The sequence below is a fragment of the Anolis carolinensis genome, chromosome 3 (genome assembly GCF_035594765.1).
Source record: "Anolis carolinensis isolate JA03-04 chromosome 3, rAnoCar3.1.pri, whole genome shotgun sequence".
NCBI lineage: Eukaryota > Metazoa > Chordata > Lepidosauria > Squamata > Dactyloidae > Anolis > Anolis carolinensis.
In genome coordinates, this window is record NC_085843.1 from 259,665,585 (window position 1) to 259,953,942 (window position 288,358).

General features: G+C 40.0%; 3 protein-coding genes and 2 long non-coding RNA genes across 9 annotated transcripts; 1 reads left to right on the top strand and 4 right to left on the bottom strand.

The window, feature by feature from the left end:
- The first annotated feature begins 9,057 nt into the window (after positions 1-9,057).
- On the top strand, positions 9,058-107,049 carry arhgef26 (Rho guanine nucleotide exchange factor 26). 4 transcript variants are annotated; one of them, XM_008106139.3, is made up of 15 exons: positions 9,058-9,417; positions 19,887-20,982; positions 24,720-24,759; positions 27,860-28,005; positions 36,485-36,541; positions 41,550-41,710; positions 61,773-61,925; positions 62,461-62,590; positions 66,296-66,370; positions 68,866-68,955; positions 70,696-70,850; positions 85,953-86,162; positions 98,527-98,594; positions 99,299-99,403; positions 100,376-107,049. In XM_008106139.3, exons 1-15 carry the CDS (start codon positions 9,404-9,406, stop codon positions 100,516-100,518), a joined length of 2,643 nt encoding a protein of 880 aa, XP_008104346.1. In that variant the 5' UTR covers positions 9,058-9,403; the 3' UTR covers positions 100,519-107,049. The 4 variants fall into 4 exon arrangements, with proteins under 4 accessions (XP_008104346.1, XP_008104347.1, XP_016847531.1 ...); XM_008106140.3 differs by lacking the exon at positions 9,058-9,417 and adding an exon at positions 15,503-15,743; XM_003218230.4 differs by lacking the exon at positions 9,058-9,417 and adding an exon at positions 15,772-15,936.
- Positions 103,159-145,394, bottom strand: dhx36 (DEAH-box helicase 36). 2 transcript variants are annotated; one of them, XM_062976683.1, is made up of 25 exons: positions 145,125-145,394; positions 136,047-136,165; positions 134,440-134,659; positions 133,976-134,014; positions 133,255-133,425; positions 133,076-133,155; positions 129,436-129,510; positions 129,092-129,258; positions 127,525-127,606; positions 127,231-127,371; positions 126,325-126,427; positions 125,121-125,208; positions 124,180-124,235; positions 124,028-124,092; positions 122,406-122,549; positions 119,834-119,951; positions 117,128-117,226; positions 115,006-115,179; positions 114,736-114,822; positions 113,654-113,737; positions 113,461-113,560; positions 113,280-113,370; positions 110,492-110,612; positions 109,246-109,398; positions 103,159-107,574 (listed from the first exon to the last, which is right to left on the bottom strand). In XM_062976683.1, exons 1-25 carry the CDS (start codon positions 145,314-145,316, stop codon positions 107,389-107,391), a joined length of 2,955 nt encoding a protein of 984 aa, XP_062832753.1. In that variant the 5' UTR covers positions 145,317-145,394; the 3' UTR covers positions 103,159-107,388. The 2 variants fall into 2 exon arrangements, with proteins under 2 accessions (XP_062832753.1, XP_062832754.1); XM_062976684.1 differs by lacking the exon at positions 145,125-145,394 and adding an exon at positions 136,314-136,471.
- An 11,528-nt stretch (positions 145,395-156,922) lies between these two features.
- Positions 156,923-159,784, bottom strand: LOC134297872 (uncharacterized). The gene is made up of 2 exons (XR_010004772.1): positions 159,076-159,784; positions 156,923-157,440 (listed from the first exon to the last, which is right to left on the bottom strand). It is a non-coding gene; the product is annotated as an uncharacterized LOC134297872 (long non-coding RNA).
- Positions 159,785-174,338: 14,554 nt separating this feature from the next.
- On the bottom strand, positions 174,339-216,955 carry gpr149 (G protein-coupled receptor 149). The gene is made up of 4 exons (XM_003218228.4): positions 215,366-216,955; positions 211,267-211,459; positions 203,848-204,305; positions 174,339-178,066 (listed from the first exon to the last, which is right to left on the bottom strand). Exons 1-4 carry the CDS (start codon positions 216,314-216,316, stop codon positions 177,494-177,496), a joined length of 2,175 nt encoding a protein of 724 aa, XP_003218276.2. The 5' UTR covers positions 216,317-216,955; the 3' UTR covers positions 174,339-177,493.
- A 12,903-nt stretch (positions 216,956-229,858) lies between these two features.
- On the bottom strand, positions 229,859-258,638 carry LOC134297873 (uncharacterized). The gene is made up of 4 exons (XR_010004773.1): positions 257,788-258,638; positions 257,074-257,667; positions 255,816-255,901; positions 229,859-230,046 (listed from the first exon to the last, which is right to left on the bottom strand). It is a non-coding gene; the product is annotated as an uncharacterized LOC134297873 (long non-coding RNA).
- Positions 258,639-288,358: the final 29,720 nt, after the last annotated feature.

Below are 288,358 nucleotides of genomic sequence, written 5' to 3' on the forward strand. Positions count from 1 at the left end.
CCCTGTGAGGGCGCAAGGAGGAAGAGGGAGAGGCACAGAAAGTAAGAAAGAGAGGGCAGGCAGGCCAGCTGAGCTGCTGTGGGAGGAATGGGGCGGGGCAGCCCAGAGGAGGAGGAGGAGGAGGAGGAGGGTGAGGAGGGTGAGGAGGGTGAGGGTGGAGGTAGTGCTGTACATTTGTGCAGGTGCTCCCTTTGGCACGAGCACACCCTCTGAGTTGCTTGTACATTAAAATGGTACTCAGAAGTTAAAATGAAACTCGGGCTCATAAGTCAAAAAGTACCTATGTTGAGAAGCTCATAAGTTGAGATTCCACTATTTGAATCCAAGCCATATAAAACTTTATCAATGGCAACTGGCATTTTAAATTTTGTCCAAAGTGGGACCAGTAGCTAGAGGAGCTGTTTTAGCAAGGAAGTTATATGTTACCTATAACTGGCCCCAGTTAACAGTTGGGTTGCAACATTTTGAGAGCACTGAAGGTTTCAAATAATTTTAAAAGGGAGTTCCAAGGATATTAAACTAATGGTATATGCTGTCAGTCTGACTATGCATTTTACTATGCAAACACAGAGAACATGCTGTGAAATGCAAAGAAAAACAATGTTTTCTAGACCTGCTGTCATTAGGAATATGCTTCCTCATTTCTTCCCACCACCTTTTCTCCTTTGCACAGGAACTTTGTGTGCTCTCTGCATACAAAGAGAGACGGCGGCAGTAGGGGTGGGGAGACCAAGCCCAGAAAATGACATCCCTCAATGGCAAGAGAACCCTCCAGTTCACTCATTGTGTTGCCCTTTCCAAGCTTTCTTCAGTTTCCAATGACAACCACAAACACTCTCAGGCTATGATGCTGTGTTTCACAATAACCTTTTGACTTTGTTGTTTGTTTTGTGAACTTAGCAGCAAATTATATTAAACAGGAAAATTAGCAGTAGCCTGTAACAAATGAAAACATGTGCTGTTAATTTCTAAATATTCTCCAATCAGACACCGCTCTCAAATTACTCAATAACTTTGTGAGGATGGAAAATAGGGAGACATTTGTGCATGGGGATGCTATGCATATTTACTCAACAGCAATACCCTAGCAACATTTCCCTAGGCTCCTTTCTCCTAAATCCCATGAAAGACCATGTCTGCTTGAAAAAAGCAGATTGATTACCATCCTTTACATTTTTTGGTCTCTTTGTTTGAGCCTGTTACATTTCTGCTTGCATAATTTGCCAGACATGGCAACAATATCCATCCGTCTGTCTTCACACACACGTGCACGTATATATGGGGCACATGGTTTGTGGATGTTTCTGCTGTTCCCTAATTTTGTTGTGTTTTGCTCTTTAATCTTATAGACACTGTCTGATTTGCACAACTTTTAAAAGCTTTTTCAGTGCCTTTTTACAGTATGAAATACACTCTAGCTTAGCACTCCGGTGGTATTAAGTTGGATTTTGATCTCAAGGTTTTGTAAAACTAGAGGCAGATGGAAACATATTCCATAGTGTATTATACTCTGGAAAATACCAGTAAAAATTCTAACAAGCAATAATTAAATTTGTAAAACATGATGGATGGCTGAAGGATTCTGTTAGAAATTAAAAGGAGTCATGCAAAGCAAAACTGATACAAAACAGACTTGAGATTGGAATGTTTAAGATTTAGAATAATTTGGCCTATATTTTCTGCAATAAGAATGCATTCTTATTGGGATAATGTGATGAGCTACACAAGGATGGCACAGATTAAAACAAGAGGTAATGCAAGCCAATTTAGAACATGTGTGTTATACTTTTTGATAGAAATAGTCATATCTTAGGGTACAAAAGGAGATCAGAACTGAATGCTAAAGTGGGTTCCAAATAGGGAGATGCATAGTTAAATAAAGGTGCTGTAAAGTTGTGTTGTTGTTTTGTTAAAATACGAGGGAGACAAGACAAGAAATCACACAGCACCCTCGATTTGAATTCAGGTTTTATCAGTTACAGATTTTATTTGAGACATGAGTCAGGCAAGATGCCCTGACATAGTCATTACTGCTACTGCCCATCTATAAAATTGTGTAGAGGAAGAATGCAAAGTATGTGATAGATGCCACATCATATCTTTATCCTTGTCATTCCTTGCACATTTTGATAAGGAATATAGAGAATTCAGGCAGGAAAGGCACAGGATCAAAAACTCCAAGGCCTTAGCAGGTACCTCCTGAAGCCAAACCTTATAACTGACCCTGCTGCTAGACCAAGCTAGGTGCACTTAGGTATCTATGAGATGAATGAGATTAATTGTGGTTCCACATGCAATAATCAAGGCTGACTTGATCTGGATCCAGCTGTTTATTTCTAAAATTTATAGTGTTGGATTTTGAATATGTTTTACCATTGAAAAATCAATGAGTCCCCTTCGGGGTGAGAAGGGCGGAATATAAATACTGTAAATAAATAAATAAATAAATTAGGTGACCCTGAGGAAGTCACATTTTCCTCCTCAGAGGTTTTTTAAACAGAGGCTGGATGCCCATCTGTCAGGAGTGCTTTGGTCCTGCATTGCAGAAGGGTGTTGAACAGCATGGCCCTTGTGTTCTCTTCCAACTCCATAATTTCTATGAAGAAATCTTGTCTAGAAAAACCTATAACAGCATCACCACAATTTGGAGTCAGTTTGGAGGCACATAACAGCAACCACACCAATTACAAAGTATTGATTGAATTTTCAGATGTTACTATTGTTAGGTAAATTGGCTTCACAATTACTATAACAGAAATAACAAACCATAAACTCTGGAATCTAGAGAAGAACAGGGAATAAATTGAAAGCAGGACAAAAATGCAAGTAGATATTAACACAGAGAGAAACACACACAAAAACCCTGCTCTTAATGGTTAGGTAAAAAAAAGTGGTGCACTCTGAACATATTCAGTTACTTCCTATCCTTCTTTCCCTGAAAAGAAGTATGCTGCTGAAATAAATGTCAAAATAAAGTCTGATCCATATTTGCCTTTTTGCCCATAGTAGGTTTGTGTCCAATCAGCCTGGTAACTTGCTAGACTCTGGTTGTTGATTTCAGTGGAGAATGGAGAAAGTAAATAAAGTGATATAGTTCCAAGGATGAAAACCAGCATTTACGAATATAAATGCAGACCTAACTGCCTCCGGTGGTGCAGTGTGTTAAAGTGCTGTATTGCTGAACCTGCAGACCGAAAGGTCCCAGGTTCAAATCTGTGCAGCGGAGTGAGCGCCCACTGTTAGCTCCAGCTTCTGCCAACCTAGCAGTTTGAAAACATGCAAATGTGAGTAAATCAATAGGTATCGCTCCAGCTGGAAGGTAACGGCGCTCCATGCAGTCATGCTGGCCACATGACCTGGAGGTGTCTTAGAATTGGGCTTAGAATTGGAGAGGAGCACCCCAGAGTCGGACACGACTAGACTTAACGTCAGGGGAAACCTTTACCTTTACCTAACTGCCTCTTTTGTTTCCAAGTTTTTTTTATGGTAAAATAGCAATATATGTAAGTACTTTTTAAAAATAAAAATAAAAGTATATTATTCAAAAACTAAGATGACAAAAAACACAATAACAGCAAACAAAAAATCTCTCAGTTGCAAGAACTTTAAAAAAAAAAACCTTGGATTAACTCCAGGGACATAGCCAAGCATTTCTTTTATAAGAGTATTCTAAACACAGCACTTGTGTTCATTAGTTTTTGAATTGGATTCAAGGCAACTATTTATTCCATTTACTGTATTCAACATGGTACAAAGGTACTAGCTGAGTTATCAACAATTTTCAACTCCTAATTGTGGGTATAGCATACTTGAAATGACTCTGTGAATAACTCAGATGTGTTCATAAATTCCTAGAAAAGGTTTGTGAAGGTCAGAACAGTAGAGTGCATGAGTAAGAGACAAACTGGCAAGTGTGAGGGAAATAAAATTGTCAGTGATGAGCAGCCAACAATAAATCACAACAAGCAAGGGAAAACCAGTCTTAACTGTGAGTGAATCAGGAAGGCATGTTTGTGACCTGCTGAGAAACTGAGGATTCTGAGCAGGTGTATTTCATAAGGTGTATTTTAGAAGGAGGAAAAGCTGAAGGTGATGGTGGTAGACATGGAGGAGGAGTTTTTGGTATGTTGAAGTCTATTTATTGTACTAGAGAAGTGGTTTATGACTGTGTGTTTGCCTAGAGCAGGGGTTCTCAAACTGTGCTCCAAGGAGCCTTTGAGGCTCTGCGAGTGATAGTGAAGGACTTCACAGTACCATGCTGCTTCCTTCCTCCTCCTCCTCCTCTTGAGTAATGCAAGGAAATAAAGTTTGGAGCTGCACAGACCACCCCCTCCCTGGCTCCCTTGGTGGCCAGACTCTTTTTCTCACCTCTCAGATCCTTCCCACCCCGCCACCGCCTTAAAGATCATGTTCCTGTTTTAAGCCTTAAATCTAAGGATTTATCTACTGTTTTCTGGGACTTTGGATTCTATTTTGATTATTGCATTTTCTTATTGCATTTTTACCTTACCTTTTGCTACCTTTTATCAATAAACTGTTTATGTTTATACAAAGTCTGTCTCAGGGGTGTGTGTTGTGAGCAAGGTGGACCTTTGCTGGGGTACAACAAAATGTGTATTTCATATACATCCAAAAATATTGTGTATTTATATGCAAATACAGGTATTCCAAAATCAGGGGGGGGGGGGGAATCTGACATTTGAAACATTTCTGGTCCCATTTTGGATAAACTATACGCAATCCGTATAATTAATCATTTACTAACTGAAATATGGGGAACCACAGTGGTATATTATCTTTTGGGTGTTGACAGAAATATGAAATGAACATTACAGATAAGCTTGACAGAATATCTATAAGAAACATTACAACTTTGTAGACTGAAAGTGAATAGCTGAAGTCACTCCAAGTTGTATCTTCTGTCAGGTTCTTTTAGGGTGAAATGACCTAGAGCCAGAATTACCTGAACAGCCAGTTTGCAGGGCTGCAGGACAGGGGCAGTGCAGCTGGTAACCAGGACCGGCCCCACCATGGAGGCCACGTGAGGTGGCCACCTCGGGCGCAGGTCCCCGGGGGGCGCCGTCAGGCTTCCTCCGCCCCAGCGGGGACCATGGGCTCGCTCATGGAAGGCCTGTTCGGCGATGAGCGAGCTCCACATGGCCGCTGCCAGGTGGGCAAGGCCAGCCAGGCCCGGGCACACTGGGCGGGAGGCGGGGCACCATCAGGGCGGTGCCCCACCTCCCACCCAGCTTGCCCTGGCCCCGCCTCTCACGCAGCATGGGAGGCGGGGTCAGGGCGAGCAGCGCGGGAGGCGGGGCCAGGGCGAGGGAGGTGGGGCCCGCCGGTGCCACGGGAGGCGTGGCCATGTGCCTCCCGCAGCACATGGCCACGCCTCCCGCAGTGCCGGCGGGGGGGGGGGGCGCTTTTCCCCACCCCCGCTTAATATTTAAAATTATCTCCGGCTGGCCCTGCTGGTAACTACCATCTTCTTGCTCTGGGATCCAGACTGCCACTCACATGATTTCATGCTTTTAATGGGCTTCGTCAAAGTTAGCCAACTAACCAGGCTGGTGAGTGAAGTGAGGTGTGAAGAGAATTTTCTTCCAGGAAGAAATGAAATTGTAGTTCTACCTTGAGACACCATCCTGACATTCACTTTCTTGTGGCAAGCTGATACCAACCCATCTATATTCTATCGGTATATATGGTCTTCCTCCAGTTGCAAACTTGGAAGTCCCTGAACAGACTCAGAAGCGGAGTGGGCAGATCAAAAGACAACTTGGCAAGGTGGCACTACCTGGAGGAATCCTCCACCTTGTGTGACTGTGGAGCTGAACAAACAACTCAGCATATGTATGCTTGCCCACAATGTCCTGCCTCATGTACGGTGGAGGAGTTGTTTAAAGCTACAGACAATGCGGTTGCTGTTGCCCGCTTTTGGTCCAAAACTATTTAGTTACTTGTGATTTCTTTTTCTTTTTTTCTTAATTTTATTTTGATTTTCATTACTTTGAAATGTACAATGCTTTTGACACGAAATAAAATAAAGGTGTATATGGATAAAAGTGGGAGGGATACCACACATGTTGCTGATTTAAAACACTGCAACAAAACAATTTATTGTATGCAGAAAGTCTGGCATTTTTATTTAGCAGTTCCAGCTGTCTCTAATTCACATATTTGTCATTCTGGTAGAAAATGAATGGAGTTTTACAGTTTTTGGAAATGTGAAAAGACTTTCAAAATTTAACCATGCACTGATTGGAAGATTCAAGAATGGAAATGGGGATTCTCATAAACTGAAAGGTGAAAGGACTAGGTTCCAGTTCAAGTTTCCAGTAATTCCCATCTTAAAACAATGTTTGACTTTGGTCAAACATGCATAAGATTCGGCAGCATATCTTTTATCCAAATGTGAATTTGGTAAATTCTCATTCTGATAATCTTTCAATGCTACTTTTAAATATTTCATTGTGACACTAGTACCAGACAAGACATTTCTGAGAAAAAACCACTCAGATGTGTACTTTTATGACCACAGATCATGTCCTGATAGTTCTTCATAGATCACTTCCCCAACATGGTACTTTCTAGATATGCTGAACAAAAACTATTGTTCTCAACCATTATGTTGATTGGGGATGATGGGAACTGTGGCTAAATACATTGGGAGGATAGTATTCTATGTCTCTGTGTGGACTAAATTCAAAATTAAAGAAAGGTTACCTCTTCACCCAGTTACTTGAAAGCAAAGTGACCTTTCCTAGATAATAGGAAATTGGCAGTAAGGATTGGATAGCTTGTACTCTTTAGGCATTTCCTTTTAAGTTCAGCTTAAGAAACAATGACCTAAATGTTTTAAGAATGAATTTAGGTGTCAGAAAAGTTGAAGTGGAAAGCCAGGATTAACAGCAATATACAGAAGGCATGTACTACACACTTCGAAGGAATCTTCCTTGCCTGAAAGGTAAAAACGTGAATAAAAATCAAAGGCAAAGAAGATCTAGTCTAACATAATATAAACTGAGCACTTTTGGAGTTTAATAAAGGATCTGATAACAATTCTAACTTAATGGCTTCTGGATTTATTTTTTGTTTCCATTACAGTGGAGCTTGACACATTACATTTTTGAATAAGCTTAATGTAATATATTCATGTTACATAAACACGTTTGCAAGATATATATGATCTGCTAAAAAAAACCTGCTAGACGTGCCAAGTGTTCTTTTAGTCAAATGTTCACTCAGTGGCAAAACCACATTTGTTATTTTGTAATGGTACCTATTCAAGTCCAAAGACTGGTAGCTATAGGTGGCAAGAAGTCGCACACTTATTTGAATAGCTATTGGAGGATGGAGCTTTTCCCCCCTCATATTTCTATAATAAGCAGACTGTAGCAAGAGAAAAGAAATGTAGAAGAGCACCATGATGAGCGTCAAAGGTTGTCTGTTGTTCTGACAGTTTACAGCCAGCTAGTAACTTTTATGTCTTATTTACAAGGATTGAATACTGTCAATCACCAGTTGGCCGTTTGGGAAACTAGTGCTTCTATCAGAAGTTACTATAGAATCAGCATAGAGGACTAAGGAAATTTCTAGACAAGGTATTCATTTTTTAGTTTCTCCAGGGCAACTCTATGGTAATCTCCAGCAAAAGTCATTCATGTCAACAGGGTTTGATATTATCCAGTTTCCATGGTTCAAGAACATACCTCCAAAAGATATGGAGGTCGTAATGAATACATGGCTAATTGTGAGGTAAACTTGTCTACTGCCTTAAATTTTTATATGTTTACAGTAAAAGTTCAGGAATTAATAATTATCATAAAGAACTTTAAAAATATGATTCCATTGAAGTGCTGAAATTTTTTATCTTCCAAACTCATACTTCATACAGTCATGAATGATTTATATTCTTGAGAATCAGCATGATATAGTGGTTTGAGTGCTGGACTAGGACTTCAGAGACCTAGATTCAAATCTCCAATTAGCCACACAAATCCAATTCCTGTCCTTCGACAAAGCATGCCCTTTCAGCCTCAGAGGGAGGCAATGCAACTCCCTTTTGAACAAATCCTCCCAAGAAAAACATGTGATAGGTTAATTTTAGGGTCAACATCAGAAATGAGTTGAAGACACAAAATATGCGAGTACCATCATCCAGAAGAGGGCATGTAGTTTTCAGAAGTTGTAAGGGTTTGATTTCTGCTAGCTTCACTTATAATTATGAGAGATGGTGGAAATGGTAATCCAATTAGATGTGAACATCTACAAATATGTACATTATTCAACAGGAAGCATGTTAGCTGATGTTTTACATCAAGGAGTCCTTTCAGTTACTAAAATGGGCAATCAAGTCCTTAGGACTGGCAGCTGACCAGACTTGGCTTCATCTTGCCCTTTTAATGAAACCTTGATTTGTAGAAAGCATAAATACTACCATCTGATAATGTCTGAATTTGAAATTGCTAGAAGCATAGGATCTAGTAAAATAAATAGCAATCCTAGTTTGGAGTTGCCAAATTTGGTAGTATTTTAGTAACTTTAACATAGGGGTTACATGCAGATATGCTACACATATTCCTTTTTTCAGCACAGAAATGCCCTTATGAGAGAAACAATAATCCCAATGGATTGTGGCATGCAAAGAAGGTACAAAAAAAGGAGCTGGCAAATGTTATGCATGTGTTATTGACTGCAATTGGCAAGTGAAAGGCTTTTGGAGAACATGTGTGGAACAGAAGGCTTGATTGTTGTGTTTGTTACCTAGAATATGTTTTTCTTTTCATTGAAGTTACATTATGTCCCAAAGATTATTAAAAGTTGCGACATTCTTAAAGCTGCAGTCTTATGTGCTTATATAATGTATAAACTATTGCCAGTATTTTTTTTTTGTTTATATCCTTTGGACTCGTGGTTTAAGGCACATTCCTTGTTCAGCATGTGCCTTAAAGTTAATTTGGAATGCAGAGAAGACAGCAGCAGCCAGACACGGAATAAGAGTGAAGACAACGGATTAAAATTATCACCGCATGCAGAAATATTATGGAAAGGTGAACAAATTCTTATTTACCAGTTTCCCTGATGAACTCTTAGAGGAAAGGTGTATGTGAGAATAATTATATATGACCCCTTCCACACCTGAAAGTGGTTTCTTGCTTATCTTCTCAGGTGCTGTTATTTCAATCACGCAGACTGCACCCAATTTAAATTGCTACAGATAATATTGGATATGCATAAGTATAAGTTGACCTCATGTACAAATTGAGGACAAAATTATGAAGTTTTGAATAAGCTGAGGATGTAAAGAATGAAGTAAAGGAAAACAATGCCAAAGATCTTACAAAATTCTAGAAAATTAGTTGGATGAGGAGGGAACCAAGGCAAATTGTGGCTTTGATATATGGAGGAGGTAAGGTAAGTAGTCACTATTAGTCTACAAAAATATGGATCCATTCCATTGAGAAGAAAAAGAACCAACACTCACCCAGGGTACCAGACTCAACGACTGCTGATACCATTTTCCCACCCAAGAATTCAAAAAGGATAGAGACCCAATCAGAAATATTCTTAATGTAATTCTTAAATATTAGACTTATACATTATATACAGTAGCTATCACCATACCTCTTGTATGAAAATTATTTGCTTTATTGTAAGAAGCAACCAGTGCCAGTTTTAGCTGTAATTGCACTGGCAGTAACAATGGCTTCAATAACACCAGTGTCCTCTTGTATGTTAGACATCTAAAGACCTTACCAAAAAAAAGCTAGATAAATGAATACTAGCTTGGCATTCATTCATTATTTTTTGAAGACAGTGCTCTTCTGTCAGTCTGTTTTGTTGATTTTTGCTCACAATCAGTACCAATTCAAATGTAAGAATCCCTTATAGCATCTGCCAAAAAGTACATATTTCATATCTTGAAAAGGTCATTTTTGAACTGCAGCTCCAAAAATCATGGCTAGGGGGATTACTTTACAGGGGATGGAGATGGAAGTGTTTTTTTGTTTTTTTTTGGTGGGGATGACTAAACCGGCATTTAGCTTTGGAGGAAATGTTTGCTGCTGTTTGAATTTCACTTTCACAAAATTAAAATGTATGAATTTTTGGTGGATTTTTTAAAAGGTAGTGCAGGTTTTCAGCATTGAAAGCTTAAGCCTATTGCATTATTTAAATCTTCAGTAGTTGTTTTTGTTGCATTATTTGGAAATGCCATTTCTCTTTATTCAGTACCAATATCTGATCTGTAAAGCTATTCTGAACATGGCTTACCATAGAAAAGCAGCAGACAAATAAACATGATGTAAAAATGATGGCCAACTGCACTGTTAGCTAATTTTAGATGTGACAAAAATTACAAATATTGTAGATATTTATTTACTTGCTTTATTTTTATCTCACCTTTCTTCTACTACAGGGACACAAGGTGGCTAACAGCAACATGGCACAATATAAATTAAAATAGGTCAAATGCATAAAAGCAAACATTAAAACCAATCCAAGCACAAAAATACAATTGAAATACAACAAAAATACAATTTTGAATAGCTAAATCTCTTCCAGCTTTTGAAGGCACAAGATTTATGTGAAAAGCTAAAAAAGGTGATGGCTGAGGAATTTCACAAAACAAGGGTATACATCTATCTATAATAAAAGTTAAAATATATTTGTAAGTTTTTCTCTATTTTTAATGTATGCATCTATTTATATTTGTATGTATTTTCCATGATGGCTCCCACATACAGAGAATCCTGTGCTGACAATAGATATTGACCAAACTTGGCACACAATAGATAGGGACCAAACTTGACACACATACCCATCATGGCCTACTGGTGCAGTTTGGAGAAATGACAGATGAGGATGCGAGTTATATACTTTACTCAAATCCTTATGCATTCCCTATTGTGACCATTCATAAAATCCAAAACCAAACAATTACTAATTCTAACATTTATCATTACAAAAGACCTAACCTAGGCATTGGCGGGTGCCTAAGCATGTCGCCTATTGAAAATCTGAAAACATGAAATCTTTTATCTATAATGCAAATTAGAAAAAACTGCTTCCGAGTAGGAGAGTGGCAGAATGTATATGTGCTGGTCAGTTTGTTCATGACCTAAATATTTGTATAATGAGCAAATAATTTGCATACTATGCACATCCAGCTGCCTGGATGTAGATAGCTAGCCAGCCTATGAGAACCCCTGAGAGACACAAAAACTAGCATGGAAGGAAATACTGAATGAACACCTAGTGGAGACACTCAAAACTTGTGGCTAAAAGGAATAGCAATTAGACAGTTGGTAACATGAGCACCTGGCTGGGGGAGACAACAGCTTGGGGGGAAAAGCTGTGATGTAAGAAAAAAGATTGGCCTATTGGACTAAAAGTAGATAACGTTGCCTGTACCAAATTAAAGGCAAATCAACTCATTGAGAATTCTTGATCAGAAGGGAGAATGTTGGCAGATTGTTGAGATTAGGCTTTATAGTTATAAACCTATCATGGATGTTTATGCAGTAGTTAAATCATACTGAGTCAATTAGAATGTACAAGATGGAAGTTATTTATTACATTTAAATGAGGATACCTCTTTAATCTTTGTGATTGATTTGAATTGTATGTTCTTGTTTTATGTTAATTATTTTTTTTACTATGTTTAAATTGTTGTACGGTTTCTATTCAGCAATGGAATGTTTTGCTATGTTGGAAACTGCCCTGAGTCCTCTTGAGGAGATAGGGAGGTATATAAATTATTATTATTATTATTATTATTATTATTATTATTATTATTATTATTATTATTATTATTATTTTCCAGTAAGCTCAAGTTAATGCATGACTCTATTCTCATGCTCCCATTTTATCCTCTTAACAACCAGTCTGCAAAATATGAGGCTGAAAGGCCATCCAAAGGTTACTCAGTGAGTTTTATGACTGAGTGAGAACTTGAACCTAGATCTGCAAAGTCCCACTCCAGATATGTGTGAGATGCATATCTTGAGGCCCAAGCCTCAAGTGCTATTCATCTAGTTTTTAGGGACTTTTTAGTTCAAGGACTCCTGATGCTTCAGAATGCATTGTTAAGTCTTAAGGCCTGTGAAAGAAGGAAGAGCAAGATCAACAATTAGTCCTGGCCATCACAAAGTAAAGACCCCCTTCTTGAGTTTCCTATGGCTGTTGGAACTCCTTCATATTTTATTCCCTTTACAGAGCCTTAGTTCTAGGTATGAGGCAGCGGCAGGTCCCTTCCCGGCTAAATTACATCTGGCAAAAACCCAGATTAGATGTGTAGGGTTCGAACTTCACTGTGCGATGCCATGGGAGTGACACCAAAATGACTTATAACATTTGTGTGTGGTATTTCAGTAGAAATTTACTTGTTTATGTAAGAAATATGCTTGTAGTTTCATAAGTCCACCTTACCTGTACTGCATACCTTATAGGTATATGTGAAGACTGTGTACTAATTAACCCTTTGAACTCTCTAATGGGCACATGCTCCAGTCAGGCCTGTTATTATCACCCAGTGACAACAAAACTTCAAATTATGTGGTTTCATCTGGGAGCACCACAGGCATATTGTTGTTTTGTTGCTGCTATTTATTTTTTACAGTCACTGATTTTCCTGAATGTCCTGATATCTTAGCTACAATATTCTGGTTTGGTACAGTACTCTAAAGGCACAGGATCCCATCCAAACTTGGAAGCTAAGTAGGGCCAGCCTGGTTAGTACTTGAATGGGAGACACCCAATGAAGACCAGCTGCTGTATTTTAGACCACCTCTGAGTATCTGTGATATGAAATTCATGTGATCACCAAAACTCAACAGGTGGCTTGAAGGTACACACAAAAAGGTTCAGGAGGAGGTCCATTTATTTATTTATTTACAGTATTTATATTCCGCCCTTCTCACCCCGAAGGGGACTCAGGGCGGATCTCATTACATACAGGGCAAACATTCAATGACCATAAACATATCGGACAGAGACAGAGACAGACAGACAGAAGCAGAGGCAATTTAACTTTCTCCTGAGGGGATGTTCGATTCTGGCCACAGGGGGGAGCAGCTGCTTCATCATCCACTCTGATGGCACTTCCTCATTCCAACGTTGTAAATTAGTTAAAGTTGCCTCCCCACTTTTATAAGTGGTACCTTATTTTCTACTTGATAGATGCAACTATCTTTCGGGTTGCTAGGTTAGCAACGAGCAGGGGCTATATTTTATTTTTAATTGACGGGTGCACACCCCGCCGTCTAGGAGGGTGACACCTTGCATTAATGCACTGTGTAGCACCAATCTTGGTGGCGTTACAGTTGAGAATCATAAAACTGGGGGGGGGGGGGTCAATGTCTTTCTCAATATTCGTGGTATTTGAGCTTCAAAACTAAGTTAATACTTGGATGGGAGACCCCCAATGAATACCAGGTGCAGTGGGTGTATTTCAGAGGAAAATATATCCCTTGTCCTCAGAGGTTGTTAGGTCGGTTGCAAACTAGGCAAGTGGGGTTTATATATCTGTGGAAGGTCCAGGGTGGGAGAAAGAATTCTTGTCTGTTGGAGGCAAGTGTGACTGTTGCAATTAATCACCTTGATTAGCATTGAAAATCCTTGCAGCTTCAAGGTCTGGCTGATTCTTACTTGGGGAATCCTTTGTTGGGAGGTGTTAGCTGGCCCTGTCTGGAATTTGTTTTCTGAGTATTTTTTATTTACTTATTTTATAATTTTTAAATAGTGTTTCCTCGCTACTTTGCGGTTCACTTTTCATGGATTTGCTGTTCACATTTTTTAATAAACACTAAAATATAATATAAATCATAAAATAATATTATAAATCCCTCTTTCTACTTCCTTCCTAAGGAGAAGCCTAAGGAAGGAAGGAGAAGCCGAAGGGAGAGAAAAGGAGGCTGAAGCAGCTTTGTTTTTGCCTCACAAGGCATGCGAGTGCTTGAGAGGCGAGGAGGGGACAGAGATGCTACATGCAAGTGAGATTGTAAACAACACAAACATAGTGTCCCTACTTTGTGGATTTTCACTTATTGCGGGTGGTTCTGGAACGTAACCCCTGCGATAAGTGAGGGAACTGTACTGGTTGCCAGATTTTGTTCATTTTCATGGTTTCCTCCTTTCTGTTGAAATTGTCCACAAAATTTCATTGGCTTCTCTGTGTAGCCCGACAGGGTGGTTGTTATTAGGTTCCTTTCATCGGGTTATTTTAATCTAATGATTTTATCTTATATTGCAGCTATAGACCCCCCCAGCTTTGAAGTTGCCTGAATTGCATTGGTGGTTGTTTGATATCATTACTGTTGTATAAACCTTTGTTTTAATTTCTGTTTTATTATCTTCTTGTGTTTTAAACTGTGTATATTGTTAATGTATTTGTGCTGTTACTTTTGTAACATTGTGAGCCGCCCCGAGTCCCCATGGGGAGATGGTGGCGGGGTATAAATAAAGTTTTATTATTTTATTAGGACACAGCAAACAAGATAGATAAGCTGGATTTCATATCACAAAATCACAAGTTGAACACTTCCCAAGTGTCTAGGACTGTGTGATGTATTTTCGGATGATGTGTGCAGATCCCAGTAGGGTGGCCTTTTGCAGTTGGCAGATTGTAATTTTGTCAATGTCTATTGTTTCCAAATGCCGGCCGAGATCTTTTGGCACAGCACCCAGTGTGCCCATCACCACCGGGACCAACTGCACTGGTTTCTGCCAGAGTCTTCGAAGTTCAATCTTGAGGTCCTGATAGCAGCTGAGTTTTTCCTGTTGTTTTTCGTCAATGCGACTGTCACCTGGGATGGCAACATCAATGATCCAAACTTTTTTCCTTTCCACAACTGTGATGTCTGGTGTGTTGTGTTCCAGAACTTTGTCAGTCTGGATTCGGAAGTCCCACAGTATTTTTGCGCGCTCATTTTCCAATACTTTTGCAGGTTTGTGATCCCACCAGTTCTTTGCTGCAGGGAGGTGGTAGTTTTATTATTATTATTATTATTATTATTATTAGTTTTATTATTATTATTTTGAGAGTGGTCCAGCATTTCTGTGTCCTCAAATAATATGCTGTGTCCAGTTGGTTCATGAAGTGTTCTGCTATGGCTGCTTGTTGTCTCACAAGGTCTGCAGCAGGCATGGGCCAACTTCGTCCCTCCCTCCAGGTGTTTTGGACTTCAACTCCCACCATTCCTAACACCCTACCGGCTGTTAGGAATGGTGGGAGTTGAAGTCCAAAACACCTGGAGGGAGGGACGAAGCTGGCCCATGCCTGGTCTGCTAAAGCGTGCTGTTGCCTCACCAAAGTCCGACTCCGGAGAAGGCAGCCATGGAAGTTAAAGTGGTGTCAAGCTGTATTACTTCCATAGCGAAGTCCTGGGAATTCCTCGTCCCCCGCCGCGGAGTCGAGGGGTCCAGGCCTCGCCCCTTCTCCCCGGGCCCGCTGGGCAGGACTCCGGGGCGGGGCTTGGCCTGCCGGGCTGGGAAGGCGGGGTTTGGGGACCGGGAGGGAGGGAGGCAGGCCGGCCCCAGACGGAGAGGGAGCGGAGCGGCCGGCCGGCGCGTCCCGAGCAAAAGGCGCCTCGGGGAGGACGGGAGGCCACTGCGACGCCCTCCTCCCCGAAGACCAAGGCTTGGCGAGGAGGGAGAGCGGGAGCTTTGGGCAACATTGGGGGGAGGTTCCCCACTCCTCCTGACTCCTCCCGGAGTGGAGCGAGCGTGCAGCTTGAAATGAGGTGAGTTCGGGCGTGTTTCGGAAGGAGGTCTGGTCTCCCCAAGTTGGATGTGCCCGCCTTGCCCTCTCTTCCCCCTTCTCTGTTGGAAAGTTTTCTTCCAGCTCATCAGAGCCAGCGCCGAAGGGGGAAAGAATTGCCGCGAAAGTCCTTTCTCTCCCCTCCAAACACTTTCTCCGCCGGAGGAAAACTCAAGGTCTGAGGAGGGAGGCACAGGGAAAACTTGGGATGCGGTTGGGAAACAGCGTGGGAATTGTGGGATTATTGTATGTTTTCCGGGCTGTATGGCCATGTTCCAGAAGTATTCTCTCCTGACGTTTCGCCCGCATCTATGGCAGGCATCCTCAGAGGTTGTGAGGTATGGAGAAACTAAACAAGGAAGGTATATATATATATATATATATATATATATGTGTGTGTGTGTGTGTGTGTGTGTGTGTGTGTGTGTGTCTGTGGAAAGTCCAGGGTGAGAGAAGAACTCTTTGTCAGTTGAAGGCCAGTGTGAATGTTGTAGTTAATCACCTTAATTAGCATTGAAAAGCTTCATCTCAAGGCTTTTCCTGCCTGGGGGCATCCTTTGTTCAGAGTCATTAGCTGCCCCTGGAACTCAACAGAAAGGAGGAAACCATGAAAATGAACAAAATCTGGCTACCAGTATTAAAAAAAACTCAAAAATCAGAACAGTAAATAAGAAGCAGCACTATGAAAACAGAGGAGTTCCAGAGGCAGCTAGTGACTCTGAACAGAGGATGCCCCCAGGCAGGAAAAGCCTTGAGATGAAGCTTTTCAATGCTAATTAAGGTGATTAACTACAACATTCACACTGGCCTTCAACTGACCTACTGACAGACCCCACCTGGACATGGAAGGCGCCTTAAATGTATATTTAAATGTATAATTATGTATATTTTAATGTATATTCTTAATTTTATTGTAATTTTTAATCTTGATGGATTTATATATATATATATATATATATATATATATATGCTTATATTGTAAGCCGCCCTGAGTCCCCTGATGGGTGAAAAGGGCGGGGTAGAAGTGATGTAATAAATAAATTAAATAAACTGACAAAGAGTTCTTCTCTCACCCTGGACTTTCCACAGGTATATATATAAACCTTCCTTGCTTAGTTTCTCCACACCTCACAACCTCTGAGGATGCCTGCCATAGATGGGGTCAAAATGTCAGGAGAGAATACTTCTAGAACATGGCCATACACCCTGGAAAACATACAACAATCCTGTGATCCTGGCCATGAAAGCCTTCAACAACAGCATGGGAATTGCTATGCGGCCAAGAGGAGGACTCGAGATGAAAGGGGCATTTCCCCCTTTCAGAAAAGTATGGGGTGACCTATTTCATCTCCAAGGCTTCAGCTCATAACCCCACAATGACCCTGGAAGGGGGGACAACGCGGAAAAGGACTCTGGTGTAAAAGAAGCAGTCACAATCCGGTTAAAGGACTTAAAATGTGACAAGGGACTAAAACATACTCTTCCTTGAAGAGGCTGCTGTAAGGTCTTACTCAGGATAGCTTAGTAACCAGCCGGTAGGCTGTTAGGAATTGTGGGAGTTGAAGTCCAAAACACCTGGAGGGAGGGACGAAGTTTGCCCATGCCTGCTCGTAACACTGAGATTGTGCGCATGCTTCTCACATTAAAGAGAGCTTATTCTTGGACATACCCCCCCCCCAGTAGGACAGAAAGTAATCCAAAATGCTGGCTGTTGTGGTCATATCATTTGAAGGGATTATGCTTAAGGAAACTTTGGTCAAAGTGTGAAGGTGTCATTTAATGAAATGGGATATAACTCACTTTATTGCAGTGCATGACCAGATGCTGTAATAAATCTCGTAGTCCTTTACGTAATGCAAAACTTTGCTGTATAGACTTTGTACCATAAAGTATGCTGGATGACCTTGCACAGGATCCAGTGAGCAGTTCTCTACACCAGTGGTTCTCAACCTGTAGGTCCCCAGGTGTTTTGGCCTACAGGTCCCTGAAATCCCAGCCAGGCCACCAACAGGTTGAGAACCACTGATCTTCAACTTACAGCAACCCGATGCATTTCGTGGGGTTTTCTTAGGCAAACAATATTCAAGAGAGGATTGGGGCAGTTCTTTCCTCTGGGATATAGCCCATAGTATTCATTGGTGGTCTTTCATTGGTGATTTCATAGAATCATAGAGTTGGAAGAGACCTCATGGACCATCCAGTCCAACCCTCTACCAAGAAGCAGGAAATCACATTCAAAGCACTCCTGGCAGATGGCCATCCAGCCTCTGCTTAAAAGCCTCCAAAGGAGGAGTCTCTACCACACTCGGGCAGAGAGTTCCACTGCCAAACAGCTCTCACAGTTAGGAAGTTCTTCCTAATTTTCAGGTGAAATCTACTTTCCTGTATTTTAAAACCATTGTTCCGCATCCTAGACTTGCTCAGAGGTTGATATCCTTGAACTCTGGTGCTTTGACTTCTGGTTTGTTAGTGTTTCCTCATAGGTAAGTTGATAGAAAATGGTTGAAGCTCCTTTTCTGCTCAAAATTGAAGATACTGATGTTGTGCTCTTTTAACACTGTTCTTGTAGCATGTGGACATCTTTGTTTTGAAATGGAGAGGAGTTTGGAAAAGAATTATATGTGATAAGGAACAGTGTTCAGTTTTTTAAAAAGTTGCATTGGCTACAAGCTTCGCCTGAGAGTGTGTTTCTAGACAACAATCCAATTTTCTAATGTTATGTCCACATTTGTGTTCCCAGTATCATCACACTGCATCATACTGGATTCACCATGAGGAAAGTTTAATTTTAAAATGCTGGAAGTGTGGTTGGTGGCAGAGATACTGAATGCTGGAACCACTTTGGTTTCTTTTCCCCCCCACCATGGGCCCAAGTTCAATTTTTTAAATTAGGTGGACCCCTTTCCAATGATGCATTAAAGAGGAAAGGGGTTATAGTAAGTTGTATCGTTAGTATAATTTCACTCTGGTTTCTAGAATTCATAAAATATATATTTCTGGTGAATTCATTGCTGTAGGAAAGCTAAAGGAATCTTTCTATGCCAATTAAAGCAACATTGTGCATTCTATGCTTTTTCACAAATAGAACTTGAGCCAATAAAAATTACTGCTTCACCTGCTTTATTTCTTTACTGAAAACCCACTGTGCCAACAACCATTTATGCACAATTATTTTTGGCAAACATTCTTGCTCTGTTAGTAGCCCATTTTTAAAAACAATTCCCTTTCCCCTGCTTTGTTGTTCAACAGTTAATGTGGGGGGGGGGGGGGGATAACAAAAATCCACATTCTTCCAAATAAAACATGCTAGTTTTACATTGCCTTTCTATGGATACTGTAATGTAGCAGCCATCGCCAGATCTGCTGACTATACGGAATTAGAATATGATAGAAGAGAGACAGGAGCTCTTCTGATGAAACACACATGTCTGCTCTAAAGGTCTTGATTAGTTTAATAAATTAATAGTTTAATAAATTTACTATCAGCAGTGTTCCTGCCAGTGATAGGCTCCAAATGAATGCATTCTGAAGGCGCTTTGGAGTCAGATCTTTGGACCCCTCAGAGTTTTTTTGTGTCAGGAGCAACTTGAGAAACCGCAAGTCATTTCTGGTGTGAGAGAATTGGCCATCTGCAAGGACATTGCCCAGGGACCGCCTGGATGTTTTACCATCCTGTGGGAGGCTTTTCTCATGTCCCTGCATGGGGAACTGGAGCTGACAGAGGGACTCACCCGCTCTCCCCAGATTCTAACCACCAACCTTTTGGTCAACAGTCCTGCTGGCACAATAATTTAATCCGTTGCACCACCGGGGGCTCCGACCCCTCAGATGATGATGATGATGATGATTTTATTTGCCTCTCCACAAGGCTCAAGGGATGCCACAGAACAATTAAAATACATAAACATTGTAAAAATACTACAAATACACACATTAAAATGTATTTCTATAAAAGCTACACATTAAAATGTATTTCTGTAAAATACATGTTAAAAGTATTTTAACATGTATGGTCCAGGATTAAGCCTTCCCCTACTTAATCCCTTGATTTTAGTGCAGGGCAGGACATTTTGAATATAAAGGATCTCTTGGTTTGTGTCTCACTTGTTCTTTTCTTGTTTAAAAGGACTGATTACACTCCTGATGTCCAGTTGACTTTACCTATTGGAATGGATGGACAAAATGAAGTGGATTTTTCCAATAATAACATTGCACCATTGTGGAGGAGAAGATCTGCTCACCAACTCCATTTGCATGCAAAGAACAAGCCTAGGCCCCAATCCTACCAGAGTTCCACCGGGGTCCTCTTCACTGATTTTCCTGTAGAAGACAGAGACACATTTACTTTAACTCAGCGTGCAGAAACAATTACTTCTCCAGACATCAAATCCATTCAAAGAAATCCTCTACGCTTTGGCTGCAGTTTTGACTCTGTGCCAAATGGCAAGGTTCAATTTTCAGAGTGTAAAGCTGTCTCCCCAAGGCTTTCTGAACAGTCTCCTCAAACCTTGAAAATGGTTCCAAACAAGTCTATAAATTTTACAGCCAATGGTTCAGTAGGCAGTAAGCTGGTTAACCGAGGAAGAGTTTCCAATCAGACTGGACAGATTCCTGAGCAGGATCAAACTGCTTGCATATCAGGTCTTGGATCATCACTTACAGAAGTCATGCATTCACCAAATAACAACACAACTGCTGCGTTTGTGTTACAACCCAGCCAACTTTCTAAAAACTCAGAGCAGACATCTGCCAGCCTATCTGCTTCTTTGGAGCAACAGCATCTGCCTCTCCAAAGACTACCATCAAATCAGAATGAGATTACAGAAACACCACCTGTGGTGCTGAGCACAAATAGTCCTGTTGCCTTAAAAGTGGGAAAGCAGCAGATCATCCCTAAGAGTTTAGCTTCTGAAATAAAAATAACCAACAAAGCCAACAGTCAAAATGTAGAACCAAACAGAAGAGTTCTGAAGGTTCGTAGCATGGTAGAGACTCATGGCATGCCTTTGGTAGGTGGTGGAGACGAAGCAACAGATGGTGACAGGGAAAGCCCAGGAATACTAAGACGAAGTTTGCGGTCCACTTCATATCGCCGTGCTGTTGTGAGTGGTGTTGATTTTGACAGCACTGCCAATGTTAAGATTAAAAACAGGATGTCTCAACCAGCACTGAAGGCAGTCCTGGAGGACAAGGAGAGATTCTCCAGTTTAGGAAGAATAAAGGTATGTACATTCATTCAATTTATTTTATTAATGATTTGCAATTGGGCTTTTTATTTAAAAAACATGATTTTTATGGTGTATTTGTAATCCATTCACCTTACAAGAGATTCAGAGTAGTTTCAGAACATCCCTCTTAAACAGTTACAGATAGTACTTTGCCATAAACCACCTACTGAGCTCGTTCACACTGTAATCTGTATTATTCCTGCTGTACTAAATGCTTTCTGGAATAATGAAAAGATGTATTGAGACAGAGTAGCTGACAAGATTCATCTTTCTGATTTGTCAGCATTGTAATTCAGCTAATGATAGGGCAGTGATGGTTGGAACAAGTGTAGGGGGAAGCCTCTTCCTGAATTACACTAGCTCATGGGTGCAGTGGAAGAAATCCAGTACAGTTAACATCAGAGAAGCGAAAAAGGGAGAAGCCAAGTGCCACTCTGGATGAAAAAATCATTCTCTCCACACATTGATAATGAATGGCTTAGATCTATGTTGCAGTGGGAAATGCACATTTCATAGGTGGGATTATGGCACATAGAAAAGATGTCAGCCACAGATGCAGGCGAAATGTAAGGAGAAAATGCTGCAGGAACATGGCTATACAGCCTGGAAGCCACACAACACTCCAGTATAAAAGAAAATTGGTAGTTTGTGGGGCTGAAGGAGAGAGAAATATGTTCTCCACAAAGAGGACTCTGTTTGGTTGTGTGCCCATTTTCAAAAACTTGCTGGTTTGATACCAATAGAAAATAAAAGAGTGCTCCTTTTCCCCTCTACAATATACTTTCCTATCCAACATATACATAATGTGCTAAAGGTTGACTAAATGATCTCCTGAGATGTTGGATTACAACGTCTGTTTTAATATGCTGGGCAGGGATAATACCAATTGTAGTCCAACCAGTCATGCATATCTTTCCCAAGCTGAGAAAAGTTTATCTAAGTACAGGTTGCTTAAAGGTGAAATATCCTCATTATTATTAACTGTTGACCCAAGGAGCTTGTACTGAAAATATCTCCAAAAAGGAATCTTTGCTGCCATGTGACAAAAGTCTATTTGAAAGCTTTATTAAAGAGCAATATGTTATACTTTTCATTTCATATAGACATCTCCCATTCAAATTAAGAAGCAATGCAGGCAGTTGTTGAACACACACAGTCACATTTTTAGCTGATTTCAGTGACCAACTTCTTTTTCCTAAGATTTTCTTCCGAAAATCTGTCTTTGAAACTCATAAGGCCAAGAAAAATTAGTAGAGTTCTTTCCATCTCTGTGCTCAAAGCTGAGGAGGGAAAGGGAAGTTCTGCTCAGTAGAAAACTGGGGATGGGGGAGGAACAGAAGCTTGTTTTGATTTTTTGTTTGTAGGTGTTCAAAACTCCTGTTGGGTGCAAAGGCAAGCCGTGCATCTTCTCTTGTCTCTACCTTGGATCTGGAAAGGAAATACAGTATGTGTTGGCTTGCTCTGTCTCTTGTATCTGTGGGAGAGCAGAATCAAGGCAAATTCCAAGCATACTTGATTCTGCTCAATATTGAGGCTGAAGAGGATATGGGGTCTTTTTTCTTCTTTTCTGCTCCTGGGTCTTGTGTGCTGAGATTTGTCAGGTGTCTTGTCATGGTGAATGAGTCAATAAAACCTTTAATTCTATAGCATATTTGTCTTCATTTATACTGAAAACAGTTCCCTGCGAACACTCAGGAACTTGAAATGCACATCTCCTCTTTGCACATTATATGTTCTATGATGAACAGTACTTTACATGGAACATATGACTACTGCATAAAGTGTGAATATGTCCTGGCATGAAGACAAGAACCTGGCTTTCTTGTGTCTTTGATCAAGTTCTTTAGACATTGGAATACAATGTCTAAAGAAGCTCTTTCTAGACCTTTGTGAAAGTATTATCATTATAACATTGGTTGAGTTATTGCTCACTGTGAACTATCAGCTTTGAGCCAGGTCTATAAATCCATGGGCATATAGTGCATCTCTAGACCCAAGGGACTGTGGCTTCATTTATCCATGGACTGAGGTTTCATGGGAGTTATACTGAACTCTGGAGGATCTTTCTAGAATCAACACAATACCAGTGGGCTGTGTGTTCTGTACTGCAAACATGAGAAGTGGGATGAGGTACCGTCTGTTCTTGTATAGTAATTAGAAAGATTCACGTTGCATGAACCTTTTGTTAATAATATATATCAATTGCTGTACTGTGTTCTGATAAGGATATTTGGAATTCCTAATTTCGGAGTATAGATATGCACAGATAAACTTCCTTGGCCTTTCAGTTGCGTATAGACATGTTCAAATGTGGCACAGAAGAATTTGCTTCTAGTTTCTTATATGTTCCTTAACACCATTGCATTTACATAATTATTAGTATAGTCCTATTTATATTATCTCTTATTGCATGTGGTTGTTTCCAAAGACATTTCAAACCCACAAACTAAGCTGTTTGTTGTGAAGAAAACATCTCTACCAAACCTAAACGTTCCTTTTGCATCTAACTGCATTCTCAATAAACTTAGTAAGGAAAGTCCAAGTAAACATATTTGTATAGTTGAGATACAGAAACATGATTTTTTTTGGTGTTGTCTGCTAAAAGTAGGTTTTTTATATTAATGTCCAATTTAATTTTAGAGTGATTGGGCCCACACTAATTGTCAATGTAGAAGGACACTGAAAGATTCTGACTTCCCAAAGTCACCTAGTGGGTTTCCATGGCTGATTGGGAATTTGAACCTGGTCTTCAGAGTCATTTTGCTGTAGTGGTTTGAGTGTTGGGTTACAACTTTGGAGACCAATGTCTGAATGCCCAAACAGCCATGAAAATCCACTGGGTGACCTACACTCTCTTAGCCTCTGAGGGAAGAATGGCAAACTCAGTCTGAAAAAACTTACCAAGAAAACACTGTGATAGGGTCACTACATTGTTGTAAATGCCCTGAGGTCATACAGCAATTTCAGAGTTCTAGTCCAGTGCTCAAACCGCTGCACAACAGTAGATCTCACTCTCAAAGCTAGGTATACTTTTAATAACATATTTAGGTAAAAAATCTACAGGATGTCTTAAAATTGTATAGTGAAGCACTCCAGAACTCACCAGGACTAACCATAATTATTGTTGCTGTACTCAAACACATGTCGATGTAGTTAAGTTAGTTCTTGTGTGGTTTTTCATGGCTTGTTTGTTATGCTACTGTACATCCATTTAAATAAAATTTCCTTTGTGAAGGAGTTCTCAGTACACAGTTTTAAAACAAATGGTATTTTATGGAATGGAAAACCAAAGCATGTCTGTTTTATACAAAAGCTATGGACTTTTAGAAATAATTATGAATTAATGAAATCACTTGCATATTTATTAAACTCTACAAAAATGAACCACTTGTCTGCTTCCTTTAAAAGAATTTGTTCTATTCAGAAGTAAAAATTATTCACAACCCAAATGTACCATGTGATGCAACCTGATATGCATGTGGAACTCCTCTGTTTGCTGGTTTCTAGTCCAGTTATTTTGATGGAGGCAGCAAGTCCATGTGTGTATCTTTTTGTGGTGGTTTTGGTGGGCTCTGAAGTGCTTTCAACTTTTCCAGAGTTATAAATACTTTGTGGCAGAGGTTGCAAGTATGTCTTGCTAATGACAAAATATTTATTCACATTTGTTTGTAGCATTTCTTTTGCTTATGCTACTTGCTACATATATTCACCATCCTTTCTCTTCATCTTAGAAGAAAATGCTGAAAGGACAAGGGACCTTTGATGGAGAAGGTAAGAATGTTGTTTGTTTAGGGCTTTTGGATAATTTGATGCAGAATGCACAGAAGGAAACAAATAAGGTGTATTTTGCAAACAAAGTTTTGTACTAAGGCGTAACTAAACAGATTTCTTTGTGTGTATTTACTGAGGTGCAAACAGTCTTCTATTCTGTTAGGGTTGGAGATGGCTGAACTTCTAAAAATTATAAAATATATGGGATTTTATAAAATGAAAATTTCAGGGTTTTTTTTACATTTAGGCAGAGGTTAGGGAACCAATTTGGGAGAACTATAGTTTCCAGAATTTATCGACTGACCAGTTGTAATTATCATAGCCAGTGGTGAAGCATACTGAGTTTAGTCTAGCAGCAATTGAAGGATTACAGGTTCCCTGTGCCTTTGTTTAAGAAGACTATGACTTTAAAAACACTGTTTTCAAAATACAGTAAATGATTTCACCAATATAGAGTGAGTTGGTGTTTCTTTGTTTCTTGCTACCATTTCTCTTGACAAGTAGTGTAGCTATTTGGTTCTCTCATGTCTGTTGGAGTTATCAGTCTTGTCTATAGTGGGTTATCTCTCCATTCACTCCTCTTACCCTTCCCCAATTTGCATCTGCTTTGTTTTGGATCAGCTCTCAAGTCCATCAAAAAGGCATGTTTGTCATCACAATATTTCAAGCTTTTCCATACTCCTTTGATGATAAATTTTCCAAGCAATAGTTTATTTATTATTTACTAACTAGATTGCCCCACCCAAACATTTTATGAGGCCTTTTGTTTCTTTTTCAACAGCATTAAAAAAAAACTTCCTTGGACTTTGCTGCATTTGCTTCACTACACTTATAAATTTATCAAGATTTTATCCTCTTTGGTTCTTAATGTCAGTGTTGATCTAGTTTTTTTCTTAAAAGCTTCATTTCTTTACCTCTGAAACTACATCATATTCTTGTAGCTATGATGTACATACTGACCTGGCATAGTGTGTATACTTGTTAGCTTCTTATTGGTTTCCCAGAAAGGTGGTTGTTTGGCAGAGTCGTCCTACCACGTGCTGTTATAGCATTACATATTTACATATGACACATATTTTCCTACAGTTTATAGACTCTTTCAATTCAGGCTGTAAAGGGCTGAGCTCTGACATAAGAATCTTAAGAGGAATGACTGAGTGCCTAGTGAGCAGATAGTGTTCAGATTTTGTTCCCAATTGGCAAAGAAAATCAATAAAGCAGAAGCATAATGATCCAATGCAAATACCTTGGAATAAGTTCCTGCAAAACTTGTTAGATCTTTCTTATAACTAAATGCATGCAGGATTGCAAAATGGAAAACACAGTTCAATCTTACTAGTCGAGGTTTTATTTTAACATTTTATGGCTGATTTGTGTTCATGCTGAAGTAAAGAGCAGCCCCCTTTTTATTTTATTTTAACATTTTAGCTTTTATGTCATATACCAACGTTCTCTCTGTGGTATCTTCTGAACTCCTCTCTGTTGTAGGTATGTATTAGCAGGGTTACACAACATGACAAGCCATGTAAAACCTGGCTTGTCAATTATGAGCAGCATACTAGTGTTTGCAGAAGAAGAAACTAATGAAACCACAAAGATTTGCTCCATTGTTTTGGGATTCTCCCCTCTTCCCCAAACACAAATACAGCTGCTGGTGTTTCCCTTGCAACAAACCAAAGAAACCTGAAATTCTGAATTCTTTGTCTGAATTGTTGCAGGGAAAAGTCAGAGCACTGCTTGTATTCTGGTGACACAGTAAACAGGTTGAAGCTGAAGTGACAAGCAGCAAAAATGTATTTGCTCCTTGTATGTGATAAGTGAGTGATGGCAACATGAAGCATGCTGGGAAGACATTTTCCATATTGAGTCATTTTGCAGGCAGAATCTGGAATCAAAACATAGTCTTGGTTAATTTTCTTAATGCTTGTTTTGCCATGACCATTACAAAGGTTTATTTCCATGAGAGGAACAGTATATTCATGGTCAGGATCTAAAACCACAACAGGCATTTGCCATAAGAGTTCCTTGTAAGCAGAGCTGACTTTTGTAATATAAGAAGCTATCATTACATTCTTGATTTGGGGAAGTATATATAAAATTAACACATAATTGTTATTTAATGAAATCTTAATTTTCCAACAGATCAGTGAGCTTTTGGCTATGATATTTTTTAAGTTTGTTTCAGTGTTTCAAAGTATCATTTTCTTGACTATTTCTTATGTGTTATAAATTACCTTGCACACAATCTTATGGAAAGGCAGAATAAGACATGTTGAGGATTCAATCCAAATTTTGCTGAATACTTTATTCCAGTGCCAGAACAAGGAGTTCTATGGCTGCTGAAGTTGGGGTATATGTCTTCTGAAGTTGGATTTTCTGGTGGAAATTTTAGATGTTTGGAGCTTAAACCTGCAGTAGCTTGCCTTTGCAGCAATTTTAATCTATAGCACTGTTGTGGCTTTGCAGCTTGTCACTAAGAGATTATCTAGTTTCTGGATCACCTTTTTAAAAGTAAGACTGTTTGTACTCACTATATTTAAAAAGGCAAGGAAAGCTGAATATAGTAGTGCAAATTATGCAACTCAGGGAAATAAAATGTATTCCCTTGTGTAATATAACATGTGTCATGTATCCATTGGGGAAGAAGAGAGATTTACCAGGCACTGCCCACAGATATGCAACCCTAATTTTGCAAGCATACGGTTTAGAAACTTGTCATGGTCAAAATGAAAACTGAACATCTGAAGAAGTTTAATTCACTGCTTGCTGGGACACCACATAAGCTTTCATACTAACTAGTTAAATTGAATGTTCACCCAAATACTCTGCATTCATTCAAGCAGAAGCTGAGAGAGAATAAAACTAATTTTGATTCTCTCTTAACAAAGAACACTAGCTATTATTGAATTCAGATGGAAGGCATCTCTCTCTTTTTTTTGGTGGTGGTACAGTGATCTATTGTTGCTGTAATGTGTAGTATGCTAGCCCATTGTCTGTCTTGAACAAAACTCTGTCTTTGTCTTCAGAGTTTGAGATGCATAATTATGTTATTTAGAAACTCTTTTCAAACCAATTTTCTTTTGTGTTTTTTTCTCTCCAGAAAATGCTGTGTTATATCAGAACTACAAAGAAAAAGCTCTTGATATAGATTCTGATGAAGAGTTGGAATCAAAAGAACACAAGTCAAATGAAAAAATAGTTATTCAATATAAACCTTTGAGATCAACATGGAGTCAGTTGTCTGCGGTAAGTGTCATGGCGTTACAAAGCCCATATCTAATTTGGAATGCAGCCTTGCCTGTAAGCAAGCCTCTTTATCTGTCAGTGTCCTTTTCAACTTGAGGTTTTACAGCCAACCCATTGCCCTCAAACTACCTCTCAAAGTGAGGTGTTAGGTACATGTGGTTAATACTCAGTAGTTGTAATTGACAAAGGTACAGCTCCGGATCTGCATTCCTAACTTTGTTTTGAGTCATAGTTTCTAGGCAAACAATTAATACAAGTTAACTGTGCTAGGAGTTATAAAACCATTTGCCTTCAGGGTTTTATTGGAGTGAAGGGGAGACCTTGAAGCATTTTAAATAGAATAGCCATATGGAGAGAGTTAATGAAAATATGCACCATGAAAATGAGGAGGATAAGCAAAGCGTCTATTTTTATTAACACTATGCTGCTTCATGTTGTCTTAGCCTGCATTAATGGAAGTGTAGTTTCCAAGTCAAGGAAAGTAATAGTCCCACTATATTCTGTACTTGTATCAGTCAGGCCCAATCTAGAGTACTGTGTTCAGTTGTGGGTGTCTTATTTTAAACAGATAATTGACAAGTTGGAGCAAGTTCAGGGGATGATAAGAGGTATAGAAAACTAAATATATGAGAAGAGATTGAAGGAACTGGACATTTTGAGCTTGTTGAGAAGATTGAGGGGTGCATGATCATAGTCTTTAAATACCTCATGGGCTGCCACAAAGAGGAGACAGACCTATTCTCTGCTGTCCTAGAAGGTAAAACTAGGTCTTGTGGTTTGCAGTAACAGGAGGCTAGATTTTAATTGAACATTAGAAGGAAGTTGTTGACAGTGAGAGCATTTCAGCAATGAAATCAAGTGCTTAGAGAGGTGGTGAGGTCCCCGTGTGTGTGAGAGAAAGAGAGAGAGAGAGAGAAACATACACATGTATTTAGTTTTGTTTATTACCTTTAAAGGCTTATTTTGTTTAGGACTAAGGTACCTGAATGGAGCCCCTGGTGGCACAGCGGGTTAAACTGCTGAGCTGCTGAACTTGCTGACTGAAAGGTTGGTTTGAATCTGGGGAGCGGGGCGAGCTCCCGTTGTTAGCCCCAGCTTCTGCCAACCTAGCAGTGGGAAGGTAATCACACTCCATGCAGTCATGCCGGCCACATGACCTTGTAGGTGTCTATGGACAACACTGGCTCTTTGGCTTAGAAATGGAGATGAGTACCACCTCCGAGAGTTGGACTTTAAGGTACCTGATGGAATACCTTCTCCCACATCCATATGCTGGCTAAGATCTTATTCAAAGGCCCATCTCTATGTGCCTTCATTATCTGAACCGAGACTAGTGGCAGCTTTGAAGAGGACCTTGATTACCTGAGTACTTCAAATCTATTTAAACAAAAAAATCAAGTCTTTTTAATATTTCCTGATGGTTTTCAGAGTGCTTCTGTTTAATGGTTTGGTTTTTGTATTTTTTAAAGTGGAAACATGTCAAAATTTTACATATCCTTCTTTTATATACATAAGAATTTTTGTTGTTTTCATATTTAGTTCATTGTGTAAAATATAATGTGATAGATTAGCATTTAAGCATGAAATCCCTATGTTAGAATTTTCTTTTCTTCCAGTCTTTCTTGAATATTGAAGGGTTTTTTATCTGAAGATATTTTGTCATATCTTTATATTGTAAATCAATATAAAATTCAATTGGAAGTTGTTCTATATTTTTTCAATAAATAACTAAAATTGTAATTTGAGTTTTGGCTACACCAAACTTCTTTTTTTGCTTCATTTTAACAGATGTTCCTATTAATTTCACAGTAAGATTTTTTTCTAAAGCAGCATTTCTCAACCTGGGGGTTGGGACCCCTGGGGGAGTTACAAGGGAATATCAGGAGGGTTGCCAAAGATCATCAGAAAACACATATTTCTCATGGTTTTAGGAACCCCTTTGGCAGAGAAGGCTGAAAATCTGTCCTCTTCCTTTTTGGAAACAGACAGTAAATCCTGTCAATGTGGGTGAACTATAACTCCCAACCTCTGAGGTCAGTCCCCTTGAAACCCCACCAGTATTCAGAGTTTGGCATGTTGGGTATGTGCGGCAAGTTTATTAGTTCCATCACCAGTTTGGTACAAAGTTATCTCTGAGTGTTGGTGAACTCCAACTCCAAGAATTCAAAAACAGCCCCCCTCCCCTAATCCTACCAGTATTCAATGTTGGCCATGTAGGTATCAGTGCCAAGTTTGGTGCAGATCCATTATGGGCTGAGTTCAGGGTGCTCTTTGATTGTAGGTTAGCTATAAATCTCAGCAACGACAACTCCCAAATGACAAAATCAGTCCCCCCCTCCCAACACCACCAATATTCAAATTTGGATGTATCGGGTATTTGTGCCAAGTTAGGTCCAGTGATTGAAAATACATCCTGCATATTGGATATTTACATTATGATTCGTAACAGTAGCAAAATTACAGCTATGAAGTAGCAACAAAAATAATGTTATGGTTGGGGTGGGGGGGGGGGGGGACACCACAACATGAAGAACTGTATTAAGGGGTTGTGGCATTCGTTGTTGTGCCCACTGTTCTAAAGCCTTCTTTGGACACTGTTCTAACTTGAATTTAATGCTAATTTATGTTTAAATCCAGTATGAAAGAACTTGTTTGAACCTCATTTTGTCTATTCTCTATTCCTCCTTGCCCTCCAATCTAAGCTACAAAAGGGAGCTGGGAGACCCAACTTGAGCTCCCAGTCCCATCTGAGAAACTGCTTAATTTTAACTGTGACTTAATGGAATGAAACAGAATAAGAAACCAAAGGTTGGGAAAGAGGTTGTTGCTGCTGTTGTTGATGCTGTTGCTCGGTGTTGGTGTCTACCTCCCAGAAAGACTAGTCCTGGTAGTGAAGATGACTAGGGGATTCTGATAGTTGTGGTCTAAAAAAGAACCTTTTCCAAGGTCTATCTGAAACTATGATTTGATCTATGGTTGTTTCAGTAAAAAAAAGTTACCCACATTTTGTTTAGCTCAGAACTTTGGTTCTGAGCCATGGTCATTGTTATCTCCTCCAGAGCTGTGTGTTGGAGTGGGAGAGGGCTGGGCAGCATTGTTCAAGCTCAAAGAGGGTGATAATCATGGTGTTAGAAATCATGTGCATGGCTTTGAAGCACTAACATTTAATCTGATTTGCAATCTTAGCATTATCAATGCCAGTTTCATGTAGATGGTTCCCACACTGTTACATAGGGTAGAATTGTCAGAGAAATCTATATATTAGCCACTTCCCATATAACCAGAAGTTTCAGGATTGCTAGAGCTGTGGTTGAATCAAATACACACATGTGGGTCTAACATTTGATACAGGTATGAGTTTCCATGTAGTTTCACAGATTCAGAAATAGTTGAGCAAATACCCTAAGCTCCAAGGGGTCAAAGTCCTCTTTCTTATTTGTGTATTGTAGTCAGCTGTGGTTACAAGTGTAATTTAATTAAGCACTTCCGAGTTTTGTGGCCTGGTGCTTATGTATGATTTAAACTCTTGGCTGTAATTCTGTATTATCCTTTAAAAATAGATTCTTCCATTCTTGCAGGTGAAAGAACATTTTAAAATTATAATATATGACTAGATTGTAGTGTGCCGTATTTGAATGTGTGGATCTAACAGTGTCTGGAAAAACTGGACATGAAAGATGTGCTTCTTTGAATATAGTTTTGTGAATCATTATGAACTTACTCAGTGGAAAATATATTACATCATATCATTGGAGCTGGGTATGCAGTTGTGACCTACAAAGCCATGTAATTTGCTCAGTTAAAAGGCAATTATGCATTGCAAGGCAAATATCAAAGCCAGGAGATTTGCTGAACACCATATATGGCTTGTGGATTGAATTTTGCTTGCTAAGTAAAGTAGTTTAGTAATAGCATTTCAATTGCCACTAGAATCTGACGTATTCCTGAAGTCTGGAAGAATGGTGTGCACACAGGCAATGTTTGGAGTGGTAATTGTGACCTATAAACACTTTCAAATTGAATTAAATTGCTTGAAGGATTGGATTCTACCATGTCAGACCTTTCCAAGACCTTATCCTTATCTGTACAATATTTTAGATACGTCTTCTATAGCGCATATGGACAAGCTTTTTGCCTTGGGACTGCATTGTGGGCCTGACTGAGATGGCCAGGCCAGGAGAGAGAGGGCCTGTGAGAGGGCAGGGCTGGAAAGAGGTGCAGTAGGGCTCAAGTCATCCTCAGGTTGTCCTCTGGCATAAGGATGGGGCTGCTTCCTTATGCCGGGAGGAAAATGAGACATGCGGCAATTGCCCCGATCCTCCTTCCCAGTCCGCCCCTCATCTTTGGGCTGTCTTCTTGACATTATGCCAGGAGGAGGACGAGATAGATGACAGCCAAGAGCACTCTGGAAAACTCTTAGCCATTGCGTGCCTTCCTCAGGCTGTCCTCTCGGCATAAGGATGGGGCCACTCACACTGTCCTTATGCTGGGAGGAGGGTGAGACATGCTGTGGCTTGAGAGCACTCAGAGCTCTCAGCTTCTGCATGGCTTCCTCCCCTGTCCTTTCTGCATAAGGACATGGCGGGCCACCATGTCCCTATTCTGAAAGGACAGGGAAAATGTGGAGGGCCTGAGGTAAACACCCATGGGGACATATCTGTTCCCTGGGCCTTAGTTTGCCCATGCCTGTTCTATAGGGTGTCATATAGGTTCTACTTATTGGTTGCTTCCAGATTCTGACTCTCTCTGGCAAACAAAACTTAATTCAGTCCATTACTGTGGTCCTTGGAAACCAGGATGCAGATTATATATTTTTGAGGCAAGGTTGGTCTGCTGTTGAATGATGTCTGGCTGCTGATGTTGTCTTTTATTGCTGTGTATTTAGTTGTATATTTTTGTGTTAATGTTTTAAATTATATTCTATATAATTGTATATTTAAAGTATATTGAGGATATATACAGCCTTGATACAATGTGTGTGAGGTAGTTATGTTCCTTGTAATACAATTTTATGTTTTTCTACATTGCTGCTGCTTTTATGTGAGATTTTTTATCTTGCTGTTTGCTTATCCCTACTTAATTGACTCCATAAAAAAGAACCAGAAAGTTGTTTGATAACAATTCCAAGCCCCTCTGAGATGTGATACAATTAAGAACTCATTGTTTACAGTTCTGGGGCTTTTATTGGAGACCTAAGTGCTGTGCTTTCCCCATTCAGTATGCAGGAATGGGAGGATAATATGCAAGTGACAGATTACTTGAGCTATAAGCACACAAGGAAATGAAGGGGAAATAATGATGAGACAAACCTAGATTGAGTATGAAGGCCCTCATTAGACCAGCTGGGCTAGTGAAAACTGTGTATGAAATTGAAATTAGTGTGAGAATAGACAGAATTCAAATTCACATGTTTATGATTTAAGCTGCAATCCTGTTCTCATATATTATAACGCTAACTCAGTTTAAATGCTGTGTAAATTTTTGTGTATACTCATGTATACGTCTAGAACATTTAGTCAAAAATTGGCCCACTAAAAACTGGATTGACTTATTCATGGGTTAATATAAATAGTGTTCTTTAACTTTTATTTTTAAAATGAACTATCCTCTTCTCTCTGATCAGAGTGGGGTTTTTTTTTGGTGTGTGTGTCAGGAGCAACTTGAGAAACCACAAGTCGCCTCTGGTGTGAGAGAATTGGTCGTCTGCAAGGACGTTGCCCAGGGGACGCCAGGATGTTTTAGCATCCTGTGGGGGGCTTCTCTCATGTCCCCGCATGGGAAGCTGGAGCTGACGAATGGGAGCTCATCCCTCTCCCCAGATTCGAACTGCTGACGTAAGATACTCAGGCTATGGAAACATGAGAACTTGTGTCCTAACTTGGCTGCTCTTAGATAGTTACTTTGGTCCAGTTTAGCTAGCAAAAGAATAGGAGGTCACTTTCTTCCTGTCTGGTGTGTGTAGTAATAAGGTAGAGGGATACAAAGAGAGTTTGTTTTATTCCGAAACTCTGTTAGTATCCTTTGTAGGCCTAATTATACAGTACATTTTGAAATCAGTATTTCTCAGGTTAACTGAGAGCAAATTTCTGGAAATGAACTTGGAAGCTTAGCTCCTCCCAGTTTGGCTTTTTGTGGTCTTTTAGCCAGGATAAGATGTCAGATTAAAGTGTGTGTGTGTGTGTGTGTGTGTGTGTGTGTGTTTAAGGCAATATCAAATCTGAGAACAGCATTATTGGGAGGACAGTCCAAACACATTTCAAGAAAAGGTATTGTTCTTTTCTGTAGTAATACTTCATTCTAATAATATAGCATTTTCCTTTAAAGGTTATAAAATGGTGACGACATGTGTGTGCTAATATTCTGAAACTGGCTAACAAGGCAGTATTGCTCCAATGAAGGAGAAGTGTAGATCTCAACAAATTAGTGTCTTTTGACTGCATAACAAAAAAGGGTAAACGCAAGCGTTTGTAAGTTTTTCTTATCTTTGATCTTGCATTAATTATCTCTCAATTTAAGCACATGCTGGCTTATGCATTGGACTGAACTTTGATTTTGGGATTGTTTTTGCACAGACAGGTAGTAATTTTGTTTTTGAGCCTAGATAGAAAAGGGGAATCTGCTGACTGAATGCTCCGCTTGGCACAGAGTCAAGAACATTTTGGCATTTGCTTACCAGCCCTAAGTAAATATTTTATCTCAGGATATAATAGGAAAATGGAGGATACTCTAGTCTAGAACATGTAGTCTAGTAGGGAAACACTCAGAGTGCATAATTCTTTTTTAAATTATAGAAATGATGAAGATAGACAGGTCAAGGGTAGAAAAATGGAAAGCAGACATACAGAATTGAGTGTCTTAGATGTGCAGCTTTTGTTTAAAGTGAACAATCTTCAGCAGTGAAATACAGTCTATGCAAATTTAGGCCTAAATCCAATTGGAAATACCAACTTGTGATAGCCCATTGAATCAGCTGGATGTCGTCAGAAGTGGCAAGTACAATACCTTTAGTAGATCATCTATTACTTGGAAATAGCAAATATATTTAGAGCACTCTCACAGCTATCCACCCTTTTCCAAGGATTGTAATGGAACTGATAGATGACATGTGTCACGAATAAGCAGGTAACTTTGTAAATCTATTTGTCTTCTTCTAAACTATGATGAATCTGTGAATATCTGGAATAGTTGCTTGGAGTTTGAAGTAGCCAATAATATGAGAATATTGTGGAGCATGTTTACATATTGTAAATTACATATTCTAGACAAAGTAGAGGCAGTGTTGGTAGGAGTTGTATTGGACCAAAAAGTTAGAATTTGACTTATGTTGAGGGAATTGTATTCTTCACTCTGCCCCATATTTTTAAGCAATACTTCTTTAGTAAACTTTTGTAATGTATAAAAGTGGGGCAGTTTTTAACAACTTTGGTTGTACTTCTGGGGAAAAGATCATGGCACTCTTATTCACTGTATGAATCAGGCTTGGCTATATCAGACCACCATTGAAACTTGGCAAAGAGTTGTAACAGTAAAAACGCTCCTCTAGTAGGCCTAGGACAGTGATTCTGCCAGGGTTTCAAGATCTTCTGGGGAGACCTGTATTTTGGTTCAGCCACTGTCTTGGGCACATTTGGAGTGAACAAGGTGGTTATTTCCAGATTGTGGAACTTCCTTTCAAAGGAACAAAGCTGGCCTGTTTGCTACTATTCTTTTTCTGACAGAAACCTTTTTATATATACAGGCAGTCTTTCGGCATTTGCAGTAGGGGAATTTCAATGGGACGGGAACTATCTTTCCCACCTCCTGCATCTGTTATTTCAGTTATCTACATATTCTCTTTTAAATTATTTTTAGTTGTATCTGGTTTATAATGAGATATTGTGAGTTGATATGAGTCCAAATAATAGGAGAATTGAAGGATCCAAAACAAGTATGTACATTTTAATGACACATTAAATAACACATCATTATTTGTACCTGTCAGGACAGCCAGTGTGCTGTAATTGCTGGAGTGGGCCAAGATTTTGGACCAAGACAGTGGGCCAAGATTTTGCATCATGGGCTGCACAACAATCCATTTTGCATAGTGTCCTGTCACGTGGCAGAACCCCCATTGCACAATGGGACATCTTGAATGGGGCCCTATTGTGCATCAATGCAGTTCTCAGTGCTGTAGCTCCATCATCATAACATTATATATTGAAGCTCATGATGCAGAATCTTGGCCATGGGTTTTAAGATAATGTACATACATTAATATATTGAAGATACACGCACACATTGTAGATTGATATGTTTGAACTTACTATGGGATGTTGTTGCATTTTGTTGTATTGTAATATTTTTGTTGTTTACCATGGGTCTGTGAAAAAATTGCTGTCACTGATTTCAACCAGGTCAGTGAAAATCTTAATGAATTACAGATTACAAAAAAGAGAACAGAAATAACAGAAATAGACTGATCGTTCACAATTTGTTTCAGGTGAAGAGAAATGGCTTATCCCAGACAATCAGCCAAGAAGAAAGAAAAAGACAAGAGGTAAGCAAATCTATTCCTAGCTCATTTATTAGAATAAGCTTTCTATACACTTGCTTTCAGGGATGCCAGGCTCAATAATCCTGGTTTTCCTCTTTTATCTTTAATATCTCTGAACCAAATTATAATAGAGTTCTGTCTTTTTATTCAGATTTCCTGGGGTTATGAGGCTTGTTTAGATGAAAGGTTGATTATTCACAGAGAGGAAGTATATGAAGACACATATACAGCATGCTTGGTAGATAGAAAAATGCCTAATGAGAGGGCCAGATAAAAAGGATCTGCTGACTCCTTTGAGGCTTTTCCCTAGCTCATATAAATGCATGAAATGCCTGGTATCAGAAATAACAGGTTATGCCCCACAATTTCTGCAATTTCCAGTTTTCCTTTGGAGCCAGTTGCATTTATGTTACATGTGTTGAGTTATGGAACTGACTGTAAGACAGCAACAGTAGGCTGGATCCACAGTGACTCCTCTATGAAAGGAAAAGAGTTGCAAATTTATTGACTACCCAGTGGAGAGCAGCTGTTCATAACAGTGATAAGGAAGGTAATTTTTTTTCCTGATTTTCCCTCTAGCTTCTTCCCATGTTATTCTAGAAGATCCTTTGATAATTCAGAGCAAACATTTCATGCACAGTATTAATGTGAGTGTCTGTATGGAGTAGGGGGAATGGGGAAAATCACCTCTTTGTTGAACAAGATCAAAGTTCTACTTATAGGAACTCTGGATACAACTTTATATTTTTATTAGCTGTGCCCGGCCACGCGTTGCTGTGGCGTTGTCTGGTGATGTCGGTGAGAAATTGTTGAGGTAGTGGTGGTATTGAATGTCTGTTGTATGGTTGTCTTTATGTTTAGTATGCATTTGGTTGTTTGTGTACTGTGAAAGTGGTGAGGATAGAGGACACTGTTTATGTTGGATTAGTGAGACTCTACTGTATATTTGTAATCTTATATTATCTGCCTAGAACTACCCCTTCTACACAGCTGTATAAAATGCACACTGAAGTGAATTATCTGGCAGTGTGGACTCAAGATAATCCAGTTCAAAGCAGATAATATAAGATTCTAAATGGGTTATATAGCTGTGTGGAAGGGCCTTGAGTCTACACTGCCATATAATCCAGTTAAAATCAGATAATCTGTTTCTTATAGGCAGTGTGGAAGAGGCCTGAGGCCTAACTCTGCCTGTCCCCTGGACTGAGTAGGTTGCTAGGAGACCAAGTGGGTGGAGCTTAGCCCTCTAACTGGCAGCAATTGGATAACAACAATTATTCCTTTCCCTCTAATTAGGACTTTATTTTTCTTTTCTTTTTGTTGTATCAACCTAGAGCTGTGGATGATGGGTTGTGTTGTCAAATTTCAAGGTTGGGGGGCCTGTAGTTTTGTTGTTTTGTCCGCTGCCCTGATGCCATCACTCTTTTATATATATAGATAACATGAGGAGTGACCCTAAAAGTCTCCTCCTCAGTCCTCTAGAGCAGTGGTTCTCAACCTGAGGTCCCCAAATGTTCTTGGCCTTCAACTCCCAGAAATCCTGTCAGCTGATAAACTGGCTGGGATTTCTGGGAGTTGTAGGCCAAAAACATCCGGGGACCCCAGATTGAGAACCACTGCTCTAGAGGCTTCTGCTGTACTCTTGATGAATGTGGATAATCTCCTCCAACTCATTTGGGTTTGAACAGCTCGTCCTCAGATCAGTCTTTCCCATTCAGTGAAAGACCACAAAGAAGGATCAAGAGAGGCTTCTGAGTGTAAGTCAAGTCAGATTTTTAAGCTGAATAGTCAGTGTAGGAAATTTCATAAGGAAAATTCACATTACAAAACATGCTTAGGAAAGACCCATCGACTATAGAAGCCAGTGTTTATGGTTGCACTTTAGTAATCTTTGTAGCTGTCAAGGGAAGAGCTGGAGGTTGTGTAAGACAAAGTAGCATGAGGTCATATAAAGCTGGACTCCAGTTTAAGTGGGAAGGAATGTTGAATGGAGGAGATGCAAGATTTTCAAAATGTGTCCTGGGATAAATAATGGGCAAGGAAACTCTCTTGAAAAGTGTTTGGATGAGTAATGATGGGAACAATTTGGCATTTGAAAGAAACCGAGGAAAGACTGGGGTGTGAGATATTGTTTGCCAGCAGTACAAGAAGTTTTTAGTGGATGAATACTATAAAACTGGTTTCTCCTAAAGATAGAACACATTCCAGTGAGAAGTTGAGGCACTCTCACGCTAAACCTGAAAAATCCCTTTAATGTTCAGTTCTCCAAAGAATGAAAAGAAGACATGGCTAGCAGTTTACTGAGTGGTTTGTTTAAACAACAGAAACCACCTTAAATTTGTTTTAAAAACAGGCAGATTTCAATTTCTGTCATTTCTAATACATGAAATTGGGAGGAAAAGACATAATGGCCCACCTCTGGCAATATCCGTTATTGCACAATTTATTAATTTCATGCACTAAATAAGATATTGCTCAAGAAAAAAATAAACTACCTAGTGTAAACATTTTTAATAGGTTTTTAATTATCTTCTTAAAATTAGCTTTTTAAACCATTATCAAATTCTGTTTTTAATGTGCCTGCTTTTCCCAGGGCCACACGCAAATCTTCAGTAACATTACATCTCTTAAAGAGTTTCACCAAGTATTCTTAAGCTATCTAGCTTCAGACATCTGTTTGCATTTATGCCATGCAAATGAACTGCATTTCACACTGTCACTCATGGGGCTATCGCTTGTCTTGAGTGAGAAAAAGTAATTGACAAATATGTTACCATTCTTCATCTCCAGTTAGTATCATTGGATTATATATGAGCTCAAATATCCCTTGTTTTGTTGTTGGGAATTAAACATTTTAAATCCCTCTGAAAACCAGTTTCCATTTTATGTTGATCTCCTTGCAGATTTATGCAACTAATCTGCATTACATTTTCACTTTTAGAATGTGTTTGCCTGCCTTGGACTTTCTTAGTTTGGAAGGAATCAATGAGCACTATCATAAAAACTGGGAACAAAGAATCCTTAAATAGTATTGAAGACCAGGGCTCCAGTGTCCTTTAGCTGAACAAAAATGCAGAGATCAGGACAAACAAGTCAGAGAACACTGCTCTTCTCTTTACTCAAATCATTTTCTCATGCAGCGACTAGGACAAAAAAAGAAAAAGAAAATGCACTGTCTTCAGAAATTTGGGGACAAGAAAAATGAATTAATAGGATTTTTCCTGACCCCTCCAGTCATTTCGTGCAAAACATGTATCATTGTATGTATCTCCTCGTGGCTTGAGGACATCGTAAGCAAACAAACCAAACTGTTTATCCAGTTCAGCATTACAGTGTAACATGCTGCAAACTCCTGGCTTACACAGTTTGAAAGAAAGTGACAATAAAACAGATAACAGGATCCTAACTGGTATGTCAAAACATCCCTCCATTTCAATGACAATAAACACAGTGCATGCATAAGAATTAGATACATTTTAACATTAATATTATGGTGCTACTTAATAAGCCTGTAACCAAATAGAAGTTCATGCAACTGAAGATTTATCTGCATTGCAGAAGTAATGCAGTTTGACATAACTTTAACTGTCATAGCTCAATGCTATGGATTCGTAGGAGTTATAGTTTGGATAGTCATTAGAGAAAGATAAAGTAGAACTCAAGTACAGTGATTCTATAGCACTGAACTATGACTGATAGTGTTGTCAAACTGCACTCGTTCTAGAGTGTAGATGCACCTTGAGACAGTCACACATTCTCCTACTCTAAGGGCCCTTCCTGACAGGCCCTATATCCCAGGATCTGATCCCAGGTATTCTGTTTATGTCAGATTATCTGACAGTGCAGACTCATATAATCCAGTTTAAAGCAGAAAACCTCTACTTTAGTTATTAAACAAGCAGACAAAAGAAGGGACTCATAGGACAGGGACTGATAGTTGGAAAGGATTTGCTAGAATCAAAAATATGAAATAGGTTGGATTGGAAGGCAAGTGTGGGAGGCTGTATGTACATTCTAGAAAGCTATCCTTTTCCTTTTCAGCCAGCTGACCTTTTGTAAAAGCATCTGGCACAACTGCCTCTCAGTTTCCACTGCTTTAAAAAAAAAGTACCTAGAATCATTCATTCCCTGAAAGACCTTTCTTTGGGACATTGGAGAGATAATTGGGATTGGGTTTATGACTTATGGGGTTATTAAATCACAGCTTGCTGTTACATTGCAACCAAGGAAACTTGGTTTTGGCACAGCTTGCACACTGGATTTGAAACCAGGATTTAGTCATACAAGTACAGTCCTCAAACTGAGACCCATAAACCCGTACTCCTCAAGCTATCTGATGTGGCAGAATAGTCATTTTCCCAATGTGCCAAAAATTGGCTGACATGACTCATTGACTGGCACTTACTCAGCGACTACCACTTTGAGTAGCAATACTGTAAACCATTGTTTATTCAAGAAATAAGTGTAAACTGGGCCTTAATGCCCTACCCATTACTATCTGGTGACCTTTTGAGATGTGTAAGGCTTTGAAACTCATATTTTGCATCATGATCTGCCCTTTCTACTGGAATGGTGAAGAACTGTATCCCATTTACAAATTTAATGTGCCTAAGTTGTAAACCTTTGAAAGGGCAGAACAAAAGCATGGATGTATTTCATTTCATTTCATGCACCTGCATGATCAATGCATATTTGTTGATCTTGACTCAACACCATATTATTTTAAAATATGCGTGTGTTGATTATTAGATTTGACTGAGGTACCTGCTAATTTTGAAATATATGAAATGGTCCTCAAATGTGCATTTTATGCATCCATAGAATATGTTTTGAGAACATTAAACCTGAAGCTTTGTATTATCATTTATTGAAAAATGCCCAAACATGTCTTTTAAGGCTGTGATATTTGTGTAGGTTCAAAATGTCCACTGTGAAGAGATGCTGCTATGTAATATCTTGTCATCTAAAGCCAAAATAATTTTGTGCCTTCTTCTCCACTTTCCACATGCAGGCTATATTTGAAGTAATATCTTCAGAACATTCATACTTACTTAGCCTGGAGATTTTGATTCGGATGTTTAAAAACTCTAAAGAACTAGCTGCTACAATGACAAAGACAGAAAGCCATCACCTCTTTTCCAATATTGCTGATGTGTGTGAAGCAAGTAAGAAGTAAGTTTTAAAGAGAGATCTATTCCAACTTTTTTGTTAGTTTCACAAAACTTTTATATGGTTTAATGCTTGAGTCATTGGTGAATCATCATTGCTACACTTCCTTAGGCGACATGTGTCATTAGGTCCAAGTTAATGAAATTAGAATATACAAATGTACTGTAAAACCAAGTAATCCATGCATGACAAAGTTTACTGTTTTGTGTTTTCCTTATGAAAGAACATGACCCCATAGGAATTTTGCACTTTTTTACAGTTTAAAGTTTTGCACTTATGTTTATTCTAAAGAGACACTGTTTTGTGGCCCTAACTAGATAAATAAAATATATTTCATGTGGCTATGGACTGAACAAATGCTGTATTTAGGTGAAAAGTCATAGATCTGAGCTACCTTTTGCGGGGTAGGATTGTAACTAAAATTTCTTGATTTATACATAAACAGGCAATCCCCAAGTTATGGACAAGATTTGTTCTTAAGTTGAATTTATTTGTAAGTTGGAACAGGTACATTTTTAAGTAACTCCTGCTATATATATACACACACACACACGCATGCATGCATGCTTTGGATAGCATAGGGAAGGGTTAACACCCATGTGGTGTTTGTTTTGCTCTCTGCCCCTGTTCAAAAGATGTTACCTCACTTTCTGTGCCTGTAATAATTGGATTTTGAAAAATTTGGCTTGCTGTGGAAACAAGGATTGGCGATAAAACTTCTGTGGAGGTACCTTTCCTGCATGATAACTCTCTCAAGAGTGAATTTCCCTTCTGAGGGGTAGATCTCTCTCACTTTCTGTTGTTTCACCCCCATTCTTAACTATGAGCCATTCATAATTATAGAATCATAGAATAGTAGAGTTGGAAGAGACCTCATGGGCCATCCAGTCCAACCCCCTGCCAAGAAGCAGGAAATCGCATTCAAAGCACCCCCAACAGATGGCCATCCAGCCTCTGTTTAAAAGCTTCCAAAGAAGGAGCCTCCACCACAGTCCGGGGGAGAGAGTTCCACTGCCGAACAGCTCTCACAGTGAGGAAGTTCTTCCTGATGTTCAGGTGGAATCTCCTTTTCTGTAGTTTGAAGCCATTGTTCTGCGTCCTAGTCTCCAGGGCAGCAGAAAACAAGCTTGCTCCCTCCTCCCTATGACTTCCGCTCACATATTTATACATGGCTATCATGTCTCCTCTCAGCCTTCTCTTCTGAAGGATAAACATGTCCAGCTCTTTAAGCTCCTCATAGAGCTTGTTCTCCAGACCTTTGATCATTTTAGTAGCCCTCCTCTGGACGCTTTCCAGCTTGTCATCATCTACCTTCAATTGCGGTGCCCAGAATTGGACACAGTATTCCAGGTGTGGTCTGACCAAGGCAGAATAGAGGGGGAGCATGACTTCCCTGGATCTAGATGCTATACCCCTATTTATGCAGGCCAGAATCCCGTTGGCTTTTTTTAGCAGCTGCATCACATTGTTGGCTCATGTTTAACTTGTTGCCCACAAGGACTCCAAGATCTTTTTCACACGTACTGCTGTCGAGCCAGACATCCCCCATTCTGTATCTTTGCATTCCATTTTTTCTGCCAAAGTGGAGTATCTTGCATTTGTCCCTGTTAAACTTAATTTTGTTAGTTTCGGCCCATCTCTCTAATCTGTCAAGATCGTTTTGAATTCTGCTCCTGTCTTATATATAAGTCGGATGTTTGCAATTCTGGGACTACCTATACAACAGTGGTTCTCAACCTGTGTGTCCCCAGATGTTTTGGCTTTCAGCTCCCAGAAATCCTAACAGCTGGTAAACTGGCTGGGATTTCTGGGAGTTGTAGTCCAAAACGCCTGGGGACCAATAGGTTGAGAACCACTACTATACAATATAGCCTGTCTTTCTCTTAAAGAGAAATCTGAGGTGTTTTGAAATGTAACTTTTCTCTACTGCAGTGAAAGGAAAGGGCAGGACTGCAGATGAATCTGGTTTTGTGTTGTATGCACATACTGTGTTTCTGGGATGACAGCCTTTAATAACTAATGCCTGCTATTAAATCTCTTTTCAGTTTTATTGATTTCAACAAGACATATATGATTGGCTGCAAGATTGCTGTATAAAGCTGTTTTTTTAAAAAAAAATGTTTTCTTTTCTTAAGTGGTTATTCCTTGAACTCATATTGTGATTGATATCTTTGCCCCAAGAGATACTTTAAGGGATTGCTTTCACAGGAAACATTGTTTATTTGTGACACAGGTCAATTAATAATGGATTTACTGATGCAGAGTTTTAAGTGTTGACAGATAAGTGTTGGCAGACAGTGTACAGTAAAATATGAACAGTATTACAGGGTTTGACAGATTTCTTTAATTAAGGCATTTCTGCTTTGGAATCTGCATTTCTCCTTTGGTTTCCAACCAAGGAAATAGCTTTTTCCAAAATTAGAGATGTGTGGGAACAAGACGCATCCAAGTTGAATGTGTGACATTCAGTGATTTAGATGTTCCTCACAGCTTAACTGGTGGTTGTGAAATTTTCATATTTGTGGATACTTTTCTTTCAACATAAGTCTGGAGGATAATCTGTAATTCCTTAGATTATGAGCTGAAGTGTGTCTGTGTTAGTCCCATGAACTTCTGATCTTCCTTGGTCCTCTCTTTCAAAAGCAAAAATATACTGGTGAATAATCTTATTAGGCTTCACTCACTCTTTATTTATTTATTTATTTATTTATTTTCTTCATTTCTATCCCACTCACCCCGCAGGGGACTCAGAGCGGCGTACAACATACATTCAGGCAAAAATTCAATGCCACATTATACAAAGCAAATAAAACATAACATAAAATCAATAGAAACAATCAACATATAAATACAATTTAAAACCATTAACATTAAGATATTAAAACATAAAAACAGCATCTAGATAACACCCCCCCCCCCCCCCCAATGATCTCAAGGTCTTCTTTGGCTCTCTTGTTTCTAATTCTAATTGTTACTAATTCCACTTCCGCTTCTTTGCCAGTCCCCATCAATTCTGCCGGACATGTGTCTTAGCTGCGCTTATGTACATAGCTGTAAATAACTCCAATAAAGCTCTGAATCGCCAGGATCGGAGGACAGCTATGTGTGGATGTTTGTTCGTTCGTGTGTCTAAGCAGATGCTGGCTTGGTCTCAGCCGCCTCCACCTGAGACTGGGCTGCATCCTGCAGAGCTTCAGTCTCTTCTGGCCAAGCGGGCTGGGGAGCAGCAGTCTCATTGCTGAGCCCATCCCTAGGATCTGGTACGTCCTCCTCCTCCTCCTCTGGTACTGATCACCTCCTCACTGATCACCTCCAAGTATCCCAGGCTGGCCCGTTGTTTTGGTTCCCATTCATCTTCTTTGAGCTTCTTTTTCTGGCGGATTGAAGCCCGGATAATATCCGCACCGAAGAATTTGTGATGGTGCCACTTGGTGCGGACATCGCAGAACCAGTCCCCGAATAAGATCTTCAGCCAGTTGAGATCTGAGACAGACTCACGCAGTTTGCTGATCCATCCTTCCTCCAACATGCGCAGCTGCGAGTCCCTCCTCAGAACCTCTGCAATGGCATTCTGCTCCTCCTTGGTCAGGAAGGTGAGGTCCAGCAAGGCATCGCTGCTGACGTCTTGATCCATGGCACGTGGTTTGCCAGGAGTCAGTATTATCTCTGTCCTCCAAAGACTTCTCGGGTGTGGCGTGTTAGCACATGGTCCCTCTATGCTGAATGGCACGGTCCAGCCAACAGAAAAGGATCATTGCCCCCTTTGTTGCCATGGGTAAGAGAGGGAAGGATTCAAAGTCGAGGTGCTGCTCCACGGACAATTATTCCCCACTCACTTCGGTTTTTGAGAAGCGAGGAAGCAACATACTGTGCGTCCAGGTGAGTCTCCCATTGCTCAGAGGAAAGGCATCGCAGGTCCGGAGCGGCAGGAACTCTGAGGCTCTTGGACTCTCTCTCTATTTGGAGGAAGAGAACCTCTCTCTTCCCCCTCCTCCTCTTCTTACAATGCGCCCCAGGCAACTTGGGCAGGAGACCTAAGGCTGAGCCAAGGAGGAGGAGGAGGAGATGCCTCCCAAATGCAGAGAGTGAGTAGCAAAGTCGGGACTGGAGCAAAGGAAAGTGTAGGGAGAAAGTTCTACTGATATCAGTGTGGTTTACATTGAAGTAAACTTGCATAGGATTGATTTGTTCGTGTATTTGAATTATATTTCTTACATCTAGGAATCATGTTTCCAGCATTTTACTTTAACATCAGAAGGTCTGCACAATCCCTACACTATATTGGAGTACGATATTGTCAGCTCTGGTATCTGAAATGTTTAAATCTCATCAATACATTATAGATGTTTGCCCTTAACTGTGCACAATCTTAACTGTAACAAAATGCCATAAAAATAAAGGCAGTTAATTTTTTTTCTAACATTAGCAGTCTCAGTGCTTGAAATACCAGCAGAGAAACTGGGAGGATGTTTTGCTTTGGTCTTCAAATATTCTTTTAAATTACTCTCCCCTATCCCTGTTCTCAGTTCAGATGAAAACATTGAGAGAGAAAAAGAGAAGAGAGCAAACAAGAAAGCAAAGCAAAGAAAGCAAAGACAAAGACTGTTAAATTGTTTCTTTTGGAGTAATTTTATAGAGTTAAATGGTATAAATGAAGTCCAGACAATTCCTCCTACAATTGCATACCTAGTTCTATCTGCCCATTTTGTAATAGCCCCATTCTCGAGGTGTTGCCAATGTTATATTGCACTTTTGTCCATTTCAACTGTGAAATTACCTTCCACATTTCGGCACATTTCGGCACATTCTGCACTTTGCCTGGGTTCTATGTATTAGTCTCCTGTGTTAATATTGTATGTTTTATGTCGATTTTAACTATTGTTTTTACTGTAATTGATGTTTTTATTGGATAATTGTTTTGTTGCTGTGTTTTGATATTTGATTGTTTTATCGGGCAAGGCCTCATGTAAGCCGTCCCGAGTCCCTTCGGGGAGATGGGGCGGGGTATAAAAATAAAGTTATTATTATTATTATTATTATTATTATTATTGCGGTTCAGAAAAAAATATTTTTAAACTTCCCTTTAAAAGTTTAGCTGTATAATTTAAAGTCTCATTTAAATGTATACAGCTTGAATATCCAGAAATGCTTGCAACCAGCAGTGTTTTGAATTTGGGAGAGGGTGTTGAAATACTACTATTTAATACTCTTGTGCCAGAACAAGGTTTATGTATATATATAACCACCCGAGGTGGCACTATCTTTGCTATCCATGTGGATAATTTTCAATTTTGGAATATTTCAGAATTCTGCACAACCTGTACTCTGTTTCCCTGAAAGTAAGACCTTCCCTGAAAATAAGACCTAGTAGAGGTTTTGCTGAATTGCTAAATAGGCCTCCCCCGAAAGTAAGACCTAGAAAAGTTTTTGTTTGGAAGCATGCCCACTGAACAGAACAGCAGAGCATGCAGAATCGTGAAATGTATGTACCATAGATTGTTTTACATCTACAAGAAATTCTTGATAGGATTCACAGTTTGTCTGGTCATGCTGGTTTGTGTTGAGAACTGTTGAACAGTATATAATAAATGTTCTCTTTTTTTGGTTCAACGATAAATGTGAATTCTTCTTCATGGAAAAATAAGACATCCCCTGAAAATAAGACCTAGCTCATCTTTGGGAGCAAAAATTAATATAAGACACTGTCTTAATTTTGGGGAAAAACAGTAGTAGTATAATTTAGCACAGTAATCTGTCCAATGTGCTTGGCATGCTTTTTGCTCTCACAGCACATTTAACTTCCCATTCCTCTCCTCTTCCAGACCAGCTCTTGATATTGGATATTATCCTCTACAGAGTTTTGAGTAGACATTGAGTAGATTCTTGCCTTCTCTGGAATTTCTGAAGTGGTAACCAAAGGTTATTTTATTAAAACACTAGAAAAAGAACTACTGTTTTGTATATACAGTAGAGTCTCACTTATCCAACACTCGCTTATCCAACATTCTGGATTATCCAAAGCATTTTTGTAGTCAATGTTTTCAATACATCATGATATTTTCGATTGTTTTACCGATATTGTTGATTTATTGTTGTAAATTTGTGTTTTTGTTTTGATTTTATATTGTGATGTTGGACAAGGCCCCATGTGAGCCGCCCCGAGTCCCTTCGGGGAGATGGGGCGGGGTACAAGAATAAATTATTATTATAATTATATTATTATTTTGGTGCTAAATTCGTAAATACAGTAATTACTACATAGCATTACTGTGTATTGAACTACTTTTTCTGTCAAATTTGTTGTATAACATGATGTTTTGGTGCTTAATTTTTAAAATCATAACCTAATTTGATGTTTAATAGGCTTTTCCTTAATCCCTCCTTATTATCCAAAATATTCGCTTATCCAACATTCTGCTGGCCCATTTATGTTGGATAAGTGGGACTCTATTGTATTTCAAATGTTCAATGAGCCCAAGAAAGCAAGTTCATGAGTTGTCACTCCACTAATGATGTTTGGAAGAAGTTCCTGAATCATTTGGTGTAAATCTGGTCCTCAGAAGCCTTCTGTGCAAACTCTTACAGAGTTCAGGACAACCACTGAGCACAGGTTCATAAGAGAGGCTTTCAGGGTAAAGGGAAATTTGACAAAAAGCAGTCTTGCAAACAGAGGATTTCACACATGGTAACTAGGATGCAGATCCTGTTATTGTTTTTGTTGGTGTGTGCTTTGAAGTAATTTCTAACTAATGGCACCCCTAAGGCCAACTGATTATTCAGATTTCTTGGCAAGATTTCCTCTGAGGGGGTTTGCCATTGTCTTCCTCTTATATCAAGAGTGTGTGACTTGTCCAATGTCACCCAGTGGATTTACAACTATTTGAAGGGTGGTCTCCTGGAGGCCTAGTCTGGGACTCAAAAAATGGCCTCATTCTGTGACCAATTTTTGTATTACAAATTGCATGTGTTTCTGATTTTTCCCTTTTTGACGTACCAATCTCTCTGTCTCTGTCTCTGTCTCTCAGCTCCATCCCCATGGATCTGAGATGATTTATCTGCAAAAACCTCCCCCCCCCCCAATGCCTCCTACTGCTCTGCCCATTTTGGTTCTTGCCCCATCTGCTCCCTCCCCCCAAGGAATCTGAATTACTTGTCTGCAGATGGCTTTCCTGCTTTCCATGACTCCATTAGTTTTGCTGTCCACCTTCTATTTTTCCATTCTCTCTGCTGTACAAGCATGAAACGTGATGGAGGGCTGTATGTAATTAGTCTAAGATCATGTGGTACATGGCTTGTGGTATTCTACTTGTGCAGCTGGAAAAATCTATTGGAATTCTGCCAATATACCCGTTTCCTTCATGTAGTGCTATATTCAACTCAAACTATTGCTTTCCCCCACCCCAAAGCCTTTGACAGAGTTAGACTTTGCCACCCACTTTCTCTAATGGTGCAGCATCCTTTGTGAAATGGTTTGTAGTGATATCAACAGGAAAGGTATAATATATATTGTAGCAGTATAAAATTTAAGATTCCAGGTTTTCTGATAATTATATGCTTATAAGGAACTTAAAAGGACTCCTATAAGGCATGCTTAGAAAGATCTTGTGTTTTACCTCCATAATGAATGTTATGAGGAAGTTCACTAGAGTCACTAATTCACGACTAATCATGGTCTTGAATCCAGGTCTTTTTACCCATCAGAATACAGTGGTCCCTTGTACATAATATAAAATCATACGTGATATGTATGAAATCATATATGATTTGAAGACACAATGGCCTTCATATCGTGTATTATTTTATGAATTCATTCATGTTATGAAGAGCTGATACTTCCCCTTTATTGTACATATGGATTGACTGGTTAAAGAGTTCCACAAATAGGTTATTGATTGTATGTAATATTTACGCCATAAGAGATTAGGTTTTTTTTATTTTCAGAAAAAAATAAAAATATTCATGATACACATATTATGCACAGAATTAGAGACATATTTTACTTTTTCAGAATACAGGACTTCATTATCATCCAATAAAAGATTTTTTATACTTTAAGCCAAATAAAGTAATACAGTAGAGTCTCACTTATCCACCACTCGCTTATCCAACATTCTGGATTATCCAACGCATTTTTGTAGTCAATGTTTTCAATACATCGTGATATTTTGGTGCTAAATTCGTAAATACAGTAATTACTACATAGCATTACTGTGTATTGAACTACTTTTTCTGTCAAATTTGTTGTATAACATGATGTTTTGGTGCTTCATTTGTAAAATCATAATGTAATTTTACATTTAATAGGCTTTTCCTTAATGCCTCCTTATTATCCAACATATTCTCTTATCCAACATTCTGCTGGCCCGTTTATGTTGGATAAGTGAGACTCTACTGTACTTGCTTTTTGTTTGTTATATTCTAAAGAAACAAAAAGGGGATACTGTGTGTGTTTTGCTTAGAGCATACATAGATTTTCACAGAGTATGAAAGATGCCACATGGTATACAAATACTGGTTGAAAAATAAAGGAATATTTTCCTATAATTATCCATTACTAATAAACTACTTCTACTACTTGCTGCATGCCTTCAAGTTGGCAATCCTAGGCAAACTTATCCCAGTTTTTTTTTGTAAGAGTAGTTCAAGTAGGATTTGCTTTTGCCTTTGCCTGAGGCTGAGAGAATGTGCCTTGGCCGAGGCCACTCAATAGGTTTCCATGGCCAACTGGAGATTCAAGCACTGTTCTCAAGAATCATAGTCCAGCGCTTAAGTCAGTGCACAATTAAATATCTCAGTGTTCCTTAATATGAAAGACAGGAAATTGCTTCACATAAATAAATTATCCTGTCATAAATTAGTTTCTAGCCTCACCTTTCATGTGACCCGTAGTGTGCATACATTTGTCATGTTTCAACAATAGTATATAATATTTTCCCTTGAGTGTGGAATTCTTAAAGCAGTTAAGTTACTATTTACATTAGAGGAAACTTGTATAGGTTTGCATTTCATTCAATATCTTGGGTAAAGTAAAACACTTTATTGTACTGCCATCTCTATATTGCCCAAACCCTTAACTACAGAAAGGAGTTACTGATTCTTTGTAAGAACAGGTATTTGTTAAAGTATCTAAGAATAGTTGACCCTTTCATACATAGCTAATCAGTTGTTAACAAACAAATGCGGTTGTTGGGGCAAGTAAATCTAACACTGTATGGGCTTTTACAAGTTTTGCTTTATTTCTTTGTGTATCTAATCATTTTCCCTATTTTCAAAAAAGGTATGTTACATATGGATGCTCCAGAGATGAGGCTGAAGGGTATTCACTTAGAATCAGAAGATGCTTTTATTGCCTTGTACTCCAAGAGTTTTGTCAGTTCAGAAACATCAAAGCTAACGTAGCCCTAAGGGGTCCATCTTCTAGATAATTTTTCAATAATTTCATCCATTGTTGAATTTCTATAATAATAATTTCTATAATAAAATTGCCATTGGTGTTTAATTGCCATTGGCAATTTGGAAAATTAGATCTCGTTTTGTCATTTGGGATGTGGAGAATAATACTTCAGATATCAGAATAGGTTTCTCAATAACTCAGGGGAATTCTTGAGGTGCGTGTGTGTGTGTGTGTTTCAGTGACTATTTGCATACTCATACTATGCAGTATCTGTTTACTTCCTTGATGCTGTTTTGTAATATTGGCAATAGAAAGTAATGTAAATCTTGGCAATATAAAGTAGTGTAACTCTTCAACTATTAGAGTTGGATAATAAATTGAAGGAAAGCAAATGGCCTGCTGTTTGCTTTGATTTAGCCTAAGATTGAAGGGCAGGATTGGGTTGGATTAGACATAAGCTTAGCAGTACATGCTGTGAACCTTATTTCTTTTTTCCCTCTGGATCTTTCAGTTAGGAGACAAAATGCCCTGCTCAGTTGAAGGAGGGGTAGGTAATTTCTGGAGGCTATGACAAGAGGAGGGAGTCATATTAGCCCTTACCACAAAAAAATCCCCCACAAATTCCCTTTCAAATGCCTCTAGAGTCTGAGATGGAGAGGCTTTTTGTCCTGTTTTAGGCTTTCCCGGGCCATTTTAGGTAGAGGAGCAGCTTTCCCCTAACAGAATGTTACTGAAAGTTACTTCTGCTTTACTTCCCGTTATTATAAAATTATTTCCTGGGCCTAAAATATCCCAAGGAGGCCTATAAACCTGGCCAAAAATTTGGGCATTTGAGGGTTTCTGCTATTCTGGTTTGATAGTTCAGAATTAAAACTCAAAATTTCAGCAACTGTACAATGGATTAGACATCTCATAACAATAAATAAACATTAAGCAGTGCCTTAATAAGGCCATATGGGAAAATGGAAAGAAAGGAGAAAATTCTATGCAAAACATTTTATCTGGAAGAAAGCTAAGTTGGGGGAAGTGCTTTGTACATCTGAAAGCACTATTAAAATAGTATTGTGATTACTCTAAATCAGGCACGGGCAAACGTTTTTGCCCTGGGGCTACATGTGGGCCTGGCTAGGAGGGCTTGGGGGCAGGGTGGGGCAGGGTGGGGTCGGCCCGTAAGGAGGCGGGGTTGGGTATGGCGAGCCCCGGAGGGGGTTGGGCAAGGGGAGGTGAGGTGGGGGCAGGTGAGGTGGGACCAGATCACCCTCTGGCTTTCCTCCCAGTTTAAGGATGGAGCTGCTCGCCCCATCCTTATGCTGGGAGGAGGCTGAGGCTTTGGAGCTCCCTCAGCTTCTGTCTGCCTCTCCCTTCTGCCAGCATCAGAACAGGGCCTCACCTTGTTCTAATGCTTGGAGAAGGGAGAGGCAGGCAGCAGGTGAGGGGGCTTTTGAGCTCCCTCGGTCCCTGTCTGCCTCCTTCCCGTGACCAGGCTTCTCCTGGCATCAGGACGGGGACATGCCTCTCCTGACGCTGGGAAAAGGGAGAGGCAAGTGGTGGACGAGGGAGCTTTTGAGCTCCCTTGGCCTCTGCCCACTCCTTCCCCTGACCAGGCTTCTCCCGGCATCAGGACAGGGCCGCTCGCCCCATCCTAATCCTGGGAAACGGGCCTGAGAAAGGCACACAGTGGTCTGAGAGCACTCCAGAGGGCTCCAAGCTACTCCATGCCTTCCTCTCTCATTCTTTTGGCATAAGGACAGTGTGAGCTGCTGCATCCTTATACCCAGAATATGGGGAAAATTTGGAGGGTTGGGAATAAGTGCCCAGGGGGTGGTATCCTGCCTGCGGGCTTTAGTTTGTTCATGCCTGCTCTAAATAATACTATATAATAATAGCAAGGAGATATCTGCAATTAAACAGAGCTTCTTTTATAAAGAAACTAACTTTTGATTTCAACTAGTTTGCTGTTATCTATGCGTATGTGTACCTTGGTCATACAGGTCAGTGTTCAATATTATCTCTCCTTCAAAGTAAGAACCATTTAACTCAATTATTATTGCTTCTGGATGAATGGATGTGGGAAAAAGAGAATCTTAGTTGTTGCCTTTCACACCAGGAGGACCCTAGGGTCGGGAAAAAACCCCAGTCTAAATAAGGGAATTCTACATACCTGACCTGGGAACATTTCATTGTCCAATTTCACATTGACATCATGACACTGACACCCCTTATATACTTTCATATAATCCAATTCAAAGCAGATAATCTGGATTTTTATATGATAGTCTAGAAGGGATGTTAGTTGTTGGGGTTTTAAAAATAAAAATTGTGATGACTATTTTATGCATTTTGAAATAACAGATTTTTCTGCCATATGAAACCAATAGCGGGTTTTTCTTCAAATGTTGCATTAAAACAATACACTGTATTGAGTTTCTGTATATTTCAGGCCAGAATGCATTAGGGCCCATGGAAAATCTGTATATAGACTAGGATTGCCAATTGATCCTTTTATAAGGAATACCTTTTATTAGAGGGCCAGGATACTTACCCCTTATATGATTGGGAGAGGTCAATTTTCCTAAAGGATCTCCCTTATTTGGGGGCTGGAAAGATTTTCCTTTTATATAGACTGAAAGAGACACAAAACAACCCCATATTTGTGGATGTAGCAGTTTATGAATGATGTTAATTGGAGAGAAATACAATTCTTGGTTCATTAATTGTTAACCTGCATCTGACAAAATATTTTCTTCTAGGGATTTTCTCCAGGTGATTCTACTTTCACTTGGTATTTAAGTAGAATACAGACTTGTTAACGGCTACTTCCTGATCGTCAACCCTGCCTGTCATTCATTTCAACTCTCCTTTATTATTGTTTTGAAAACCTGGCAACACGGATACAAAATCACATAGTAGAGGCGGTTTTAAAACTGTCAGCTTCTTGGACCCAGTTCAGATTTTTTATCTGTTTTTGCCTGTTTCCTAGGAAAGCATCTATTTCAGTGAGAACTAATAAGTTACTTATTCTTGGTAAGTATTAGCTGACATTAGAATGAACAGACATTAGAATGCACATATTTTAATATAAAATTTAGGAAATGAAGGTAGAGAAGCAACATGTGTGTATGTGTTTGTTTGCATATGATTTACAGCATAGAAAATAAAGTTTTCAGCTGCTTTAGGAAAAAGTTTGGAAAAAGCAAGACACTGTTATGTCTGTTGTTTCTTCCTTTTTCTAAACTTGTTAATTTGAAGCTTCCCCCCCGCCCCCAAATGTGTTGAGTGTGTAGTTGTATGGAGGTGGGGAAAGGTCATTCTGTCTTATCAAGGTGTTTTCAGTGAGAAAAAGACTTCAAATATGAACACAAGACAAGAAATTAAAGCTTTTATCACATGGAAGTGGAAAGGTTGTTATGGAAACCAGCTCCACCTCCAGTGCTTGGCTATTGGGAACAAAGTGCAGAAAACCTCTTACTGGTTTACTGTGTAAAATATGTAGAGAAAAGTGAAGGAAATCTCAAGCCCTATGTGTTCATGCAACAGATATTAATGTCATTTTGGAAGAGAGCATTTCAGTGTAGGGACATAAAACATGTGGTGTCCCAGTTGGTGTTGAATTGTAGCAATTGCTGAAGGCTTTTTATTGTTTTTGGAAATAAATGTCTGTCTGGGCACTCAAACCTGCCACTCTGAATCAGGTGTTAGTTGGGGAAAAAATCTACCCCAACATATTACATTGCCTGGTAATTGGCTGTAAGCTGGTAATGTTAATCATATTGGAAAATGTGCAACCCATTATGGAATTTTGCCAGAGTGGTTTGGATTGATTTTTTTTTTTTTGCTGCATAAAAAGTTTGCAGATTTCTTATTGGATGTGATTTAATAGAATTCAATATTTTTTGAAAGCCACACATTCTTCTTGATCCAGTTTCCATGTGTGCAGATTGCCCCAGTCTATGGATTGAGGTCCTTGATTTGCATTTGTAAATGGGAAACAACTTGCAGTTGTTCAATTTTAATTGTCATTGTTTCATGGGGAAGTGTTATTGGGGAGGGGGGTGATCGGAGTGTTTCAATAACCACAAAATCATTCTGAAAGTGAGAAGGAGAGAGAACTTTAAAGGGGAATGTCATTTTGTCAAAGGTCTTGGAAGTTAGTTTCATGATTTAATCAGTTAATCCAATATATGGAGTTATAAAGCGTATGCAGTTACAAAGAATGTGAAACCATTTTAAATCCTTCTGTACCAAAAAAAAAAAAAAATCCTTAAAATAGTGAGCACTTCAAACTTTCTTTCTTGTTACTTAATGTATACTGCCTCATTTTGTCAAACATTTATCCCTAAGAGATGCAGGCAATTTTCTCATTTGGGAAGAAATACAGAATTTCATTAAGTAAAAGCTTCTGGGCATTTTCATGAGTTGACTGTTCGTTCTCCTGTGAACCATAAAAGAACATTTCCCGCATGTAAGAAATAAAGAATGAAATACGTGATAAAATTCAACTTGATCTTGAGTCCAGAAACATAGTTGTAAAACAGCCCACTGTTGTGACTGCGCCTTCGGGGATTATGGTTGATGGGGATGGAATTCGAAGAGGAAGAAAAAACCCTCGTGATGAGGGTTCACTGGAGGAGTTGCGCAGGAAGCGACTTAGAGAGCTATATGGGGGATCTTCTGAGGAAGATTCAGATGGGGAGATGGATGCTGAGGAACAGGTGGTGGCTGGGGAAGCGGGCACTGAATGGGCACAGCCACCGGAGATGTCTGGGGATTTGGGGTCTATGGATACTTCTGAACCTGGGGTTTCTGCAGGAGCTGATCCCAATTGGGATGCTTGGAGAAGGGAGGATGGTTCTTTAAGTGTTCATGGGGCTAAGTGTGGGCAGGATGATTGGGACTCCGACGAATTGCTAGGTACTCCAGATCCACGAGCTCTAGCTGTGTGGAGTTCAGACTCTGAGTAGATTTGGGACACCTGGTGTTTGGGTGTGTTTGGTCACCCAGGAGGAAGGGGAATAAAATGGGAATGTTTGGCCACTGCACTTTGCGTGTGGCAAGGTGTTGCTGAGGCGCCATTGGGATCTCTGTGTTTCCATGAAGACTGGACTTGGACTATGATTTGAATCTGCTGTTATCACCTAGCTTGGCTCTCGCTGTGTCTTATCGTGGACCTGTTTTGGATGACTGCACCCTCTTCAGACCTTGGATCGGAATTTGACCTTGCTACTGCCTTCGCCCTGTGATTGATGACTACTATCGGCTTTTGACTCCTGGCTTGCTCTTTGGACACCGCTGTTATCTCCTGACCTGACCTTGGAATCCCGGACGACGTCTTTTCATCATCCTTTTGGAGCCTTTGGCTTTATCCACATTGTGGAAGCAGTCTACTGCATTCTTAGTTTGTTTGTTTGTTTCCTGACCAATTTGGTGTTTTCTTTTGGGAACTGTTCCTTTGAAAACTACGGAGCCGGCTGGCAGGGCTTGGACTCAGAAAGTGCAGTTTGCACTAAGTTTGTTTAGCTTTGTTTTTACCTGCTTGTGTTGCTGAATTATATTTTTGTTTGAACTGCTCTTGAAGCACTGATAGTGAAGTGTTTCAAGGTTTTTTATGTGTTATCATTACTTTTTGGCTTATCTGCTGAATAAACTCTATTTTTGTTCGCTAATTGGCATCTGATTCTTGACACCCACAGAGGCACAAGTCTTTTTGCAACCATCTTCTCCTGGTCATCTAAGTTGCTAGACACACTTTCCTTCCTCTTATTTCTTCATGTCTAGCAGAGAAGTCAGAATTCCTGGGAGTTCCATGTTCTTTGGCAAGGATGGAACCATCTCTCATCTCACAGTGAATTGGAGAATCTCAGAAATAAGAATGTGAAGAAATCTCACTAACATCTTGATGATCATGTTGAGAGCTCACCAGCATTGATGGCATTTTCCATCTCCATTCTTAGACTGATGTAGAAAATACCTTTTAAAGTGGTATTTCCACTTTTTGTGCAAAATAAGTCAACAATGAACTAGTGTCTTTTTCCTAAACCCTGGAGCCAGCAGACATTTCAGATCATTATGGGCAAAGATGTTGACAGCAGATCGTCTTCTCTTCAATTGATCCTTTTGATCTGAAATATCTTGTTGGATATTTCACAGCCCACTAGTAAACTAATCAGAAAGTCAAGGGTGCTCCCCTTGGTACAAAAAAAAAAAGAGGATGTAATGGCATCTCCTCCTCCCCTTCCTTTTTCTTACGCAAGAAAATTCCAATAGGAAGGGGAGAAGGCATGCTTTATTTGATGTGGATTGTGAGTGTCTCCTGTGCGGTTCAAATTCCTGGCAGCTGATATCTGCTTCTCTTTTCTGGCACCTCAGTGAGGATGAGAGGATCAGACCATGTGGTGTGTGTGTGTCCTTTCCTGAACTCCTATACCTTTACACAATCATGTTGTGAATGACATTTCAATTATCTAGACAACAAGATATGGATAATCTCAATCTGCAGTTTTGTTCTTTTGGGGCTGACGTCTTTGCTTTTGCAAACACCATAAGAACTGCAAATCTCTAATTCAGGCAGTCTTTGTGATATCTGAACAAATTTTCATGAAAACAGCTTGAAAGCCTATGTAAAATCTATTATATTATATTTATTATATATTTATATATCCATAATAAAAGTGAAAACCCGTATGTGTGTATGTGGCACAGGTGTCTGCTTACACAGCCTCCGGCCTCCACAAACAGGCTATAGTTCCCAGTGCTGAGGAGCCACCAAGTCACTCCCTTCCATTGCGGTTACAGCGAGCGCCATGAACATGTAGCCCCAACCCCTGCCAATGTCCTCCCCAACACTACGGCCTACTACACAAAGAATACTTTCATTTGGGGACCATTTTATCCTAGATTTTGCATTGTCCACCACCACAGGCAGGCATCCCAGGGTTCTCCATTGGTGTGAAATTTGCATGATCCCGCCTTCTGCCCTTCCCTTTCAAATCTGTCTGCATAACAAACAGCAGAACTGGAGGAGTTTGGGGGATTGACTCCACATGGTGGAAGTTGTAGTTCACCCTGCATCAAGTCAGCACTGTAACTCCTACTGGGGAATTTAGAGGAATTGTAGTTCACCTATACCCAGAATGCTATGAACCCAAACAATGATGGGTCTAGACCAAACTTCCATGCATACCTGATATGCCCAGATTTGAATACTGGTGGGTTTGGAGGGGAATTAGCCTGGACATTTGGGAGTAGTAGGTTCTGGGATTTATAGTTCACCTGCAATCAGACCCCACTGATGATGGACCAGGACCACACTTGACACACAGAGCCCCCATAACCAATAGAACATATTGGACTACTTTGGGGAAAAGGGAGTTATAGTTCACCTGCATCCAGAAAAACAGTGACCCCCCACCAACAATGGACTGGGACCAAAGTTCGCACAGAGAAGCCTCAAAACCAACTGAACATACTGCAGGGGTTTGTGGGAAAGGGCCTTGATTTTGGGAGTTGTAGTTCACCTGTATCCAAAGACCACTGAACCCAGCCAACGATGGATCTGGACCAAAGTTGCCACACAGACTCAACATAGCCTACTGTGTATACTGACAGATGTTTCGGGACAATTGCCCCGGGAATCTGGGAGTTGTAGTAGTTCACCCCCATCCAGAGAGCACTGCATCCAGGCGATGACCAGCCATCGACAGATCTGGACCACACTTGGTACGCAGACCCAAAATGGCCAACTTTGAATACTGGCAGGGTTTGGGGAGGATTGACCCATGATTCTGGAAATTGTAGTTCACCCACTCCAAACTGAGAATACATAACATTCAAAGACATATAATGTCTTTCTCAAATGACCCCAGCACCTCCAGGTCCCCAAGCTAGTATATATATAAATTTGGGATGCGGGAAAACAAGAAGTTATAAATCTTGATGTGCAATGAGACAGTGTGAAGGGAGTATTTATTATAATTTGTCCTACCTTCTAAGAAACTCATAGAACCTTCATGAAAACTCTGAGTTAAATTAGGCTTTAGAGCAGTGGTTCTCAACCTGTGGGTCCCCAGGTGTTTTGGACTACAACTCCCAGAAATCCCAGTCAGCTGCTAGGATTCCTGGGAGTTGAAGACCAATGCATCTAAGGATCCACAGGTTGAGAACCACTGCTCTAGAGACTATTCTGAATTTACCAGCAAACTTTATAACTTATAATTTTCTTGGTATGAACTAAATTCTATTTACTACTCCACATTGTTTTTAAAATGAATAGCATTTTGTACTCTGTTGTAAAAAAGACACCAAATACAGGCTTGGAATAAAGTAAAATTAATATGTGTGCATTGGGGAAGTGTTGGAGGAATCTTGCAATGTTGCAAATGAAAAGGAGACTAGATTAGCATTTTCATTTGGTCATCTGAAGGAATGATGAATACAGAATCCCTAACTGATTTGCTGGTACAGCTGTCTTTAACACCAGTACAGGAAAAGACAACTACCTGAGTTTTGACTAACCTACCAGCCCATATGACATACTACTATGAACTGTTGAAGGCATTAATTGTGACTAAGTGCCACAACTGCTGACCAGGAACCATGAGCTTCTGATTAGACAGTGGCAAGAAAGCTCCACTTTTTAGTATTGTAGCAAATAGTTTGTGGCTGTGACAACATCTTATACCCATCCATACTTTACTTACCAAAGCAATTGGTAATGTGCTTAAATTACTGTTAGATTTTTCCATTAAATTCTGCTGGAGTCAATGAGACAGGAGTACCCTTGCTTCACTCTTAATTGTAAAGTATTTGCAGACCAGCATATTGATTGTGGAAAGGCCCTTCACCAAGAGAAACTAAATTAAATAAGAGAACATTTTCAAAGAGGCTTCATTTTGTCAATGGGTAAAAGGGATTAAGAGTTGGCTATTTTCTCTAAATAGCTGGAGTGAAGGCAATATGAGTACATTTTAGATAGTTTAATGGAGCCTCTTGGGAATGAGCAGAATGAGATAGGTTTGATTATTACAGTTCAGATATATATTTTAACAAGGAGATAGAGGAAAATAAACTCCCAAGAAATCTAAGTTATACTGAAATTTGACATAAAGCATTATCTCATAACCTCTCTAGTGAAGCACATTTAAAGGGACTATTTTTCTATCATAACAAAACTTGAGACTAAATTTAACAACCAGTATCCTGTAGTATACAATATATGGGGCCCCTGGTGGCACAGTGTGTTAAAGCGCTGAGCTGCTGAACTTGCAGACCAAAAGGTCCCAGGTTCAAATCCCGGGAGTGGAATGAGTGCCCGCTGTTAGCCCCAGCTCCTGCCAACCTAGCAGTTCGAAAACATGCCAATGTGAGTAGATCAATAGGTACCGCTAAGGCAGGAAGGTAACAGCGCTCCATGCATTCATGCCAGCCACATGACCTTGGAGGTGTCTACGGACAACGCCGGCTCTTCGGCTTAGAAATGGAGATGAGCACCAACCCCCAGAGTCGGTCACGACTGGACTTAACGTCAGGGGAAAACCTTTACCTAAACCTATCCTGTAGTATATTTTACAGTACAGTTAGCTCCCTGCCTGAACGTGTGGGAAAAGCACATTCAATGGAAGTGAGGACAAGGTTCCCCAAAGGGCTTCTAAGGCACTTCTTGGATGTGGAGAAAGCATAAAAAGTGGTGTCAGAGTCTGAAATTCCTTCTGAAGCCACTGCATGTGCATTCACATAGCCCCATACTCTAGCAGGAGGGAATTGGATAATCACTGTGGGAATCAACTAACTTCCAAAGCCTACGGCCACTGGGTACAGCAAACCTGTACTTCAGTAGCCGCGGAGGTGTGATTACTGTGACCATCAAACAACTCTTGAACTTAGGGGCTGCAGTGTGAATGTGCAAGGAACAACCCCATGCTTCAGCAGAAGTGATTGGATGAGCAATCACTGCGTCCATTAACAATTCCTGAAGCCTGGATATGAACTGCCTCTCCTTGATGAAGAGTGACTACCTATAACAATTAAAAAGTCATTTTGTCTTGGAATTCTGTGCCTGACACTCCATCTAGAATGGTATGATTCCGTGTCAGTAAAAGCATGCACATTTTGTGTTTAAATGTATGGTTTCAAAGAAAAGCAAACCAAAAAGTAAGAGAAGGAAAAGAAAGGAGGGAAACTGCGTAAGGTATGAATATGAGCTGGCAGCAAAGTAGTATAAGCTGACCATATTCCCAGTTGGCTTCTATAAAATACATGTTCAGGGATAGTTAAAGCAGTAAGATTTTCTGGCCATTGAACAATGAATAGTGAAAGTTTATTTTTCCAACCTTGAACTTCAAGTCTTTTTTGCAATACTAAAGGCATATAGGATCCAACGACATTGACTTTCCATTAGATCCCATATTGCAGAGATATAGTTTTTAAAGGTATGTATATCTTAAAATACCAACAATTTTTCTAGTAAAAATCAATTTGTTGTACTATATTCAATCATTTTTGGAATAAAAGCATATGTACAAACCTCTGACAAAGAGACAAGCTGAAACTGTTTTCCGATATGACACTTCCAAGTTACCTCTACATATTTGTATGGTTATACAGCCAGTTAAGATCCATAGGCCTTTCACATACAAGACCACAATGAAATATGACCTCTAATTTGTTATCTTCTAGGTTCTTTAGGGAGCTTGAAGCAAGACATCAGAACAATATAGTCATAGATGACATAAGTGATATTGTAGAAAAACATACTACCTCAACTTTTGATCCTTATGTGAAATATTGCACAAATGAAGTCTACCAGCAGAGAACGCTCCAGAAATTACTGTAAGTGATGGAAGCTACCATTTTTTTTTTAAAACAGCAGTTTTAATACTATATGGAATTTTTTTACAGCAAATTAATTGAGTTCTGTTTTTGCATATGTATTGTATTCGTGTTTATTGATATCATCCTGAATTCAAAGTAACCAAAACATTTTGGCTACACTAACATCAGATTGTTTCTGCCTGAATTAAGCCCTAAGTGCTTTATATATATATGTGTGTGTGTGTGTGTGTATAGTTTGCTGTTCTATCTCAATTGGGGAAAATGTGGATTAGGCTTCCTTATTGAGGTTTCCTACTTTGTTTGATTTAAGTGACTGTGCTTGTGAGCCAAATACTTATATTTTAGCTTATTGTGCTGAGATGTGGTTGTTCATATTTGCCCTTTTTGGTTTTGCAAACATAAAAATATAGACATTGTTTGTAGGAAAGTACCAGTTTATATGAAAATATTAGCTGTTTCAGATAAACATGTTATTAAATTCACATTTAAGACTGTCTTTAACAGTTATTACTGTTATTACTATTTTGTACAGAGCAACTAATCCAACCTTCAAGGAAGTGCTGTCACGGATTGAGTCCCAAGAAGAATGTAGGAATCTACCTATGATTTCTTTCCTTATTCTCCCAATGCAGAGGGTCACGCGGCTTCCACTGCTGATGGATGTAAGTACTTGTAGCTCTCTGTTAGCTGTAATTGTCCTTATGTATACAACTGGTTTTAGCAACCAACCTTTACTTCCACTCCATTACTACTTCAGCTCTGTCCAGTTCAGGTGAATGACTTTATTAAGAAAAAATGCTTACATTTTCTACGACAGTGTTAAGGCATTTTGGCACCAGTTTAAATTACATTCTACACATTGTCTTGGAAAGGCTGAAACTGATGTAGTCCATGCCTGTTCCGTTCTGGAGGAAGTTATTGCTGGAGGGAGACAGACTTGCAGATAAGCAAGTTAGTTACTACTGAGGACAAGATTGCAGCCATTTTTTCCCTTAGACTTTGTCTTTATGTCTGTTCCTATATCTTGTGCTGCTTTCCTGTTCTGAATTTTTGTAAGATTATTACATTTGGCCAAAAAACACTCTTATAATAGTTGGCATTCAGAATGTGACATATGGAAGGAGAAGTCATATCAGTTTTCTAGTAAGCTGCTGAAAATAGGAGAAACACTAGTTTATCTTTATGAAGATGTCAGTTTGAAAAGTTTAATTATAACATCTCCTTCTCCCTAGTTATCCAAGATCAGGTTAAGTTCTTCCATCTTAAAAACATTTCTTGAGAGTTGCTCTTTAAGAGAAATTTTCAGCATGACATTTTAAACTCCAGATTATAGTAGAGTTCCAGTTATCCGATTTCCGCTTATCCAATACACTATATTATCCAACGCGCCGCTGGGGGCTTGGCAAGGAGGGAAGGGACTTTTGCACACCATGCATGGAGGAGCCCCTCCAGGGAGTGCAGAGGAGGAGGCCAAACTCGAGAGGCACCTTGGAGCAACTTTTGAAACTGAAGCCACAGGAAGGTGCCTCAAGGGAGGCAGGCTCCGAAGGAAGTTTTAAGTTTGAGGAGCCTCCAAGCTCCTCAAAGGTGAGCAAGCAAGGTGCGGGGAGAATAAAACTTCCATTAAAACTTCCTTCAGAGCCTGCCTCCCTCGAGGCACCTTCCCACGGCCTCAGTTTCAAAAGTTGCTCAAAGGCATCTCTCGAGTTTGGCTTCCTCCTCTGCACCCGCTGGAGGGGCTCCTCCATGCTCCTCCATGCATGGTGTGCAAAAATCCCTTCCTTCCTTGCCAACCCCCCGGCTTGGAGCCTTAGGACCTCCTTATTATCTAACAGTTTCGGTAATCCAACATTGGGCCCGCCCTTTATGTCGGATAACCGGAACTCTACTCTACATTCAAAATGATGACATTGAAGAAGCAGAAAAAAGCTGAAAAATAAAGAGTATGCTCCAGCTGATAATAAGCATAGTAAAATCCTTCTAGTTACAGAAATTATTAGTTTTAGCTGTTTATGCCAAATATCTTGCACTTAGGTTCAACCATGTTATGGAACAGTAAGATATGTTCACTTATGGTAGTAGGGAAGGAGTGGGAGTTTTGTGAGCCTCCAAATGTTGCACGGCAGCTTCAGCATCCCCTAACAGTTTCTATGCTGACTAAGGCTGCTTAGAACTTCAATCCAACAACATCTGGAGGGCTGAACAATTCCCACACTCCAACATAATATGTGGGTGATGAATCAGAGCCGCTCCCTATCAAGAAGGCCTCTGATGCTATAAACAGAAGGAGACCTGCTTACTCTTTTCCAGCTGCTGGAAGACAGCAGAGTCGTCCTTTTAGAATGTGGCATTGACTTGCTCTGGAGAGAGGTGCCAGATGTTCTTCTGCTCTGATGGTTCTGCAGCAGAGAAATGGAAAGTATGTGGCTTTTCAGAGCATGCCAAGCTCCAAATGCCTTACTTCAGAGGTTCTCCATAATATAGCATTGTGTGCAGAATGAGAGTAGAAACTGCCTGTATTCTAATAGCACACAGCCAATCTTCCTAACCATTAAATGGTTCACACTGGAAATATTTGGGAGGAGAGAAGTAGTTGAGGGAAGAAGCTGAGGGAACGTGGGCAGAGACTGATGCACATTTTCCTTGCATCACACCTTTTAATCAGAGAAAGATTCTAATGTCATGATTGTATTGCTATTTATACAATCAGTCCTCCACAATTCCTGAAGTTAGGGATGCATGGAAATGGAAATACTGTGGATAAAAACACAGATTTTATTTAACCTAAGAAAACAGCACACTAGGGATTTTTAGGCTCTGGTTGAGCAAAGAGTTTCATTGAAGAACCTGGAGATTCCTAGAGTACCGCATTAATGAAATCTGCAAATAATCAAATTTGAAAAAGGTAACATGCAAATACAGAGAGCTGACTGTAATTATTTACTTATATTGGGGAAAGACAAGGAAAAAGAGAGCCAGAACAGGAAAAGCGATGGTAGAAGATAAAGGAAGAAAAGGAGGGAGGTGTCAGAAAGAGGGAAAGAGGAGGTGTCAGAAAAATGTTAAAAAGTGGGGTGAAGGGAGACACCCACTTCCATTCAATGCTAGCATGTATCCCTGACAGACTACCAACAGAATAATTTATTGAGAGGTGGTTTGTTGCTGTGAAGAGTAACAAAGTGCTCTATCAAACTATCAATTCGCAGTATTTGATTTGATTTTTCTTCTTTGTCTCAATATTTTTTATTATTATTTGCAACAGGGTATGCTAATAACAACACCTAGTTAAACCCTAGTTCTGGTAGATTATTATTAGTGTTTCTGTTTAATATTTAATAGGTAATGAAAACTTAATAAATCAATGCAGTAAGAAACATGGCAGGATCTAAAATGAAATACTCTGGGTTGCTTGGGGACCACCCAGTGAGTTTCTTTCAAGATGTGCTTGGATCTTCTGCCTCTTAACTACCCTAGCTCTGTTATTCATTAAATAAAATTTTATTGTAATTAATTTTGATCATGATTTCTTGCCAACAATTCGGGAATAATTATTCTCTCTATTACATTCAGACTGCAAAAACAACATATTACCAGAGAACAATTTTATGGTGTTTTGGCTTCTTTCACAAAAAAAGCATGATATATCGCCCTTGTCATTAGAAACCTATCAGTGCAGGATGTTTGCTTTGGTACTACTTTGTTTTCATAGTTTCCTTATGAAAGCAAGTCTAGAAAATGTTGATTTAATAATCAGACTCCTTTTACTTTTATGGGGTTTCTCTAAAACTTTGAATTTCATCTTCTGTTTGATCTAAATAGCTTTAGAAGTCCTCAGAATAGTTTACTAACTAAAATCATGAAGGACAGTTTTCCTTTATTAAAAAGAAGAGAGGGAAGGAGTATTTCCACCTGGAATTAGAAAAGAGTGAAAGGAAATGCCAAAGTGTAGCTGACAGTGGATTTAAAGGATGCCTCTATAGAGGTGGTACATCAAATGTCAATTGTTCCTCCTTTCCATTTGGAACAGTGCTTTCAGTGTCAGATCCTCCAGATGTTTTGAACTTCAACTTCCAGAAGCCTCAACCATCATAGTTTTTGGTAAGAGATTCTGTGACTGAAGTCCAAAAGAGCTGGGTGGTAAAAAATGTGAACCATTGATTTAGATCTTCAATGTATCATTCAGCTTGTTGCTGTTCCTGGAGAAAATCACTATTTACACTTTAGAGGAAACAAAATATACTGCCTTCCTAGAGCACAAATGTAGAAATTTAAAGACATGTGATACATTTTAATTCTGTCATAGAAGGTTTTCAATGGTTTATTTAAAGTTTCTGCTTAATTCTAAATCTTTTTACTCTTTGTTTCAGACTATTTGCCAGAAAACACCTAAAGACTCACAAAAATACGAAGTTTGCAAACGAGCTTTAAAAGAAGTTAGCAAGGTATGTTTAGCAAAGGATTCTTGCTGCTAGGGTTGTGTCTGGATCTACATTAAGAAACGGTATTCACTATATTCGGCTTATTTGGGCAACTGTAACAGCAAGGGCTCTGCAGCCATGGTTTTGTTTTGTTTTTTTCTGTTTATTTTTGGCTACAAATGGAGTGCAGGCAGGGAAAAAAGGTTTTTCCCTGCCTGCCCCTCCACAAAGGACACTGACTTTTTGAACATGCTCAAGAAATTGTTGAAATGTCACCAGATACATAATCTCTGTACAAACTGGGTGTTCATAATGCCAGTTCTGAACACTAACCTCATGTAGTCTGGATGTAATTTACTACATGGGACAAACTTGCAGTGTACTTTATTCAAATCCGCCTTATTTTGTTGATTTGACTCGTGAGGCCTGTGAAATATATGTTGATATTAGCTTCTCTCTCTTGTATATGATTAGTTGATAACTGTTCTCTCCCCAGTAGGGAGAATGTATGTAGATGTAAAATCTGCAATCACTTCTATCCTAATTCTTGTTGTAAAATGATTCTTTATTCTTGTAAATAATTATAATTGAGTTAATTATTGATTATCAAAATCAGTACCTTGATAATAGATTAATAATAAAACATATTGATTTGATCCTTTGAACAATTATCCTTTTAGACATGAACAGTTATCCTTTTAGAAGTGGTCATCTCATTTTAAGGAACACTTGCTTTCTGATGACCTAAGTTACTGATATGTGCATCACACCTTGTTTTTTGCTCAAAAACATCTGAGTATAAGAGGATGTAAAGGAAAATGGATTAATTCAAGGCACTGGCTTTGTTTGCTAATATTGCAATGTTAAATTATTCAGTCAATATTGTTAGTAGTTCCTCTGGGAATGGTAGAGTAATGCACATAGTGTTCAGACAGTAGAAGGAAGAAGAAATGCAGTTTTCCTGATTTGTAGAGTTTTGCCTTGTGTGGGTGCCGCTAAATTATCAGTGATAAGTATGACTTTTATCTTTAGCTTATAATAGTTTCCAGGCAAAAGATACCCCTTGGGCCTTTTTAAAAAGCCTTTATCTTCATCTTCTCCAGATTACTCATTACTTGCACTGAATTCATTGCTACTGAAGGGAGAAAATAGCTTAATATGCCTCCTACACACAACATCACTAGAAATATAAATTACTCGTATATAAGTATTTTCTCTCTCAGTAACTCCAGGTAATTTCCCCCCTACAGAATTGATAGGGAAGTTGAGCAGGGTTGTGTTTTACTGTGCCTTCTTTTTACCTCCATACAAGGCTTAGATGGGACATGTCTAGAAAATATTTGTTATCTGTCTCTATTTTTGCAGCCATTAACAAAGGCGTTCCCATTGACATCTTTGATATGTTTTTCATTTGAACTATTTTGCCACATGATATGGTTGGGAAATAGATGGAATCAATAGAATGTGCTATTAAGGTTCTTGTATATTGATCTTTGCTGCAGGGAAAGGACATTTGTATTCCTTTTGGTGAAAATGGAAATAGCAACTCTTAATATGTTAATTTTTCACAGGATTATTAGGGGTCTTTTTTGCATTGCATTATAATTATTTGCATACAGAAATATTTTTGTCTTATGGATTTTAAAATACAAACACAAAGATTATGCATAAATTGCATTGAAGTTCAGAAAACAACCATTCAGTTAGTGCTCTCTTAACTTTTAGTCATAAAGAATGGCCACTTTCATGGGGCTGCTTTCTGTATTTTATTTATAAGATACCAGTGCACTGCAGAAACATTGTATATTAAAATGCATGAAAAGAAAATGTCAATCAAATTACGTTGAAACCATATTAGAATAATAGCATAATAATTCTGAAACTTTGTGAAAATCTACTATGTCAAACTTTATATTTAAAATCATATATACTCATATCATATCAAGGTATCTAATTTGATTGATCAGTGTCTCAAACAGAGCTATAAGGAAAGGCAATTATGCAAGAAGTTTTCAGACAAGCAATACACTTTTTGGGAGATAAAATCTTAAAGTAATTTTAACAAAGCTAAGCCTGTTAAGATGCCACAAAGTAAGGGAACAGAGGGCAGTAAATGGGAGGAAAATCGAATTGGTATCCTGAAAGATAGCGTGAGCTGACTAGCTAGAACACTGAATAAATGTTCTCAAGTGCACATTGGTTTGTGGCATTTTCTTCTTGCTGAGGTATGTCTTAAACTTTGAAAATTGTATATTTATTACTTGAAAAACAAAGGTGACTCTCAGCCCAGAAAACTCTGGTGTTTTTTTTAAAAAACAAACAAAAAAACAATGTGACTAGAATTTTTGAACAATATTATAGGAAAAAGCTGGTTCATGATAAGTTACTTGTAAAATTAAAATCTCTTTGACCCCCTTCCTCTTTATTATTAATTCCTGAAAAATATCACCTTGTAAAGAGAGTAGTGAGAATGCTTTCAATACTGAATACATCATAATGATTTTTTTCTTCTTTCCCAGTTGGTTCGCCTCTGCAATGAAGGTGCTCGAAAAATGGAAAGGACAGAAATGATGTATACGATCAACTCCCAGCTGGAATTCAAAATCAAGGTTTAATATTTTCCATCATACTTTTATTGTGCAAACTTTAACTTTTGCTTAGTTTAAATAATGTGTTGTCATAGCTAGAGTAAATATAGTTATTTGGGAAATAAAGAGTTATTAGGCTGATGTTCTAGGAGAAGGCAAACAAGTTCATATCTTGAAAACAGCTGTGATGCTTAACGCATACTCCATTGACATAATATTACTCTAGTCCTTAAATCCAAGCAGAAAAAATACATTGTGGGTGTGTGTTTTTCTAAAAAATACTGACATTCAGTTGACATACATTACCTAGACATATACTCCGGATAATGATAGCATACTTCCTCTGCAGTGTGTTTCTACATGCAAAGTTAAAAAAAATAATTCAGTGTTGTCTCACTGTGTTTATCTCTCTTGACTTCTCACATTTTCAATGTTTGTCACGTAATCTTCTTTCTCTCTCTCAATTTGAAAGGTGGGGTTGTTTTTCCCTCTTGCACATACTTCAAATACCAGCTGAATTTACTGTTCCAAACAAGTAGATTTTGGATTACATTCTGCTACATATACTCAATTTCTTAGGCCATTTAAGTTCCAGTCCTAGTTTTCCTTAACAATATAGAAATAGAGGAGACAAAGCTAAGTTTGTTGTGTCTTCTGAGTTTTAATGCTATCATTCCTTAAGCTTTACTTGTTTTAGCTTATGATATTAAAATACAGTGGAATTAGAAATTCTATTTGGTAAGAAAAGAATCCATATTGCCCAGAAAAGAATCAACAAGCTAGAAGAGAAGCACCAAGAAGCAAACTTTTCACTGAATGATCACTTACTGAGTCCTAACCTCCTTGGTGCTCTATCTGAGAGGTTAGGATACAGTATTTAGTCCCTTCCATTTTTGGAGAGGAATCCTTCCACCTAAAGTGATGGCCCCATGTTGGCCCCAATTAAGCAGTTAACACTCACGAAACCCTCCATTGGTATAAAGCAATGATTCCCAATCTTTGGGCCTCCAGATGTTTTGGACTTCAACTCCCAGAAACCCCAGCCAGCTTACCAGCTGTTAGGAACTGTGGGAGCTGAAGTCCAAAACACCTGGAGGCTCAAAGGTTGGGGACCACTGATATAAAGCTACCCCTGGCACTTAGCCCTGAAATGTTACAATGTCTCCTTTTATTGTATTATAAGAAACAGGTTTTCTGCTCCTAACTTAATTGTACCCATGGGACAAATATTTTCAAATGGGTTGGAAAGATTAAAAACATTCTTAGCTCAGTTTTCAAATCAGTTCATTAAAGGGGAATTTGAAAGTTATGGGGGAATTATTGAAAATTGTGGCAGGCATTTTAAATCCAAATAAAATCTAAAAATATATATTTTGGAATGTAAGCAGTTATGTGCTTTTGTTTTCAAAATACAATGATTTTATTTCATATGGAAGGTGTGCTTGCCTATTATAGGCAAAGGCAAAAAATAGGTTTTAAAGATGTTTGCATATTGTTAATTTTTTTTACAATAGTAAAAACTCCACAAGACCCTCAGGGCTGCTTGGCATTATGTTATTGTCTTTTATTTTCAAAGTGAACCAGATTGTTTATGGATTAGAAGAAAACTACTACAAGAATATTAGCATTTTTTCTCCTTTGTTATTTAGATTGTAAGCTTTGAAAGAACCCATAGTTTAATTGCTTGCATGCCTGTGTTTCTCTGGAGAAATCCTACAAATTTTTTTGTAAGAGTTAAATATCAGTATTCTTTCTTTGTAGCCATTTCCACTGGTTTCCTCTTCCCGGTGGCTAGTGAAACGGGGTGAATTAATGGCCTTTGTGGAAGACATGGGACTTTTCTCTAAAAGAACTTCTAAGCAACAAGTTTACTTCTTCCTCTTTAACGATGTCCTCATCATCACAAAAAAGAAAAGGTAAGAGCTGGAGTGAGTGACACTATTTTGTGCCAGAGAATTACAGTAACAAAATAGCTGCCTTACCTCCCTCTTTGAATATTGATTTAGCACAAAATTTTGCAGCGCATTTGTGGCTACATATGCAAATTCTGGAATACCTGAGGCAACTCATGCAAGTCCCCAGACAGATCATTTAAAGAAAAGAATAGTACGCAGACAAGAATAATAATAAATACTGGGTTCCTCCAAACTACTGAATAATTCAAAGATATCTCAGGGTATTCTGTTATGGGATTTTATGACTTTTAATGGTTGCATCGTGCTCCCACTATATTTTGAACTTGGTTTGTTCCTGGTTGCAGCCAGATTTGTCACTGGAGCAGCGTACAGGGAACATACAACTCCCCTCTTACGCCAGCTCCACTGGCTGTCAGTCTGCTACAAAGCACAATTCAAAGTGCTGGTTTTATCGTATAAAGCCTAAATGGTTCTGGCCCAGCTTACCTGTCTGAATGTATCTCCCTCTATGAACCACCTCGGAGGTTAAGATCGTCTGGGAAGGCCCTGCTCTCGGTCTCGTCTCATTCGTAGGTGCGGTTGGTGGGGACGAGAGACAGGACCTTCTCAGGGGTGGCCCCTCGGCTGTGGAATTCCCTCCCTAGTGAAATGAGGTCTGCTCCCTCCCTCTTGACCTTTAGGAAAAAATTAAAAACATGTGTCAAGGACAGAACGCCACAAGATAAGATATAACAAAGTTTATTGGAGTTACAAGGTCCAAGCTAGGTCCAAGCTATTAAGATTAAGCACAGGTTGCACAACAAAAGCCCACACAGTTCCTCCCGCCGTCTATGCCCAGTGTCCTTGATAACTTACGTAGTCAGCAAACGAATCACACCCGTCTTCAGGAATTTCCCACACAGAGCCCAAGCGTTCGTCCAGATTACCTTGCCCAACGCAATTAGCCATTGCTTCCAAACCCCATTTTATGCCAGTTTACAGCTCCTCATCACTATCAGCTGTTACCCTAATTCCAGGCGTTTCCTCATCACTTTCCTCATCAGAACTGAAACACCTTTGACTACGCCCCACAGCATCCCCAGCTGTGGATCCCGTCCCATCCCTCCAGCTTGTCCACGGGTCTAATCCTGAAGGTCCCCAATCGCCTTCCATACTATCATTGCCAGTGGCACCCAAATCCTCCCTCACACGAGTCCATTCCATGTCATCCTCCTCTGAGCTAACCATCTCTTCCTCCATTCTCTCAGTAAAACCCTCAAAGGAATCCTCGTCAGATGGTTCTGCAAATAAGTCCCGCAGCCGCTTCCTTTCTCGCTCCTCGAGAGTATCTGACTCCCGAGGAGTCTTACGACCACGTCTCCCAGTATCGGAGCCATAAGGCTCAACCATAACACTATCCCCTCTCACAAAGGCCTCCTCCTCCAAAGGCGGAGAGACGGCAGTGATGTCTTCAGCTACAGCACCACGACGTCCAGAGGTATCTAATTTTAACAAAGAACGGTGAAAAACAGGATGGATCTTAAAAGTAGAGGGCAAACGCAAACGAAATGCTACCGAATAAATCTTTTTAACAATAGGAAAAGGTCCCAAATACCGTGGCGCAAACTTTCCCCCAGCCTGTTTAATGTACTTAGAGGACAACCATACCAAATCCCCCTCTTCCAACTCTTCCCCTGCTTGTCTATGACAGTCGGCTTGAGTCTTTTGCGCTGCCTTAGCTTCTAATAGTAAACGACGAGCAACATCATGCAAAGCAGCCATTTCAGAAGAACGGTACACCGGGTCAGAGGAAACCACATTGGTTGACGGTGCCACACCTCCCCGTGGATGGAAACCATAAGTCAGCTCAAATGGGGTATGCTGACTAGACGTATGCACCGCGTTGTTATAGGCAAACTCAGCCACCGATAGCCATTTTACCCAAGCAGTTGGTTGGTCTAAACAGAAACAACGTAAATATTGCTCCAACAACCCATTAACTCTTTCAGATTGACCATCCGTCTGCGGATGAAAAGCTGAGGAGACATTCAATTTAGTTCCTAAACACTCATGGAAGTGTCTCCAAAAACGCGACACAAATTGTGGAGCTCTGTCTGAAATAATCACCTCAGGAGCGCCATGTAAACGGTAAATGTGCTTGGTAAACAATAACGCCAATGTAGGAGCCGCTGGGATTGTCGAACATGGTGTAAAATGAGCCATTTTAGAAAATAAATCCACCACCACCCAAATACATGTATAACCCCCAGACTTAGGCAAATCAGAAATGAAATCCATGGAAATAATTTGCCATGGTCTCTCAGGGACAGGCAAGGAAGATAGTAAATCTCTAGGGCGCCCAACAGGCGTCTTACTCTGCTGGCAAACAGCGCAGCTATCACAGAAGCGAAGAATGTCTTGTCGCATCTTTGGCCACCAGTAGTTTCTGGTAATGAGCTGTACGGTCTTAAATCTGCCAAAATGCCCAGCCATGGGTTCGTCATGATGTGCTCTAATGACCTCCAACCTGAGTGCCCCCACTGGTACATAAACCTGTCCATTGCGTACCAGTACGCCATCCTGATCTTGTAAATGAGGCAACATTGTACGATTCCCTACTGACAATAGCATGAGTTGCTCTTGAGTCCAGTTATCTTCCTTCTGAGCCTCTAGGATTTGAGCATGTAATCCCATCTCATTTTCCACTACACATAAAGAGGCAGTAGGCAAAATTGTCTGGCACACTACCTGCTCACTGGTCTTAAACTCGGGTTTGCGAGACAATGCATCTGCCCGCAAATTTGCCTTCCCTTCCACAAACTGAACTTTAAAATTAAACCTAGAGAAAAATAAAGCCCATCGAATCTGGCGTTGATTTAATTTCTTGGCTGTTTGCAAATGTTCCAAATTCTTGTGGTCAGATTTGACCACAATTTGATGCCGTGCGCCCTCTAACCAGTGCCGCCACACCTCAAACGCCACCTTGATAGCCAGTAATTCCTTCTCCCATATGGTATAATTTTGTTCAAACGGTGTTAGTTGCCGAGAGTAAAATCCACAGGGACGCAAAGTCCCTGATGAATCCCTTTGAGATAATACAGCCCCCAAAGCATAGCTAGAAGCGTCTGCTTCTACTATGAACGGCTTGTCCACATGTATTAGTATATTGTCTGCCTGGAAGCTAGACTTTAACTGTAAGAACGCATCGTGAGCCTCCCGTCCCCACACAAACGGTTGTTTCTTACGCAAGAGTTGCGTTAAAGGTACCGTGAGTTTGGCAAAGTTTGGGATAAACTCCCGGTAGTAGTTAGTGAAGCCTAAGAACCGCTGCATATCTTTCTTAGTCTTAAGTTCTTGCCATGAGTTGACTGCGTCAACTTTATGCGGATCCATTTTGAGTTCCTTTCCGGAAACTACATGTCCCAGGAACTCAACTTCAGGTACATGAAAAACACATTTAGAAGCCTTAGCGAAAAGCCCATTAGCCCGTAGGCGGTGTAGTACCTGCTTAACATGCTGTCAGTGTTCTTTTTCATCCTTAGAGAAAATTAATATATCGTCCAAATAAACCACCACAAATTGATCAATTAAGTCTCTAAATACATCGTTTATGAACCTTTGGAAGACCGCAGGCGCATTGCAAAGTCCGAAAGGCATTACACGGAACTCATGGCATCCGAAACACGTGTTAAATGCCGTCTTCCATTCATCACCTTTCCGTATTCTAATCAAGTTATACGCCCCCCGCAGGTCAAGCTTGGTAAAGATCTTAGCCCCTTGCACCCTCGATAGTAATTCCGAAATCAGAGGTAGCGGGTACCTATCTCTAATGGTGTGCTTGTTAAGAACCCGGTAATCACAAACCAACCTGAGTTCTCCTGTCTTTTTAGCTACAAAGAACACAGGTGCAGCAGTTGGAGAGCTAGATGGGCGAATAAACCCCTTAGCTAGGTTTTCGTCAAGGAATTCTCTCAAGGCTTGCCTTTCTGGTACTGTTAAGGCGTACAACCTTCCTGCTGGCAATTTTGCACCGTCCACTAGTCTAATGGCACAATCGTATGGTCTATGAGGCGGCAACTTATCTGCTTCTTTCTTACAAAATACGTCTTGAAATTCCCCATATTCACCAGGCACTCCCTCCATATCAACCTGAGAAGGGTTTAGAGCAAAACATTCCTGCCTCTTAAAAGCTATAGTACGCGTTACCCAGTCCACTTGAGGATTTACTAAGGTTAACCAATCCATTCCCAGGATCACGTCATACCTTGGTAATCGTGTAATATCCCAAACAAACTTTCCCGTTACTCCTTGTACCTCTTACGTTAACTCTGAGGTCTCATGATTAACCACCCCAGTCTCCAATAATCTCCCATCCGCCCCTTCCACCCATACATCGCATGCTTTATGCACTACAGGAAGTCCATGCTTCCTTGCAAACCCAACATCCACATATGAGCCCGTAGCCCCTGAGTCCAGCAGTGCCAAAGTAGAAGCAAGTTCTTTTCCCCCAACAGATAAACAAATGGGTACAAAGACATGTTTCTTCCCCTCAGTTGACTGCTTTAAAAGCCCTAATGCGTTGGACTCACGTCGCACTAGGGCTGGCCTTTTCCCGAAAGCTGGGAAGGTTTTACATTACAAGTTCTGGCAAAATGCCCAGCATTCCCACAATACAAACACAACCCCAGTTGTCTCCTACGGTTTTTTTCTGCTATAGATAGTTTTTTAAACACCCCGAGTTCCATAGGTTCGTCCCCCTTTGTCACAAGTGCCTTAGGCTCAAACAGAGGTGGCGCAGACATAGCTCTAGACTGTTTATGGGATTCGTACCGGGCGTCCAAACGCAACACTTTAGCTATTAAGGCATCCCAACTTTCTGCCGGCTCTAAACGTGCCAATTCATCCTGGAGGTAGTCATTTAAACCCGCAATAAACAAAAGCATAAATGCATTCTCCCCCCAGTCTAATTGATGTCGATACGAGTTAAACTTATTTAAATAATCCAAAACAGTCCCCTTTCCCTGTTTCAACCGATAAAGAGCCCAGCTAGCATTCTCCGTATGGAGGGGATCCCCAAAAGTGTCAGTTAATAATTTTTTGAAATCACTTAAATTGTCCTTGACTGGGTCATTTCCCAAAATCAAATTAGTGGCCCATTGTCCTGCGGGACCAGTCAATAAACTCAAAATAAATGCCACCTTGCTAGTGTCCGTAGGAAAAGCTTGTACACTAATCTGGGAAAAATAGAGTTCAATTTGTGCCAAAAAGGTAGGCAGTTTGTTCCGAGACCCGTCGAAACGTTCGGGAGTCATAACATGTACTTTGGCTGGCTGTGCTGCTTGTGCAGCGTAAAAAGCAGCCTGCAACTGATCAAAGCGAGCTTTGAGCTCCTCCATCGTCTTCTTGACGCAATTAACTACTAAGAAAAAACTTTTTTATGGGCGTTGGGCAATCTGTCAAGGACAGAACGCCACAAGATAAGATATAACAAAGTTTATTGGAGTTACAGAACCAAAAATGCCCGTAAAAGACAAGGGCTAGGCAAACATTGGCCTTAAAAGTAAAAAGACACAAGGAAAACGTTCAAAAGATAAACCGGATTAAACCGGAGTTTAATCCGGGTTAAACCAAAAAAGCTTACTTCAGCCTGGGACTAAAACAAACAAAAGCTGGTGAACAAAAAGTTCAAAGGAATACAAACAACTGGCAGCAGATGCTTCTCTGCTGCCAAAAGCTATGTTTGAGTAACTAAGAGGTTACTCCTCCACACAGCAAGCAATTTCCAGATACAAACGCAGCATTCAAGGGCAGAAGCGGTCAGCGAAGTTCCAATCCGGTCCGAAGGTCGTAAGGCAGGTACAGACGTTTGTAGTTCACCAGGTCCAACGATAATCACAGGAAGGAGAGTCCGAGGCCGTAGTCAGTCAGTCAGTCAGTCAGTCAGTCCAGAATAAACAGATGGCGTCCGTCAAGAAGACGACGGAGGTCCAAGCTATTAAGATTAAGCACAGGTTGCACAACAAAAGCCCACACAGTTCCTCCCGCCGTCTATGCCCAGTGTCCTTGGTAACTTATGTAGTCAGCAAACGAATCACACCCGTCTTCAGGAATTTCCCACACAGAGCCCAAGCGTTCGTCCAGATTACCTTGCCCAACGCAATTAGCCATTGCTTCCAAACCCCATTTTATGCCAGTTTACAGCTCCTCATCACTATCAGCTGTTACCCTAATTCCAGGCGTTTCCTCATCACTTTCCTCATCAGAACTGAAACACCTTTGACTACGCCCCACAGCATCCCCAGCTGTGGATCCCGTCCCATCCCTCCAGCTTGTCCACGGGTCTAATCCTGAAGGTCCCCAATCGCCTTCCATACTATCATTGCCAGTGGCACCCAAATCCTCCCTCACACGAGTCCATTCCATGTCATCCTCCTCTGAGCTAACCATCTCTTCCTCCATTCTCTCAGTAAAACCCTCAAAGGAATCCTCGTCAGATGGTTCTGCAAATAAGTCCCGCAGCCGCTTCCTTTCTCGCTCCTCGAGAGTATCTGACTCCCGAGGAGTCTTACGACCACGTCTCCCAGTATCGGAGCCATAAGGCTCAACCATAACAACATGGCTGTGGAACCAAGCCTTTGACAGTGCAATAAGTGAAGTTGGAATATGTGCAATAATGACTGAAATGGCTTTTGGATCATGATTTCAGATTGTGGTTTTTTAATCATTGTTTTTAGTATTTATGTGTTTAATTTAATGTTTTAGTGCATATGTCTATTTTATTATATGTTCATTTTATGTGGCATTGAATTATTGCCTATTGTATAGCCGCTCTGAATCCCCTTTGGGGTGAGAAGGCCGGGGTATAAATACCATAAATACATAATAAAATAAATAAATACAGATGCACTTTTCAAATGATGATATCTCTCCTCTGAAGAAAGCTAGGTGACTAATGACTGAATATGGCTTTGATTTGAACACTTCTACAAAACAGCTCTCTCCAATTTATACATATTTCAGAGCTTAACTGCTCTCTTCTAAAATACTGTATCTGCTTAATTAGAACAAGCATTTATCTGAACTTACTGATGTACATTTGCACAGTGATTAAATTTAAAAGTAACAAAATCAAAGAGTTCTAGTACAGGCCAGATTTGTCTTAGGAACAACTTATGCATTGGTTTAACATTGCATGTGCATTTTAAAGAAAGCTTTTGGAAATACTTTACATACCAGAGGTATCATTAAAAGAATTACATATGACTTGTATATTGTGCAAGAAAGCTTAAAGGCATCTGAGCAATGAGACAAAACTTAGGTATAGTTAAAGTAGTAAGAAGATAAAAGGGCAACCAGTCTGTGGAATTCGTAATCCATCTTTAAGATCTTTGTATATACATACATACATACAAAGAGAGAGAGAGAGAGGAGGAGGAGGAGGAGAAGGGGTAATTTGAGGAACTAATCAGGGGTTTCATATTGGATTCTATATATGCAAAATAAAATAGTTTGAATATGATTGCTCTGTAGAAGTAATTAAAGAAGTTTGAGTTAATACATATAAAAAACATGACTCTTAAGTCACTGGTGGGCCTCCTGTAGTCAGTTGTAGATTAATTACCCCATCCCACCCTGTAAAGTGTCTGGCACATATGGTAACTAGAGTCCAGTATCAAGGCCACAGGCTGATTACTCCTGGCTGAAATGTTACTTCCACTCCCTCATCTATATTATGGTTATATGCCCCTAGTCATATTATACTAGTCAGCTATACTATGACATTAGGAAAGTAAGGCTAAGTTCCGAAGTTTAGGAAAGTTCTCCCATTTGATTTAACTACGGAGTGTCTCAGTTTGAGATCTCAATTGGATACAGAGGCCAAGGCGAATGTATGTTCCTGTATACTAGTCACCCCTGTTCTCTCCCTAGGGGTAATCTGAATGATGAAAGTGACACTCTCAGTTAACTTTAAAGGAAAGGGGGGTTTTAAAACTCATAGCAACTCCTTAGAACACAGGCTGTTAAGATGACCATAGATTGTCATTTAATCTAGTGCCCTGATATTCTCCTGAGTTATTTCATTGGTTTGTACCCTCAAGATTTCTGGCATACGGTACCCTTAAGTTAAAATATCACAAAGGTTTCTTGGCAATATTTGTTTAAAGGGTTTGTCATTGCCTTCCTCAGGCTAAGAGAGTAACTTGCCAATATTATCAAGTAGATTTCCATGGCTGCGCAGGGTTTCTGACCCTGGTCTCCTGGAGTCCTAGCACAATACATTGGTTCACATCTGCTTTGTATTACCAATTATTAAATCACAATATTTGTTTTTGAGCTTGGTACAGGACCAAATCTGAAAGTGCTTCCCTTTGCGCAGGGCAGATTTGCCAAGGGTTTTTTTTCTTCTGATTTTCCCATTCCCCTGTAATGTCCATTATTCATCCCAAATTGTTCTAGGGGGTCCCTTGAGTATTATGGCAATAGGAAAAGAAGAGGAAAGGGATAAAAGTCCTATTGCCAAGGGGAAATCAGCTCACTCACTTCTGGTCCAAATCATACAGTGATTTCATATTTTTGGAGAGCTGTAGCCATTATGTGCAATTAGGTACTTGCCTGGAGTTAGTAGCAATTAGTCATGTCATACAAGTGAGCACTAACATTTCTCAGCCATCACATCAATCTTACAAGAGCAGTGTATCATTGTATGTTTTGGCTCTGGCACTGAAGTACAGATTTCCAACTGGAATAATTTCCAGGACTTTATTGTGCTAGCCTTACATTGCCTTCAGAACAGGAGAAGCAACAGAAATGATGGAGACTTCTCTTCTTGGCCCAGAGAAAAGAAGCTGTGAAGCTCTCAAAGCAAACTTTCTCATCATAGAAAGGCATAGAAAAAGCATTTACTGCTTCTCATTTACTCTTTCCAGGGATATGGGCACTGAAGATAAATTGGTGGTAGTGGAATAGTCCATATAAAATGCACTTGGTTGAGGCACTCCAAAGTTCAGTTTTGGATAGAAATAATGGCACATTTCCCTTATTCGCTTTGTTTTTCTTACTTTTCTTAGTATGTTTTCCAAAAATCCCTAGCATTCAAGAGAAATATCCTTCAAAAGATTCTAAAAATGTTAAAACCTTTCTTATGAAAGGGAAAACATAGCTCACTTGGGAAGCTTTCTTGGATGAAGAACTATGCACATGTGTAGTGATTTCCCTCAGAGATACAGAAGAATGAGTGAAATTTCATCCTGAAAATTCAACATATTTACTTTGGCCTGGTCTCCCATGTGTACATTAATTACATTATTACCACTATTTTTATGTCATAGTGCTCTGAACACTCATTAACAGAAATACAGATACCTGTCAAAGAGGGTTGCACACGTTTCAAGGAATTCTATATTTTTTTGACACTTGGGTTATTAAATATTTTTACTTCATGATCTACAATCCCCTCAGGATATCACTAAAATTCTCTCGTTCTCTTCCCCTCTTTTTCTCTCTCATGGCTTGTCAGCTCCTGAGATAATCCCTGGCTGTGGAATGCAGCTGGACTTCTTAAATATGAAGCCAGCCAAAGGTCAAGTCATACTTTGGAATGCTACCTGTCCACAGCTGCTGGCTAAAACATGGCTGGTGCTACATTCACCAGGAAGAAATGTCAAAATAATTTTTAAAGCCCTTTCTCAATTAAACCAATAATAAAATTGTTTAATTGATCTATAAGGCTTACAGAGCTCCAATACAGAGAGTTAAAACAAGGAAAAACTGTAAGCCAAAACGTACTGCAGCCTTTTCTGATCTGTGCCTTTTAATATAAGAACTTCTCAGTTCACAAGAAAAGAAAAATAAGAGGGGAGGTGTACATGAGAAGAAACTGTGCTTGTGTTCTTTGGCATCAAATTTGGAATATAGGGAGTACATGAAAAAGAGGCCTCTGCTTATGGTCAGATGGGGCATTATTCTTCACCAGTGCAATCTGATTATGTTTGGTTTTTGATACAGAATCTGCTAGCCATGTTCTCCAGAGGGATACCAATTTTGTTTATTAATTTAAGGTATTTCTGGACTTCCAGAAAGGGCTGCCGAGACAGTGAAAAAACAAAAACTAAAAGCATTTAAGAACACATTAAAATTGGTTTTAAAAATATTGTCTTCAATGAATTTTAAAATAAAGCTTAAAACAACAGTTTCAAGCATTTAAAGCCATGTTTTGGCTCCCTGCTGACAACTGAAAACAAATGGAATGGTTCTTCTGATGGTAGATGGAGAAGAGCCACCATGGTATAGTGGGTTAATCACGAGACTACATAATAGAGTTCAAATCCCCACTCAGCTATGAAAATCCACTGAGTAATGGTGAGGAAGTCATACACGCTCAGCCTCAAGCAAAGGCCACATCCCCTATGAAAAAATGTTACCAAGAGAAACCCACAATAGGTTTGTCTTGGGTTCACCATAAGTTGGAAACTACTTGAAGGCATACAACAAAAACAAAAGGATGAGAACTTGGAATTAATTATATAAATCGTGTGTACATTGTAAACAAGGATTTTTCTGTACATATACTGACTAAAGTTAAACTTACTTGCAAAATCCAGGAAACTGATAATTTATGCATATTTTTCCTGTTTCATTTTTTTTGGAATAAATATTCTACAAAGCCTCGTAGATTGTACTGGAACTGGTGGAGTGTGATTTTTAATCATTTGTGGTGGAGGTTGTGGTTTGCAATTCATTCTGTGAATGTTCTGTGCTCTCTAATAGCCCAGAAACGGCTGAACTGAAGGGGTTTGAATGACTTACAAGATGGAGGGGCATTAAGAGATGTAACTGTGACAACACAGCAGTATGAAACACATACATGTCCTAATGCATGAGATGTGTATATATACACACTCACACCCCACACACACATACCCTTATCTGATCTGTGTATATCTGTATGCATACTCATATGTGTGTGTGTCTTCTGTAATTATTTTTAATGATTGATTTAAAGTGATTATTATGTGACAACAGATAACTAACCTGACTGATGGGACAATAGGATTGGAAATGGTAACCTGCTGACAGAAACAGTAGTTTCCATTGTTCAGCTGGGTTTTACTTTCCTAGCTGTATGTTGTATGGAAGTACAGTAGAGTCTCACTTATCCAAGCTAAACGGGCCGGCAGAAGCTTGGATAAGCGAATATCTTGGATAATAAGGAGAGATTAAGGGAAAGCCTATTAAACATCAAATTAGGTTATGATTTTACAAATTAAGCACCAAAACATCATGTTATACAACAAATTTGACAGAAAAAGTAGTTCAATACACAGTAATGTTATGTTGTAATTACTGTATTTACGAATTTAGCACCAAAATATCATGATATATTGAAAATATTGACTACAAAAATGGCTTGGATTATCCAGAGGCTTGGATAAGCGAGGCTTGGATTAGTGAGACTCTACTGTATATGCCATGCTAAAGTTATATAACAGATTTATCTTTGCCATTGCTTTGTTCAGTAATCATTCTCCCTGCCTAGAAAACATGTCTTCTGCTTTAGAAAGTATGTGCTTTAGGACAAGAATAGGTAACATGCTGCTCATGGCAATATATGACCCATGGCCAGTACAACGTTTGTTTTAAAATCAGGCACTGCATATGGATAAAGATGTTGAGTTCCTTTTCATGCTGGCAGTCCTGAAATTTTAGGTGGTTGCATTCTTCATCCAGTAAACAATTTATTCTGTTCAGTTACTTAACAGTTCAACTCTTTGACCTGCTTTTCTAGCAGGAAACAATGAAAGCAGGAGTGGTAGAGAAAAGGCTGTCACTACCCTGGCAGCACATTGTCAAAATGTGATATGACTCATGCTGTGGACTGACCACGGAATGTGGTTTAACCCAGTGCCCTGATTTTCCCCTTAGTCCTTTCATTGGTGTGTGTCTTCAAGTCATTTGTGATGTGTGGTGTCCTTAAGGCAAACTGTCAGACTTTTGCTGGCAAGATTTGTTTAGAGGGATCTGCCTTTGCCTTTCTCTGAGACTGGAAGTCACCCAGTGGATTTCCACAACCAAGCAGGGATTTGATTTCCAGAGCCCTAGTCTACAAATGAATCACTTTATACCACACTAGATCTTTCAGAGTTCAGCGATTTTACCTAAATATTCTGTGACTTTCCTAAATGAAGAATTAAAGCTATTTTAATAGTCTCACAAACATCTGTAGATAGATATATGCACTTGATTTATAGTAGCAGTATTATATACTGTAAATGCTTTACAATAGAAAACTTCCTGTTCAGACAGATTATTTCCATCAAGTTCATATAAGTCCTCACTTTGTCTTCAGACTTTTCTATATGTTCAATATGTTTCCAATTGCTGTTAAAGTATTCCTCAATATTAGACTGATAGTGTTGGTATTTAGCTCTGTAAGTGATTTTTAACAGAGGTTATTTCTTTTGTCTGAGATTTTAAGGATAGCTTGGTTGTTGATTTGGTTCATTGCTTTTATTTTAATATTTGTTTGCTTATTTGTTAAAATCTTTGGGGTGCCTTGTGTGGGCCATGTGAATATAAATACTTTTATGATTGATAAATATAAAAAATTCTAGTTTTCGTGTTTGAATTTGAATCTCCAGCTTATTATGAAAAGACATATAGTCAGATAATATATATGTGTCTCTGTGTGTGTGTGTTCTGAAGTAAATAGTATACAACTAAGCTTCCAAGTAAAAGGTATCCAAGTATCATAGCATTATGGCAATGGATATTTAAGTGCCAGTTCCCCAAAGCTTAAAAAATTATGATACAAGTGACAGACCATGTGAATGGCTGAGATAATTGTGTGTGGGTATTATCAGTCAATGTCTGTAATGAAGCCAGAGCTATTGACATTCTGTATATGAACTTGGCAAGACTCGTGCACCCTTTAATCCAATAAAAACTTCATTCTTTTGACATCTTCTCACAGTGTTCCAGCAATTTTGCTTCGCCTTTTTCATCCATCAGTTTCTTCTTCTAAATAAGGATGCTACTGTTGGTCACTGCAAGCAGCAAGTCTGGCATTTTTGCATAAAAGAACAGATTAAGACAAACTTCTTGTCTGTACTCTTCAAAAAAGAAGCATCCTCACAGATAATTTCTTTCACTGCTTGAAGTGGAACTTCATAACATTACACAGTCTGCTGTAAATGTGTGAGTTTGTTGGTTTGGAAATGAACAGCCTTTTCTCCAGTGTAGTCTGTGAACCTTTGCCAGTGACTTCCAGGTTCCTTCAAGTGGAGAAATTAAAAACAAAATGCCACAGTTTTAAGAGTTCTTAAAACTCTTAAAACCTCCTTAGTTTATGGACCACCAGGTATGGAGGCCCAGAGGAGCTGAATAGGCACATTTCCATTGAGAGTTTGTCTCCCTTGGAATATGAGGAAGATTTATAGCAGCTGAGTCTTCAAAAGACAAAGAAGGCTTATAACAGCGAAGTCCTCATCCACCTTCAGAAGAAGAAGAGTTATGGTAGTCAGATCCTCCTCTAGCAGTTGTGCCTTATGAACAGCTGAGTCCTCCAGTTTAGCAAGAAGGAGGTTGGTGGAGAAAACTCCAATCCCTTGTGAAAGACTTTGATATGTGACACAGACCCTCCAATACAGGAAAGGACTACCTGCCCACGACTGTGAGATATGTTCCTTAAATACCATCAGGCACCTGGGCATGGACATAGAGCCTTTCATGACATTGTGAAGAGTCTGTGACATACAGCAAAACCATCGTCTCTCCCGAGGGGTTAGAAGAAGATTCAGCTGACTTCCAAGCTAAAATGCTGGAGAAGGACTCAGCTGCTAAAAGCCTTCATCTTCTGAGAATAATGAAATGTGTGTGCTTATGTATAACAGACAAAATAAACTGTCTTCAGAATCACTTCTGAAAATGTGCTTTACCATCTATTTTGATATTTTGGGGAAAAAAGCATAGATATATAGTTTAATAGAACACAACGCCCCTATTAAAGCAGCTCCACTGGCTGCCGATAAATTTCCAGTCCCAATTCAAGATTCAGGTTATGACCTACAAAGCCCTAAACAGTTCAGGTCCCACCTATCTTCGTGATGGCATCTTCCTCCATGAAGTGGCGTGTGCTCTAAGATCTGTCGGTGGGGGACTTCTTTCGCTTCCATTTTGGTCACAAGCACGGTTTATGGGGATAAGAGAGAGGGTCTCCTTAGTGGTGGCTCCCCAACTTTGGAACATCCTCCCCAGGGAGATTAGACAAGCCACCGCTGCTATCGCTTATAATATTTCAGCTGTGAGAGCTAGCGATTGCACCTTTTCCTAATAAAAACGGTTTTTTAAGAATTCAATACAGATGTGTCAGATACTTTGTAGATGTATGCATATGTGTCTTCACATTACCTGTTGACTTATGAATGCCATGAATTCCACAGGGCTTTCTTAGGCAAGGAATCATCAGGTGGTTTGCCCAGTTCTTTCTTCTGAAATATAGTCCACAGCAGCAAAATGCAAAAACGAGAAGGTAAAAGTAGTAGATAAGGTCTTAAGAAATTCAAGAAATTCCTTAGTCAATCAAAATTAACCAACATGTCAGTAAATTAAAAAGGGTTTTGCATGCATGGCTCTTAAACGATAGCATTGTTGGAATCAATTGATATCATTAGGTGAGTCATTCCATAACTGATGCCCCCCCCCCCCAAAAAAAACCCATTATGTTCCTTTTTGGTGAACATCTTGGCTTGAGGTGTTAGGAGTTAGTTCAACAAGAAGCACTGGAGGAGCCCGCGGCCTAGTTTTATTGCCTCATATAAATGAAACAAAGTAAAAAAAAAATAGATCTCTAAAGGAACATTTAAGACATGCAAACTTTATCACTGAACAGAATTCCTTGGGGCTCAAAGATTAACTTCATTTGTCTCCTTGACAAGCAGTTGATTTGTAAATATCCTATTTTTTCCCTCTCATTTGCTGAAAGGCTAAAATGTCCAAATAATTATGTGCAATGGGCTGTTCTCAAAAAACTGGCTGTACTGTTAAACGTGACTCCTGATGCATTTAGTAATGATTTGACTCTAAGCAATTGTCTCTCTCCTCTCTGTCTGGCTTTTGTGTTTGCAGTGAAGAGAGCTACAATGTCACAGACTATTCCTTAAGGGATCAGCTGTTAGTTGAACAGTGTGACAGTGAAGAGCTGCATTCCTCTCCTGTAAAAAACAGCACACCTATTCTTTACTCTCGGCAGAGTTCTCCAAATCACCTCTTCAGATTAAATGTCCTAAGTAACCACGCAGGAGAGAAGATTGAACTGCTGCTGGGAACTGAAACTCAGTAAGTAAATAACACATTTTTCTCAATTTGCCTGTTGCATTCAAGCTTCTGAAGCTCTATTCATCTTTTCATCTATTCATTGGGCTGGACTAAACTGCATACTTTCCAGAATCTGCTGGTCTTTTTCCAGCTAATGTAAAACAATGAAAGGAGCCTGACTATTCAGTGACCCAAGTAACAAATATCATAGCAACAAACAAACTCTTTCTTTCACATAAGGCACCCAAATGTTGTGAGACAGTTTTCTTCCGGGAACAACATATAAAAATATGGCAGAGGCTCTACATCAAGCAGACAAGTGTGTTCCTCTATCCAGTCCGTCATCTCTTAAGCCTCCCAAGGGCCCATCACTGCTGCTGCTTGTTGGTGGGGAGGACAAAGAGTAGGAAGACTATTCAGAAGATGAAGAAACAGCTGGTCTTGGCTCAGAAGAGGGAAGAAATTGGATTGCAGTGCATTCTCCTTTTTTCTTCCCGTCAGAGCCCAGACTACTTGGATCTACACCTGAATTGTTTTCCCTTTCCCTCCCGTTCCAAGGGATAGAGCTTTCATGCATTTATAAAGGATTCCTACTATGATCTTGGTATAGATTAAAGTTTCATTCAAAAGGCAGGTGCATATCTCATAATGAATTGATTAATGAACTGAGATATAATTGGCTAAACTTCTCTGTGTTGAGTTCTTAAAAAAAAACTCAAGTATTGTCATTAATAGCATTTTGGTGACAAGTTCTGCCCCCAAAGCCATGATTAGCCGTCATCTCCAGTTTCAGGCTGTTTCTGTCTGCAGTTTTAATAGAAGGATTCCATTTATTAACTCTAGTGACCATTTCTGAATAAAGATACTATATATGCATGCATACATATTCTTTCAAGTCTCCTGTTGACTTTTGATAACTCTATAGGGAAGTAATACCCAGAGGTAGTTTGCCGTTGTCTTTTTTGTACTTGGTGAATCTCTGACCAAGTGCTGACAGGCCTGTGAAAGAAAGACAAAATCAGGATAAAGTAGCTAATTGCTCTTCACAGAGGGTAGGTGGCATAGCTAACCACTTTGAAGTGAAATATTTTGTTGGTGAAATTTGTGGGTTCAAGCTCAGGAGCATCATTGAAAAGCGTTGCCCTTCAGGGGTATATTGTCTCCAACCTCCTAATGGTTGTTCACTTCTAATTGTAGCATATGACAATAACATGCCACAATAAACGTCCTACTCACACTGAAATGGCAAAACAGAAATTAATGTGATTGAAATATATTCATAGACAAATGCCACTAACCTAGTTTTGATTGAGAAGTCTAATTTTTGAAATGGTCACAGAACATTAAAATTTTATTTTTGAAATGCATTTTGGAATGTGTTTCTCTGCATTACTGCAGTTCTGAAATAGCAGCTGTCCACTGATTGTCTATTTTATCCATGAAAAAACATTGAAGTTGGTTAGCTTGAGAGACAGTGTTCTGGCCATCCAGTAACCATTGTATCTGAATAGTGATTTAACTATAGATCTTTCCAGTCCAAGTTCAAGCAACATTTGGCCACTGCACCTCGTTGACATTTGCTGCATTGTGAAATCACAGAAGTAATCACGTGATTGCAGAAGAACTCTTTTCCATTGGAATTCTGTGTAGAAATTCCACTTTAGCACCATCCTTCCACATTCAGAAAAGTTGCTTGAATCAGGCATTGCACAGCATAAAAAAAGCTTATGTTGAATCTCTTGCGTCTGCTGCAGCAAAATTGGAGGGAATTCCAAATTGCTTGCAACTATGTTTTAAACTTTTATTTTCATATCAAGTCAAACTATTCAGTGGTTAGTGAGACCAATTATTATTTTTTAACATCTATTTTTACTCACTTAGGGTTGCATTTTGGGGCCAGACAAAAGGAAACATCTGGAATCCATGTTATAGAACTGCTTACATAGACTAGAGAACTGAACTATCAGGGAGGCCAAGAAATGGAATGCAAACAGTTGGGATTTGTTTTGCTTTTGCTTTGTGGTCTTATTCCACATCCTCTCTATATGTGAGGTTTGTGCATGGTTTATAGCAGTATCAAAATGGGTAGCAGAAGAGAGGAATCTACCATTAGATTATATTTATTGTAAATGTTAATAAATCCAAGACTTCTAAAAAAATTCTAGACTTTTAACACTTTATATACTAGCTAGTTAAATGTAGATTAAGCTTATAAAATAGTCATAGAAAATGTAAGACAGATTATTGCAGTGGGTCATATTCACATTAAACAACTGGGATTTAGAGTGGTCGTGCCTTATGTATTGAGCTTGATTTTAATATGTTTACTCTAATTGTGAGTAATTTAATGTCCATTAGAAATTCCATTATAGTACAGTAGAGCTCCGGTTAACCGAGCTCCGGTTAACTGAGTGTCCGTATTATCCAAGGTGCCGCTGAGGGCGCCTCTCCCTCTCCCTCTCCCTCTTCTCTCAAGTTCAAGAGAAGGAGAGGGAGGAGGAAGCACCCCACGATTGCAACTATACTTTCATAAAAATTAGGAAAAAAGCATTCTGAGATAAGCTTTCATGGACTCTAGTCCACTTCATCAGATGCATCAGTGAACTGGAATCTATAAACGTTTATGCTATAAATGTCTTTTTCTCAGTCTTGAAGGTTCTGCAGAATTCCTTTATGTCTTTCGTACACTGAAGTGAATTAACGCATCTATGTCTTGTCATATGTTGAAGTTAATATTGTGGCTTGAAGCTATGCAGCAGTAGAGTTCTAAGATTTGTATGGTGAATCTAATGTGTAGACCATGGATACATTGTAATCTCTGAAGCTGCTGTACCTGGGAGAAAATAGCTCTGTTATATCATGAACACATTTTTTTTTAAAAAAAACATGTATTAGCCATGCATATAAATAAGGGCTTTGCATATGTAATGTCAAAGCCCTTATGGTTAAACCGCTGAGCTATTGAACTTGCTGACCAAAAGGTTGGCAGTTCAGATTTGGGGAGCAGAATGACCGCCCGTTATTAGCCTTAGCTTCTGCCAACCTAGCAGTTTGAAAACATGCAAATGTGAGTAGATCAATAGGTACCACTCTGGTGGGAAGTTAACAGGCACACCATGCTATTTATTTATTTATTTATTTATTTATTTCCATCATTTCTATGCCATGTGACCTTGGAGGTGTCTACGGTCAACAGTGGCTCTTCGCCTTAGAAATGGAGATGAGCAACAACCCTCAGAGTCAGACACGACTGAACTTAATGTCAGGGGAAAACCTTTACCTTTACTTTAACCTTATATGCAATGGCTATCTATCAAAAGGAATGTGTGTACCTGCTGTTCAAGAATAGTGCTCCCTTCCCTCGGCTCCACAACTGAAAGAGGATAAAAGTGGAGAAGCAAGGTGGTGGTGATCAGAGATTATAAAAATGTAACTCATGGAAGAGAAACCATCTTTCTTGGCTACTTTATGGATGACTGGGGGGAAAGCCTGGTTTCTTTTTTGTTACATTGGAATTTACTAGGACTTGGTAGCTTCAGTAAATTGCTGTCAGGAAAACCACTGCAATTCTCTTCCATTGAAAACCTGAGAGGAATGAGGAGATTTTCTTAAACTTGGCATTTACAAAAGGCACCAGCTGCAATATGTTAGTGACATTTGCTGCAAAATCCTAAAGCAAAAGCAAATGCCCACCTTTTCTTTAGTTATCTCAACATGTCACAGATCCTATGGGAAGGGAAGACTTAATAGTGCCCTTGACTGACTGGTTGATTGATTATATGGCCCACTTTTCTCCCAGCAGTGTGTTTAATCATTCAGAGCAAAATGTGTCCCCTCCAGTTTCGTTACTTTATAGATTGGTACCTGTAAAATATCTCTGTTAGAAAAGGATAGAAAGGAAATGTTTGCTAATCAGATCACTTCAAAGTGGTAGGTGGTTTCATAATAAGTAAGGAAAAATATTAGCTTCTAACTAGGACTGGGACATCAGTAGAAAAGGCTATGTGTTATTAACCATCAGTAAGGTCAAAATCTAAGCTATTATATTAACACTGAAAAGGAAGGGAGAATGAGTTGTTCTGTCAATGTGTAACCTTAGATACTATACATTTGTCAGAGGGAAAATTTGGGAAAATACCTTGTTTGACAGTATAGCTCACATATGGATTTTGTTGTTGGCTACTTTGAAAGTGTTTTTGGTGACTTCAAGATCTCATAATCCAGTTTAGGTAGAAATAGTAGGGTTTTGGTTAAACACCTCTGAAAACTGTCAGATTGAGCATGGTATCAAACAACTTGCATAGTTATGTTTTGGCACAAATCTGCTGAATCTTTTTCTTTCACACCTCCCCCCCAATGGCAACATATATGCTGTTATCTCATTTTTTTTAAAAAAACATGGTCTGTTTCAAAAAGAATAGCATAAAACATAAATGTGTTAAGATGTTATAGAAGCAATTAGATTATGTCAGTTATGCAAGAACAAATAATATCACTTCCACTGTTTATATTACGTTTCAAATGTAACTAAAGTTCTCACTATAAACAAAATTATTTTGGGTAATAATTGTGCATTCATAACATTGAAAAAGAATATTGTAGTGTGGTGCTTAGCAGATGGATACATCGGGGATGTTCTGTGGGAATGTAGATTCTGAATGCTCTGAAATTGACAAGGACTGGATGCTGTTCAATATGAAGCATAAAAACACTAATTCAGGAGATGGAAAATAGTCTGAGAAGTTGTAAATGAGTATTTTCCAAGGATACAGGGAGGAGATATTGAGAGCTGTGAAAATGATACAGCTTGAGCATACGAAAACTGTTTCTGTGTCAAATAAGGGTTGTGCCATCTAACTCCTCAAAAGTTATATACATCAACTTGTCCCACCCTTACTAAAGATATTTCTGCTGTGTCCATGAATTATTCCTTCAGACAGTGGTTCTCAACCTGTGGGTCCCCAGGTCTTTTGGCTTACAACTCCCAGAAATCCCAGCCAGTTTACCAGCTGTTAAGATTTCTGGGAGTTGAAGACCAAAACATCTGGGGACCCACAGATTGAGGACTATGGCCTTAAGAGACAGCACAGGAAAGTGCTGATGGCTTCCATGTCAGTAGGGTAGTGAATCTTCTGCAGGTTCAGTTCCCTGGGTGGCTCTTCCAAAGTTTGGACATCAAAGCAATCTTCTAGAAACCATGGAACATTTGGGTTTGAGTAGTAGGCATTTTTCATATATGAACACTGCCATATGATCTACAGAGAGCGGCATTGATTGTATCTTGTTTCTTTTTTTTACTTGCATGCATTACCTGTTTAGTGAATCCAAGCTTTAAAAAATTGGAATGAATCCAAGAATATATTCAGTGGCTCGGTGACATAGAAGCATCACCTGTTACTGGAAAATATCATACCCTTTGTATGAAAACATCAGAATCGTAAGACATACAGGTCATTGCTATAGGAAATATAGAAATGAAAGCATAATAAAATAGTAACACAAAAATAAATAAAATTTATAAAACAGTAAAATGAAGGAAATGTGGCTATCAGGAAAGAAATGACAAATTGAACCCACCAAAAAAACACCCTCCATCAGTATGCCAACAGTAATTTGTTATATTTTTGCTATGTTTTAGAATGAATGCTGATTGTGTGGCCCTCTAGGTGCTGCAATCCTTGACCTTCATTTCACTTGCCTATGTTGACAAGGATTGCTGGGAGTTATAGTACCATAATAACTCGACTTGCTACTTCTGCATTGCATATTAAGTTGCATTATTCCTAGTTGGTTTTAATTAATGAACATTTTGCAAATTCTGAAAGCTTTAATATTTCTACCTCTACATCAAACACCATGCACAATTAACCAGGACATTTTTGGGTGTCCCTGGGTGTTCCGCTTTTTTGTTCAAAAAATCCTGTGCCCCCCAGTGCCAGAATTTGTCAGAATTTTCTTCTTAAACATCCCTGCTGTTTGTCTAAATAAATACAGCTGCTCTGACTCAGTTATTGAATGGTAAATCAGCAGTTACATATATTCACTTATTCAGTGCAACTGCTGTATTTGATTAAATATTTGTATCCTTCCTTCTATCTAAAGATATCAAGATAGTGTACAATAAAATTACCTTAATCAATTTAAACAACGTAAATTAGTTTAAAAGTCCCATTAGTTAGATCTTGTAAATAGATAATTGGCCCATGTTTTAGTCCTCCTCCCCCCCCCCCCCCCCCCCCACACACACACAGCCTGTCTATATTTGACAGCCTATTGGTAGATTATAGGGCTGGAAGATTATCCATAGACCATCCATAATCATCCACTCTTGGTTTACTGTAGTTTCTTCGTTGTTTGTTTGATGGAAAATTGCTATATGATGCCTTGTGGTGGCAAATTAAATAACCCCTTGTAGATATTTTCCATGATTCTCAACACAGACTCATTTTAAGCAAGAATATCCACTACTTCCATGAGAAAATTGCGAATATATATAAGATTTGGCTGCCTCTGTTCTGGAGCTCTCTAGTGTACAAGACATTTACTACCAAGCAATTTACTTATACAGTTCTGGATTCAATGAAGCTCTAGGAAACTTTGATGTAGGGCAAGGGACTGTGAAGTTCTGAGTAGGTAGGATCAGCTTTCTTATGCTGGACCAGTGTCAAGGAGTGTTTCAAGAACAAGCATTTTATTATCACTGGTGCAAATTCCAATGAGAGAAAAGGGGATGCCTTTAGCATGCAAGTAGTTATAAACCTCAAAAGATTGTGTTTCCATGGAAATGGAGGGCTAAATGGTACTATCTCTAGCTCATACTTAACTATCACCCCCATACACATCCTTTCCAGAATTAAAACAAATCCTGAAATGCCATATTGTGTTATTTTTAAAAAGCATTTCCCTCTGAACAGAATATATTACTATACAACATAATGACTACAAATGATATTTAATTAATACCTCTGAATGATGTAGTCAGTTCCCAAATGTATGAATAATAATTGAAGTAGATCTCTCCATATAGCTGCCTACCTCATTAGCTCCTTTTCAGCAGAACCTCAGTGGATGAAGGAAAAATATTTTCAAGGCTGGCCCTTCCATTAGGTAGAGTGAGATTGTTTTAGGCAGTAGATACTTGAATGTTACAGCGAAGCATTGGAAGAAAGACTTATGAGCCCTTTCATACTACATAATTATAGCAGTATGATTCCTCTTCAGTTGCCGACATCCAATGGATAACATCCTGTACAATCATGAGATTTGTAGTTTGGTGTGGCACTAGAGCTTTCTGGCTGTGAATTCTAAGTTGTGAGTGCATTTCTTCAAATTGCTTGTCAGCTTAAGACAACCTTAAATTTCATAGGGTTTTTTTACACAAGGAATACACAGAGGTGGTTTTGTCAGTTCCTTCCCATGAAATAGCCATATGCACCTGGTATACATTGGTAGTTTCCCATCCAGATGCTAACCAGGGCTGACCCTGCTTAGCTTCCAAGATCAGACAGGAGCTAATGCCTTTACAGTATTTAGGACTGAATTCTGTCCCTCCCTAAAGCCCCAAACTGAAATGACTTGGAACCATAGGAATTAAAGTCGAATCATTTTACTATAACTATGTGATATGTGGCTCCTGGTGTCATGTCTTTCTCTAAATCAGCTGTCTCCTTGAGTGGCAGAATTCAAAGACATAGTCATTTAAATCTGGATTAGTATTCAAAAGGATATTATAGCACCTTTGAGACTGAGAGAAAGATGTTTGTGCCATAAGCTTTCAAATACTGCACCCAATGAAGTAGATTCAGTCTACAAAAGCTTATATTGCAAACCTCTTTCAGTGTCAGAAGTGCTACATTGCTGTAGCATGAACTGGTATCCATGCTGGTGGACAGTGTTCTTCTATTGTTGAAACTGAAGAAAAGCTGAACTGTCACTATAATTTGCTTTTTGCACATGTAATAACAGGAGTACTGTCTTATTCTTCCCTCCAGGCAGAATAGCTTTGGTTGGCACACTTATCTCTGAGAATCTTGCTTCCGTTTCTTAACTTGGTACCAAACTGTCTTGATTTGTTTAGTGCTGCTCAGAGTTATCAAGCCAGACGTGTGTGTGGAAGCTTTGAGAAAAGTGTCCATTGACTATTACAATACCTTGGTATCTTTCTCAAAATCTGATGGGCCAAAATTCCAGAATTTTTCAAATGAATCAATTACAGCTAAAGCAGAGCCCCCTGCAATAATTGGTCATAGATTATATTTTTAAAATTAAAAAATGTGTACATGGCCCATTCTTAAAAGTACTGTATAAAAACTCCAAATGTCTCAACACCCACAGGACAACATAAAGCACATGAGCCAGGACTTCAGCTGTGTCATATTCCTCCTCCCTGTGATACTAAAAAGACAAAAAATAAGTTCCAGCTGTAATAATAACATCAGTTATTCTTTTGTTATATTATTTGGTGAAAATTATTATTATTAAGCATCAGTAGCAAGCAACTAGTCATTTTAAGCTAGTTATCACTAAGCAGTGCATTTGTGAAGATTTTCATGGTACAGTAGAGTCTCACTTATCCAACATAAATGGGCTGGCAGAATGTTGGATAAGTGAATATGTTGGATAATAAAGAGAGATTAAGAAAAAGCCTTATAAACATCAAAATAGGTTATGATTTTACAAATTAAGCACCAAAACATCATTATATACAACAAATTTGACAGAAAGGGTAGTTCATTACACATTAATGCTATGTAGTAATTACTGTATTTACGAATTTAGCACCAAAATATCACAATGCATTGAAAACATTGACTACAAAAATGCATTGGATAATCCAGAACGTTGGATAAGTGAGACTCTACTGTAGTTGTTTCAGGCTACACTAACTCAGTTTCTTTTTTATCAGTGGGTTTTTCATTATATATGGAAACTTTGTAACACATGACATGTTTTAAACTTAGCTTCATGCATACTGTATTCTTTGTGATGTGGGAAATAAACTCCCAACTGTCTGAAAAATGTAATAAATCACATTTGATATACAGTGATACCTCGACTCATGAGTGATCCAACATACACATTTTTCAACATACAAGCCGTCTCTTGGCCCATTTCTTGCTTTGAGATGCAAGCAGCAATCTGAGTTGTGAACCCTGTGGCGCCTGGTGGAGGAGGCCTCACGGGGTTTAGGGCAGCTCTTCTCCCTCTACCAAAGGCTGCAAGAAGGCCCTGCGCTGGGCCTGGTGGATGAAGAAGATCTGCCCCAAGCCCCATGAGGCTTCCTCCTCCAGGTGTTGCACAGAGACCTCTGACGAAGCCTCCAAGAGGTAGTGTTGCCAGTGAGGCCTCCGACAGGGAGGGAGTAGGGGGAGACTAATAGTTAATTATACTGTCATTTGTTCTGTGACCGAGTTCTTAAAAGGGAAAATTGTGTTGGTTTGGGATGGAATGGATTATTTGAATTCTGATGCATTTCAATGGAGAAATTTGCTTTGACATACAAGCAAATTGAGTTATGCGCTTGATCATGGAACGAATTAAACTCGTATGTCAAGGTATCATTGTATTTGGGGTTTTAAAAGCAAGTACAGTAGAGTCTCACTTATCCAAGCTAAACGGGTCGGCAGAAGCTTGGATAAGCGAATATCTTGGATAATAAGAAGGGATTAAGGAAAAGCCTATTAAACATCAAATTAGGTTATGATTTTACAAATTAAGCACCAAAACATTTATTGTCCATTCAACTGTGAAATTTCCTTTTCCCATTTCGTAACACACTGCACTTCGCCTGGGATCTACGAATTAGTCTCCTGTTTTTAACACTGTATCCTGCTTGTTGATTTTAATGATTGTTTTTATTGATGTTGATGTTTTTTACTGGGATAATTGTTTTATTGCTTTGTTACTGTTATTTGTTTGTTTTATCGGGCCAGGCCCCATGTAAGCCGCCCCGAGTCCCTTCGGGGAGATGGGGCGGGGTATAAAAATAGTTGTTATTATTATTATTATTATTATTATTATTATTATTATTATTATTATTATTATGATTATTAAAACATCATGTTATACAACAAATTTGACAGAAAAAGCAGTTCAATATGCATGTTGTAATGACTGTATTTACGAATTTAGCACCAAAATATCATGATATATTGAAACCATAGACTACAAAAATGGCTTGGATCATCCAGAAACTTGGATAAGCGAGGCTTGGATAAGTGAGACTCTACTGTATAATTTTTCCCTGAAATGTATTCCTTCCTTACAAGGCCCAAGTCAATCGAAAAGAAACTGAAAAAGGCCACATAGAAGATCATGTTGAACGGAAAACGCTTTGTACAGAACTAGGGCATTAATGACATGCTGAAGTCTCAAAGTCTGTTCATTTCTAGATAATTGTAGCTTAGCCATTTATACGAATGATTTTTGGAAGGAGATTATTCCCGGCCATTTCCTTACTTATCAAAATTCTGCCCAGAGCATTTTTAGTTAATTTAGCAGGGTGAAAATGTATTAAATTAAATTAATATAATGATTTCACCTCTGACTTTCCCAAGCCATTGTTCTTTTAACAATGTGCTCTTTGCACTGGTTTGAGTGCAGCTGGAACATTTTAGGGTTTTAATAATGTACACATGTTATTCTGTGTAGACAGAGGCTGCCATCTTCTGTGTGAGAAAAGACTGGCATCTTCAGTACTGATTAATATTTCGCCTACATGGAGATCTCCTGCCAGGGTTATTATAGGGGAATCTTCTGTTTGCATAGAGAACTGTATGTGAATGCAGTTAGGAAGTTCTAGTTGTTTATTTAACTTCTGTAAGTGATGTATTTCCCAACATTTGCAACATTTTAATAGTACATATTCTCTATGAACAGAGTATGAAAAGGTTTGTAAAGTGTTCCAATTCAAAAAGCCATTTCCGTGTTCTGGATCTACCCTCATGTGTATCTCATCTATGTAGTACAGATTTATATACAGTATTTAAAGAACTGGCAACATAAGTTGAATGTCTTTTTGGGTGGAGAGATCAAGTAATCTAGAGGCATACTCCCAGTGCCACTTGCTTCAGTGATCAGTGCAGCTATATTTATGGGGTTGGCTTATTGGATTATTCAAGAGAGTGAGGACATCAAAGTCTGAGCTATACATTCAGCACAGTGCAATAGAAAAATGGAGTGCTTCACTTCACCTTCCAGCTGGAGAACATCCATTTATAATAACCCCCTTAAAAAATTCCTGAAAGCCTAAAACATAACAGGGAATGACATTTTACTCCTTGATGTGCCTCAACACCTTAGTGAAATTAAAAATTAGATAGAAACAAAATACAAATAATGCGACATTAAGTTATATCTGTCAGTTCTTTCAGTTTACTACACACATGTTGCTTCCTATCACCTGCACAGAAAGTGGGTCGAAGTGGTAGTTGCCATGTGCCTTCATTTCATTTCTGACTTATAGTGACCCACAGGCAATCCTGTCATGAGTTTTTCTTGGTCAGTTTCTTGAAAGTGATGTTTGTCATTGCTTTCTTCTGAGGCTGAGAGAGTGTGACTTGCACAAGGTCACCTACTATGTTTCCATGGCCAAGTAGGAATTTGAACCCTAGCCTCCAGAGTGACAGTCCAGTACTCAAACCACTACACGAAGCTTGTTTCTAACAGGAATGATAACTGATCATAAAAAAATCAAGAAGCATAAATGGGTCTGTTGAACTACCAAACTGCAATGGTTAATTTGCATTGTAGATCAGTTATAGACATACAGGGTGGCCTGAGGAAAATGGATTGCCTTGAAATGTAATAATCCAGGATTGTGAAAGAATCCTATCTTAGTCTTTTTACAGGTTGTTCCCACTTGGTGCAAATAACAGGCTCTTCATGTTGGGTTAATTGTCCAAACTGGGAACTCTGGATTTTGTCTTCACAAGCAAGCCACAATCATAAGACAACAGGAAAATTTAGGTTTTTGTCTCTGGCTTATTGAAGAGATTTCTCAATTCAAATGCCATAATCTATGGGTGGAGATCCTGTGGTTCATTTAGCCACTCCTGCTTTCAGGTGGAGTAAGAGCAATTGGGCAGCAAGCACCAACATACCATTCAGTCTTGATAAAGTTTCTCCATAGTTTGGGTGTATTTTGACACATGAACTGGGTTACAAACTGCTTAGTTTTGTCATTTTTATCAGTATGTCAGGAATATGTCAACAAAGACATTATCTTGATTTCTGATTGCATGGATCCAACAGTGGGACTTAGTTTCTGGCCATATAGTTTGATAGTCCACTAGAAAGACGATTAATTTGTTTTCATAAAAGTGATGGGAGATTTTGATTAATTAAAAATGTTATCAATTAACTAATTGTTTCCCTCTTTCTCCAGGAATGAACGGGCTCGCTGGATAACTGCACTTGGTCAGAGCAATGATAGACGGAGTATGGATAGGACAAGTGAGTGAAACAAGAAAGTTCTTCAGGGGTTTGACATTTCTGTTGTACTCCATAGTGACCTCCTGTGGAATATACTTGAATAAAAGTTGAATGTTTGGATTTCTTGCTTTCCTCTCTTAATGTTTGCTTATTGAAGGCAGGGCAGGAAAGACCCTAAATATAATTATCTGAGTCCTTTGGAACTTCCTTTATCATATTAACAAAAATGGAAGCATGTCCATCTTTTGGCTATTTTAAGAGACCTGGAGAGATATTGTATATCATGCAACATTTAAGAACAATTAAATTGTTCCTTGTACTTGGCTATAATTGAGAAGATAGTATAAACAACCATCTTATAAAGTGCTTACATGCATATTCTGGTCTTAACGCTTTTAGAATAGTTGTTTGAATTTTCTGCTTATATACTCTGAAATAGAAAAAGAGACAAGAAAGATGTGGAAATGTTTTAAAAGACATTTTAAAGCTCTGTAACTAGAGACAGGTCCTTCTGCTTTCAAGTGCATTTGAAAACAGAGGGATGTCTGCATTTTTCATTTCATTTACATTCTCTTTTCTTTATAACAAATGCAGATACAGTATCACTTTTTCAGTTGTCAGATTAAGATGAGAAACAATATGGTTGTCCTGTGTTTGTAGATGTATACTGCACACATGAGCTTTCTGTTGGATTGTCTTTGTAAACATTTTCTCCTCTGTTTTAGCCCTGACCCAAGTGGAGGTCATCAGAACCTATACTGCCAAACAGTCAGATGAACTCTCCCTCCAGGCTGCTGATGTGGTTCTCGTCTATCAGAAAGTGAATGATGGTTAGTTGGCTTTCTTATTGTTTAGTGGCCACAGCTGCTTTGAAGCCTATTGCAGGGCTGGTATTTAGCATCTACCTCAAAAGTATACCACAGAGGACCATAATCCAAAAACAATACTCATTTCAGTGATGTATATGTAAAGAGTAAGATGCTTTCATTCAAAATATTAAAATATGAGAGCTATATATTAAATATATGGGCTTGCATCCTGTTTGCTTACAATGTTATAAATTAGGCTTTTGACCTTGTAACTTTTTCCTGTTTGCGCCTGCCTTTATACCATACCATAGCCACAATCATGAATGCACTCAGAACCACCCTTAATTTCCACTGTTCTGTCATATGGGTAAGTGGGGTGCTAATCCTCTGATTTTCATAACCCTAACCTGCTGGTAATGCTAACACTTTAGCCACACACCAAACAATTATCCAATCACCAGTCTACTCGTAACCTTAAGTTCTGCTCCTAACCCTAATCCAAAACCTCAAAATTCTCAAATTCCTGCCAATAATTAGTGGTGTGCTATCAAATTGACTTACCCACTAAATTCTCAAAAGAAAAGAAAATATTTCTGATATATCCACCATCACCAATACTGTGTTGTAATGGACATCTTTAAATATTGGTAGTAGTACCTTTGAGGCATATAATTCAGATCATTAGAACAATTCATTCAGTCTTCTGTACTGACAAGGTTAGTACTGGGACAGAGATTGGAAGACCTAGCTGATCCAAGAAAACTGAGTTGAAGACCTTAGGGCAGTAACCTCCAGCCTTTGAGATATCACTGAAGGCAACTTGCTACAGAGGAACAGCAAGGGAAGCTTACTGACTTCATTATATGTTGTGGGCATCTCAAATGCATTTGGTTAGCCATCAAGAAACTCAGTATGCTAGACTTAATTTAGCAGAATTTTTCTTTCAGTCTTGGGATGGATTTTTTGTTACATTTTAATATGTATGATTTGCAGGTTGGTATGAAGGAGAGCGTTTGCGTGATGGAGAAAGAGGCTGGTTCCCAATGGAATGTGCCAAGGAAATCACCTGTCAAGCCACCATTGAAAAAAACATGGAAAGAATGGGTCGCCTGCTAGGCCTGGAAACAAATGTATAGACTCGAGTTCTAATAACCACACACTAATATTTGCACTCAGTGAGATCCATGGCATCTTGGTCTCCGAATGGTCAGTTTGCAGCTATAGCATGTGAAGAAGGTGTCACAGATATCTGCACTAATTAAATGTGAAAACATCTATTCAGAGATTGCAAGGAAAGAAGAACTTCTCAATACAAGTCAGTAGCATGTTTAAAGCAATAAACTATTTTAATTAAAACGTAAATCTCCATTTGTAAAGTTCATAACAGAATGATCTTTTGGATTTCCACATTGCCCAAGCCACTCTTAAATTTTAATTCAAGTGTATCTGTGTACTTGAGCTTTCTTATTTCACCTTCCATTTTAGTTTACTGGACCGGTTTTGTTTCTGTGTAACTGCCTTGGCTTAGCAAGAAGCAGTGATGTGCAAAGCCTGCTTCTGTACATGCATTGCTCTGGGTGCCCATACAATCAAACCAGTGATGTCTGTGCCTCCTTTGATTTTGAACTAGAGCTACAGTGTGGCTGTAGAGTAGAATCTATGGAGCATTAATTAGAAGTATATCCCTCTGAAGTCCCACATAATATTTATTGATAGCTTTCCGCTGTATGGTTCAGGCACCTCTATTTTAACACCTGTCATAGACAGAAAAAGAAGGCATCCAACAGGAAAGTAAATAAATCCAGTAGTTCATAACAAAATTGACAAAATTTTGACAGAAATTCAGTTTTGTTTGAAAGTATGGAAGTGGACCCTTTTTTCTGCTGGTATCTATGGAGGGTTTCCAGAACCTTGTGTAGAAACCAAAATCCATGGGTGCTCAAGTCCCATTATATATATAGTGGCATATTAAAAATGTATCCCTTTATAAAATGGCAAAATCCAGGTTTACCTTTTGTATTTTTGTTTGTAGGGGGGTTTTTTTGGGAATATTTTAAAGACATGAATGGTGAAGTCTGTAGATAGGAGGGCTGACTATACAAAGTTCTGATCAAGTGGCAGCTGGTAGTAGGATTGTTTTGTTTTTATCTTATTAGCAAACAATGGGCTGTTCAGAAGTAAAGACTTCCTTTCCATTTAGTAAGCAAAAGAAACCTAGCTGAGTCAGCAGGGGTGTGGCAGGAGACACCCAACCCAGCTAGTTCACAAGGCACAAGTAGAAGATATTAACACAACCATCCAGCAAAGTAGAAGTGCCCACTATTGCTGATCTTGGGAAATCAGTATGCACATTTTGCATTGGCCTTTTTTGTTTGGGTTTAGAATATATACACTAGGTTGCATCAATAGAAGTATAGTCTCTAGGTTGAGGGAAATACTAGTCCCACTTGTCTCTGCTTTGGTCAGACCTTACCTAGAATACAGTGTCTTGTTCTGGGCACCACATTAGAGACAAATGTTGACATACTGGAACATGTCCAGAGAAGGATGATGACAATGGTTAAGGGTCTAAAAGCCAGACCCTGTGAGAAATGTCTGAAGGAGCTAGGTATGTTTAGTTGTAGAAAAGAAGACTGAGGAGGGGACATGAGAGCTGGCAATTTTTAAATATTGGATAGGATGTCACATTGAGGAGGCAAGTAGAGAATGGGATATGGGGCAATGGATTCAAATTAAAAAGAAAATAGATTTCACCTATACATTTGAAAGACCTTCCTGATGTTAAGAGTTGTTTGGCAGTAGAGTATGCTGCTTCAGAGTGTGGCAGAGTCTCCTTTTCTGGAAGTTTTTAAGCAGAGGCTGGATTACTATCTGGTTTGATTGTGTTTTGCTGCATGACAGGGAGTTGAACTGGATGGCCCTTGTAGTCTCTTCCACCCCTTACCTTTAAATTATTTATATCTTAGAGAGACTCTAAGATCAACCTATCACAGGACGTTCTTGGCCATTTTTTTTGGGAGACATTTGTTATTGCCTTCGTCGAAGTCTGAGAAAGTATGACTTCCATAAGATCACCCTGTGGGGTTTCCATGGCTACATGGGGATTTGAATCAAACTACTATATCACACTGGTTCTCATACTTAGATGAATATCTTTGAATCAATTCATTAGATTTCTACCTGTCATGCCAGCTTTCTGCACAATTGCCTTAGCTTTTGTTTTGTTACTGAAGAATCCTTGCAAATACTGTGAATTATGTTCTGCCGCAAATGCAGCTCACCTTTTTTCAGTTTTTTCCTATGTTTCTCAGCTGCAGTGAGCCTACTTGCTACGAACTCACATTCAACAAAATTGGTTGCTTGATCATTTGATCAGTCGTTTGTCTCCATTTGCATATGCTTTTTGGTGTTAACTTTACCAACTGATTTGGTTGTCAAACCATGGTCGCAAACTCGGCAATCAGAAAAGTGTATGTCCAATTTCTTGTTCTGTATATATTGGCTTTCACAGGAAACTTGAGAAGAAATTATCCAAACAGTAAGTGAGAGTCTGAAAACTGCTTCCCCCTCTTTTGGGGCCAAATCACCTCCACATTTTCACTCCTCAGTCATTGCTTTGGCTGTGACAGTAGATCACCAGAGACATTTTTAAAGCACACAGAAAATACCAGGACTTAGTATAGTTGTCATATATGTGGGGATCAGTACTGAAGCTAGTAAAACTGGAAAAAGCTAGTATCTGGCTGTGTTGAGCATAAAATAAACTCCAATACATATATTGTGGCAATACCTTTATTAAGCCCACTAAAAGTTCCAAAAATTATCACATGACCTTTCCGTGCTGATAGACATTCTTAGCAAATGTTTTTTTAAAAAAGCATGCAGGGAAGGAAAGTGATAAATGTTACGAATACATTCCTGAACTCTGCCATGCAAGGGTAGCAAACACAGTTCAGTCCTCATTCATTTGCACAATTCACCTTATATGTAAAGGTTTTCCTTATGACATCACGAGTACACAACATTAATGCTTCATATGTTTAAAAGAATAGGAGAAAGTACCTTGTTTCTTAAGAGTTTATTACACTAAATTACATAAGGAATTGACACCTTTTTGGTGCAGTGGTGGGTCATAAAAAAGGCTATCAGCCTTTGGACTAGCTGTTAGAAAGGGATAGCATTGCAGCATCCATCTAAACTACATATTATGGTAATTACATGTTTTCCAAGGTTTTTTTCTGACTTATGGTGACCCTAAGGTATCACATGGCTTCCTTGGCAAGATTGGTTCACGGGGGTGGAGTTTCCCTTTTCTTCCTCTGAGGCTATGAGTGTGACCTCATAGTTGGTTTTCATGGCAGAAGGATAATTTGAATCCTAGTCTCCAAAGTCATAGTCCAATGTGCAAATGATTGCTCCATGCTGGCTGTCTTAAAAAGTATATTTTCAACACTTTAAGTCATTAAATTCAATAAGGATCAGTATGTACCATATGCCAAGACAGAAAAGGAAGATACTGTTCTCATCACTGCTTTGGAACTTTTTGCTTGGTTCCCCTGGAAACAAAAAGCTATCACACGAAAGCTGTTTTGAAGCATTGCGAGATTTACAGCATTTGCCAAATCTGGATTTAAGAATTCATAAGCATGCTGTTATCACATTGGTACTTGTACACTTAATGTTTTTCAAAGATCTTGAAGAATTTAACAGTTCAGGAATGTGTTTTTAATAATTTCAGATGAACCTTTTCCAATATTGTCTGGTTGTCAGCACAGAGAAAAGGGTTTTCCTAAATTTGTTCAAAAGCCGTTGCTCCATGAATTTTATTGGGCTTTCATAAGTAGCTGCCTATCAACTGAGGCTCTTGGTCTGTGGCCAAAGTGTGTTTTCTTCTCTTTCCTCAGGAGGGAGAGACATGTCAGGATTGCATTGCCTGCTGAAGGACTCATTATAAATATCAACTTTGGAGTCTGACAGCAATTTATGTTGTCAGGCGAAGATGTAAATAGGAATTAATTTGTAATTGCATTTGTAATTAATTTATAAATAGCAATTAATTTGCATTGCATTTCCTTTTTATGTAAATAGGCATGACATTTTCTACACCATGTATTATAAGGAACTTTGTCCTTTCTTTGCACTGCTTGTCACTCAATAGAAAAAAGCAAAAGGTGATAAAACTTTTTCCAAGTGAATGAAAATCTGTGTACTGTAATGTTTATATATTGTAGCAGACAGTGAATATTTGTGTAGTTCCATGTATACATTCATCTTGCACACAGTGGTCACAATGCAGGTGCTGAAATCCCTGCATAAGGCAACTAAAGTATCCAAATGTACAGGAAGTATGTATGTTTTTTAAAAGCTGTACAATAAAACTGTTCCACACGGCTTGTGTTGCTGTTTGTTTTTGAGCAGCGCTTTGGATGGCAGCCAGTGAAACATTGCATTACTGTGCACGTAAATAAATCTGCTTCCATGCTCATGCAACAAATCATGCAAGTATGTTCTTTAGTACTGAAGAAATAACCTGTATATCTAATCCAAGAGACAAGATAAACTGGAAGGGTTTTTTTGCTGTCCAGAAATTGTATCAATATGATCATTGAAGGATGGGAAAGGGAAGTAACAACTTTGAGCACATGCCTCCTTCATCCAGGCCAGGTCATGGACAATGTTACTCACCATTTTGGCAGTGCTTACAACTATCAGCTTCTTGTACTAAAGGTAGCATGTCTCATTCTACATTCATGTTCTGAGATGACATTCAAAGACCATAAGGAACCGATACAAGATAAATGGGGCTTCTTGGAATCTTAAGAGACATATTTACCTTATGAAGCTATAACTAATTTTTCCATTAAAATTCTGTGCTACATTAGATGTCAAATTGTTGAAATTACAGGGCGGGAATACAGCATACATTTTTAAATGTTATATTTATTACTAAAGAGCTTTCATGTTTAGTTTCTCTTCCCATCTGCTTTTATGGCTTCATCAACCAAATATTTATGCACAGGGAAAATTTGACGACATATAGACAAATTAAATATATAAATTCACAAAGTGCGATTAGGTGGAGGAAGAAATGTACATCTGTGTGTTTTAATTCTTTCATTCACCATTTTTGAACAGAGATACAGATCACATAAATTATGCACACAGATGACATCTGTACTTCATTACTGTCTTGTAGATGATGCCAAGTGAGCTGATAGCTCTCTGGCAAAGTAGAAATTTAGAAGTAACACTATTGTTAATTTCTGGGCTTTTGAGACTTGTTTCTGGATTAATTGCCTGGCATCCAGTTAATAATGTATGCAGGCGTCCTACTATGCCTCTGGGCCGAAAATTTTGCATTGTCGCATAGTGATCATATTTGGTCTGAGGTGAAAATCCACATAAGCAGTAAGTGCCATTGTGTGCAGTCAGGCTTTGGGCATTAGTGGCACATGGTTGAAATTCTGTTAATGAAGTGCTGTAACACAACCAAGGCATATAATAAATTATTCTGTCTCCATAATACAGGATCTCAGCATAATAGTTTAATCAGAAGGCCTTGTACACATTTTAATTTGGTGTAACATTTCTTGACCGTTATATGTATCAGTCCATAAGATAGTTGTGACAGGCAACTTGTTACTTCTGGACTCTTCAACAGAGAATAGTGCCCTGGGTTTCTGTCAATCTAGAATATAGTATAAATACATATTTCAAATATTCTACATGTTTCAGTGATCAGTCACTGAAATATCTGATACATTCTCACTATGACTTTTGATGTTTTTCATCAAAGAGCTCAGCAGTGATGTCTCTTGTAGCTTTTAAATTTATGACAACTATTTTTTATTAACAATTTTAGAACAGACCAAGTTGGCCAGTTAAATCTAGAAGTTCCAAATGCCTACAATTTAAACAACTAAACATGAAGAAGACTGGTGAGAGGCACATGCACTCCATTAGTGTGACCCAGAGAATTGCACTTACCAGCTTTCTGACTGAGATGTAGCTTCCAAAATTGTAGGAATCCCTTATGCACTCTATGGCTGAAATCAATACACTAATACTGTCAATATTCTTGATAATAAAATCTCGCATATAAAAATAATTAGGATATGGGCATTTGGCGCAGACATAGGAATGTAATTAAAATTATGGGAGAGATCAGTTTTGTTATTTGTTTATAAAATAAGCTTTTAATTTAAAAAGTTATATTCATGATGCTGAAGCAGAACACAGTGTATATGTGATTTTTATAAAATTTAAAGGGTTTACTTTCCCCCAAGCACAATACAAATCTATACCAGGTGCCATGGCCAGTAAATCTTGTTCTGCATCCCAAACAGGCAATCGATAGCATTTTTAGTGTCTAACTGGAGTTCTGCATATAGGGACAGCCCTAGCTACTGGCGCAAGCACCAGCTATTTGATAGTACATGGTTCTTACTGGGACTAGACTAGTACACACATTGGCTCAAATACCCAAAAGAAAAACTTCTCACAAGAATTCTCACATCTCTTGTTATAACAAAAGCCAGCAACGCTTTTGTTCTAACAACAGTTCACTTGGATTTTGAAGAGAAAGTACAGTAAATAGAAAGCTAAAAATGTGTTAAAGTGTGTGTGTGTGTGTGTGTGTTTGTGTGTGTCCGGGGGGGGGGGGGGGGGAGGCAATAATAATGCAAATCAGTAATTCCACGGACAACAAAAACACAGTAATGAGTGGAATACAAAACGTCTTCAGCTCGTTTTCCATTTTCCAGCATTTACCTCAGAAAGATTACAGTCCACAAGCAGCAGCATCCAGGTACAACACGTACACCAAAATACAATGGCCTGTGCAGCAATAGCAATTATGTAAACATTTACTTTTATACACTGCATGCAATATACAAAGCCATCAGAAACTACTGACACTAAAAATGGAATTCCAAGATGCCCAAAGGAAGCCAAAACAACAAAAATCTGGTGGAGCTGTCACCTCTGCAGCCATGAAGGAACAGTATTTAACTGTATTGTTCATTCTGGAAGCGAGGGGCAAAGTTTCTGGCACTTTCCTTCTCTTGCGTTGTGATTAAGTCTATAATGGCTGTCAGCACTGCAGTGTCCCTGGATTCATTACTGTTCCAGTCCACAGGCTGGGGGTTTTCTATCTTCTCTTGCAGAAGGTCATCCAATTCTTTTTTCAAGTCCTGTGGATAAAAAGATGTTGGCTGAGACAGAAACAAAAAGCTGCAAGTTTTGATAGATGCTGCTTTTCTGTAGTAATGATAAAACAACGTAGGGAGCAGTGCCACCAGGGCTGAAAGAAGCAACAGAAACTACTGGAAATACAACACTGGAGCCTGGCCTAAGACAATTGCTAACAAGCACTAGAAGTAAATTTGGGCCAGAATCCTTGATAGAGGTTCATTATAAATATAAAACACCACACAAAGAACATAATAAAATGTCATGTCTCAATTAAAGAGACCAATGAAGTTTGAACGTGCAATTGTATAAACTTAAACCAAAAGGAGGAATGATTTTAGACAAGTAGTATTTCACAAGTAAACCAGATGTTTTAAATCCTCCTCTAGTCATTACTTACTCCAAGTTATAAGCGATTTAGTTTTCACATTCCAGGAAAAAACAAACCCTAAACTGTGCCATGTTTATCTGAAACAATCTTCCTCATTGTTCTGTCTTCAATCCCTTCTCAGAAAAAAGCTGGAATATGCATTCAACAGACTGACAGACCGGTACCAAGCTGTTACATTTTGTGAATATTAAATCCTGCAAGTAGCTCCTTGGGACATAACAGAGAGAATAATTTATCCCTGAGCAGATAATTATAGTTATTCTACATGACTGCAGTGCCTGTTAGTGTACCGCAATTTTACAAAGCTGAAAACAATTCTGATCTGTACTGTATAAAATACTAGATGCATCCTTCACAAGCACTGCAATGTACTACAAAGGTCAAAATTCTATGTAAATGCCTATCTGCAAAATCCTCAAGAGATGAAATATGACTTTGATGACTCCATATTAAGGAGATATTCTTTATTGTTGCATTGTGTTATATAAAGGTTTTCCTCTGACATTAATCTAGTTGTGTCCGACTGGGGGTTAGTGCTCATCTCCATTTCTAAGCTGAAGAGCCGGCATTGTCCGTAGACAGGTCATGTGGCCAGCATGACTGCATGGAGCACCGTTACCTTCCTGCCAGAGCGGTATCTATTGATCTACTCACATTTGCATGTTTGCAAACTGCTAGGCTAGCAGAAGCTGGGCCTGACAATGGGAGCTCACCCCGCTCCCCGGATTCAAACTGCCGACCAGCAAGTTCAGCAGCTTAACGGTTTAACCCGCTGCACCATCAGGGTGTGTGTGTGTGTGTGTGTGAAGTGTAAGAGATTCTTAAGAGACATGTTATTGTTGGTCTGCTTGTTAAACAATACTGTGTAAGTGATCAAAAAGGTAAAACCCAAGGAACTCTAGCGAGATACAGATTGATAAATATAAGGCAAAGAACTTCAATCCCTCAATGGAGAGATGGGATGGCAGACCACTCCCTGTTTCAATACCTTGCAGAAATTAATGTAATATAACACTTCTCATTACTTTCACACCCACTACATTAAGAATGAATGAGCATGAGCTTCAGATCAACTCTTGGATAGACATTTCTATCTAGAGATGAAATATCTGAAGAAACTTTATGCCTAATTTTTTTCCCCATATTTATCAATAAAGAAAATAAATTTACTGGCAAAAGGATCCATGATGCAATGTAACAACATAGCTGAAGCAACTATAAGCTGTTCCAAGAGTCCAGGATTTCAATACCAATCTGAAAAGAAAATAGTCAGCACATTCACCTTGACAAGATGAGCTATTCTTGCTGGAGACTGAAAGACAATCCATTCATCCACAGCAATTGTATCTTGATCTTTGTCCTTTTGAATAGAAATATCTCCCCCAAAGAACAAAAGACAATATGGCGAGACCTCTGTGCAATCATACAAGTATATCTGTAAGAAAAAAAAAAACATGCAGCACAGAGAACCTTAAGAATAGTAGGACACTTTTCCTTGAACTCTTGGAGGTAGACCTTGAATTGTTTGATTTTACATGAGATACTATGTTTGCAAGTGGTGGGACTAGTCCCCCCCTTCCTCCTCTCCTCCAGTGCATCCACAAATTGTGATCTAGAAATATTTGCTTCGGGGTTTTTGTGTCATCTGAACCAACAAACCACTTAATTTTATTTAGGTTTGTTTGACCAAGGCAAGGTCAAATCAGTTAGAAGTAATTTTGTCTCAAGATTTAGTGTATAATAGATGTAGAAATTTCTTATCAGACCCTTCTTGAAAAGAGGATGGCTGTCCAGTTGAAACATGTACAAGCCAAAAACTGGCCACCTTCTAATATATAAATTGGCTTCTGCTTTACACACAACACCATGACACTTGAAACAGTGTCTGAAGAAAGTGATTTCTAGAACACTAAAATGAGAAGAGATATATATTGGTACATTTGTCAAAGGCCCACACCTATCCCATGAGCTATGTCTCCTATTTGACACTTCCATTTTACAGATGAAAGAAATAAAAGCAGGAGAAACTAAAGCATTTCATTCTGAAGGAGAGAAAAGGGGGATAGTAATGTATTGTACATCTACACTAGAGTTAATGCAGCTTGAATCCATTTTAACTACCATGATGCAATGCTAGGAAATCCTGGGAGTTGTAGTTTTAAAAGTTCTTTATCCCTCTCTGCCAGAATACTAGGGTCTCACCAAAATTACCACTCCCAGGATTCCACAGCATCGACCCATAGCAATTAATGTGGGGTCAAACCGCAATAATTATATAGCACAGATGCACCTTAAGTACAGTAATGAAGCATTAAGCAAACTCTACATATTATTTACTAGTATTTGTTCTTATGCTCCACAGAAAACCTGTACCCAGTGATGATGACAGGTAGCAAGGCTGCCCACAGATGAAACGAAAGATGTTAAACAAAATAGAGTTCTGTAGACAGATTGTAATGGGAGGGGCTACTTAAAATAAAGCAACACAAACTTGTATTCATAAAGGAAATAAAGAAAAGTTGGCTTACACTACTAGTCCGCATTTTCAAATGGTAAACAAGCCAGTTGTAATGGAACTCTGTCTCCTCGACGTTCACAGATTTGGGATGGATGTTAACTGATCCATCTGTTTTAGTGGAAACTTTAACCCTGAAAAAAACATATAGGAGTCAGAATTCAGGTGCAAGTAAATGCATGCAGAGCAGTTAAATATGCAAGTGTGTCTTGTACTCAGTTGGGTTCAATGGATGGCAATTATCCTACATTTCCTCCAATGCTACTCTGTTATTGGGGGGACCCTCCTGGAATGGCACAAAATTGGCACAAATGGAAGAGACCCACTTTTTTTAGAAGGGCAAAATCTGGTTTCAATCTAGCAATCCCTCTGTTATAAACCATCCTGTTTGTTAGACATTGCATTGAGATATCTGAGAAATTACTAAACACAAATGAAAGGCCTATTTTAAACATGCAGCTTATTTCAATGTTCCCAAATAGAAAGCAATACTGACAAAATGTTTTTAAAGGTATGTTAGAAAATACTTTTGACTCCCTTGTACACACATATTCTGTTTTTCTTTGTGCTTTAAATAACGAAGATAACATGCATACATGAGGATAATCCCAGCAATGCAAAGGAAAGAATGTTGTTGTACTGGGCTCTCTATATAAATATATTCTCCATGATTCGTATTATTTTTTCAGAAATATAATGCACTTTCAAGCCGTGAAAAATATACAGCATCATGAAAACCCATTTCCTACCATTATTCTTATTAAGCACCAGCAGCATAAAATATAATTAGTGTGTTTTTGATACCTATCCATCAAATATATAGGTATCGTTGAAGTGGGGAAACTGAAACACATAATATTTTGCTTGCAGTACCACCAGCTGGCAAAACAATACTACTGCAACTTGCTGAATTCAAACAGAGCAATGATTTTGTATGTCTATTTTTGATAATGGAAGGAATTACTAGAGAATTTCAGAAATATTACATTAGTTGGTTTTTTTTATGATAAAGGCAGTTATTAACACAAATTTGTATATTCATATGACATTTTTTCAATCAGATCCTCTTTTTTGTTTTTAAAAAATGTTTGAATAATAGATAGGGGGACGCTTCAACATTTATTTATTTATTTATTTCAATTATTTATACCCCGCCCTTCTCACCCGAGGGGACTCAGGGCGGCTTACAAGTGGCAATTGATGCCGTTACACGGATATACAATAAACTAAAGTGATTAAAACAGTTAAAACAATCATAAAATAGTCATAAAATAGTCATAAAATACAATATACAAAGTTTAAAACAATGCAAAGTGCTTATGCCATTCATCCACCAGACGTTATACAAGAGCCGTAATTCAGACCGAGTCGAAGCCAACACATGCTTATTCTTCAAATGCCTGCGTACATAGCCAGGTCTTCAGTTTTTTTCTGAACCCCAAAAGGGATGGGGCCTGCCGAATGTCACTGGGGAGGGAGTTCCACAGCCGGGGAGCCACCACCGAGAAGGTCCTGTCTCTCGTCCCCACCCGCCGTGCCTGTGAGGTGGGTGGGACCGAGAGCAGGGCCTCTCCAGAAGATCTTAAGGTTCTTGTGGGCTCATAGGGGAAGATACGTTCGGACAGGTAAATTGGACCAGAACCGTTTAGGGCTTTGTAGGCCAAGACCAGCACTTTGAATTGGGCTCGGTAGCATATCGGCAACCAGTGGAGCTGGCTTAACAAGGGAGTTAACCCAAATAGGAAGCAAATATCTGCCTTACGTACTTGAGATGAGGTAAGAACATTAACAACAGATTACCCCCCTTTTTTATCTCTTCATGCTCTTCAACCCATCAATACAGTATTGATGGGGTTTTCTCCCAATTCAGGGAGACAGTCTTTTAACATTTTTTTTCAAGCAATTTCAACTCTGCCACTGCGTGAATGCAATTTACACAAAGTACTTTTTACTTGAGATCTTTTTTAAATTTGAAATGATACTGAAAATACCCTGAAGCGGTGTGATAGCCACTCTTATTCTTTGTATTAAATCTGATTTAACATAACAAATAAATAATATAGTTTTTTGGATTTTAAGATCCAAAATTAAAACAATCCTCTATTTAAACAGGAATTTTTCATGCTCCCTAAGTGTTAAGATTAGAGAGAGAGAATATGCAGTAAGATAACAGATTCTTGAAAGAGGTCACTTTGGAGATGCAGCAATTACAATTTAGATTGCTTCCCAATTTTATTCTATATTACATGGGATAAGCTACTCTGCCACACAATTAATATAATTAATACAAAATGTGAGACACTTTTAATTTAATACATTTTACAAGACTACCCTTTTAAAAGAAAATAACGAGTATCTATCACTTCTGGGAACTTTGGTATTTTTAAAAACAGAAGTTAAGTGTTATCAAATCTGATCTAAAAGAGCTTCCAACATAATTCATTCCAGAGCAGGCAGTAAGCCATTGGAATATAATGTAGAAAGACACTTGAGTGTTTGAACTGTCATTCATTTAAGGAGAATAAAGCATTATTATTTCAATGCCTTACAAATGATTCACTGCTTTGCTGAAAAAAATTGAACTTCATGTTCTTTTCTAAATTTTCTTAAATGGTCTCTGCACCCACTACATTTCAGCACGTAGGTTGACTCAAAAGAATGTTTCTGACAATGGTTAGTACAGAATACGATGAACACTACTTGCTGCATTTTTATATTTTCTGACTCATATGTTACGCTGCAAATCTGAACGTCCATATACCATTTAGCAAAGAATCAGAGAATGAACTATCAAGTCTTACATTTTTCTCTTTTTGCTGAAATTTGCTCGAATTTTTGCAACCTTTGGATACAAGCCAGCACAGATGACAGCTTTGAGTAACTTCTCATTGTCTGGAAAAGAAGACGATAGGAGTACAGTAGAATTAACAGCAAAAAAAAACTGAGAGCAGAACTATGTCATTGCCCCTTTCTCAGAATTACCTGAGTTAATGTTGGATTTAGGATCTTTGGGATTTCTACTATTCACAAAGCCAGCTGCAAGGAGGTGCTCAGCAAACTGCCCTTTCATGTTAGCCAGCATCTGGAACAGCAAAACAAAATTTGCCAATAAGATGTTACATGCCTGACCAAAAGAAGTTGGCACATGTTTCTCTGACCAGAGAAAAAATATTACCTGCAAAGTATTTGAAGAAAGAAAATACTCCCAGCAGAAGTCCTTTTCATACCGGAAGCCACGTCGCCTAGTTTCTTCCCAACCCTGAAAACAGAAATGTTTAGTATCAATCCAATAATTATTTTTTAATTAAAAAACCCTTAGTATTGAATAAGCATGTGATAATTTCTAAATGGAATTATATAATAGATGCTACAAATAATTTGGAAGTATTTTAGAAGCTATACTAAGTGAAGGGGAAAAAGATGCCAACAGAGTGAATTATATTAAATGGTGAAATAGATTGAACTCCCTATATTAAGTTAAATATTTCTATAACCCAGATTAAAATAAATTCAGATGCATAATCAATTCAGCTGACCAACAGGAGTAGAAAGTCCTTTATTACATTTTCCCCTTCTATTATGTGGAAAAGGCTAACTCCACAGAGATGTAATTTTTGGGAGTATTTTGAAAAGGAAAGGAGAGAAAGTTTTTCCCCTTGAAAAGTAACTTTTCAGGGAAAAATGATATTTACATTGTTGACAGATTGAAAACTACTTCATTGTTTGAGGAACAAAGTGCATCATATCTATGATTATTCCACTTCACCAGTGGTTCTTAACCTGGGGTCCCCAGATGTTTTTGGCCTTCAACTTCCAGAAATCCTAACTGCTGATAAACTGGCTGGAATTGTTGTTGTCCAAAAACATCTGGGGACCCCAGGCTGAGAATCACTGCATTACACAGTTCTGCCTGGCATATTAAAAGTATCAGACTTTTAGTCCCATCAGCAATTAGAAACAAAATTCATTTTTAAAATATATTTTTTTTTACAAAATATGAAGTTGTACAGTCTTAAGAGCCCCTTAACATTTGACAATTCGTTAAAAATAGAATTGCACTCTCAACAAACAAACAAACAAACAAACCACCCAGGAGAAACCATCAATAAGAAAAAGAGAGAAAATTATTCTGTCTATACAGTACTAGTCGTCAAAAATGCCAGCATTCTAGTCTAGTCTTCCATAATGTCAGAGTACTGTTATTTCTGTGAAGGCAACATTGTAAATCAATCAGATAATCAATTAGAGTATATCTACCTGAAAAGCATTTACAACTGTGAGGTGGTCACTTTTAGAATTCTTTGATAGTTCCTTTCTTCTCGCATCTGCTACTTTTTCTTTACCCTGAAACAATAAAGATTTCAGCTAATTTACACATTTTGTCTTACAATGTAATAAAGATTAATATAACAAAATAATATCTAATACATACAATTTTTGCTGAAATTACAAATCTGGCATTCTATTAGCTACTAAGAGTTAAGATATTTTATACTTCATTTTTAAGTCTTTGGTTATATACTTTACCAAGGGGATAACAAAAGGATCCTTGAAGCTGAGGCTGGCTGCAATAGTGAGAACCGGATCTAAGCAACAGAATAAAGCTCCGAAGAGAATCATCTTTCCTATGTGAGGCTCCACTGGTAACCGGGCCAAATGGACTCCAAGAGGAGTCAATTCTTCTTGCCGATCTAATGCGTTCTGTAGAAAGAGGACAGAAATAGAAAGAAAGATAGCAAGGAAAAAAATGGTGCGGTGCCAAGGACTGGAAGTTTATCATGAAATATCTTGTAGACAACTTAGGCCTGAGCAACGTGCAGCCCTCCAGGTATTTTGGAACAGCTGGCTATAGCTTCTGGGAGTTGGTGGTCCAAACACTTGGAGGACCACAGGTTGTGCAGGCCTGAACTAGATTTTTAGTCTTTAACGTTCTGTGTCAATTCCCATGTTATGTATTAATTCCCCCAAGCACAATTCAAAGTGCTGGCTTTAGCCTATAAAGCCCTAAACGGGTCTGGCCCAGCTTACCTGTCTAAACGTATCTTCTTCTATAGACCACCTCGGAGATTAAAATCATCTGGGGAGGCCCTGCTCTCGGTCCCACTGTCTTTGCAAGTGCGGCTGGCGGGAGCGAGAGACAGGGCCTTCTCAGTGGTGGCCCCTCAGCTGTGTAACTCCCTCCCTAGTGACATTAGATTAGCCCCCTCCCCCCTAGCCTTCAGAAGGAAAGTAAAACCTGGCTCTGGGATCAAGCTTTTGGAGAATAGCTTAGTGCAATAATGGATTTGGCACATGTGCAATGACTACAGAATGGCCTCAGACTACGATTTCTAGATGGCGTGATTTTAATATTGAATTCAATGTTTTAAATGTTAATATGTATTAATTTTTAATTCAATCAATTTTAAGCTTAATTTGTATGTGTTAGGGCATTGAATAATTGCCACATGTAAGCCGCCTTGATTCCCCTTCGGGGTTGAGAAAGGCAGGGTGTAAATAGAGTAAATTAATGTTGCCTTACAGCTGAACATGCCCTTCCTTATGTTATTGTATGTGTCTTGTCACCATGTGTTACATTCCAAACTAGTTCTTCTTGATTTTTATATACATTCCACCTTTCCTTCCAAAGCCTTTGTGAATGCTAACATATCCAATGCCTTCTAAATGTGAGAAGTTTTCACACATTAGGAAGTGTAACTGAATGCTTGCTGATCAAGTAAGGAACAGCTTTTGCAAATAATAAAATTATTTCTCAGCAGTAAAAAATTTAAAAATCATTCTACATGCTTAATTATAAATATTTAAGTTTCATTTTAAAAAAAATGAATACATTATTTTTCAAGTTCATTGTCTTCATATTGCAGAGGCATGTGGTAGAAGCTTATTAATAACATGCTAATAACATAATAACCCCTAACGTCATCTCAGGAAATCTTGGAACACTCATCCAGGCACTTTATGGGATAACCTAGTTATTATGCATTTTGCTTTGACCCCCCTTTATTCCTTTTATCCCTTTGGTGGTGAAGCTGATATTATTTTAAAACTTTTTATCTTGTTTTATGTATTTGTAAAACTGTGCTTGAATTTTTTTGTGATTTTATACTGCTTGTTGCTTGTTATTTTATTGTTTGCTTTATATTTTAACTTGTTTACACTTTGTCTTTTCTGGGCTTGGCCCCATGTTAGCTGCCCAAAGTCCCTTTGGGGAGATGGTGGCGGGATACAAAAATAAAGTATTATTATTATTATTATTATTATTATTATTATTATTATTATTATTACTACTACTACTACTACTACTACTTACTGGACACTGACCAGAGACTGGTCAGTGGTGCACTGACTATAATGCTGGAATGGTGCTTGAGACATACAGGCCCCAATACCCACTGGGCCAGTCACTATCTACAGAGCTTCACCTGTGACATGCTGTTAGGATGAAGTAGGTTGGGTGAAAACCACATAAGATGTGCTTGTTGGAGAAAGCTTAAAATGTACTCAATAAAAGTGCTCATTTAAGATGGTATCTATCTACCTCTAGAAAATCAAGATATTAGGGAGAAGGAATCATCTTTGTTTTTTAAGTACTTTGGCTGAAAATTCTTAAGTCTGGACAGGTTTGTTTGTAATGTAGGTAAATATTTACCAGTTGCATGAGATGTTTTATAGCCAGCAACACCGTGTCACTTGATGGTGGGTCCATTACCTTGCTCAGAAAGTGAGCAATACCTCCCAGCTTTAAAATCTAAAAGAAAACAAAATTCACATGTTTACAATTCAAACACATTTCAAGAAGTGACAGTCACCATGAAATTGGAGAGTGGTACTTACTGGGAAACTTCTTACTGCCCAGTATCAAACAAGGCATGCAAAAGGACAGGTTTGGTTCTCCTTTCACCCAGAAAAGAAAGTACAACCTAACTATAAGATCCTTTTCTAGATAAATAGGTTTAAAGGCTCATGAGGCAGATTAACAGGTTATTTCCCCAAGAAGGAAATGGAAAAGTTGATACAAGTAATCACCAGTAAACAGATAAGTACTGCTGAAATTGATGTGTAATGACTGAATGTGGGTCGTGGTACTGAGATATAATAAAAAGAAAGATAGAAATAAGGAAAGAAGTCTGAAAATACAATAGAGGAGTTTTTAGGGGAGAAATATTAAACTCAGAGAGGTTGAGTTATGCTCTAAGCAAAAATATAAATAACTGGAAGAGGACTTCATCTCGCACTCAGATGCAGAACTTATAGTTATGTGACTCCCTCTTCCTAGGTGTCAAGATGACCAAAACCTTTCAAAGGTTCTCTTAATCAAACATGGAAATATTCCCTTTTCTATAGACTGATGGCAAGACAAACATGAAATGCTAACTATAGAGTTTCAATAGTGTACCTACAAAACAGACCCTTATTTGAGCTGAGAGAACATTTCAAGATATGTCTGAGTTACAAGAATAATAAATACTACTAAGATTTTGGGATAAATATAAGAAAGTGTTTTACAGAGAAATACCTGAATGACTACAAGAGGCTGAGAACTGCTGAGAGCTGAATTTGCTGACCGAAAGGTCGGCAGTTCAAATCCGGGAAGCAAGGTGAACTTACGCTGTTCAGCCCAGCTTCTGCTAACCTAGCAGTTCAAAAACATGCAAATGTGAGTAGATCAATAGGTACCGCTCCGGCTGGAAGCTAACAGTGCTCCATGCAGCCATGCCAGCCACATGACCTTGGAGGTGTCTACGGACAATGCCAGCTCTTCGGCTTAGAAATGGAGATGGAGCACCAACTCTCAGAGTCGGGCACGACTAGACTTAATGTCAAGGGAAAACCTTTACCTTTACTGTTACCTAAAAGGAACAGTAAAGAATCTGAAAACATTACAAGAGCTACAAAAAGAAGACTCAACAATGAACTGGTTCTACTACAGTCAAATGCAACAGAGATGGTGATCAGACCAAAAAAAAAAAAGGGGGGGGGATGTACAAGAGCCAAGGAATCAATGGAATTTATTATTGCAGACAAAAAACAAATAAATCGGGAAAATATATCAATTCCTTCTGAAAGAGTACAACTGACGAACAGGTCATACCTCAACAACCCTCACCCTCTTTGTTTTCTCCAAAGATGCAACTAACCAAGAAATGTAAATGTTTAATAAAAATTATTTGAAAAAAATAACAAATACGTTAAAATATCAAAACAGTCAAAGCCTATATTTAAAGATGTTTGGCTGCATAGTTTGCATTTATTCTGCAACAGTTCAGTAAAATAGAAAGCATATAATGTATTCTCTAGGATTCTCTAGGCCCTTAAATGTAACTCTATGGTCAACTTCCTAGAAATTCTTTAAAAAGAACTATTAATCAAATCTGTGAACAAACCAACTCACCAAAGCTCAACCCACAAATATGAAGGGAAGAATGTATACTCTACTGAACCAAAATTTGTGTGTCCAAAAGAGTATTGGAATATTCATCTATCTAAGTGCTGTATGTTGCAACATTGAAAACAGAGGGGGAGTGGCTCATATAATGGCATGCAGATTAGTGTTCATGCCACATGCATAGTGCAAAGACAACAATAGCTCCTTGAATCCCAAGCTTAAAGTCACTGATGTAGAATATCATGGAGAATATTGTACTTAAAATGCAAATATAAATGTAAACTCATTATTACTTCTAACTGAAATTAACCTACCAAATTAATAGGAACTTGTTTCATCCCCATCCATCCAATGATACTACTCTAGCTGAGACTAACAAATGGATTTAAATTGTATTATTCAACTTTAGATAATTGTTTAAACTTTTCCATTTTATTGGAAAAGGTGCCTAATTGTTTGATAAACTCCCAAGATAAAGCACTTAACTATACACCTTTAACAACCATTCTCATACAGCGTGTAAATGTTCTTAAGGCTTTTACGTCCCCCTTCCTCAAAGCACTTACTATATGAAAACAATAAAACAGAGCTGCAAAAGCACAAAAAATGGCTACAAACCTGTAAATGTGATAATATTTCACAGCAGGGAAGTCTCATGAAAAACTTAACAACCAAAAGCTCTCTAGTACAAGAACATCTGATTCCCCAAAAAGCTGAAGTACAGTTGATACAGATAAAAGAAACCCTATATATGTATGCAATCAGGATCCAAATCACACTGGTACAATCTGGCACTTTAAACTCTACACAATATATTCTATGCAGTTTGTACAGCACTATTATGTAAGCCACCCGAGTCCCTTTTGGGAGATGGTGGTGGGATATAAACAAAGTTATTCTTATTACTTATATTATTTTCTAAGAGAGATTTGCTACTCGTACAATTTACAGTTGATAATATAAACTTACTTTTATTTGCAAACAAAGTTCTTCCAAAGGTGTCCTTAAGATTTCTGGCAACTGGTAATCTTCTAGCAGACTTGCACGAAGACCATTATATAAGTGATAGCACTGACCTGGCTGGACTCTGTAAGAAAATAAATACTTTTAATTACATATTTTCTACTCTAACAGATGTACAGTATCAAAGGGGAAATGAAGTTCCGTCTTTCTATGGAGATGTTGCATAAATGTTTAAGCAAAGTTAAGGAAACCTGCAGTTGGAGAATAGAAGCTTTTATCATGGTCTAATGGCAGAATTTTTAAAGAAATACAATAATTTGTGGAAGAAACCAATACAACAAGGTGGACAGTTCTACCAAACTAGCAACAATGTTTAACATTTTATAGCAAAGGATGAAAAGGAATATTAGCTACTATCAGACCTGGAGTAAAAATTTCTACATGCCATAGTAACATCTTTCTATGCATTACACAACTACAGTAGAGTTTCACTTATCCAACATAAACGGGCCGGCAGAATGTTGAATTAGCGAATATGTTGGATAATAAGGAGGTGTAAAGAAGTGTGTGATTTTATTTTGTTTATAGATGACATGTTTATTTGATTTTGTTTAAACAGTCAGGTTTGGTTAAGTTTTAAAATGGTGAGTATTGGAGCTGATAATACCAGAAGGTAACCAGCTCAGCATTATGAGCCAGGTTGCCATGACAACGGGGGCGGAGCCAACCGCCGTTTGGAAAGGAAAAGAGGGAATGTTTTAAAACCCAGTTTTAGTCTGTGATTTCGAGTCACAGGGAACAGACTGGTTCCAAGTTAAGGAAACCAGGGAGGCAGACCTCTCATAGGCCAGACTAAGCAAGTTGGGTGACTTGTTTAAGGTCATTTGTAGAGGCTGTGGAGAAGGGAAATTAATCCCAGTGGATCCAAGAGGATCAGTTTTTAGTTAGTCTTGAGAGAAGGAAGTATTTTGAAAGTTGGAACACCTCACATCTGTTTGTAACCGTTATTCTAAGTGCCTTTAAGAAGTTATTGAAACCACTAAGCTCTGTACATGAAATAAACTTGTTTTGATTTTTAAATCCATCTAAGTCTCTGTCATAATCATATACTAAGCTAAGCAACATCACCATCTGAAGTAAAGTAAATAAAAGAAAGCATAAAAAGAATAAGTGCCATCTGCCTAACATCTCCTCCATTTGGTGGCAGCGAAGATAATTAAATATATAATAATATAATTAACATCATCGTCAAGACATCTTTAAAGTTGGTGGTAACTGTGTGGTGGGATCAAGTGGATTCCTCCCTGTCACATCTGTACAAATTGGTGGCAGCGAAGATAATTAAATACATAATAATTAAAGTCATCATCAAGACATCATTACAATTGGTGGTAACTGTGTGGTGGGAAATAAAAGATTCCATCCCTGTCACACACCTTTACAGGAGGCATTAACGAAACGCCTATTAAATATCAAATTAGTTTATGATTTTACAAATTAAGCACCAAAACATCATGTTATACAACAAATTTGACAGAAAAAGTAGTTCAATACGCAGTAATGCTATGTAGTAATTACTGTATTTACGAATTTAGCACCAAAATATCACGATATATTGAAAACATTGACTACAAAAATGCATTGGATAATCCAGAACGTTGGATAAGCGAGTGTTGGATAAGTGAGACTCTACTGTATATACAAGAGAACACTACTTGACGGATACACAAGAGTACCTTTTTAAAGGGGGATTTCACTTCATCTGCACTACAGTATGTGTTCCATTGATCTTACATAGGATGATTTAACCAACTCTGTACTCTGTTACAGCTACTTGCATCTATCTAGTTGTTAAGGCAACCACAGGTTGCCTTGGGTTCAGTGTGAGACATATTTTTGTCATGCTTGAATATCCTTGAACATAGGGTTGTTGTATGTCTTTCGGGCTGTGTGGCCATGTTCCAGAAGTATTCTCTCCTGACGTTTCGCCCACATCTATGGCAGGCATCCTCAGAGGTTGTGAGGTATGGATATCCTTGAACATGCTTGAATATTCAAAGCTCAAGTTGAGTTCATTTAACAACAATGAAGCAAGACAAAAAGGTCTAAACTATGTAGACAGATATTAAGGACCTCCATGGAAGATATCAGCATATCGGCCCGTTTAGCTTGGATAAGTGAGACTCTACTGTATTTCTCCATATATTCTGTGGCACTCTAAGGGTTAACAGGTGTACTTAATTTTAAAATGGACTTCTATAGCTTAGACTTAGAGCTAAAATTGTCAGGTGGATGAAAATACCAAAAAGTTTCTGATAAAGTTGGTATTAATTGAGATCATAAACTATTTGTTCTTAAATTACACTGATCCTGCTATACTACTACATTCCTAAAAATATATCAAAATGAATTCAGATACAATCTAGTGCTATCAAACAAGCAAATAGTCCCAACAGGAAAGCTTCAGAATCAAAACTCTTGCAGTGAAAAGAGGAAGATGAAGATCTAAATTTTAAAACAAGAATAGTTATGATAACCAAATGTTTATTAATTTTATAATTATAGTAATCACTCTTACCTTCCTGCTCTACCTTTCCTTTGCTTGGCATTTGCTATGCTAACCCACTCAGCAGCCATTGTGCTAATGTTGTTCTGTGTATCAAAATGAGTTTCCTTTATCTTCCCTCCATCTATAACATAAACCACGTCGTCTATTGTAATACTGTGGAATTGGGAAGTAAACAGAAATTGTTAGATTTCACTCTGTGAGAAAAGTCTGGGTCTAAAACGTTGAAAATACAACTACCATGCACAAATTGTCTTTCTGTAGACAGTCACACAACGAAGAACAGCAACTACCACTGGTTTAGGAAATCAAGCATTCAATTCAGTCAAAATCAAGAAATAGTAGCAAGAACATTCATCCTGAATTTACAATAACTGACAGGAGACACAGTGACAATGTGATAGCAGAAACATGTACGAGTAGTAATATGAAACAGGCTTATGAGAAACATTTTCTATTGTGAATTAAAAGAATTGATAAGCACAATGGATCCTCCCTATCTGCGATCTATGGAGCTGTGGGTTCAACCCACTAGGGCATAAAAAATACAGTATTAAAAATACTAACAAAAAGCAGTGTGGGGCTCTCCTCCACCCCATCCAGTGATCTTGTAAGAGGACAATGGCAGAAGCCGTTCTATGGAACTCCCTTGCTGAGAGCGAAGAAGTCACTGAGGCAAAATTTGATGGAAAGGGGAGGCAAGAAGCAACTACTGCCATGCACAAGCCACACCCTACCCTGACATCATTTTCCTTCTCTTCCTAGCAGCAGCTGCCTTCTCTGTGTGAACGGGGCAGAGAGTGAGAGATGAAGGCTGGGGAGTAGGTGTGGTGGGATGGAGAAATGTACACAAACACATCCAATCTCTCTGCCAGCCTTACAAGCAAACTCATTCACTTTGTAAGACTTGCAGAGATAGAGAGAGGAAATGAATGTGCTTGCTTGTCTGACAGCATTGTATGCACACATGTTCACTGATGTTTTAAAACTATGAATTTTAAGGTCTGTCTTTAAATTCTTGTCCAGCAGGGAAATTCAGGCACCTCCTATAAACCAGGCTATGGATACTATGGAAGGGAGAGTCTGAAACATACTGCTGAGGCAGCAGTTGTCATCTTGCGATGCCCTGCATTGTATGCCTTTTTCTCGTAGCAATACATATGCTTTTGGACCATATTTTTTAAAAAAGCATTTTTACTATCTCCAACTAATTTCCACCCACTCGCACATATGGAATCTGACTTTAGGCTCAATACTGCAGACTAATTTTAAATACTAAAAAAAAAATCCTCCCTTTGTATATCAATTCATGAAACGTAATTATTTAATGATTACTCAAAACATAGAAAAAAGCTTTGCTGCATGCATTTCCGTTTTTATTACTCTTAATATTGCTGAGAGGAATGAAATATTTCAATTGGCACTTTTGTTGTGAAGGCATTCGACTTATTTATTAATTTCGTGTCAAAAGCATTGCATAATAAATAAGTTTAAAAGTGATAAAATAAAGGAGATCACAAGCAGCTAAATAGTTTTAGACCAAAAATGGGCAACAGCGACTGCATTGTCCATGGCTTTGAACTAACATTCAACTAACAAATTAATTTGAAGCATTGAGGAAAACAAAATTTTACCTAGTCTCAGCAATGTTGGTAGCAATTACAATTTTACGGACTCCAGGAGGGGTTCTCTTAAACACCTATAGGGAAAATGTGCATAAGACCAAGTCAGAGAGAAAGAAGACATATGAAAAATTGATGTCATGCTAAAAGGTTACAGTACTTACTTGAGTCTGGTTAACAGTAGGCATCAATGAATGCAAAGGAATGATAATGAATCTGTCTGCAAATTAAGACAAAGACACCATGTAAAGTTTAGTTTGAAAGAAGAACAGACAAAATGAGTGCATATTGCAAAATTGTATGAATAGTACTTAACAGAAGAGTTAACTCAGAGAGTATCATCAGATAGAAACTTAATCTATACTAACTTCAGGCTTTGATAGAACAACAGATACAGTAGAGTCTCACTTATCCAAGCTAAAGGGGCTGACAGAAGCTTGGATAAGCGAGTATCTTGGATAATAAGGAGGGATTAAGGAAAAGCCTCTTAAATATCAAATTAGGTTATGATTTTACAAATTAAGCACCAAAACATCATGTTATACAACAAATTTGACAGAAAAAGTAGTTCAATATGCAGTAATGCTATGTTGTAATTACTGTATTTACGAATTTAGCACCAAAATATCATGATATATTGAAAACATTGACTACAAAAATGGCTTGGATTATCCAGAGGCTTGGATAAGCAAGGCTTGGATAAGTGAGACTCTACTGTAATTCATTTGATTTTGACAATAATGATATTTCCCCTCTATGTGTCAAAAAGATTTTGAACAAGTTATCCATAATTTAAACAGAATCCAAAAAAGTTTATTTCTAAAACTATTACATTTTCATTTTTATGCTTCCATTCAATTCATTTGTTTCTAAAGTATTAGTAGGATCTTGCATTAAGCCAATCTCTATTTGCAGAATTAATGATTCTTGAATGTTAACAGTGTTTTGTCACAACCAAATATACATCTTCCAAGCAGCTAAACAAATACAGAATATAGATCACCTAACACACTATCAACAAGATAAAAGCAGACACCATTGTTTTCTCCATATCAAATCATATTCATAAGGTATCATCATGAAAATACTGATGGGAAAATTTTACCTGATTTAAACATAATTTGAGACATAAGAAGGTCATGTAGAGTGCTAATGTTGTCCCATCCAGGAAGAAATACCAGTATTGCACCTTCCTACACAAACATGAACATAAAGAAAACATACATAAATATTGAAATCCACAAACACATTACATATTTTGAGTGCATTCAGACATAATAGTCAGCCACAGTTCTCAGCAACGATTTCATAAGAAAGCTAGGACCCCACTTGTACACTGTCTGTGCAACATTTTGGGATGCATTTACACTGCAGAATTAATGCAATTTGACACCAGTTTAACTGCCATGGTTCAATATTATGAAATCCTAGGTGTTTTACAAGGTCTTTCTCTGACAAAGAGTGCTTCACCAAAGAGTGCTTCACCAAACTCCACAACATTGAGTCATGGCAGTTGAGGTAGTCTCAACCTGCATTAAATCAACAGTGTAGATAGCTCTTTAATGAGAAACCATTGCTATGATTTCTCATTGTGCTTCCCTCCCTAATCTGAGATTCACCAACCTATTAGAGCTAGACTAGAATGGAAGTCTCCGCTGATCTAGAAAGAACAAAATGTTAAAAATGGTTTTCTGTATTTACATTTAAAAGTCAAAACTTGCTGTTAAAGAAAAAAAAAGTGTAGATGTGTAATCTTAAAGACAGCCATGCATCAAAAATACTTATGGAACTGGCCTGCAAATAGGAATTTATTTATAATTTTTCCTTATTTTTAATGCCACTCTTGAGCATTTTTTCTCTATAATAAAAGTCTAACGGTTCTCAGATTCTGCCAGTTTAGCAACATCAATGCACTATCAATGAATGTTAGATATGACACCAAAAATAAAACCAAGCCCGAAAAAATAAAGAAAATATTACCGTAACATTAATATTTACCAGAAACAACAAAATATTTTAATCTCAGTTGATCCATAGGTCAAGAAAAAATGTCAAGTATAATTTGTCTATCATTTTCTAGCCTTAAATTACAACAATTCCGTCAATGTTAAACATATTTAAGTCTCTTTGATTTCATAAATTGCTTAAAACTGGAATTCTAAACTCAATGTGCTTCCGAGTAGACATAAACAACATTGCAGTGGAAGTCTTCTCTTGAGATTTAAATGGAATTTTGATGGATTTCAGCCAACATAATTACAAAAAGCAATAATTTAAACCTAAAGGTTAATAGCGAGCCTGACACTCACCTCTTCCTCAAGGGCAATATATTTGATCAGTGCAGCAACCAAATTGAGGTCAATTTTATCATCATCCATCATTTCAAGTGCATCAATTGTACTTTCTGAATACCTGAGAAATTATGGACACATTAAAAGCATCAACTAATCCATGCACAACCCTCAAATTTGCATTTTCATAGGCCGCCCCATGGCTGTAGAATAACTTGCCGGTAGAGCTCCGACAGCTAGATCAGCTGTCAGAATTTAAGACACAAGTGAAGACCTGTCTCTTCTAGCAGGTCTACCCAGTCAGTTTTGATGACAATTTTAAACTTCAGTTGTATATCTAATTTTTGTTTTGTGTATGTTAATGTTTTGTATGGAAATATGTTTTAATATGTGTATTTTACAGTGTTATAAAATGATTATGTGTTTTGATTGCTTATTTTAGCAATGTTGTAACCCGCTGAAGCCATGAAGAGAGGCGACTAAAAATATATTATTATTATTATTATTATTATTATTATTATTATTATTATTATTATTATTATTAATGTGTACACAGCTTGGAAAAAATTATCTGTTAATGTACATTCGGACTAGACTGAGCATACTAAAATTTACTAAGGCATGATAACAGTAATGAATAGATTCTGTTGGCTTAAAGGAATAGGGCAATTTTTTTCACTGTGATATAGGAGTATTTTTCTTAATTCCATTATGTTGGAATATGTTACTGTTACTCAGTAAATCTGACCATAAAAAGTATAATTCTGTATTATAGTGAAACACTGCTGAAATGTCTGAAGCTTCTGAGTAGAATGGATGTCAATATTTATGCAGAATAACCCTATGCATATGAACTGTTAAAAATTTATCATTAAGCCTTCAGTTAACAATTTAATTCTATGTAATTTTTTTTAAAAAACCTACCGTCCTCTAATTTGCCTTAAATAATCTGGCCATCGCTCTTGATAAATTTCTTCTTTCTCTTCTTTTTCTGGCCTGCTTATACGTCCTTGCATAAACCTCTTCTTCCAATGTGGCCTGCGATCTGTGTTTTCTGGAATGTACCTTCAGAAGTAGACAAAAAAACTGTAACTATAGAACCATATATTTGATTTAATCAGAATACTTTATCATATAAGAAAAAAAACATCACACGCACAAACACATATACCTTTTATTACATTACAAATAAAATAAAAATATTGTCTTCGGACAGACCTAAGCATTTCTATTACATCTTCTAAAAGGTATTCCTTGACAGGGTAGGTGAAACCAGGAATGTGGATCATAGGACAATTGTCTGTCACAAAAGAGAAAGAGAAAAATCTATTAGAACTCTTTCATTTTTACAGGTCTTCCAAAAGGTTTGTTTCTACAGTAATCAAGGAATAATGAAGCCATCAAGAAGTATTGAACTAGTAATCTGAGAAACCATGGTTCAAATAACCATTCCATTATGGAAACCCACTGGCTTACTCTGGACAGGTCTCTCCCAGTCCAAGAGAGAGTCAGTGGCAAACCTCCTTTGAATAAACCTAGCCAAAAAAAAGCCTAAAACAGGATCGCCATATGTTGTGAATCAGGTTCAAGGCTCACAACAAAAAAATCCCAACAAAACAAAAACAAAACCCTCCAAGAAATACAGTTTTGCCCTTTTACTATAAAGATCAAATTTAGATCTGAAGACTTTTTAAATAATACAGTACGACTGCCTGAGGGGGGAAACATAGATAAACAAGCTCACAGAAGACTAACATAAGGAACACTTCACATATGCCTGTTCTTTAAAAGTTTGTCGAAGATCTGTCCATCACTGCTCATAGCCCAATGCGAGCAATCTGGGAGTGTGAAGGGTTGTTTTCATATAAAGGTACTGTTTTTCATATAAAGGTACTCCCACCACCATCTCAAGTGCGGCTGGTGGGGACGAGGGAACGAGCCTTCTCAGCAGTGGCCCCCCGGCTCTGGAATGCACTGCCAAAAGAGATCAGGCAATCCCCTACATTATCCAATTTCCGTAAGGAACTGAAGACCTGGTGGTGTCGGCAGGTTTTTGAGTAATTATATTGGACTACCGCCGAATTCTGAGCCTGAATACATTGCACAAGATTTCCCTATCCTAAAATGATACATTTTAATATATTGGGTTTATGGTTCCCGTCCCCTTGATCTGGTCATGGAAGTGTGATTTATCGTTATAATTGTACTATTTTACCTTGTTTAATAATGTGTGTTATGTCGTTATGTAATGTTGTGTTGCTTTTATGACTATAAACCGCCCTGAGTCCCATCCGGGAGATAAGGCGGTATATAAATCAAGTTATTATTATTATTATTATTATTATTATTATTATTATTATTATTATTATTATTATTTATTATTTGCTCATCCAAACATATCCATCAGAGTAATTTGGGCAATGTGCTTTACATGCAGTTCCACAAATACCACAAAGATAGCAGCTGCATATTTCTCCAACATCAAGTATCCTAGGACGATTATAATTCAGAGGCAGAGTATAGTCCAACAAGGTACCCTTTAATATATACTGTTTTTAAGGTAGTCATTATATAGTATAAGGGTTATAGAACTCGTGTTTATACAGAAATTCACATGCACACACAATGTAATGAAAATATATGTTTTCATACACATTTGAATTTCTTCATTAGGATTCACCTACATGGCACTTGTTACTACAGACACTATATGCAATGAAGCTCAAACTATTGGCAACAATAATATAATTTTTTCATATATCAAAGTGTAGATAATTTCACAAACCAAAATATTCTGAAAACTTCTCAGCATTCAGTGTAGCACTCATCAGTATTACTTTCAGGTCTAGCCGTATACTTAAGAGATCTTTAATGATTGTGATTAGAACATCTGATTGTAGGTTTCTCTCGTGGATTTCATCAAGGATTATATGACTTACACTGGACAACTGCCTGCAGCAACATAAAACAGAGGTCATAACCACCATGTTTATCAGAAATGGAGCATGAATACATTATAAATAAATGGAAAAGTATAGAAACACAAAAATCAGAACCACTCATTTGATAAAATTAATTGAACGCAGCCTTTCAGAAAAGCATTTAGTTCTGAAACAGAAAGATACATACTTGTCTGACTGGAGCCACTGTAGGACAATTCCTGTTGTGCAGTACAAAATTGAACCTTGTCTCCTTGGTAACCGACTGAAAAAGAGATCCATTAAGAATACTTCAATTCAATTTTTATTGCACTTGAAAAATTACTGAAATGCTAAAAGGTGCTAAGTGTTCTAACGACAGTTGCTATGCCTTCAGCACTAGCATTCACTTATTAATGTACAAACATGTAATGTGTCATCATGCAATAAAGACAAAGTGAAATTTTATATATAAACATTGGGGGGGGGGGGTGAGCTCTACTGTAGACAATAACCTGCATCCAGACAGATTCAGTGGAATTCTATCAGTATTGGAGGAATAGTCCTCCTGAACCACCCTCTCTTAAAAATATATCCAAAGAATAAAACAGCACCTGGCCATCTCATATTGTACCATTATCAGCTTTGAGTGTTCCCAGCTAATCTTCTATACACATAATAAAAGTGAAAAATGTGTATGTGACCTCCATAAACAGCTATAGTTCCCACTCAGCAGGCAACACCAATAGTTCTCCCTCCACTGACATGCAGGTTATAGTGAGTACCATGAACATGGAGCCCAAACCCTGCCCGTGTCCTACACAAACACCATTCTGCCTCTCACTCAAGCGGGGACAATTTCATCCTAGATGTTCTGTTTTTCCTCCAGAATGGACATGCCAGGGTTCTTTAATTTGCATGACCCCACCCACTGACTCTACCTTAAACCTTTCCTTCTCTTTCCTACGGAAAACAGTTAACAGAAGAATTGATCAGCAACTGAACAAGAGGTTTGGGGGGAATTCACCATCATTTACAAGAGTTGTTCTTGACCTACATCCACAGAGCACTGTTAACCCAACCAACGATGAATCTGGGCCAAACATGCCATGGATAATGGGACTTGCAGTACCTTCACGGATATTGTGACCCCCACCAACAATGAACCAGGACCAAACTTGGTATAGAGAAGCCCCATGACCAGCTGAACATACTTCAGGGCTTAGTGGAAATGGACCTTGATTTTGGGAGTTACTAGTTCACCTACCTCCAGAAAGCACTGGACCAAGTTTGATCCAGATGTCAGATCTGGACCAAACTTGGCACATAGACCCAACATAGCCAACTGTGCATACAGGCCTGGTTTGGGGGTGATTGACCTCGGATCTGGGAGTTGTAGTTCACCCTTATTCAGAGAGTCCTGAACACAGCCAACAACAGATCTGGACTAATCATGGCACACAGACCCAATATGGTCAACTGCGAACACTGGCAGGATTTGGGGGTGATTGCCTTGGGAATCTGGGAGTTGTAGTTACCCTTATCCAGACAACACTGAACCCAGCCAACAATGGATCTGCACCAAACTTCAGTGATATTACTTAACATCCCAAAACAAACAAGGCCTTATTCTACCGTAATAACCTGGGCACCGCTGGGTCCCCAAGCTAGTTTCCATCTAAAAATCTGGCTTCTGCAATGTTTAAACAATGTGGCTATAACTTAGAATCATAGAATCATAGAATAGTAGAGTTGGAAGAGACCTCATGGGCCATCCAGTCCAACCCCCTGCCAAGAAGCAGGAAATCGCATTCAAAGCACCCCCGACAGATGGCCATCCAGCCTCTGCTTAAAAGCCTCCAAGGAAGGAGCCTCCACCACAGCCCGGGGGAGAGAGTTCCACTGTCGAACAGCTCTCACAGTGAGGAAGTTCTTCCTGATGTTCAGGTGGAATCTCCTTTCCTGTAGTTTGAAGCCATTGTTCCGTGTCCTAGTCTGCAGGGCAGCAGAAAACAAGCTTGCTCCCTCCTCCCTATGACTTCCCTTCACGTATTTGTACATGGCTATCATGTCTCCTCTCAGCCTTCTCTTCTGCAGGCTAAACATGCCAAGCTCTTTAAGCCGCTCCTCATAGGGCTTGTTCTCCAGACCCTTAATCATTTTAGTCGCCCTCCTCTGGACGCTTTCCAGCTTGTCAACATCTCCCTTCAACTGTGGTGCCCAAAATTGGACACAGTATTCCAGTTGTGGTCTGACCAAGGCAGAATAGAGGGGGAGCAGGACTTCCCTGGATCTAGACGCTATTCCCCTATTGATGCAGGCCAGAATCCCGTTGGCTTTTTTAGCTGCTGCATCACATTGTTGGCTCATGTTTAACTTGTTGTCCACGAGGACTCCAAGGTCTTTTTCGCACACACTGCTGTCAAGCCAGGCGTCCCCCATTCTGTATCTTTGATTTCCATTTTTTCTGCCGAAATGAAGTATCTTGCATTTGTCCCTGTTGAACTTCATTTTGTTAGTTTCGGCCCATCTCTCTAGTCTGTCAAGATCATTTTGAATTCTGCTCCTGTCTTCTGGAGTGTTAGCTATCCCTCCCAGTTTTGTGTCGTCTGCAAACTTGATGATCGTGCCTTCTAACCCTTCGTCTAAGTCGTTAATAAAGATGTTGAACAGAACCGGGCCCAGGACGGAGCCCTGCGGCACTCCACTTGTCACTTCTTTCCATGATGAAGATGACGCATTGGTGAGCACCCTTTGGGTTCGTTCGCTTAGCCAATTGCAGATCCACCTAACCGTAGTTTTGTCTAGCCCACATTTTACTAGTTTATTTGCCAGAAGGTCGTGGGGGACTTTGTCGAAGGCCTTACTGAAATCCAGGTAGGCTACATCCACAGCATTCCCTGTATCGACCCAACTCGTAACTCTATCGAAAAAAGAGATCAGATTAGTCTGGCATGACTTGTTTTTGGTAAATCCGTGTTGACTATTAGCAATGACCGCATTTGTTTCTAAGTGTTCGCAGACCACTTCCTTGATGATCTTTTCCAGAATCTTGCCTGGTATCGATGTGAGGCTGACTGGACGGTAATTGTTTGGGTCGTTCTTTTTTCCCTTCTTGAAGATAGGGACCACATTCGCCCTCCTTAATCAAGAAGTAAAAAGTCTAAGGAAGTCTTCAATTTATTCCAGGAAGCAAATCTGATTGAACAACAGCTCAAGTACAATCCAGTTGCTCCCTACCTTTATTTATTTATAGGAAGCCCTAGGACTGAACACAACATCTAGGTTCACTGAGATTTGAGCAACAAGTACAAACATTCTGCAGTATTGTCCTTTAATTCGTGTCATTTCCCAGAAGTAGCAAACATACAAGTTAACATATAGCTGATTGAAAACAGAGAGCAAAACAAACAAAAAGAGGAAAAGAAGCAAAACAAAACCACCCCGAGCTTATTCAAATATATTTCTCTTGATTCAATAAAGACAGTTTATTTAAAGACATTTATACTGATTGAATAGTTCTTAGGAGCAGTAACTATCGTGTGTACTAAACTTGTACAAGAAGATTTTGATCCTTGTACAAACTAGTATAGAACTGAACAGAGTAACCATGTTATCATGGGTTCTTGTGTTCAAAATTTATCACAGGGAAGGAACTGGAAGATTTCAGTGATCTTGAGAAGGCCTTGGTAAAAAATTATGTTTTACTTCATCAAAATTGGATGCTGCAGACTATAAAGACAAGCAATATTTTGTTTCAACATTCAAATATAAAACAAATTCCACTCTAAGTTACAAAAATTCTACTTTCTGTCAATACATACACGCTCATAAAAATAATAATCATGTACCTTTCAAGACGAATTTGATACCCGGTGCTCCTTCCATTACCACATGCCTCAGCCCTTTCGGCTGCAACTCTCTCTGCTACCTTAACATCAAAAAATACATAATTAAAAATAAGTATATTTGCTGGTGAAGGTAATTTCTATTTCATTCAAGTACAGATAAATATAAAAATAAAACTTACTGAAATAGCACTGATCCTCCTAGGTTGGGTACATACAATCCGGCAGGAAGAACCCTTCCCTCTATCAATATAGTCATCCAAAATGAATTGAGTAACTTGGGTAGTCTTTCCACATCCAGTCTCACCACTTATGACGGTAACTTGACTGCTGTTTATAAGGTTTACAAGCTCCTATTTTAGAAATAGAAAATGAATGCACATTTGTGTCTCTAAGTATTGATTCATTCAGGAACTGAAGCAGATCCATAACACTGTCCCAATAAACCAGCATAAACTATCTGTTGCTTCTGACTTCTGGGAAGGAGTAACAACGCAATATGAAGCTTCTGTATACTGAACTGTATATGAAGCATCTGTATACTGAACCCAATTCTTTCTAAACAAACTCCTATTAACTCAACATTTTTTCTTAGATCAAAACACAAACAGGTTAACCATGTGGGAGAGGTGAGACTCAATCTCACCTCTACCACATCCGACATAGATGGTTCCAAAGTTCAGATTATAAACCTACACTTGAGTCACCATCCTCATTATTAAAAAGATAAACTAAAATCGTTGTAACTATTCATCTGAATAATAAAGTGGAAAAGATCAGAATATTTTCATGAATTGTAAAAAGATAAAAATGCAAGCTTCATGGAATCAACATAGTGCTTCTCAATCAGCTTAGGTAGTGTTCTATCAGCATATTTCAGATATAAATAGAAAACTTAGTTACCTTCCTCATCCCATAAGAAGGCAGTTTCTCTCGAAATTTCTACAAATGTAAAAAAAGCAAACCATTAAAATGTTACATGAATGTATTTCATATTTAAAACTAAATTTCTTAACCATTTTAAATATAATCGCATGATCACATAGTTTACAGGTATCATCTATGATAACCAGAAAAACAGATCTAATATTGAACTAGATTTTAGACTCTTGGAAACTACATCTCTTTTCCACAACAGTAAAGTAAACATTCTGAAAAAAAAGACCAACACTGTTGATGTTATTTCTAGCAATGTCAGGGAGGCATAGAAGAGTAAATCTAGCACTGTACCACTTGATCAGTCACAAATGGAACTGAATGACACAGTACTTCTTTTATTGAGAGAGCATTAATAATTTCATAAACCCAATAAAAACAAACATGCATCTTACACAAACAGTCTCTTCCAGTTCACAAATTCTTATTACCTGCATCTCAATATATCTGGAATTACTCCTCTTCTTTAACATATCTTCTTTAAGTTGCTCATCTAAATTAATATCTGGCCTATTTTCTTGTAGGAGAAATTCTGAATCTTGATCTAGGAATGTTTTTTCAAAGGTTGGTCTAGTTCTTTCAAGAGCTTTTTCCACAACAGGTTTCTCCACAACAGGCTGGCTTGGTTTGGCAGGAGGCTCTTTTGTGTCCCTGAAAGAGATTTAACAGGTCATAAGTGATCTATGTCTTAACATTACTTTCAAAGCCTATATTGGTCTACTCAGATGTAAATTCCACTGAGTTGAATAGAGCTTACTCCCTAACAAGGAAGCACATGGCCTTTAATATATTTGACATTTACAGTTTATTACCTACAGTTTTGTGTCCAGTAAACGTTACTGATTTTGGTGATACAGTAGAGTCTCACTTATCCAACGTAAACGGGCCGGCAGAACGTTGGATAAGCGAATATGTTGGATAATAAGGAGAGATTAAGGAAAAGCCTATTAAACATTAAATTAGGTTATGATTTTACAAATTAAGCACCAAAACATCATGTTATACAACAAATTTGACCAAAAAAGTAGTACAATACGCAGTAATGCTATGTAGTAATTACTGTATTTACGAATGTAGCACCAAAATGATGTATTGAAAATATTGACTACAAAAATGTGTTGGATAATCCAGAACGTTGGATAAGTGAGTGTTGGATAAGTGAGACTCTACTGTACTTGCAAACAACCCCAAATACTGGATACTAAATCACTGCCCTTCTTGCCTGACCTGCTACACCAGACAGTTATTCTCTTTCTGCTTGTTTTTCAATACTACCTTAAGTTATGTCCTATTTTTTAAAGTTAAAATTGATAAAAAGGGCTGTGAACATTCTGATCTCTTATCTCAAGAGGCTATTAACTCAATAAGTATAAATACAGTAAGAATGTCTTTAATGCAGTACATGGAATCCATGTCTATTTATGTTCCAGAAGCTCCAACCAATAGAGAAAATGGCATCGGGATGTTCAAAATACCTGGAGGACATAAAGCTGTTCCCTCTTGCACTACCTGTAACTACTACGTTTTGAGAAAGGCATTAGGATTAATACCACCATAATAGCACCAGCAGAGGACAATGGCCATTTTTATTACCATAGTATTTTCTGATAAATATAATAAGAAGAGAATCAAATTTCCCAATCAGCTGAACTAGCCACTTCTGTCATTAGGCACTTTATGGGTAAGTATTTCCAGTTTAAGCAACAGTATTGTAATGTGCTATTCCGTAACAATATCAAACAAAAAAAACCCTATAACAGAGTACAATGGAATCCACAAAAATTATGCTAGAAATGTCTTTCTCAGCATCAAAGGTCCCACAGGATTTCCTTATTTTTTATTATAAAAAAGACTGATAGGGCTAACTGTATATGAAGTACCCTCAGAATGCTCACAATAAAACAGAAATAACATAGTATGTTCAAAATTTCCGAAAGCAAGCTTCCCATTGCTTTGTAATATTATTCAAATCCCCACTCAGCCAATGAATCCCACTGGGTATTTTTGCAGATAAAAAAGGATGCAACTGACTTATTACCTTTCTTCATCAGACCACCAAGACGAGGCTTCTTGTTCTTTTTCATTTTTATTCTGAACACTGTTCAACAACTGCACAATCTGTTCTTCTCTCCGCTCATCCATATGCACTACAGCTCTCTGTATGGAGAAAAAGAACACAAACACATTTTGACAACACAGCCTTCTAGAATTTGAGGGTTTAATTTAATCCAAAGTAAAAATTCAATTCAATGCTTTAATAGCTTCAGCAATTGACAATAACAGTGTGTAAACAGCAATGCCTTACCTTTGCTGAATACGCAGATCAATAGGCAAGCCAACAGATTCAAGCCTCTTCCACCCACTGACAGTGACTGCAAGATTAGACAGATTCAAGCCTCCACACAGCCATTAAGTTCACTTACGTAACTTTGCTTCTCTCATTATCATCCAGCCTACCCACCTCCTACATCATAGGAAATGTGATGGATAGGCTGTGAAGATAAGATTGGAAAAGAAAGACTCTTTATATGCTATACCAGCCTGTGGAAAGTGAAGATTAAACATCAGGATCACTGTCTTACAATCTATTGCTCCTTGCAGGCTTCCAAACAATGTAACTATGCTATAAGAACATATACAATGTACTGCACTACTTTGTTGTACTGGAATCTGGGATTTCTAGGGCAGAACTTTCCAAACTGGCAGGTACAGTGTGCAGGTGTGTCATGTGAACCTAAGAGAAACCATTGAGTGTATGTAAAATAAGCAACAACCGACTTGCATGCATTTTTACGCAGCAAAGGTGCCAATTAGCATTAGTAACATTATTAATATTAGTATTAGTCATATATTGTTAATCAGAAATGAAAAATGTCTCGGAAATGTATGTTATTATTTTACAAATCATATAATTTTAAAAATATAAAAGGTTTTCATGAGATATGTCATATCTCCATATATTTCATTATTACAATTTATGTATATGGCCATATCTCTTATAAAGAAATGATTTAACCCAGTGTTTCCCAACCTATGGTCCTTCAGGTGTTTTGCACTTCAACTCCCAGAAATCCCAGCCAGTTTACCAGCTGTTAGGAATTGTGGGAGCTGATGTCCAAAGCACCTGGAGGACCAAAGGTTGAGAAACACTGCTCTAGACAACTGCTTCTTAAACTGTGGGTCCCAGCCCCAAATGGGGTCCTCTTAGGTTAATGTTAGGGTCACAAAAAATTTGGCAAAAGGTTTCTAAACACCACTCATTTACACAGATCTGTTAGCAACAATGTGAAATGTTTAGAGAGAACTCTACAGAAAATGCTTCTGCTGTACTCCACAAAAAGGAAAATCAGCCTGTTTAGCAAGCCTTGCAAATGCTGATTTACTACTAAATGTTAGATTTTTATGCCAATTTTATATACACATATATTTGGGTCATGTACATATTTCTTGAACCAAAAGGAGTTGAAGTGGAAATAGTTTTAAGTAGCCCGGCTCTCCAGCACTGCTTCTTAAACTGTGGGTCCTGACCCCAAATGGGGCACCCTTAGCTTAAAAGTTTTCTGCACAACATCTAGTGCAGACTTTCCAACCTCTGTGTTGTGACACACTGGTGTGTCAGCTGTAGTATCTAGGTGTATCATCTGAAAAATCTTGGGAGACAGAGTTGAGGGAGGAGGCAAATACCAAGTTGTTCCAAGAGAAGAGGGACAGCTGTTCTTGTGTGCCCACCTTGCCAGAGTGGCAAAAGTATCAGGACCCCATTGGCTAGTTGCTGCAGGTCAGGTGGCCAAATTGCAAATCCAGCTGGAATCTCTCTAAGAACCTGAATCCAGTCCAAAACCGTAAGAATGGTGACCAGAGGGAATAATTGCCCATGAAAGAGAAGAATCCTACCATCTTCTTTGGCATGATTCACAACTTTTTTCTATCAATAAATCCAGTTTGTCTCAGCTTTGACTTTGAACGTTTGCTTTTTTACTGCTTCAGAGAAGGTATGGTAGCCATCGGAAAATTGAATTATCTGCATATTAATAAGTGTTGCTCTGATCCACTTGATCAACAGCGTGCATTGACGTAAATTTTCAGAGTGCTTAACCCCCAATGATTTTGAAACTATTTCCACTGCAACCCCTGAACTGGTGTTTAGCAGCTGTGATGGTCTGGATGAATGTGAACAAATTGAAATTGACTGACACAGGTCATCCTGGTCAGTCGCAAGCCTGTGTGGGACGAGATTACACTACCCCTGAAGATGCAGGTTTGCAGCTTGGAAGGTCTCCTAGATTCATAGCTAAGCCTGGATCCCCAGGTTTTGGCAGTGGCCAGGGGAGCTTTCGCACAATTAAAACTTGTGCGCCAGTTGTGCCAGTGACTTAAGAAGTCTGCCTTGGCCACAGTAGTCCATGCTCTGGTTACATCCTGAAGAGATTACTGCAACACTCTACGTGGGGCTGCCTTTGAAAACTGCTCGGAAGCTCCAAATGGTCCAACAGGTGGCGGCCAGACTGCTCACCGGGGCGGCGTGCAGGGAGCATACACCTCCCGTTTTGTCAGCTCCCCTGGCTGCCAGTCTGCTACTCAGCACAATTCAAAGTGTTAGTTTTAGCTTATAAAGTCCTAAATGGTTCTGGTCCAGCTTACCTGTCCAAGCATTTCTCAAACTAATATGCTTTAACATCTATGTTTTAATGTTAATGTTATTGCATTCTTATGATTTAATCGATAGTTGTATTTCATTATTTTTGTGTAGGCATTGAATTTTGGAATTTTGGAAACTGCTTTGAGTCCCCCAGCCGGGGTGAGAAAAGTGGTATACAAGTGAAGTAAATAATAAAAATAAATAAATAAATAAATAATATATTATCAGTAGTATTATAGATAATATATTCGTATTATTATATTACAATATTATATATTATTATATTGTATTATTATTAGTATTATACTGTATCACATTATATTATTAACATTACATGTATATATATTATCATAGTACAATATTAGTATTATATACTATACCACTATATTGCAATATTATTAGTATTACATGTAATATATAATATAGTTATTATAAAATATATATTATCACAGTATACATAATACACTGCCAGTATATTATACTATCTATATATATAAAATGATAAAGTTGTTTGCGCAGTGACTATAACAACACAACTAAACACCCCAAAAATACAAAACTTGGCAAAACAATGCAAAAGCCTTGCCTCCCAGTTGTAACAACACAACCACACCACAAAACCACACTGGACCCACAAAACTCACAACAACGCATTGTGACTATAACAACACAACTAAACGCCCCAGAAATACGAAACTTGGCAACACAACGCAAAAGCCTTCCCTCCAGGTTGTAACAACACAACCACACCACAAAACCACAATCCGGACCCATAAAACTCACAACAACGCATCGTGACTATAACAACACAACTAAACGCCCCAGAAATACGAAACTTGGCACACAACTAAACACCCCAGAAATATAAAACTTGACAACACAACGCAAAAGCCTTGCCTCCCGGTTGTAACAAAATAACCACACCACAAAACCACAATCCGGACCCACAAAACTCACAACAATGCATCGTGACTATAACAACACAACTAAACGCCCCAGAAATACGAAACTTGGCACACAACTAAACGCCCCAGAAATACAAAACTTGGCAAAACAATGCAAAAGCCTTGCCTCCCAGTTGTAACAACACAACCACACCACAAAACCACACTGGACCCACAAAACTCACAACAACGCATTGTGACTATAACAACACAACTAAACGCCCCAGAAATACGAAACTTGGCAACACAACGCAAAAGCCTTGCCTCCTGGTTGTAACAACATAACCACACCACAAAACCACAATCCAGACCCACAAAACTCACAACAATGCATCGTGACTATAACAACACAACTAAACGCCCCAGAAATACGAAACTTGGCACACAACTAAACGCCCCAGAAATACAAAACTTGGCAAAACAATGCAAAAGCCTTGCCTCCCAGTTGTAACAACACAACCACACCACAAAACCACACTGGACCCACAAAACTCACAACAACGCATCATGACTATAACAACACAACTAAATGCCCCAGAAATATGAAACTTGGCAACACAACATAAAAGCATTCCCGCCCGATTGTAACAACACAACCACACCACAAAACCACAATCCGGACCCACAAAACTCACAACAGTGCATCGTGACTATAACAACACAACTAAACGCCCCAGAAATACAAAACTTGGCACACAACTAAACGCCCTAGAAATACAAAACTTGACAACACAACACAAAAGCCTTTTCTCCCGGTTGTAACAACACAACCACACCACAAAACCACAATCCGGACCCACAAAACTCACAACAACGCATTGTGACTATAACAAATACAAAATTTGACAACACAACTCATCCACCTCCCCAATCCCTACATTCACACTTGGCCTCCAAAAAAACAATTACAATAATAACAATGACAACAACAACAACAACAATAAGAATCAACACCATCACAGGCAAGAAACAGCCAGGCACTGAGGCTGAGAGGCCAGTCAGTGCTACACTGGGCCTCCAAAAAACAATACAGTAGCATCTAACTTATCCAACCTTCATGACCACAACAACAACAATAATAAACACCTACACAGGCAAAACAAAAAAAGGACTATTGTACCACAATAAAAATATAAACCACACTCAGCAGAATCAGACATTACAACTAACAACAAACCAAAGACAACAGGGATCTCAAACAATTATCAATCAACACAAAAATTGAAGAAGGTAACAGACTTCAAATACTACTACTAATGTGAGTATAAAGAAGGTGGAGCTCACAGCATAAATACAACCTAATGTAGACTAACCAACACCACCAGACAACGCCACAGCAACGCGTGGCCGGGCACAGCTAGTTAGTATTATATATTGTATCATATCCTAAGTTGTAGTTATTATTGAATGTTACATTGTTTTATATATTTTATTAATTTATGTATGCACTTTGAAGGCATTGAATGTTTGCCTTTGTATGTTTGTTAGCCGCCTTGAGTCCCCATGGGGAGATGGGGCGGGATATAAAGTTTATTATTATTATTATTATTATTATTATTATTATTATTAGCTGCCAGTTATTGTAAGCTGAAGTCCGAATTTAGAAATATCCTAAATAAATAAAAAATAAATTATTTTCTATTAAATATCAATTACCATGTTGCAAAATTATTCATATCTAAAATCACCAATGCAAAAAAAGTTGGGAAAGCTCTGATCTATTGGTCGTTTCAGACATTTACACAGATCTGTTTATAGTGGACTCTGCAGAAGCTTCAGCTGTACTTTATAAAAAGGGAAACCCACTTGTTTAGCAAGCTTTGTCAATGCCAATTTTTTATCAGTAAATGTTTGGGGTTTTTAATGCCTGTTTTATATATTTCATATATATATCGCTGGGCTTCCTGGGAACTGAAGTGGCAAAAAAGGCATGGGCAAACTTGGGCCCACTGGGTGTTTTGGACTTTAACTCCCACAATTCCTAATAGCAGTAGTTAGCACAGGTATGGGCCCAAGTTTGCCTATGCCTGTGCTAAAGACTTGGAAAACCAGAGCTGGAGCATCACGGCTGTCAATTAGGAAGTGGGAGTATTTATTTATTTAGGGTACTTCTATCCCTCCTTTCTCTGCAATGCGGACCCAAGGTGGCTTACAGCATACTGGCATATAAAATTCATCAAACAGAAATACATAAAAAGGTAAAACCATTATAAAAAATCAATCAATAAGATAAAAGTATTAGCCTCCTCCCTGTATATGCCCCTATGTACCAATATTAACATCCCCGATATCCTCCCATACTTCAGTTAAAAGCCTTATTAAACAGAAAGGTCTTGACTCTCTTCCTAAAGCTGAGAAGGGATAGAACAACTTTTAATTCCTCAGGGAAGGAGTTTATGAGTGCTGGAGCAGCACCTTAGAAGGAGCCTTCTCTCATTAAGCGTAAGTACATACTGGTGGGGGCTTGCATGGCAATTCGTGTTTCCCTGTTAGATCTAAGTTTATGCCCTGGGGTGTATTGGAGGACACGGTGCTCCAGGTAGGCTGGACCGAAGCCATATAGAGTTTTATAGGTGACGACCAGCACCTTGAATTGAGCCTGGAACCGAACAACCAACCAATGGAGCTGCTTCAGGATAGGCATAGAACACTCCCTGAAGTTAGCACCTGTCAGAAGCCTGGGCGCCACGCTTTGGACGAACTGTAATTTCCGGATGCTTTTCAAGGGCAGACCTCCATAGGACATGTTTCTATGGATCAATCTGGATATAACCAACACATGCAGGACTGAGGCCAGGTCCGATGTCTCCAGAACAGGCGCAGTTGGCGCACAAACTTTAACTGTGTAAAGGTCAACTTAGTCACTGCTGCCAACCAGGCTTCCAGGTTTAAAGCAGAGTCTAGGATGATGCCCAGACAGCACACCTGGGATTTCAGGGGGAGTCTAATCCCGACCAGTTTAAATGCCCTTCCCCAGTCCCTTCCATGACACCAGTAATAGTTCTGTCTTGTCTGGATTGAGCTTAAACTTGTCCATCCTCATGCAGTAAATCACTGCCTTCAGACAATGGTTCAAGGGCAGGACTGCTTCCTTGGGGTCAGGTGAAAAGGAGTAGTAGAGTAGAGCATCATCTGCATACAGATGATACCAAACTCCAAACCTCCAGATGATCACTTCCAGCAGTTTCAGGTAGATGTTGAATAACATCGAGGATCAAGATGAGCCCTGTGGAACCCCACAACAAACAAGCCATGAAGTTGGGAAGGACTCCCCCCAATACCTCCTTCTGTGACTGATCCACGAGGAAGGACCAGAACCACTGTAGAACAGTGCCTCCTAGCTTCCCAGAAGGATAACACGATCAATGGTATTGAAAGCTGCTGAGAGGTCCAGGGGAGTTAATAGAGTCACATTCCCCTTATCAAGCTCTCTGAAGTAGAGCAAGCCAGGCAGACCTGTAGCCAGAATTTTTTTTGGAAGGGATTGAAACCTCCCCCTGCCCCCAAGATGACTTTTCAGGCCAGTGTATCTTGAGTAACAAGGCCCTGAAATTACCATCATTGTGCAAAGGTCTTTCATAGCTAATAGGTCCTGAATAATTGCTCCCTCTTCAAATCAGTTCTTTTTGGCCACAAAGGGCAATAGTTTCCGCAACTGGCAAAAGTTTCTTTCTGTTTTCTTCTGCTTTCTTCTTTCCTTTATCATTTCCACTGTGAATTAGCAAGAAGTTTTCAACCAAGCACAAGTTGTTCTGATGGCACTGTTTTTTCTTTTGGTATCTGGCAAAAACTTCTATTGTATTTTCCCACTGAACAAATTGATTAGCAAGCAATGTACCAAGCTTCTGATGATTACCTTTACCTCTCAACTTCTACTCCAAACACCACATTGTACTTACAGAGTGCACCTTGTACATGAAATGAGTAGGCTAACCAGGGAAATCTGTTGAACCATTTGGGTTGAAAACTTAGATGCCTCTTCTTATCCACAGGAAATACATATCCTGACAATGGAGTCTATGGATTTAGCACTTATTGAATTTTCACTTGGTTGTCAGAAACAGTCTTGTTCATATAAAGCCCAATGACACAATTCCTCTCTTTGCTCCTATTCCATTGTCTCTTTGGCTGGGCTTGGATTAGATCAATGGTTCTCAACCTGTGGGTCCCCAGGTGTTTTGGCCTACAACTCCCAGAAATCCCAGCCAGTTTACCAGCTGTTAGGATTCCTGGGAGTTGAAGGCCGAAACATCTGGGGACCCACAGGTTCAGAACCACTGAGGTAGACCAACTTAGTCTGTTTTATCTACAATAATTGCTAGATTTTATTATTTTTAACTGAATTTATGATGTTGTGTTGACTGTTTATTGCCTATGTTTTGTTTTGCACTTGTTGTATTTTGTGTCACACCTTGAGTGCTTTGTGAGCCGCCCCGAGTCCCTCTGGGAGATGGTGGCGGGATATAAATGAAGTATTATTGTTATTATTATTATTAGTTGCTTCCACTATGTCAGCTATGGCTGCTATTGCAATGTAAATTGGTGAAAAGGTAGGTAATGATAGTTTGATTAATCAAAATTTGATTTATCTTTTTATTTTATCTTGTCAGAAGCGAACCAAGGGTACAAGTTGTAATGTATTTGAAAACATAGTTTAAAAAAACTTGGCATTTAACTAAATGTCCTTTGACCAGTAGCTGGTCACTTGGGAGTGCCTCTGGTGTTGCTGTAAGAAGGTCCTCCATACTGCATGTGGCAGGGCTCAGACTGCATTGTAATAGGTGGTCTGTGGTATGCTCTTCCCCACACTCGCATGTTGTGGGGTGCCAGAGCACGGTTTGTTCAGTGCCTTCCAAGTCGCCCAGTCTTCTGTGTGCCTGCCACTTTTGGGACTCTCGCTTGCTGAGGTGTTCCTGAGAGTGAGTTTCTCAGTAGATCTTAGAAAACTCAGTAGATCTTTCATGATTTAAGGCGTTGCCATGCTGGCTAATATCTGAACAAGGGATGGGCTGGAGATGTCACTGCCTTGGTCCTATCATTGCTGGCTGCTACTTCCCGGCGGAAGTCAGGTGGTGCATAATTTGCTCCAGTGAAGTTATTGGTTGAGATAATGCTTGTGGTTCTGGAGGGACTCTAATTTTTGCTTCTCATATATTTGGCATGGGGATTTGGTTAACCAGTTAAAATTCATATGAGCAAACCAGGATTTTTTTTACATGAAACATTTGGGGGGTGGTTGTGAGTTTTCCGGGCTGTATGGCCGTGTTCCAGAAGTATTCTCTCCTGGCATTTTGCCCACATCTATGGCAGGCATCCTCACAACAACCCTGCCATTAAAGCCTTCGACAACACATGTGGGGGGGGGGGGGTGTAAACGCCGAAACGCCCCCTTGGCTACGGGCTTGAGGCCAGGAGACTAATATCCAGCAGCTCTGAGTCAGGCCGCCTCTAGTTATCTTTCAGGGTGTATTCCGACATAAACACGCGTCTCTCTGAGAGAAAGGGGGGAGAGAGAAGAAGCCAGGCCCTTTACCTGCTGCCTCTCGGCCTCCTTGCTCTTCGCGCCCTGCCTTCGCGCGTACCACAGGCCGATCTCGCGGCCCTTCAAGTGAGGAGGGGGCCGGCCCCGGCCTCCGCCTCTCCCGCCTCCGCCAGAGGAGGAGGACGAGGCGGAGGAGGAAGGCCCGCCCCCTCGGCTCCAGCCCCGGCGCTGCTCGTAGCTCATCCTGGCAACAACCGCGGGCAGAAAAGACGGAGCCAACCTCCGGCGCCGGTGGAGAGGCGGCGCACCGGAAGCGACGTTGACAGCCCTCTCAAAGCGGGTCACTTCCGCTCTGAAATGCCGGGCGACGGAGAGTGCGCATGCGCGAAGGACAAGTTAGAGTCCCCGCTCCCTGCCTCTCCCGTTTCTCCTTCACTTCGCAGGGGAGGATCCTACTAGACTTCAGTCTTCAGGAAAAGAGATAAAGAGCTTTATATTTGGGTTGCTGTGGGTTTTCCGCGCTGTATGGCCATGTTCGAGAAGCATTCTCTCCTGAAGTTACGCCCACATCTATGGCAGGCATTTTTAGAGGTTGTGAGGTTTGCTGGAAACTAATTCAGTGAGGTTTATATATCTGTGGAATGTCCAGGGTGGGAGAAAGAACTCTTGTCTGTTGGAGGCAAGTGTGAATGTTGCAATTAATCACCTTGATTAGCATTGAGTGGCCTTTCAACTTCAAAGCCTGGCTGATTCTTGTCTGGAGGAATCCTTTGTTGGGAAGTGAAAACGGGAACTCCAGACACGAAACAATCAGGGCCAGCTAACACTTCCCAATAAAGGATTCCCCCCAGGCAGGCATCTGCTAGACCTTGAAGCTGAAAGGCTTTTCAGTGCTAATCAAGGTAATTAATTTCAACATCCACACTTGCCTCAAGCAGACAAGAGTTCTTTCTCCCACCCTGGACTTTCCACAAATATATAAATCTCCCTTGCTTAGTTTCAGACAAACCTCACAACCTTGAAGATGCCTACCAAAAAAGATCTTGGAGTCCTCGTGGACAATAGCCAACAATGTGATGCGGCTGCTAAAAAAGCTAACAGGATTTTGGCCTGCAGCAATAGGAGTATAGTGTCTAGATCCTGGGAAGTTATGCTCCCCCTGTATTCTGTCTTGGTCAGACCACACCTGAAATACAGTGTCCAATTCTGGACACCGTAATTGAAGGGAGATGTTGACAAGCTGGAATGTGTCCAGAGGAGGGTGACTAAAATGATTAAGGGTCTGGAGAACAAGCCCTACGAGGAGCGGCTTAAAGAACTGGGCATGTTTAGCCTGCAGAAGAGAAGGCTGAGATGAGACATGATAGCCATGTACAAATATGTGAGGGAAAGTCATAGGGAGGAGGGAGCAAGCTTGTTTTCTGCTGCCCTGGAGACTAGGATGCAGAACAAGGGCTTCAAACTACAGGAAAGGAGATTCCACCTGAACATTCGGAAGAACATCCTAACTGTGAGAGCTGTTCAGCAGTGGAACTCTCTCCCCCGGGCTGTGGTGGAGTCTCCTTCTTTGGAGGCTTTTAAGCAGCAACCCAGTGAGAAATGACTCAAAAGGCACATGACACTAAAAGAGCTGCTAATAGTGGTTTTTACCATCTTGTGGTGCCATCATTGTTACAGGTAAAAAAAATAACAAAAAACAAGCAACTTTGCTAAAAATGTACAATGTAATGTGTTTGTGTGTGTATACACATACACACACATATGTACAGATATAGAAATTTACATACGCATACATACACAGAGTAGAATGTATATGCTAAGACATTGATACTTAAGCATTCAATGCAGAGAAAGAGAGATGGAATGATGCAAAGCTACTTATTTCAGAGGCGATGACTCCACATCATTTGTGAATTACCCAATGTTGCTGTATGACTAAGATGTGCATTTAAGTGTGTATTTTTATTTCATGTTGTTTTCTTAAAGTGCAACTAGCAGCTGCTGTGACATCAAATGTGGTGTAGAGGTTTAAGAGTTGGACTAGGGCTCCAGGATACCAGCATTAAAGTCTTCATCCAGCCGTGGAAACCCACTGGGTGACCTTTGGCAAGTCACTTTCAACCTTACAAGGAAGCAAATCCCCTGTGGATAAATCATGCCAAGAAAAACCTGCAGTAGGTTTGCTCCAAATCAGAATGGATTTGAAGGCATATAACAACTGCAACAGCTGCTAGGATAGGACTGTGTCCTCCCCTTTGGCACTTCTAGAGGGGGAAAAGAAACTCTTGACCATTGGCATTGGGAGAAGGCTCCTGGCCAGGCTAATAAAGGTTTTCCTCTCAGAAAACATTAACTTTGGAGGAATATTTTTTGACAGGTCCCCAGTAGGGTTTGGAGTGTTAAGATGAAATTGTTTCTTGTGCACTTTAGGGGGGAAAGTCACTAAATAAAAGATTTAGAAATTGTATCATGATGTGATGAAGCTGAATTGAAATTTCTCTTTCCTATAATAGCAGGAGCTGAGTTCATTTTACATGCTGAAAGAGGTTGGCACTAATAATAATTTTATTTCTTACCTGCCCCTCCTCATGGCTTGAGGCGGGTTACAGAACAATTAAAACACATAAACACTGCAGAAACGACACAAATATACATATTAAAATGTACCTCTTTTAAAAAAACTTTATACCAAAACGTATCTCTAAAATACATATTAAAATCAGATTAAACAAAGGACACACATTTAACATTCATGCTTAAAGACTGGGTAGGCTTGCCGGAAGAGATAAGTCTTTACATGGTTTTAAAATTCTGACAGTTCATTTAGCTGTTGGAGTTCTTCCAGCAGGTCGTTGCGCAGTTTTGGGGCAGCCGATGAAAAGATCCTCTGGGTGGTGTTTGCCAGTTGGGTTCTGGCTGGTTGGAGCACAGGGGCGGCTGAAGCTATAAGCCAGGTAAGCAACTACGGGTGGCGCAAAATCTGCTAGGGACGCCATTGAGGCACCTAGGGAGGGTTGTGAGGGCACCTCCCCGCATCCCGGTTCAGAGCCAAAGCCTGGCCCTCGGAGGTCGGCTCAGAGTACTCAGCTGGGAAGGGAAGGAGCTGCCTGAATGACAGGCTGCCCCTGGCTGTCCGTCATTCAGGTGGCTCCACCCCCTTCTCTTCCCAGCTGAGTGCTCTGAGCCAAGCGGTGACGGGTGCTGAATGGGGATGCGGGGGGGGGGGGGGGGGAGGGTTGCGCAGCTGGCCCAGGCAGGGACAGCCATCCCAGTTCAGCACCAAGGCCTCATAGTCACCGCTGGGCTCAGAGTGCTCCGCTGGGAAAGAAAGGGAGGGGGCGGTGCAACCTGAATGATAGACAGCCAGGGGCTGCCAGTCATTCAGGCAGCTCCGCCTCCTCCCCCCTTCCCTTCCCAGCAGAGCGCTCTGAGCTCAGCGGCAACAGCCAGGCCTTGGCGCTGAACCAGGATGGCTGTCCCTGCCTGGGCCAGCTGAGCATTCCTCCCCACATCCCGATTCAGTGCCGAGGCCTGGCCATTGCCGCTTGGCTCAGAGTGTTCAGCCAGGAAGGGAAGAGAAGCCGGATGAGGCGGCTCTACCACCTTCCCTTCCTCGAGGAGTGACGGGAGGGACCGGTGACGTGACATCAGCTGCACTCTTGCTGGGCTTCCCTTTGGGTCGCCCAGGTGTCAATCATGTCGGAAGTACACCCTCTATGGTCAAGAGGTCTTCTCCAAGCATGTTGCTGCTGCTGCTAAGCACCTATTTGGAAATTCTACATCCATCCTTTGCTGGAAGTGCATTCATAGTTTATGTGGAAAATATAGTTTGAATGGAGAGGGAGGGACAAGGTAGTTTCAAAGAAATAAAAACATTAACTGGGGGAACATTTTGGACCTCTAAAACAGGCTACACAACCATTATGCTTACTGATTAAATTATTTTATTTGATTTCCCCAAAGAGTAGGCCTCTTTGTGCTTAATTTCAAAACCTATGGTTTTCAATGATTCCATAATAATGAGTCTTTCATACTCATCATGTGTCTCATACTCACCCTTTTCATAACTATAAAGCTTTATAAAGTTAATCCCTAACAGAGAGAGGATTCATAGAGGTGCAGTGTAATGGTTATTTATATGACTAGCTGGGATTTTTATGCTTTTGATTATAAGCTTTTATTGGGGCCAGATGGAGTCTTGTAAATTTACAGATATCCCTTGGAGCGTTATGGATTTTTCCTATTCAAAGGCACAGGCCTTCTCTTTGATTTGAAACACTGCACTTTATTCCTCTGCCCCAAAGCATTTTAGAATATAACATTGTATTTTAGTTCTAGTGGTCCCTCCAGGCCATCCTCTCCTCCATCCCAGTGGTCTTTTTTCTTTGCAGATCCATGTAATTTGAGTGATTATATTCCTTCTGCTTATGTGATTGTTTTAGTCAATCGTTATGTTTTGTTTTTGTTTTTAATTCTTATAGCGTTTTATAGTGTTTTCAGTGTTTTATTGTACAATGTTTTATGCTGATTTTATATTGGAAACCGCCCTGAGTCCCTTTTGGGAGAGAGGGCGGTATACAAATAAACTTTTACTTACTTACTTACTACTATTGACTACAGAGATGCTGGTATGGCAATGAGTCTTTTTTTTTTATTAGTAACATTTATTGGAATGTACAGCTATCACACTTTACATTGCAAACTACTTTCTGTATCAGGAAACCTAATATAACTTCAAGAAGGAACAGCTTGAAGAAGTTACTTTTTTGGACAGTACTGCTCTTTAGATGTAACACAACTTTTTTTCCTGAGTTATGTCATTTCCTAATCACTTCTATCATAAAACATGTAAAAAGCTTATTAAACTGCAAAAATGATGTTTTTGTGGGACATCCTGCAGCACATTTTGCTATAGTTTTTCAGTGAATATTTCATTAAGTCTCAACCAATTCAACATAGTTTGTGGCAGCCACAAAAGCCTTGGTCCTTCCAAAATGCAAATGCTTAGAGAAATAGTAATATACTTGTTAAAAAACAACCCTCTATACATGCCCAAGTCATCTCCCCAAGAACCCCTGCCAGCAGACCCCTCCCTCCCCCTCTGATGTCACAATGTCTCCCCCTGCCTCCCTCCCACCTCCCTCCGATGTCACAATGTCTCCCCTCCCTCCCCTGCCTCCCTCTGATGTCACAATGTCTCCCCAGGTGACTGGACTGCTGCTGCCTCTCAGCCTCTTCAGTGCTTCCTCTTTACTCCATCTGCCTCATCGCTGCCCTACCCTGCCTGCCCTTAGCCTCTGTCCTTGCCTCCTATTGTGCTTCCAGGTATTTGTGTTCAGTTTTTGTTTATTGGTTTGCTTTTTGTAGTAGTATTAGTATTAGTAGTATTTGATATTTGTTTTTATAATTAGTTTGTTTGTATCTTTTTTAGACTGTTTGTTAATTGTTTTTGTTATTGAGTGTGTTGTTTTTTGAATATATTTCTTCATAGTGTTTGTTATTCTTATTCCTATTATTAAGTTGGTGTTTGGTAGTAAATTTATTTGTAGTATTTGTTAGAATCTTCATTATTTAGCTTTGTTTCTGAAATATAGTATACATTTATTTTATTTTATTACTTTTATTTATTGGTTTGTATTTTTTTATTTTGTTTATTTTATTTGCAGTATTTTCTTTATATTATTTATTATTTGGTTGTTTTTTGTTTGTTTTGTTATTGTTTTGATTTTGTTTGTTTTTGTTTTGAGTTTTGTTTTTTGGGAGGGGTTGAAACGTAATGGAGACATTTGACATGCTGAGTACTGGCCGGCGGCTTCCGGAGATCAGGGTCATTTACTTAAGGCCCCCTGACTCCGAGGAAGTCCCCGTCAAGTAGCCAGTGCCACCCATCCAGAATTAGCGGCCGAGCAGGTTCCCTTGTGGGAACTGGGGGCACAAAAAGCAGCCCAAGCGGAAATCCTGAGGGCAAAGGTGAAAAAGCAGCGGGAGGAAAGGGAGATGCAAAGACCAAAACAGGAACCCCTGTCTTACCCAGGAAGCCTCACGGCCTTGGAAAGATCTGCAAGGAAGAGCAGCAAGAACAGCATCCCATCAAGAAGGATATCCGGCTTGGATGTGTGCGCCGGCTGGCAAATGTCGAAGAGATTGAAGTCAAGAGACAGCAGTCCTTTCTCCCTGAGTTGCCTAACAGTGCAGACCAGTGGAGCCCAGCCAGGATCATTCCCCTGCAGGTCCGCGTCCTCCTCCCGCAAAAATGCTTTCACCTTGCCCTCCTCCCCGACCAGTGCTCCAGCCTTACCGTTTGCCAAATTTAATCTGAATGGGATAATTTGTGGAACATGATCAATCTGAACGATAGGCAACTCTCAGGCAGCGATGAATCCATCTTAGCAAAAGAAGGCAATTTTGCTGTTACCACCAGCACGATCCAGTAGAAAACATCATTGCCAAACTTGAATCAGTGATTGACTGTCCCCTGAGGAAGAAGCGGCAGAAGTTAGAGGGTAACAGCAAGGATCCTGAGGAAGCAAAATGCCCCTTCAGCAACATAACAAGAAAAGAAAGAAAAGCCATCAAAAACCTCAGTTCAGATCCAGAAATCATCATTCTTCCAGCACTCAAGGGGAATGCCACAGTAATCATGAAAACAGAACAACACACACACACAAAAATCAGACTACTCCTGGATCCCACAACATACAAAAAACTTAAACAGGACCAACCAACCAAATCACCAGAAAAACCAACACTCATTATTTGGAATTTCCCAGAAGACATCACAGCCCTGTTTCAACACTGCCTCGCCATGAGCTACTCCCAGTGGGACAATGAATAATTTGAATAGAAAGACTGAGTAGCCACGCGGAGATCTCTTAACTGTGTCATAGAAAGTTTTACATGGAACTCTTTGAGAAAAAAGCCCTGGAAACAGCACCAAAAAGCCCCTTGTATGGTTCCAATATGTGGATGACATCTTCACCATTTGGAGCCATGGAGAAGAAAAACTGGATCTGCGAACCCCACTCGCTCCAATGTGAACTGAACCACCTAAACTGTGCTCTAGAGGCTAATGGGTATTTAGACATTAGAAGAGCTGCAAGAACATGAAAAGCCATGAGAACAAAGATAAAGATCCACCTAAAAGAAAAGCATTCTTACCATACATCAAGGGAACCACAGATCACATAGGGAAGCTGATGAAGGAACACAATCTCCAAACAATCTACAGATCCATGAAGAAAATTTAACAAATGCTACGTTCAACAAAGGATAAGAGGGATCCTGTAACCACTACAGGAGTCATTGTGTTGTCGAAGGCTTTCATGGCCGGGATCACAGGGTTGTTGTATGTTTTCCAGGCTATATGACCATGTTCCAGAAGTATTCTCTCCTGACATTTCGCCCACATCTATAGCAGGCTGTGAGGATGCCTGCCATAGATGTGGGTGAAATGTCAGGAGAGAATACTTCTGGAACATGGCCATATAGCCTGGAAAACATACAACAACACTACAAGAGTCTACCGTATACTATGCTGCTGTGGACACAGGAACATCAAACGAAGCTCTCAGACACAAATCAAAGAACACGAAAGGCATTACAGACTAATTCAACAACCAGAGAAGTCAGCTATAGCGGAGTGCTTGAGGAACCAACCTGGACACAGAATATTATTTCAGAACACACAAATTTTAGACCACTCCGACAGCAATTATGTCAGACTACACAGAGAAGCCATTGAACTCCACAAGCACCAGAACAAAATCTGGTTACCAGTATTTAAAAAAACCACCAGAATCAAGACAGTAAATAAAGAACACCACTCAGAAACAGGAGAACTCTAGACAGCAAACCATCAAGTGCCAGTTAATACCTCCCAAACAGAGGATCCCTCCAGGAAACAAAGCCCAGGCTACCCTATGCAGATACTCTCACTGATTGACTTTACAGGTTCATGGCTACACAATGCTATTCAAGATTGCTAATTTGTAACATTCACACTTGTTTAACAGACAAGGGTTTTTTCTCCCACCCTGAACATTCCACAGATATATACACTCCACTTGCATCATTGCCAACAGAATCTCTGAAGAAGCCTGCCACAGATGTGGGTGAAATGTCAGGAAAGAATATTACTGGAATATGGCCATGCAGCCCGAAAAACTCACAGCAACCCCGTGATTCTGACCATGAAAGCCTTCTACAGCACATTAAACTTCTAGTGCCTTCTTGGATGCCAGCTGATCTGTCTGTGTACGAAAAAGCGGCCGTCCCCCTGCTGCAAGGAGTAGGCAACATGACTACCCGATCCTTGTGCAAGCAACATGTTTTGTCACAGGAACCATGGTTGCTGGATATTGCATGGATGTTACAGGGGCAGGGGAACTATTTGCTGTAGTGTTGCCCACAGTAATACTCGCCTTCATCCTCACCATTGATAGTGAAGGTGAAGTCAGTGCCACTTCCTTGGCCACTAAAGTGATCTGGGGTCCCCTCAAAACAGCTGGTAGCTCCATCAATCAGTAGCTTAGGTTTTTGTCCTGGTATCAGCTGGTAGAAGTTCATGTCAGAACACAATGAAGCTTTGCACTGAATGCCCCCAGATTTTTCTGTAAAGAGGCCGGGGTCTGAGTGACAACAATTTCCCCACTTGACTCCAGAAGGAGAGAAATTAAACATATGAATCAAATGTTGATTTTTGCCTAGGAGCCGAGACATAAAGATCATCTCAATAAACTAGTGGTTCTCAATTTGTGGGACCCCAGGTGTTTTGGCCTAAAACTCTGAGAAATCCTATTCAGTTTACTAGCTGTTTGGATTTCTGGGAGTTGAAGACCAAAATATCTGGGAACCCACAGGCTGAGAACCACGGCAACAAATCTACCTTTAAAGATATTCAAGATGAAACATATCACAGATTATTCCAGTGCTATCAATTCAACAATTTCTTCTTTTTCTCAGAAAATGTTAAAAGGGTGCCTATGTTTACTGTGATGAGGATCCAAGAGCAGATTTATGAAATGTTAAGTATGGAAATCTATAAAAATCTTCAGGGGATTGAAACAAAATCATTGCCTCTCTGTGTAGATCAGTGGTTCTCAACCTTGCTCATGCCGAAACCCCTTAATACGGTTCCTCATGTTGCTACTTCATAAATGTAATTTTGCTACTGTTATGAATCGTAATGTAAATATCTGATATGCAGGATGTATTTTCATTCACTGGACCAAATTTGGCACAAATACCCGATACGCCCAAATTTGAATACTGGTGGGGTTGCGGGGTGTCGATTTGTACATCAGACTGCCCAGTTGACCCAAACCCATTTCAGTCCTGCCAGACATTGTCACTTGTCACCATGGCAGCTGGCTATAAAGTTCTGGAGATGGCATGGCCATCACTGGATGCCTTTGCATAATTCAACAAAAAGACCAAAAAATCATCACCAGAGGCATCTGCCGATGACCACGAATGTCCTGGTCACTTGTGATGCTGACAAAGGGATATATGGCAGTGTGGACTCAGATAACCCAGTTCAAAGCAGATATTGTGGGATTTTCTGCCTTGATATTCTGGGTTATATGACTGTGTGGAAGGGCCCTGAGACTACAATTCTGGAGGCCAAGCTTTGAATTTCTGCTTTGCCATGAAAACCAACTGGGTTTCCTTGTGAAAGTCACACCTTTTCACTTTCAAAGAAAAACAAAAAGAAACCTACTAGACAAATCTTGCCAACAAAATCCTGTGTTAGGATTGGGATATGTCAAAAATAACTTACAGGCACACAACAACAAATCCATAGCCACCTCTATTTGTTACCATCACAGTGAACTGGATTTGTATTACTGGCTCTACATCAAATAAATACTAACATCAAACAGGTAAAAATGTTAAGTGACAATAAATTGGCATATCTCCTATTTCTTAAATATTGTATTCTGCCCTTTCCTCTAAGGCAGTGGTTCTCAAACTATGCTCCTTGAGGTGTTTTGGACTTCAGCTCCCAGAAATCCCAGCCAACTTACCAGCTGTAAAGAACTGTGGGATCTGAAGTCCAAAACACTTGGAGGACCGAAGGTTGGGAAACAGTGCTTTAAGCCGCCCCGAGTCCCCATTGGGGAGATGGTGGCGGGGTATAAATAAAGTTTTATTATTATTATTATTATTATTATTATTATTATTATTATTATTATTTAAGGGGAAGTTGGCTATAACAACTGTGCAGTAAGAGCCCTTGCAAACTGCACAGTTATAATACTGTGATGCCGGTTGCCTTGGCTGCATCCTAAGCAATCCTGGGTTTGTAGTTTGGTCAGAGTCATTAATGCTCTCTAGATAAAAAATATACAGGAAACCCCCGAGTTACAAACATCTGACTTACAAACAACTTAAGAATGGGAGTGAGACAACTCGAAGTGAGAGAAATCTAGCCTTAGGAAAGGAAATACATTCCTGAAAGACTTATCATGGGGAAAAAGGTGTATCCACTGAAGCTTTTTCAACAATCCTTGCTTCCACAACAAGCCAATTTTTCAAAATCCAAGTCTCACAGGGACAGAAAGTGAGGTCAAATTGTCTGAACAGGGAGGGGTACAGAAGGCAAAGCAAACACCATAGGGTTGTTAAGCCTTCCCTATGCTTTCCACAACGAAAAAGTAATAATTTTGGCTGGATTTACACTTAAAATGTACTTGTTCTGTCTTACATACAAATTCATCTTAAGAACAAACTTTCAGAACCTATCTTGTTCTAAACCTGGGACCTACCTGTATATGCCATGCCCTAAATTGCCCACCTCAGGGTCTTCTTGGATTAAATTATGGCAGTTAAAGCAGAATCAAAGCTTTATAAATGTGTAGTGTGTACAAGGATCCAAATCCAAGAAAGCAAAAATGTTACTATTACTCAGGCGAAGCACAGACATTTAAATCCAGTAGATATCTGAGCTTTGGAGGTCTGGATTCCCATCTCTGCTTGGCCATGGTAACCCACTGGATGACCTTGGGCAAGTCATACTCTCTCAGCTTCAGAGGAAGACAACTGAACATTTTTTGAACCAATATGGTCAAGAAAACATTATGATAGGTTAACTTTAGGATTGCCATAAAACAGAAATGACTTGAAGCAGGCAAACGGCAACCACCAGAGAGGAAACAGATGTCCATATTGTCGCCAAGTTAAGCACTAAAAATAGCTTTTATACCTATAATAGTTGTGCAGAAGAGGGAATCTCAGCAGATGTTACTTGTTAAGCAAACAGGTAACATGTGATACATGCTGAAATTCCTTCAACACAACCATGGATGTATAGGTAAAGGTAAAGGTTTCCCGTGACGTTACGTTCAGTCGTGACCGACTCTGGGGGTTGGTGCTCATCTCCATTTCTAAGCCGAAGAGCCAGTGTTGTCGATAGACACCTCCAAGGTCATGCGGCCAGCATGACTGCATGGAGCGCCGTTACCTTCCCACCGGAGAGGTACCTATTGATCTACTACATTGGCATGTTTTTGAACTGGTAGGTTGGCAGGAGCTGGGGCTAACAGCGGGCATTCACTCTGCTCCCGGGATTTGAACCTAGGACCTTTTGGTCCGCAAGTTCAACAGCTCAGCGCTTTAACACACTGTGCCACCAGGGGCCCCCATGTATAGAAGAGGGAATTTTGTCATGTGTTGCTTGTCATACAACCAGGTAACAAGTAACATTTGCTGAAATGTTCCCGGCTATGCAGTTACCCTGTTTCCCCCAAAATAAGACATCCCTAGAAAATAAGACCTAGTAGAGGTTTTGCTGAATTGCTAAATATAAGGCCTCCCACGAAAGTAAGTGTCAGAGACAGAACGCCAGCAAGTAAAACAAAACTCAGTTTATTGAGGTTACAGAACTAAAAACGCCCGTAGGAAACAAAGAACAGGGCAAACACTTGACTTCAGTGGGATAAATAACAAAAAACAGATCAGTTTGAGCTTAAATGGTTCAAAGGGATAAACTGGGTTAAACAGCAGTGTAATCCGGATTAAATCAAAGTGCTTACTTCAGCTTGGCAAACAATGCAAACAAAAGAGGATCAACAGGAGTCAGAATGTAAACAAAAGACTGGTAGCAGATTCCTCTCTGCTACTCAGAAACAGCAGGGGAGTAAAGCAGCGAACGAAAGCATGGTCGTAGTCAGGATTCAGGTCTAGGGTAACGGCAGTCAGCAGGGTCCCAATCCGGTCCAGAAGATCAATAGCCAAGCGTGGTCGTCAAGGAATCCAAAGGTCTCACCGATAGCCAGCAGCAGGGTTAATCCGGAATCGTAGTCAGTCAGTCCAGCGTCAATCCAGTGTAAGTAGGTATTGCCCGTCAAAAAGACGACGGAGGTTCAAGCTATCAAGATTAAACACAAGTTGCACAGAGAAAAACCCCACACAGTTCCTCCCGCCGTCGATGCCCAATGTCCTTGGTAAACTTACGTATCCAGTAGCGAATCACACCCGTCTTCAGGAAGTTCCCAAACAAAAGCCCAAGCGTCCGTCCAGATTACCTTGCCCAACGCAATTAGACATTGGTCCCAAACCCCATTTTATCCCAGTTCAAGCTCATCATCGCTGTCAGCTGCCATCCCAATTCCAGACGCCCCAACATCATCATCCTCATCAGAGCTTAAGCACCTACGACTACGCCCCACAGCATCCCCAGCTGTGGATCCCGCTCCATCCCTCCAACCAGTCCATGGGTCTGATCCTGCAACCCGCCAATCACCTCCCACGCTTTCATTGCCTGTTTCCCCAACACCCAAATCCTCCCTCACACGAGTCCATTCCATGTCATCCTCCTCCGAGCTGACCATCTCTTCCTCCAAACCCTGAGAAAAACCCTCAAATGAGTCCTCATCTGTCGGCTCTGCAAACAAATCCCGGAGACGTTTTCTTTCACGCTCCTCGAGAGTGTCTGACTCTCGAGGAGTCTTACGACCCCTTCTTCCATTACCAGAGCCCGAAGGCTCAACCATAACAGTAAGACCTAGCAAAGTTTTTGTTTGGAAGCATGCCCTACGAACAGAACACCAGAGCATGCAGGATTGGTAAATGTACGTACCATAGAGTGTTGTACATGGAAATATTGGTAGTAACAAGAAATTCTTGATAGGATTCACATTTTATCTGGTTATGCTGGTTTGTGATAACAACTACTGTACAGTATATAATAAATGTTCAATTTTTTGTTTAACAATAAATGTGAATTCTTCTTCATGGAAAAAGAAGACATCCCCTGAAAATAAGACCTAGAAAATCTTTGGGAGCAAAAATTAATATAAGACACTGCCTTATTTTTGGGGAAACACGGTACTTAAGATAGATATAGCAACTGTCTTCGGTTTTCACTCTGGTAACCCTATCCATGACCTCATAAGACATTTTGCTGCCTGAGGTAGAATAACAAATGACACCCAAAACACTCCTGTCAAGTCGCATAATACCCAATGCCAGCTAAGGTAGTCTGTCATCTGAGACACAAAATTGCACAGATGTTTCTCCTCCATTCCTTGGCAGTAAAAGAAGAAGAAGAATTAACCATTTACTTCCATTTACCATATACAGTAGAGTCTCACTTATCCAAGCTAAACGGGCCGGCAGAAGCTTGGATAAGCGAATAACTTGGATAATAAGGAGGGATTAAGGAAAAGCCTATTAAACATCAAATTAGGTTATGATTTTACAAATTAAGCACCAAAACTTCATGTTATACAACAAATTTGACAGAAAAAGTAGTTCAATACCCAGTAATGTTATGTTGTAATTACTGTATTTACAAATTTAGCACCAAAATATCACGATATATTGAAAACATTGACTACAAAAATGGCTTGGATTATCCAGAGGCTTGGATAAGCGAGGCTTGGATTAGTGAGACTCTACTGTACCTCACAACCTCCTAGGATGCCTATTCTGACTCAATAACCTGGCTGCAAGTGCGGGGCTGTGGGAGTGCCTGTAGTAATCCCATTTGACCAGTACTTACACCAGAAATTTTGTCAGATAGTGTCAACTCAGCTGCAGAGATGCAAAACAAGGTTCCAGATCCTTTATTCTGGGCAAATCTTGTAAAACATCACACTACAGCAGGTGAAAAAATGATAGTTTCCCAGAGACTGAGCAGCCATGTTCTCTCTTCAGACAAAGTACAGGCCCTGAGAGAGAAGGGAGGAGCTATTGTATCATAACTAGGGGTACAGAAAGCCAAGAGGGCCAAATTACAAAGCAACATAGTCTGGCAGATGCATATAAAGTAGAGTCTCACTTATCCAACATAAACGGGCCGGCAGAATGTTGGATAAGCGAATATGTTGGATAATAAGGAGGGATTAAGGAAAAGCCTATTAAACATCAAATTAGGTTAGGATTTTACAAATTAAGCACCAAAACTGAAGGGGCAAAGATGTAAAAGATGTAAAAAATACTCCTCTTAATCCAAAGTCAAAAGCAGGAGGCCCCTTTTCTGTGAAGAGGGTGAGGAAAAACACCACAAAAAAGTTAGATCTTCAAACTGCAAAAGAACTATTTATTGCGTGACCATAGCAATGTGACAAATACATGCATACATGCTGTAACAACATGTGATTCTTTAGACAATGGTGCTTTCATGTTACTGACCCTGACTTGTTGCAAGTATATGCTCGAAATCATATGGGAACTGCTTCTGACTTGATGTATTGTTATTATTTGAAAGTAACTTCTTTTCTCTGGAACAACTCTTTTCCTAAACATCAGCATTTTTTCTCAAGCGCAGGCCTTCCTCAAACACAGACCTATTGCAACTTAGGTCAATCAAAACATATGAGACTTATAGTCATTACAAGTATCTTTGAAAATTCTTTTTAAACCCACGTCCCTCTCATTCCCTACTCTTTTTTTTTCTGAAGCTGCAAGTCTTCGAAAATCAAGATTGTGCACACACAGAGCAAAGAAGCAATCAGACTATCACCATACAGTGACCCCCTGTTAGCATCATGTTATACAACAAATTTGACAGAAAAAGTAGTTCAATACACAGTAATGCTATGTAGTAATTACTGTATTTATGAATTTAGCACCAAAATATCACGATATATTGAAAACATTGACTACAAAAATGTGTTGGATAATCCAGAACGTTGGATAAGTGAGTGGGGCATAACACTCCCCACCTAAAGCAAACATTAAAATATTGTCCTTGAGATGTCTATAAGGTTCTTTTCTATAGCCTGTAGCTGAGCCTTTTCCTTCTCCCTTTTTTTCTGCTTGTGCTGGGCTCGTTTGGCAGCCTTGATGCTATTGAAGGGCTATGGTTCAGTGCTATTGATATAGTCCAGGAGCTCATCCACATCCTGATGGTCTGCAGCTGGTTCTTCTGAGCTGCCGCTGTGCCCTAGCTCCCTGTTGGTGTTGGGCAGCTGATGGGAGGCAGTTGGACAACTCAAGGAACCACTGCAATGGCTGTTGCATGGGTGCTCGCAGCCTACAGGAGGTGGTATCTTCAGCAGTGGCACATTGGCAGTGGGTAGGTGTGGGCTCTTACAAGATCCAGCTGAGCAAGCTCCGGAAAGCGGCCTGGAGGAGAGCGGCTCCCGAGGAGAAGCAGGCAGGATCGGCCAGGTTTGCAATTGGCCAGGGTTTGCAAGCAACTGGGATCGGCTGGCAGGAAGGGAAGGGAAGCCTCAATGTTTTGATTCTCTCTTCAGGTCCCTTTGCAAAAGAAGCGAGGGCTGAGTTTTTCCTTGCTTCCTTTTGCATTCATTGTTCAGCCTGGCTGAGTTTCAGTGTTGCAATAGCGCAGGTCACAGAGGCGGGAAAGTGTTGAGGGTATGAACTTTCCAAAGTCATTCCTTGCTGTGATAAGTACCTAAATCTGAATGGGGACTGTAAAGAAGTGTGTTTTTATTTTGATTTATAGATGTCATGTTTAATTTCATTTTAAAAGTCATGTTTAACTATGTTTAAAAGGGTAAGTATTACTTACCAGTGGTAGCCAGCTCAGCATTCTGAGGCAGGTTGCCAAAGTAACGAGGGCGGAGCCAACCGCCGTTTGGAGGAAAAGGAGGGAATGTTTTAAAAAACAGGTTAGTCTGTGATTTGAGTCACAGGGAAGACAGTGGTTCCAGGTTAGGGAAACCAGGGAAGCTCAGATCTCTAGTTGTGTCATATTAAGCAAGTTAAGTGACTTGTTTGGGTTTATTTGTAGAGTCTGAGTGGTAAGGGGAAGCAATCCCAGTTAGATCCAAAGTGATCAGTTGATAGATTTGGTTGTAAGAGAAGAAAAAGGTTTAGACTGCTCAAGGAAAGGAGAAAGTATTTTGAAAGTGGATTCATCATAGGTTATATTTGCAACTGTTGAAGAAAGTGTAACTCTGAGAAGCACCATTGTAACCACTAAGCTCTGTGCCTGAATAAACTTTTTAGTGTTCTCCAAAATCCAAGCCTCTGTCACATATATTCTAAACTAAGTTACGCTACCATCTAAAGTGAATAAGAAGAAGAAAGGAAAAAAGATTCCCCTCTGCCTGAGATCTCCACAGGGACTATGTTGAAAAGTACTATTTCAGTGTGGCTTTCAACTGCATATGGTAAGTGTTTTATCCTATACTTGGTTCTTTTTAAATTCCAAAACGTAATGTACTTTCTGGATAGCCCTCATATAAGTTACGCAGATGACACCAAACTGCTAGCAAAAAATAGTAAAGACTTAGAACAATTACTGAAGAAAATTAAGAAAAGCAGTGCAAAAGCAAGTTCCAGATAAACATTACGGAAACAGAAATACTAATCACATATGATTCATATAACTTTAATGTAGATTATTAAGACATTGAAATGCTTCAAGATTTTCCCTACCTTGGCTAAGTCTTTAACCAGAATGGAGACAGCAATCAAGAAATCAGAAGAATAGAGCCTCATCTACACTGCCATATAATACAGTTTGAAACTGCATTATATGGCAATGTAGATGAGGCTGTGGACTTGGATAGGGGGGGACTATGAGGTAACTCAATAAGATCCAGACGTGTAAAGATACGTCATTGAATACTAAAGTTAGGATGGGCCATGAAATCATGTTTTCAATTTGTATGCGCGATTGTGAAAGCTGGAAAGTGAAGAAAGCTGATAGGTAAATCAACCCATTTGAAATATGGTGCTGGAGAAAAGTTCTACAGATACTATGGATTGCTATAAAGACCAATAAATTGTTATAAAGCAAATCAAATCTGAATGCTCCCTAAAGCAAGATGACTAAACTAGGACTGCCATTACTTGGGCCATATAATGAGAAGACATGAGTCACTCAAAAAGACAATAATTTTTGATTAGGTAGAAGACATTAGAAAAAGAGGAAGACCACAGTCCAGATGGATAATTCAATCAGTCTCTTTCTGGGGTAAAAACAGGGTGTAAATCCAATCTATCTATACATATTTTAAAAAGTGGAAATATGTATGTGTGTATGTGGCTGGGGTGTCCACTTACACAGACAAGCTCCCACTCCCACAAACAGCTATAGCTCCCACTACTCAGGAGACACCAATGGCCCTCCCTCCAATGACAGTGCAGGTTATAGTGAGTGCTATGAACATGTCCAAGAGCCTATCCAATGTCCTCCACAAACACCATACTGCCCACCACCCAAGTGAAGGCTTTCATACGGGGACAATTTCATCCTCAATTTTATGTGTTTCCTCTACCACAGACATCCCAGTGTTTCTTACTCTCGCCATTGGCATGGAATTTGCATGAACCCCGCTCACTGCTTCTCCTTAACCCTTTCCTATTCTATTCTATGGCACACAGCAAACAGAGGAATTGATTCGCAACTGAACATACTAGAGAGGTTTGGGGAGAATTCACCATGATTTATAGGAGTTGTAAGTATTGAGATGCATAGTTTACCTGCAATCTAAGAGCACTCTGAACTCCACCAATGATGGACATGGAACTAACCTGGCACACAGAACCCTCATGACCAAGAAAAAGTATTGGCGGTCTTTGGAGGGATTGATAGGAGTTGTAGTTCATCTACATCAAGAGCGCACTATGAACCCAAACAATGATGGATCTGGAACAAACTTGGCATGCATACTCCATATGCCCAGATTTGAATGCTGGCGGGTTTTGAAGGGAATTGATCTGGACACTTTGAAGTTGTAGGGGGAAAAATTTCCCATCCTCCACATTATGTAGCTTAAGGATCTTCAGTCACTAGAGGGCAGAGCTCCCTATCTATGAGAAAGCTAGCATTCCTTCAATTGCTTGTATTAAAGGATGGGATTTATCTGAGACCAAAAAGAAGCTGGCAGAGAGAGAAAGGCTGTATCAGAAGAAACTGAGACTTCAGAGCAGCATCTTGCAAGTCAGGAGACAAAGGGAATGGTGACATCCAGAATAGGTGAGGCTCCAAAATCACAAAAATGAATGGCAGGAAAGCAAATAGCATGTGATCCATTCAGCCACAGCAGCTGACTGAGGCTCCCCAGCTAAAACTTGTAAGACAGGAACCAGAGTATGAAGGCAGAGAACCTTTCGAGTATTTATGACCAGGGGTGGCTGAAGCTATAAGCCAGGTAAGCAACTGTGACTGGTGCAAAATCCGCTAGGGGCGCCATTGAGGCACCGGAGCCTGGAGTGCCCAGGGAGGGTTGCAAGGGTGCCTCCCCACATCCTGGTTCAGTGCTAAGGCCTGGCCCTTGGAGCTCGGCTCAGAGTGCTCAGATTCAGCTTGGAAGGGAAGGGGAGGAACTGCCTGAATGACAGGCAGCCCCTGGCTGTCCGTCATTCAGGCAGCTCCACCCCTTCCCTTCTCTTCCCAGCTGAGTGCTCTGAGTCAAGCGGCGACAGCTAGGCCTCAGTGCTGACCTGGGATGCGGGGTGGGGGTGGGGGGGGGGGTGCGCAGCTGGCCCAGGCAGGGACAGCCATCCCAGTTCAGCATCGAGGCCTGACACTTACTGCTGGGCTCAGAGCGCTCCATTGAGAAGGGAAGGGAAGGAAGGGGGGAGAGCCGCCTGAATGTCAGATAGCCAATGGCTGCCAGTAATTCAGGCAGCTCCACCTCCCCCCCTTTCCCTTCCCTTCCCTTCCCTTGTCAGCAGAGCGCTCTGAGCTCAGCGGCAATGGCCAGGCCTCAGCATTGAACCAGAATCGCTGTCCCTACCTGGGACAGCTGCCAATCCCCTTGTATCCCAGTTCAGCGCCAAGGCCTGGCCGTCACTGCTGAGCTCAGAGCACTCAGCCGGGAAGGGAAGGCGGTTGAGGTGACTCAGCCCCCTTCCCTTCCCCGAGGAGTGGCAGGAGGGGCCGGTGACATAACGTCAGCTGCACTCTCATTGGGCTTTCCTTTGGGCTACCCATGTGTCAATCACGTCAGAAGTACACCAGCTATGGTTGAGAGGGCTTCTTCAAACACATTGCTGCTGTTACTAAGCACTGCTTTGGAAATTCTACATCCATCCTTTGCTGGAGGTGCATTCATAATTTGAGTGGAAAATATAGTTTGAGTGGAGAAGGAGGTACAAGGTAGTTTCAAAGAAATAAAAGCTTTAACTGGGGGAACATTTTGGACCTCTAAAACAGGCTACACTACCATTATGCTTACTGATTAAAGTATTTAATTTGATTTCCCAAAAGAGTAGGCCTCAAAGTGGGTTAAATAAAGCAAATGCAGCTAAAATGTAAAACAAATGCAACAAACATAAAAGACTGAAAGCATAATGATGTAAATAAACTTCTGGTTTGTGAGGTAACTCTTTTATCTATTCTATTCACATCTACCATCTACCTTTCATTTTTCACTGATTAGTTTGGGCGGGGGGGGGGGGGGCAAAATACTGTTTGCTTACACTTGAAAATTACCTAGGGCCAGCCCTGTTGGAGCAGATGCCTCTCAGAGGACCTTGGTGTTCGGGGCACATTGTAGGGATTTAAAGGGCAAAACCAACACTTTGTACTTTGCCCGGAAACTAATTGGCAGCCAGTGGAGTAACTTTAGGATAGGTGTAATATGCTTACTCCTAGAGGTTTCTGTAGCCAATCTGCCTGCCATATTTTGAACCAGCTGGAGTTTCCGAACTTGGTACAAGGGTAGCCCAATGTAAAGCGTATTACAGAAGTCCAACTTGAGGTTACCCATGCATGCACTACCACCTTCAGATCCTCCGCTAGAGGCAAATTTCTTGCAATTTTAATAGTGGAACCAATATAGTATTAGTGTAATTGTGATGTCTCATGGGTCTCAGAGTTCTGATCCTAGCGCCATCATGGATAATGATGACAAAACATGGGTTTTCTGCCGTCTCAGCAGGAGACGGATTTCTTCCAGATGCCTGTTGTTGACGAATCTACCCAGGACTTAATTAAAAGGGACCTTGAATCGGTTTCTCCCAGTGCTTCTCCCCCCTTTTCGAGAAAAGATTCCTATGCTGCGAGTCGGGGCCAGAACGAAATAACAAGGAGAAGTCTCCAATTAGCAGCCAAACAAGACGCTAATTAGCCAAGTTTCTCTTGGGAATTTGCAGGGAGGATTGCAGCTGCAGGAAGATGTGTTTCGCTTCTCTTTCCCTTGGGAAAGGAAGCTTTGGACACCTGCTATGCAGGATGATTGAAGCTCTTAAAAGTTACCCACACAGGGAAATCCATGCGGAGTCAACTCATCAACTTCAGGAGTAACTTCGGCTCCTTTTCTAGTGTAGACTGCGTTAAGTCTACAACCCCAGTTTCCTTGCCTTCGCCGTGCCTCGCTTTGCCTTGTCAAGTTTTCAAGAACTTGTTTCCAGCCTTGGATTTTTGTCTCAAGTATCTAGTCTTGTTTCCAGTTCTTGCCTTGGACTTACTTTGAACCTCAGAAAACATTGTTGGACATTTCCCCACTCTACGGCTTGAAAGTAGAGTGTGTTTCGGTTATGGGATTACAACTTTGAACTCTAATATAATATAATGGACAAAATATTTCTGGACTATATTTGACCTTCTTTGAAAGGTCTATTGCTGGACTTCATTTTCTACTTGTTTTTATTCTTCTATAATATTTCCTTAATAGAGATATTAGATTATATTTGGCCTCTGTGTCTGGTTCTTAGTGCTCCGCTGCCTGGGCGTGACAGTAATACAGAAAACAGTTTAATCATGATAAAATGCATAAAATATGTTCAAGGGTTTCTAACTGGTGTTAATGTTGTTGTTTTTTGGGGTTTTTTCTAAAAGGCTTGGTGATGTATTTTCATGAAAAGCAAGATACATTTTCAATCCCTGGAGGAAAATGTGAATCAACATAATGTCAATTAGTATTTTTTCTTTCTTGGGAATAGATTTGATTGCATACCTTCTTATTTCAGTACATTTGTGAGAAAAGCATCATATGACGAAATATGACCATTGGTTTTCAGTAAATTACAATACTTTAAAGGCTGTTCTTGTTGTTTGCCTTCAAATCATTTCTGAGTTATGGCAAACCTATCATTGGTTTTATTTAGCACAATTTGTTAAGTGAGGATTGCCTTTGTTTTCCTCTGTGGTTGAGAATATAATTTGCCCAAGGTCATTCAATGCATTTCCATGGCTGAGCAGGGATCCATGCCCTGGTCTCCAGAGTCATAGTCCAATGCTCCAACCACCACATTTAGATCCATTAAAAAGGTATTAGTGATATAAAATATTGTTCTGTGTGTGCGCGCGCTTTTTAGAAATATTTATCCGTATAGTTAAAATAAATCTGACTATGTGTAGCTGTCTCTTTCAGGTTTTTTTTCCATTTTAGATCTTTGATGAATTGACATCAGGCCCTGTTTATTTTTCTAACATTATTAGTAGAATTGTAAAGATTTAATACAACTTTCATTGTGTTGTCATTAAATTGCAATGCTCAATGCCTTTAGCAATTTGGAGGATGATTATTTGAAAGAGATAATCAATGAAATTTGTGTACTTAATAAAGCTCATTAAATCACATTTGCTGTCCATGGTTTCTTGTTTACCCTTCCTTTTTTATACGCACACTATATTTCAAGGAATCAATTTTTTACTGCTTGATGTCCATCTTGCCTCAGTTCCACAAAAAATTCCTAGCCTCTCAAATACTTTTGAAGGTAGACAAAAACTAGAGTCATCAGATAGTCTCTGCATTAATATCTGGTTGTCTAGAATCTTGACTTCTTTTTTATTTTAAATCTTTTTCAATTGAAATGGAGGATTGGACGTTTTTTCATTCATTTTAGGACATCACATTTATTTGTGCTCATATTTCTTGTCTGTTAAAAACACTGAAAGATAGATGTAACAGTTTAGAAATAATGTCAGCGCAAGCATGAAACATCTCTGGGTGTGCCGTTTTAAGTTCTTGTGGCTACACAAATTCTTGCATAAAAACATACACTTCTGTTCTCTTAGAGTGTATCTATGAATGCAGTTTGACACCACTTTAACTGTCATGGCTTAGCTCTGTGGTATCGCGTGATATGTAGTTTGGTGAGGCACCAGCACTCTTTGGATGGGAAAGCAAAGAACCTTGTAAAACTACAGCTCCCAAGATTTCATAGCATTGAAACATGACAGTTAAAGTGGTGACAAACTGCAGTTTGGATGCATCTATGGTCTTTGCCTTTCCATACCTTTCATGTATGGAATGGGACAAGAAGCCTTGCAAACTCATTCTACAAAAGTGAGTAGTCCACTTTTGTGTGTTGCAAAAAGGGATTGTTTTGCTCTTCCACATAACTATTCTAGATTTTGTGAATTTACTATTCCTGTGAGGAATTAACAACAAACAGAATGCTTTGACCATGTATTTCTCTCTGTCTCTACTGTTTTATTGCCAGGACCCAGTATTCTGCCTCCTGAATATAAAAGGTCTTAAGAGACACACATAGATAATAGAAAAGGCCAGAGTCACTGCATGTGGCCAGCTGTTCTGCTGTTAAACTGAAAGCTTTAATTGGCTGTTACATTCAACTGGTATTGACTACAGCTGTGTGGATAATACCATTATATTACTTAGTCAATAAGTAGAACTACATTTAGTTGTTACTGGGGGGATTCAGAGGTTTATTTTTCTTACAGTGGACATTCCAAAGTCTAGTGTAGGCAATTAAGAGTCATCACCAAGCAGTTCAATTCGATACTCAAGATGTCAATACTGATGAGAACATGGTTGCACTTTTGGGTATGAGAACATAATGAGCCATGGGGCTGTTACAATTATTGGTGTGGTCTCCAGCAGAACATATCATTGTGAACTGCCAGTAAGAGGGGTACACAAAATGTGTCATTTTGAAATAGCTTGGTTTGAGTCTCTTTTCCAAGTATATTAGGCTGCTGAAGAAATCTAGCTGTTCTGTTCTCCTAACACAACCAAAAAATAATTATCTATTTGCTGCAGGCTTCTGTAAATTGAAGTTTGCCTCAAAACATTTCCGTTAATAGATATCAAAATTACAATGTCCTTTCCTCTAGACAATTCCCATAAACATATGGATTGGTGGCTTAACATTTTAAATAGACCAGCATCTATCACGGTTCTTGAGGGTCCTCTTCCAGTTCCCCAGATGTGTGCCATCCTGTGTCTTGCTGTTAGAATCTGGGGAAATCCCTCAGCCTAATATACAAGAGCTTGGTTGTGGACCCTTAAATATTGGCTCATGGTCAGTGTTGTTCAACTGGACTCAGGTCTGATTTACCATCTAGCCCGGGATGATTACCCTAGCAACTGGTTCAAGCTTAACTCTTTAAAAAAGTCTCTTCTATCAGCCTTTAGTCATCCGTCTTATCTCATCTGAGTTATGACATGGCACTTTAATCCATTAGGACATTTCTTTCTGTGAGGTGCATTCTTGTTCATATGTTTCTTGTTCCCAAGCGCCCTGAGTATACATTATGCTGGAACTCTCAATGAAGCAAATTATCTTAAGAACTTGACTGGGCCAAATATTGCTGCCTATTCTCCAAGGTGCAACGTGTTCCCATCCAAAGTGCTTTGAGGCAGATTTGTGGGAGTCCATACAATGCAAGACTTTGTCCATGTAATAACCCAAATGCTGGATGTGTGTATCATATCTTATTGTCATGTAGTTTTTACAAATAGGATCAGCTACATATTATTAACCAATTACTGGTCAACCTACCCAGTAGATCAGCCCAATTCCATGGAAAGTTTTTACTAGATGACAAATTCCCCCATGTGACCTTGGCTATTGCCAAGTTTCTCTCTGAGGTAGTCAGGATAAGGCAACTTCCTATATTAGACCCAGGTTGAAACAACTTGTATACATTTGCTGTGTTTTTACCCTTGTTCATATACATTTAGCATTGTATTGTTCCTGCCTTTAAGTGGTTTTATCAGTTTAGGAATCTGCTGTGCACTTTCTCTGCTGAACAAATTGGATCTTTGGACTGTTGATTGATTGAATTCTCATAATACTAAAATGTCTTCCATTCCTGTATTTCCATAGCTTGTTTAAATTTGAAACAAGATAGATTCAATTCATGCTAGCAGTGTTGTTATATGAAGAAAATTACATTTCCATATCAAGAAGAATATGGATAAGGGTAATTCAGAATATGCTGTTAAAGTATAATACTTAATGATTCTTGTTTTGAAGTACAAGGACCCACTGGTCTCATTTAATATCTGGCTGGATTATTAAGTGCAGCAATCCATTATATATATCTATATCTATATCTATATCTGAATTTTTGTGATTGTGTTTTCTCTGGGTTAAATTCTATTGATAGGTGCAACTAGAACAGACCAGTTGCATCAAAGGGTTGCATACCTATCGGGTTTATGTGCAAATGACTGAAATTACTTGGTTTCACCCAATTTCCATTATCCTGGTCAGGGTCCTGATGGTTTTCTAAAGTAGATTGTATGTTCTGTTTTAAAAGGAAGAACTTCAACTCTTCCACCTTTGCCCTGTGGGCTTCTAGATTTAAAGCATAATATATTTACATAGTAGCTCTCATCAAATGTATTCACCTGTGGCATTTTGGCCTTTGGTCCAGTATAATGTCCATCTCTCACATTATTATTTCTTTGTGGCCTGTTTCCATTCTGTCTACATTTAAAGCAATCCAAACTAATTTCCCCTGATTCTACTTGGATTAGAAACCTCCCAATTATTAGAAGTTGCCCTAAAAGGAAACAATTCAGTTTTTCTTGTCCTCTCCATTGCTTGATTACTTTCTTTGCTGTTCAAACTAGCCAACTTAATACCACATTATGTTTCTTTTCTATAGACATAATTCTTTTATTTTATCCTGGTGTAAAATGATGAGATAGTTCCATGATGTTCTGAAAGTACGGTACGGAAGATTAATGCTTTCCATTCAATAGCTCAAAGCAAAAAATGAAGGAAAGACCCCACTGTCTCATCAAACAGAGACTAAATTCCGTGAATCCAATTAAAAGCATTTAGGATTTACCTCTATAGAACACTAATGTTTGCTGATTGTTGGAAGTTCCAGAATCACTGGATTCTAAAGCGATCACTGTGAATGTGATAGAGAACAATTGCAGGAAAATGTAAAACAAGGACTTTATACATGTATGGTCTCATTTTCTTGTGATCTTTTACAGCTATCATTTTCAAAACTATGGGGGACATTTTTAATGTCTGTACTATAGCTAGCAGTGCTCTACAGTACATTATTGCATCCTGCTGTTTTGCCTAGAGATGGAAATCTCCCCCCCCCCCTTTTATTCTCATGTATAAATAACAAAAACTCAAAGATTTTCTTCCAACTGGGGAAATAATCTGAATTTTGGCTCCTTTTGGAACATCTCCCCTTGAAAAAATATGGGGTGGGTTTTTTTTGAAGAGGAGATTCATTTTTGGATTGGGGGGGGGGGGTTGCGCAGGCTGCTGCATTATTTTTCAAAGAGGAAAAATATGGTTGTTTACATAATTTGCAAAGGGGGAAAGAGCCAAGTTTTCATGTAGATCTTCTTGTGCTAACTGGAGATATTTTGACAGAAGCATTACAAATTTACAATTTTTAAAGAAATCTTATAGCTATTGACAGTCTTTTTGATAAGAGATTTTGCAAATGTCCTTAACTTTTCAAATCTAGCACCATTGATATTTAATGAACTCCAGGTTTAGGGCAAGGGCAGGGAAGTGGAAACTGGTCAGGGAAATCAGGAATATTGGTTTAAAAAAATCTGGGATAGTCAGGGTTATTATGGTAATTAATATATCCATTCAATGTTTTTTCTAAGAGGATGCTTGAAAAATAAACTACATGCATTTGTGGCAGTACAGAGCTGATATAACACAATTGTAACGTAATCACACACACACATTCCATAGTGTGAGTATTTCAAGTACGCATATACTGTTTGCATGTGAACACATATATATATACACACACACATATATATACAGTATATACAGTATATATACTTCACTTCACTTTATTTCTTAATTCATCGCTCTCCACCAGAGTGCTCCAAGCGACTTACAATTTAAAATATCATTCCACAATATAAAAACATTCAACAGTGACTATTTGGCAAATCTGATCTGATTTACTTAAATGCACAACCAAACAGCCATGTCTTGAGTGCTTTTCCAAAAACGTCGCAACTCCGACATTGCTCTAACATATGGAGGCAATGAGTTCCACAGAAATGGAGCATAGGTCAAAAAGGCTCTATGCCTTGTAGCTTCCAGGTGTACCTCCCTAGGGCCCAGTACTTATAGGAAATTTTCCTGGGAGGATGGAGGTGACCACTGATGGAAAAAAGGAATAAGGCGGTCCCTAAGATATAATGGTCCTTGGCCATTTCGAGCTTTAAATGTCAGGATCAGTATCTTGTAAGAGATCCGATGTTCTATTGGTAGCCAATGCAGTTGTTTTAATGCATGTGTGTATACTATATATATATATATATATATATATATATATATATATATACACACATACATACACACACACACACACACACACACACACACACACACACACATATATATATACATAGATAGACACATGTCATTTTTTTCTCACTCACTGGTGTCCTATTTGTGGCCCATTGGCTTTGAAGTGTTTTTCTTTCTCGAAAACTCTCTGAGAATGACACTGGTCCATATCCCACTTTGAGTCCAATTGTTATGTGTAATTATATTGTTTTAAAATGGAGAAGCTATTTGGTTTCTTGGGAGTAGACAATTTATTATTTCAAACAAACTAGATTCAGCGTTCCTTGCTTTGAAGATATTACCATTCTTACAGTCATCAGCAAATGGTGGCTGGCTGGATTTTGCTGCCTGCCTTTATTCCTTCTGGCTAGCTATTAAATTCTGCCATAATGTTAACATGATAATAAAAACCAGAAATCAGACACAAGACTACTTTAATAAAAGAAAAAAAAACTGGTTGAAATGTCAATCTATATTGTATAACACTTTAACCTCATTGCTGTTTCTAGTTTAAGCCTCAAGTAGACTACCTTAATGGAATAATAAAAATGCAAACATAACTTCTCTTTGTTGTAAACAAGCATGGAGTATGTGTGGTTCCTAAGACCCCTTCTGATTTTCAGGTCACTTTTTGTTTTGAAAAAAAGGCCTTTTCTGAGCCTAAAATGTGTACATCATTTTTAAACAATAGCACCAGCAACAACAACAATAACAACAACAACAACAACAACAACAACAACAACATCATAGTTTTATATGTGGTGTGACATCGAGTTTTTAAAATAATCGTCAGAAAAATCAGAAAAGGAAATAGAAACAGAAAATAAAATCTGGGTGGCAACCTTTAGATAGATAGATAGATAGATAGATAGATAGATAGATAGATAGATAGATAGATAGCATTTATAGATATGGCTGCTGCAGGATAATTCCCAGAGTATAAGTTACCATTTATTGGATATATGTGTCCTGTTTGGTCCATCCAACAATGCTCAGAGTAGCTTATAATATCAAAGTTATTATTTAAAAATTGTGTGCAAAAATTGCATAAACACTACACTGGTTTGATTTATGATGAAGTGCTTCTTATGCATCTGGGAATGAGAATTCAAAATATTTATGTGTTTATTCTTTGACTTATTAGCACAGTCTAATACTATAAGATGTGCCATGGCAAAGATGCAAAAAGCCACTCCACATTAATCATGTATTTGCTATTCTAATAAATGCTGTGGTCTTATAAGATGTTTATGGAAATAATCCATTAGCACAATAACAAAAGCTATTAGAGGTACTTGAGAGGTTTACAGTAAGGAATTAATAACTAAGAAAAGTGATGTAACTTTGCAAAGGTTCTTCAAGGTGGGAAACAAATTGTAGTCCGCATCCCATAATACTGGGTTGCAATTCACAATCCAATCATTGGACTTTTTTGGCCTGAATACGCTTGTGTCTAAATAAGCTCCAGTAAGGTGACTTAAATTTGTTACCATGTTATGTTATTAGTTTTGGTAATTTTAACCAATGCAGATAGGGAATAAATTTAACACAGGAGACAAATGCAAATTGCTTTATATATTTGTGGCTAAATTACCCTTCCAGGTTTGTGTCATTGAACAGGGCATAAAAAACAAATACATCAATAATAGAATTGCCAGCTGGGCAAAGGGCTTTAGTTTTACCAAGACAGAGACAGAATTCCAAATGTTCAGAGAGAGAGAAAAAAATCAGGTTGTTTTGCTAAGATTTGCAGTCTAACAAAATAAAATGGTGAATGGTGAAAACAGGAATCTGTGTAATAGGGAATGTTCTCAACATTACGCTTCAATGTGATTTTCAATACATTATTCAGTACCTAAAACTGCCATCATACAGTTAGCTTAGGTGCACGATGTATCAGCTTTCCATATTACCCTAAGATTTGTCTTCCCTGTAGTGTGCCTACAAGATCTCATCACTTTGAAATCACCTTCAAAAAGGTCAATTTGACAACCAACCTTCAGCCCACAAATGTCATGTCTGCCTTCTGAGATGCATTAAAGGTCATTTGGGGGGGGGGGGATTAAAAAAGAAAGAATGGAATGATATCTCATTAGATATTTAAAAGTGATTTTAAAAATTTAAATCCAGCTGGGTTTCTAAAAATGAGAAGCAGTGCACCATTTTCAGCGCTCACTAATTCATGAATCGGAGGGAAGGAGAAGTAATCTGTCTCTTGAAGTATACATGAGTAGCTCTTGGTGGACAAAGAGTAACATCTGGTCATGCACTTTCTGACCATTTTACCCAGGGTTAGAAAATAAAACACACAGCAGTCAGGCAGAATCAGCAAAGAGCAGTTTACAGAACTGGCATAGAAGAAGATTTATTCTTTTTTATATCATACAACAGCATTACAGTACTTTACAATTAGGTTGGGTTGAGAACTGCTTGTACGTTCTATTATAAAGCATTATCTAAACTCTAACCCGAAATAAACACAACTCACCAGTGTTCAAATATTGTCTGTAAAATTGTTTCCTACACAAAATATTGACCTCTCTAAAAAGTAAGGATTAAGCAGAATTCTGAAAGCAGAGTTGGGTGAAGTGTTTTGATGCCTTAGGCTCCAAGTGTCCCTTTCACAGCCTTGTTGCAACTTCATAGTTTATGTATTTATTTATTTTTGCCCAGGAGGCTGGGAATGAGTGGCTCTTAATTATACCCTGCCATTACCTTAAATAGAAAACACTGTAGGTTTTTTGTGGATTGGAGGATGCCCTAGCTTTTTGGCTGCTGTGGTATTTTTTGAGTCATGGAGAGATTTACCTGCACAATTGGCTGAGGAGAAACCTTTGGGGAAAGTTAACAACTGGCCATATTTGAAGTGTTGGTATTTGCAAGAAGCATTTCAGTAGCAAAGAACATTAGTGATTTTCTTTCCCATTAGGAAGTTCAAACATGCTGGGCTACATTCACTATTTCACTTACATGTTGCAGGCTTATGCCTATCCAAACCTGTTAAAGAGCCCTTCAAAACTCTAGGCAAATTATTATTATTCTTATTATTCTTATTATTCTTATTATTCTTTGGGGGGGGGGGGGGTGACTGCAGCTACAAAGAGGAATGTATCATCCAACCCACTCCTAGCCTGGCCATGGAGGATGAGAATTATGGGAATTCTAGTCCAAAATAAGGTACACCCTTCCCCAATGCTCTGGGCTCACTGAGCAATTAATAAAATAACCCCAGTTGGGAATCCTAAGAAAAACAAAAATTGCAGCACTGATGCACATCTGGCTAGGTTGAACAGTTTGGAGGCTTTAAAAATGGATCAAACAGCGCTCTGACACTTTGGCAAGATGCTTTTCAACTCCACGAGACACAGTCCAAAGGAGGCTCTTTTGTATTTCTGGGATTCTGTTTGTGACATTAAATACAAAACTGAGACATTGGGTATTCGGAATCAATGATTTGAGGAAGGGCCTTCTTTAAAATGACCTAATTGAAAATTCTCTTTTTTGTTGATGGACATCATGATAGAATGAAAGATAAATTAATCTCTGTGATTAACAGCCTGATTAAAAATTGAAAACCAATGAATCCTTGCCAGACACTTGCACCTCTTTTTCTTGCCATCATAAGAATATGATCAGATTAAGAATGAGTTGATTCATTAGACATTGAGTTGATTCATTAGATTAGACATTTTCTTGAAGATGATCTCTTTTTCAGTCACTGTCCTGTGAGATTCAAGCTTGCTTGAAGGAGACTCAAGCTTTTAATAAATCACTACAGTACTTGGTCTGGGATAATATTAGATCTGAGGACCTTCCACACTACATCATTACAGAACTATGATACCACTTGAACTGCCATGACTGTTTCCTATGGAATGATTGACTAGAATTATACAGATTAGAATTATAGGATGAAACCATGGCAATTAAAGTAGAATCATAGTGCTGTATTGTAAAAGGGCCCCTCAGAAATTTCACAGAACTCTATAGTCACCATTCCCAAAATGTAAATCAGTACTTACCAGGAGGTTACAAAAATATTAGAGATAAATCCATGGTTGTTAAAACTGGGGCAGTGCAAAACAGGCCAGATTAAAACTTCACTTTGTGATATAAAGTCAAGGTTGGTCTCAACAAAATATTCTGTGCATTTTTGCTTTCCAATGAGATTAGATAATGTATAGCTTTCAGAGTGATTCAGTGATTTGGCTTTGAAGGCCCCAATTTACAGATGGTTTCTCCATTCAGTGCAATAGGAATTTAACTATTTTGTATGCTGAGGTCCACTTTGCTGGAGTCAACGGCTACCTTGTTTGTACATATAACAAGCTATGTGCACACTGGGTTTCCAGTATATGCAGATTAGTTTTTAGTTCATACTTCAAATTGCTTGTACAGTAATTAACAACCTGTTCCCCAGTTGTCTAGCTTGTGCCTATGTAATAAACTTGATACAAACAGTTTTGTTGCTACCATATTAACTTTATGTTGAATTTTGGATGCTAATAGAAACAATGAGTGACTCATGTCAAATAAGATGAGCTCCAGTTCTATGGCCTGTGTTGTCAGGGCTAAACATTTGCAAAATATGATTCAGTCTTTAATGTGCAATGTCACACAAAGCAAGTACATCACAATGCAAGTAGCCACATTTACAACATGTTGACCCTTGCATTTTGCTACCCACATTTAAAGAGTAGGAAGCCACATTGTATTTTGTATTAAAAGAGGAAAATCAACATAATTTCTCTTTTATTTGAAACTGTTACAACACTGGGCTTAAAATTACCTAGCTTCACTGCTGCATAGGAGGCAGGAAAGTAGAAATCTCCATCAAAATAAGCGGGTAAATTCCATGTATCTTTAAAAATATTTTCTTTAAAAATGTATAATTCTTACTGATGGTGGTTACTTTTTATAAAAGCAATAATAACCGCTCAGGTGGGAAATAGCTTGCCATTCTCTCTCTTCATGAGCATCATAATTAGGTAAATTGAGATTAAAAATGGTAGTAAGTATTGATTTAGAAAAGCATTGTCTTCCTTCTGGTGCCAAACCCTGAGCCGCATTACAAGGTTTGGCTGAAATCCTGCACATAATTAGGCAGCATAAATCCCACTGATATCAATGGGAGGATGTCATAGGGGTAATTCAAGTAGTTATACCTCCACATTCAAACCCTTTTCAGCTCATTGTAGTCAGAAGGGGTGGGTTATTTTTTGTCTCTAAGCCAGATCCATAGTTGGGAGAGCTCATGATCAGGGGAAGTAAAAATTCAAGGTTTTTGGAGGTGGAACACTGAGTTTTTGATTTTCAGGGATGATGACATCTTATGCTCCAGACATTTCTCTGAGTTTAGCAGCAATGGAGTGAGTGATGAATTTTTTGAGCAGCAAATATATCATTGTGAGCAGAGCATGAAAAAAGGGGGTGGGATAAACTGCAAATCCCAGAATTTTCCAGTTACTCAGGTCTAATTTCTCTAATTGTTTTTATTCTGCATTTTAGTTGCTGACCCCATCTTCTTCTCTTTTCCTGTAGGCTTTGTTTAACATTTGTATTTCTTCTTGATAACCTTCTTTCTCCAGATGTTGCTTTTTACTATTCTGCCTGTGAGCTTCCACAGTATCAGGAATTGATATATTAATATCACTGTTGGGATTGTTCGATGGTATGAAGAGCGAATACGAAGCTGTTTCCCCTAAATCGCAGGAGACAAATCTGTTTTCTTTCCGAGAATAACGCAGTGATGGAGACCGGACTTGAGTAGACGACTGGCTGATATTACTGATGATCGATACAGTGTCCATGGCTTCTTCGTTGTCACAGATTTCAAGCACCTCTAAGTGAATCTTCACACTTGTGTCAGCAAAGGTGGTTGGAGAATCCTCGGGGTTCGGCTCATGACCCACACTTTTAGAGCGATACACTTCGATTTTCTTTGACGTGGGTGTGATTTTCTGTCCTTCTGTGCTTACCTCATATGTTGACAAAGAGAGGGTTTTTCCAGTAGGCGCATGGAGAGAGACGGTCCCTTGAAATGCACACAAAGGGAGGGCTAATGCACCGCCAGAACGCTGGAAAGAAAGAAAATTGCTATTATTTAATCTGGTTTCCACAAGTCAAGAATCCATTGTCAAAAACGAAATTACTTCTCACTTATTGCTTTCATTGCTGTGCACTGAGCGTGCTTTCTTTTCTTTCTCTCTTATGCCTTCAGTTTAATCAACAGCATAAAACATTTTTGCATGTTAAAAAATGTACAGTTCTTTTTGCAGATTTATAACACAATGCAAGATCTTCCACAACAAATTGTCTATACCATAATTTAAGTTTATTCTTCCTAATTCACCAAGCTGGCAGACATAAAATTTTAGTTATTCTCTCTTTCAGGACTTTCTAGACCAAGATGCACAGACCATGGGTTTATGTTAATAAACTAAATAGCAAATACATGAGAAATTGGAAACATGTTGGATAGGAGGAGAAAGATTAGGAAGTTCCTCCATCAGCTGCCCCAGATAAGCAAGGGTCCACTGCATCATAGAATCATAGAGTTGAAAGAGACCACCTGGGCCATGCAGTCCAAACCCCAATCTGCTATACAGAAAAAGCACAATAAAAGCACCCCAGATAGATGGCCACCCAGCTTCTGTTTAAAAGCTTCCAAGGAAGGAGTTTCCACCACACTCCACGGCAGAGAGTTCCATTGTTGAACTGCTCTTACAGTCAGGAGGTTCTTCCTAATTTTCAGATGGAATCCCCTTTCATGTAATTTGAACTCATTACTCCAAATCCTAGTTTCCAGTACTGCCCCCATACCTGCAAGGTCGGTACTCAGGTTTCACCTAACTGCATCTGACAAAATACATGTTCTTCCTAGGAACCTTCTAGATCCTCCAGGAAGGTATTCTCCTGCCAGAAATTACTACAGAGTAATGCTGACAAATTCCTAGATATATATCTTTAATGAATTTTCTAGGTTCTCCAATGCAACTTCTGGAAGAAGACATTCATTTCAGGGTCCTTCTACACAGACATATAACCCAGAATATCAAGACAGAAAATATCTGCTTTGAACTGGGTTATCTGAGTCCACACTGCCATATATTCCAGTTCAAAGCAGATAATGTGGATTTTATTCAGCTGTGTGGAAGGGGCCTCAATAGCATTTGCTATTATCCATATTTTCCTGTTTCCCTAATAAGTTTAAGCAAATATCCCCAGTTGATACACATTTTCTAACACAGGTGAAATCAAGTTTTATTTTTATTTTTCTTCCTTTCTTTTCCCCATATGACATTTTTGAAATTCATTGCCAGATGAAGTGTAGGAAACGTGCGTACACTGCAGTGCCCTTGGTAGCCAACCACCTGGTGCTGTCATGACTCCTGCTGCAAACATCTGGGAGTTCTGTGCTCAGCCTCTGTGTGTCTACATTTCTCTGAATGTTAACAGCCTGAAGTTTTTCTAAAATCCATTTAATGCATCTGAAGTGCACAGAAAAAGGAGGTGAATGAAGATGGCTGGTTCTATCGCATACTGAGTCCGAGGTGAGAAAACTTCAGGCTGGTATAATTAAATTGCTGGAAGACAGAACACATGAGAATTCTTGGGATTCTTCATGAGAACAAACCCTTGCTTAATGCAATAGATATCTGAAATCACTCTGGCCCATTTTCCTCTTGTTCATATTTAGGCATAATAATTGAGAAAACTAAAGATCTAATTAAGTTCTGATTGTCACTGATGTTACTCCATTTTCTTTCCCCCATCTGTCTACTGTCTAAAATTCAATTGAAATGTAGGTTTGAAGAAAGCAGTAGGCAGATGTTTTCACCTTCTGACACTGCACTGAATTAGAGTAATTTGCTCAAGCTGGATAATATTATAAATATGGGTCCAAGGAAATACTACATCTTCAGTGTCTAGTTAAATAGTAGAATTCACTGTCACAAGATATAGTGCTTCTTTCAATTTGGATGGCTTAAAATAGTGTTGGATACATTCATTGAGGTGACAGGGCCATTAGTGGCTACTAGGTAGGATGGCTATATATCACTGCTAATGGCCGATTCATATGATTCAGGACTTCATGAACCCGCGATTCCATTACAGTCCACATACACAGTGGATACAAACCAGGTGGAGCACCTTTGATATCGCATTTATCTTAAATTGCACCAGTTCGCCAATTTGTGGTTCCATGACCCCACCTTCCTGCTCTTTTATTTTCATTTTTAGAAAATTTTTTGCAATTCTAGCTTTGAAAGACAGACAAAAAGGGCTAATATGACTAAATGTAATTATAAAATAAACAGAACATTGACAACTTGGGAATAGTAAGCAGGGGATGGAGGAGAATCCTACCACCTGATGACACCATTTTACTGCTGGCCTGCTGGCGAGAAGTAGGAAACATTGTGGGATTGGGAACTGTTGACAAGTTGTACCCATTAATAGCTAGAGACAGGAGAATCATGGGGAGGGGACGGGCCATTGGTGGAGTGCATATAGCATTCTGAGATAGGGACAGTGGTGAAGGTCCTGCTGAAATGCCATATTGCCTGCCCTCCACAATAAAGTCCTTAGTATGGATAGCATTTATTGGAAATGTGAGATAGAAAGTCAGTTGTACACATGCCCTACTAATAGGCTTCCAACAAGTAAATGGTCAACTACTGGATGAGCAGGATGATGGACATGTGGTCTGGTGCAGAAGGTCTCTCATGCTCTTACGTCAGTGGTTCCCAACCTTTTTTTGACCAGGGGCCACTTGACCGGGGACCACTTTGACCAGGGATCACTCTCCAACATTATTACCAGAAGGATTATGAATCAGTTTTTGTCAACTTTAGATTCAGTTTGGTTGGAGATGGTCAGTTCTGCAGAAAGGAGAGGAAATAAGATAAAATGAATAAATAAATAAAGAGGAAGAAGGTTCGCAGACCAGATTTTCATTCTTGTGGCCCACTGTTGGGCTGCGGCCTACGGGTTGGGAACCACTGTCTTATGTAGATGCATGGAGTCCCCATCCATCTGATTGTGCATTGAACAGGGTCATAGTGAACTTAAATTCCAGAGTTTGTAATTGGGCTTCAAATCATTCAATGGTCCAGATGCTGCTGGATTGTAATTGCCATGATCCCTCACTATGGCTATGCTGGCTAAGGTTGCTGGGCCTTGCATATCAATGAGAACCACATTTATAGAAGCTTTTGGACTAGAAGTCTCAGAGGGTCTAGCCAACATAGCCAATAGTGAGGAATTCTGGAATCTGACTCGCTGGGACTGTTCTTTGAAGCCCCTTTCTGAATTTGATCCCCACTAATACTGTTTGAACAGGGCTTAATTTCATCAGAAATGTGAAAGAAAAAAATATGTAGCTTCTAAAGCAGGTGTGACTGAATTTTAAAAGGGCATGGAGCTAGAAAAGAAAATACATTTTAGTGAAAAAAGATACAATTTTCCCCTCTTCACATCTTAATTTGAAATACTCTGAAAAATACTGTGATTCTTTTCTCAGTAGCAGGTTCCTGTCTTTCTAGGTTATTACACAAAATGTACTTGCAAGACTACTCTAAAAAGCATTAGGGACCTATATACCAATTAACTGGATATTTCTCTTGCCACACATCATGCACTATACTTATTTCTTTAAAAGCATAATTATATTTATTCTTTGAAAATAAAAATGTAGGAGGAACGTAATGCACAATCTGTTTAAGTCTTGATTAGAGCAAAAGAATTCAAATGCACCAGGTAAAGCATCTTTTTTTTTTATTAAGAGAGGATGAAGCAATTTTATAAATGGGAAAATCTTTTCTAAGCATAGCCATGATAGGAAAAGTATCTTTTTAGTCACGAATTCCCTTGGCTCTTTCATTACTTGGTTAGTTTAGCACCATTTTGGTTGAGATTATTATCACTGGTCTCATCTGCCAACCTTGGAATGAGAATTCTCATTTGTACTGCACAAATCAGTTGTACTTATTTGTCTGCCATGAGTCATACTAGTCTAATTTAAAAGTTAGGAAGATTCCTGAAACCATTATCACAATTCTATCTGGGAAGTGATTATTGTGAAACTGCTCATTGAATCCCACACTGGCAGTTCCTAAACCTATTTATTTCAGAGTAAACTTAGCTGATTTCAAAAGGATTGCCTTCCAGGAAATGTTATAACAACTGGAATGCTATTAGGACAAGAGGAGCCCCCAGTGGCACAGTGGGTGCTGGCAGGACTGATGACTTGAAGGTTGGGATGCTGACCTGAAGGCATGTTTGAATCCAACCCGGGGAGAGCAAGGATGAGCTCCCTTTATATTGTACACATATGGATAGTACTATGAACAAATTCCTATGCACATTGCACATATCTTATTCTGAAGAAAAAAACAAAACAAAACAGGTGGCAGGTTTTGTCGGCTCCCTCCTCCATTGCTGAGGAAGGCATGCACCGGGCGAGGGAGGAGGCAGGAAAGCAGCAGAAGTTTCCCTTCTCTCTTGCCCTATACGTGCCTTCCTCGGTGAAGGAGGAGGGAGTCACTGCGGAGACAAACCTCGCCACTGTGGGGACAAACCCATAGGACAGGCAGTGGCAGCAAAAACACCTGGCGGGCTGGATAAATGTTTTAGTGGGCTACATGTGGCCCACGGGCCATAGTTTGGGGATCCCTGGTCTGAACTTTAAATCAGTTAAGGTGTGAACCATGTAGGTCCCCAAGGTAGGTTCACTATTTTGTACAGTTCCTTTAAACTCTAAAATCAATGGGTAATTCACTGTCCCATGAACACTGAAGCCACAAGCCACCATTGTGTAAGGAAAGGAGATTTCATAAACACATATAGAGCCTGAAAATAGTGGCCCATTGAATCAGTAAGGACTGTAATTTAGATCACTTTTGCTTTCTGTTTATAGCCAGGATTGTGTGGTCTTGAGCAGATGTTAGAACATTACTTTTTTGACCCAATTCCCCAGACAGTGATCTAGTAGCTGGAAGATTCATTAGTTGAGTTGTAGTTCTCAAACAGAAAAGTACAATTTCAAAGATTGGGATTTTTACCCTGGTTCCCTAGTTCAGTTTAGCAGTTTGAATTAGCTGCCCCTTCACTTCCTTTCAGTAGCAGGTCCTAACAAAATAAAAGAGCTGGATCTGTGCTCTATACGTGCTACTGAAAACCCATGTCATTAGAAGGCAGAATGCATGTGCTGTCATGATTTGACTACGGGAGAAAAGAGATTTTTTCATGAGGGCAAGTTTCATTGGATGCATTTGCCTTCCAAATGTTTTGGACTGCAACTCCCATATTCTATCACCCATTTACTATGCCACCTAGGGGTCATGGGAGATGAAGGCAATACATTTCTCTGTATTTTGGCCTTTTTGAATATTTAAGCAGTAAGATCAAGGGCATGTGGAGAAGTCATTTTCACCTGTGGCAGCTTGCTTCCCTGACAAGCTGGAGTTAGAAATAGTCCTATACTGGTAGTAGTCTCATAGTTCACAAACATATTTTCTCTGTGTGTGTGTTTTTCCCTTTTTATTAATGGCAAGTATTATATTCTTGACATTGACTTGCAGGTGGACAGGTCTGAATGCATTTACTTCAAAATATTTCAGAGCCCAGTAAGAGCAAAGGATCCATTAAATACACTTACATATCAAATGTATCTCTGTATTATATTGTTTCTGAAAATTGCTCAATTGCAGCATGATAGCAGATCTTGGAGTGGGAGTGCAGGATGCAAAATAATGGCTTTTAGGAAAGAAAACTAGCAGAAGGTGGACATCTGGCAAACTTAAATGTATTTAGATTGATTTTGTGTATGCATGTTCCCGAATGGAAGGTTGTCGTTAAATCCTCTCGCATATCTTTGACCTTTGCTGTCTCTGAACAGATTATCTGACAGTGCGGCAGCATCATTTGGGGACATAAGAAGAAGTAGAAGAAGTTACTAAAGGGGATAAACAGGATATAAATCTGTGAGGAGCACAGGGAATGCATATACATGCATACATTAATTAAAAAATTAAAGGATTTAAAAGGGCCCATCAAGGAACCAGCCACAAGTATATCAACACTGGAAACAAGATAGAAGTAGTGACATGGATTTAGATAATAATTTCAAACAAATGGACATTATATTTTTAGAATGCATAGAATATGTTTTCTGTCTTGCAATAAAGAGTTAGTATTCTATTTTTTAAAAAAATGAGAGAAGTGGGTGGCGGAGAGAGAAAGTCTGGCCATAGTTCCTGTCTTCTCTAAAGAGCCTGTAATAAATTGAGAACTGCTTGTGGAGTGACATGAATATATGAGGCCCCACCAAATGATATTGAAAGCAGTTGAAAAGGGATAACAATGACAATCTGTCCACAGTTATATCTGGAAACACATTTACAGAAAAAGGAAAACTGGAAATATTCCAAAAGACAAGCCATAAAAGCTAAATTTACCTCCTGTGACATTTGTATGGATTTGACTGCTGTATAAATGATTTTTTATTATTTTTGCTTTCAGAGTTTCTAGCCTGTTCTTGGTGTACTACATTCTGTTTAAAATGCTTCTAATCTTAGACAGTCCATTGTGTCTGTTGTTGTTGATTTATTTAGAGTGTTAAGAAAATGGGCAATGACCCTAGCGAATGAAATGCCATGTCTTTGAGAAAATTACTGCCAACAGTTTTGAGGAGAATTAAATGGTTTATTATGGGAAATGCTGTACATGTGTGATGATTTTTCTTTCTTTCTATGGTGTTTTTAAAGCTACAGCAGTAGACTCAGGTTGTTTTCCTCTCAAGAAATATAGAAACCCATTACAGGAGACAAGCTCCACACTGGAAGTATATTTCCAGCATATATGATGTTGTTTGAACAAATGGATGCAGCATTCAGAAATAGTCTGAGAAATGAGCCACTTCAGCTTCCAGATCTATACATCAGCTGAAAAAGTGTCGTTCTCTGACGTCTTTGTTGAGAGTCTGGTGAACTGCATAGTGGCTTATTTATCTCAACCTGTATTTTTCACCATGGCTTTGCAGCAGCAGAGTTCATTAAAGGAGATACAGCATTCAGCCCATCTTGTTTCCTTCAATTTGTTGTGTACCTAAATAGGTTCTGTGTGCGTAATAGCACCTCTTGAAGCACATGCTGGCGGCAGTGAACAGATGAGATTGTAAGTCAAGAGAAAAACTGGCACAGCTTCTTAACGTATTTGGTTGAAATCTCCATGGTCCTGACAGGTCACAGGGACCTCTCTGTATCTAAAGGCCTTCAGAAATATATAAACATCATGTTCTGTTTAGAAAAAAACATTCTGCTGGGAAAAGAATAGTCAACTCCTCCAGTTCTAGAAACATTTCTCTTACATCAAAGGTTAAGGGTGGTGGGAAAGCTTCTCAGTGAGAATTACAGTTGTTTCTACTGAGCATTCTCTTTTGTTTTTTACATACAATGTTCCCTCACTACTTTGCGGTTCACTTTTCGCAGATTAGCTGTTTCGTGGTTTTTCAATAAACTCTAAAAGAATATTATAAATCATTAAAAAAATACAATTTACAGCCTAAGGAAGGGAGGAAGGAGAAGCCGAAGGGCGAGAAAAGGAGCCCAAGTGGCAACAGGAGGAGGAGGAGGCAATTTATCAACACATGATTGGTTGATAAAGACTTAAAATAGTGTGTAACTACTAAAATAATGTATAAATATTAAAATAAATATAGTGTCCCTACTTCATGGATTTTCACTTATCGTGGGTGGTCCTGGGACGTAACCCCTGCGATAAGTGAGGGAACACTGTATATCTCTATCACTCACTCTTGACTAGACCTTCATTTTAAAGGTAAAGTCATAATACTTTGCATGCCCTCTAACTGTCCCAGTTTGGCAGGAATAGTTCTAATTAGTTCTTTTTCCACTAGAGCTGTTTTTAAAATATCCCAGTTTTTTCTCTTCTCCTCACATTTTCCTCCTTCTTCCTAGGCTTACTTCAATTGCTGCAATTGACTCAGACAAAAGCAAACTACAGCTACCTCTCCTAGCTTTTGTGTTCTTCCTAAAATAATAACATTGACCATGGCATCTTGGCCACACATGTCCTGTTTTTCTTTCTTTCTATGAACTACTAGAAAATATGCTTCTGATACAATTTCAACATGCCAGGATAAACCCAGGCAAAATAATAAATTAAAAAATGGGCACTTATTCCCTCTAGTATAAAAAACAACCAGCCTCTCAGTACCTGATGCCAGAAGCATATGCAGTCAGCTGTTACTGCACTCATGTTGTGCTTGTGGGCATCAGTTTTGGTTGGCCACTGTTCAAACAAAATGTTGGACAACATGGGTCTTTGGTCCTATTCAACATGACCTTTTTTACATATAACTCACAATCATATTTGTGTATGTAAGTTTCTAATAGCTCCTCCAACTAAGGCCTCTGTTTAGACAAAGTTTAGACGAAGTATTACTTCAAAATTAGATATAGTTAACAGAAGGTAAGTCTGAGGAAGGGAGGGAAGGAAAGATGGAGAACACATATTTTATTCATTTCATCCTTTAGTCCAATACTCAGCTCACACATACTATATAAGTTACGTACATCCAAGAACCCCTTTTGAAGTTGCCAGAACTGCCCAAAACATTTTGCTGTGCCTTGAGTTCTCTTAGAGAGGTCCTCTGTGTTCCCCCATTGAGAACAACACACCGTCAGAGGATATGAATGAATATCTTTTCTGCTTGGCCCCTTGGCTGTGCCACACCCTTTTCTCAGAGAACTGGTGGATGTTCATACCTCTGACATTGCAACACTAAGTAAAAACATGGATTTGCAATAAAACCTGACAATGTACAGGCAATCCCTTGGTCACAGACAAGAAAGGTTCTGTAGGTTTCTTTTTAAATTTATATATAAGACAGAACATTCTAAAAGTATAACTCCAGCCAAAAAATTTTTTTTCAGTTTTAGATAGGATAGGGAAGGGCTAACACCTCTCTAGATTTTGTTTTGTTGTCTGTGCCTGTTCAGTAGGTTTCACCTCACTTTCTGTCCCTGTGACAATTGGATTTTGAAAATTGTGGGCTATTGTGTAAACAAGGATTAGCAATAAAGCTTCAGTGGAGACATCTTTTTCCCATGATAGCATGAGTTAATTTCCCTTCCTAGGAGTAGTTTCCTTCCACTTCTTGCCTCACCCCCATTTGAAACTAGGAGTTGTTGTGGATCGTGGATGACAGATGGAAGCTCTTACATGTGCCCATGACCCAGAGACGCCCTGCAGAATGATGCACCACTCAGCTTTGCAGAACGAAGTAACACAGGAACTTTTACTAAATCCAAGAAATCAACAGAACAATGGTATTTACAATAGTCTTTCTATTGCTTACAGAAATCAGCAGTTATAGGCAATCCTTTCTTAGTCCATAAATCTGCTTCAGTGAAGATCAGCAGCAAATGAGACCTCAGAAATAGTCAGGCCTCTCTGAATACAGAGACATCTTCTTTTCAGCCAGTACTCAGAAGACTCTATCACACACTCACAGATAAACCTGTTTAAACTGGTTCTCCAGCAGCAGGATAGCAACAGTTACAAACCAATTCCCAGGTCCTTGCAAACTCAGCCAATTGGCTTCATGCATTTGATTTTCCAGTTAACGCACATATAGTATCTTTGCAAACCCTGACAGGAGTCATATGTAAGTTGGATATCTGCAACTCGGGTATGGCCTATAATTGCTTTCATCCAAAACAGAAGAAATATTTTCAGGGGGGAAAGACACCTTAGAGTGACCATAAGCTGGAAATGATCTGAAGTCACACAACAACAACCATCAGGCAAAGTAACAGTAACATTGAGAGTCTGTCTTCTGTTTCTTTACCTTTATATACATTATTTATCTGTCCAGTGAATGGGTAAAGGATATATAAATTTCTAAACTTTCTAGCTACAGACCAAACTGCTCCATGAGACAAACATGTCATAAATAGACAGCATGTCAGAGTACTACAGAACTCTTGAAATGTTATGCAGTCGTCACACTGGGTAAGGAAACAAATACATCAAGTTGAAAGCCCACAAGTTGCTTGTGTTGTGTTGCTTTGTACTGGAATTGGTGGGTTTGTATATGGGTTTTAATTGTTTGTAAGTTCATCGGATTTAATGCATAATATTTTAGGAGTGGTATTTGCATATTTTTATTTTTATTTACCAGTTTGTGTGAGGTAGTTCAGTATCCTTGAAATACTGAGCCTATGCCATTAAAGGCCACTTCATGTATTGTGTTGTGCTAGAATGACCTTCATAAGCGAATCAACGTCTCATAGCAGATTTCCTGTGTTAAGAGAATATTGTCTTGACAGTATCGAGGCCAAGTGTGTTTCTACTGCTGTTTTCTAGTGGCATTCAAAACTGTTCAAAGCCACATCACAGAAGAGTGACAGTGATAAGTGTTTTGTTTTGAGTTGTACTACAATGGGTCTGGTGGGGGAACAAAGGAGCATTCACATTTACCTGGCTTATGTACCTGTTTGTCATATAATACATTAATGTTTGAGATAAGGAATCGAATATCTTCTGCCATTCGTCTAGAGCAGTGGTTCTCAACCAGAGGTCCCCAGATGTTTTTGGCCCAAAAATCCCAGTCAGTTTACCAGCTGATAGGATTTCTGGGAGTTGAAAGCCAAAAAAATCTGGGGATGCCAGGTTGAGAACCACGCGGATCTAGAGCTGCCACAACAACATGTAGTGAGTCACACAACAAGAGCCATACTTGATAAAACCAAACACCAGTCTTCTGTTCATACAGAAACCAACCAGAGCCCACAATTAATATAAAAGGACATGCTTCCTTATGTTTTAGGAAATACGTATCTATAAAGAGTAACTGTGCCGTCCGCCAGACAATAAAAAAAACAAAAAACTATAAAGCTGAAACGTGCCGTCCTTTACCCGGGCGAACTGCAAATCCCTATAAGCTGTCCTAAAAATATTGAACGACTGAGTCTGGAAAACTTCAAAAAAAAAAAGGATGTTTATTCATACAAAGTTGTAAACTTGGCACAGATCTTAAAGTTACAGAAAATGAAACAAATTTCTATAGGTTTTAGTTACAGAATTATCCCTGGTTCCAGAAGGCAAAGGTGATTATAAAACCACTATACCCTAATCATGCTGTCTATAATAGAAGGAGAAACTCTTTCCTTCCCTATCTTTACAGCAAAGATTAGTTCTAGAAGCGACGGAATAACCTTGCTCCTCTAATTAGATTTTCTATTCCAGATCAGTATAATTCAATACTTATCTAATTTGGTTAGGCTTAGATTGGCCTGGGTTTGAGGATGATTTGTCCCAGTTAGCTTTGCACAGCTGCAGCACGTTGGAAGACTATAGCCAAAATGAGGCTCCAAAATGGAGACTAGACCCTGGTAAAAAAGGGCGGTCCTAAGATGTTGTACTCTTTGACCAATCATTGCAAAGAAAACTGCAGCCAGCTCTTGCAGACTCCAAGCCACTTTTCCTGGGCCTTTGCAGCCAGAGGCTGAAACAAAATGTAAAGGAGGGAAAACAAACAAACGACCAATAGGTAAGGCAAACCATCGTCCTGGGGGACGGAACAGTAACAGCCATTGATAGACCACAGAATACTACTACAGGACCTATAAAAGTTCACAAACACTTTCAGGTTGGAATCTATTTTGGAGAGTAGGTAAATGACACAGTGGAGATCAAATCTGTGAATAACAATGTTGCACTGTATGCTGAAAGCTAAAACTTGATTCTTAAACTAACAGAAGGTGGAAGAGAAGGACAAGAGTATTCATACCAAGTGCCACCATCTGCTGCCTGTCCTTCTCCAACAAGAAATTCATTTATCATATAGAAAGACTTCAGGTGTCCTCATCCATCACAGAGCTAATTTTCGTTACATATGAGAACACAACATTTGCAGCAAATAAGGAATCCATTGGAGCTGATCTCTTTCCTCCCTTGAGAAAAGCAGGCTGGAGTGAAGAGATGTATTTGTATGCTGAAGATTCTCTCTCCTCTTTCACCAGATAGCACTTTCTCAGACACCTGATGATTAATTTCAGAGAAAATCAGTTCCGTGACTTACGTGTGCTTGAAGTCATATTCCCCTCCATTTTGCAGTAAATGTGAGGATATATGCGTTTTGCAGAAATTGAACTAATCACTGATTCTCACCATGAAATCATTAAGGCTTCGCAAACGGAGACAGGGAGTCTCATTAATTTGCCAGCATTCATTGACGGAGAGCACTAGATCATGGTAGGAAGACAAGTTTGGAAAAAATCTAACTACTTTTTTGTTATTGTAAAAAAATTGCACTGTGGGCAGCCCAGATGGTGAAACAAAAGGTTGCAGGTAGAGTCTGCTTGGCATGCGATCCACACAGCACCTCTCCAGTTTTGCTATTACCTGTGATGTAAGAGAGGTAGGCAACACAGAAACATTTAAGGAGTGTGAAAGAGGAGAGGTTTTAATGATCTCTTATGTTCAGATAGCCCTGTGCCTATATTCTCAACAAAATATTTACCCCACAGTATGTTAAAAACTGGTCCATGAGGTCACGAAGAGTAGAAAACGACTGAACGAGTAAAGAAGATGGTAAAAACACCAAATCACATTTGAACTTGGAAGGAAAGCAGGGCCAGCTCTTTTCAATATTTGGATGGGAGGCCACCTCTGGACACCAGGGGCTGTAGGCTATATTTCAGAGGAAAGAAGTGACAAAACATCTGAGTGGTTTTATTGGTAATGTGATTGTATTTTAAACCTAAGTACCTTGCTCTCTCCCTAGAAGCCAAGATTACTAAACTGAGGCTTTCATTCTTTGGACACACCATGAGAAGACATTACTCAATAGAAAATAAATAATGCTTAGTAAGGGAGAATACAGCAGGAAAAGAGGAAGGCTGAATTAAAAACAGATAGGCTCAAACAAGGAAGCCACTACAAAACCTGAGCAAGGCTGTTTGAAGATAGGATGTCTTGGAAGGTGACATAAGGCCACCCAGTCAAAGTTGGCCTGATGGCAGCTAACACTAAACAATTAAATATAGAAATGACAACAAGAACAATACTACTGATATCCTGATGCCAAGCAAACAATGACTATTTTTACTAAGGTTTTGGAATATGTCTGATTTTGTCCATGTCTGCACATGAGTGATTTTAAGTTGTTGTAATTGTTTTAAACTGTTCTGTTTTTAAGTATTAAATGGTTTGATATATTTAACCCTTATGGAGCCCCCAGTGACACAGTGGGTTAAACCACTTAGCTGCTGAACTTGCAGACCAAAAGGTCAGCAGTTCAAATCTCGGGAGCTGGGTGAGCTCCAGCTGTTAGCCCCAACTTCTGCCAATTTAGCAATTTGAAAACATGCAAATGTGAGTAGATCAATAGGTACCACTCCAGCAGAGAGGTAACAGCGCTCCATGCAGTCATGCCAGCCACATGACCTTGGAGGTATCTACGGACAATGGCAGCTCTTTGTCTTAGAAATGGAGATGATCACCAACCCTCAGAATCGGACATGACTAGACTTAATGTCAGGTGAAACCTTTACCTATATTTAACCCTTAAATTATTCTTACTCTTTTAAATAGTTTGAAAATGTTCAAATTTATTTTACTGCAAGCTAACTTGAGAACCAGAGATTCATCTGTATGTGCAGGGAGAATAAAACACTGTATTAAAACAAATAAATACCCGGTAACACATAATTTTTTGTACAAATCTCTTTCCCCTTGGTGACTGCAAATTATCCTTAAAGTGGAGCACACAACCCATGGATATCATGATTCTAATCCCTGCTTTACTTTTCAATCCACTTCTCTTACAGATTTCTCTTGGCTATCTGACAGTTGGAATTACTTCACAAGTGAGTTCAAAATAATATAAAAATGAAATCTGAATGACTTCCTAAAATGAAATTTCTGAAAAGGTCTTGTGTTTCATTGTTCACCAACTTGGGTGGGGCATCTCTCCAAAAAATGGCATGTCACTTTGTACAAGGGTTGAATGAAAAGTAATGCCTCCACCTTTGGATGGGAATATTTTCATAAATCAAATGCAGAAATAATCCTTAGAATGTGCTCTTTAACTACCACTATTCACCTTTCCACATAATCACCAGACAATTGGATACATTACTGCCAACGATGAACAAGTTTTCTGAAGCCGTCACGGAAGAAGTCGACACTCTATTTCTGCAACCAGCGTCTCACAGTACCCATTGTACACAGATCTTCTGATAGCCAAGCAAAGCAATAATGTGACCCACATGTTCTTGTGAAATGCCAATTATGCTTGAAATTTCTCTCTGAGTGATACGACAATCATCCTGAATCAATACGTCAACCTTTTGCTTGCGACACTTGGTGGTTGCTGTCACAGGACGTCCAACTCTTTGTTTGTCACGCAACTCAGATGTTCCCATCTTAACATCTTTAAACTTACTTGCCCAAAGACGCATAGTACTCACATCAACACAATCACCATAAACAGCTTGCATTCTCTGATGAATCTTCTTTGGGGTGACACCTTCTGCTGTCAAGAATTCAATGACTGCACGTTGCTTAAGTCGCATTGACCGACCGTCTGCAGAGGGTTCCATACTTCATACTTTAGCAACACAACTGTTCTATGCTAAGGCTTTACGCCAAATGGAACTGTAGAGGAGAGTCTACTGAACAAGCTAGTATCTGCTCATGCCAGTACTGCCATGTGTTGAGGAGTTACGAAGGTGGAGAAATTACTTTTCATTCAACCCTCATAATAAATAACTAAAAGTAAACCATGCCACTGTTACAGAAGTGTCAAAACTAATTATTGGGTGAAGAGAAAGAGGACCTTTAAAGGCAGCTGGTGTGGTACAGTAATTAAACTACTCATCAGGAAGGCTTGTACATCATTTCTGTTATGATTCCACGAGGTGACTTTACACAGATCACTGTGTGCCATCCTGGTCTGTTATATCACTTCATTTAATAGGGAACTCAGCTGGTTCTGCTGAGAGAAATTGAGTCAAAATGGAGTAAATGAGAAACTAGAGGAAAGTGTCAGCATGCCTGGGGAGCCTTGGATTTTTTAGAAATGCATTTCTTTTAAAGGGGTGGAAACAACACAATCTCAGTGGATGGTAGAAATGGCTGAATATAGTTATTCCTTGTCTGCTGTGACACAGAGAGCAGAAGTTGAGATAAATGGTTCACTTGAATTCTAACAATTCAATGTACAGAAAAATAGTATAGAAAAATAGAATATAAAGGATACGGTCCTAAATATCACATGGATATATGTAAGGCATATGGTTCCATAAATCACATGGATGTGAAACTGCTGATAATAGCAAACCCTATTATTTTCAATGGGGCAAACAATGGAAATGTCTATAAGTAGATATAATTTGTACCGAAGGCCCTAACTGAATAACTGAATAAGGGAAATCATGGCTAATTGAGCCATGTATATTAATTCCACTAATATGGGAGTTCGAATATTCTGGAGAAAATAATGATTGACTAGATGGAATCCTAACTGCAATTCTGTTCCCAAAGGAAGATGTTGCAACAGTTTTGCTCTAAGCCAATGGTTCCCAACCTTTTCTTCACTAGGGTCCACTTGACCAGGGACCACTTGACCGGGGATCACTCTCCAACATTAGTACCAAAATGGTTACAAATCCGTTTTAGGTCAACCTTTGATTTGGTTTGGTTATTTGGGGTGCTGATTCAGAAAATTGCATTGGATAGACCGCATTCGCTCTTGTTTCTCATACAGAACATACGCCATCTAGTAGTCACCATCTGCTCGTCCATGAAAAACCATACTTAATAATCTAGAGCTGATGTGGTCTATCCAATGCAATGGTCAGCTCTGTGGAAAGGAGTAGAAATAAAATAAATAAATAAATTAAGAAGAAGGAGGTTCACGGACCGGATTTTCCTTCTCTTGGCCTAGTGCTGGGCCACGGCCCACAGGTTGAGAACCACTGCTCTAAGCCATAAAACAAGGATAGTAACCTTGATCTTTGTTTCCTGTAAAGCGTACTACAATATCATGTTAAACATGATTAGAATTCCCAGCTCTCAGGGACTGTGCGAGAGCACTGTCTTGAAATGTCCATGTAAATATATTTTCCTCATTTGTTAAATTTGGCGTTTACTCATTTGAATAACACATTCTCAGATACTTAAGACATTGTGCTTAATACAATCACTAGGGCTGCCTGCTTGGGACATTAAAAAGGGTCATCCCGAAATTTCAGGTTTTGGATCTCAAATCCACAAGAGCTGAGGTAGTTCCCTGGTTTTAGCAATCCAAAGTGTGGTGCATTTTGAACATTTAGCTAAGTGTTATCATGTTTGTTCCATTAAATTACTGAATTGAGCTTTTCAGCAATTTCAGTTCCATATCAATGTGCTTTTCTTTTGAGTATTTATTTTCAAAGCATCACAGAGAAGAGCATGCATATGTATAACTGAATATTGCATCTCTCTGTTCTCTCTATGATGTGTCTCACGGACATACCATTACTGAAAAGCTGAAAATAGAAGAGTGTTAGGAACTGTCAGGAAAGGAAATGCCACATGCTTTGCAATTTACTGGAGTAATAAAACAGTGATTAATCATAACGAAGTTATTGTACTTGGTTCATCCATCTTGCCATAGCTCTAGGGTACAGCAGTCAGTTCTGGGTTGGTTTTTTTTTAAAAAAAAATTGCACTCTCCAGAATTTGTTTGCCCTTTTGCCCCATTTGTTCAAAAGGACAAATGTCAGATTTGTGACAGGCTGGTCATTACCATTTCAGGAAGCGAATAGACCTTGTGGGCTGAAGCCTTGAGCTTTAGATCCCATGGAGCATGAGGGCATGACAACATTTTCAAAATGTCAAAAAGTGAAGAAAAAGAGAGAGGTGGGGATAACAACAGGCGGTAAAGGCAGAGAAAGGATAAAAGTGTCAGCGAAAGTGCAGTAGCGAGGAAAAGTTCTATCTAGGAAAGGAAAGGGCCACTTGTGCCTCTCAAGATATTGGTAGTTTACAGTACCCATCATTTCTAACCATTATTGCTAAGAATCTTTAAGTTTTGCTGCATAGTTTGCAAAAGTTATAGATTATAAGCACCCAGATCTTGGACATGCTGCTGAATGTGCTGATTAAGGCTGCTTGGATTTAAGAGTTCAATAATATTTGGAAGGCATTTGTTTTCTACCCATGGATTCAAGAAGTATAAATTCTTCATCCATGGCAAAAGAGGCTGTTCAGATAGACATCAGGTTGTAGTTCTTAGGTATCACCCCACAGAACTATTTAGGCTACAGCTACTTCTTGTGGCAGGCAAGGATCTAGCATTCTGAAAGGCTTTGGCAGCAGTGATGTCACTAAGGGGCAAAGTGGGTGCAAAAATGATAGCTTATTAAAAAACTGTACAGTGCTTCAGCAAAAATAAAAAATAGCCACAAAAACATTTTGCCTAGGTCCAGTCAACATGTACTGCACCAATATACCTACTAAACATAAGTCTATTTTTCTTTTTTAATACTGTAAGGCAAATACGTCCCATTCAGAGCTGTCATTATTGCTACATTGTAATAGTAAACGTGATATTTTTTAATCACTATTGCTTTTGTTGGTTTTGTTGCTGCTGTTTTTTAAATACCGTATATACTTGAGTATAAGCCGACCCGAATATAAGCCAAGGCACCTAATTTTACCACAAAAACTGGGAAAACTTATTGACTCGAGTATAAAACGAGGGTGGGAAATGCAGCAGCTACGGGTCAAATTCAAAAATAAAAATAGATATTAATAAATTGCATTATTTGAGGCATCAGTAGGTTAAATGTTTTTGAATATTTATATAAAACTGTATTTTAAGCTAATAATAAGACTTTAATAAAATAACACTGTCCAACTCTGAATACCTATATATTCAAGTATAAGCTGACCTGAATAGAAGCCGGCCAGGACCCTCACTCGAGTATAAGCCGAGGGGAGCTTTTTCAGCCCAAAAAAGTATATACAGTAGTTGCTGATTTTGACAAATTTTCTGGGATTATAGCTAGAATATTATGATATCATCTGATATCGGAGAAGGTCCATGGGAGTGACACCAGTGCTAATGACTGTACCGCTGTGGATCTTTCTGCAAAATAGCCAAAGACTTTTATGAACAGTAACTGGAACCTCAATACCATGATGTCTCAGCTACATTTTGTACATCAATTTAGAATGCTACCAAAGAAAAGGAAGGCAATGTTCCTTTGTTCTATTGCCTCCCACTTTACTGAGCATTATCCGAATTTTGAGTCATGGAATCTTATTATATGCTCAAAGTATGATAACCTCAGGTGAATGATTTTGGCTTCTAGCAAGATGTATTTGGGGTAATTTTTGCTTTGGTCTTTTTGGCCTTATTTCCCCCTTTTCTGTATTTATCCCTGAGAGTATCACTCTGCTTTAAAACAGGGGCATGCTTCCTGCATGCTTTAACACACATGCCCTCCCAAAATTGTTTTTTGTTTTTGGAGCACTGCAGCCTTCAATGAGGTCCAAAGGGAATCGGCTGCAGATCAATATAGTTTTTCCAATTCCTGATCTATTTTAATTGGCATCAGCTCACCAAATTCTTTAGCAGACCTACTTTTTAGCTCTTCCATATGAGGTACTTTTATCCAGCGCTAACATTTATTGCATCTTAGACTTTTAGATGGCACAGCATATGTTTCTTGGACCTTTAGACAGCACATAGCAGTGCACTACAACTCTGGAGACCAGGATTCAATTCCCTGATTAATGATGGAAACCACTGAATGATGTTGGACACGTCACACACCCTCAGCCTCAGAAAACCCAGTGATAGTTGTGCTTTTTGATCACCATAAGTCAAAACTGACTTGAAAATGCACCACCTCTAGCACTCTCACAACAACAACAACAACAACAACAACAACAACAACAACAACAGGATTCTGAGCATCTTTATGAGCCTTTCAGAAAGATTTGCTTCGGTTTAGCACAATGCTGAATTACTGCATTTGAGTCAAGATTCAAAGAGTGATTTAGATTTCAGTTTGTCATAGTTTTTCATGTGGGCAAGCCTTACTGAATGCAATAGTGAGATTTATTATAAGGAATCATACATTGGATTGTGCTGCTAGCTGAAGGGACCATTCAGGCACAGCCCCTGAATGAATGTCACATAACAAGTTGACCTATGGGCAATGCTCTATCAAATTCAAAGCTTACAAGGTCAAAACAACATGGCTTTTTAATGAGCAAGGACTCTTTCTATATCAGCCTTTCTATTTCCTCTGAATTTGACCTCCTCACAGTAGATGGTGGGGGAAGAGGGATTTTTCTAGCCAATGTACTTTTGCAAAGCAAAGTAGTTCAGGAGTATCATGGCCTTAAAAAGATACTTAAGACCCATTAACTTTACAAAAGACCACACCTGGTAAAAATAAAAACAACTGTCTGGATTTTGGGAGTTTTCTTGCAAACATGGCTATGGATCTTTCAAGACAAGTGTCTGCACTTCAGAATTTACTACTACTGTATGTCAATTAGTAGGGATAAAGATGGAGTGAGGAAAAGTGAGGCCAGGGGCCCAGGACAAAACGATGACTCATCACTACCAAGAATTTCTGGTGATGAATTATTGGGAGTCTCAAACAACTGAGAAAAATAGGCATGAGTTGAATTCATCTGCCCACACATGCCCTTTCACAGATTAACATCAGGAAAGTGGAAGACAAACATAGCAGAGATTTAATAACAGCAGGTGTTCATTTTGGTTTCCTTGGAAGAGGTAGGTGTTGAGTGTCCTGAGTACACAAAATGTATTCCTGTAAAGTGTTTGATCTTTTCTTCTAAATCATTAATGTTTATCAGTAGAAAAACCATGAATTCATTCAGGGCACTACAGATCATATTTATGCTTCATGTGCTAAGCTCCAATTGCTCTCCTTTGTCAGGTAGCAGCAGTATTAAAATTAGAGTCAATTCTTTGAATAGGACTAAACAAAACCTGGAAATCTCACAGTTTCTCAACAGTATCTGACAGGCTTTAGTATCTCCATCTCTTCCATCTCCAGTTGAAATAAATAAAATATCAATGTTTTAGTTATGCATGCATGTACCTTTCTCTCACACAGTTGCAGTGAAAGGGAAGCCTGAAAATAATTATGCAATTTCTTTTACTAATTTTGTGCATGAAACAATGTTTGTGTATATCAAACCAGGAGAAAACAAAGGTACCACCAAACTATACATTCCAGGATTCCATAGTATTGAGGTACAAATTCTACAGTGTAGTCTCAGCCACCCATGTGGACAATTTTGGATTTTGGAATATTTTGGATTTTGGAATTCTGGATACAGGACGCTCCACCTGTACCAAACTGAAAAGCTGTAGCTGCATATCAAGGGTGCCATTTTGGCATTACAGTTAGCAGAGAATGATCAATGTGTTTAGAAAGCAATAGATCAGACCATAACAGTCACATCTAAAGCATTAATCATTCCTTCCGGTTGTGTGGCTCTGTATTGTCAGAGGTCATGCAAGGTGTAACGCTAATTAAAAGACATGGGTAAGAACATGTAGTGAGGATGCCTAGCAACAAAATAAAGCCCAGAAGTTTCCCCTCTGGATCAGTTAAATACAAACCATTATAAGCTGTGTTAATTCATTCTGTCTAGCTATGTCCCCATGAATTTTCATAGCTAATTAAAGTTCTATTATATACTTGCTACACATTCTTGCTAACAGGTCACTTCAGGCTTATGGGTTTCTCTTAGGCTTATAGGTTTCTCTACACTATAAACCTATCTCTTAGGCTTGCTTATAGGTATAGCTATGACAGTTTGAGACCAATTGAGCTGTCATAGCTCAATGTTATGGGATCCTGGAATTTGTAGCTTGGTAAAGCATCAGCACTCTTGGCAGCTCCCATGGTTTTATATCATGGAGCCATAGCAATTAAAATCATGTCAAACTACAGCGCAGATGCATCTAAAGCTTACAAACCCCTCTGCATTTCCACAAGGGTATATATATATATATTCAGGCATACCTTCATCAATAAAGAATCTCTTCATACATGTGTTATCCCACCGCCCTTTCCGTCATCACGTGGCAAAAAGGGGAGGAAAGTGTGGGTTGCTCCATTGATGCCACCAAAATACACTTTTCTCCCCGTAGTCGTGAAGGAAGCGCCAAAGGTGGGCGAGGGAGGAAAGTGGGCAAAGCCTGATGTCCATTGTGTGATGGCGCACAGCAGGCCCCATCCTTGCTATGAAACAAAGTGCAAAACAGGGCAAAAATGCTCTATGTGAAGAGGTGGAAATCTTTAACAAAGAACCTTCTTTTTACAAAGAATTTTTATCCCAACCTAGCCCTCACTTTGTTCTTTGTCTAATTCAGGTGTCCCCAAACTAAGGCCTGTGGGCTAGATAAGGTCCCCCAAGGTCATTCAGCTGCTCCCTGCCCTAAACTTTAGACTTAGGATCACCCTAAGTCTGAACCGATTTGAAAGCAAACAACAACACTTCCCATTGAAATACTGGTTAGTTTTTTTTTTGTTAAAGCTGTTCTTCATTTTAAATACTGCATTATTCTTTCATGTTTTTCTGAACTACAAATAAGATATGTGCAGTGTGCATAGGACTTTGTTCATTTTATTTTCAAACTACAGTCCATCCCCCGCCCCAACAGTCTGAAGGGACCGTGAATCAGCCCTCTGCTTAAAAAGTTTGAGGACTTCTGGTGTAACTGAAAGTTTTTCAGCAACTTTGGAATAGGGAGGATGGTGAAGGAGGCCTGGAGAAACACAGACCAAGAAGGAAGGTAAACTACAGCTGCCTCCAGAATTCCCTACTGAGCACACATGCACAGCAAACAAAAAACAAAAAGAAAAATGGAAAAAAACAGATACATCTGACTCACCAGTTACCTTGAACTATATATACAGTAGAGTCTCACTTATCCAAGCCTCACTTATCCAAGCCTCTGGATTATCCAAGCCATTTTTGTAGTCAACGTTTTCAATATATCGTGATATTTTGGTGCTAAATTCGTAAATACAGTAATTACAACATAACATTACTGTGTATTGAACTACTTTTTCTGTCAAATTTGTTGTATAACATGATGTTTTGGTGCTTAATTTGTAAAATCATAACCTAATTTGATGTTTAATAGGCTTTTCCTTAATCTCTCCTTATTATCCAAGGTATTCGCTTATCCAAGCTTCTGCCGGCCCATTTAGCTTGGATAAGTGAGACTCTACTGTACAAGGTAACTGGTGAGGCAGATTTATCTGCTTGGTGGCCTATCTATCTATCTATCTATACATACATACATACATATATATATACACACACACACACATACATATACATACAGTATATATATATAGTTTGGTCACCAAGATGGCAATCTCAAGAAAAGTGAAGCAGACTGGTAAAAAGTTTTCCCTGGCTTAGGGGGAGCCTTCAGGTGTTTTTGTTTGTTTACTCAAAGTTGACCTGATCTGCTTCAAATGCAAAGAGGCTATCTAGACTGACTCCACCACCAAAAAAAAAACCCCTACATAAAATATTAATCCTCTAACTAAAAAGGTCTTAGCTAGGGGTAAACAATGAGGGTCTTCATGGGGCATGGCACTCACCCGAGGCTGATCTGACTTGATTGTTTCATTTCATATGTGCATTATGTTAGTTTTGGATAAAAAGCTTACTGAAACGTGTTGAACCACTCTTCTTTTTACTGCTGCTGGAACCTATTTCTATTCTTTCCATGTTTTTTCTTCTTATGGTACCATATTTTCTGATAAATAATGTCTAGAAGTGTATCTACTTCTTTTACTGAGGTACATCTGTGGTTTGCGGGAGTGGGCAGCCTTAAGGCAGAATAGGGATGATCAGCAAAAGAAATGTTTGCCTGGATAGGTTAAGGGTCTGGTGAGCAGTAATTATATTTGTGTGTGTGTGTGTGTTTTATGGAACTGCTTGTCTTCTTCTTGTGAAATAGATACTAGATACTGCATTGTATTTTATCAAGATAAATGTGCAGATTGGCACTGGATCACAACCGTAGCCTTGTACCAACTAATCAAAGACTTTTTTTTTTTGCTTTCTTTCTATGTGAGTCCTCATGGCAGCTGTTTGGTGGTGGTAGTCCTGACAGTTTCTCTGAAGTTCCCCATCATATGAATAATAGATATGCATCCAAGTCTCTAAACTCTGGGGAATTTTAAAGGAACCTGACACAGAATATAGAATTATGTGAACATAAGAAACACTGAGATTTTAGAGAAGAAGCCAAAGGTCATTCTTATTGACAAGGAAAACCACAGTGAATCCTTTGGCAATCTCAAGACTATCCAAGACATTGTGTGACATGATATTTTGTGAGCCAGAGTTTATATCAAACTTCTTATACAGTAAACTCCAAAATTGGTTTTAGGGTTGAGTCAAAATATTTTCCCTCACTCCAGTTTTGGCATTGCATTTGTGAGGGATGAAACTCAATAGATTTTGATTACCTCCTTTATTGTGAGAGGGGGAGGGGGGCACAGAGAATTAAGGAACTGGAGGAACTTTTAAAAAAGAAATAAAATGCTTGTCTGTTTTCTGTTTTGCATCATAGGGCCTGGCATGCTGAAAAGTGTTAATAAAATGACTGATCCTGTTGCTTAGCTCCAACTGCAATAGATCCTTTGAATGAATTGCTGAATGCTGTGTCTTCATAGCAGTAAATCCCATTTATACAGTGGTTTTGTCCTAGTTGGGATAGCAACATGGTTTGGGTCAAATATTTCAATAAATACTATAGACATTGGGGGTTGGATTTAGGTTAAGTTAGAAATAATCAACTGCAGTCACCATGGGTGCATATACACTGTAGAATAAATGCAGTTTTGATACCCTTTTAACTGCCATGGCTCAATGCAATGGAAACCTGGGAGTGTTTATGAGTTTTTCGCCTTCTCATTAGAACATTATTCTAATGTTCATAATTTTATTGCTATTTTGTTACTTGTCATGTCATATTTTATGTTTTATAGTGATTGGATGTGTTTTTAATTGTTTATCCCATTTAGTTTATTTAATTTTTTATTTATGTAATTTCTATAGCTCACTTATTCCATTGTATGAAATTGTAAGCCACCCTGAGACTTGGAGAGAGGGGGCAGGATACAAATCATCATCATCATCATCATCATCATCATCATCATCATCATCATCATCATCATCATTCTCTGCTAAAGAATGCTGATGCCACACCAAACTGCAAAAGCCCAGGATTCCATAGCATTGTGCCTTGACAGTTAAAGTGGCATCAAACTGCATCAATTCTACAGTGCAGATGTACTCTGTGGATTAAGCTAGTTATAAGCAACACCCATTGAAATGGCTAGAGTAGAGCACAGTAGAGCACACATGACCCCTTCTTCGTATTGCAAACTCTTGGCGCACTCCCAAAATTGGATTTGTGAAATAAAATTATCTGAGGGATATTTTAGGGCCCATCACCTTAGTTAGAAAGCTGAAAATAGCCTCTTAAGAATTTGTCATTAAAATTCATTTAAAATGAATACATTTGTTCAGAAATAAAAAAAAAAAACTAAGCCCCTTGATACATAAATGGATTTAAACATCACCAGGTAAATCAAGTGTCAGAGCAAACAATACTATTACTGTTCAGGACAAGAAGCAGGACTATCTCATTTTGACTGTATACATTACAGGACAATAGTACACTGTTTACACCATAAATGGTTCATGATCCTTTTGGCTGGTTGCATTAATTGTTCAATGGTGTCTCAACACAACAGTAAACTACATATTTCAAACTTTGTGTGGGGAGGGGGAAAGGCACCTCCTTGGTCAGTCTATAAGCTCTGCTAGCAGCTACATTTAAACCAGAACCTTTTCTTCTGAAACCTGAGAATGGAAAATGTTTCTGGTGATGCATCAGATAATACAGTTCATGAGCGAGAGTGTGTGTGAGTCAGAAACAGATGTGTTGTATCAACATAAGCAAACAAGTAGGTTTTACAACAGAATGGTGCTGAGTGGTCCTGCTCAGGATATTCTGTTCCACACATCCTCCTACACACATTCTTTTTCCTTCTCCAACCCCAACAGTCAATTAGCAATACATGGATAGTAAATGCATAAATAATATAATCAATTAGGATTCATACTGATGGATTTCTCATTTACCTGACAGTTGGCTTGGCTTAGACCACATTTACAACATTTTGTGAAATCTGTGATCAGAAGTCTTTGTGCCCCACTAGAGTGTAATAGATGTAAATATGTGTACATGTTCCTACTATATGCATTTTGGTTGCACAATTTCTGCATATTTGTCTCTTAAATGGTGTGGTTTTGTGCACATTTTCCTGAGCTCCAGAACAGATCTCACAATTGTAAAAAAAATATGGATTTTGATATGCTATTACATTTCAGTCCACTCATTATTTCATCAAGTCTGAATAGGATATTGTGTTTGATTAATTTATAATCTGTGTATATTATAGAAAAGACACGGCTATCTCTTATTTGCAGTGCAAGTGAATCAAAGTATTTGGTCATTACTTCTTGCCAAAGAAATAAAGAGAAATCTATTCCATTAGATTAAAGTACACTCGCTTGACTGGGTTATAACTAAGGCTTGGACTGCGTTTTATGTACATTTCAGTAACAGAGATAATTGGATTCTTTCCAAATTTGACCTGAATGACTTAGAAGAAAGAGCAAACCAAGAACATAATGCACGTATAGAAACAATTTAGAGAAGATTTCAGAATGAAGTTAACACTACCTGTCGAGGTGTCCGTTCCGACTTACTTCTGCACCACTCCCAGTCTGAAAGTTCTGGTTTCCGGCCCTCCTCATGAGAAAGCCTTCTTTCTGGGCCTTCCAAAAAAGTGCACTTCTCACTATTCCTGCTGTCTTCTTTCATATATGATCCTACTTTGTCAGAAAGCAGGCAGTCCAAGAACTTATCCTTGCTGAGGTCTTGTCTTGTGTCTGTGCCAACTGTTTTTTTGCACTTGTTGACTGTCTCCTTAAGTGTGGAGCTGTTCTCAAGAGAGATGGTGCTGAATTCAATTTTGTTGCTTTCCTTTTGAGTTTCTTTTGTATTGTCACAATCATAGTTCAGCAAGCTGTGGTATGATAGTGAGTTGCTATCATCACTGTGGCGGTTGTCGTGGGATATCTTATAGATTCCATAACCTTGCTGAAATGACAGGTTGAATTCAAAGCCTTTTCTTTTTGCTAAAGAAAGGAATCAGACATTTGCATTAAAACAAAAGCAGGAAGAAAATGCAAATTTTAACATTAAAAAGTGGGAAATCAACACTAGCTTAGTTCACATTATCACCACATAAATGAAACAGCTCATGTTCCAAAATATTAAAAAAGCATTCCTGAAAATAATTTAAGGCACATACAAATCAGGACTGAATAAGATATTAACATTCTAGAAGGGCAAGTCTAAGGGTATATTTGCTCAGAAGTAGGTCCTGTTACATTTATGTTTAAAATTACAACCTAAATGTGGCATACTTTGTTTACTTTTTAAGGATATATCTTGGAAAAGGTTGAATGTTTCTCAATTCCTTTCACCGCATGAGAAAGTTATATCTCAAACCACTCAATATTGATTTTTTTTTAAAAGAAGGAAACATGATTTGCCAGGTATCAGAAATGGTTTTGTTCTTCATTTTGTGAAGGATATGATTTCAGCAAGCCTGAACAAGTTTGAAAATTCTTAGATCCATACATAGATGAATAGAAAGATAGATAGATATCCTTATGGTTGCTTTCAAAGGAGCATTTGTAATTGTAAGACTATAAATTTAACTATCCTTAACATATTGTTAAATAACCCGAGATACCATATCACAAACCATCCTAATCCATTGATCATATTCTGAAAATAAAAACAAACACAAACAAAATGCAAACATAACATTCAAAATGCTACATGCTCTGAAATGCGTCTGGACCTTGCAGGCCACACAAAATGTCATGGAGGGACAGATTCAGCCCCATGGGCCTTGGGTTTGACACATGCAATCTAGATTAACTTTGTCCCAATGGGAAACAAATTGATCTAGCTAGTGGTTATCAATTTAATTATCTATAAACTATAATTTACTCCTTTTCCTGGAACTATAATCAGAGAAGAAATCTCACCTTGGGGTTGCCACATCCCCATTCACATCATCATCAGTGTGTCTTCCAGGAGTATGTGAAGCACCAAGACCATTGGGATAGAAACCCTTTGAAGCTTCACAATCCCAACACACAGGTGCAATTTCCAAGCCATTTTATCTGTTCCGATAGACCCTTAGTCTACATAACACCCAATATTTAAAATCTTTGTGCCCACTCCCCCCCCTCTCTCTCTCTCACACACAACTTTTTCTAGGTGAATATTATAAGTCAGCAGATGGTTTGGGGTTTGGCATCTGCTACATTTGAATTGTTTAAATCTTATTTTAATTAATTTCTTCACATTTTATTCAGGGAATCATTCAGAAACTGGCAATTTGCTAAGATGTTAGGGCAAAATTAAGTTGGGTTGCTGTGAGTTTTTCGGGCTGTATGGTCATATTCCAGTAGCATTCTCTCCTGATGTTTCACCTGCATCAGTGGCCGGCATTTTCAGAGGTCTGTGGAGGTGAGGAAAGTGGAGTGTATATATCTGTGGAATGTTCAGGGTGGGAGAACAAACCCTTGTATGTGTAAAGCAAGTGTGGATGTTGCAATTAGCAAGCTTGAATAGCATTGAGTAGCCATGAATACTGCAAAGTCAATCAATGAGGGTATCTGCATAGAGGTAGCCAGGATGTTGTTGCCTGAAAGCATCCTCTGTTTGAGAGGCATTAACTGGCACTTTGACTGTTTGCTTTCTGGAATTTCCCTTTTTTTGAGTGGTATTCCTTATTTCTGGTGTGTTTTTTTTTAATAACGATAAACAGATTTTGTTCATTTTCATGGTTTCCTCCTTTCTGTTGAAATTGTTCACGTGCTTCTGGATTTCAGTGGCTTCTCTGTGTAGTGACATGATGGTTGTCAGAATGGTCTAGAATTTCTGTGTTCTCAAATAATATTCTGTGTTCATCAAGTGCTCCGCTATAGCTGATTTATCTGGTTGGCTTAGTCTCCAGTGCCTTTCATGTTCTCTGATTCATGTCTGGGCACTGTGTTTGGTGGTGCCTATGTAGCTGTTTGTATACATGGTCTCCAGCACTATATCCAGCAATTGAAATTTGGAGCTTTTGACCTTAACCCAGACATGGTGTAAGTTACACTAAAGAGATTAGTGGCATCAGTTTTATTAATGCTCGTAACGTTCCGTTTTCTATTCCTTAGAGGAAAATGAAGGTGGAAAAACTAGATCTCAACTGTACTAGGGAGTTGAGTAGTGCTCTCAAACCTGAAAATGCCATTAATTAGGAGAGAGGTACATAGATTAAACATTAGAGTTAATGGGCATCCCTACTCTGGATGTTGAAGATATCTGAATAAAGGTATCATCAAGCATGAACAACATTGGGCATTCCATGCAATACATCTCAGCATCCTGACCAATGGCCATCCTGGATGGCTGATTGAAGTTGGAGTCCAATAAAATCTTAAGATACATCTCTGTTTTGAATTATTGCCTGCTAATTCCTACCTACAGAGAAAACTAAACGTATCCATGATTGGAGCTGTAATTTCCATCAAGACAAAGAAACACATCCTTCTAAACCAGAGATGTTGAATGTATTTTCATCAAGGGCATAATCAGCCTTATTATTGCCTTCAAAGGTCCGTTAAATCCATTGATGGAGAATCCATGGATACAGAGGGCCAACTATATATATTTTTACAAAGTGGTTGATGCTCTTTAGTTTTTACCCAGTTTGAGTTCCCAGATGCTATTGAATGACAACTCCTGTTACTTTTGATTATCTCCCATGCAGGCTGGGGATAATGGGAATTGTAACCCAAGAGCACTTGTGGCTTTCGGTTCGGGGAAAGATTAAATGACATTTTAAAGTCATATATCATATCCACAGCTTTTATCCAAATTCAGACCCCACTATCCTGACTGAAGAGAACAAACTACAGCCTTTCAGGTGTTACTGTATTATAATTTCCATCTAGTTGTGATGTTTAATGATGAAGAAAAGGAGCTGTAGTCCAGGCATTTGGAGGGCCACATAAAATGACATGGCATGCCAGATTCAGCTCATGGACCTTGAGTTTGACACACGTATTCTAAACCAACAGAGACACCACATTTCTGTCTTGCATTGGTATCAGACAGCCCAAGTGGAGCCGGGGTTATTCAGTTTGCCAGATAATCATGAACAGTGAGTCAGCTTTCTGTTTGGTAGCAGTGGTGGGGAAACAGAATAGCCTTTAGCATAAACAAAATGAAAGAAATTGTTCCTGTTTAAATGACGGCAAGACTTGTTGCCTTACCATCTGCCAGATATTTCACTCTGTAAATATTGTATCAGACCCAAAGAGCCACACAGTACCTCTGACAAATTGTTTCTTGACACACAGCAAACACTGCAAATGGGAAATGGGTTCAAAAGGATTCAGAGGAAGTCTTAGCTTAGAGAAAAAAGCTGCTTCCTGGTGAGCAGAGATCCATTTGCTCTGGGGTGAATCGAGAGGATTTCTTTCATTAAGAACCATGACAACTGCAATGTGCTTTACGTGGGCTGCTTGCATTGGCTTGGGAGCGGAGACTCCAGCTGGCTTACAATATAGGCATCATGCTGTTCAGTGGAATACCTATTAACTAACAGCATATTTTCATCACTATTTAACCCTCATCCTATTGGATCAATCATGTCTGTCCCCTGGCACACATTTTCATTCAGAATCCAGGCAGAACTACACCTATAATGTAGGAATTCTACAACATTGTTACTTGCACAGTTGTAAACAATTCTCTGAACCCTAGCAGGGTTGTAGTTATGGGGTGGGGGTATGTGTGTGTGTAAAGTGAAGACATTGCCTCTGCAATATGAATTCTGCTCTCAAATGTAATTTCCTTTCAGTCCCCACAATTTTAGCATTGCAGAGAGCAGGACAGTGAAAATAATTCACACTTAAAACTCCTACATTTGCTGTATTTTCATTCCCTTGCTAACCTGTATTTATAAGTATGCAGCTAAGGTTTTAAGAAATTTGAAGACCAGAGAAAATTTAATAGGGGACATAATTTTGGGGGGGGGGGGAGATCAATGCTCTCTTTCTGTCCCCTTCAAAGCTATATTCTTCCTTATAGATAAACCCAACGAAAGTCAACCTATCAAATCAATTACTGAATTGTGAACCAACATTATACGTCCGGTTAATTCTAGGCTAGTGTGCCTAAATTTCAGCTGCTTGCCACATACTATTTTTTCATTTAGCAACAACTTCCCCTAAGATTAGAAATGTCTTAGCAAATTTACTGATTTTTACCACTAAAATACTTTTTTGTTCTTACCAATATATCATACAGTATGTGGATAAAAAAAATCCATTCCATTTTTTTATTTCAACTATGGTGTAACAAAGCAGAAGCAATTTACTTTGGTTGTCCCAGTAGGTTGACCCTATTTGACATAAATTGACTTGTTCCTGTGAATTTATTGGAATTGAGTAAGCTGGAGAATACCCCTGATACAAAAAGGATACATTTTCTTGAGTCTTTTTTTCTACCTTATGTGTTTTGGCGTGTCTGATTCTGAGTTTTTCAGCGAAGCACATTTGATTCTGCACACAAGCATATTCTATTGGACAAAGGGCATTTTTTAAATCTTCCAGTAGGTGGGAAATCTCTTTGGAATCACCAAATACCCCACACTGCACAGGGCAAAATGTTTATACTCCCTTATTTAGTGCGTACATTTCAAGGTTTCTTTTGAAGAGAAAGGTTTCTTCTGAATATTTGACATTATGGTCTGAATTTTGTGGATGCTGAAAGGTGAAAGCAAAGGGATGAAATAAACATTCCACTTCTCATTGAAGGACTTTGGTGAATTTTAAGAGCAAAGGTTCGCTATTCACGTTAGTAGCATCCACTACTATGTCAAATAAAGGGGCTGGGCTGTGGCACAGCTGGTTAGTAGCCTGCTGCAATAAATCACCACTGACCAAGAGGTTGTGAGTTCAAAGCCCGAGTCAGATTGAGTGACCGACTGTTAAATAGTCCCAGGTCGTTGTTTACCTAAGCAGCCCAAAAGACAGTTGCATCTGTAAGTAGGAAAATTAAGGGACCACTTATGTGGGGAGGCTAATTTAACTAATTTACAACACCATAAAAATGTCCAGCAGCGTGTGCGTGCCAGATGAGGAAGTACTGCATCAAAAGGACTCGTCATCACAGTGGATGGTGAAGCAGCAGCTCCTCCTATGGCCGGAATCGAGCATACCCTCACAAAGCCAGAAGCTGGAAAGTTAAATAGCCTCTGTGTCTGTTTGTGTGTTGTTTGTCTAATGACATTGAATGTTTGCCATAAATATGTACATTGTGATCCACCCTGAGTCCCCTTCAGGGTGAGAAGGGTGGAATATAAATACTGTAAATAAATAAATAAATAACATCTTAAATTATGTCACACCACAGCCATAAAAATGGGTAACTACTGAATCTCATTTATGATTTCATTGAGATTCTCATTTTTCCACTGCCTAGCAACTTATGTCCCATTTCCATACATATTTTTTCTCCCCAAACAGAAACTGGCATGTATTTTAGGATGATTTTTTTCAAATGTTTACATTTTTATGTGCATTTTTCAACTATGGTTTCCTTTCATACTTATAGTGATCCTAAGGCCATTTTATCACGGGGTTGTCTTAGCAAGATTTGTTCAGGAGGCCTTTACTGTCCTCTGAGGCTGACAATGTGACCTACCCAAAGCCCACCCAATGGGCTTCTATGGGCTTCAAAACTGTAGCCCAATCCCCAAACTGCTACATCATGTTACCTCATATTTTGTGTATTTATCCACCCTGGGTCCAAATAGCATAAAAGGGCAAGGCACCATCTGAACTTGGAAGTTACCTTTCAACACATAGCAAACCCATAAAATTCATAGGATTTTCTTAGACAAAGAATACTCAGAAATGGTTTTGGCAGTTCCTCTGAAATATAGCTTAAAGCATATAGTGTTCATTGGCAGTCTCTTCCAGTCAAGTACTAACCATGGCTGGCCCTGCTTAGTTCCAATGTGAGACAGGACCTTGTGACCTTATGGTATTTAGGCCTCTTATATAGGAACAGGATCCATGTTTTGCCATTTATGTAGCATGACACAAATACACTAACCATTTTTATACTCTTCCACATTTCATAAGCTTCAATAAATTGAACAGGTTCTCCAGAGGTCAGAACGTGTGGCCCGTGAACTGCATCAATACAGCTTTGCTTTTTCCTACTAAAAATACCTCCCCAACAAAAGGGATTGTACTTGTAGATGCATCCAGAAAGTATTATTTATCTTTCAAATTGCATAATGCTTCAATGAAAAATTAAGGGTATGTTTTTTAAACCAGAAAAGACCTTTCATTCAGTTTTCAGCAATACGGCACAATGTAGCCCACAATGGAACCACACATTGAAAACTGGTCCTAGAACCCACCCAAGTTGCCGACTCCTGTTCTAAATTGTTTTTTAGGAACCAAGGAAATTGCTCTGGGTGAAATCTTCACATGGATGTCTTGTTCATTAAAATACACCAGCCACTGAAAATGTGTAAGGAAAAGAAAAACATCATATGAAATATGATGAGATGGGGAGGGATTGTGTTGGTGTGAGATCAATTTTGCCCATGTTTCCCTCCCATGGACTACACTGCAACAATATGTTGCAACTATAATGTCAGTGTAAATTCCAGTCACCATTTTTGGCCAAACTCAGCTTTGTACAATCCAGGGTGGAGACAAATGGCTACATGTGCACACAGTTTTAGGTGGTTTGGAATACTTTCCAGACAGAAAATGAACCATAAAAATAAAATAGGTGGAGGACATCGAAGAGATTTGGAAGAACTGCCACTTTTGAACACTACACTTCTCCAACCTTGCCATAGAATGTAATCAACAAGGCAGTCAAATAACAATGCAAACACACAGCATGTTTAGTTTCACCATATACTACTGAGTCTGATATAATCTGTTCAAACCCAGATTCAAGAGCCAGGTCTCATTTTCCTCTCTTTTTTCTACTTACTCTTGCTTTCTTCTGAAGAGACAGCATAGATGTTCTTTCTGCAGTTGATGATACAGCCACAAGGCAGGTGGCTCCAGTGTTCTGACAAGACAAACACTGGAGTGACAGTGACAGCTAGCAAAGTTAGCAGAAAGCTGAATATCTCAAAGGATAGGCTTTGAAACCCAACCGTGTGTTGAACAACCATTTGTATCTGAAAGAAAGAGACATTTCAAAGAAATTAAGTAGTGACCAGCTGTCCCAGCAAATACAGTGACAAATCTTACCAAGCAGAGATGCTATAGTGATACCTAAGTCTCTTTTCATTATAGCAGTTGGATAGCACTTTAATTGCTATGGCTGCAACTTACAAAATCCTGGGATTTGTATTTGAGTTAGTGATAGAGCCATGATAATTAAAGATGTATCAAAATGCTAAGATTGTTACTATTGAAGACACCCAGCAATTATTTGTTAGGTCCCTGCTCTGAATTTTTGGAACAAAGAAGACCACATGGGAAACCATAGAGATTACGGGCATGCTCCAGCCAAATCCTACACATATCTACTCAAATCTGTCCCAGTATCTTCAAAGGGACTTAGTTTCAGGCATGTATGCATAGAGTTGCAGCATTAATAGGCAGCAATTCTTTAGGAAGAACACCCATTAGTGTCCTTTCATTCTGTGATGAAGGTTATTATTTAACATGCTGTATGGAAGCAAACCTAGTTTGGACTATCATGATAAATTAAAAAGGAAGTGCACCTCCAGGAGCAATGTTCACAAGCACAAGAGTCCCATACTCAAGCAAGGTGGAAAACCTGGGGTGCTGTATTTGAATCTGACCCATGTGGGAGCCATATCTGGACTTCTGGGGTTCGCAAAACTTCTGTGTCCCATTCCCTAAGATATCAATGGGGAGTGATTTCCCAAATTGTCTCCTCATTCAAACAATACAGCCCTCCCTGCAATTTAAAAAGACTAACACACCTCTTCTGACATTTAGTTACTGACAGAAATGGCTTTAGGATTTAATTTGCTGGTGTTTTGGTCCCTGCCTTTGACCCTGCTCACCAATGAAATACTGCCTCTCAGGGTTCAGCTGAAATTGAGTTGAGTCTCTGATTCACTACCCTAGTTATAAAGCAAACACTTTGTACGCATCTGTTTCAAATTGTAATATTTGACGTGGTGCTTTTAAAATGCTTAACTATTGAATTAATTGAATTTAATGTTCAGATAGTTGTTCAGATCTTTCAGGGCTTGCATGAGAATGATGAGATATCCCATTATTTTTTATCATCTCCGTGCATTGTGTTTGCACCTGCAGTAGTCTAATACAATGGTTTTGGGCTTCAGTTCCCAGAAGTTGTGACAGTTGGACAAGGTATGCTGGGGTTCCTGGAAGCTGAAGTCCCAAATACCTAAAGGACCAAAGGTTGGGAACCTCTTGTTTAGAAGAAAGTTCTTCTTCTTTTCCTCCTCCTTTCCTCCTTCTCCTTCTGACATAAATGAACTTGTTAACATATCTGTCCTTAGGACAAGAGTGTGAATCATGTGGTTGTCCAAGTGTTTTTGAGTTGGGATACAACAACATCTGGATGGCTTCTTGATTCTCAGCCTTGCCTTAGGAATATGCTGGTTGCCTCCATTAACCAAAGAGACAAAAAGTAGACAGCACCAAATAGACTCCACAGGAAAAGATGAAAACGATTGATGTGTCCCAGTGTGATTTAGCTTGTCTATATTTGTAAGACCCTCTTTAGGGGTGATTTGATATCTGACTACAAACATCTCTGAATAATAGAATCTCATTCCATTAACTAGACATTTCTTGGCTTCTTTTTGTCCAGCAAAAGGAATGAGATTCTATGTTTTTGTGTTCTCTGTGTTTTACAGTCAAGATCGCCCCTGAAGAAGGCCATAAAAATTTAGACAGAATAAATGTGTAGGACTTTCTCTATGAAAAATAAAGCACCCATCTGTTGAGCACTTTGAGACATGCATCCAGCTTTTCTTGTGCCTTTATTAACGACCCAGTTTTTGAGAAGAGCACAAAAGCTCTAAGCTTTGATCTAATTGCCAGCCACTCTCTGTCTATTAAATATGTAACAGTTTCAATTAAAATGTATTTACAGCATCACTTGCAAAGAATGTATGCCACAATCAGTAATAGCTTGGAAGTGTTTGTGTATGTGTTGTGTATTAATTGTGCAGAAACACAGTTAGGCTGGCACCTAACAAAAAAGCATGTTGGTATTAGCTTTTTAGTTTGTGAGGTGTTTGCAAAGCTGCATGCTGGGATCTCTGGGGCCTGTCTCAGCTGTGACTTTGAATCCTGACAGATGCTGAAAAGTAAACATTCTAACACAATTCCCATCTGTGCTTCTCGAAGTGTTGGTTGTTTCAAGTGAAACAATAAATATTGATGCCTCGAGCATAGAGGAGAAGTTGCTTTGACCCCAAGCTATTAATAAAAGTCTCTTTGAGGTAATGCTGGCAGGCAGAAAGACACACCCTTGAGATGAGAATGAGGACTGATGATTTATACAGTGCCTTATATTAACAGAGTTTCTTCCTTGAAGAAGCAAGGTTCTGCCCCCATGGAGCTTACAACCTAAATTTCATCAGTGTGGAGATGACAAAAAGAGAAGAGAAAAAGAGACCGAACTTTGAGGGAAAGTTAATAATGGATGTTTATGACCTAGCAAAGTTCCATATATTTGCAGCTGAAGCCTAAGCATGCCTGCTCAGAAGTAAGTCCCACTTCAGCCGTTTAATTCAACGCTTAATACTTAATGGGGTTCAGTCTCAAGGATGTGTGCATAGTATTGCAGCTATTGCCTTGACTGGGTGTAAGATTTAAGCTATAACTCAAGGGCTTCACTGAAAATAAAATTTTGTGGAAAGGTCTGAAAAAACACTGAAAATTTTCAAGGCAGTCCAAGGCAATAGCTGGATTCACAACTGTTGTGTAGCACTGAAGGTGCAATTTTTTAAAAGTATATTCAAATGTCATGTAAATAATATCTGATCTATTCTTTGCATCAGCATATTCATCAAAGCAGTTCTCCAGACTGCTTTCTATTAACAGAGTTTATAAGCAAACATGGTTTTTCCATTTCAGTTTTACAGCCATAAACCTGCAAGCCTGCAAGCTAAAGGTGTCCTTTGCTAATGGAAAATACATTTTTTGGCAAAACCACTGAATAGGCACATCTAGATTGACTTAAATGTCCTAGATTTTATTTCTGTTCTTTCTGATTTTATAGTGTGTTGGAATAGACCCACCTGGGGAGCTGGGGTATAAATGGTCTCTGATTGTACCAGGAGTGGAAAAAAATGTTATTGGATGAACAAAAAGTGTATGGATCTCGAAAATGAAATCAAAAAGAGCAAGAACAAAATCTGGGACTTTCTGGTCTTTTAATCAATGTTGATGCAATCACAGTCATCCTGATGACGGTCTATTTTCCTGGAGAGAAAAAAAGCCCACACTTCACCTGCCCAACTAGTTTTGCTCTTGGAGTCATTCTGCAGTATATGCTTTATCCCCGCATAAAGTCAAAGCCACAGTGTAATTACTCAAAATCATGATTAGGTGTGACGGTGCCAGTCACAAAAACCACATGGAGTAGTACAACTATGAAAATGCATGAATCAATTCATTCATACATACATATATACAAATATATTCAGCCAAGTTTAAATAATCAAATAAACTCTTTTAAAAACTAGACATTCCTACCAGAAAACAGTGATTTTGTGCACAGCATATGTTTAAGGTGGCATTCTGATCACTAGATTTCCCAGTGTGCTAAAAAAAACCTAGATCAGATTGAAATTACTATAATGTATGAATAACTGGTGGAGATTCTGTTTAACTCCCATTAGCTGACTTGATAACAGTGAAGGAGCAGGGGGTGAAGAGAGAGAGATACCCAATAAGAAAGTAACTTTTATCTTGAATAACTGGTGTTCAACATGCAAGATTGTAAAATATACAGGAAAACATTGCATATTTAACTTTATGTTTGGGGACCCACAGTTCTATATTTCACAGAACACTTCATAACCAGACCATTACAGAGAACAGAAAGAAATGTGGATTGTTTTTACCATCATTGGAAGCCAAAGAATGACTTTGGTCAGAGCCAGAATCAGCGAGAAGCGCTTCTGAGCAAATTCCACAGTGAAGTTTCGGCTGTGATATGGCATGCTTTGTGTGCCATAGTGGTCTACTCGATAGTGGTCATCAGCGGGACCTTGCTGGATTTTGGGGCCAGAATCTCGCAAATGCTTCAGGCTTTTGGTCCCTGTGTGCTCTGGAGAGAGGGACAGGGTGTGAATACCCATTGGGGGCGACCCAGGTGAGAAATATCCTCGGGTGATTTGATGATAGTCGTCGTAAAGGTGCAGCTGCTCATCTGAACACAAGAGCTGATAAATGAGAGGAATGGAAAGTACGAGGAGGAGGAAGAAACACAAGGAGTAGATGATGAAAAGAAACAAGATGTAAGAACTGGTGCAGTCCATAAAGCACCCCCAGGAGGTTGTGGCATAAGTCCCCCAGCCACAGAGAGGCAAAATACAGATCAGCAAACTGACCATCCAAATGGTGAGCACCGCCCAGATCATGCTAACTGGCCTTTTGGTAGCCCTCGGGCTGGTTTCCATTTTGTTAAGGCTGTAGAAGTTGTACGAAACTACCAGGGAGCCCATCAGGTTGCTGGAAAAGCCCTGAAATAAGTACAGTAGCGCTGACGTGGTGCATAAGGTCGGGGGAAGCATCTCGTTCAGCCACAGTTTGACCATAAAGATTGTTGCCGGCACCACGCTGACCAGATCATCCACGGTCAATGAAGTCACCAGCATGGAAAGAGTACTTTTGTTCTGCATCCTCAGCAGAGACACCAAGGAATAGATGCTGCCCAGGAACGCCGCAAAGGTAATGATGAAAGTTACTCCAAAAAGGAAAAGGTTGAGCGGCTTTTGATCTTGGGATATATCCATGATGCCCTGGCTGGGGTGGTTTGTCCCATTTAAGGAGGCATTGCTCTGAGAGACCATCCTGGTCTTATTTTGTCTTCTTGTGGATTGTAGGAGTTTTCATCTGTGACTTGAATGGGTTCCTCACCCTGGGTCTTCTTTGTGGTCGTTTTTGTGTGCCTTCAAGCCATCTCCGACCTCTGGAGACCCTAAGGTGACCCGATCACAGGATTGTCTAGATTTGTTCGTGACCAAATGTATTCTTAATTATTTCCCCGCTTCTTAGAAGACCTTCATTGAAGTCCGCGGGGCGCTTGAGAGAGCAGGCATACTTTGAATGAAGGAAAACACCCACATCCCCGTGGACGTCGCCCAGCCACAGATGCTGAAGAAGAACAAGAGAAGCCCAAGTGTTGTCTCTCTCCTCCAATGCCACCTTGCCTTTGCCTTGGTGCCAGGGCTTGCGGATCCTCCCCGGTGATCCAGAAGGACTCCGAGAAAGTCCAAGGCTCTGGGCAGATCTCAAAGCAACGTGTCTCTCTCTCTCGGCGGCAAGGAAAGCAGGAGCTGAGAAGGAAGGAAGGCAAGAAAGGCAAGGGGGAAAGAAAGCACGGCTCGGAGGTGGAAAGAAAAGCAGGAGCGGCTCTTTCTTGGGTTCGCCCTGCGCTGTTCGGAAACTGCAGGAGGGCGGAGTCAGGGAGGCAGCCGGAGAGCAGCAGCCGAGCGCCGGCTTCTCTCGCCAGGCAGAGCCACTCACTCGTGCGCCCGCCCGAGAGCGGGGAAGAGCCGGAGAAGAGGCGCCCGGAGAAGCCACGCCTCCGCGGCTGACCCCGGCATCCAAGCCCAGCACCCAGATCCGGGCCCCAGTCGCCCTGCCCGCCCTCCCTTTCCCCTCCAGGGACGCCTCCCCTGCTGACCAGGACCAAGGGCAAAGCACGGCTCTCCTTGTATGCCTGGCGCCCTGGCCAGAGAGAGGCAAAGGAAGGGGCGGGGGGAGGAAAAGAGCCACCCGGGCCGGAGGGCACCTACACTCGCCAACATCCATGGGCAAACTTGGGCCATCCAGGTGTTCTGGACTTCAGCTCCCACAATTGTTAGCATTTCCTAACAAATGCTACGTTCAGTAAAGGACAAGAGGGAGCCTCTCATCTCTGCTGGAGCCTACCCTATTTATTATTATTATTATTATTATTATTATTATTATTATTATTATTATTTTATTATGACACAGCAAACAAGATAGATATGCTGGATTTCGTGTCACAAAATCACAAGTCGAACACTTCCCAAGTGTGATTTTTCAATCTTGGCCTTAATTGCATTTGTTCTGATGGCTTGCTCCTGGGCTGCAAGGATCAGGCCTTCTGTCTCCTTCTTCAGGGTCCCATTTGTGAGCCAGAGCCAGGTCTTCACCTTATCAGCTTTTCCTTCAATTTTGTCAAGGAACTTTCCATGCAATGTTTTGTTGTGCCAGCTGTCAGCTCTAGTTTGTAGTGCGGTTTTCTTGTACTGATTTTTTGTCTGCTGTGCTTTGAGGAGTTTCTGATTTTTGACTTCAATCAAAGCAGGTTATTATTATTATTATTATTATTATTATTATTTTATTATGACACAGCAAACAAGATAGATATGCTGGATTTCGTATCACCAAATCACAAGTCAAACACTTCCCAAGTGTCTAGGACTGTGTGATGTATTTTCGGATGATGCGTGCAGAGACCAGCAGGGTGGCCTTTTGCAGCTGGCAGATCGTAATTTTGTCAATGTCTATTGTTTCCAAATGCCGGCTGAGATCTTTTGGCACGGCACCCAGTGTGCCCATCACCACCGGGACCACCTGCACTGGTTTCTGCCAGAGTCTTTGAAGTTCAATCTTGAGGTCCTGATAGCGGCTGAGTTTTTCCTGTTGTTTTTCGTCAATGCGACTGTCACCTGGGATGGCGACATCAATGATCCAAACCTTTTTCTTTTCCACAACTGTGATGTCTGGTGTGTTGTGTTCCAGAACTTTGTCAGTCTGGATTCGAAAGTCCCACAGTATCTTTGCGTGCTCATTTTCCAATACTTTTGCAGGTTTATGATCCCACCAGTTCTTTGCTGCTGGGAGGTGGTACTTGAGGCATAAGTTCCAATGAATCATTTGGGCCACATAGTTGTGCCTCTGTTTGTAGTCCATCTGTGCGATTTTCTTACAGCCGCTGAGGATATGGTCAATAGTTTCATCGGTTTCCTTGCACAGTCTGCATTTTGGGTCATCAGCTGATTTTTCGATCTTGGCCTTAATTGCATTTGTTCTGATGGCTTGCTCCTGGGCTGCAAGGATCAGGCTTTCTCTCTCCTTCTTCCAGGGTCCCATTCGTGAGCCATAGCCAGGTCTTCTTTTATTATTATTATTATTATTATTATTACTAACTTGGGGACCCGGCAGTGCCCGGGTCATTTGAGAAAGGCATTGTTTCTCTGTTTTCCAGATGTAGTCTAGATCCAATTTCAGCTGGGTTCAGTGGCTGAGGGTGAACTACAACTCCCATATGTAAGTCCCTTCGTTCATGGTCCATCCCCCTCCAAACAGCGCCAGGATGTAGAGTAGGTCATGGGGGCCCTATCTGCCAAGTTTGGTCTTGATTAATCATTGGTGGGGGTCATAGTGGTCTCAGGAAGTGAGTGAAGGTACTGCAAGTCCCATGCGACCCAGTAGTGCCCGGGTTATTTGAAAAAGACATTATTTGTCTTTGAATGTTAGGTATACTCAGTTTGGAGTGGGTGAACTACAATTCCCAGAGTTGTGGGTCAATCCTCCCAAACCTGCCAGTATTCAAAGTTGGCCATTTTGGTTCTGTGTACCAAGTGTGGTCCAGATCCGTCATTGGCTGGGTTCATAGCGTTCTGGCTGTAGGTGAATTACAACTCCTCTAAATTCCCCAGTAGGAGTCACAGTGCTCTGACTTGATGCAGGGTGAACTACGACTTCCACCATGTGGAGTCAATCCCCAAACTCCTCCAGTAAGTGTAGCTGCTGCTGAGTTCTGCTCTGTTTGTTATGCAGACAGATTTGAAAGGGAAGGGCAGTAGGCAGGGGCATGCAAATTTCACACCAATGGAGAACCCTGGGATGCCTGCCTGTGGTGGAGGGAAATGCAAAATCTAGGATAAAATGGTCCTTAAATGAAAGCATTCCTTGGGTGGTGGGCTGTAGCGTTTGGGGAGGACATTGGCAGGGGTTGGAGTACATGTTCATGGAGCTCGCTGTAACAGCAATGTCAGTGGAAGGGAGTGACTTGCTGGCTCCTCAGCACTGAGAACTATAGCCTGTTTGTGGAGGCTGGAGGCTGTCTGTATGAGCAGACACCTGTGCCACATACACACATACAGATTTTCACTGTTATTATGGATATAGATATAGATATATAGATTATTATTAATTGTTATTTACTTCATTTCTATCCTGCTTTTCTCGCCCTGCAGGGGACTCAGAGCAGTGTACAACATACATCTAGGCAAAATTCAATGCCTCATTGAATAAAACATAACATAAAATCGCTAGAATCAATCAACATATGAATACAATTTAAAACAATTAACATATTAAAACATAAAAACAGCATATAGATACACCCAACTAGACCCACCCTCCTACTGCCATGATCTTAAGGTCTTCTTTGGCTCTCTTGGATGGTGCTGCGTGACTGGGCCTCCGCCGGCATTCTCCTTTGATGTCCCAGCCTCTGGAGGCAGCAAGTGTTTCTGCTGGGCCTTGCTTCAGCCAGACAGTCAGGCCTGAAACTAAGGAGCCAGTAACCAGGAGCTGAGGTCAAAGGCAGCCTGCAGAGACAAACACTGCCTTTTACTCCACGCTAACTGTTGTGTTGTTCTTTGGCTCTCTTGGATGGTGCTGGGATGGTACCGTATGTCATGCAGCTGTGGACAAGTCTACATAGGGACCACCAAACCCAGCATTGCCCAAACACCAATCAAGGAACACAAAAGGCACTGCAGACTAGCTCAACCAGAGAAGTCAACCATAGCAGAGCACTTCATGGACCAACCTGGACACAGCATATTATTTGTGAAAACAGAAATGCTGGGCCGCTCCAACAACCACTATGCCAGACAACACAGGGAAGCCACTGAAAGCCACAAGCATGTAGACAACCATGAAAATGAAGAAAATCTGGCTACCAGTATTTTAAAAAAAACTCTAAAATCAGGAGAGTAAGTAAAGAACAACACTCCGAAAACAGGGGAATTCCAGAGATGAAACAATTAGAGCAAGCTTACACCTCCCAACAAAGGATTCCCCCAGGCAGGAATCAGCCAGGCCTTGAAGCTGCAAGGCTTTTCAATGCTTACCAAGGTTATTAATTGCAGCATTCACACTTGCCTCAAAGAGACAAAAGTTCTTTCTCCCACTTTGGACATTCCACAAATATATAAACCTCCCTTGCTTAGTTTCCTATATACCTCACAACCTCTGAGGATGTCTGCCATAGATGTCGGTGAAATATCAGGAGAGAATGCTTCTGGAACATGGCCATACAGTCCAGAAAATTTACAGCAACCCAGCCAGTAGGCTGTTGGGAATTGTGGGAGTTGAAGTCCAAAACACCTGGAGGGCCCAAGTTGGCCCATGCCTGCTCTAGAATGAAGGCAGTTTGGCTGCCAAGGATCAATGCTGGGCAGTACCCTTTGGAAGTGAAGGCTACATACCTTTTAAAACTACAATTTCCAGGATTCTGTAGCATTGAGCCATGACAGTTAAAAGTGGTGACAAAGTGCATCCATCCTACAATGTAGATGCACCCAGGCTCAGAGGCATGGCTTCTCATGCCAAAGTCCATGGGTCCCAGGACAGGCAGCACAAAGGAATGGGGATGAGTGACAGGCCCTTCTCAGTGGTGGCCCCTCAGCTATGGAACTCCTTCCCTAGCAAAATCAGGTCAGCTCCCTCCCTCCTAACCTTCAGAAAGAAACTTAAAACATGTCTATGGGACCATGCTTTTGAGCAGTAATGCAGTGAAATATGTGAAGATTGTGCCGGCAGGACTGCTGACCAAAAGGTCAATGGTTTGAATCCAGGGAGCGGGGTGAGCTCTCATTTGTCAGCTCCAGCTCCCCATGCAGGGACATGAGAGAAGCCTCCCACAGGATGGTGAAACATCAAATATCCCGGCGTCCCCTGGGCAACATACTTGCAGACGCCATTTCTCTCACACCAGAAGCAACTTGCAGTTTCTCAAGTCGCTCCTGACATGAAACAAAAAGTGAAGATGGAATATGTGCATTTTGACTGGCACAGTTTCTGTCTATGGTTTCAGATTATGTGGTTTTAAAAATTGGTTTTTAATGTTATATATTTTAATCTTCCTGTTTTTAATGTTTGTGACCATTTTATTTTTTTGATCATTTTATTATTTGCCTGTTTTATGTGGCATCAAACTATTGCCTATTATAAAGCCACTCTGAGTCCCCTTCAGGGTGAGAAGGGCAGGATATAAATACCATGAATAAATAAATAAACAAATAAGGCTCTCCTTTCTGGAAATAGATATTAGCCTATTACTCTATTGTTCCATATTTAATTTGCAATGAAGTTTCATTTGGCACAGATAAAGCAATTTGGGCAGATGAGCAATTACTGTATGGCAAGAGCTTAGATTTGATGGTAGTTTCTCCCAATCCCATGTTTCTATGATTCTATGACTTCATCTTCTTACTCATGTCCAAGGCAAGGATGAGAAATGTGGGATCTTTTAAAGTTTTTTAGATCATAAAACCCACCATCCTTTACCACTGAGCATAGTAGCAGGGGTACCTGGAGGCAGAAACTCATCTAGAACAGAGGAGGGAACTCTGTAGCATTCCAGATACTATTGGACTCCAACTCTTATCAATGTTTTGAGCCAACTGGTTAAGAGTCAAGAAGGCTGGAAACTGCAGCCTCCAACAACATCTAAACTGCTATCCACCTCAACAAGTATTAATGGAGTCCTGTCTTCTCATGTTACATGCAACAGCCTCAGTTTTGTTACCTTGGCTCTGGGGCAGTGGCTCCCAACCTTTGGGCTTCCAGGTGTTTTGGACTTCACCTCTCAGAAATCCCAGCCAGTTTACCAGCTGTTACGAACTATGGGAGCTGAAGTCCAAAACACCTGGAGACCCAAAGGTTGGGAACCACTGCTCTAGGGAAAGTGCAAGCTTGATTCAACTCTAGGATGCATTTGTCATTTTAGCAGTCCGCAGTGTCCTCTGCAGATCTTTCCTCTAGCATCACATTTCAAATGAGCTTCTCTTCCAGCTTTCTTCACTGTGCAACTTTTCATAATCACACATAGAAATCAAAAACACAATACCACAGACAATCCTGAATTTGCTATTCAGGCATATATCTTTAGACTTGAGAACTTCGTTTAGTTCCTTTATTGCTGCCCTTCCAAGTCTTAGTTGTCTTCTGTTTTCCTGACTGCAGTCTCCACTTTAATTTAAAGTAAGCCAAGGTATAGAAATGTTTTATCAATGGGTTCAAACTACAGGAAAGGAGATTCTACCTGAACATCAGGAAGAACTTCCTCACTGTGAGAGCTGTTTGACAGTGGAACTCTCTCCCCCGGGCTGTGGTGGAGGCCCCTTCTTTGGAGGCTTTTAAGCAGAGGCTGGATGGCCATATGTCGGGGGTGCTTTGAATGCGATTTCCTGCTTCTTAGCGGGGGGTTGGACTGGATGGCCCATGAGGTCTCTTCCAACTCTACTATTCTATGATTCTATGATTCTAATTTCAATGTTTTCATTGTTTACCTAAAAGCAGTGTAATTCATCTGTGATCAGTGTTTTTGTTTTCTCTCTGTTGCCAACCTGCTTTTGCACTTTATTCACTGATTTTCTTCCATGTGTTATGGAAGTACCATAATGAAAGTTTCTTTGTAAGGATCCTTTGTACTCAACTAAGCTTTCCTACTGTCCGTTCCTAGGCTTCCGTACTTGGAAATAACTCTCTATGTGCCATATTTGGAGTTTTTCTTTTAGCTGTTGAAAACACAATTCACTTGAACAGATTTCCAGCTATAGTGGAGGATACCAAAACAGAGCCAGAGAACCAGCAGCAGATAAAATGCCAAAAGTGTTTTCAACCTCCAGTTTTATTGTTATTGTGTGCCTTCACATTGTTTCTGTCCTACGATGACACTGTCAAAGCTATCAAAGGGGTTTCTTAGCAAGATTTGTCTAGAAGAAATTTGTCATTGACTTCTTCTTCTTCTTTTTTTGCCTAAGAGAGTGTGACTTGTTCAAGGTCAGCCAGTGAGTTTCATGACCAAGAAGGGATTCAAAATCTTGTCTGCAGAATCATAGTCCAGTGCTAAAACCAGGATACCATGCTGGCTCTCTAAAAAGACTGATATACTACACATTTAAATATTGTTGATACATAAAAGATGCAAACATTGATTCTAATCCATTATGTTACTTGGGTATCTCAGCAAAAATAAACAAGTCCTTCCTTGCCTGCTGAGATCCAGATCACTTCTAATGAGGATACAGAATGTGAATCTTTTGAGGTTCTCTTGGGATCCAATTGTGGTTTTTCCTCTCTTTCTTTGAAATTCAATTTTATCTAAAGCAGTGGGTGGGTGGGGGAAGCTCCCAAGCAGATCTGGAGCTACAGAAAGATATTTGTGTACTTTCCACTCTCTTTGCCTGCAGGTGTTTTCTCCTGCTGCTCTGTAGTTTGAGAAAGCTGTGTGATAAGTCTTCATCCCGGAATTCACTCTTCGTTGATGATCAGGGAGGAGGGAATGGAGATGCAAAATCTGGAGGGGAGGTTAAGGATGTTGGGAATTACTTTGCATTGCCCTATACAAGCCTAGCTTTGTGCCAAAATAAAATCTGTGCCCCAAGAACAGGGAGAATGGACCTCAGCCCCTTCCTTCAGCTTCTGATATGTGGAAATCAACTCTTCCTACACAGAAACAAGCTAGTTACAATCTGAGTATGTGCTCCATTTTCTACAGGAGTGGAGTGAGGTTGAGTTAAACCTAGGTTCCAAACCAGTCTTTGTAATGGCATTTCAGCAATTTCTTATTGCATCCTGGCTTTGGCATTGCCTTTAAGAATGGTTACTTTAGGAACTAAAATGTACATAGGAGATATTCAACAGTCTTAATGCAAAATAATAAGTGGACCAAAATTTGATATGATGAAATATACTCCACATCTCAGAAGCCAAAGGAAGGAGCTGAGGTTGATTCTCCCTCACTATTCTTGCCGGTGTTCATTCACCTTGGAAAGGCAGACAAGCAAATAGCAATAACAAGGAGTAGGTTTGGGGATTCTGGAGTCAGACATAGCTCTCCTACTAAGTTGCAAAGTCAGTAGCAATAGCAGAGCTTGGAACGTTTGTTTTTTGTTTGCTTTATATCCTGACTTTCTCACAAGATAGAAGCCAAGGTACATGTAGAATTAAAATAAAATTAAGTTACAATAATATGCAGAATACAATGTGGAAAAATAAATAGACAGGCATATGAAAATATCTGGAGCATCTTAAAATCAATATAAAAACCACACCACATTAAAAGCTCTTTCTGTCCCCAGTTAAAGACCAAAGGCCTATTCCAAGCTGTGTTAAGGATTAAATACACAGACATCTCCTCTCAGATCCATTCTGGCAAACCTATGACCCTATAGATGCCAGTCTGGAAATGTGCTTATTATTTCCCACCTTGCTATCTTCCATATTGAGCAGGAGGCAGGCTGTGACGCAGCTGGTTAAGTAGCCAGCTGCATTAAATCACTATGACCAAGAGATCATGAGTTCGAGGCCAGCCCGCCCGGAGTGAGCACCTGACCATTAAAATAAAAAATAGCCCCTGCTCGATGTTGACATAAGCAACCAAAAGATAGTTCCATCTATCAAGTAGGAATTTAGGTACTGCTTTGTGGTGAGGCTAATTTAACTAATTTACAACACCATAAAAACCATCCAGCAGCCATTGGAATGAGGAAGTATCCATCAAGATGTCACAGTGGATGATGAAGCAGCTGCTCCCCCTGTGGCTGGAATCGAGCATCCCCTCAGGAAGCTGGAAGCTGGAGAAGGTTAAATTACCTCTGCGTCTCTGTCTTTGTCTATGTATCTATGTTCATATGGCATTGAATGTTTGCCATGTATGTGTACATTGTGATCCACCCTGAGTTCCCTTCAGGGTGAGAAGGGCAGAATATAAATACTGTAAATAAAAAAAAAATAGTCTGCCAAACTTATCTTTTAAGGTGGCTACTTTGGGACTACATTTGGGATCCCAGCAGTCCTCTAGGGATGAAATCCTGTTATTGGTTCTAGCTAGACTAGACTCACTGCATCAATGGAATTTATGAATTACTACACATTCATTTGCCATTCCAAACTTGATACCTTAGGTCTCAAAGCTGGGACAATGCAATGGTATTTCAAAAAGGCCCAATATTCCCCACAATCTACCTGCATATAAGGCTACTTTTGCATGGAAGCTGGCAAAGAGGGCATCAGATAAGAGATCTGGCATCCCCCTTTATCTTTTTGTCATACTCTTGCATCAAATGCCACTTCTGTTCTACAATCACCTGATGAATTGCAGACATCTTAGCACAGAGTGTGCCTTTTGATAAGAATAAATGCTATATATTTAGAAGATGTCTTGGTGATCAAAGGGGTAAGCTGACAGCCCATGCTGGAGGAAATCATAACTGCAGGCAGGTGCATAATGCTATCTTTCAACTGTGCTCTCAGCCTCTCTATGCCACCAACAATTCAGTTATACGGTTTGGGTGCATGGCAAGCAGATTCAGCTCAGTAGCAAGCAGATATCTGTAGTTATGCTTGGCAAAGCAGATCAATACTTCAAAATGAATTTGGGTTTAGTCTTATATATGGCCAGACATTTTACAGAATCATCAAGCTAGAAAGGAGCAAAGGTCAGCAACATTTGTCCAATATCTGCATCAAAGTGATGACTGTATTAACTTGAACGCCCTTGCACCACTGTGCCATATTGAATACATCTATTCTCCTCTGATTTTGGAAGACAAGCAGGATTGAGCCAGCTTGTACTTGAGGAGGGGACTACTAGGTTTAATAGGAGATTGGACAAAATCCTGCCCAAAGCTAAGATATGTTACCATCAGTCAGAGTTTCCAATACTAGGTTAGAGGCACTAGTGGGCTAATTCAATATAAGAAAGTGTAAGTTTTCTGTATTCTGTAGAATCAGGGGACAGAGTATAACCAGTAATAAGAAATACCCTTTTTTATTATTACAAAGTGCATTATGGTGGTTTGGGTTCAAGTGGTCAATTAAGATTCATTAGCTTTACAGAAGACCAGCACAAGAGGAAGATAAATTGCTAGATGCAGAAGACCCGTGGCCGAAGACAGGCAGGGGAGATGTCAAACTTTATTATATATACTATAATGTGTTATGTGTTCCTTTTATTATATTTCTTCTTTTCTGCCAATTAACTATTCAGGTTTCTTTTGCTGCCACCATTTATTTACACCTCAGCCACCTCTTTGTTAGAATTGTCAGGAAGACACATGAACTCTTTAGATGAAGTGAAACAAGAATATGATGTTTATTTATATTGGAACAGTAAAAATGCATAGTGGTTTCAAGAAAGGATTAGGCTTTACTCTTAGGATTAGGTTTTATAACTTGAATTCTGTGGAGATATGTTCCTTTACAGTTCAGGTCTATGAAACCTTTTTTAAAACCTTTTCTCCTGTTACTTGACACCAGCACTCTAGACTATAGAGTCTCAATATAGTTTTTATCCCTTCTTCCCTGAAGGCTCTTAACTATATTCCTCAAAGAGGTATCTATCTAATAACAGTTCCCAAAATTATCTCTATCTTCAAACTCCAAACACCATGCAACTAACTCCCTAACCAACTGAACTAATTCTCTGGCTGCATAGCTCCAACTGTCACCTTGGCTCTGCCCATCTCCAGTTGCTAAGCAACTCCCTGCATTTACATCAGTCAATCAGACTACCTTTCCAGTTATGGCAGCCTGATCACTCCTCCCCTTTGCTCTGCTTAGCTTTTGTAAGCAAGGCCTGAAGCTACCTGTACACCAACCTTGTAAGGTAGGCTAATCCGCTACACTAGAGCTGTTTGACTGACACGAAGCAATCAGACATGATTGGGAAATGGTGTGTAAGTGGGGCAGGGATGGATTATGGATACACTTGTCACAGCCCCATTGCCAAAGTGTATCACTATTATTCTAATTTGTTTCTTATAAAAAAATTGGGGGGGGGGTCAGAATGTAGCAGGGCAGATCAGTGCTGTCATACATTTTTTTCTAACACACTCTGCTTTCGCTTCTTAATGCACAGGTGCCAACCTGACCCTAGGAAATTCTGTTCAGTGGAAAGAATTATACAGCTTCAAAGTAGGGAGCTCACTGGATGATTTTGGACTGCAGCTCCCAGCCTTCCTTACAATTCACAAAGTCATATACCCAAAGGGCTTCTGGAAGTTCTCAACATCATGATCTCCACTCCCAGTTTAGATTGCTATATTTGCTTGAAGATACAAGACTGGGAAACAGAACTCAGACTAGAGTTGCAGCAAGTTTTTGACACTTTCATAGCTACTAACCCTCTCATTCCTCAGAAAACCAGGAAGATTAAACTCTAACACCTTTTGAGGTAAAAAATTGAAAATAAAAAACAAGTTGTTCTTCTTTCACTCCATTCCATACATAAATCCTGACTGCACAGGCATTCAAGGACTGGCAGGAGGCTAATGGGGTGAGCAAGTACAGGACAAGGTGGGAAAGGGATACTCAGAAAGTCAAAACAGACAGCTGAACGATGCATGATGCTCATCAGTTTCTGACACTGAAGCTATGCAATTTCATCTTGTGCTATGTTAGGGCAGTAGATGAAGAATGGCCTCCAGGCTTCAATTCTGAACCAACTTTATAAAACATTCACATCCAGCTCCACTCATAGACTGACCAACTTATCTCACCTCTGGTAAAATCTCACCTTTGGGGGCAAAGTTTGGCAGCTACCTTGGGCTACTGAATTGGGATGTCACCGAAGGGCAGTAAATTGTTAGTTATTTCATGTAAATTTTTGTTCCCACAAAAGCAAGAGATGCTTGCGAAATTTTCTACTTCTGATAACAAAATAATAACTTGATTGACTCTGGGCACTGCACATGCACACATCAAGGGAAAAACACTACAGTAGAGTCTCACTTATCCAACACTCACTTATCCAACGTTCTGGATTATCCAACAAATTTTTGTAGTCAATGTTTTCAAAACATCGTGATATTTTGGTGCTAAATTCGTAAATACAGTAATTACTACATAGCATTACTGCGTATTGAACTACTTTTTCTGTCAAATTTGTTGTATAACATGTTTTGGTGCTTAATTTGTAAAATCATAACCTAATTTGATGTTTAATAGGCTTTTCCTTAATCTCTCCTTATTATCCAACATATTTGCTTATCCAACGTTCTATCGGCCCGTTTACGTTGCATAAGTGAGACTCTACTGTATTTGCTGCTTTGCCGATATCTTCATTTAATCCTGGGACCAACATCTTCTCTTCAAGTGTGTGCTTTTCTGACTTCTTTGTTGACTTTTACTAGAACTAGTTTAGAATTTGAGCCTACTTTGGAAAATGGTCAAGACTTGATAGTCATAACTGGGGTCTGTAGTATAACATTTCTGTAATGGAACAACATCCAGAGATGGTCAGCTGTATATGAATTGCCATAACAGTTCTCTCTTACTGCCAAAATTGTTACTAGATTTACTTTAATTAGACATGGAAAGAGGTCTCCTAGGACTCTTGGACCACAAGAAGATCCAACCTGTCCATCCTCCAGGAAATAATGCCTGGCTGCTCATTGGAGGGAAGGATATTAGAGGCAAATATGAAGTATTTTGGCCACATCATGAGAAGACACGAAAGCTTGGAAAAGATCATGATGCTGGGGAAAATGGAAGGAAAAAGGAAGAGAGCCTGAGCAAGGGCAAGATGGATGGATAATGTGACTGGCTTGACCCTGAAGGAGCTGGAGACGGCAATGGCCGACAGGGAGCTCTGGCATGGACTGGTCCATGAGGTCACGAAGAGTTGGAAATGACTGAGTGAATGAAGAAGAAGAGGGCCCTTCCACACAGCTCTATATCCCAGAATATCAAGGCAGAAAATCCCACATTATCTGAGTGTGGATTCAGATAACCCAGCTCAAAGCAGATAATGTGGTATTTTCTGCTTTGATATTCTGGGATATAGAGCTGTGTGAAAGGGCCCCCAGATATGTACTAACCTTTCCCAACCTGGTCATTTTTTCTTCTGATGTATTCTTAGGAGGAGGAGAGGAACTACAGCTGGAACTGGACAACCTTTTGAAATAATCCTGAACTAGCCATTTTACAACAACCACTACAAAGTACAACAACCAAGGACAGGCCTGTTGACATCTCATTGATGCCCAAGTTTAACAAATGGGGAAACACACAGAGACCTTTGATGGTAGTACTCTCAACTGAGTTTCCTCCTCCTCCATTGAGAACTGCAGAAGTGGGGTACGGTTTTGAAAAAGAAGAGATAGCTGACTTACCATTTGAAAAGATATAGCAGATGAGTGAAGACCAGCCAAGTTCTGTTTTTTCAACAGGTCATTTCAAGATTGGAACATAGGGAAAGGGAAAGCCCCCTTCATCCATTGCCACCTTCCAGCAAAAGGCAGAAGCTTAGGTTTATGTCCTTGATTCTTCCACTGAAATGCAACATGAGGTTGCAATCATGGTTCTGTGAAGAACACAGCTAAAGAATGTTATTAAATACAATAAAGGAGCTGCTATTTTAAAGACAGACGAGAATGCCCACTTTTTGTTGAAAACAATGCCATTCTTGGCTCTCATCTTTTGCTATGTTTACCTTCTTCTTGAAGGGATTAGCTGGTTACTTCATTATGAATAACTCCAGACATCTGTTTTTGCTGAATGACTTTCTTGACCTTGGATTGTACAATAGCTATTCTATCTCTTGTTACCTGCAACACTCCATCAACACTGAAACCTGGCTTTCTTAGTATTTCAGGTAAAGGAGATCATGTGGTTCCCATAACACATAATAATGGGTAGACAGACATGTCCTTTTTTTTAAAAAAAATTGTAAATCATTTTTATTGTTCACTTTACCAAAGGTACAGGAATACTATTGAATGTGTATACCTCATTATGATCAAGCATGTGATTATTTTCCCCTGGTTTCTCCAGCTATGTTATAGTCTAAGCACTAGGCATATGCGATCCATGAAAAAAAAAGGTTCAATACTCACTCCAAAAGCAGGGGATGCTGGCATTTAGTTTCTAAAGTCATTTCCAAATTTTGAAGCAAAAATTTCAGAACTTTCCAAAAATTCAGAATATTCGTTATTGATTCGTTAATGGCGGACGCACAGGCGCAATGGCAAAAAACAGCACTGGAGGGGGGAACTTTAGAGGACTCTCCTGCCCTCATTTTTTGAGCTATCCTGATTAAACTTGGTACAGAGGTAGAACACATATACCACTGCTAGCTCACCAAATGTCAGCACGTTTCCCTTATCCTCTGATTTTTGGTGAATTTTCAAAGCTTTTATAAAAAACATTTTTAATGGTTGCAGAAATCTGTTCCTGGTTTGAAAGTGTTATTTCCTGTTTCATTGGGTTGTCTTAACTTTGAAAGTCTTTGTTCTACTTCAGAAACTTTGTTTCTGAGAAATTGGTGGACAGCAGACACCCAGTCCAATCTCCCTCTCCCAACCCACACAACTTTCTTCTCAAAAATAAAACTTTTCTTTAGTTAACTTCTAATAATTTACATGCAGCAATGGTGCTGCAAAGTGCTCCAAATGTCATAGGAGTAAAAAAGCCACCTGCTGCCCAAAGCCAGCCAGCCAGCCAGCTGGACCCAAGCTCCCTCCCTCTCTGACGCCCTGACGTGAATTGTAGCCTCATGGCGCTCCACAGGCGCTTTTCAAGGAGGCACGTATGGAGGGACGTGGAGGATGTACAAACCCCTCCCATTACATGAACGTGCACTGCGATTGGTCAGAGAGGCAAGCCCAAGCTAAGCTGCGCTCCGCTCCCAAACAAGTTTGGTTGCATAAAAAATTGGCTTCATTTCCGATCAAATAATGAAGCCATTAAAAACATTTGGCTACAACACTTCAAAATTGCGGGTTAGATCCAATGTGATAACTCACATCGGAACCACGTTCACAAGTCAGATTAAATATGGTTTTAATCTGAATTACGAGGTTTCCGAGATTTTTGCCCAACCCTACTAAGCACAATACAAATAGATTGACTATACCTCAGTATAAGATTAATAAGACTCTGAGGCATGTCATGTTAAAGGTGGTTTTCACCCTGGGATTCCTCCCCTGAGATCTGAGTCCAGTCCCTGAGACCTTATAGTCCTAACACAAATATAAGTGGGGGGAAAAGAAGACATGCATAACATCAAGCATCTAAAAGGTGTGGAAGAACAAATGACCACATGTCGATAAGAAGAAACAATGCAGGATCTCTAGTAACACTACTTGCACTGTGCATTAGGGAAGGCTGCTTAAATGGTGGCAAAGCCACTATTACTTTTAACATCATTCATCCAGCAGTTTCTCTAAGTTGAATAAGAGTTTTGTGATGTCGGATCCTCTTTCTTCAAAGGTTTGGTAATTGAAGAGTGCCTGTACAACTTGGAGCAGCTGTGGGAATTGGTGGCTTTGACACCTTCATAGCAGTGAAATTTCCAACCATGCCTGCTGTCTAGACAAAATCAAATGGTTCAAAACACCAACCTCATTGCAGAGATTCAAAGGATGTGGAGTAACAATAACATGTTTGTACTTTTTAAAGGACACAGCCCAAGGTTTGTGTATAAAAATTAAGCCCATAGAATAACTCCAGCTTTTCAAAACTCTTGGCATTTAGAAAGAAAAGAAACAAAGAAAAAGGCAATAAGTGGGATATGATGAAGCAAAAGAGAACAGAGGTCCATAGATTTCAAGAGGGAATTGGAATATTTGTTGCTTCAAATTATTTTCTTTTGTAATCAGACAATGGATTTGCTGCTTGTATATCCTTGGGCTGATGGAGCTGATCTTTTTTTCCATAGCTTCGAACATTAAAGTTAGCATAATGGTTAGATATTTTTATGATAGGGAATTAAATAAAAGCTGTTTGATGAGCATAATGAAAATAACACATCAAGGTAATTCAAAGTAAAGCGAGTCCTCCATATTAACAGATTCTGCATTCAGAGATTCTACCATCCACAGCTCGAACATATATTTTTTAAAATAAAATTTAAAAGAAAACCTTGATTTTGAAATTTTATATAAGGGACAGCATTTTTACTACACAATTGTATATAATCAGGCTTGAGCATCCTAAATATTGGCACCCTTGGGGGATCCTGGAACCAAACCCTAGTGGATAACAATATGCTCTGTATGCAGGCACCTTTCAAAGATAAGCCCGAAAAAAACTCTGCTTATAAAGGGTTGTTGTAAGTTTTCCAGGCTGTATGGCCATGTTCCAGAAGTATTCTGAGAGGTTGTGAGGTGCCTGCCATAGATGTGGGTGAAACGTCAGGAGAGAATACTTCTGGAACATGGCCATACAGCCCGGAAAACATACAACAACCCTGTGATCCCAGCCATGAAAGCCTTCGACAACACACTGCTTATAAATACAATAGAGTCTCACTTATCCAACATAAACAAGCCGGCAGAATGTTGGATAAGTGAATATGTTGGATAATAAGGAGAGAATAATATAGTAATGATATAGAAAGGTTCAAATGTTTAATAAGGCAATGAAGGACCAGGAGAATATGAGTTGAGATTTCTATTTCTGGATTTTGGTCTAAAAATAAAATTAAAATGGACAATAAATTGGCAAATATTTATTTATTTATTTTATATTCTACCTTTCTTTCAGGATAGGATTCTAGATAGTGTACAATGTGGACATGTGTGTGTATGTATTTGTGTATGTACGGTATGTATATATGTGTGTGTGCGCACATGTGAAAACATGGTACAACTTTTTAAAATATCCTCTTAGTAGAAAAGTTAAAACAAAATGAATTCTATTTTTAAACCACACAGACTAAAATGCATGTTAAAAGCAGTTTAGAAATGAAAACAAAATAAAATAGAAACATGACAAAATTAAAAGCTCCATCTACTGCAACATATTAAAAACCAAATGATTCCTTGACTAAAAAGGTGTTTACTTGCTGGCAGACAGCAGGGAGGAGGACAACTGGGAATGAAAGTGCTACAATTTGGGAGCATCCTCTGTGAAAGCATTGAGAAAAAGCAGTTTTTGACATCGACAACACTGTTACCGATTAAAGAAGATGGCCCATAAGAATTTAGCTTTGTCTTTAATTTATGGGCTTTGTGGAAATTCAACTATAATAATAATAATAATAATAATAATAATAATAATAATAATAATAATAATAATAATAATAACAACAACAACAACAACAACGACAACGATAACAATAACAATAATAATAAATTTTTATTTATCACCCATATCTCCTTTCAGTTCGAGATGGCACAGAACATACATCTATAAAATCACATATTAAAATGTGGTTAAAATGCAACCATAAAGGCATATAAACATACATAAATTAAAATATATGAAACAAAAGTTAAAACACAATAAACATAGAATGTGATTTAAAAGTCATAGTTAAATTGGACTGGGTAGGAAGAGACAGACCTTCAGATGTGTTTTAAATTCTGACAGCTCATTTAGCTGTTGGATCTCTTCCAACAGTTCTGGGGCAGCTGATGAAAAGGTCTTCTGAGTAATGGTCGTCATTTGGGTAACAGCTGGTTGGAGTAGCTGCCCCCAGAGGACCTCAATTTTTGTGGAGGATTGTATGGGAGAAAGTGATCCTGTAGGTAACCTGGACCCAAACAACGCAGGGCTTTAAAGGTCAATATCCATACTTTGTATGTATTTTCCCCAGAAACTAATTGGCAGCCCGTGGAGTGATTTTAGTATGGGTGTAATATGCTCACTCCTGTAATCAATCTGGCTGCCGTATTTTGAACCAAGTGGAGTTTCCGAACTTAGTACAAAGGTAGCCCAATGTAAAGCGCATTGCAGAAGTCCAACCTTGAGGTTACCAGTGTGTGCACTACCATCTTTAGGTCCTCTAAATTTAGGAAGGGGTGCAGCTGCCATATGAGCTAAGCTTACAGTAAGTACTCCTGACCTACCTAGGCTAACATTTGGAGGGATGTATCCGAGAGCACTCCCAGGCAGCAAACACAGTCTTTGTGTGTGTGTGTGTGTGGGGGGGGGGTGTAATTCCATCCAGAAGTGGTTGTCACACCTCCATCCCCAGATTAGGACCCTTGATGGTGAGCAGATCTGTTTCGTCTGGAATCAGTTTCAATTTGTTTTTCCTCATCCAGCCCATTACTTCCTCCAGGCATTCATTCAGAGGGGACATGCTATCAACTAAAACTCTTGGGTCCTAAACCAGCATGTTTAGTCACCCAATTATTAAATGGTGAAAGTAAGCATAATAAACATAAACAAGAATATACTATCATTTGGAAATGGGCGGTTTTTATTTTACCTATGGTGGAATATATTAAATTATTAGTCATAATGATAACAATAATAATACCTTATTTGTATTCCACCCTATCTCCCCAAGGGGACTCAGGGCGGATCACAGTACACATACATGGCAAACATTCAATGCCATTTGTATAGACAGACAAGACAGAACAGACAGAAAGGAGGTATGTTGTACTGACTTCCAGCTTTGACGCCTTGGAAGTTTTGCTTGAATCCAGCTACAGGGGAGTGCTATTGCTCAATCTCCTATGACTACGAGCCATCAGGATTTCCTCCTTCCTTTTGGTTGCCAGGCATTTTCTGGTCTTTTTTTATGGTGTCGTAAAATACCTCCCCCACTTTTTTTAGTGGTACCTAATTTCTCTACTTACAGCTCTAAGCTGTTTTCAAACTGCTTAGCTAAAAAGTAAGCTGGGTTGACAGTCAGGTGCTCACTCCAACCTGGGGCTTTAAACTGGCAATCTTTCGGTTGGTAGATCTTATTGCTGCTGGTGATTTACCAGCTGTGTTAAAGCCCGGCCAATAAGTTTAATATTCGGGGAGAAAATATTTCAGCCATTTCAAAATTATTCAGTCTATCTGAAATATATGTCCCAGCTATTATGTCTTTAGGTTCTTTGATTTTATTTTGTTACTCTTCTTTCTGTTGTTCAGGTATTTCTTTATTGTTCTTAACTGATACATTGTCTTAGTTTCCATATATGTTAATCACAAAAAATCTACATATTTAATTGTGGAAGAATTTTCAGAAAACTGCTCTGGATGGGTGGGGTATTTCTCAAAACACAACGAAGCAAAATGTAGCAAAGCAAAAATGTCTCAAGGGGAAAAGGTGAGTCGTCTTTTAAAAAATCCAGACCAAACTGTCAAGGTTAATCAAATTAAAGTGCTCTCTACACTGACAGGTCTAGTGAGTATTACCCAGTAGAATTCTTTCGAAGCATATGTCTGTGTGGGAGATGATAATAAAATGGCAGGTAGAAGGAAAGCCAAGTGAATGTCAAACAAGGAAAGAATAATTGTCATCCTGTGGACAGGAAATAGATCACAAGATCCATTACCATTTTAACCCCTCCTTCTGGAGCAGCCTTGCTTCCTATACCTTAATTCATGACATACTTTATGAATGGTTCCTAGAAATCAAAGTATTATATTTAGAAGAGCTATAAGTCTTCATGCTCAGCCATTCTATAGTTTGACAAAGGTTGTGCCACCATGATTTTATAGAACAATATATTTGATAGATTTGTCACTTGCCTTGCGACATTTACCTATAAGATTTCATTGACAATGTGTTCACATCCTTGGACAGAAAGGAGACCTGAGCAGCTATACGAATAGAGGTATACACTTAATTAAGCAATACGTGTTTCTAGCTGTAGGAAAAAGGGGTTCTCTTAGTCAGAGACTCAGGATTCATCCATGTTGTATGCTAATGCAGTTTGACATCACTTTGTCATATCTCAATGCTATGGAATCATGAAAGTTTAAGGCACCAGCACTATTTGGCAGAAAAGGTGAAAGACCTTGTAAAACTACAACTCTCATGATTTCATAGCATTGAGCCATGGTATAGATACACTCTGAACTTAATGAGGATGAGCTGATATTGTGTTTCCTCACCCATAAGAAAAGTCCTATATGGTGAGATTAAGGCCTATCTATCTACATATGCTGTAAAATCCAGAATGATGTAAAATCCAGAAGCGGGTGGTTAGAAAATGCATACCTCTAATGCACACTGCAACACACATTCACATGGAAAACACGTGTTTAAAAAGTCAGGAGAAAGTTTGAAATTGGTAGTAAAATACACTGCTGCTGATCAATATATGAATCCTGCAGAGCAAAAATTAGGAAGGAATGTGTACAGCATTTGTATAAAACAATGTCACTTCTGGAAAATTTGGATAAAGGAACCAGATATGGTACTTGCAGAAGGTAAATAAACCACCTTTTCTCTCTCTTATGAAGAAGAACTTGTTTTTTGAGTCTGAAAATGAGATCCATTGTTGATTCTCATCTGATGGGCTGTTATAGTTCAGCAGATTTCTCCAGATGGGGTAAGGAAAAACAATGTTTCATCAGATTGATTCAGCATGAGGAGAGCTTTGTGGAGCTTTTTCATGGTTCCTGTGTGTATGTGTGCATGTGGAGACTCTTTGGAGTGGAACTGGATTTCTTTCTGGATTTCTTTTATTCTGATCCAGATTATGTGGCTATGTAGAGGCAACCTGGCTCAATGCTGTTGTGGAGAAGTTTAAAGTATAGTTAGCTCTCCACATTTGAGGGCTTAACTTTTGCAGGTTTGATTATATGCAGATTTGAATAATGTGTTCCCTCTAGAAATCTCTAGGTTGGCACAATTTGATCAGCATGGCACTAGGATCAAATCGAAGTTGCACTAGGGAGAAAAGTTGCACGAGAGAAAAGTTGCACGAGAGAAAACTTCTCTAGGCATTTGTAAGTACTCCAAAATGATTCTATAGACAACATCTCATGGAACTTGCTGGAGGACCATAGGGATTAGTACAGTAGTATCCTGCCAAGTTAAAAACAACAATATTTTGATTAAGTTATGGTTTTTCCACTTTTGCATCCCTAACTCTAGTGAAAATGGAGGGCCTACTATATCGTGCTTTTTATGACAATTCAGATAGCACCAACACCCAAGAGTCCAAAATGCCAGTAGATCTGTTGTTCCATATCTCAAATTATTTCTTTCACTGTTCAATCAGTACCATCAGCAGGTATTTTGTTAAGCCAATGAGTCTTAGGCCCCTCTACACATTATCTGCTTTGAATTGGATTATATGAGTCTACACTGCCATATAATCCAGTTCAAAGCAGATAATTTGGATTTTATATGGCAATGTAGAAGGGGCTTCAGTTTCCCATCTAAGGCCAAGTCAACCCCAAATACTTTGCTATGGAGATAGCTCACAAAAATGCATTGTTACTGGGAAATCCCTCATTCTACATACAAGCAATTGTGATTCTTCCATCTAAATTCAAAGGGAAGAGTGATGGGGGTGGCAGATATCATCAGCATGCTTGCTAATTAAAACTGATAGTATTCTTTTGAGTCCTGACTCCAAGATAATGTTAAATGCAATCCCTCCAAACCTCTGTTCCCCAGCATATTGAAGTCAAACATTAACAATTCTACCCAATGGAAGTAATAATTCATCTTAATTCATAATGCATCTCCAACTGTCAAATGAATACAGTTTGAGATCACTTTAACTGCCGTGATTCAATCCTATGGAATCATGTAAGTTGTAGTTTTAAAATATCGTTAGCCTTCGAGTGCTTGAGTCTCACAAAATTATAACTTCAATGATCCTATAGCATTGAGCCATGGCACTCAAAGTGCTGTAAAATTGCGTTAATTCTATAGTGTAGATCAGGGGTCCTCAAACTTTTTAAGCAGGGGGCCGGTCCACTATCCTTCAGACTGTGGAGGGGCCGAATTATCATTTGAAAAAAAAAAACCAAACAAATTCCTGTACACACTGCACATGTCTTATTTGTAGTGCAAAACAACAACAACAAAAGAACAATACAATGTTTAGAAATGAAAACAATAGTTAACAACATAAACCTATCAGGATTTCAATGGGAAGTGTGGGCCTCCTTCTGGCCAATGAGATAGTCAAGTTAATTAGGATTGTTGTTGTTGTTTGACTTCAAGTCATTTCAGACTTTGGGCGAGCCTAAGTCTAAAATTATTTATTTATTCATTTACTACATTATTTATTACATTTATTTCCTGCCCTTCTCACCTTCTCACTCCAGAGCAACTGTATGTACATACAATATATTATATTATTAGCATATCACAATATTAGCATTATATATTACTATATTGAACTATACCACTATACTGTAATATTATATGTAATATATAACATATAATTAATATTATTATATGGTATTATTATTAGTATTATATTGTATAACATTATAATATTATTATCAATATTATATGTATATACAATACATTATATTATTTAAAATGATATAAAAATATTATATTATAAATGAGGGCGGGGGCCAGGTAAATGACCTTGGAGGGCCGCATCCAGCCCCCGGGCCTTAGTTTGGGGACCCCTGGTGTAGATGCACCAAGAAGAACAGCAAGCATCCACCTAACATACTAGCTACTTGCTAATATTTTAGGGCATGTTAAGTTCTCTGTGAATGTGTTTGCCTGATTTACCATGCCACTGGGTATATAGAGGAACTCTATATAAAACCCAAATACAGCCCAAATTCCTGTAAATGTTTTCAACTTTGTTATTCCTGGTTGTGTGTTTATTTTTTTTAATGATATATATTGCAACACATATTTTTTAAATTTATTTGAATAAGCAGAACATTGCCACCTTGGAGAAGTACAAAAGCAACAATTTAGTGTTGACAAGAGAGTCAACATTTTATGCCTTCTCCCTATGATCAAATACGTGCTCTTTGGAGCCATTCAGACTGTTGTCACTAACACAGGAGCTGTGCCAAGCAACGGATGGCACATGGACATATAATTTATGGCTTGATTTCCATCTGCACTGCAGAAAACTGTTCCTTTAAGGGAACCAGCTGCATTCTCATGCCAATTCACAGAAGGGCATCTGTCACGTAGAGAGCCTGCCTCCATTTAAGAGTCCATGTGAAGGATCAGAATGTTCAGCAGCCATTAATTATTGGCAATCAACAAACGTAATTTGAATTTATCGCTTCCATTCCTATGTGACATTTTTCAGAACAATGGTGTTTACTTACAAGCAAGTGTGTGCAGCTTGTAGCTTTCGGATAGAATTATTGCTGTATTAGGGTCCTGCATTTCTTCTCCTCTACTTTAAAGATAGTGAATGGAGTGGGATGTGGAAAGTGAATGTGTTTTTGAGCTCTGTATCTGCTTAATTGCCTTAAATAAAGCTGATTAGTTTGAATTGGAAGTTTGAAATCCTTGCCAGAAGATCTGTTCCATCCAGATCCAAAACAATAATAATCTTGCTGGACCAGACCAATGGTCCATCTAGTCCAGCATTTTGCTTCTCACAGTGGGCAACCGGACGTTGCCAAGAAGCAAACCATGAAAGCAATGGTTTCTCCTATCTCTACTGCCCAACCAGAGGCAGCTGGTGACTTCCTTTCTTAATGGGGCTGTGAATCCTTTTCAGGTTTTAGTTCAAACTTTCTAGGAACAACTATACCATTATATATAGCAATGCATCATAACAATTAGAAACCCAAGACCTGCTCCAGTCAACTACATAATTCACTGCAATTCACTTCCACTTTTGGAGTCAGATTTTGAATAATTTGATTCAGAAAACTCATGGGGTGTTTATATATATTTGTACTATGGAATTAAAACAAAAGACAGGAAAATTGCAACAAGCAATTGTTATATGTCACCACTTCTCACTGTTAAGAGTGTGAGATATATTAAATGTTACCAGTTGCAAACTCCAATCACAACTGATAGGTTTTATGGGAAGCCTGAAAGAAGTTCAGATATTTGAAAGGATGTCATATTGATGAGACAGCTTTCCTGCTGCTCCAGAGACTAGAGGTGCATCTACACTGTAGAATTAATGTGCTTTGACACTACTTTAACTGCCATAATTCAATGCTATGGAATCATGAAAGTCAGGCATGTAGCCGGGGGGGGGGGGGAGGGGGGGGCTTGAGGGGCTTCAGCCCCCCCCCCCCCCAAATTCTCAGGGTGGTCCGCAAAAAAGCCTTACATTTATAATTTAAACTATTATGTTTATTCATATCATGATCGGATCACCATGCTCAATATATCCCCTATGCATGGGGGTATTGTGATAACGATACAAAAGATTTGCTAGGGTAGATCCCCCCCTCACCCAGACTCAGCCCCCCCCCCCCCCGAACCAAAAATCCCAGCCCCTCCCGAATCAAAATCCTGGCTACGGGCCTAAAGAAAGTGGTAGGGTTTTAGCCTTCTCCGACAAAAGATGCAGTCCCTTACCAAACTACAAATCCCTGGATTCTGTAGCATGGAGGCAAGGAAAATTAAAGCATATATGTCAAGATGCATTGATTCTACAGCTACATAGAGGAACTCTAGGACATGGATTAAAACTGCAAAAATAGAGATTCCACCTAAACACTAGGAAAAATGTCTTGATGGTAAGATCTGTTCAATAGTGGAACATGTGGCCTAGGAATGTGCTGAAGTTTTCTTTAAACAGTGGCTTGATGGTCATCTGCCAGGACTGCTTTTGGTGTGTTCCCCTGCATAGCAGTGGTTTAGACTGGATGGCTCTTGTGGATTGTTGCAACTCTGTGGTTCTAGATTCTTGACTGTTGAACATCAAAGTTAATATCACTTGTACAGCCCCAGTAACACTAAAACAACCTCTGAAATTCTAGGATTTGGAATTTATGGGAGAGTATTTAGAATTCTCAGCCAGAGTGCTCTAGTGAAATGGTTCTCAACTTTTGAGCCTTCAGAGTTTCCTTAGACGTCAATACCCATGGCCAATGGTCAGGGGTTCTGCTTGTTGATCCAAAACATCTGGTGGGACAGAAATGGGTAACCACTGCTCTAGTGCTCATCATACAAACCACAGGATTTCATAGAACGTAGCAGTGGGAGTTAAAGTGGAATCATAGTGCCACATATATGTAACGTGACCACTCTTCTAAAGGCTCAGGTATACAATTAAAAATGGGCGATATAGGAAAGTTCAGTTTGTGTTGAAAGTAAGGGAGAGTGTGCTGTTAAGGGTGCTATTTATAAATTAAGTGCTTGGAATGTAATTCTTTCCTACATTAGCAAAGTGGAAAATCTTTCTTGATTAAATATAAGAAGAATTTGGCTGATATTCAGCATAATGAATGATCAGCTAGGCTAAGGACCCTTTGTATGATGAAGAAACTTACTGGGCAGAGCAGCTGCAGTGTTACCAATTGATTGAAGCCTCCAAAGGAGAAAGGTTAAGCTGAACCCTGTATCAGAGTGAAGAACTAACTGAAACTGATCTTGAAATTTATTAATAGCGTTTGATGGACTCTTTTCGACATCCATTTGCTAATTGTTTTTTTTTCTTTCCTTCTTTCTTTTATCTGTCATTTAGCATTCTCTTATTGGGATCAAAGTTGGCCTTTTATGCTGAACCTTTTCAAGTTTTAGTAAAATCTTTCTAAATTGGGTGTTTGACTGTATTCCAGTGTAGCACAGTTGTTTGAATATTGGACTAGACTTCTGGAGCCCCTTTGATAGATTGTCACCTTGTCATAGTAAGGGGGCTTCCATGTTCCAACGAACCTACAGGTGAAACTGTCAGAGTCATGTGCTCCCAGGGGATCTTCCTGGGTGTCAAGGCCACAAGGGGAGGTACCAGACGAAGCACAATCCGAAGACCTCAGTGGTGAAACAGGTGGAGGATAGCATGGTATATGTTACAACGACTGTGAAGGCAGAAGAAGGCTGCAACACATGAGAAGCCACCATTATGGTGTTAATCATGCCTATTCTATTTCTTATGTATCCTTTTTTGATGTAATTTGTTAATATGTTTCTTTGTTGGCATTGAATATTTGCCATATGTGTTGGAAACTGCTCTGAGTCCCTTTGTGGAGATAGGGCAGTATACAAATAAATTATTATTATTATTATTATTATTATTATTATTATTATTATTAGTAGTAGTAGTAGTAGTATTGAGTATTTGAGGATCGGGACATTCATAGGAATACTAAGATGCTAAGCGCAACTCAATAAAAGTTAGCCTTCCTGTCATTAAAGCTGAGTGTCTTCATCAAAACTGTTTTAACCTTTTTGGGGAGGGAGTTCCGAAGAATTGGAGCAACCACTGAGAAGGCCACCCAGAAGCGATGATCCTTCACCATCAACTCTGCTAGACTGGGCACATTGTCTGAATGCCCGATCACTGTCTCCCAAAGCAGTTATTCTACTCTTAGCTTAAGAATGGAAAATGGAATGTGGGTGGACAGGAAAAGAAATTTAAAGATGGGCTCAATGCTAACCTTAAAAATTGAGAACTGGGAAGCCCTGACCCTTGAGTGTTCTACTGGAGGTCAGCTATTACCAACAATACTGTGGGATTCGAAGAGGCACAAATTGAGGGTGAAAGGGAGAAATGTGTCAAGAGGAAGGCACATCAAGCCAATCTCTGTCGGAACTGCCTTCCATCTGGAAACTGATGTCCTCACTGTGAAAGAACATGCAGATCAAGAATAGGACTCCAGTCATCTATAGACCCACCACCAAGATCCTACACTTGGAAGGCAATCATACTTAGACACAAGGGATTGTTGATGATGATGATGATACCTCTGGAGACCTGGGTTCAAATCTCTGCATGAAAACTTCAAAAGAGGACCATGGCCAACCCATTAAGAACACACCTTGCCAAGAAAATTCCTTGATGGGCAGGATACAGGATCATTATAAGTTGGAAATGATTTGAAAGCACACAACAGCAACAAGACTGAGGGTTGTCATTCTTGTTTTGGTGTCTTATAATCATGCACCCCTGCTGTGTCAACTTGTTCATTCTTGTCTTCATCTTCCATCACACCTAAGCAACATTGTCAATTGTGAAGGATTCTGGGAATTATAGTTAAAAACGGTTGGAAGGTTCAGATATTTCCTTCTCCTATCCTACACTCTTTTTTCTTGCAGCCTTTCTCTACCTCCACCCTAATGGTTCATGGATACCACTTGTGGCTGAAAGGGCTATAGGTAAGTTGATGGCTTATCACAGCTGCCAATTTTCTTTACCCTAATTGACAGCCACCCAATAAACCAGATTAACAAATCACCAATCCTAGCAGAGACCAAAGGGACCTTCTATTTTTATGATGCATTCCTCTCCTCTCATTTCCTAGCTTCTGGAGTCAAACACATAAACATATTAGAGAATCAAAATGAGTGGAATACTAGCAGAACTGTTCTTTTCACTCTTGCCAAGTTTTATCCCCCATCCTAAGAAATCATCTTGAAAAAGTTGCACACAGAAATGCCTGCCCAATATATATAATGTTCAGAAGCTGCTGAGCCTATCAAATCTAATTATTTTTCTTCTCAGAAGACTTAAAATCAAGGGCAGCTTCAATATAAAAAAGCAACCTCTATTAAATTTAATTATTTTCTTCTGTGTCTCACACAGTAATGTTACATATAGAAAAAAAAAGTTTGCTGCCAGAGAAAGAGTGATTGCTAGTCAAAAATAGTTCCCCAACCAAATTACAGACATTTCAGCTCCTGCTTCCAATGAAATAAGGCTGGAAAATTCACTGCTGCCTGTTTTCTCTACTGTTTGAGAAAATGAACTTTTTTCAGGCTATATTCAACTTTGTGGTTGCTTGCAGGCTATGGAACTTCCTTCCACTGAAGTCTGTAGGTTGGCTCCTTTATTGTTATTCTTCCATTAATAAGCAAAGATCTCAACTGGCTGGCTGCTGACAAAGGAGCTTTGAATGACTGTCATACTATCTTTATTCCTTTTTTTCAAATTGAATTTTCGTGGCTCAATGCTATTTTGATATTATAACTTTTTAAAAACCTGGACCCTTGCAGTGGTCAATAAAGACAATAAATGTAGCCTGTTGCATGTCTGTTTATTGTAGCACATAGTTTTCTGCATCCACATACCCCACTTTTCATGTACTGTACTTTGTTTTCTGAGTAAGCATTGGGAGGTAAAAACAAGAGCTTAATTTGTATGCTGGGTTATTAAAGGCATTTTCTTTTCAAGGAAAATGGGTTTATTGCAGTGAATACACTTTCTTCTTAATATCTTGTCTAATTGCTCCTGTTGCATGCTGTCTTGATAGACAGTCTTGGGAGAAATGCAGGATATAGAACAAACCAATACAGCTCCAAGATTAAGGCTTTCACAAAAAGTCTCTCTGACTATCTCACAATGCAAGGTTATTAAGCTGGACATTTCCCTGACTCAGCCATGGGTGCTGTGAAATATCCTTGGCTAATGTTTATGCAAGTTATACATTCTCTACTATTGTTTCCTTGAAGACAGCTTCCCTGTTTCAGCAGTTATTTCTAACATCAGGCTCCAACCTTAAGATTTAGCCTTTGCTGGACAGCTCCTTCAGTTACTCACAAACTTTTGACTTCAAGGCCACCAGATTCTGAATTGGATCTCCAAAGTATAAAATCTGGGATTGCCAGAGACATTTTTCTCAACTAGAAGGGCTCTTAATTCCATTGGAGAGAAGTGTTAAAATGATTTCATATCTGCCCTCCGTGGAAGAAATTTGTTCAAGGGTAAGAGAAAGGAATATCAAGCCCTGATACTGATCTAGATTGTCCAATACAGATCTCGGAGAGCACAAGAAGTAAGAAACAATCGAAGGGTCTAAATAAGCAGGACACACTTCAAAAAAGGACCAAAGGAAAAGTAGGGGGTTGGGAATACCACATACATTTTCAGTAAAGTATTAATGATGCAATAAGCTATACAATAAAAAAACCCAGGGAAATAAAAAAAAATCAGAAGCCAACAGAACCTATAGGGACATATTTAAACAGAGAACAACTCTGTAATTGGAGCAGCTTCACATCCTAATAGATAGTTCTTGAGTTGCACATGCGATTTCACACTTAGGTTTAGAGCCATATTAAAATATATTCAAACCCATATGAAAGCTAGATATGCAAGCAAAACAGAAATTTCCCAGATAGCCACACCTGTTTCCTTTGACACCATCATTTGTTGGTTTTGAAATGATTGAATAATAATCTTTAGGACATTTTGTTCTCATTCTAAAAAGTTAAAATGCCTTTCCTAAAGTTTAGCTGCTAGCATTGGGAGTAATAAGTTAAAATATATGTAATTCTTGCCCTTGGCGTCACATGCTGCTGGAATTCACACTTACCTGCAAGATATTTCTTTCAAATTAAACCTTGTCCTTGGAGTGAAAGAGGTTTTCCATCTTTCCTCCACACTTTAGAATCTGAAGAACATTTAATCATGAATGTAGAAGCTGAAGTAGCAGTGCATTAAGTGTTGTACAAGACAAAATTATGCGTGGGGATGTAGGCATAGTTCACTCTCTGCACTCTCAGATTCTGCATCCACAGAGCCAGCTATTTTGCTATGCCTGTTCCGTCCCCCAGGACGATGGTTTGCCTTACCTATTGGTCGTTTGTTTGTTTTCCCTCCTTTGCATTTTGTTTCAGCCTCTGGCTGCAAAAGCCCAGGAAAAGTGGCTTGGAGTCTGCAAGAGCTGGCTGCAGTTTTCTTTGCAATGATTGGTCAAAGAGTACAACATCTTAGGACCGCCCTTTTTTACCAGGGTCTAGTCTCCATTTTGGAGCCTCATTTTGGCTATAGTCTTCCAACGTGCTGCAGCTGTGCAAAGCTAACTGGGACAAATCATCCTCAAAACCAGGCCAATCTAAGCCTATCCAAATTAGATAAGTATTGAATTATACTGATCTGGAATAGGGAATCTAGTTAGAGGAGCAGGGTTATTCCGTCGCTTCTAGAACTAATCTTTGCTGTAAAGATAGGGAAGGAAAGAGTTTCTCCTTCTAAAATAGACAGCGTGATTAGGGTATAGTGGTTTTATAATCACCTTTGCCTTCTGGAACCAGGGATAATTCTGTAACTAAAACCTATAGAAATTTGTTTCATTTTCTGTAACTTTAAGATCTGTGCCAGGTTTACAACCTTGTATGAATAAACATCCTTTTTTTTTGAAGTCTTCCAGACTCAGTCGTTCAATATTTTTAGGACAGCTTATAGGGATTTGCAGTTCGCCCGGATAAAGGACGGCACGTTTCAGCTTTATAGTTTTTTTATTGTCTGGCAGACGGCACAGTTTTGAGGACGATCAGCGGTTTTTCCGCTTGAGCTAGCCTGCACGGCCATAGAGACTTTGCTTTTGTTGGTCTGTTGCAGTGAAGCTTGCTGCCAGGCCGATAGGCAAGTGAGAGAGTGGGGCTCCATTCCTTCAGCCTCTGCAGTATCCTGCTCTTCAGCTCGCGTGTGTGCGAGTAGCCCCGCGGCTGCTTCTGCAATTGCACAGCTGTGCAAAACCCAGCAATCTACCCTGAGCTCCTTCGGCGGCAGGCATCGAGCCGCGGAGCTCCAGCAGTAGTTCTTGGGCTCACACGGAGGTGGTGAGTCCAGAAGCACCAGGCCGGGACCCAGATAAGCCTGGCAACTCCGAAAGAAAGTTCTGGCTGAGTCTTCACAGTGGCTAGGATCTCGGCCGGGACAGTCGCCTGGCGGTGGTGACCTGCCTCATCGTCCAGCAGTGGTGACCTGCCTCATCATCCTGCGGTGGTGACCTGCCTCATCGTCCTGCGGTGGTGACCCGTTTCATCGACCTGCGGTGGTGACCTGTTTCATCGACCTGCGGCGGTGACCTGTCTCATCGTCCTGCGGTGGTGACCTCCCTTCACAGCGGGGAGGAGGCGTCTCTTCTCTCCTCCTTTCCAAAGCCAGCCTCGGTGCTCCTTCGGCGGCAGGCCTCGAGCCGCAGAGCACAAGGTGCTTGAAAATTTGGCGAAGTCGCCATTTTGGCAGTTTACGTCACTCGGGCAAGGGAGGTATCAAGTGGCAAGTTGCTGTCAGTTGGCATTTTGCAGCTTGCCCACCAAAGTCTGGCGCCAAAGGTCACAATCTTTGTAAAGTATAGTTACTTAGTGATATATATTGCTATGGTTAAGTGCTGTGCATTGTATTATATATTGCATTTGCTTTTATTGTAAATTTACTTGCTATTAAGAATATATAATGTCTATGCAATTTCAAGATGATACAAATGGTATATCTCCTTCTGAGGCTGAAATTAGGAATGAAAGGCCCCAAAGGATAAAGCACCCTTCAGCCAAGATGCTAGCCCATCTAATAGATGAAAAGGAGCTCCTCCATGTGAGGTTAGGTTCGGCATGGGAGCGCATTGTAACATTAATGGGCAGAATAGAGAGCTTGGGTATTACAAGGGTGCCATCCATATTACAGACAGACCTTGAAGAGACCTTCGGTCTTTGGAGGGGTTTGGTGTCTAAGATAGTCCAGGTCCTCGAGCGCATTAACGCCAAGGATTCAGAGTTAGAAATAGTGAGTGTTTTAGCTGACACTAATGAGAAAGAAAATAGGGTGAGGGCAATCCTAGCTTCCTTATGCAGCCATGAGACCAATCTTTTAAAATCACCTGCTGTGGCACTTAGTCTTAAGTCCAACCGCTCTAGCCAGGTATCTAAACTAAGGGAGCGTGCATCATCTAAACACAGCCACTCTAGCAAGTCTTCTGCTGCTGGGAGTGCCATCTCTTCCCTAGCTGCCTTGCACATTAAGGAGGCTGCACGTCTGGAGCTGCAGAGTAAAGTGGCGGGGGCGGAGGCTGACGCTAAGGCAGCTGATCTCACCCTTCCCTTTAAAGAAGAAGAGCAACGACTGCAAATAGAACAGGCCCATAGACGAAGCGAAATGCAAATAGAACAGGCCCATAGACAAAGCGAAATGCAAATAGAACAGGCTCGTATAGAGATGCTTAGAATAAAGATGGATGCCGCAGCCAAAAGGGTAAGGGCTGAGACTTTGGCCAAAGCCCTAATTGAGCCACTCACAGAAGAAAATGTAAGCCAGTTACCAATACAGGATCCTTCTGCCAAAGTGTTTGCGCACCTTGGCAGCATGAACAGCCAGTTTTCGGATGAGGAACAGGAAGACTTCTCTCCTTACCCAGAGCAGGGCCCCAAAGTCACTTTTGAGTTTCCTGCAGAGCAGAGCGTCATAGCGGGGAGCTCACCCTTGCTCGAGCTACCTGTGCCTCCTGCTAAAACCCTAGGTCAGTCAATCAGGGCCTCAAGGCCGAGTGCTAGTTGGCCCCTACAGACAGCTGCACAGGGAGCCATCGATTCGTCAGTGGTCGATGTCATCCCTCCAAGAGGCCAAAGGTTGACGCAAGGTGCACGGTGGGAGTCCACTCCACAACAGCAAACTCCTCAATTGTTCCCTTCGACGCCAGAGTCCCAGCTTGTCTCCATCATCAGAAGCCCCAGAAGAGATCTTAAGGACAAGGGTGTCGAAAAGTTTTCGGACAAGCCTGAGGAATTTCTTCTCTGGAAGGCCACCTTCCAGAGAGCAATCAGAGACTTAAAGTTATTGCCTGAGGAAGAACTGACTCTTCTGGCTGCATGGTTGGGCCCAGCCTCATCCTCACAAGTTAAGAAGATCTACGCAGCCCACGTAGCCGATCCCGACAAAGCCCTGGAAAAGGCCTGGGCCAGGTTGCAGCAGAGGTATGGGGCCAGCACAGAGATTGAAGCATCTCTTATGGACAAGCTCCAAAGGTTCCCAGCTTTAAAACTCAAAGACTTCAAACTCTTGTGGGACCTCAGCGATCTCCTTACGGAATTAGAGTCGGCCAAGGAGAATCCAGAACTGCCCGGTTTGAGGTGCCTCGATCAGCACCTGTCCCAGAGGCAGATCTTGACCAAGCTGCCCTTCACTTTGCAAGAACGCTGGGGACAGGAGGTCTTCAACTACAAGGAGGCCCACTCCCAGGCATACCCTCCATTTTCTCATTTGGTCCAGTTCATCACCAGGGCGGCCAGAGAAAGGAATGATCCGCAGATGGGCCTCCCCACCTTATACCAAGGGACCCAGCCAGAGAAGGCACCTAAAGTGGAGAAAAAACCATCCAGAGAGGCCAAAAGACCGGTTAGTGTTAAGGCTGTTGAAACTCAGCACAGGGCCAACGAATCCAAGTCAGAGGTGAAGGAGGTGCTCTGCCCCATTCACCAAAAGCCTCACAGTTTGGCCAACTGCCGGGAATTTGGCAAGAAGCCTTATAAAGAAAGACAACAGATTGTTCAGAAGCTGGGCATATGTTTTAGGTGCTGTGGAGCAACTCTTCACTTTGCATCCAATTGCAAAGAGGACGTCAAATGCGCAAGGTGTAACAGCCTTAAGCATTGCACCGCGATGCACAACTCTGACGTTGTCTCCCACGCCAAAGGGGACACGTTTTCCAAAAAAGGGTCATCTACTGAAGCCACCAACACGCAGGCCGCGTCACGGATGCAGGAGGATGCTCCATCGGTCGCCTGCACTAAACTATGCTCTGACGCGCACCAGCTTAGAGTCTGCCATCCCATCTGCCTAGCAGATGTATATCCAGCCAGAAGACCTTGGCTTAAAAAGAGACTTTACGTGGCTTTGGATTCACAAAGCGACGCCTCCCTGGCGACTCCAGAGTTTTTCCAACTGTTTGACATAAAAACCCAGACGGTCGACTACACCATGTCCACCTGTGTAGGGAAGAAGAAGTTGCAGGGTCGCATAGCATCCGGCTTTGTTGTCTCCTCTTGTGACCAGAAGAGACTGTTCGAGTTACCAGACCTCATTGAGTGTTCCTCTATTCCCCGGAACAAAAGGCAGATTGTCACCAGAGAAGTCGTGGAAGCCCATCCTCACTTGCGAAGGCTGAAGAACGCCTTACCTGCTTTCCGTCCAGATGTGGACATTGCCCTTCTGCTTGGTGCGGACTGTCCGAACTTGTTCTATGTGAACGACCAAGTTAAGGGACCTCCAGGGGCGCCCATTGCTCAGCTGCTACCACTAGGCTGGACAGTTACAGGCCCAGTGTGCATAAATAGGATGCACCCTCCATCGTCGGTGGGCACTCGTCAAGCGCACGTGCTTCAAGGCAGTCGCCCCACACTAATGCATAGCTGTTTGAGTCATATCTCGGTCTATTGTCAGGGGATAACACCAGAGTATTCTTCTATCTTTGAAGTCTCCGAAAGGGATGAAACTACAGCGCTTTCCAAAGATGAACAGAGGTTTTTAGAGATCATGAACTCTCAAGTTTCCCGGAGTCCAGAGGGAAATTGGATAGCCCCTCTGCCTTTTAAAGCAGAAAAACCCACTTTGCCAAACAACAGGCATGTGGCAGAAAATAGACTCTGGTCACTGAAGAAGAAGATGCAGAAAGACCCCAAGGTAAAAGAGCAAATCGTTGGCTTTATGGAAGACATGTTCCAAAGTAACTACGCCGAGGTCTCTGATCAAAGTGAGGTCAATGAAGAAAACTGGTTCCTGCCTTTCCATAAAGTCACGCATCCCCAAAAGCCTAACAAGGTCCGAATTGTATTCGATGCCAGTGCCACATGCCAAGGCATTTCTCTTAATAATGTTTTGCTAAAGGGACCAGATCTTTTAAACAGTTTGCTCGGAGTCATCTTGAGATTTAGAGAGAAAGAGTTTGCTGTTATTGCAGACATCCACAAGATGTTTTACGCCTTTTTAGTTCGTCCTGATCATCGCAGGTACCTCAAGTTCTTGTGGTACGCGGACACTCAAAATTTGTGTGACGTTCGGGTTTTTCAGATGCGCGTACATGTCTTTGGAAATACCCCGTCTCCAGCCGTTGCGAACTACTGCCTCAAAAGAACCGCAGATGAGTTTGGGCACCAGTTCAGTCCAGAAGTCGCCAGCATAGTTAACCACAACTTCTACGTGGATGATCTTCTGGTTTCGTTTGACTCCGTTCATCAAGCCATCCAAATAGTGCACGAGCTGCAGGCTTTGTTAAAAGGTGCCAACATTCGCCTGCACAAACTATTATCCAACAGCAGACAAATCTTGCAAGCCTTTCCCTCCGAAGACTTAGCGGAAAGCAATGTTCATGAGTTATTCAAAGGGTTAAGCTCCCAGTCTAGTTTAGGACTTCTCTGGGATGTAAAATCGGACCATCTTTCGTTAAGAGCATCTAAATTTCAGTTTGTGAACACTAAGAGACAGATGCTTTCCGCCATCAATGGTATATTTGATCCCTTAGGCATAGCTGCTCCTGTCCTGATCACTGCTAAACTTCTGTTCAGACAGGTGATCCAAGAAAAAATAGGATGGGACCAAGAGCTGTCTCAATCAATAAAAACAGCTTGGTCAAACTGGACTGCCCAAGCTGAAGGCCTGGAAACCATCACAGTTCCCCGAAAATTTGTGCCCTGCAAGGTAATGATAGAACCCACCACAGAACTTCACATCTTCTGTGACGCATCTGAGCGAGCTATAGCAGCTGTGGCATACATGCGACAAAAGGACAGAGATTTTTGTCACGCAGGATTCATCATGGCAAAGGCTAAAATAGCTCCTATGGGAACCTCTATACCCCGGCTGGAACTGTGTGCAGCAGTGCTTGCAGTACAGCTATGGCGCATCATACAGCAAGAGATAGGAAACTTGTTCCAGGGTGTTTATTTTCACACAGACAGTACAATTGTGCTTGGTTACATTAACAACATGACCAAGAAATTTAAGGTGTATGTGGCTAATAGAATCAACAACATTCTATCCAGTTCTACGCCTAGCCAGTGGCACCATGTCGCCACCAGCGACAACCCAGCTGACATCGCTTCCAGAGGAGCTTCAGCTCAATGAGTGTTAAGTTCAAGTTGGCTGACAGGCCCCAGATGCTTGACCGAAGTCAATTTTCCATCAGCCTTTTCTCCCACCGAAAATACAGAATTGCCCGAGTCCGTTTCAGAGGTGAAAGTTTGCAAGATGACCACAGAAATCAAGATGGGCCAAAGATCTTGCCTGGAACGACACCATTTTGAACGTTTTTCGGAATGGCACAGTCTTCTTAGAGCAATTGCTAGACTTACACATCGTTTAGCTTGCAAAGATAGTGAGCCTTTACAGGTCCAGGATATGATAAAGGCTAAGAGCGTCATATTCAAGTCAGTGCAGAGATCTGTTTTCAAGCAGGAAATAGCTAGGCTAGAGCAAGGGCTCAACATCCCTAATCAAAGTCTTCTAAATGAGTTAAACCCATTTCTAGACAAGGAGGGTATTTTGAGAGTTGGAGGAAGGTTGGCCAAGGCTAAACTCAAGGTGTGCATAAAAAACCCCATCATCATACCCCCTAATAGTCACACTGCATTGCTGCTCGTTCAGCATCACCATGAAAGGATCCATCATCAGGGTAGAACTCTAACTGAGGCAGCCCTTAGAAATGAAGGTCTGTGGGTAGTTAATGCCAAAAGGTTGGTCAACAGTTGTATTTTCAAATGTGTTAAATGCAGGCGCCTTAGGCGAAACTGTCATTCCCATGTGGGAATCGATGTGTTTGGTCCTTGGGAAATTGTTACCAGAAAAACCAGGGGTGGTGTTGTAAATAACAAGAGGTGGGCAGTTTTGTTTACTTGTTTAGTAATACGAGCTGTCCATATAGAAGTCATAGAAGGAATGGACACTTCATCATTTTTAAACGCATTGAAAAGGTTCATAGCCCTCAGAGGGCCAATTAAGTCAATTCGGTCGGACTGTGGCACCAATTTTGTAGGTGCGACCAAAGAACTCAATTGTGTGTCTAGGTTCGGGAGAGACCCAAAGGTTCAGAACTTTACGAATACTGAACAAATTATGTGGACTTTCAATGTTCCCCACGCCTCCCATATGGGTGGTGTTTGGGAGAGGATGATTGGTATTAGTCGCAAAATCCTTAATGCCATGTTTTTGAGTCATAGGTCATTGATGCATGATGTTTTGGTGACACTTATGGCGGAAGTTACCGCAATTATCAACAACCGGCCGCTGGTTCCCCTTACCAGTGACCCTGAGAACTTACAACCACTGACTCCTGCACTTATTTTGACACAAAAGGTGCCAGGATGGAAGGACATCATGTTGCCAGTTCCGGACGGAACTCACCGTGCCCTGTGGAAACAGGTGCAGTCCTTGGCCAACCACTTTTGGAAAAGGTGGAAAGCTGAGTACTTAAGCCAGCTTCAAGCTAGAAGAATCTGGCAAAGCCCACAGGACAACATTGAGGTTAACAACGTTGTGTTGTTAAAGGACAAAGACTTGCCCCGCCATGCGTGGCCCATGGGCATTGTATTAAAGACCTTTCCTTGCCCGGACGGTAAGGTCAGGAAAGTTCAATTAAAGACTTGCAACAGAGACAAAGTGTCCATTTTGGACAGACCAATTAGTGACCTCGTGTTGCTTATTGGAGATGTTTAAAGTTCTAGTGTTTGTATTGTCATATGTGCAAATGTGTTTGTATTTTGGGGTGGTAAATTCCCACATCCTGGGAATTTAAGCGGGGAGTGTTCCGTCCCCCAGGACGATGGTTTGCCTTACCTATTGGTCGTTTGTTTGTTTTCCCTCCTTTGCATTTTGTTTCAGCCTCTGGCTGCAAAAGCCCAGGAAAAGTGGCTTGGAGTCTGCAAGAGCTGGCTGCAGTTTTCTTTGCAATGATTGGTCAAAGAGTACAACATCTTAGGACCGCCCTTTTTTACCAGGGTCTAGTCTCCATTTTGGAGCCTCATTTTGGCTATAGTCTTCCAACGTGCTGCAGCTGTGCAAAGCTAACTGGGACAAATCATCCTCAAAACCAGGCCAATCTAAGCCTATCCAAATTAGATAAGTATTGAATTATACTGATCTGGAATAGGGAATCTAGTTAGAGGAGCAGGGTTATTCCGTCGCTTCTAGAACTAATCTTTGCTGTAAAGATAGGGAAGGAAAGAGTTTCTCCTTCTAAAATAGACAGCGTGATTAGGGTATAGTGGTTTTATAATCACCTTTGCCTTCTGGAACCAGGGATAATTCTGTAACTAAAACCTATAGAAATTTGTTTCATTTTCTGTAACTTTAAGATCTGTGCCAGGTTTACAACCTTGTATGAATAAACATCCTTTTTTTTTGAAGTCTTCCAGACTCAGTCGTTCAATATTTTTAGGACAGCTTATAGGGATTTGCAGTTCGCCCGGATAAAGGACGGCACGTTTCAGCTTTATAGTTTTTTTATTGTCTGGCGGACGGCACAATGCCATTGTACTGTTTATAATGGGACTTGGCACCCAATTGAGGGGTAAGGGGATCTGGAACCAAACTCCAGTATATATGAAGAGTCCACTGTAGACATATAAATCTTGCCTATTAATTTTCTATGCACATGTACAATATTTGTGATCTTTGCATGTTGCATTTGACCTGTCTAGAATTCTGTAACTCCATTCAGTTGAACACAATTTCAGAGCCTTTGTGTTTGGGAACTCTGACTAGTAACTGTGCCAGGAAGTGATTTCAGAAACTCTGTACCTGCATTCAGCTAAATGTTTGGCTAAGTCCTATACTCACTTTTCCTGCCAAATACATTCAAACAAACGCAGGTCCAGGGCACTGTACAAATCTTTATCTTTGACACACAAAGGACTACAGTGTTTGTGGATGTAGATCAGTATTTTAGGCTAGGTTTTATGCATACTCCTGGATCTCAATAATCAGTTTTGCCTTACAAAGAAGCAACCATATGCCTAAGAGGTTTTTGGTGTCTCATGTTCCCTTTGCTAATTATCAAAAGAAAAACCCGTTGGCAACAGTGTTTTGCCAGTCAATGGTCTCAGTCAAAAATGGTGTCAAGACATCTCTGTCATTGGTCAAGTTCATATCAAATGCAATGATTCCAGAGTCCTGATCCTAAGATAACTGAGTTCGTAGGTCAATTTAGGCTTAAGGATCCATCAAAATGACATGTAATCACAGGTGCCCCAAAACAAATGTGTATTATTATAAGAGTTGTTAAGCAGGATACAACAATACAACCCAAAGCAAAGGCAGTTAACTGACATCCCCTTACTGATCAAAGCAGACCTTCATCACAGCTGCTATGAACTAAGGTCCCCATGATGAAGGAGATATTGTATTCAACTGATTGGTTTCCTAGGGTCAACTATGGCTAATTTCATCCCCTGCTCTGGATTAGACAGATTATCTGATCTTTTCTGATCTTTAAATACCTGTTCTCCTTTGTTCTAGAAGAAGTTGACACTTCGATGGCAAGATGGGGAGAAAGATAACTCCATTCTAACTATCAAATGATTTCCCAGGCATTGGAAGATGGAAAAATTCTTACCTACACATTCAATATGAGCTGATCCTGAAATATCCACTGGAGAAACTGTAATTATCATCGGCATCATCACCATCTTTCTGACATGCCTACATAATAATAAATGTATTGATTAGCCCTTAGGCCATATCAAAGTATCAAAACGGCTTGTTAAACACCATATAGTAAGTTGAATAAAACACTTATAACAATAAATAACAACACAGTAAATAAATATGATTAAACTGAATATATAACATCACGTGAATAATGAGTAAATAGCAATTGAATGAATATTTGAAAATATTTGGAAAATAGTTGAAAAACATGTTTTTTTAAGCATTTTGAACCCCTGATGAGAAAAATATTGGACTGATGAAAATGTTGACATTTGAGGATTTATTGTATACCAGCTGGGCATGTGGTAAACTCTTTTGCAAAAAAATAATAATGCTGTTTTCTGTGCACAAAATTTTGTAACTGAAGGTTTACTCTGTTTAAAACTTGCACATTTTTGATTTGCATTGAAATAACATTGTGTGTGTATGTGTGCAGAAAACAACTGACTTACCATGTTAACCCTCTGAGGGAAAGGTAGCATATAAATTAATTAATAAGCTCTCAAAACACTGAAACTCTCATTGGAGTCAGAGAACATCCCACAACACACTCAGTGCAAGTTATTTTTTTATCTTGGGGCATGGGATTTAAATATTAAATTCTTTGCATGGATTACAGGAACAAAGACGTACTTTGGGGGTGACCACCTCCTTAATGTTTAAATCAACTGTCAGTATCAATCCAATTTTTCTAACTGTAATGTGCTGGGGATTGGCATGAGGAAGGAAAAGCACCACAAAGCTGGGCAAGCAATTTGCAAATGGAAAGTGCTAAATAAATGATATATGTCTAAAATGTAGAGTTGACAAATCCAAGCCACTGAATAAAAAACAGCCCATTTTGGGGAATTTATTATAAAGTGGAAATTTACTTGACTTCACGTTATCCCACTTCACTTCCTCAAATAGTGACATCTCGGGGGGGGGGGGGATACGGCCACTACCACACAGCTGTATTAAATCCATATTGAACTTCATTATATGGCAGTGTGGGCTCAGACAATCCAGTTCAAAGCAGATATTGTGCATTATCTGTCTTGATATTCTGGGTTATATGTCTGTGTGGAAGGGCCCCCAGTTAAAAAGTTAGAGCAGTAAGTAATGGAAGAAATTTTTTTTTCATTTTATAGGTTTTGCCAACAATCTCTTGTATTTTCTCTTACCTGTCCGGCATCCTTGAAAAGTAAAGCAGGATAGAGAACTGAAGAGGAGCCATGCAGTTCAAATGCCATTTTAATTTAATTTGTGGGAAAACTCTCTAGGTGATTGTTTATGTGAAAAAAATTGGGTTTGGAGAGCATTGTGTAGGAGGCTACTTTGATGAGTTTGTCCATCAGGTTGTTGTTTATTTGTTCAGTCACTCCTGACTCTTCGTGACCTCATGGACCAGCCCATGCCAGAGCTCCCTGTCACTACCCCCAGCTCCTTCAAGGTCAAACCAGTCACTTCAAAGATACCATCCATCCATCTTGCCCTTGGTCGGTCCCTCTTCCTTTTTCCTTCTATTTTCCCCAGCATCATTGTCTTCTCCAAACTTTCCTGTCTCCTCATTATGTGGCCAAAATACTTTATCTTTGCCTGTAATATCCTTTCTTCCAGTGAGCAGCCGGGCATTATTTCCTGGATTATGGTGGACTGGTTGGATATTCTTGTGGTCCAGGGCACTCTCAAGATTTTCCTCCAACACCACAGTTCAAAAGCGTCTATCTTCCTTTGCTCAACCTTCCTTATGGTCCAGCTTTCACATCCATAGGTTACTGCAGGGAATACCATTGCATTAATTAATTGTCCATTGGGAATTGATTTAAAACCACCAGCACCCTCCCAACCCCTGCCCCCAATCTATTACAGATTTGACATAATGATGTAGAACTTACCTAATGTGACATACTTATTTTAAATGCATTCTGTTTTGAGCATTTATTGGGCATTTTACTGTGAAAGCAGTTGTGCTGGAGATATTCAGCTAATTAATTTTGATTGGCAGGAAGAGGGTAGATTGCTGATGTTAAGGTTAGCTGGTCTTGAGAGGGTGAGAAAAAGCAGCAAATGGTATCTGATGAATACATTGATTTTTTTCCTTTTCTGAAACAGAAAAAAATGGGGAAAACATATTTTCATAAAAAAACAAATTAATTAAGAAATATGCGGCTATCTCTCTTACATTATAATAGAGAACTCATTCTCTGATCACAAATCCATTGTGTAGGCAAAACAGCACCAAACATGTATAAAATGGGGAGGCTGGAAAAATAGAAATTATATGTGGCTGCCTTGATGAACTCTATGCAGCAACATTTTTGTAGGTAGCTTTGTTATACAAGGGACAGATTCTGCTGCCGTAATGGTAATGGTATAGACATTACTATAGATACAAAATAAAGCCCCTTTTCAAGAGAATTGGGGGGGGGGGAATGAAAAGCTTTACAGTGTTCCCTTGCTACTTAGCGGTTTGCTTTTCGCGAGACGGGGGAGGGAAGGGTTGGAAATAAAAAAGGGTTATTTAGCTTCCATTCTTCTTCTCTGCCGGTGTACTGTATATTGCAACTGCTAAAATAAAGTACAGACTACATTGTAGTAAGTGTCTGTGGTTTGCTCTTCTTCACACATAGTGGTCCTGGAACATAAACCCTGCGATAAGTGAGGGAACACTGTATAGCTAAGAAGGTCAGCCATCCATCTTCCTTCAGATCAGTGGTTCTCAACCTGGGGTCCCCAGATGTTTTGGCCTACAGTTTACCAGCTGTTAGGATTTCTGGAAGTTGAAGGCCAAAAACATCTGGCAACCCCAGGTTGAGAACCACTGCTTCAGATAATGAAGATACTCAAAGAATGTCCCATAAGAAAGATCTTTATTTATTAAAGGAGCACCTCTGTCTATTGCCTCTTTATATCCATCATATGCAACCTGTCAATCCTGGAATTCCTAGTTACTTGCAATTAGTTTCTTGTTCCACATCATAACTATCCTAAGAGGGGATAGCTTTTCTCCTTCTGCAAATTTTAAGTTGCTATTATAGTTGCAAGGGATTCAGCTCAATAAATGATAGAGAGAAAATATCACATGGTTCAGGTTCTCATATTGTGACCTCATTCTCTGGTTATAAGAGGATCAAAGGACAGTGTTACTGCCTATGTGTTACTGTTTACAAATTTGTAAGCATTTCAGTTAACTTAAAAAACAGATAAAATGTGAGCATAAAATGTTGCTTTGGAGAAACAGGAAAGCAATGACTTATTACTTAGGGATATTTTGTGACACCAATTGCAACTACAGGCAGTACCCAAGTTACAAGCATCCAGCTTACAAATGACTCATAGTTACAAACGGGGGTGAGGCAACAGGAAGTGAGAGAAATCTATCCCTCGGAAGGGAAATTCATTCCTTAAAGAGTTATCATGGGGAAACGATGAGGCTTTATAACCAATCCTTGTTTCCACAAGTAAATGTTTTCAAAATCCAATTATTACATGGACAAAAAGTTTGGTGAAATCTTCTGAACAGGGGCACAGACAGCAAAGCAAACACCACAACTGTTAACCCTTCCCTATACTATCCAACACTAAAAGATTGTGTCTATGTGTATACAGCTGGAGTTACACTAAAATAAATACCTGTTCCGACTTACATAGAAAGGCAACTTAAGAAAAAAACATACAGAACCTATCTTGTTGTAACATGGGGACCGCCTGTGGTTATTTTTCAAAATTAACTCTCCAGGATTTGATCTCAACCAAAAATTACCACCACCAATAAAATATTCATTTCCTTGTTATAATTGTTCATACCCTTCAGCTGTGGTCATGAGTGCATCTACTGTTAAGAATTAATGCTGTTTGATAACACTGGGAGCTGTACTTGGTGAGGCACCAGCACTTTGGTGAGAAGGCAAAATACCTTGTAAAACTACAGTTGCTAGGACCCCATAACATTGAACCATAGAAATCAGTGTAGATGCACCCCATGTCTACGCAACCAAAATAATGTGGCCTGACAACTCAGCTGCTGCAGGAAGTCCATATGACGCATGGCTGAGGTCACAGTGGAAGCGCTGCATTCAGCCATCAGTCCAGTATGTACAGACACATTCTATATTTATCTACTATGTAACACCCTATTTTCGTTCTGTCTAAAAGTTGCTTGCATAGAACAGATTTGTATCCCTTAATTGATCATATATTTCCAGTATACCTGTTTTCTTGGTAGAATTTATTTATTGCTTTGTTACTGGCTGTCTCTAAAAGGGGGAAAGCAGTTATTCTCAGAAAGAACAACATGAAAACCAAAACAAGAGCTCATTTTTAAGGCAGGAAGAATTGTCCTGCAGAAAGCAAATAAAGAAGGTGGACGTAAATATTTACTACTTCATCTATTAACCTGTCAGCCAAATAAATAAGACTCACTAAGCAAGAAAGTGATCCAGTTAGAAGAGTACAGATTGTTTCTTTCTCACTCTACAACCTTAATTAACATGCTTCTAATATATCGGTCAAAACAATGGCATATTAAGCAGTTCAGACTTTGGAGAAATTAAGATGGTTGAGTGCTTTTTATGCAATACAAACTATTACTATAATTGCATAGCACAACTCTACCCATACTGAGGTCAATGGAATCTTTTACCCCACCTACTAACATTTTTGGTATTTTCTTTGGTGAGCCAAAATAAATGGTAAATTAGAATCTTCCATCTGTTTCTTGTTAAACAACAGCAACAACCTGGGGCCACCCAAAGAAGCTGATTGGCCAGAAAATCCTGATGGTAAAAGCTATACACAGCCTCAGAGTGTGGTTGTGTCTCCTTTTATGGGAATTTTGAAACAGAGGCTGGATGGGAGTACTTTGATAGTGTATTTTACATGGAAGGGGGTTTGGCTAGATCCGTGTGGGCTCTTCCAACTCTGTGATTCTAAGATTGTACAATTCAATAAAAATAATAGCAACAACAGCAATAATAAACATTTTCCAGAAGCCAGTTTGGTCAATGATAAAGACAATTTCACGAAAAAATATCTGGAGAACCAAGAGCTCTGGATTATGTGCTGCAGTACGTAATTGGTTCCACTCCCTAAGCCACCATTTTGCACTTGAACTGGGGATAAGGACAACATAATGGACCCCGCAGGCTTGCCTGTGTCTCTATAGACAAAGTAGTAGATCCTTCTTAAGCTTAACATTTTCTGACAGCTGTTGTAGGATTTAGCCAGCCTAGTTTACTGGCCTGGGGCTAAACAACCACAGAAGGCTAAGTGGAATGGAGGCATCCTGTTTTCCTTATTCCCCTTGGAATCTGGCACTTTTCAAGTGTTCCTGGCAATATGCTGTGCAATGGGAGGCACATTATGATGCCCAACCCTTAAAACTTTACCCCATTAAAGAGATGTTCATTGTTTCATCAGTACAACCCTATGCATTTATACTCAGAAGCAAGCCCAATTTCATTCAGTAATATCTAATACAGTTCACAATACAACTTAAAAAAGAACACAATTAAAATATTGTTATGATACAGTGAATTAAATGACCTAAGGTAAAGGTAAAGGTTTCCCCTGACGTTAAGTCCAGTCGTGACCGACTCTGGGGGTTGGTGCTCATCTCCATTTCTAAGCCGAAGAGCCGGCGTTGTCCAAAGATATCTCCAAAGTCATGTGGCCAGCATGACTGCATGGCGCGCCGTTACCTTCCCACCGGAGCGGTACCTATTAATCTACTCACATTTGCATGTTTTCGAACTGCTAGGTTGGCAGGAGCTGGGACTCATTCTGCTGCTGGGATTTGAACCTGGGTCCTTTTGGTCCGCAAGTTCACCAGCTTAGCACTTTAATGCACTGTGCCACCAGGGGCCCCTACTCTATTAAAATAGCACTGATTTAAAACAGATCAAAAACCTCTGAAGCATAACACTGAGAATCAAAGACAGCACCCTTATCCCCATGAAAAAACACCTTTTTCCAATAACCAGTTAAGATTGTTGCCTGGCAGCAAAAACCATAAAGAAGGGGAACTAACCCAGGGTAGATCTACACTATAGAATTAATGCTGTTTGACACCACTTTAACTGCCATGGCTCAATGATATTGAATTGTGAGAGTTGTAGACTTACAAGATCTTTAGCCTTCTATGTCAAAGAATGCTTCTGCCTCACCAATCTACACACCCCATTATTCCATAGCAATTAAGCCATGGCAGTTAAAGTGGTTGCAAACTGCATTAATTCTACAGTGTAGATGCATCCCTAACTCCTGTGACAGGGAGTTCCCAAAAATCCCAAAATCTCATTGGTGTGAACTGATTTCTTGATTTGAATGTTGTTTATTTCAGAAGCATAGTAACGCTGAAACAAATCAGGCCAAAAAAGAGAGGAAATGTTAGTTGCTGTGAGTTTCATGAAACTGCTTGTTAGAAATGTGACACCTTGCTTTCAAGGTAAATCAGAAGGAAATGGCAAATAAATATTAATGTTTCTTTTTCTCAGGAGGAAATATTATTCCTGAGAATAGCTTCCTTCATAAACAAGTCAAATGAGCGGAAGGTGAACATTTAATTGGGTGCCCTCAATTTGTATACTTCCTCACTAAAGTTTGATGGTGACATAGATGGCATTTGTTCATTTAGCTGAATTTGAAAATATTGTCAGTCATAGGTGAAACCATCCTCTCTTCTTTTATGTAGGTGAGGGAACTCTCTGGAGAATGTGATATTTAAACAGCTTTTGTGGCCATAAGCTGAAAACGAACAGGGCTTACCAACGTGTGTTGACAGAATCTTGTAAATCCAGTGGAGTGTGCAGCCAGCTCTGTATGCCCGGGGAACTTTTGACTCTTTCTTTTGCCTTATCACGGTTTTGTTAAAGAAAAAGAAAGAAACTGAACTCAGTTCACCCCCTTCAAGAACTTTGTCAGACAGTTTCATAGAAGCTTAAAGGCTCCACCACTACCTCCAGAGATATTTGACCTGGCAATTATAGTGGGAGCTGGAGTGTTCCAGTCTGCATCATTGCTGTGCATTGATATTTTATTCATTCATTTATTTAATTCAATTTAAAGCCGCTTTTCTCCCTGAACGTGACCCAAGCTGGTTTTTAAAAAGGTTTAATAAATGAACCACACAATGGATGTGACTTGAGCTTGGCTCAATACCAAAACAGAAATGTTTCCTAAATGAGTAAAGAGGGGAATAGAAAAGGGGTTACTTGTGATATGTAAGGATAAGCATGTGTCCATAGTTTGCTTGTCAAAACCCAAAGTAAGATCTCCTTATACTTCAGAGAACATTTTAATATAATGACTTCTAGGAGTTTGGATAACTACAGTGAGGCTTAAGCTAGAACTCAATAGGAGGAAAGTGGACACTGATGCATGGAAATTTTCTACCTAAATCAAGGACTAAAGACATCATCCCACAAGCTGTGGTAAAGTGGGAAAAAATGAGGGAAAGAGGGGGGAACCATCTTACCCTCAGGTCTTCTGTCTTTTCCCGTCTTGTGGGATGGCCAGCCATTTCAGGCCCTTACTGCATTGATGTCCGTCTTTACCCAGCTTTTCTACCTTTGAAGTCAGGTAACACCCAATTCCTGAAGAGGAGTATAGGACTCCATTTCCATGCATTGTGGAAACAGAGCCCCACAGAATCCGACCAGAAATGTCCTTACATGACGTGATGGCCTCCTGTGGGCTCCATTTTTGAAGTACATGGAAACAAACCCCTAAACCTGTTTGATGAAGTCTTTCATTTTCTTTCATTTCTATCCTGCCTTTGCACAAAAAGGAAAGAAGAATCCAGAGTAACTAACAAAGATCCCAAACAGCAATTAAAAATACAATCAAAAGCAAATCAGACAATAACAGCATGAAAGCCATTAAAATTATTGTCATAATCTATGGCACCAGAACAGAACAAATGATCAGTATCTTCACAATAGTCTTTCCAAAGCAGCAAGAGCAGGAAGAGATTTCTGTCTTGGAGAGATACATTCCATAGTTGGCGAGCAACACTGGATAAAATCCTTTCCCATGTCTATAACAAGTAGTACCAAGAGATATACCAGCATTGGTCAAGCAGTTTATTGCAAGAGTGCAACATGAAATGAATGAATCTTCTACACTGACCACTCTGAGTTTCCCACTCATAGTGGCTGTTTGTGTAGATTTTTAATGTATACATTAAATGCAAAACTGCACTTATCATCACCTCTCTCTTGGCCTTAGGTAAAGCGTTACGACCTTATCAGACACCGGGAGAGGAACATCTTCTTACCTTTTCTGTCTATTGCTGGCACGGAGTCCCACGAGGCCTATCACATGATGCAGGGCTACTTCTGACAGGACTCCATGGGACTCCGTTCCAGCACGAAGAACAGAAGAGGAACTGAAGATCAAAAGTCTTCTGGAAATTACATGAAGGTTAACAACAACAACAACAACAACAGATGCTTTGCATTTCTGAAAGTCTTCTTGTGTGGTTCCTCTCCACATGAATATAGATGGTGTCATTTTCTTACATAAGAACTGCAATCCTTGTGATTATGGGAGAAAACCAAAGAAAAATTAAGTTTAAAAACAGTTCAGAGTCACTGCATTAGAAATACACCTTTTACAATTAAGTCATAATTATTTAAATATAGTGCAGGAAACAGTATTTATTTCCCATACTTGTACCCCATCCTTCTCACCCCAAATATTTTCCAGAGACCTTGAAAACTCTCACAGTAACTATTATGCTCCATTATATTACATAACAATGCCTGGTACATAACAAAGAGATTATTTTTATTTAATGCAGAATTCTTTCTACCGTTCTTGGGTCATTTATTCATAAGTGCATCATATGCTTTATTATAATTGTCTGTTGTAACAAAGCCCTGGAGATCTAGCTTAATTTCATAAGGGCTGTTTTGTCCTTCCTTTCTTGACAAGCCGTGGAAGTATTTAATTGAGTTCTAAAGACAGCATCTTGTCTCCAAAGCTGAGTGCATCTGTACTGTACACAAGTTAAGAGTGTAGGAACTGAAAGCATTTGGAAACAGAACGGTGGCCTTGATAGGCTTTGGTTTGGCCACTGAATGCAATTTGTTGGTTCTTGTATGCTATTATAAGGGCTCTGTAATAGTGACTCTGTAATATTTCTGTCTGATTATACCAGTCAGAGTTGTGCATTCAATAAATGGTTTTTTTTCTTTGTCCCGATGACTTTTCCCAAATCAATGACAACATAGAACATCCAATAAAAGTACTAAATTTAAATCCAGATCTTCTCCACTTCTAAAATAGGACATAATCTATGTTTGAAAGGAGGCAGAATCCATAGCAATTCCTGCAGAGATACAGCAATATTTTTGTCAACAACAACGTTAAACATTGGCAGATTGAACACTATGAAAATGAGCCAAACAAAGGGTGTTGGAGAGCTACCATCAATTAGATTCTTGTGGAAACCAATGTGGTGCCAAAGTATATCTGGCATTTGTAACAGGGCCCTAACTAATGGAGTCTAAATTCTTCTTCATTCACTCAGTCGTTTCCGACACTTTGTGACCTCATGGACCACTCCACGCCAGAGTTCCCTGTTGGCCGTCGCTGCCCCCAGCTCCTTCAAGGTCAAGCCAGTCACTTCAAGGATACCATCCATCAATCTCACCCTTGGTTGGCCTCTCTTCCTTTTTCCTTCCATTTTCCCCAAGCTTTCCTGTCTTCTCATGATGTGTCCAAAATACTTCATCTTTGCCTCTAATATCCTTCCCTCCAGTGAGCAGCCGGACATAATTCCCTGGAATAAACAATTATGAATTGTTTATTGTTACTGGGTGCTGGCAACAGCATATCTATTATGTTGTCACTTTAAAATTCAGTTTGTATAAGCTTCGGAAGATACCATTACGAACATATGAAGAAACCTTAAGAAGAAACCTGAAGAAGGGATACTTCTCCTGAAACAAGGATTATATACACCCGGGAACCCTTGTAGTTTTGTTTTCCTGATCATGCATCCCTAAGACTTTTTACTTTCATGGGACAATACTAAATCTATTTAAAGTGTTGACCACAGTTTATGATTGAACTTATCAGTTACTTTGTTTTCCTGATCATGCATTCCTAAGACTTTTTACTTGCATGGGACAATGCTGAATCTATTTAAAGTGTTGACCACAGTTTATGATTGAACTTATCAGTTACTTTGTGAAACATTCAAGCATGAATATAATGTTTGGTAAATTGTTGTAAAACAGTCCTTATGTGTTTCCCTACGTTCTTGTATTATAAATAATAATCAGTTTGTAACTATTATTCTATCCTGTAATATTACTGAGTCTATAGTAACAAGACAACCTTGTATTTACACTTAATTTATAGATTTCTGTATACGTTAATGAGACAGTAAATGAGTACTAGGTAATGTAGGCTATATTTCAGAGGAGGGAATAGCAAAACCATCTCTGAGCATTTCATGCCTAACAACCCCTCTGAAATTCATTGGATCATTATAAGTCAATGGTTCTCAACCTGGGGTCCCCAGATGTTTCTGGCCTACAACTCCCAGAAATCCCAGCCAGTTTACCAGCTGTTAGGATTTCTGGGAGTTGAAGGCCAAAAACATCTGGGGACCCCAGGTTGAGAACCACTACTATAATTTGACAGGTGACTCTAGAGCAAAGATATACACATTAGTTGTAACTAGCATAGTTGAATGGCATAAATGTTGGACTAGGGTTCTGGGTTTGAACCCCTACACAGCCATAAAAACCTACAGCCTCTCTGCCGTAGAGAAGGAGGAGTGGTAAACCCACTATAAAAAAAATCTTCTAAAAAAAAGGGGGGGGGTGTTATTTTTAAGAGTACCACTCCAAGAATTCCTAAACCAGGATGGCCAGTATAAAAGGGATTTTAAAATTTTGGTAGCTAATATGACTACTTTAACTTACCTGGATTTTGGGGCAGGCGCAGCATATTTTGAAGAGACCCATCATTCATAGTATCAATGAATTAAAATAAAAATATTTTGTCTGTTCTAGAAAAATAGGTTTTCCATAATTAACCTATGGGTCAGCCTTTGTATCGTCACCATTAGATCATTGCTGTTTTTTAATCAGCAAAAATGAACTTTCAGATATTGATAACGTCAATTCCTTTCTGTATTGCTCTTCAAAAGGAAAAGGCAAGAAAGCCTCTTTGTTACCTTCAAAGAATAAAGAAAGGCTTTTAAGAAGCAGATGTTGTTTCTTAGGTGAGAATAGAATTAACGTGTGGGTGGTGAGATGTATGTTAATAAGATGAGAACTGTTAATTGGTATGTAACCTTGAGCAAAAGCAACCAGTTTTTTAGCACTCACTTTGAAAGATGGAAGCTGTTATGGCGTTATAACAGAACTGCTGATGATCAGGAAAAGGTGCTGCAATTTTTACCAGAATTGTGTGTGTGTGTGTGAAGGGCATGGGAAGACACAGAAAAAGAACCTATATTTCAAATACCCCGCATTCAACTTGCCATATTGTCTTCTACTGTATTCCACATTCTAGGCTGATTAATTAGTGTTGGCTGTGCTTAGCGACAAAGATCAGAAAGGATCTGTTGTCTTTGGGATATTTAGGTAGACTATATTGAATTTCCTTAATGCAATTTCCTTAAATAGGTGGAAAAGAATAATTTCTTTATGTCACCTTAATCTGGGAACAATCCCTTTGACTGTTTTCTGTCTTAATTTCCTGACAGTAAAATAATCTCTCTTTCTCTCTGAAAAGTTATGAGGAACTGTGGTTGACTATTAATGTATAATATTTAATGACATCAGTAGGGGATGTCCATCCGTCTTAGATTTTGTTCCAGAAACCTCTGTCCTGAATTGACAGCCCTGCAGATAGGTATTGAAACCACCGAATATAAGACCGGAGACTGGTGACATAACACTTATTTATGTGGGACAGTATCTCTTAGGTATTTACATCCATGTCTTTCAATCAACCCAGGAACAGTTCAGAAACAAAAAGTTTGTTTCAGGCCATTAGGATATGAACATAGGCTAGTGAGCGGAGGTTCATTGGATACAGCAGAGCATGGCACGAGAAAGGCCAATGAAGATTATCTTCAGATGATGAGGGGATAAAATGGCTCTATTCTGCCACCACAACAGAGACACAGAGGGTACTACATCAGAAAAAGTTCTGGAAAGGATGAGAGGCCATGACTAATAGGAGGCCATCACCTGGGTGAAAGGTAAAAGTATGATGATGTGGCAGTAGAGGGAGCAGTTACAAGGTCCCTTTGATCCTAATTATTTTATTTATTTACATCATTTATATTCCGCCCTTCTCACCCCGAAGGGGACTCAGGGCGGATCACAATACACATATTAGCAAACATTCAATGCCTTTTAAACACAGGACAAAGACAAACAAACATAGCTCCGAGCGGGCCTCGAACTTATGACCTCCTGGTCAGTGACTCATTGCTCTCCCGTCTGCACCACAGCCAACAATATATAATTAGAGGAAATGATTTGGTGTGTAAATGTAATACAAATGTAAAAAATGTAATGTGTAAACTGTAATCTGGAATTGGCAGATGGCAACTATTTGCATTTTGGTTTCAAATGCTACATACGACTTAGATTTCAATAAAGGTTATGCAATATTATAGAAATCACTTGCACTGGCTTCTAAATTGTTTTCAATTTGCATTTTAAAAGCATATTACCCAAATAATTTGAAAATACACACTAAACTTTGTTGCACATGGTTCTTATTACCCAAACTCATTACCAATTACTACAGTTATTAAAACTATAATTCTATAGACTTTTCTCCAGATGATTCTGGTTTGGCCACCTCTGTAAATTGATATGAATGATATGAAGATGTTGGTGTTGTACAAAAAGTAAGAATACTGGAAAAGAAGGCTTAAGACACCAAGTCTCACGAACTGTAATTTTTGGAGTGCATGTACCATGATGCTAAATACTTTCATTTTCAAAGAATTGCAGCACATCAGCTCTCATGAATTTACAAAGGATATTTTATTAGAATATATCCTTATATATTTAACAGATGAAAACTGAAACACATATGGCAAAACAACATCAGAGTGTGGTCAATATGGCAAGAGTTAGTAACAAGAAAGAATACACAAGTTAAGGGATGCTGCAGCAATGTATTTTTCTCTGAAGCTATTGGAAAGGACAAATAGCAAAGCACCCTAAATCCCTCAGTCTAATGAGAAAGGAGTGTAGCAGAATGCTTATATCACTGGTGAAACCTGTTCTGAAAAAACTAGTCATCACCTTTTGAACTTTCAAGCATTCACTTTTAGAAGTCCAATGACTGTCAGAATCCACTATGTTTTTTTAAAACAAACAAACAAACAAACAAAAACCATAGGAACCATTTACATGTGCACCTAGGCCTCCCCCCCCCCCCCCCCAAATTCTGATCATCCAGTTGGGTCAAACCCACTTCAGCCTCACTGGATGGTTACAGTTACTTTAGCTGTCAATTGTCAGCTGTCAGTTGTCAGGGCTGGGCTTTAGCACAGCTGGTAAATCACCAGCAGTAATAAGATCTACCAACTGAAAGGTGGTAATAAAGACCAGTTACTGAAAGTAATAAGATCTACCAACTGAAAAGTTCGAAGCCCAGTTGGGGTGAGCTCCACTGTCAGCTCACTGTTTACCTAAGCAATTTGAAAACAGCTTAGAGCTGTAAGTAAAGAAATTAGGTACTGCTAATTAGGCAGCGGTGGTATTTTACGACATCATATAAAGAGAAAAAAACAGAAATGCCAGTGACCAAAAGGAAAGACGATGTCCTGATGGCTCTTCATCATAGGGAATGGAGCAACAGAACCTCCCCCCCCCCATAGCCAGAAAGAAATTTCTGGGTGTGTGTGTGTGAATTTTTTTTAAAGCAAATCATGAAGAGTAGTTCCATAACACAAAATAATTTAGAAATCAGGCTCCATCGATAAACTTCAGTGGACACTCATGGGGATATGGTTAATCAGTTAATATTCATTAGTAAACAGTTTTTTTAAAACCTGAAACATTTCGGGGGGGGGGGGGAGTTTGAACACAGCCCTGCCTGTGGCTGAATCCAAGCACAACCTTCAAGGCACCGAAGCTGAACCTCGACAACATACCTCCTTTCTGTCTGTTCTGTCTGACTATTGAAACAGCATTGAATGTTTGCCGTGTATGTGTACTGTGATCCATCCTGAGTCCACTTGGGGAGATAGGGCGGAATATAAATAAAGTGTTGTTGTTGTTGTTGTTGTTGTTGTTGTTGTTGTTGTCACTATGACAGTGACTACTGGGCTCCAAAGAGCTCCTGGCTATTGTCAGTTGCTGTTGCTGATGTCAGCAAAGATGCTTTGATCTCATCTAGAGGACACAGCTCTACACCGGACATCACATGATGTTGTCTAAGTTCCAGTGAAGGCCCTGTCCCCAACTGGGGTGAAAGCATCACTGGATGCTTTCCCCCAACATGGGGCCTCATCAGGAGGCAACACTTTCCCCATGTGATGAGGAGAGTCCAATGGAGAGGGAGCTGTGCACAGGGTGACAGGTTCACCCCACTGCTCCCTCTTTCCTCCCAGATGCCAGGCTAAGTAGGATGCTTCATCTGGCCTTTATGATGAGGCTATCAGTCAAACATTTTAGAGAAAATGAAATTTTCTGGAAACATAGTACCACATATTCCCAAATTAGAGGATAATACATCATCCATTTAAGATTATTAAAATTTCCTTGGCTACAAACTCATTTTTATTTTAAGCATCTGAAGAGGGCATTTGGCTTAATAATTGAACAATTAAGTTCAGTTTTCTTAAAGGAATCACCCTCATTGTAACTAATTGCATGCTTTTACAACCAGAACAAACTTGTGAAAAACTTGCTATTTGTTCATTTTCAGCTCAACTCTATTAGTCGATCAATCAATGGATCAATCACTTTGTCAACTAATCAATCAAATGATTGATCAATATGATAATATATTTTTAAAAAGCATTTTCACCATCCAGGCTGAATATGTTCACCAGTGCACACTACTGAGTACTGATATAGAATCTTTAAAAAGGCATGCCATTTACATCACAGTTTGTAAGCTATCAATTAAATAGAATTATTATGGGATATTGGCTGGAGGATGGCAGACCAATTCACCTTATTTTAGCACAATAATTATCCCTTCCTCCTTTAGATTTGATTAGTAGGAATGTTGCCAGCATATGAACTACAGTGATCTAATCAGTCTGGATCAGTCATTTTGATTGGTTGCCAAGGCACTTCCTTACTATGCACCCGTTTTATCCATTCTAACAGAATAGTAGATCAGCAGGATTTCCATATTTGTCACACTACAAATTTTATAGCAAAGGAGTAAATGTTTGAAGTCCAGCATTTGTATTCATGGTCAACAGTTTCTGATTATTTATGCCATTACAAACCATATGACTATGAGTTCGTTCATTTATTCATTTTGTTAAACAATCCTTTCTTATGTTTCGCATAGCTTTCCAAACAGTGTGCAAAGAGGGAACAATATATGTCTGTAAATCATCTAAAACACAGAACACTGAAATAACAAGAGAGACCATTAAAATAATATGCTGCTAAGATTCAAGGCAACTTAAAATGAAAAGACTTAAACACCCGGGGGGGGGGGGGATCAGTATTTAAGAGCCATAAAATACTTAAAAGCCATAGAAAACTTAAAATCAAAAGACTTAAACGCCAGGGGGAAAAAATCAGTATTCAAGAGAAAAATTGCCATGGCACAGTGCTATAAAACTCTGGGATTTGTAGTTTTTGGATATATTTTCCCTTCTCTGTAAACAAGCTACAATCCCAGGATTCCATGGGATGGAGCCATTGCAATTAAAATGCCATGCAACATTTCATGCAATGTGAACGGTCTCTAAGAGAGAACGGTCTCTAAGATTATTCCTTAGGTAATCCAAGTCAGTTAGCAGGAAAATAGGGGAGGAATAAAATATTGAGGGTTTGAGGCTGATCACAATCAGACAAAACCAGTAGAGCTAAACTAGGTGTAGGGATGCAGCATGTATTTTCATTGAAAAAATCCACCTCAAGATAACTAGACCCCAAAGGGTACAGGGCAAGAATGTGCACTAGTAGACAGTGTCCCCAGGTATGTGTGCCCACTTCCACCATGGGGTAAGGTCCAAGGTGTGAGCAAAAGCAGGTGTTTAAATATAAAACAACACAGATGATTTAAAAAAGGAGTCCCCTTTCTAGATCCAAACTGCTACCTCCCCATGCCCCTCATGGTTAAGTTAAAAGGTGAAGTTATGTATGTTTTGAGATTCTATAAAGTGGATTCATACTGAAATGGTTCTGAAGTGTACTATACTGTAGAAAATAAACCCTTCTATGCCAACTTTGGAGCTATGTAAGAGCAGTAGTCGGTGAGACAGGCAGGTACCTCAGATGCCAGTTTCTCTGCAGTGCTCTTTCAGGTGACCTATGCCTGAGAAAGATACTCAGGATTTTAGGACATTATCCCATGCAGCCCCCCCCCCCCACTTTCTGAACACTGTTGATACAGAAATGTAACAATGTATAACTGAAACCATCACATCCCTGTATCCAGGGCCGTAGCCAGAAAAAATTTCGGGAGGGGTTTTGAAAATTTCGGGGGGGGGGGGGTTAACCCCTAGCAAACACCCCTCCCCGCTACAAACCTGTCAATATCTGCTTGAGATAGTGCCTGGAGGGGCTCTTAATGTTTTGTGTCTCATAGACTTAGCATGGGGATTTGGTTAACCAGTTAAAATTCATGAATAAACCAGGTTTTTTTTTATAACCTGAAAAATTTCGGGGGGGGGGGTTGAACCCCTAAAACCACCCCCTCACTACTGCCTGTATCTGTCATGTTTTGTTAAGAAAATGTTTCTTAAGTGTCAATAAATGGATTGGGGGAGGGAAAGAGAAGATGGGGAGAGATTGAGCTCAGAAATCACTATAAAACTGGAGAAAACAGGGGGAAACATATGAAATGGGATCTGTCAAATTTGCCCATGTTGAATCACTTCAGTGACATGGAGTAAGAGGCATTCCTATAGAATCATAAAATCATAGAATAATAGAGTTGGAAGAGACCACATGGGCCATCTAGTCCGACCCCTGCCATGTAGGCAAAGCACAATCAAAGTACCTCTGACAGATGGCCATTCAGTCTCTGTTTAAAAGCCTCCAAGGAAGGAGCTTCCACCAAACTCCGAGGCAGAGAGTTCCACTGCTGAACTGTTCTATGTGTGCTCTCCTACTACGTATTGACATTTATCGCTCAAAATCTTCAAAAAGTCTTGAAGGATCTGACATTCCCCACTGAAACAGGAGAAGGGGAGAGAGGAGGGGGAGACATCGCATACCCTTATGTATGTAGATGCAGACAGAAGCAGCTTTGATTCCCTTCATAAAATACTACATTTTTATAAGGTCTAAAAAAACCTTTAAAATGCCCTTAAATCTGCTGTAAGATTATCAACTTCATGGACAAGACATCTCTGAGAATTAAACGGTGTTCTTTTTTCTTTTGTTGGAAATTGTAGAGATTTTTAAAAAGGACTTTAAAAATTTAATTAGTGAAACTATTCTTCAAGAATTTTCTAAGTCAACCTGATGAAACTTTCTGACAAGACTAACTACAAAGGGTGAACGTGAATTAATTTGTTAAAGATTATGCTATAAAAACTGTGGAAATTAAAATTGGGTACTGTTCCGTTATCCTTGTGAAAGCCAAACGGGGGAGCTAGAAAAAAGATAGTCAATTTTTCAGGGGGAAGGGTGTTAAAAGAAGTACAACAATTTCCCCATTTTCCTGTTATTCCCCCCACCCATGTCACTGTTCTGGAAACAACCCTCCTTTATGGAATGGGAAGTGGGGAGGGGGAATAACCAGAGAAAATGAGGGAAATAGTTTCACTCCTTCAACTCCCCCCCCCCATAAAATGGAGTATCCTTCTATGTCCTTTTTGGCCTCCTCATGGATAATGGAACAGTATGTAAAATTGTTTAACATACCTAAGAACTCGATGGCCATAACATTCTGTGACACCATGGACCCTCCGGACAGATTCCAGACAGGAAGTAACCATAGAGATCAACCATAGAGATAAAACCATAAATCATAGAGAAAACAATAGAGCTTGAAATACAGAAAACAGGAAAACAACTAAAAGAGCTGTAAACAACAATGCCTCAAAAGTGGAAGTGGCTGAAGGAAGCGCTGCAACAAATCTTTGAGAATTAGACATCTGTATTTTTTAAAAGACAGCTTGACTGCAGTAGTAGTAAACTTTTATTACGGTCAATGCCAGCTCGTAACAGGGGTACCCAGTTCTGTATGGTTGCAATATCAACAAGACCAAGATTCAAAGATCAGAAAGACCAGAAAGAAGCTTCCAGGAGATGATCTCTTTCACAAGAAGAAGAGCCAATGAGGGAAATCTTGACCAATTAAGAGCCACTACAGATGAAATGAAGGTCAGGATTGACAAGAGAATCACATAGGCTGAGAAATATTTAGATAAATGTCAACAAGAGATGAAGAAAGTTATGCAACAAGTGGCAGACATGACGAGTGGTATTTTGAAGTAGTATTTTGATGGAAAAACCCAGAAGATGTGATCATATTCTACAAAGGACAAAAGTATTGGTTAACATCACTAAGACCAAAAGATCTCAGGTTCAAACCCCGGGAGTGGCGTGAGCAGCCGCTGTTAGCTCCAGCTTCTGCAAACCTAGCAGTTCGAAAACATGCCAATGTGAGTAGATCAATAGGTAGCGCTCTGGTGGGAAGGTAACGGCGCTCCATGCAGTCATGCCGGCCACATGACCTTGGAGGTGTCTACGGACAACGCCGGCTCTTCGGCTTAGAAATAGAGATGAGCACCAACCCCCAGAGTCAGACATGGCTGGACTTAGCGTCAGGGGAAACCTTTACCTTTTTATGTTTCTACATAATCTATACCTGCTTTTCTATTCCTTTGTTTCAGACTCAATAAGAAATGTTCTTTTTTCTTCTCCTTTTATAACATTGTAGTGACCTTTTTTGTATTAGATGATGATGGAAGAAGTTGATAATATGAGATGTTTATTAAAAAGTCAGTACTCTCTATATATTCCAATACCCCTCCCTAATTCTTATGTCTTATCAATAAAAATTATATTAAAATATTTTGTATGTTTTATCTAACTTCAGGGGCATTTTAATACAAAAATATGATATTTCTGCTAAAACACTGCACAAAATTTTTATAGACAGTACTTTGGTGTCATTCTCTCTAATGAAGTCACCCAGTGTGGAACACCTCCCCAAACCCTTGCAGTGATGCCAGTGCTCCCTGTTTCCATCTATGAAATTATGAGAGATATAAAATTGTCCTAGACTGAAGTTCGGTCAATTTTGTTGAAAATTAGCCCATGATGGTCTTCTATAATCAAAACAGGGAAATCATAATCAGGAAGGGGGCAATTTCCCTTGCTAATTTTAGATACTTTTTACACTTCAAAATTTGCACAACACAACTGGGAAACCCCCTTGAACTGGTTTCCAGGCAACTCTGAGAGTTGAAGCAGGGAGAATCTTGGATTTAAACCTTGAATATTAATTGACAGTGAGGGATTTTATTTTGCAAACATTCAGATGCTATTTCTGTGAAAATCCTTATTCGACTCCCTCTGTTTACTTGAGCCTCGCTATTTTCATCTGTGTCAGCTCCCAAGTGATTTGGCAGTTTCTTTTAATACCGCTATGCATCTATACATCTTTCAGATTTGTATTTGCGTCATCCACTTCTGTTTGCAGAGAATTGAGTTGCCATGTAAAAACTAATATAAGAGTACCCTAGAGCTTTAAGCTTCTGCCTTATTTTTGAATACACACGTATCTAATTTTTGTGGACATTTTCCATTAGTACATATTATTATTGTTTAGAAACGAGCCTTATAACAATTAAAGAAATATTTCAATCAGCAAGTAGAACCATTTCTTTTACATTAAAATATTATAGGCTTTGTGCTTGAAATGAATAAATATAGTTTAGCATTGTAAGGTTAACAAGTCCTATGCTGTCAATATATTAATGGCCACCACATATTCTGCATTTTTGCAGCAGTTCCTCCTGTTTCGTGAAGTATAAATCAATTATCTCAGGGGAAAGAAGAAAGTGGTGAATCGTTCTTCTGAGGCACAATTAGACCACAGAGCATGGCATTTTTAAGCTAATGTCCCCATCAGTTTTCTAGATGTAGCAGAGTATTTATTATCAGCACAATATGAGATAAATATGAGAGCACATGTGCTTCTCATTACAGGCTCCATAGCCTTCGCCAAAGAAGAGTAGGTAGTAGGCTTGCTCAAATAATTCGTTTTCCCCGTTTACCGTTATTGCTTCGTTATTTTCGTTTGTTTTGAAGCAATATTGAACCTTGGTTGTCCACACGCCTGGATATCGCGGTTTCGAACCGCGATTGGCCGTTTTCCGTTATGGCGCCTTTTTTTTCGTTTTTAAAAAATGCTTTGGCAAATCATCCAAACTTGTTTAAGTCCACTGGGGCAATCTAGTGTGTTGTTTGCACCTTGTAGCCAATCAGAGAGCACGTTTAACCAGGGGGAGGGGCTGGTAGGACGTCCTTAATGAAAACAGCGTGCACACGCCTCGTGGCTCAGTCGCACTGGGAATTTTGGAGAGGGTGGAAGGGAGAGTTTGGTGCAGGCACTGGCAGGCAGGAAAGATTGCTGCGTCACAGCATGGCTGTGTGAAGACCGGGAGAAAAGGTGGGGTGGCTGGCTGAGTTTGGGTGGTGTGTGTTAGTTGGGTCTTTCTTTTTCTTTTATTTTTGCAAAGGGCTGTCCTGTGGGTGTTTTTTTCCTGGCGCCATTTTTCTTCTTGCGGGCGGGGTGGGCTTTCTCCTTTCTTTTTTCCACGCAAAAGTGTTTTTTGGAAACAAGGGATCCGAGCCAGGGACGCTTCCTGATAATCCAAAGCCAAGTTTGGGAAAGAGTTGCATATCCCATACTTCCCTGTACAAAATACAACTCCTTTGGGGGAAAGAAGGGGGTGCCTTTGTCCCTTCCCCAGTCTCAAACACAAGCGGGGCTGCTTGTGTCTCAGCCAGGGACGCTTTCTGATAATCCTAAGCCAAGTTTGGGAAAGAGTTGCATATCCCATACTTCCCTGTACAAAATACAACTCCTTTGGGGGAAAGAAGGGGGTGCCTTTGTCCCTTCCCCAGTCTCAAACACAAGCGGGGCTGCTTGTGTCTCAGCCAGGGACGCTTTCTGATAATCCTAAGCCAAGTTTGGGAAAGAGTTGCATATCCCATACTTCCCTGTACAAAATACAACTCCTTTTGGGGAAAGAAGGGGGGTGCCTTTGTCCCTTCCCCAGTCTCAAACACAAGCGGGGCTGCTTGTGTCTCAGCCAGGGACGCTTTCTGATAATCCTAAGCCAAGTTTGGGAAAGAGTTGCATATCCCATACTTCCCTGTACAAAATACAACTCCTTTTGGGGAAAGAAGGGGGTGCCTTTGTCCCTTCCCCAGTCTCAAACACAAGCGGGGCTGCTTGTGTCTCAGCCAGGGACGCTTTCTGATAATCCTAAGCCAAGTTTGGGAAAGAGTTGCATATCCCATACTTCCCTGTACAAAATACAACTCCTTTGGGGGAAAGAAGGGGGTGCCTTTGTCCCTTCCCCAGTCTCAAACACAAGCGGGGCTGCTTGTGTCTCAGCCAGGGACGCTTTCTGATAATCCTAAGCCAAGTTTGGGAAAGAGTTGCATATCCCATACTTCCCTGTACAAAATACAACTCCTTTGGGGGAAAGAAGGGGGTGCCTTTGTCCCTTCCCCAGTCTCAAACACAAGTGGGGCTGCTTGTGTCTCAGCCAGGGACGCTTTCTGATAATCCTAAGCCAAGTTTGGGAAAGAGTTGCATATCCCATACTTCCCTGTACAAAATACAACTCCTTTGGGGGAAAGAAGGGGGTGCCTTTGTCCCTTCCCCAGTCTCAAACACAAGCGGGGCTGCTTGTGTCTCAGCCAGGGACGCTTTCTGATAATCCTAAGCCAAGTTTGGGAAAGAGTTGCATATCCCATACTTCCCTGTAGAACTGGAAAGTACAGGTATCCCCTTGAAAACCAATAAAACTAACTAAATGTTATAGACTGCGCTTTTGCGACAGTTAATTGGCCAGAATATAACACGTTGCCAATCAAGATTCAACAAATATTTCCCACCAGTAACACAACACCTTACCATCATCCCTTCTGTTACCTGAAAACACTCCCCTTGTCATGAAGCGCTCAGCTGTACGCGGGTCTGGGGGAGCAAGTCCTGCTAGTGGTCAAGCCACAGCCAGGACACTGTGGGGGGCCAAAAAAGTTAAGGTGGGTCCCATCCGTCTGGAACGCCGAACTATGGGAGTGGGTGGACTTGATGAAGAAGCTGGCTGTTCTAATGCAGAAAGTTCACAGGCATCCACCCGGAGCCGGTTGTCGTATGGAGCTGAGACAACTGGACGATCAATGGAACATACAGGTGTTGCCGTCATGGAACTACAGGTGGTGGATGAGGATATAGATAACCCCACCCCTCCACCCGCTACTGACAGTGAGGAGGAGGTAGAGGAGGTACTACCATCAAAACGTAGACTTTCTCATGCTGCTGAAAGGGTGCCCACGACTCCCATCTCTGAGGGCGTCGCCACAGTGGCTGTGGGGAGGCCAAGGTCATTTATTTGGGACCATTTCCATGTCCACTCTCAGAGTGCTACTTTGGCAGTTTGTAGACACTGTGGGGCAAATATCAGCAGAGGCAGAGACACGAGACATCTTGCGACCTCGGGGTTGAGCTCTCACATGAAGCGACACCATCCCTCCATTTCGCTAGGAGGGGGAACTGCAAGCCCTTCCAGTGGCAGCCTTAGCACGCAAAGTTCTCCTGGTGAAGATGGTGGAAGGCGGACACAGTCCACCTTGGAGGATTGGGCCATTCCATTACCCAGAAAGAAAACGGGGGAAACATTACTCACACCCCAGCAGATAACCCAAACTGTGGGAGAGATGATTGCCCTAGATCACCATCCCTTCCGCCTGGTAGAACAATAAGGCTTCGTACGCCTTATGAAACGACTGTGCCCCCGCTACAAAATCCCCTCCCGTCACACCTTTTCCAGAAAAGTAATCCCCGGCTTGTACGAGGGCTGTAAGGAACGCATTATCCAGATGTTGCGTACCGCCATGGGAGGACACATCCATTTTACCTCTGATATTTGGTCAAGCTTGGGAGGAGGCCACTCCTACCTCTCTCTCACGGCACATTGGTGGGAGAAGGAAGGCACTATGGATACATCCCATCGTTGGGCACTCCTCGCATTGGAGGTAGTTGATCGTGATCACAAGGCAGAGACCATCTGCAACTATCTGGAAAACATGATGGGGGAATGGATGCAGTGTAGGCCGGAAGAAATGAGGAGGGGCTTTATGGTGACGGACGCTGGTAAAAATATGATCAAAGCGGTTGAAAGTGCCGGGTTTCAGAATGTGTCCTGCATGGCCCACTTGCTTCACAATACCGTCAAGGAAGGTTTAAAGAGCCAGGAAGAGCAGTCGGCCAGCAACACAAACATCTCCCTGCTGATCGAGCGCTGTAGAAAGATCGCGGGCTACTTCCACCGGAGCATCAAGGCAGCCCGGCAGCTGAGAGACAGGCAGAGCCTTGAAGGCCTCCCGCAGCACAAGCTGCTCCAGGACGTCTCGACTCGGTGGAATTCAACCTTAAAAATGCTCGAACGCATGGTCGAGCAGCAGAAGGCGGTACACGGCATCTCCCTCACTTTGGTTGCGCCTGTTAGCAAGCTTGTTCCAACTAAGCAAGAGTGGGACACCATCTCCCAGCTAGTAGACGTACTAAAGCCATTCAAACATGCCACTGAGACCCTTTCGGAATCAAAAGCCCTTCTGAGCCAGGCAGTGCCCATGGTCTTGAGGCTAAGGAGGCACCTAGAAAGGCTTGGGGCCGGTCGAACTCTGGACTCCCTGGCTGGACCGCTGACACCGCCGGTCCAGGAGGTGGTGAGGAGGTTGTCCTTTGCTGTACGGAAACGCCTAGAGCCACTTCTTTCCAGCAAGGTCCATATGCTGGCGGCCTTGTGTGATCCACGGCTAAAGTACAACGTCTGCCCAAAAGACTTTACCGTGTGGAAGGCCCAACTTGTTGACCTTGTGAGGGAGGTCTTTGCTGCCAGGGTGGAGGAAACTGGCACAGCGGCCCCTCTTCCAGAAATGCCTGTCACCCCCAGCACTAGCGCTAGTGGCGAGACTGAAAGTCCCGGGGAGCCGGTAGGGGGTTGCCGTAGGGATACGGATCTCCAGCCGCGAACAGGAAACGTTTTCTTTGCAGAGACGGTGGCCATACTTGCCTGCTCTGAAGAATCCTCTTTGCTGGCTTCTGCTCAAAAGGTAGACTCGGCTGAATGCTCGGTCAACAGATACTTTGAGGAGCCTCCAGAGATAATTTCTTGTGATCCATTGTCCTATTGGGCTTCACGTGAACACATGTGGCTGGATCTGTCGCACGTAGCCCGCCAGTTCCTCAGCTGTCCTCCCACCAGCGTCCAGAGCGAAAGGGTCTTCAGCCTAGCGGGAGATGTAGTCACGCCCCACCGCAGCTTGCTGGACCCTCAAAAAGTTGAGAAACTTGTTTTCCTGAAGGCCAACCTTCCTGTGTTGAATTTCCCAGATTTGGATTTTGAGACCGACTGCTCCTAGAGCAACAGTTCTCCTCCTTTAAGCAACTCTGCTTCAGAGTAAGTTTGGCCAATTTTTTGGGCGGCCGGGCGGGGGGGTGGCCCCTTTGGACTCTGTCCAACAACTCTCTCCTCTATCCTACAATGCTTTCCTCTCTCTTTTCCCTTCCTTTCTCCTCTTTTTCATCACTCAACGTTGCCCACTGTCGTTTTTGGGTTCATCCATCTCAAGGGGCCGTTTCCCGAATCAGTGAATCATGGAATCATAGAAAAGTAGAGTTGGAATAGAACTCATGGGCCATCGAGTTCTCCCCCAAGACAGACGCAGGAAGTTTCATTCAAAGCATCCCCGACAGATGGCCATCGAGCCTATGCTTAAAAGCTTCAAAAGAAGGGGCCTCCTACACAGTCCGGGGGAGACAGTTCCACTGCCGAACAGCCATCGCGGAGAGAAGTATCTTTCATTTGTCCCTGTTGAACTTAATATACTTTTGGCCCATCTCTGTATTCGGAAGTTACAAAACGTTTTCTCTCCTGTAATACTGACTCTGTAGAGGTAGAAGGATATTCTGTGGAAAATTAGTCCATAAAAGCCAAGGTAGGAAATGCTTCCTCTTTGTGTTCTGTTCGGATTTCATTCAATTCCCTTTTTTTTTGGGGGGGGGGGGCAAAAAATATTTCCATCATGAGCCATGACTGTTAGGTCTTCTCCAGATCCTCGCAGTTCCTGTACAGAAAGAGCACTGTTATATTTGATGTGGATACTTCAGATAATCATTTTAGGTGTAGGAATACGCCAGACTCTCACTTTACAGAGGTATCTGTCCATCTGAACCTTTGAGGATGTCTTTATCCGCTGGGATTACTACACCTCGACCTTGGCCATAAATTCTCTAAATTTTCATCTTTCACTGTCCCATCGGCTTGAGCGGGTGTGGTCGCCGCAGTGGCCATGGGATGGCCGCCTTTGGGTCCCCTAGCCCTCTGCACGCTTACGCGGAGGGTGCCTTTATAACTCGGAGGGGGGAATCATCAAAGACAGTGGGACACCTCCGCCTTTGCCAGCATTTCTCCAAATGGTTGTCTAGTGTCCCTTCTCCTTTATATGCCGTGGTCTACGCTGTGGTCGTTAAACGGCCGCTTTTGGGTCCCCTCCCCCTTTGACCTGGCACGCAGAGGGTGCCGTTCCCCCTTCAGGACGTGTGCCTTGCGGCTGCTTTCAATGTGTGGGCGCAGGTTACGCCGAGTGGGAATTGCCTTTTGCTGGCTTGTTGGTAAAACGATAGAAGAGGTACACGCCCTTCCCCTTGGGTGGTGGGGTGTTGGTGTGGGTAGAGGCTTAAGTCGCAAAAACAAAAAACTTTGTGGGAGGGCCGGGCCGAACTCTCAGGGATGCATGCCGGCCAACTGTGGCCGGCTCAGGGTGGGGTCTTTGCTGCCCTTTGTTTTTTCTTCTTACTTTTCTTTTCTTTTTGCTGCCTCGCGGACTACGTGACGCCAGACTCTAACTTTACAGAGGTATATGCCGCTCCCCCTTCTGGGCGTGTGCCTTTGCGGCTGCTTTCAATGTGTGGGCGCAGGTTACGCCGAGTGGGAATTGCCTTTTGCTGGCTTGTTGGTAAAACGATAGAAGAGGTACACGCCCTTCCCCTTGGGTGGTGGGGTGTTGGTGTGGGTAGAGGCTTAAGTCGCAAAAACAAAAAACTTTGTGGGAGGGCCGGGCCGAACTCTCAGGGATGCATGCCGGCCAACTGTGGCCGGCTCAGGGTGGGGTCTTTGCTGCCCTTTGTTTTTTCTTCTTACTTTTCTTTTCTTTTTGCTGCCTCGCGGACTACGTGACGCCAGACTCTAACTTTACAGAGGTATATGCCGCTCCCCCTTCTGGGCGTGTGCCTTTGCGGCTGCTTTCAATGTGTGGGCGCAGGTTACGCCGAGTGGGAATTGCCTTTTGCTGGCTTGTTGGTAAAACGATAGAAGAGGTACACGCCCTTCCCCTTGGGTGGTGGGGTGTTGGTGTGGGTAGAGGCTTAAGTCGCAAAAACAAAAAACTTTGTGGGAGGGCCGGGCCGAACTCTCAGGGATGCATGCCGGCCAACTGTGGCCGGCTCAGGGTGGGGTCTTTGCTGCCCTTTGTTTTTTTTTCTTACTTTTCTTTTCTTTTTGCTGCCTCGCGGACTACGTGACGCCAGACTCTAACTTTACAGAGGTATATGCCGCTCCCCCTTCTGGGCGTGTGCCTTTGCGGCTGCTTTCAATGTGTGGGCGCAGGTTACGCCGAGTGGGAACTGCCTTTTGCTGGCCTTTTGGTCAAACGATAGAAGAGGGTGGAACGATCAAAGACAGTGGGACAGTCTCCCATCACCCTGAAAGGCTGTGATTGACGCTGTTGCTGCGGAACGGCCGCCTTTGGTTCCCCTTGCCCTCTGGCCGCGCACGCGCACGGTGCCGTTTGCCCTTCAGGGCGTGTGCCTTTGCGGCTGCTTTCAATGTGTGGGTGCAAGTTCCGTCTCGTGGGAACTGTTTCTTGCTGGTCTGTTGGTAATAACGAGGGTGGAGTGATCACAGACTGTGGGACAGTGTCCCATTCACCTTGAAAGGCAGTGTACTCAATGTTGTGGCCGCAGAACGGCCGCCTTTGGTTCCCCTCGCCCTCTGGCCGCGCACGCGCACGGTGACGTCTGCCCGTCAGGGCGTGTGCCTTTGCGGCTGCTTTCGAGGTGTTGGCGGAACATTTCGCCGAGTGGGAACTGTTTTTTGCTGGCCTGTTGGTAAAACAATAGAAGAGGGTGGAATGATCAAAGACAGTGGGACAGTCTCCCATCACCCTGAAAGGCTGTGATTGACGCTGTTGCTGCGGAACGGCCGCCTTTGGTTCCCCTTGCCCTCTGGCCGCGCACGCGCACGGTGCCGTTTGCCCATCAGGGCGTGTGCCTTTGCAGCTGCTTTCAATGTGTTGGTGCAAGTTCCGTCTCGTGGGAACTGTTTCTTGCTGGTCTGTTGGTAATAACGAGGGTGGAGTGATCACAGACTGGGGGACAGTGTCCCATTCACCTTGAAAGGCAGTGTACTCAACGTTGTGGCCGCAGAACGGCCGCCTTTGGTTCCCCTTGCCCTCTGGCCGCGCACGCGGAATCACTGAAAGAAGTGGGACACCTTGGCCTTTACCACTTCTCCAAATTGTCTTCTTTTACTGTACCATTGCCTTGTGCGGGTGTAGTCGACAGCATGTGATGATAATCTTACGCAGAGTAAGAAGTAGAGAATCAATCCACTCAGAATCTCTTTTGCTATTAAAAACAATTACTTAATTATGTCTTCATGTTTCCTTTGGAATCAACATTTGTGCTTTGTTTCTACTTTGAATTCATTTCTACTCCATTACACACAATATCTTTCATAATTGTACTTCCTCAAGTTTACTTTAACTGTATACCAACAGAAGTCCCTCTATCCAGCTCATCTGCAGGAGAACTTTAATAACCCCTGTAAAACACACTAGTCTTCCCTGAAGTGCAACTCCATGGAAACATGAACCTAACATCAGAGCCTTAAAACCTTCCTCTTCCAAAAAGCCTTAGAGGTCTGTGTGGTCGTTTGTAGCCTATTTAAGAATTGGTGGCCAGGCCAATAGTATTTCGCACTGTATTGTTTTTTAACTGTCAAACTACCTCCTCTTCAGTCCTCGGACTAGAGCCGTGTTTTTACACCACTGTTTTTTAAGCTGGTTATGCTGTATGCTGACTGTGACTTCAGTTTTATCTTATGTCTTATTGACCCAACATGAACACAGAAGAGTCTCACTGATCAAAGCTGAACGGGCCTACCTGAGCTGAAATAAGTAAATTTCTTGGATTGGACTTGTGGAAGAAAAGCATATAACACATCATATGAGGTTATGATTTTCCTAATAAATCACCATAAATTCATGTTATACAACCAAGGAGACATAAGAAGTCGTTCTATATGCTGAAATGATATGTTGCTATTGCGTACTTTATGAATTTGGCTGCAAAATATCACAATGTAATGGAATCATTGACTACAGAAATGGCTAGATTTTTCCAGAGGCTTGACGGTTTGCTGTTATGGAGTGTATCTTTGTGTCATGGGTTGTGGAGGGTGGGCGTGGGGCCGGCCAACAGTGGCCGGCCGCCCTGGTCTAAGGGGAGTGGTCCCACATTTCAAAAGCAGACGTAAAGAAAGCATGCCCTTCCCCCTGTGGGTTCAGCGGTGTGGGCGTGGTGCCGGCCAACGGTGGCCGGCCCCCCGGGTCTGAGGGGCTTGGGCCCACATTTTGAAAGCAGACGTTAAGAAAGCATGCCCTTCCCCCTGGGTTGTGGTGTGTGGGCGTGGGGCCGGCCAACGGTGGCCGGCCCCCCGGGTCTGAGGGGCTTGGGCCCACATTTTGAAAGCAGACGTTAAGAAAGCATGCCCTTCCCCCTGGGTTGTGGTGTGTGGGCGTGGGGCCGGCCAACGGTGGCCGCCCCCCCGGGTCTGAGGGGCTTGGGCCCACATTTTGAAAGCAGACGTTAAGAAAGCATGCCCTTCCCCCTGGGTTGTGGTGTGTGGGCGTGGGGCCGGCCAACGGTGGCCGGCCCCCCGGGTCTGAGGGGCTTGGGCCCACATTTTGAAAGCAGACGTTAAGAAAGCATGCCCTTCCCCCTGGGTTGTGGTGTGTGGGCGTGGGGCCGGCCAACGGTGGCCGGCCCCCCGGGTCTGAGGGGCTTGGGACCACATTTTGAAAGCAGACGTTAAGAAAGCATGCCCTTCCCCCTGTGGGTTCAGCGGTGTGGGCGTGGGGCCGGCCAACGGTGGCCGGCCCCCCGGGTCTGAGGGGCTTGGGCCCACATTTTGAAAGCAGACGTTAAGAAAGCATGCCCTTCCCCCTGTGGGTTCAGCGGTGTGGGCGTGGGGCCGGCCAACGGTGGCCGGTCCCCCGGGTCTGAGGGGCTTGGGCCCACATTTCTAAAGCAGACGTTAAGAAAGCATGCCCTTCCCCGTGGGTTGTGGTGTGTGGGCGTGGGGCCGGCCAACGGTGGCCGGCCCCCCGGGTCTGAGGGGCTTGGGCCCACATTTCCTGGTTTTTTTCTTCTCTCTCTGTCTCTGGGAAGCGTGCCGGCCCACTGTGGCCGGCCTAGTATTTCAGGGTGTGGGCCTTTTTGGCCGTGGCTTCTTCTGTCTTTTCTTTGGTCTTTGCTGCCTCTCGGCCTACGTGGCCGAGTTTCCCCCGATGCACCGCCTCTCTCTTCTCTCTCGGCTGTCGTTCTTTAGCCCTTTATGCGAGTTTGCACCGAAGCCTCCTTTGGGGCAGCGGCCCCTCTTTCTTCCTGTCTGGGAAGCGTGCCGGCCAACGGTGGCCGGCCTAGTATTTCAGGGTGTGGGCCTTTTTGGCCGTGGCTTCTTCTGTCTTTTCTTTGGTCTTTGCTGCCTCTCGGCCTACGTGGCCGAGTTTCCCCCGATGCACCGCCTCTCTCTTCTCTCTCGGCTGTCGTTCTTTAGCCCTTTATGCGAGTTTGCACCGAAGCCTCCTTTGGGGCGGCGGCCCCTCTTTCTTCCTGTCTGGGAAGCGTGCCGGCCAACGGTGGCCGGCCTAGTATTTCAGGGTGTGGGCCTTTTTGGCCGTGGCTTCTTCTGTCTTTTCTTTGGTCTTTGCTGCCTCTCGGCCTACGTGGCCGAGTTTCCCCCGATGCACCGCCTCTCTCTTCTCTCTCGGCTGTCGTTCTTTATCCCTTTATGCGAGTTTGCACCAAAGCCTCCTTTGGGGCGGCGGCCCCTCTTTCTTCCTGTCTGGGAAGCGTGCCGGCCAACGGTGGCCGGCCTAGTATTTCAGGGTGTGGGCCTTTTTGGCCGTGGCTTCTTCTGTCTTTTCTTTGGTCTTTGCTGCCTCTCGGCCTACGTGGCCGAGTTTCCCCCGATGCACCGCCTCTCTCTTCTCTCTCGGCTGTCGTTCTTTAGCCCTTTATGCGAGTTTGCACCGAAGCCTCCTTTGGGGCGGCGGCCCCTCTTTCTTCCTGTCTGGGAAGCGTGCCGGCCAACAGTGGCCGGCCTAGTATTTCAGGGTGTGGGCCTTTTTGGCCGTGGCTTCTTCTGTCTTTTCTTTGGTCTTTGCTGCCTCTCGGCCTACGTGGCCGAGTTTCCCCCGATGCACCGCCTCTCTCTTCTCTCGCCGGCTGTCGTTCTTTAGCCCTTTATGCGAGTTTGCACCGAAGCCTCCTTTGGGGCGGCGGCCCCTCTTACTTCCTGTCTGGGAAGCGTGCCGGCCAACGGTGGCCGGCCTAGTATTTCAAAGTATGGGCCTTGTCGGCCTACGTGGTCGACGTGTTTCCCCCGATGTACCGCATCTCTCTTCTCTCTCGGCTGTCGTTCTTTAGCCCTTTATGCGATTTTGCACAGAAGCCTCCTTTGGGGCGGTGTCCTCTGGTTTTTTCTCTCTCTCTGTCTCTCAGGGATGCGTGCCGGCAAACAGTGGCCGGCCCGGCTTAATGTATGGGCCTTGTCGCCTGTGGCTTTTTTCTTTCTTTTCTTTTCTTTTTGCTGCCTCTCGGCCTACGTGGTCGAGTTTCCCACGATGCACCGCATCTCTCTTCTCTCGCCGGCTGTCGTTCTTTACCCCTTTGTGCGATTTTGCACAGAAGCCTCCTTTGGGGCGGCGGCCCCTCTTTCTTCCTCACAGGGAAGCGTGCCGGCCAACGGTGGGAGTATTTTAAAGTGTGGGCCTTTTTGGCCTACGTGGTGGACATGTTTCCCACTATGCACCGCTTCCCTTTCCTCTTCTTTCACGGCTGTCGTTCTTTACCCCTTTATGTGATTTTGCACATAAGCCTCCTTTGGGGCGGCGGCCCCTCTTTCTTCCTCACAGGGAAGCGTGCCGGCCAACGGTGGCCGGCCTAGTATTTCAACGTGTGGGCCTTGTCGGCCTACGTGGTCGACGTGTTTCCCACGATGCACCGCCTCTCTCTTCTCTCGCGGCTGTCGTTCTTTACCCCTTTGTGCAATCTTGCACAGAAGCCTTCTTTGGGGCGGCGGCCCCTCTTTCTTCCTGTCAGGGAAGCGTGCCGGCCAACGGTGGCCGGCCTAGTATTTCAGTGTGTGGGCCTTGCCGGATGTGGCTTTTTCTTTCTTTTCTTTTCTTTTCTTTTCATGAAATCAGCGGGGAGGATGGGCGGGTTGTGTTTCCACAGAACACCACTCAAAGAAACAGTTACAGGTATCCAATACTGTTCTAAATTGCTCGACAACAAAATGATAGAATCATAGAAACATGGCACCAAACATCATAGAATCATAAAGCTAGAAGAGACCATCCAGTCCAACGCCATTCTGCCATGCAAAAACAATATACAGTAGAGTCTCACTTATCCAACACTCGCTTATCCAATGTTCTGGATTATCCAACGCATTTTTGTAGTCAATGTTTTCAATACATCATGATATTTGGGGGTTAATTTGTAAATACAGTAATTACTACGTAATATTACTGCGTATTGAACTACCTTTTCTGTCAAATTTGCTGTTAAACATGATGTTTTGGTGCTTAATTTGTAAAATAACCTAATTTGCTGTTCAATAGGCTTTTCCTTAATGTCTCCTTATCATCCAACATATTTGCTTATCCAATGTTCTGCTGGCCCGTTTATGTTGGATAAGTGAGACTCTACTGTATCCAGAAATATCTGATGCTGTAA

What these genes read in the sequence shown, in the direction of transcription:
- arhgef26 (XM_003218230.4), top strand. Translation starts at nt 15,791, where the DNA reads ATGTGCCCGCCTTGCCCTCTCTTCCCCCTTCTCTGTTGGAAAGTTTTC. An exon ending in AGGGACCTTTGATGGAGAAG is followed by an intron (nt 24,760 to 27,859) that starts GTAAGAATGTTG and finishes TTTTCTCTCCAG; the next exon opens with AAAATGCTGTGTTATATCAG. An exon ending in AGCTGGAATTCAAAATCAAG is followed by an intron (nt 68,956 to 70,695) that starts GTTTAATATTTT and finishes CTTTCTTTGTAG; the next exon opens with CCATTTCCACTGGTTTCCTC.
- dhx36 (XM_062976683.1), bottom strand. Translation starts at nt 145,316, where the DNA reads ATGAGCTACGAGCAGCGCCGGGGCTGGAGCCGAGGGGGCGGGCCTTCC. An exon ending in TCAAATTATGTTTAAATCAG is followed by an intron (nt 124,236 to 125,120) that starts GTAAAATTTTCC and finishes CTTAATTTGCAG; the next exon opens with ACAGATTCATTATCATTCCT. An exon ending in AACTTTGTTTGCAAATAAAA is followed by an intron (nt 117,227 to 119,833) that starts GTAAGTTTATAT and finishes GTTTTCTTTTAG; the next exon opens with ATTTTAAAGCTGGGAGGTAT.
- gpr149 (XM_003218228.4), bottom strand. Translation starts at nt 216,316, where the DNA reads ATGGTCTCTCAGAGCAATGCCTCCTTAAATGGGACAAACCACCCCAGC. An exon ending in CTCTTCAGAAGAAAGCAAGA is followed by an intron (nt 204,306 to 211,266) that starts GTAAGTAGAAAA and finishes TCCTTTCTTTAG; the next exon opens with CAAAAAGAAAAGGCTTTGAA. An exon ending in CGGAACGGACACCTCGACAG is followed by an intron (nt 178,067 to 203,847) that starts GTAGTGTTAACT and finishes CTTTCTTTCCAG; the next exon opens with CGTTCTGGCGGTGCATTAGC.